The sequence below is a fragment of the Notechis scutatus genome, chromosome 8 (genome assembly GCF_049901735.1).
Source record: "Notechis scutatus isolate UNSWTSFEM ecotype Mainland chromosome 8, rNotScu1.2, whole genome shotgun sequence".
Lineage (NCBI taxonomy): Eukaryota > Metazoa > Chordata > Lepidosauria > Squamata > Elapidae > Notechis > Notechis scutatus.
This window is the reverse complement of record NC_142016.1, coordinates 15,874,631-16,162,988: the sequence shown is the minus strand read 5'-3', so window position 1 is coordinate 16,162,988 and position 288,358 is coordinate 15,874,631. Positions and strand designations below refer to the sequence as shown.

Genomic DNA, 288,358 nt, shown 5'->3' with positions numbered 1-288,358 from the left:
TTAATGTTGGGGAACAAAGCACACAAGGGAAGAGATGGACAGGCTAACATTAGAAGAGATGGACAGGCTAACATTAGAAATTAAAGATAAGGGTGAGACAGAATATTATGAAGTCTGGAACAAAATGTACCAATGGTTAGACTCGAAGAAAGGAAGTCGGAACAAAAAAAAAATCAAATTGTGATGCTTTATAAGACTGAAGGTAGAAGATTTTTAAACTAAAGACAATGTAATATAGTGGATATAATGGCTATGTAAAAAGAACGGGCAAGGAAATTATGTTGTAAATAGGAAAATATATATGTAAATAGGACCAACTTAGTAATGTAAAATAAGGAAGAGATCAATTGTTATATCAATTGTTATTGCTTTATGTTATAGCATGTATGGCAAAATAACTGTCAGGAAAGTCGCACTGTGTTCAACTGTTTATTCAATAAAATTTTCTATAGTAAAAAAAAAGCACTCAAGGGAGCTTCAGAGTGAAGGAAGGATGAGTAACAGAAACTCCCTGTGGTAAAATAAGATTGAAATCAGCACCAAGAGAAATGTGAAAGTTTGTCTCAGCTACTGGGCTTGAATTAGTGGGCTTGGATTCTTTTTCCCAGAGTAGAAATCTATCATGCTGAAAGATGGGGGTTTTTTAACCATGACTTGGTTGATTGAGAATCTCCATAGACATCTACCTCACCAAAATTTGCTCTTGAACTTCCTAATCTGAAAAAAAGGTCTGAGGCTTTCGTAGTACCTTTCCTTGGAATTCAACCATGAGATGGTTGCAGGCTGCCAAAGAGATTATCATGTAATCCTCTGTGAGAGGGATCCTGGAGTCTTAGTGGATACTCAATTAAATATGAGCCAACAGTGTGTGGTGGCAGCCAAAAAAGCCAATGCAATCCTAAGGTGCATTAACAGAGGGATACAATTAAGATCAAGTGAGGTACTAATATCACTCTATAAAGCCTTAGTAAGACCACAGAGTCTTGCATCCAGTTTTGGTCACCATCACCACACTATATAAAAAGTTGTTGAGACTCTAGAAAGAGTGCAGAGAAGAGCAATCAAGATGATTAGGGGCCTGGAGGCTAAAACATACAATGAATGGTTGCAGGAACTGGACTTGGCTAGTCTAGTGAAGAGAAGGTCCAGGGGTGACATGATAGCAGTTTTCCAATATTTGAGGGGCTGCTACAGAGACGAGGTGGGGTTTCAAGCTATATTCCAAAGCACACAAAGGGCAGGCAAGGAATTATGAAACTGATCAAGGAGAAATTCAACCTAGAAGTAAGGAGAAATTTTCTAACAGTGAGAGCAATCAACTAATGGAACAGAAGTTGTGGGAACTTCATCCCTGGAAACTTTCAAGAAGAGACTGGGCTGCCATTTGTTAGAAATTGTGTAGGGTCTTCTGCTTGGGTAGGGGGTTGGACTAGATGACCTACAAGGTCCCTTCCAACTCTGTTAATCTATTAAATCTGTTAATAGAAAACAGGAAAACCCACCATCTCTCTTTTTCTTTCTTTCTCTTTCTCTCTTTCTCTGTCCCCAACATACACACACATTACCTTATCACTAAATAAGTATAAGAACATGACGCAGGAGATTTTCCAAAGTTTTCCTGAATGTTATTGGTTTATACCTACTCAGTATCTCAGAATACACTTTATAGCTATAGTAAAGAAGTCTGTTTGTTCAGTGGTTAACTCATTCCCAGTGCTGCACATCCTTCTTCAAGAGGCTGCATTCAAGATACCCAGCAAGCCCAGGTGGCTGGATTGCAGGTAACTGGCTTGTATGTTTGGCATTTGAAGCTAGTAAGATTCTCCCCATCCTTTTCCAATCTGATTTTTTATGGGGCTCATTACTACCAAAGAAAATATTAATTTCAGATTGATTCTCCCGATTAGTGAACAACATTTTATTAGTGATGCCAAAGTCTTTATGACCTGTTTGGAATAGACTATTAATTGTGCATTAAGAAGAAGGAGTTGGTTAATTAGGGGAAAGTTAAAAGTCATTCTGGAAATTGCCCTTCTGGTCCCATTTCTTTAATGGCTGGTTGATAAACACTGGTTGGGTTTGTACCAAAAAAGAAATCCCCAGGGTTTGTAAACAGCAAAATGAAATGTCATCTCATTCAAGGCCTTAGTTAATGTTAGTCTTTAGGGAGCTAACCAAGCTGAGTTCAAGATAAAAGATACTTTTGTTATCAACATTTTAACACTGATTATTTATTATTGCTGCTCTTGCAATATCTGCAAACTGCTCAGAGCCCACGGGGATTGAGGATGAAATGGATTCATAAATCAGAAATGGACAGTGAAGTTAAAGAGTCTCTGTTGTTCAAGTTGCATACCACGCTAAATTCTAACCCAGGTTAGCAAATATAATCGCTGTGTTCATGCCATGCCTAAGCAAATAAGCTACATTATGGTTTAATTTAATGGCCTGATGCAGACAACATTCTAGGTCAAAGTCTGGTTTTCTCATATCACACTCAGCAATCACAAATTATCCAACTTTTTTCCAACAGAATGTCATTGCCATAGTTTCTGGACATGGCCTTGGGAGACAGAAGGAAGAGTCACAGACACTTGTAAAAGATATTTCAGCTCAGAAAGAGGGAACATGTGGGAAACTTTTCAGAAGAGACCCTCCCTCATTTTCTGGAAAGTTAAAAGGAAAAGAGGGGATAAAATACTTTCACCCTTCCAAGATTCTGTTAATGTGACTTTGCAATAAAGATAAGAGCTAACCAGTCCTGGTTGTGCTTCTTCTCTGGACTACTTTGTAGGGCTGGAACAATTATGATGTGTGAACATAACCGTTCAAAGGTATATCCGTTTATATGGTTATTGTGTAATGCAGCTAAAGAAACATCCTCTCTTTAAAAAACCTCCATTTATGGAATCCCCTCTCGTGCCCCCAAATCAGAAAGACAGAAAACCTGGTTTGGGATATATATTTTTTTACTTTTTTTACAAATAAAAGTTTGTATTTCATAGTAAAATAAATAAATATATCTACATAAATCTACATGTGTAGTCAAGCACTGGAATGCTACATACAGAAGGTGCACGCAAATCTGAACAGAGGAAGATGGCAGGTAAAGTTCCCTTTTCCATAACATCTTTGGTTGCATAAATCTAGGACTGTACAAAATGAGGCCCTTTTACTCATTTTTGTGCAAGGAAGCAGATTTTTTTTTCTTTTGAGACTGAAACAAAATCTGCACAAGTGCAAAAGTAAAAGAAGACCCGCTTGGATTTTAGAAAAATACGTTGTCCTCTAAGCAGTCATATACAAGACAAACATAATGTTTTTAAAGAGCTATGCAGAGAGAGAATTTTAAACCACAATTACCATGGAAACAAGCTGGGATAAGAGTTTCTTGGCTAGATTGCACATCCCACCAAACCATGTTTTTTTGGACATTGTGGTTTATAACCGAAGCTACCTTTCATAAGGAAAAGAGTTAAAGTGCCCTGTGTTTTAGACAAGGAAGGAATTCCCTTCGATGAAAATGAGATGAAATGCTTCTTTCCTGATTTCCTGAATTCCTAAAAAAAAAAAAAAAAAAAAAAAAGTCTGCGTAGAGCATGTGTGAACCATCTTGGATGGATTTTTGTTATAATACAAAAATATGGGGACGATGCCCAGATTCTTAAGTGGAGTTGTAGCAATTAATGGGTTGAACTATTCTTGATCCCTAATGACATTTTAAATAAGGACTACTACACTTTAGCTTCCCCTTTTATTTTTTTCAGCTTGGGAGAAAGGGATACCCCAAAGAAGGTGGCATCTGCCTCATCCCCAGGGAGGGGGCAGGTAGTCCTCGACTTCAAACCGTGACCGTTTGAAGTTATGGCCCTGAAAAAAAGTGACTTATGACCATTTTGCACACTTATGACCATTGAAGCAACCCCATGGTCATCTACATTCGGATGTTTGACAACTCACGTTTATGACATTTGCAGTGTCCCTGGGGTCATGTGATCACCTTTTGCAACATTTCTGATAAGCCAAGTCAATGGGAAACCAGAATCACTTAACAACCGTATTACTAATTTAACAACTGCAGTGATTTACTTAGCAATAATGGCAAGAAAAATGGTAAAATGGGGCAAACCTAAATACATTTCTCTTTTAGCAACATAAATTTGGGGCTCAGTTGTGGTTTTAAGTTGAGGATCAGAGATAGTATTCAGCCAGTTCTGACAGGTTCTGGAGAACCGGTAGCAGAAATTTTGAGTAGTTCGGAGAACCGGCAAATCCCATCTCTGACTGGCCCCGCCCCCATCTATTCTCTGCCTTCCGAGTCCCAGCTGATTAGCTGGGTCTTTTTTGGTTGCCCTGCACAGGAGAACGGAGCTGGAAAGCAGGTTAGTGGGGTGGGGAGGGAGTGGGTTTTTACAGTATCCTTCCCCTGCCATGCCCACCAAGCCATGCCCACTAAGCCACATCTACAGAACTGGTAATAAATTTTTTTGAATGCCACCACTGTTGAGGATTACCTGAATTGACAGAAAAATAAAGAAGAATTTGGACAGGACAGTATTGGGGGGAGCTGTTTGATTCCCCACAAGCAAATGACCTCTAAAATCAAATGCTAAAATAGCACAAGCAAGTTCCAGGGATGTGGGTGGGAAGGACATTTGCACTGTTACATCGGGGCTGTAGATATTGTGTTTCCCCAAAATTCTTCTGGATGCATAGATTGCCAGCTATCCACCTGGACATTTTTCTGGGACCCCTATGGATAAACTTCACCCAACAAAGAGGCACAGGAGGAGATGCATCATCGAGGAGCAGGAGAAAAATGGTGAGATTTCTCCCAATACCTTCTTTGGTATCATCTTTGGGGTAACAGGGGAAGTGTTCCATTGGCAATGGTGCTCCTTGTTCATCCCAGCCCCAGCGTTATGTAGACTTTTCTTTCTTCTCCATCAGTGTTATGTGTTCTCTCCTTTGACTCCTTAGTAGAGGAGCATCTTTGGAAATGGAGGACTCCATCAACTAAGACAAGGAGCATCCTTAAGTTTTCTGCTGATCCCTTTATCTTCAGAAAACTCTTTTCCCATGGAAGACCTTGATATCTTGGAAAAGAGCCTTCTGGTAAATTCAGTTCCGGAAAGCATAAGAACCTGTGAATTATACAATCAAATAAATAGTCAGCATTATACTTATACCCCATCAATATTTCCTGAAGATTATATTTAACTTTGGGGAACTCAGCAGTCCAAGAAAAGCAACAAACAACTTCCTAAACCCATGCAAGTAAATATAATTGTGAAGACCAGTGAACTCCCAGAAAATCATATTATGGCTTAAGCAGTGACCTGATTTGGAAAATATACCAAGAGTGGCTAAGTTCCCAGCAGCATGTTGTCAATAGTTTCCCTACTCTTTTAGGAGAAATTTCTACATTAGAAAGACCTCATTAAGTCAATGGGGAAATGAGTTTATTAGCAAAGGGGATGTGCTTTTCCAAAGATTGGACAACCTTTTGTCTGAAATGGTATAGAATCTCCTGCTTGAGCAGAAGACATCCGAGCACCTTTCCAACTCTATTATTCTGTTAAAACAGATATTCTAGATTAGATAGAGATGGATTTCTGAATTAGCCATTTTTGAATTAGCAAAAGGACTTCTCCATTTCCAGAACTTGAAGAGGGGGGTGAGCAATGACTTTTAAAACTCTGGTCCAAAGCATTTTGCAGATCTTCATGTTTGCCCAGTTGGGACTGGATATGCAGCAAAATCATTACACAATGCGAATATAAAAAGGCTCACAAGTAGACTTTTTACCTGAAAACTTTCCAAAGTTCAACTTGTCAAGCTTGGGATTTCTGCTCTGACGAAGTTTTGCCAATATTCCTGTGCCCTTGGGCAGCTGCATTTTGGGGGGATTTCTAGAAAAAAAAAAGGACAAGGTGAGTGCCATAAGAGAGAATGACAAAATAAAGAGAAAGAGAGAAGGCATTAATATTTCTTAAACATGTAAGTTGCTTTTAAAAAAAGCTTTGATTTTACCCTGCAAACTTTCTCTTTTCTTCCTCTCTTTGTGTGTGTGTGTGTGTGTGTGTGTGTGTGTTTAACAAAGGGAGGATCCAATTCTTAGAAAAGTTTATAGCTTGGATTTACTTATGCAAGATTTTCTAAGTATCCAGTTTAATGATCATAATAGGAAAAAGATTAAAGAACATTTTTTTACTACATTGCTATTCCTGTTACTGTATTGTTATATACTATATATTCAATAAAAGTGTTTTCTTCATAAGACTTAGCTGGGTGCCTAAAGGAACAAAGTGGCACTAGAGATTTGGATTTCTCAAGAAAAATATGTATGTTCAACAATTTAATGTAGGAATAGGCAACTGCATGCTCTTCACTGTTTTGGATTGCCCTAGCCATCGTTCTCAGAGAGTATGGACATAGAGAATATGTGTGTGCCTGATCAAGAGACCTAAAGAAGAGATTATAAAGAATAGCCCTCTTAAGTTCAAAATATTCTACTCTATTGTGTTTTTTAAAAAGGAGATTTCCATTTAATCCACAGGCGTCATAGAGAATGCATCAGGAGGCAAGTGACATAATAATAAAAGAGATGCTTTTGTGGTTTCCACCAAGTATCTATGATGACTTCCATGGGGCAGCTTTGTTAGTGGCAAAGTTCACACACAGTTGTTACAATGGGCTTTATTTCAGTTCGGCTGAGAATGCTGTACAATCCCAGCCATTGTGAGCTTTTATTGGCTTATTGAGATGACCTTCTCAGAAGGAGATCAGGAGCTGATCAACAACATGGATTCCGTCCCATTCTTCTCCATACAATGGAGACATGGAAGAAACAGAGACCGGTAGATTCTGACCATGGAATAGAGACATGTTCACCCAGTTTACCACCCATTACAATACAAATAGGAGGGTGCTAATTTGCTTGGAGGAGCTCCATGAAATCTGGGCCTGCTAAAGAGTAAGTCACTACTCTAAGCAGCCTGTTAGTAGTGTGCAGCCCCAACTATACCTGCATGATGGACAGAAGGTCTCACTATTTAAGTCTCCTGAGCATACTCCAAGGCTGGAATAGCTTTGATGCCAGCCTCTTGGTGTATATCCATCCAATACCTGGATTTACATTGCTTGGAAGTAACATTGCCTTCTTGGTTTCTCCTATGAACTTTGATTCCTAGTATGGAATTTGTGTCCTTTGAACCCTGGACTGGATTATGACTACGCCTTTGCCAAATGAGCCGATTGAGCTACATTCAACTTGGTTTGATGTTTCTAAGTACTTTGGGATGTTTGCAGAGGTGGTATTCAGCAGGTTCTGACCAGTTCTGGAGAACCGGTAGCGGAAATTTTGAGTAATTCGGAGAACCGGCAAATACCACCTCTGAATGGAGATTTTACAATATCCTTCCCCTGCCACGCCCATCAAGCCATGCCCACAGAACTGGTAGTAAAAAAAATGAATCCCACCATTGGATGATGTTTGGCATAATGAGTGAATATATTGACATACTTGCTGAAGTGGGACAATTTAATCACAAGCTAATTCAAGGAAATTTTTTATCCCATGTATATAGAGTTCCCTCTATCAATCTCCCAAGAACCATTAGCTCTTTCTTGTATATATCAGGGTTAGGATTAGGGATATATTCTTGCTTCTTAGCCTACTTACTGAGGATTGCCATGACAAAAAGTTGTACAGAAGTTATCCTTGAAATGTGAGCACGCACATCTGCGGAGGGACCTCTTGTGTCGTGTAGGAAGACTTCCTAGCCCATAGGGTACAGAGTGGCTAATTGTGAAAGAAGAAAACAACAATCAAGTTAATCTCCATGGTTGACTGGAAAGTCATTGATGATATAGGTTAGTCAGTAGTCAAGGAAATTGAACAATAGCTAGATATCTCTGCAGTCACTATGAAGGAGGCAATCTTCTTGATCCAGATGTGCTAACCATGGTGGTATTCAATTGGCCTTGAACAAGTCTTATGTAGAAACTCTGCTGAAGAGATTTGCAAATTGTGGTTTATTGCTTGGCAAATAAACCTTTATCTCACATTAGGGCAGAAAACCCAGTGCAATTTCCCTTGCACTGGATCCTTGGACTCAAACCAAGAATAGATGACTCTTTAAAGGCAGTTGGACTACATCTGGACTTTAAGAAGCTCATTTGTTTAAAAAGAAACGAAGAAACTCTTATAAACTTTGCAATTTTGGAGAACTAACCCCTGTAGTGCTTGTCAATCTCATCTCCCAGCCTTTCCCCTTCTTAAAAATAAATAAAATAAAATAAAACTGGAGAGAATGACATCCACCTTCCCCACTGGATTGTTACACAATATTGCAGATTAGCAGGCATAATTCGAACCACACCTACACCGCGAGTGTAGCCCGTTTGGCTTGGATCCTAAGCCACCCAGGAGAGACTGTTTGAGAGCTGCTGGGATCTTGCCATACCGTGCAACTGGCCAATACCTTCTTGATAATTGTATGATAATACCAATCAGCCCCTTTGAAACATTGATATTTTTGCTATCACCCAAAGCCAAGATAGGGTAAGAAGTTGAAGAGTGCTTCAGAGTGTTATTTGCAAAAAGAGAGAGAGCAGAGAATGGGGTTCCCCCCCGCAGTGTACACGCTATCCCAGATTACATGCTAACTTCTTTGTAGCTAGTCTAGTCATCCTCATGGATTTTGTAGGATAAATTTGCTGTGTAATCAGACAGAAGTCTGGGGACACTGACTGGCAGTGTGAGCCACTGCAAGGTTTCAGAGAATAGCAATGGCACTTAGATGTATATACAGCTTCATAGTGCTTTTACAGCCCTCTCCAAGCAGTTTACAGAGTCAGGATATTGCCCCCAACAATCTGGGTCCTCATTTGACCCACCTCGGAAGAATGGAAGGCTGAGTCGACCCTGAGCCAGGTGAGAATTGAACTGCTGGCAGTCGGCAGAATTAGTCTGCAATACTGCATTCTAAGCAGTGTGTGCCACCACGGCTCAGACAAAGTGTGTTTTCTTCAACCAACTTAGATATGCCAGAGATTGGAACTCGAATGTTCTGCATGAAAAGGTGGACTTTTGCTATACCAAGCAAAAGGGACCCTCTGGATTCTTTCAAACCCCTAAGAGCTTCACTTGCCTTGGTGTGTTGATCCAGATGATGCCAAGGTGGCAGAAATAGATGCACTCCTTGTCCATCCAGCTGGTGCAAGAACATCTCTTGGTCCTTTGGTGCCGACTGTTGTTTGCCAGGAGATGGGATTCTGCTGCAGCCTGGCCTGTTCATACATCCAGAGGGAAAAGGAAAAGGGAGGAAAAAAAAACAGAGAAGATGAATCAAATCACAGCTCTGGCTGGGAAGAGCCAGGAACGCATTCTGGTATGTAAACAGAGTGACTAACCTGCCCTCTAGGTTTCCAGCTTAACAGTTTTATTGCAGCCGCAGCTTTAGTTAACGACTGAGATTGCAAGATCATAAAAGTTGTGGTTTTTTATTCACTCAAGGTGTTTACAGATCCCCGCGGCACTTTCAGCATTGCTCAGCAAGAAACCAAGATGCTGAAAGTGATCGTGGACGTCCCGCTTAGCTGTATGGCCCGTGTTTGCAATGCCTCACGTTTATCAGTCAAGAGGCACATTCGTTGGCAAACGAGATCAGCACCCTCACGAACTGACAGAGCATGACTAGAGGGCGGTAATGGTTAGGTGTTTGGCTTCTTTCCTTTCTAAATTCATCCACAATCATCTCAAGCGTGGGCAACATGCTACAAATAGGACTAAGCCTCTTTTTTAAAATCATTATTATTCCTTTGAGAATGCTGCAAACAAAAGCCAAGTCTTTTTTTTTCCCCCTAAAAAAAAAGAAGAAGAAATAACAAACCAGAGAGAAGGAAAAGGAGAGAAAAGGTTTTATCGTTGGGATTTGTGCTAGGAGTAAAATCAGAAAACCCTGCAATGCATCCACTGCAAAGCCAAATTTCACTGCTTCCTCCAGCCTGGAGTCATTTAACTAGAAGCAGAAAGCAAAATTTGGTCCCGTTGCAGGGATCTTCGGAGGATGGAGCTGGTGGTTGGCATCTGGCTGAAAGAACTAAGGAGGGAGTCAAAAGCTAAGGCTCCTTCCCAAGCAAAATGCGTTTTTTTGTTTTTTTTTAAATAGCAGGATTTAAAACAGGCACAAAGCAGAGCCCCAAAATTGTTATGCTTTAAAAGAAAAATATCCTGACGGTTCTCTCACCTTCTGGCAGCAGGACACAAAGGGCGACTGCAAAAGAAAAGGAACAGGACAGGCAGTTTACCATCGTGGCTAAGCTTAATCCTTTTAGGTGGCGGACAATTTTGCTTCCCTTTTTCCCTCCCCAAAGCCGCCCAGAGACGCTTCTGAGGTCCCAGGTCTTCGCTGCAGGTGTTTTATAACCCTGCCCGACCGCGCGTCACAGCCGCCCGTGGACACGCCTCTCACCTCGCCTCCCTGCGTGGGACGGGGGCGCCCTTCGGTTGGCGAGCCATGGGGGCACCGAGCCAACCAATCGTCCCGTCGCTTTGCAGCCGCTGCCGCCGTCGCTTTTTCTTGCCTGGCTGCGACCAAGTCGCGCCCTCTTTCCCAGCGACTGTCCCGCAGCACTCGAGGCGTTCATCTCTTCCCCCCACCGCCCCATCCTCCGGGGTAACTTCGGGTTCATACAAGAAGCGACCCGAAGGCTGCATGGCTGGATGTGGCCGGACTTCGAAGCAGTAGGGGGAGGACGGAAATCAGCGATCTCCGCCCTGGCTGACTCGTAGCCTGGATTTGGAGCGCAGTTCCATCATCCTTAGCCCCGCCGACTGGAGGTGTGCGGGAGTTTCCGCCCAACATTTTGGAGAACTCCAAGTTCGGGAGAGTTTGGGTTGGAAAGAAAAGGTTTAGTACTCAAGAAAGGCAAGTTCTCATTCCCATGAGTGGTTCGGTGGTTGGCAAGATGCGCCCTTCCTGCACCACAATTCAGCCTGGGTGCTTTGTATTCCTACAGCCTACTAAGCATTTCTCTAACCATGATTTACTCAATGAGCCCAGTTCTCTGAGTTTAGAGCACCACAAACCAGTCAACCACTTTTTGTTCTTTCTTCCTAGCAATCAACTCCACAAATCGACATACGTGCCTCTGCTTATATAGGGTATGCACACCTGTTGGGAAGGAAGGAAGGAAGGAAGGAAGGAAGGAAGGAAGGAAGGAAGGAAGGAAGGAAGGAAGGAAGGAAGGAAGGAAGGAATTTATTTTAAACCCTATCTGTATAAAAGGAAGGAAGGAAGGAAGGAAGGAAGGAAGGAAGGAAGGAAGGAAGGAAGGAAGGAATTTATTTTAACCCTATCTGTAAGGAAGGAAGGAAGGAAGGAAGGAAGGGAAGGAAGGCTAATATATATTGAGATATAAAGTGCCATTTCCCATTTCCCTCATGAATATGTCAGCATTTAGCATTTGGGGATTAAATGTTCCAAGAAAAAAAATGCATCTACAATTGTGAAGAGAAATCCATGCATGGGGTCTAATGTCCTACCCAGTTTGGTCCCCAGGGGGCAGCCTCATCCCTTCAAATGATCTTCTAAAAGGTCCTATGAGGGCCTAGCTGGCACCTTCTCAAAGTCCTTGAGATGATAAATATACTCCGGTCTCCTTTCTGTTTCATCCTAGCACTGCCTGTTGAGGTAGGCTGATAAACGTGGCACCTTCTCAAAGTCCTTGAGATGACAAATATACTCCTATCTCCTTTCTGTTTCATCCTAGCACTGCCTGTTCAGGTAGGCTGATAAACGGTACCAGGGTTGCTGCATGAACTGCTTAATGAGGTCTCCTGCATGCATTCTGCTTACATTTGCAAATTTAAACCAACTTGCCCATATCTCACTTAGATTCTCCCTGTGACTATTTGGTTAAACCACGTTGGCTGTTCCACACTGTTAAGCACTTACCAGCTTTATCTGTCAAGTCTTCAGTGTGTGAAGGCCAGCCTGCCATCATCAGAAATCCCGTTGTTGTTTTTGTTGTTGCATCATTTGCAAACACTGCACCCTTCCACCAAGGGTTGGGATCTCACCCACACTTCTTGTTTCCTCTACACAGGGTCAAGGTTGAGGATCCAGTATTTCACAAAGCCATTGCCCTTTTAATAACCATGATAAGAAATTCCTTTGTTGGTGGTTCAGGGAAGGGAAGGGAAGACAGAGAGAGAGAGAGAGAGAGAGAGAGACCTCTGCAAAATGCCAGCCATCTTGTGGTCTGAAAGGACAAAGAAGAGTAAATCGCTAGTGGGCAAGTGGCAGATCTTGGGGGAAGGGGATGAAATGAGCAATTTACATTAGGAAATCAGAAAGATGCGAGAGAGAGAGAGAGAGAGAGAGAGAGAGAGAGAGAGAGAGATGGGCACACACATTGCATACATGTCTCACAAAGGCTTGTAAGAAAAATGTAAAGTGATGCAAGATTTCTCTAGGCTTTGTCTCAGTTGGGCAATGGCCAAGTTGATTACTCTGGCATTCATCATGAAGGAGAATTATCTATGGTCTACCATGGATTTGATCAACAAATAAAATCACGAGTCAGTGTTAAAATGCATACTTCGTTCAGCTAGAACAGGGGTGTCAAACTGAAGGCCCACAACAGCAGAGGTGGTCTAAAGCAGGTTCTGACCAATTCTGGAGAACCCATAGTCTCTCAAGATAAGCACCCACCTGCTGCCAATAACAGAAGTGTCAAAAAACTAGAACAAAAACCAGCCAAAAGAGCTTCAAGAATGAATCTGAAATGAACTAATGACTTTGCTTCCTGAAAAGGTTTCGTCATCTTTGCCTGTCCTTATGGGAGGGGCAATCACCTCCCAGCCTTACTCCCGAGTCACCCCTTTTGTTTCAGCTGCTCTCACCTTCTAGCAGCTCTGCGCACACATGCACTGGGAACAGGCTCCCCTGGGTCCTCTGCCTCACTGCTGCCAGACTCCGGAGGCTCCGCAGGCAGGACCCCACTCCCAGATGATCCTGGCCCCATCTCTGCATCAGACACAGGACCCTCATCCGAGTCCTCTCCAGACTCCCGGACTGGTCCCCGTTCTTCCCCACTGTCCGATTCTGCTGCCGTCTGCACAGGCTGCCGGCGAACCACAACAATTTCACTGGATCATTGAATTAAAGGTTTGGGAGGCTCATCCAGGATCACACTCTGAAAATACAGGAAAACAAATTGAACCGTGTTTGAATGGTGACTCTGCTCCAGGGATGGAGAATCTTCAGCATTCATAAAGTACAGTCTTTCCCTCTTTTGTGAATCTCACTATTAAGACGTTTTCCCCTTACATTTAAACAAAAAAAAATTAAGCAAGAGGATTTTTCATAAAAATTGGTCAATTTAATCCCATTTAAGTTCTCACAGCAATTCCAAGAGGTGGAGTAAGATGAGAATGTGCCAAATGGGGAATTGAACTGAGATCTCCTAAACTGATAGGCCAATAAACTCTTCATTGCTTATTCCAACCAAGGAACAGAATATAATAGAATAACAGAGTTGGAAGGGACCTTGAAGGTCTTCTAGTCCAACCCCCTGCTTAGGCAGGAAACTCTACACCACTTCAGACAAATCATTATTCAATCTCTTCTTAAAAACCCCCAGTGTTGGAGAATTTACAACTTCTGAAGGCAAGTTGTTCTACTGATTAATTGTTCTAAGTGTCAGGAAATTTCTCCTTAGTCCTAAGTCGCTTCTCTCCTTGAAGGACCATCCTAGATGAATTGTACTGCAATTCCAATCATCCTCAATTTGTCCTCTCCATGGTTGCTGGGAATTATAGAAGTGGGGAGAGGCTTTTGTGGTGGATAATGGCTACTATAAAGTCTTCCAGGCAATACAATGGCAGCTTAGAACCATGCCTTCTCTTCTGAGTTGACCTTATATGCCCACATGATGCCAAGGGCCAGCTCTAGGCTAAAGCAGACTATATACCAAAGCTAAAAATTTTAGGGGCCACCAAAATACTGCCAAAAACACTATAGAAAAGCAAAGCAGCAGTAACAGTACCTTCCATGAACGAGTTTACCTGCTTGAAGAGTTTACCTACTTGCAGAATTTGTGCCATACAATAACAATAGGTGTTGATGTAATTACAATTATTTACTATGTAAATAGGGTGAAAATGTCTGAGAAAATGAAAAAAAAATTTTGGAAAAAATAAAAAATTTGGGCTAAAAAAAACTACCTCAAAACTTACCACCTCTGCTGTCACCTCTTTTATGTTTCAACAGCACCAAGATGGCTTATGCTGGCTGGTAAGATATTGTGATCCAGACCAAACATGGAACATGTGGCAGAACAAGCGTCTGCTAATCTGGGCAAGACAATTACATTTTTTTTTAACCAAGGGGGAAATGGGAGGCGGTAGTAAAGGGGGCAGATTCCTTCAGATAAGTGCCTTACTTGGAAAAAATATTCTTGACTATCCATTCTTGGGAGGTGCTGAAGGATCAGAAAGAGAGGTAGCAAAATGAGTAGAATGTTATTGAAAACATGCAAAGGAGTTCAATTATCCATACATAATCCCTCCCTACAAGAGACCGCAAACCTCTTAGGGCAAGTTGAGGCAGGCAGGTGCAATGCGGGCACAGGTAGGTGAGGTTGGAAGAGATCATTTACATGGGGGAGGGGGAGGGAACGAGAGAGGGATAACTCAATGACTTCATCTTGAAATCCTTTAGCTGCAGTTGGAAAGGAGAAGGAAGTTGGCTTTGAAGACTGACAAGCTACTGTAGGTTTCTTCCAGTTGTAGAAACCTTCCTGATATAAATGTTGAAAAAGGGTGGGAAGAGTTTATACACAGATAAGTGACCTAAAGTATTTATGGTCCCGAATTTAGATTAGCCCATTTTCTGGTATGTATGCATGTGTATGAGTGAGTGTTTTTCCACACTTACATAATAATCCTGGCTTTGTTCATCAGCTCTGCAAATAGTCTATAAATAAACTTCACTCTTTTTACAATATACCAACCCCCCCTGAAGCAGACTAGGTTGAATGTCTGTGACTTTTTGTTCTCTCCAAACAATGACTATGTTTATATAGTTTCACTTTATCAGTGGTGAACTGGACCATGGTTGAATCAACGGCCCTAACTTTTCTGGGATTGGTATACAACGCACTAAGCTCTTAATTAGGCACATTGACTGGATTAAGGGGGATATACACGGCTTGGCTTGTAAGGAGTTCATCTAACCATAGCCAGGAGGTTGAATGACTAAAATAAGATTCAAACTCAGTTCCTTTCCATCTGAACTCATTCAGAGGAAGAAAGTAGAGTTTGGGACATAAACGATTCATTTTTCTTGAAGCCTTCCTTGGAAGCAGCTTGATCTGTACATCTTTCTCCTCCTTTCATTTGTACAAGGCAATATGTTTTCAGAAGGTGTCTCTGAGATGCACGGGTGTCCACAAGGTATGATTAGAAAGTCAAAATGTTGCCCACAAGGGCACAATTAAAACTCTGCCTTTTCTTGATGCATGTAACTTAAGAGCCGTCATGGCACAGTGGTTAGAAATGCAGGCTAACTCTGCTGACTGCCCGCAGTTCAATCCTGACCAACTGAAGGTTGACTCAGCCTTCCATCCTTCTGAGGTCAGTAAAATGAGGACCCAGATTGTTGGCTCTGTAGCTGTGGTTGTACAGCGGTTAGAATGCAGTACTGCAGGCTATTTCTGGGAAAGATTGATGGCAAAAAGGGGAAGGGGACAGTAGAAGCTAAGATGGTTTGATGTTGTCATCGATGCAATTAACATGAGTTTCAGCAAACTCTGGGAGACATTGAAAAATGGGGGGGGGGGGTAAGTTGTGGTCTATGGGGTTGCAACAGAAACAATTTAATGACTGAACAACAGCACCAAAAGGAGCCTTTCCCAGCTTCCACTTAACGATGATACAATGTGATACCAAAAATACTGGCAATTACTTTTCCCTGTCCCTGTGCCATTCATCTTGTCCCAAATTTCCAAGTGAGAAAGACTTAAGTTGCCCTTAACTCCACCAGTGTGAAAGTAGTATTTCCCCCATTATTTTGAGGCTATCCGAGATAATCTGAAAACAGGAAAGGAAAGTCGGGGTGACTGCATTAACAGATAACAATGGCAGAACTGGCATCCATTGCAGAAATGGCAAATTTCTGCTCTGTGTCTGAATAGTCAAACAATTGGCAAGTCCAAAGCTCGACCAACAAATCAGTACACCAAATACAAGCTAGGCGGATATGACCTCGTTGATGACCCTCACTCTGTCAAGGACCTTGGAGAACTCCTATGGAATGACCTAAGCAACAGAGCTCACTGTAACAGCATTGCCAAAATGGCATTAAGAGTTGTAAAATTAATCTTACGAAGCTTCTCCTCCGGTAATATTGAATTGCTAACTAGACAGAGGTGATATTCAGCAGGTTCTGACCAGTTCTGGAGAACCAGTAGCAGAAATTTTGAGTAGTTTGGAGAACCAGCAAATACCACCTCTGACTGGAGATTTTACAGTATCCTTCCCCTGCCACACCCACCAAGCCACGCCCACAGACTCAGTAGTAAAAAAAATTGAATCCCACCACTGTAATGAGAGCATACAAAACTTCTGCTAGACTCGAATACAGTTCATCTGTCTGGAATCTGCACTGTATATTGGACATTAATACAATTGAGCAAGTCCAGAAGTATTTCACAAGAAGAGTACTACACTCCTCTGCTCACAACAGAATACCCTACACCTCCAGACTTGAAATTTTGGGCTTGGACAACCTAGAACTACACCACCTATGGTTGGACCTAAGCGTAGTACACAAAATTATCTGGTACAATGTCCTACCAGTCAATGACTACTTCAGCTTCAACTGCAACCATACAAGAGCACACAACAGATACAAACTCAATGTAAACTGCTCCAAACTTGATTCCAGAAAGTACGACTTCAGCAACAGAGTGCTCAATGCCTGGAATGCACCACCTGACTGTTGTAACATCCTCAAATCCCCACTCTTTTAACCTTAAACTATCCACTATTGACCTCACCCCATTCCTAAGAGGTCTGTAAGGGGCCTGCATAAGTGCACCATCGTGCCTACCATCTCTGTCCTATTGTCCCCATTTATCCGTACCTACTTCTTGTATTCATACTCATGTTTATTCTTATACCTATTATCTTGTAAGCAATTGACAAATCAGATAAATAAAATAAATAAATTTCAGGCCAGCCTGATTTTTTGGTGATTCAAGAGTCGTAGGCAGAGGCCACATTCAAACAGTAGGGAACAGCAAGGCAAAATTATGCGATCAAGGAGGAAGACAATGCATACATGGACCAGTAGGTAGCAAGCACAGAAGCTGCGCTGCAAACCAGGTACATTATCATAACCAAACATCAACCAAAAATTATGTGGCTGGGCTACACTGTGCTGTTTCTGGGGAGACTCTTGCATGATACAAGTCTCTTAATGATCCATAGGCAATTCCCAGATCCAAGGGCTTAATGCATTAAATAAAGGGGTGCATCTGTTCTACCCTTATGCAGCCTAGTTACAATGAGACTACAATTTAGCAACAGATCCTGAAACAGAACAGTAAGCCATAAGTGTAACTGTCTGCTGAGATGCATTATGTGAATATCTATAATGCTGAATCTTTTTTTATTTATTTATTTTTGTCCTAGAAGCGAGAACAGTGTTTCTCAAATGTACTAATTCTTTTTATTGGTTTTTAATAAGGAAGGAAGGAAGAAAAGAAAGAGAAAGGAGAGAAAGAAAGGAGAGAGAGAGAGAAAGAAAGAAAGAAAGAAAGAAAGAAAGAAAGAAAGAAAGAAAGAAAGAAAGAAAGAAAGAAAGAGAAAGAAAGAAAGAAGGAAGGAAGGAAGGAAGAAAGAAAGAAAGAAAGAAAGAAAGAAAGAAAGAAAGAAAAGAAAGAAAGAAAGAAAGAAAGAAAGAAAGAAAGAAAGAAAGAAAGAAAGAAAGAAAAGAAGAAAGAAAGAAAGAAAGAAAGAAGGAAGAAAGAAAGAAAAAGAAAGAAAGAAAGAAAGAAAGAAAGCAAGAAAGAAAGAAAGAAAGACAAGGAAGGAGGAAAGGGGAGAGAGAGAGAGAAGGAAGGAAGAAAGGAAGAAGAAAGAAAGAAAGAAAGAAAGAAAGAAAGAAAGAAAGAAAGAAAGAAGGAAGAAGAAGAAAGAAAGAAAGAAAGAAAGAAAGAAAGAAAGAAAGAAAGAAAGAAAGAAAGAAAAGAAGGAAAAGCAAGCAAGCAAGAAGGAAGAAAGACAAGGGAGGGAGGAAAGGGGAGAGAGAGAGAAGAAAGAAAGAAGGAAGGAAGAAAGGAAGAAAGGAAGAAAGGAAGAAAGAAAGAAAGAAAGAAAGAAAGAAAGAAAGAAAGAAAGAAAGAAAGAAAGAAAGAAAAAGCAAGAAAGAAAGAAAGACAAGGGAGGGAGGAAAGGGGAGAGAGAGAGAGAAGGAAGGAAGAAAGGGAGGAAGGAAGGAAGGAAGAGCAAAACACAAAAATAATGACGATGGAGATACTTAAATAATGTTATTCCACCAAAGAAAGCTCATCTTGTTTTATAGTCTTGCACAGTGGAAAGGGATTCACAATCAGCTGCTTTTAAGGCAACTTATACAGTCCTGACTGGAGAACATCTTAAAAATGGATCCCATAAGCTGTCAAAAAGATTATGAATTTGGAGGAAATCCTTTGTATTCCTTGCTATTCCTTTTCTTAAGCTTTATAACAGGATTTTATTTTATCTCCTTACCCTGAATTGTTTGACTTTTATTATATTGTTGTCATGGATTGAGTGTTCTTTGCAATCAGCTCAAGGGGATAAAAAGATAAAAATATAAAATTTAACAGGCTCTAAAACAGGGTGTCCAACCTTGGCAACTTTAAGACTTGTGGACTTCAACTCCCAGAATTCCTCAGCCAGCAAAGCTGGCTGAGGAATTCTGGGAGTTGAAGTCCACAAGTCTTAAAGTTGCCAAGGTTGGACACCCCTGCTCTAAAAGAAAGGTTCTAAAAATGTCACTTTGTTGATGATTACCGTAAATATGAGAGCCCAAGGCTGGGTAATTGCTAATATTGTGGACATGGGTGTAATTTTGCTTAGTTGCAATTTTTAAAAGGGAAAGCTTTTTAGTGATGGAAAACAACTCTTGAGATCCAGATTATTGGCTTCATTTATGATTTCTGTGACTTGAACATCAATATTCTCAAAGAATCAGGAAAGTAGGATCCAATATTTTAAATTCTTCTATCTAATGGCTCCAGTCTTTGTATTGAAACAATGATGGGTACAGTGTTGGGATTCAAAAAAAAATTACTACTAGTTCTGTGGGCATGGCTTGGTGGGCTTGGCTTGGCATGGTGGGCATGGTTTGGTGGGCATGGCAGGGGAAGGATACCGTAAAATCTCCATTCCCTCCACACTCCTGGGGGAAGGTTACTGCAAAATCCCAATTCTCTCCCCACGCCACCCCACTAACCTGCTTTCCAGCTCCGTTCTCCTATTCAGGGAAACAAAAGAAGACCCAGCCAATCAGCTGGGACTTGGGAGGCAGAGAATAGATGGGGGCGGGGCCAGTCAGAGGTGGTATTTGCCGGTTCTCCAAACTACTCAAAATTTCTGCTACCAGTTCTCCAGAACTCCAAGATTCCTCTCTCAGTTACTACTATTGAGCAAGATATGTATGTATGCATATCACATATGAAAATGTTAAGCAAAGCACTAGCACATTCACACTTTCAACATGAACAAGTCACTGGCAAAGGGTATCTTAGCTTATTAACTGAATTTTCTAGCAGCAGAAGAGGCAATTTAGTGTTTGGCATGATTTGCATGTTCTCCCTGGGGCGAGTGCCAGGGCATTCCTGATCTACCAAACAGCCCACATGGAACAGGTGAGAAGCATCTATCAATAAAAGCATATCAGCTGGAATCTGGACACAAAATGAAGCTGTAGTTTTCAGCATATGTGCCAGGAAGCTAAGTAGCATGTACATTTAGCATGATATACCACGATATGGTTGGTCACCCCACCCAGACAGATGTTTAGACTGGATTTGGCATTTTTATCCACCTATCGAGTCATTCCCTGGGACAGGCAGATGTTATTGTTTTATGGTAATAAAAGTATTGTCACAGGATGTAAACTGTTCCAAATAAAGCTGCCTTTTGCAAGTGATTGACTGTGATTTCGTCAGTGCCAATGGTCTTCAAATAGTGCTCCAGACAAGTGAAGGGATTCAAAACAATTTTACTACCGGTTCTATGGGTATGGCTTGGTGGGCGTGTTGTGGCTTGGTGGGCATGGCTTGGTGGGCGTGGCAGGGGAAGGATACTGTAAAATCTCAATTCCCTCCCCCCACACTAACCTGCCTTCCAGCTCCGTTCTCCTGTGCAGGGCAACCAAAGGAAACCCAGCCGATCAGCTGGGACTCGGGAGGCAGAGAATAGATGGGGCGGGGCCAGTCAGAGGTGGTATTTGCTGGTTCTCTGAACTACTCAGAATTTCTGCTACCGGTTCTCCAGAACTGGTCAGAATCTGCTGAATACCACCTCTGCTCCAGATGTTTTGGGAATGCACCCAAAGTGTTTATTACTATTGGCACTTTCTTTGGTTTCTTTTGCCACAGACCTACTTCTACTTATAAGTCTTTGTGTTTTGTGATTTTCTCAGGTTCTTTCTCTCCTCTTCCGCCATCTCCAGATGCTGAATGTCTTTTTATCTTTCTTATCAACTGTTGTTCAATCGATAAGTTAACATCGATGTGTGCTGGATGAATTTATTCTAAGGCAGCTTCTATGTGGAGTCTTAGAAGCAAATACCTTTTAGTCTGCTTTGACTGGCTTTCCTAAATGTTATCCACTACCAGGGAGCATGCTACATTTGCTCCAGATATACTTTCAGTCAAAGCCAATGAGAGTTAGCTTATACTTTAATCTCGGAGAAAAGAATTAACAATGACAAGCTTTGATTTTCATTATTTCATTGGCAATTGTCCATGAGACATTTTACCTAAAAGTGGGGAAAGAAAATCATGTTTGTCCCCCGCACATATGATTTAGTTAGGTTGGAATGTAAACCTTCTTTGAATTTTGCAGGGAATTCTAGAAGATAGGCTGACTCCAAACCAATGGCTCCTGAGTTATCAGCAGCTCTTGGAGAGAATTACATTTCCATGTCTGCCACACTGCAAAGCATCAGATCATGGATGGAAGTTGGTGGGGAGAAGAGAACGAAATAATCCTTTCTCTTCTATCTGGCTGCTCCCTCAGAACATCATGTGCTAGAGAAGTTACAGTAGATGCCAGGGAAAGAAGCTTTGAAGAACTAGGAAATGGGACTTCCTACAAGGCAGAGAAGAAGGTTGGTGAGAGGAAGATTCAGGAGTAGGTCAGTTACTGATATCTCAAGATGTGGTGAGAAAAAAGTTTGTCTGAAACTTTAAGGAACTAACCCCAGTTAGCCTAGCCAGTGGGCCGCCAGAAAAGCTAATGGGCTTGACATTATATATGGCAGCTGTCTATCTTCCTGGCTGAAACTGGAAAGGTTTGGAAATAACACCAAGTTTGTTGTGTTTGGGGAGCTGAGTCAGAACAATTTGTTTCTGAGCCATTCATTTTTGTGCTCTATGCACAAAACTTACAGCAATTCATTCAGTGACTGTTCAAAGTTACAAAGGCGCTGAAAAAAAGTGACTTATGACCATATTTCCGCACTTATGACCACCGCGGCATCCCCGTGATCAAAATTTAGACTGTTGGCAAGTGACCCTTATTTATGACATTTGCTGAGTTCTGGGATCAATGTGATCCCCTTTTGTGACTTTCTGACAATGGGGAAGTCAGTTTCATTTAACAACCGTGTCACTAACATAACAACTGCAGCTATTCACTTAACAATTGTGGCATGGAAGATCATAAAGAAAGGGCAACCTTCACTTAACAAATGTCTCACTTAGCAACAGAAGAAATGTTTGGCTCCATTGCGGTCATGAGTTGAGGACTGCCTGTAGTGCAAGTTAATCAAGAAGTCATATCAACCTGTAAATAAAATCCACCTTCCGTTCATCAGTTTGCAGGCTTTTCACTTTTTCTTTCTTAGCCTGATATGATTGGGTTTGTTTCCATGCAACCATCGTGAAATGACTTGAATTTGAATTTTGGTTGGCTTTCATTGGTTCAGCTTCATAAAAGTCAAATCCCAAGAATGCCAGGAAAGATGAAAAGACCATCTGGCATCGACTTACCCCCTTGAACAAAACCAATTTCTTAATTTGCCATGCCTTGTTCCCATAATTCCTCCCTCTTCCTCCTGGTTAGTTACTCTTTCTTCTGTCAAGGTAAAGGTAAAGGTTCCCCTTGCACATATGTTGTTTCCGGCTCTAGGGGGTGATGCTTATCTCCATTATAAAGCCGAAGAGCCAGCGCTGTCTGAAGACGTCTCTGTGGTCATGTGGCTGGCATGACTAAACGCCGAAGGCGCAGGGAACACTCTTACCTTCCCACCAAAGTAGTCCCTATTTTTTCTATTTGCATGTTTTTTACATGCTTTCGAACTGCTAGGTTGGCAGAAGCTGGGACAAGTAACGGGAGCTCACTCCATGACGCAGCGCTAGGGATTCGAACCACTGAACTGCCAACCTTTCTGATCGACAAGCTCAGCGTCTTAGCCACTGAGCCACCGCTTCCCTTTCTGTCAGGATATTATTATGAAAATTTGGGAGCTTAACTGCTCAGCTGATGGTTTACAGTTGGCGTCTCTCCTACACCAATTTTGGTAATAGCTTTCTACATGACAAGGGATGAGTAAGCCAGCAGAAATGAGCAATATTCTTTGTTCCTTGCAGCATAGCTGAAATATGAACAAGCGGGGTTGAGAAAGTAAACCAAGTATAATACCAGACCAAAAAAAATAATAAAGAGTTGGGAAAGGCTGGTGAATGACATCATCCTTCTTAGGTGAAAGATATCACTCCATTAGTGGGTTGGTGAGGTTTAATTGGCTAGCCTTTGAGCAAGACATGATAGCTAAAAACCAATGGGCAATATTTTGAGACCCTGAACAAGGAAACAGAGCTGACTGCACAGATGGTTTCAGGGAAGGCATGTTACCAAAGATATAGCAGAAATTTCCATTGGGGAAAGCAAGTCCTGGATCATGAGGGGTCCTTCTTGCTCTCTGGGGTTGCTTGTTTTCTTGCAGACGTTTCATTACCCAAACTAGGTAACATCATCAGTGCTAGTAAGGAATGCAGTTTGCTGTATGACTAGCTGGATGACCTTAGGCCAGACACTCTCTTTCAACCCAACTTACCTGACAGAGTAGTTGTTGTGGGGAAAATAGGAGGAGGAAGGTATGTTGGATAAGTTCACCTCCCTGAGTTATTTGTAAAATGAATAAAGGTGGGATACAAATAAATAGATGATTGATAGGTAGGTAGGTAGGTAGGTAGATAGATAGATAGATAGATAGATAGATAGATAGATAGATAGATAGATAGATAGATCGATCTGGAAAAATACATATGCAAAATTTATCCCTATTCTAGATTGTGTGTGCATATATTTCAATGTCACAACTATTTGCAATTTGCCATGTCATTTAAAAGGGCAACATGAGATTTGCTTGGAATTGGATTATTTCCAAGGTGTTGAATTTGATCTAACCCAAACCTTGCGGTTACTGAAGAACTCTAGAAGTATCTTAGGTTGCTTACTAGATGACGTAAAGCGGATCTTCTGGAAATGTCCTACTAAGAGCTCCCTTGAAATGCAATACATTTGGTAGCAATTTAAACCAAGTTACAATCCAGTCCAAGTTTTATAGAATAAAATGGAACAAAGCTGTATACAATTAGACTTCCAGTGAAGTAAGACATTCTAAGAAATGTGAAACAGCCTACAGATTAAAGACTTATTGACATGCTAGAACACATACTCCTTCGATGCACTTTTTATAGAGATATTCGGGGGTGGGGGTGGGAAAACTTATCTTCCCAATAATTGATAGATATCTTGGCCATTCTGGCACTACTTATCTCCAGTGGCTGCTTAAGAAGAAACAGACTATGATTCCAACCCAGATAGATAGATTCTGCAAAGCAGCACAATGGATCCATCAGAAACAGGTGATTAATCCATCATAGCTATTTTATACAATTAATGCAGCATACCCTTTTGTGTTGTCATTCTTTTGCATTTTAGTATTTAATGACTATGGGCCTCACAGTTTAAGGATTGATTGTTATATTATGATTAGGCCATGCTATGTTTTGCTCGTGTGCAACTGACAGATTGGATGCCAAATTGCGATTTTAATATACATTTTATCTGTTATTTATTATTTTATTCTAGAACTTTTAACTGGATATTCCTTGAATGCTTTTTGACTTGCTCTGGTCTCTGGTATTTGACGTTAATAAACACTGACATGCTAGCAAACGATGCTCTGAATATGCAAAATTTCTAAAGGTGAGGAAGTGTTTTCACTTTCTGTTTTGCGATGGAATGAAATCAACACTATGTATCTTATCCATCTGATGCATCTATGGAGAGTTCAAAGGCCACATACAGCTGGGCCTCTAACAGATTAACAGAGTTGGAAGGGATCTTGTAGGTCATCCAGTCCACCCCCCTACCCAAGCAGGAGACCCTACACCATTTCTGACAGATGGCAGTCCCATCCCTTCTTGAAAGCTTCCAGTGATGAAGCTCTCACAACCTGCGAAGGCAAGCTGTTCCATTGGTTAATTATTCTCACTGTCAGAAAATTTCTCCTTATTTCCAGGTTGAATCTCTCCTTCTTCAGTTTCCATCCATTATTCTTTGTCTGGCCTTCAGGTGCCTGGAAAATAGCTTGACCCCTTCCTCTTTGTGGCAATCCCTCAAATATTGGGACACTGCTATCATGTGTCCCCTGGTCCTTCTTTTCATCAAACTAGACATATCCAGCTCTTGTAACCATTCTTCATATGTTTTAATCTCCAGTCCCCTAATCATCTTGGTTGCTCTTCTCTGCACTTTTTCTAGAGTCTCAACATCTTTTTTATAGTGTGGTGACCAAAATTGGATGCAGTATTCTGCCATGATCATTAGCTAGAAAATGTGACAAGACCTACAGAACACTCTCTACCTGTACCGATCTGATTGTACCAAGGTAGGAAGGTCTGGCACAATACAGGGGAAAAAAAGAACCAGCTACTGCAAGGAAGGGACCAGCAAATTCTTTTCCTCCTTTTGGTGAAGAGCATTCCTACTAGTTTTATTATTTCCATTTATGGCATATTCTGGCTGGGCACTGGAATGCCCTCCAACCTGATTTCATCTGCAAGTTCTTTTTAACACAAAGATACCCATCAAGTACATGGTGGTTTGTTCTTTGGTTAGCCAGGTTAAAAATACATGTAGAGGATGATTGTTAAACTGAGCATCTGACTTGCTGACTAAGGTAAAACATAATATCTAACTATTGTACCTTGGGGGAATTTGCTGGAAGGCTTCTAAAGTTAGCTGGAGAAGATTCACGGATCCCCTTTCTTGATTTACAGCTGGAGTGACAACTATGGCTCTTTATGACCTGCAGACTTCAACTCCCAGATAGCCTAAATTCTGGGAGTTGAAGTCCACACTTCTTAAAGTTGCCAAGTTTGTAAAACATTGGTCCACAAACTTGTGTAGATTACAGATTACAGATTATCAGAGTTGGAAGGGACCTTGTAGGTCATCTAGTCCAACCCCCCACCCAAGCAGGGGACCCCACACCATTTCTGACAAATGGCAGTCCAATTTCTTCTTGAAAGCCTCCAGTGATGAAGCTCCCAAACTTCCGAGGGCAATTTCTGTTCCATTGGTTGATTGTTCTCACTGTCAGAAAATCTATCCATATTTCCAGGTTAAATCTCTCCTTGTTCAGTTTCTATCCATTATTCCTTGTCTGGCCTTTGGGTGCCTTGGAAAATAGCTTGGCCTCTTCCTCTCTGTGGCAGTCTTTCAAATATTGGAACACTGTAGTGCCTGAGAAGATCTTTTTCCTGGGGGAAACAATTTGGAGAGAATCACTTAGAACAGGGGTGGGCAAACTTTTTGGCTCGGGGGCCGCATTGACTTTTAAAATTTGACAGACGGGCCGGGTCAGCACAAGATTTTTTGGGAATCGCCCCCCCCTTCCCCCCCCTCTTCTCCTCCTTCCCTTCCCCTCGGAGGCCCCCTGAGTCAGGAGTTGCTACCGCCGGTGCGGCTCCACGCGGCTCCAGTCCCGCGTTGCCTCGGGAAGGGAAAGGCAAAAAGGAAGAGCCGCGGCGGTGCTTTGCAATGGCAGCAGCGGCACCGGAGGCTCAGGCTCAGCGGCTCCTGGTTTTGCCTTTTCCTTCCCAAGGCAACGCGGGACTGGAGCCGCGCAGAGCTGCGCCGGCGGTAGCAACTCCTGACAGCCCCAGCCGGACACCTGAGCGGAGCCCGGGCGGAACTGCCTGTTGCTGCTGCCGGAGCACCGCCGGGTCGCCTCCTCCAAGCAGCCTGCCCACCCGCCGGGCTTCCCCTCCGCCACGCGGCTTGGGGCCAGGCGCGAGCGCCCGCGAGTTAAAAGGAAGCCGAAAGTTGCTGGGAAGTTGCTCGGGTTTCCGGGGCTTCCAGGCTTAAACTTTGCACAGGCAAAGTTTGCAGGCGGGAGTGTCTTCCCGCCGAGGAGCGGGAAGGGTTCCGCCCGGCGGGCGGGTGGGCAGGCTGCTTGGAGGAGGCGACCCGGCGGTGCTCCGGGTTTCCCCTCCGCCGCGCGGCTCGGTGCCAGGCGCGAGCGCCCCCGAGGAAAAAGGAAGCCGCAAGTTGCTGGGAAGTTGCTCGGGTGCTGGGAGCAGGCTTTTAAAGTGCCACCCGAGCAGGACCGCCGAGCCGGGAAACGGGGCACCAAGGCAGGGCAATGCTCCACCAGCAGCGGCCTAGCTTTAGGTGGCTCCAAGCAGCCCGCTCCAAGCAGCCCGCCCGCCCGCCAGGCGGAACCCTTCCCGCTCCTCGGCCGGAAGACGCTCCCACCTGCAAACTTTGCCTTTGCAAAGTTTAAGCCTGGAAGCCCTGGAAAAAAAAGGGGGATCGGCGGGGACTCACCTTCGGAGAGGTCGCACTCGAAGGTGATTTCGAACTCCCAGCCAAGGCCTTTGCAAAGTTCTTCTTTTCTTTCCTACCCCGAGAGCGCTCCGCACTGTTTTGCAGCTTTGGGGGCCATGCGGCGCAGGGCAATACGCCACGCCCAGCGATTTTTTTTCAGGGGCGGGCCGGATTGGACAGACCAACGGGCCAGATGTGGCCCGCGGGCCGTAGTTTGCCCACCCCTGACTTAGAATCATGACTCAAGAACCAGGAGGAATCTAAAGGTCACTAGTAGCCCCCTAAATTGTTTGTTTGTTTTTTCATTTCTTCCCTGGGTAAATTCCATATCTTTATCCAGGAATGGATTGGACTTCCATTTGCATGGTACCAGGATATGTTTAGGTAGGGATGTGTGAATGGACTTGCATTCTTCCTTTGTCTGCTGGCCTTTTCTACCCAACAATCTATCAACAGATGAATGTACATTATTGACTTTTCATCCACACCTCAGATACAGAAAGATGCTGGCTTTTTTGGTCAGCATTTCTTACTGCTGTAATCATGTCATTGTTTGCTAAACAATGTTTGGGTCCTCTTTGAACTCTAGGAGGGCGGGAAATGGAATATTTCTAGGAGCTTCAATGGTTTCGGTTATGTATTTCGGCCTATGTGTCATTTTCAAATGAAAACTTCAGTTTCAGGAAGTGACTCAAGGGTCCTAAGGTTATTTTCAATCAGAGCCTTAATGACAAGTAGCCCCAGCCCAGAGACTTTACCATCATTGGGCCTGAAAAGCCCTAGACCAGACCCTCCTCTTCCTCTGTCATGACCGGCTTTCTCAGAGGGATAGAATCAAGATCACGAGAAGTGTTAATACCACTTTATAATGTCTTGGGGAAAGGCTAGACTTGGAATACTGCATCCACTTTTTGTTGCCATGATGTAAGAAAAAGATGTTGAGGCTCTAGAAAGAGTGCAGAGAAGAGCAACCAAGATGATTAGGGGACTGGACGCTAAAACATATAAAGAACGGTTGCTGGAACTGGGCATGGCTAGTTTGATGAAAAGAAGGACTAGGGGTGACATGGTAGCAGTGTTCCAATATCTCAGGGGATGCCACAAAGAAGAGGGAGCCAAGCTATTGTCCAAAGCACTGAGGCAGAAGCCATGGGTGGAAACTAATCAAGGAGAGAACCAACCTCGAACTAAGAAGAAATTGTGAGGGGTGAGAGCAGTGAGAACAGTTAATCTGTGGAACAGCTTGCCCCCAGAAACTATGAATGCTCCAACCCTGGAAGTTTTTAAGAAGAGATTGGACAACCATTTGTCTGAAATGGTATTTGTCTGGGCAGGGGGTTGGACTAGAAGACCCACAAGGTCCCTTCCAACTCTGTTATTTTATTCTCATTTTGGCTGCCATACACCTTGGGCAATGCAGTTGATAAAGTTGGTAAAAGCTACATTCCAAGCCTTGCAGGTGAAGTATCTGCAAGGATGGCTTTCCTTTGGAAAGACTCCAGAACGTTGGGAGAGAGTAGAATTTAAGGGAGGAGACTTACATCATCTGGATTTTAGTCTTTTAAGATATGTGTGTTAAGCCCGAAATGGACATATGTGTAGCCGTTTTAGTTAGGCTTAGTATATATTCTTTTTCTTACTTTCTCTGTGGAAGTCATGGGGGAATGTTTCAGGCTTGGCACATTCCTAAGGAGGGGGGAGGAGTGGAGATAAAGGGAGTTGTTTTGGCTAGGTGATTCTTCTTCCCTTGGGAAACCAGTTGTCCGTGCTTAGACCCCTTGAGGTGGAGATTTATGACATCAAGCACGTTGAATTACTTCTATTGGAGAATGTGACTTTTGGGGGGTTGTTTCTAACTTTTAATATTGTGGGGTAATTCCGGGTTGTGTCAGATCCAGAATTACCATGGATTTTGCCAATTTGATGCTTTCCTAAATAAAAGAATTTGTTTTGGAAGATGGACTTTGTTCTTTTCTTTTTAAATGGATTTCATCACTTGGAAACCTAACATTGTGGGCTTCAATTCCTAGAATTCCCCAGCCAGCATTTATTTATTTATTATTAAATTTATATGCCACCCATATCACTGTCAAGCGACTCTGGGCGGCTTAATGGTAAAACACCATTAAAACACTAAATATTAGAATTGACACAAATTAGATAAATTAGAAATAATACAGTAGTACGCTAGAGGTAGTCCTTGACTTACAATAGTTCATCTAGTGACCTTTGAAAGTTACAACGGCATGAAAAGTGACATGACTATTTTTCACACTTACCACCTTTGTGGCATCCTTGTGATCATGTGATCAAAATTCAGATACTTAGCAACTGACTCATACTTATGACCTTTGCTTTGTCCCAGGGTCAACTTTTGCAAACTTTTGACGAGCAAAATCAATGGGGAAACCAGATCCACTTAACGACCGTGTTACTAACTATATCAACTGCAGAGATTCACTGAACAACTGTGGCAAGAAAGGTCATAAAATGGGGCAAAACTCACTTAACAAACGTCTCACTTAACAACAGAAATTTTGGGGCCAATTGTGGTCATAAGTCGAGGACTACCTGTGTATTATATTGATTATTTTAATGGGTTTTGAAGAAAAAAAACCCGCTTCTCCTTAAGTTAGCAAGAAATCTAAAAGCTGAGCTGTTTCCTTTGGTATGTAAGTTTTACCCAACGGAGGAAACTTTTTTTTTTTAAAAAAAAAAGATTATTCATTTCCTATTATATGGAGGACAGCAGTTTGCTGAATTATCTTTGTGGGGTTTTTTTTTCTCCATGCTAGGTTGTGGTTGATTGTTATGAGCTGGCAACTTTGGAAACAAAGGTGTGTGAGTGAGTAAGACTCAAGAATCCAGAAATAGCTCTTGCTTAATTGATCTTGAGTGAGCTAACCAAGTGGAATTTAAGCTATTTTCTTTGTCACATTTGCATTGTTTGATTAGAGACGCTGAAATGCATGCCAGAAGCCCTGTTGGCTACTCTAATGAACAGAAATGGTTTTCTTCCTAGCTCATCTTTTAACGTTCTACCTCATCAGATTACCTCAGATAGAACTCTCCTCACAGAGCTAATCCGCAAGATCAGAATAACAATTACGACGGAGGAGGGACAGTGCAGCTGAATAGTTAGGACTGAACTGAAACGGCTATGAGCCACTTTCCAATCTACACTGACATGGTTGCTGGGGGTGGAGGGGCATCAGAAAAATCACAGTGCGGGCTCCAACCACATAATCAAACTCCAACCATTTTATAAGATGTAAAGGCCTTTTTTGCAAGTGGTACCTCCAACTTGAGGTTATGACCTCGCTGTGCACCGAGGAATATGGCCACATCTATCTCTGGGTGGTCTTGAATGACCATCATTTCAAAGCTTAGCTCACCCTACAAGAGCGCCTGATAAAACTGGAGCTCCAAGAACATGGGAGGGAAAGTGGGATTATACATGTTAGGAGTACCCGCCCTTTCCGAACTCTGAAGTAGCACCTTTGTTCAGTTTAGCCCAGGGTTGGGATTCAAAAATCCCAGCAACCAGTTCACTGCCTGGTTGCTGGGTGGGTGTGTCCACTTCCTAATGTCCAGCTTCCGGTGGGCTTCCAGAGCCCAGGGGAGGCCCTTTTCACCCTCCCAAGGGTCCAGAGGTTTTCCCCAGGCCTCTGGGAGAGAGAAAACAGCCTCCCCTGGGCTCGTGAGGCCCTCCGGAAGCCAGAAACAGGCCCATTTCCAGATTATCAGAAGGCCCATTTTCCCCCCTCCCAGAACTTCTGCAGAGACCCTGCACTTACATCCATCAAAAATGGGCTGCGTGGAGACTCCTGGGAGGAGCGAGGTGGGGTGAGTGGGGCCAGCCGGTCGGTTGAAATACCGGTTCGGCAAACCCGATGTAACTTTAACATCCGGTTTGCCTGAACCGGTCCAAATTGGTAGAATTCCACCCCTGGTTTAGCCAAGATACCACAAAGGGCAACCTGCAGGGAGGTGCTGTTTTTGGAATGGCTCAAAACAGATGGCACAGTTCGCTCACAGTGAATACAAATGAGTTCTGCAATATAAAACCTAAAGTAGACATATTCCAGGTTTTGTTTCTTGTTTTTAAATTAAGCTCTTTGGCTGTGCCCCCCTATATCTCACTTGTTAAGTGTGGTCTTTAGCTCCCAGAAGGGATCCCACACCTGTATTGAGAATCCTGCAAGATTAGGGACTGTGTGAACATTAAATCTGGAGTGCACAGAATAACAGGGACCTTGGAGGTCTTCTAGTCCAACCCCCTGTTCTAGCAGGAAACCCTACAACCAGGGGTGGGATCTAGAACCGGTTGTTAACATTCTAAGCAGTTCGGAGAACCGGTTGTTAGAAGAAATTACTGGCCTAATCCTGTAAGGAAGGCAGGAAGGAAACATTCTGGTGTTGCTTACAGAAAGTGCCTCTCCGTTAACCCTTATTACATTCTTGGCAGGACTAGACTTCCTGTCTCTGGAACTTCTCTGGAGTTTTTTTTCCTCCTTTGCTGGTACTTTGCTTGTGTGGAGTGACCATTCAAAGTTACAATGGCACTGAGAAAAGTGACTTATGACCGTTTTTCACACTTACGACTGTTGCAGCATCCCCACAGTCATGAGAGGCCAGGCGAGGAGATGCGTGCCTCGATGTGAGTGATGTTGAGTTGACCACGCCCAGCCAGTCACATGACCACCAAGCCACGCGCACCAACTAAGCCACGCCCACAGAATCGGTTGTTAAAAAATTTGAATCCCACCCCTGCCTACACTACTTCAGACAAATGGTTATCCAACATCTTTTTAAAAACTTCCAGTGTTGGAGCATTCACAACTTCTGGAGGCAAGTTGCTCCACAGATTAATTGTTCTAACAGTCAGGAAATTTCTCCTTAGTTCTAGGTTGCTTCTCTCCTTGATAAGTTTCCATCCGTGGCTTCTTGTCCTGCCCTCAGGAGCTTTGGAGAATAGCTTGACTCCCTCGTCTTTGTGACAGAGTATAGCGTAACTTTGAGAGCATGGTGGACTCTTGCAACCTGATTCTGCCAATATTAAAGCACAGGTAGTCCTTGACTTACAGCAGTTTGTTTAATGACTGTTTGAAGTTAAAATGGCACTGAAAAAAGTGACTAATAGCTGTTTTTTCACATTCACGCCCGTTGCAGCATTCCCCAGAATCACGTCAACAAACCTCAGATGTTTGGGAACTGACTCTATGATGGTTGCAACGTCTGGAGGTCACCTTGTTCAGCAAGTCAAATTCACTTTAACAACCGTGTCACTAATTTAACTGCAGTGATTCACTTAACCAGTATGGCAAGGAAGGTTGTGGAACGGGACAAAAACCAATGAAGAAAATGTCTCACCCAGCAACAGAAAATTTGGGCTCAATCGTGGTTGCAAGTCGAGGACTTATCCGTATATATCTGTCGTCATCCAACATGTTCCTATCTCCCCTTTAATTTCTGACTTCCTTATTCCTTATTTGTCCTGTAAATGGGCCTGGGTGATTCCCGGGTGGCAGCCTTTTAAGGCTCTGCTGCTGAGATTGAAAGGAGAGCTCCCATTGGCTAACAGTGAGTCACTTCTTCTGTTATGCACATGCCCGGGCATCCTCCTCCCCTTAATGGTTCAGGGGTATCCATCTCACCAGCTTCATTGAGTAGAGGAACTCATGTGGAATGAACCAACCACTTCAAGCCAAGCGGATCTTTTCTTTGCCCTAAAAGGGAAAAAAGAAGGTAAAGAGCAGCTCACCTGCGCACAATGTGATGGAGCAGCTGGCAGAAGGGACGGATGGCAAAGATACTTTCCGGAGGTTATACATGGCAGGTCAATGCATTTTGGCGGCTGAGGTTAAACCTGGTGAACTTAAGCTTCACGTGCAGGTTGACAAAAAAAGGGTGCGGGTTTTTTTTCTTCCAGGCAACGGTGAGCTGACTGAAAGATTATGGCCCACCAAAAACCCCTTTCAGAATTTAGCCTGTAACTCTTGACATGTCTCCAGAGTGGTGAGGGAGGGAGGGAGATGCTTGGTTGGGTTCAGTGGTGGGATTCAATTTTTTTTACTACTGGTTCTGTGGGTGGGGCTTGGTGGGCCTGGCAGGGGAAGGATACTACAAAATCCCCACTCCCACCCCACCCCACTAACCTGCTTTCCAGCTCCGTTCTCCTGTGCAGGGCAACCAAAGAAGACACAGCCGATCAGCTGGGACTCAGGAGGCGAAGAATTGGTGGGGGCGGGGCCAGTCAGAGGCAGTATTTGCCGGTTCTCGGAACTACTCAAAATTTCCGCTACTGGTTTCCAGAACTGGTCAGAACCTGCTGAATCCCACCTCTGGTTGGGTTGGTGGTGGGTTCGCAATCATAAGTGATCAGCAGCAGGATCCCAAAGGGTGGTGTCTTAACACCCGTGTTGCCACGCTCCAATATTGTTCTGCAGTCCTTTTCAATTCTCCCCCTTCAGTTGGACGGGAAAGAGAATTTTAAACTGAAATATGGAATAGAGGAGATCCACCCTGACTGCTCTTTAGACGGCCAGATGCTGAAGACGAAACTCAAATACTTTGGCCACCTCATGAGAAGGAAGGGCTCCCTGGAGGCGAGGGAGTGCTAAGCGAGACATTTGTTAAGTGAATTTTGCTCCATTTTATGACCTAGTTCTTAAGTGAATCACTGCAGTTGTTAAGTCAGTTAACGCGGTGGTTAAGTGAATCTTAATGGTTTCCCCATTGACTTTGCTTGTCAGATGGTCGCAAAAGGGGATGACGTGACCCTGGGACAGTACAACGGTCATAAATGTGAGTCAGTCTGAATTTTGATCCTGTGACGTTGTGAGAAAAATGGTCAGAAGTCGCTTTTTTTTTTTTTAGTGCTTGTTGTCACTTCGAACCAGGGGTGGGCTTCAAAAATTTTAGCAACGGGTTCTCTGCCCGGTTGCTGGGTGGGCGTGGCCATGGTGGGCGTGGCTTAGTCGGCCTCCTGCGTCATGGCGGGGGGAGTGTTTTTGCCCTCCCCGGGCTCCAAAGGCTTTCCTTGAGCCTCCGGGAGGGCGAAAATGGCTTCCCCCAGGCTCCGGAGGCCCTCTGGAAGCCAGAAACAGGCCCATTTCTGGCCTTCCTGAACTTCCAGGCGGCCAGTTTTTTGCCCTCCCTGAGCCTCCACACTCAGCCTGCACTTACCTGCACCCAAAACAGGCTGTGTGGGGACTCCTGGGAGGGACAGGGTGGACAGGGCCAGCCGAGAGTGGGATTTGGGGGTTCTCTGAACTGCACAGAATCTTAAGTTAGGGACTCTCCTGAACCCCTGGGAACACCCAGGACACCCCTGCTTCAAACGGTCATTAAATAAACTATTGTAAGTCGAGGAATGCCTGTATTATGTAAAGCAAGGAAGTTAACACTTTTCAACCATACATTGGTCCCTCTTCATATCCTCACCTTTCTCTCTCTAATTCAGTTAATGGGAAGGAGGGATGCTGGCATGGTCCCCTATTTGGGTAGCTCACTGAAGAGGAACAAATCTTCTGATTTCTTATTTTCTCTGGCCGAATATCAACTTGACTGACTTTGTCAAATTGTTCTGACCAAGGCTTCCTGAGACAGTAACAAGCATACGTTACTCAGGGGTGGGATTCAAAATTTTTAACAACCAGTTCTGTGGGCATGGTTTAGGTGGTGGGCGTGGCTTGGTGGTCATGTGACTGGGTGGACGTGGCTTGGTGGTCATGTGACTGGGTGGACATGGCTTGGCGGTCATGTTATTGGCTGGGCGTGGCCAACTCAATATCACTCACATCGAGGCACGCATCTCCTCGCCTGGCCTCTCATGACTGTGGGGATGCTGCAACAGTCGTAAGTGTGAAAAATGGTCATAAGTCACTTTTTTCAGTGCCATTATAACTTTGAATGGTCACTCCACACAAGCAAAGTACCAGCAAAGGAGGGGAAAAAAACTCCAGAGAAGTTCCAGAGACAGGAAGCCTAGTCCTGCCAAGAATGTAATAAGGGTTAACAGGCAGCTTCTGTAAGCAACACCTGCCTTCCTTACAGGATTAGGCCAGTAATTTCTACTAACAACCAGTTCTCCGAACTGCTTAGAATATTAACAATCAGTTCTAACGAATAGGTGCGAACTGGTAGAATCCCACCCCTGATGCTAGTCCCACAAACCTTTTGTTTTATTTCAACGGCTGTGAATTATATTTATTCACAGCCCATAATGAGTCCCAAACAGTTGGTGAATAGTCCAACAGAAGTCTGCCACAATCTTTCAAGATAAGGCTGATAAGCACGCACCTTTATCTCTCTTGAGATGCTACCAATGACTAAATTACCAATTAACTGTACAAGGCCAAATGGAGCACAAAGTCAACACGGAGCTTCAGATTTTAAACCGACCAGAATGAACAAAGTTGCTTCCTGAAAAGGTTCATGTCCCTTTGCTCCTCCTTTATGTGAGGGGCCAATCATCTCCAAGCCTTATTCCCGAGTCGCCCCTTTTGTCTTAACAGTTCTTGCCTTCTGGCAGCTCTGCGCAAGCGTGCACTGAGAAGCAGCTCCCTCTGTTCCTCTGCCTCGCTGATGTCAGATTCTGGAGGTTCCAGAGTCAGCACACAATTCTCAGATGGCCCTGACCTCATCTCTGTGTCGGACGCAGATCCCTCATCTGAGCCTTCCCCAAACTCCAGGACTGGCCCATGTTCCTCCCCACTGTCCAACTCTGCTGCCAGCTCTGCAAGCTGCGGACCACAACAGCTATTTAAAAATAAATGAACACCATAAAACAATAAGGGCCACCTCGCCTTTGCTTACTTGCTCTCTCCAGATGCTGGCCCCATGCCATGAAAATAATGTTCTGTTGGCAATCTAGGTGGGATGTTTTAATGCTCTGCCCCATCACCTAATTCCACAGATGGAAACCTGACGTCAAAAAAGGGGCTAAGGTTGTGATTGATCCTGACTCTGATTAAATCCAATCTCCCTGTCCTTCTAAGGCATTTAGGTCTTCTTTGGGCTTAATAGCTGGGGAACAAAGAGGACTGGCAAATTAATGATTCCCGTTTTCGTAGGTGGCGTCGGAATGGCAGCCACATTCTATGATCCTAGAATAGCCCACTCGGTGGCAGCAAAACACTTCCTACCATCTCTGCTATGCAAGATTGGACTCTGAAATGCTGCTAGACAGCGCCCTCGTGAGGCCGTCGTAAGCATTGTGCATCTCCGTTCAGTGAATGCTAGCTGAACTGAAAACAGAGGAACTGAAAACAGAGCAGTGACAAAATACAGGAATTCTAAATATTAGAATTAACACAAATTACATAAATTAGAAATAATACAAATACACTACAGGGAGTCTTCATCTTCCAACCGTTCATTTAGGAACGTTGGAAGTTATAACGGCATTGAAAAAAAGAAACTTATGACCGTTTTGCACACTTATGACCATTGCAGCATCCTCATGGTCACGTGGTCAAAATTCAGATGCTTGGCAACTGACTCTTAGTTTATGGTGATTATGTGGTCACTTTTTGCAACCTTCTAACAAGTGACATCAATGGGGAAGCCAGATTCACTTAACAATCGTTTTACCAACTGGGCAACTGCAGTGGTTTACTTAAGAACTGCGGCAAGAAAGTCGTAAAATGAGCAAAACTCACTTGACCAATGTCTCACTTAGCAACATAAATTTTTGGCTCAATTGTGGTCGTTAAGTCGAGGACAACCTGTATGTGGGAGGATTCTATTCTATTCTATTCTATTCTATTCTATTCTATTCTATTCTATTCTATTCTATTCTATTCTATTCTACTCTACTCTACTCTACTCTACTCTACTCTACTCTACTCTATTCTAATTAATTCTATTCCATTCCACTCCATACTCCTCTATTTTATTCTACTTCAGATGAATTCTTCAGATCCACTACCTTTTAATAATTGTGTGTGTGTGTGTGTGTGTGTGTGTGTGTGTGTGAAAATAAACATGATAGAGCATTTAAATCAACATTTGGCTCTTTTATGAGCTGAAGGCCGACCTGTTAGTTGGGACATGCAGTTCTGTTTCACTTTGATCATGGTCAGCACCACAGCAATTGATGTATCTTTCCTTATTTATGTTTTTAAAAGCTATGTGGAGAAGTATGTTTGTAATGATTCCAAACTTTCTCAACTTTTGAACCTGTTCTGACTTTTTGCAAAAAAAAAAAAAAAAAGGAGGGGGCAACAAATGCCCAAGAGACATTTATTTGTGCCCCTTTTCAAATCTGTATTTTCTTTTGTGCTTGTTCTTGTCCCGAGACTTGGAAGGCACTTACAGAATCCATTCCATTCTTTTCCTCTCAGAGCTTTTCTTCTACATGATTTCTGATAATAGTGGTTTTTCTTTCTTTTTTGGATCTTAGTTGTATTAATTTGCCTTTTTTTAAAAAAACTATGGCTTGCTCTAAATCAGGGGTGTCAAACTTGATTTCTTTCCAGTGTGCATCAAGGTTGTGTTTGACCATGGGGGGTGGGGGGGCTGGGTGGACATGGCCAGGTTGGGTGTGGCCGTCTCATCACTCATGTCGGGGGCAGTGGTGGGATTTGCAGATTCTCCGAACTACTCCAAATTTTCGCTACTGGTTCTCCAGAACTGGTCAGAGCCTGCTGAATACCACCTCTGGTTGGGGTGTGGCTGTGGCAGGCCAAGTGCTCTGCCAGCAAAAATGCATGCCGCCCTCCCAAGCCCCATTTTCACTGGCAGAGGCACATGGGCTGTTCCTTCGCTGTTTCCAGGGCATCCCCACAGGGGACCAGATCTAAGCACCCCGTGGGCTGGATCCTTGTGTTTGACACCCCTTCTCTAAATCCTTTAGTTATTTACACCAAACGTCTCCCTGGGGGTCAGTATCTGCTTCTGGAGGTTGATGCCTAACTGTCCTAAAAAATGTGGAATCATTTTGAATCCTGACCCCTTCTGCATAGCCCTCATAGGTAACATGAAGAGATCACTGTGGTTTCAATTGTAAGCTCATACATCTGCAAGTCACCCCGTAACACCTCCAAAGCTTCCACTGGGTAGTGTCTTTGGGGTTGATCCAAAAGGACAATCATTAAATGCACGAGCAGTTTTGTCAACCAGATTTAATTTAAATTCAATTCAAATGAAACCAGAGCAACTTGTTTATCTAGCTCTGCCCCCTTATTTGCTCTGGCTACTTTCTGGAATAAGTATCTATAGCCATGATGGTGAACCTATGGCACGCGTGCCCAAAGTGGCATGCAAAACTATGTCACCCAGCACGTGCGACCTTGCCTGTTCGTCTTTTGGGTTTCTGGCGTGCATGCACACGTGACGATCAGCTATCCTTTGCGTGCACAGCAGTGCCAAAAACTGGTGTGTGCATGTGCACCAGCTGATTGTCAGGTGTGCATGCGTGCCAGAACCTGGAAGTTTGGCTTTTCCAGAGCGTGGCCCCAACGAGCACGCACGCAATGTTTCTGCACCACCATTTTGGCACTTGGTGCTGAAAAGGTTCACCATCACTGATCTATAGCATCTCACTCAAACTGTCTGCATCCCTTGGCTTCCCGCAAAATTGCATGATTGTGAGTTCTTATGCACAAACGGGCGCCCAGTTGGATTCATAAATGGATGCATGAATTGTGGATGACCGATTCAGGAAGGCAACTCAACAGTTGTAACTTTTGATGAGTATCCAATCCAGTGAGAGATGGAGAACCTTGCTAAAGATTTCTCAGTGAGGTTCTGCTCCGTTGGGATTTACTTTAAACCTCCAGGCCATTTTCTCCGTGCTACACTTTCAAAGAGCCATAAAAACATATCTTTTGGAGCACACACTGGTGTCGCATGATGTTGCTCAGCCCCCCCCAAGCTGTGGTTCATCAGATGGATTTCACTGATTTTTGTTTTTAACCTTCTGATGTGATCATTGGAAAACTTGTGTCCAATTCTGGCCATCACGATACAAAAAAAAGATGTTGAGATCCTAGAAAAAGGGGCAGAGTAGAGCAGCAAAGATAATAAGGGGTCTGGAAGCTAAATGCACGATGAACAATTGAGGGGACTCGGTATGTCTATTCAAACCAAGAAAAAGACAAGGGATGATATGATAACAGTCTTCCAGTACTTGAGGGGCTGTCACAGAGAAGGAGTCGAACTATTTTCCAAAGCACCTGAGGACAGAACAAGAAGTAACAGATGAAAGATCATTAAAAAGAGATCCAACCTACAATCATAGTCCTAGGCTGCATTAAGAGAGTTAGAATCATGATAGTTAATGCCACTTTATGTCTTGGTTAAGACCACACTTGGAATAATTGCATCCAATTTTGGTCACCACGCTATAAAAAAAGACATTGAGACTAGAAGAGTGCAGAGAAGAACAACGAAGATTATTAGGTGACTAGAAGCTGAAACGTACGAAGAATGGTTGCAGGAATTGGGTATGTCTAGCTTCATGAAAAGGACTATGAGTGACATAATAGCAGTATTCCAATCTCTAAAGGGTTGCCACAAAAAAAAAAGAGATAGTCAAGCTATTCTCCAAAACACCTAAAGGCAGGACAAGAAGCAATGGATGGAAACTACTCAAGGAGAGAAGCAAACTAGAACTAAGGAGAAATTTCCTGACGGTGAGAAAATTTAATCAGTGGAACGACTTGTCTTCAGAAGTTATGGGTTCTCCAACACTGGAGGTTTTTAAAAACAGAATAGCCTGTTATTCTATGTTCTATTGCAAGTTGCTCAGATTCTTCAGAAATCAAGTGGCAAAAGAATTGCAGAATAAAATTAAACGTCCCTTGTAGGACATCCAAGTGGTGTTACCCCAGTAAGCAAATGACTGCCAGACAGACTGGAGGTGGTATGTTGGGATTTTAAAATTTATTCCAACATGCTATTTTTTAAAAAATAGGCTCAGACTGATTAGACAGCCCAAACTGTAGTAAAGGCAATATACGTGTAAAAACTTCTTTCATTCACAGTACAGGTGTCATTTACAATTAAGGGTCACAAACATCGAATGCTGAGTAATTTCTCTCTTTTTTTAAACATTATATTCTGTGCTTTTTACCTGCATTTTTTTTTGCACTCTTATTACCATACAGACATTGCAAGATGCAAATGTAGAAACTGAAATTAAAAATTACAGGCAAAACTACCAAATTACACTGCACTCTGAGTCTGTACATATTTACAGTACCTTTTTGGAATGTATTGCCATTTTTAAGAACATATAGAAACTTTCTAAAGACTATTCCACTTACAGAATACATACACCTTTTAGAAAAAAAGGCAAATATTTATCTTACATGAAACCATGTATATTAAATTTGCGTACACGTCATCAATATTATTAATATTTTACATTACATTTACTAAAGTGAGCGTAAGTGCCGTAATATTCAAGACTGAAAACTTATTTTATGTCATCGTTAGGACCCAAATTTGGTATTTTCTAAAAAAATATTTTACCTTTTAATTCACAAATACTGTGCAATAACAGGACATAACAAAAAGAAAAATGTTATTAAGGAATACACACAAAAATCAAGTTTGGGGAAATTAAAAAGGAGAGAAAAGTATTGAAACAGACAAGAGTCGAAGGGCTAGATCACAATGCTTCACATTTAGCTCAGAAATGGTGTAACAGCTCCAAAACACTATATATTTAGTGCCTCTTAAAAATCAGTCGCCATGACTTGGCAATGGTTTTTTTAAAAAAATAAAATAAAATGTGACTTAGAGACTTGGTACTAGAAGATAGAACTTTCTGCTAAGAAATAGTGAATGAGTTAAATATAATTGCTCTGTTTAAACTGAACGTAAATCTACCTTCAGTAAGTATGAGGCTCAATGTTCCAGTTCTCCTCCAATTCAGTTGTAAATAATTTATTGCTTTAAGCCCGCTGCAGTTTTTCATGCTCTCCAAATCTGTCAAAAATTATGGTTGGTTTTTTAACTTAGGCTATATACTCAAAATGAAGCCAACATGAAACCAGGGTGTGTGAAGGTTTGTTTCAGCAAAACTTAAGTTGAGCTTAAACATAGGAGAAGGCCTGGGTGCAATATGAAACACTGGCTAATCTAAAGAGAGACATTTTGGAACTCCTTCTTATGACCACATTGGAAGAGAATCAGGATAGGGCACACAAGCCCACGATTCACTGACCGGGCTCACCCATGACTCCAAGTGCCATGATTTAGAAAACTACAATAAGGAAAACTCAAAGGAGAGGCCCGGTAGCCTAGAGGTGGAGCTCTCGCCTGGCAATCAGGAGGCTGTGAGTTTGATCCTTAGGTAGAGACAGATATTTCTCTCTCTGGGCACAATGAGAATGTATCTGCTGAACAAACCTCCACGTTGGTAACAGGAAGGGCATCTGGCCATTAAACCCTCTGCTAGCTCCATTCAGTTGCCAAGACTCCACCCCGCAAGGGATTATGGGGTCGTTAAAAGAGGGTGAAGAAGGAAAATTCGAAACAAGTCCTCTTACGGTTCAGCATGACACATGGAAACTGCTACTCATGTTTTATTCTTTCCCGGCCAAACTACAGGTAGTCCTCAACTTGCAACCTTTCATTTAGTGACTATTCGAGGTTAAAATGGCACTGAAAACCGTTTTTCACATTTATGACCATCGCAGCATCCCCATGATCATGTGATGCTGGGCAATTGGCTCGTATTTATGACGGTTGCAGTGTCCTAGGGTCATGTGATCCTCCTTTTGCGACCTTCTGACAAGCAAGGTCAATGGGGAAGCCAGATTCACTTAACAACTGTGCCACTAACTTAACAACTGCAGTGATTCACTTAACAACTGGGGCAAGAAAGGTTGTGAAGCGAGCCAAAACTCACTTAATAACTGCCACTTTGCTTAGGAAAAGAAAATCTAGGCTCAATTGTGGTCGTAAGTCATGGCCTACCTTATGAAGACAAGCAAAGTTAGTCCAGATAGTTAGGGAATGGGAAGACCTTAGTAACAGGTTGCTAAAAGCAAAGGTGATGGTAATTCAGTGGATTTCATTCATCATGCTTTGGTCACCACTGCTGGTATGCTGAGGTTTTCTACAGGGCTCAGTCAAATATCTTCCATTTACATTTGCTGTGAAACTGCATTAATTCTGATTTCTACAACTATATCATGGGGACAATCCAGAGGGAAGGGATGACATCATCATATGGCCACTTTTATAGGTACGGCAATAAAAGCCATCTTGACTGGTATTTTCATTGAAAGGCAATTTGAAAAAGAGACCCATGCTATCACAAATTATTTTTCCTGTATACAAACCATACCTCTAAATATGAATCACTCTTAAAACGAAACCTGGTTTGGTATTTCATACTTCATCCAAACTAAATACATCGTATGGCACACCTTTCAATTAACTCAGGAGCCCAAACTGCTTTCAAAAGAATGGTCTGTAATGGCCAGACAGTATATCAAAGGGCTTAAAGGCTGCCTTTCTGAGATGACAACTCTAGCAATAAATCACTTTGAAAACAAAAAGCTATCCACTCACTTTGAAGTCATCAGCAGTTTGGAGGGAAAATTCTTTGGCCTGCAGATGAATAAAAGCAGGAAGGGGTGTCCCCATAATACCAATGGAAATACTCATGAGCTAGAACACAAATATCAACCCTGCGCACTAATGAAACCCACTAATTAAATATAAAGAGTTTTGCAAAGTTTTGCAAACAATTCTTCTTTCTTTTTTCAACTGAAAGCTGGAGGGTTTTGTGTGTGTGTGTGTGTGTGTGTGGAAAGTCAAGAAATATTCCACAGAATCTGTTCGATTGCATAAATTAGGGATGCCCCAAAAGTATCAATTCATTTCAAATTGAGAACAGGTTAAAATGGCCTGCCTCAACAGTGGAGAGCTGTCTTGAGCTCAAAACTGGCTTGATTGTTGAGCATCAAAAAGATTCCCTAAACTTCATTTTATCGACAAATCTTATGTATGAAATGAACAGTATTATAACTCAGATATTTACTCTGAAATAAATCTAAGGATACATGAACTTTTGGGGGGGAGGATTTACCTCTAAAAAGAGGTTGTTCATAGCAATGACATTCTGATCAATTTTCCTACTCTGAGAGGATAAGGGCCACCTAGCCATGCCTCCTAAATCTCCTTATAGCACCACAATGTCATGATTGACCCAGTACTTTGACTTTTAATGGGGTGATTTTAAGTGCTCCCAGTGAAGCACTTTCTTAAGGCTTTGCTAGGTCTGCCTAGAGTGCTCAGCACCATACAATTTGAGCCCTTATTGTGTTGAGTAGCTTGCCTTCAGGAAAGCTAACTCCATCTGGCCAACTGATGCACTCAGTTGGCCAACAAGAAATGCCCTAGAGACCCAGAAGGTTACATGGCTGGCAAAAGAAAGAAAAAAGGGACGGGAGCCGACTGCTCTCATTTGTTTTTCCTATATCACATTAGTTGGCCCACGATTAAATAGCCATAGCACTTAAGACTAATATACCGCTTTAAATTGCTTTACAGCCCTCACTTTACAGCAGTTTACAGAGTCAGCCTCTTGCCCCCAACAATCCGGGTCCTCATTTTATCCACCTCAGAAGGATGGAAGGCTGAGTCAACCTTGAGCCGGTGAGGATCGAACTGCTGGCAGTTGGCAGAAATAGGCTGCAATACTGCATTCTAACCACTGCGCCATCACGGATCGTATTAGGAAAATGAGAACTCCATTAGCAAACAAGTCAAGCCAAGATCTGCTTCTGTATTTACAATGGACACTCATTATGCAAAAGAAGGCTTATCAAACAAGAGGTCACAACTTGGTGGCCTTTAGGTATTTAAGATTACAACAAGCCTTAACAGATCCCCACTTCTGGCCATGCAAGCTAGAGCTCACAGGAGCTAAAGCCCAAAGCAACTGTATGATATATACACTATGCCATGCTAAGGTCAAAGTGGGGCTGCTGGCAGGTATGCTGATAGAGATATCTGGGATCTAGGCAAACATTAAGTTCTCAATCAGGAAATGAAAAGGAGGAATTCAAGTAGAGCCTTCTAAAATGCAAGACCAGGTATCACAAAATTACAATGCATTGCATAGTGTGTTGGGTCTTCTGCTATTCCGTCTATGCTAGGAGCATTGTGGTCCCAATAAGACATCTCAGGACCCGCCTTCCCAAACTAAAATGCCCTCACAAGCAGCATACCAATATATACAGTGGTAAGACCAAGCCTCCTATCGGTGGACAAAAAATTACTTCCATCTGCAGAGCGCTGAAGGAAGGCAGAAGAGCATCAGAAGTAGAAAAATAATAATCACACCCTAATGATTAATGTTACCTCTGGGAATCCACCACAAATCATAGAATCCGTTGCAAGGCAAAAGAAATGCGCCTCCCACTGCGTCTAAATGGAAAGGAGGTGGAAACAGGGAAAAGCCAGGAAAACAGAAAAAACCCTGAGCGTTATGGTGCATTTGATCTAGCCCCAAATGAAATCAGACACAGTTAAAGCATGAATGGATCAAAGACATGAGCTTGTCCAATAATGGCTCATGTACACTTACAATACTGAAAACCATTTGGTCCATAAAGAGCTGCATGGAAAGCCAACTGGGGAAGGAGGAAGGAAAATAAACGACCCAGGAATTCAAAGCCTTGGTGGAGATGAAATACTGTTGTCCAGCAGTTGCCACACAGAGATGATGATCGAAGGATTGCTTCTTCAGTGCTGGACAGGGTTCTAGGGAATCTTCTGAAGTCAATACAAGGTAGTGCCGTTTTCTGTTGGTTTGCTCTCTTCTAGTTAATCCAGTAGTAGATGTTTGTACCCCATGATCTGTCCCAGGAGAAAACCAAAAGAGACCCCCCCCCCGCCCTTCAAAGTCTTGCTATAGATGCTGGATTCCAGTGCAAACACAACAGCGCCCTCACCCCCCAAAGAGGCATCGGAAGGAGAAGTAAACAAAGGGAAAAAGGTTGAAGACTTCTCGTGGAGTTTTTCTGCAATTCCAGGGTTGGTTTGGTTGCTTTCATATCACAATGTCAATGTGACCTTGACTCAACGCACACAAAACCAGCCAAACAAAAAAAAGGCCTAAAACATCCTGTTTTCATAAATCCCTTCATACAATACAGAAAACGATACACCTCAAAAGATGATTTAACCCCATCCTGTGTTCGTCATCTATGCAAAACCCAACCATCCATGGCTTTATCAAGCCAGCTTAATTCATTCAGGATTTTTCTTCCTCTTTTCCTGTTTGGGGGGAAATGAGAGAGGATGCACACAGTAAATTCAGAACACCTCAGAGAGTTCTGAACTGGTCCACTGGATAAACATTTGTGGATCTGTTTGCAAGGCTGGTGAGTAGGGAGGAAGGGAGGCTGGCTTCATTTTGCAAAGCATTTGTACAGACTCCATACAGACTCTTCAAATAAATGCTGAGCACAGGCTCTTACCAGAGTAAACACTTCTTTTGAACAGTTGCACTTTTAAAATGGTACGAACAAGGCAGAATTGCATGACACTGGCATGATTGGTATGTGGCACCAGTTGGTAAGCGGTCGGGCGGGCACTTCTTAAAACTGCTCTTTTTTAAACAAAAAATATCTGGCTAAATATTCACCACTGCATCACGTAGATGTGAAATTTGGCCCTTCTACCTCATTGGGGGGGGGGGGGTTTGCATTGATTCAAAAAGCTGGGTGGAAAAAATAGGCAAAAACCACATTAAAAGAACTTAAAATTTCCTGCTTTCTTTGTTTCATCCGAATATTTTTCCTACGTAGTATGAGGACTTCAAGTAATGCTGTTTTCAGTTTTTATGGTCTCCCATCTCGCTGGTTGGCCCTGCTGGTTTGAGATTATAGCTAGTCCTCGACTTACAACCATTTGTTTAGTGACCACTTGAAGTTGCAACAGCGCTGGGAAAAAGTGACTTATGGCCACTTTTCACTCTTGGGAACACTGCAGCATCCCCCACGGTCACCTGATCAAGATTCAGATGCTTGGCAATGGACTCACATTTACGATGGCGGCAGTGTCCCGGAGTCACGTGATTCCCCTTTTGCGACCTTCTGACAAGCAAAGTCAACAGGGAAGCCAGATTTACTTAACAACCGTGTCTGTCATGCCCTTGTTAGAGTCGGACTTTGAGGGAGAGGAGGAACAGCCGACAGGGAGAGGAGGTGTGGCTCTGGAGGTTGTGGAGGAGGCTGGGGAAGGGCAGAAGCCATCTGGGCAGTCAGAGGAAGAACCAGGCCCATCCCCTCTCCATCCTAGGATATGCAGGGAGGAATGGAGAAGGAAACAACTTGGCTCATGAGAGAGGAAGTGGCCATGATCCCCCTCATTGGTTGCAGCTGGGGAGACTAGTATATAAGAGAGATGGTTAAAACACAGCATTGCCAGAAGCAAAGTGTGTTATTTTGGGCTGAAGTTATCTTGGTTGGCATCCTTCCAACAGACTGTGCCTTGTTATCTCCTTGAAGTTGGTAATCCTGGTCCATTGTGGAAATTCCTTCATTGTAGTTTGTTTTAGTTTTTTATTTCATCTCTATCTGCTCATTAAGTTCGGACTGTATTGCTTTCTTTTGAAGACTATTTTTGAATACGTTTTATCTCCAACTGAGAATTATTGAACAGTGGGGCCAAGTTGGAGGCATTCAAGGACATTTATTTACGTTTTGGATTTTGTTACGTTTGTGTTATACTCCGGGTCATCACAGTGTCACTCACTTGACAGCTGCAGCGATTCACTTAACAGCAGCAGCAAGAAAGGTCGTAAAATGGAACAAGCCTCATTTAATGAATGTGTCTCGCTGAGCACAGAAACTCTGGGCTCAATTCGTGGTCATAAGTCGAGGACTATCTGCACATAGGTCGAAATCCAACCTCTTTGGAGGGCCTCCAGTTAAGCAATATCGTCTTTTAGAGGGAGACAATCTAATTGGGACAAACATATTGTGCAATCAGGAACAGAACTCTAGCAGGGACAGATGGAAGCACAAGCATGCACTTAACCTGGACTGGTGAGAAGTTCCATTGCTAATGGCTTGCACCATTGCTGAAGTCCTGGTTCAACACCCATCGTGGGTCCTTTTGTGCAGTAGAAGCTCCAATGGAATCTGTTGTAAGTTGGAAACTAAAGATTTCTTTGTTCTCTGCACTAGTTTTCAGAAACGAAAATGGGTCCCATCCGGATGTTATTAATTATTATTATTATTACTGTTATTTTTGGTATAAGAAACTTGGGGAAATATTTTATAAAAAGGAGAGACCTATTTCCAAATCTGAGGTTAGGTCTCTCATCTGTGAGAGCTCATTTGTCGAACACCGAGAGATCTCGAGAGCAGAAGAAGAAGAAAAGAAAAGCACAAAAAAAAAAAAAAAAAGGATTCTCGACTAAGTCTCAGCCGACGTTTACCAGCCAACTTTCATGGCTGGGTGTAAAAACAAAAAAAGCACCCTTTATAAGGATTGTGTGCACATGGATTTAAGCAGCAGCAGCAGCAGCAACATGGAATGTCAGCATTAAAGCAAGAATGGCTGCCAGATAAGAACAGATCCACACCATTCTCAGAACATTTGTTTTTTTACATTCAATATATTTCTATTTCCTTCCAATTTATTTTATTTTCTTAAAAAGGGGCTCACCCTTCATATGTCTTGTGTGTCTCTTTTTTTTTTTTTTTAAGAAAAAGTGCTTTTGTGGGTTGTATTTAGGGAGGCACCTGCTGAGATCGCCAAACTCCCACCCACCCACCCCCAATTTTTAGGGCAGGCAGGCAGAATTATTTTCACTGCCATTAATACCTTCCCAAAAGTAAGTGCTAATTTCATCAACAATTCAAGGGTAAACACTTCTTCCCCTCCCTCCCCCAATCAGAACAGTCACAGCTGTCCTTAAAGCACATTTACAGGCAACCAGAATAATGCAAATAATAATAATAATAATCATAAAAAAGAACCATTATAAAATAACAAGCACTTCACCACATATTAAATAAAGCATGTAATAAATAGGGGTGGAGGGTTATAACTTCTGTACAGGGGAGCAGATCTTTTTTTTTTTCTTTTTCTTTAAACAGTATCTCTGAAGAGGCATCCATTTTCCTAGAAGTTTTCAGTGCATCCTTTGGAAAAAAACAAAAATTCTCGATTCTTTCCTGTCTGCATTTTATCAGCGCCTGTTGGAACAGACTTGGTTAATGGCGATGGAGGGGCATGGGTGGATAGGCTCCTTTTCAAGAGTAGTAAAAACACTTGTAAGCTTCAGTTTGTGTGTGTGTGTGTGTGTGTGTGTGTGTGCATGTCAAGCAACCACAACAAAAAAGGGGGGGCATTGATAAAGGCACAAGTAAATGTAAAAGTAAAATGGAGGGGAGGGAGAGGGTATGATTTTTTTTCCCTACACCAGAGACCTTCCTTTAGCAACAATTATGCTAAAACCAAAATAGCACTGACCAAGGTCTGTTGTTTAACATCTGACAAATTGTTGACAGGACACAGCAAGGACTTAAGTCTTTCCTGTACTGCTCTCCACTCGGCTTTGAGCTAAACCGAAGCCTGCAGCATGTTCCAAGGATGGACTTTTTCTCCTATAGGCCCCTGCTTGCGGGGCCGGCTCTCCTGACAGGTTCCTTCTCCTGGGGGAGAGCTGGGGAGAGGACTGGCTGGATGAATGTTCCAACAAGCAGCCCATGCTGCTGCTTCGGTCTAGTGACTGCGTGGGGAGGCTTGAAATAAAAGCACAGGTGGATTTGAAAGTAGTGCACGAGCTGCCGCCGTATTTCTTCCCCTTCTTGGTGAAGGGTCCTTCTTCCCCAAGAGCCAAAGGCTTTGGAGAAGGCTCCCCCTTTGAGCAAGAACTCATCGGGGTGGCCAAACAGCTCTCCTGCTCTCCTGAACTACACGTTTTTACCCTGTATCCCTCCTCCTTGGATCGCGTTTGCTGAAGCTCGCTAGTCCTTGCTTTCCCTTCCGCGCAGATGCCGCTTCGAAGTGGCGATGTGGCCGACGAAGAAGGAGCTTCGTGTCTGTTTGGAAGTTCTTTGCCCCTGGCTTTCCTTGGGCTGAATCCGGGAGCGCTACCGCCGAGTTCAAAGTAGCTGGCCTGCAGGGACATCACCGATCCGTGCCCCAAGCTGGGATGGGTGCTGGGTCTCGCCTGGACCATTTGGATGCCCCCAATGGGGATCATCGGGCAAGGGCTCCTGGGTAATTGCTGGGAGTGCAAAGGGAGATGACTGAAAATATGGTCTTCCACTCGACCTGCAGCGCGAATGGGTACTTGGTGGAGCGACTGCAAAGGTCTGAAATAGAGATGTGGAATGATGCCGGGTGAAACTGTTGGGTTCCTGGACTCTGTCTTCTGCAACGACAAGAGGCATATAGAAAGTCAACTCTTAAGGTGGGAGCATACAGGTGTGGACACAAAACACTGCCTTACTTTAATAAGGAGATTATTATTATTATTATTATTATTATTATTATTATTATTATTATTATTATTATTATTATTATTATTATTATTATTATATTAATAATAATATAATAAAAAAAGGTGACTCAAAGAGGACACATTAAAAGAACATATTCCATTGCAACTGGTCCACTGCATCCTTCTCTCTTTCTTTGCTCTGTATTAAAACATAGCAAAACTAAAATGCACACCTCAAAAGAACACATCATGAAAAGGATTAGCTCTTGATGTTAACCCGGGCAATATCCATTTCCAAAGTTCCTGACCCCACCATTTGTAAAGCAAGGGTGCAAAAAACAGGGATTGGCAATAGAGGGACCTTCCGCATGGCCAATGACGTGAGACAATAGACATTGCAGTGAAAAAAAAAAACATCTGGAACACCATATGTTACCCATCTCTGAGCACAGCTTACCAGTTTAGGGTCTTCATGCAGCTCCGTATCTTTGTCGAAGGACCTGTGAGGTAGAGGCACTGAAGATGATGTTCCACGCGGAGTTTTACGTAAGTTTTGTACTTTTTCATCTACTGCCACTTGGCTATGAGAAGGCATCTCCTCTCTTCCTGGGGATGGATAACGTGAAGGTGGCTCTGAATAGCTCTGGGACAGCGTTTTCTTCAGAGATAAGTATCTAGATGATGACATTTCCCTGTTTGGAGAGACATATCTCACTGGAGAAACCCCTCTTGCTGGTGGAAGGTATAAGGGGGACAAGAGCTCCCTCTTTGAAGAGAAGTATCTGCTTGATGAGATCTCAAGTCTTGGCGATGAATTACAGAGGACAAATGACTCTCTCAGAGCTTGGTGACCGGAAGGCGTTTCTCCCGTGTGCGACAATCTTTTTGGTGAAGTTTCATTTTTGGTTAACAGATGCTTTCGAGCCGAGGACCGGTTGTTTCCACCACTGCTAACCCCAGTGTCCTTGCTTGGGGAACTCTTCCTTCTAGGTGTGATATCTTTGGAGACTGACAAATCCATTGCTAAGAGCATCTGCGGTCTTCTAACAGGTTCCTTCTCTGCTGAAGTTGAGAGCGCACTGGAGGACAGAGCTGGCCGATGAAGTCTTAACAAGCTGTGGCACACAGCAACTTCACAGCTGTCAGCTGACCATTTCATTTCAGGCTCTAAGGAGGCAGTCTGAGAACACCAAACAGTATGCTCATTACCAGAGGGAACATCTTCCACTGTGGACAAGGTTGTCTTGGTGCCTTTCTCCTGGGAAGAGAGAGAACGTCTTGGAGAGTTCCCTGGAAGAGACGTGTTCTTTGTTTCAGAAGGCTTTCCAGGTGATTCCTCTTGGTTTTCCTCTTCCTCCTCTTCCTCGTCCTCCTCCTCCTCCTCCTCTTCTTCATCATTGTCGTCATCGTCATCGGACTCTTCCAAGTCTGAAAACTGGTGTTCGGGTAACTCAGATCCCTCCAGTCCTTCTGAATCTTGGAAGAGATCTTCAGTGGTTCCTAAAAGGTGGAAGCAGAGCAGAATAATTTATCAGACAAGGATACATCATGGTAAAGGTAAAGGTTCCCCTCACACATACGGGCTAGTCGTTTCTGGCTCTAGGGGGCGCTGCTCATCTCCGTTACAAAGCCGAAGAGCCAGCGCTGTCCGAAGACGTCTCCGTGGTCATGTGGCCGGCAGGACTAAACACAGAAGGCGCACAGAACGCTGTTCCCTTCCCACCAAAGTGGTCCCTATTTTTCTACTTGCATTCATCATGGAAAATTGAGATAGAATTTTGTTTATCCATTCACTCAATCAATTTGTAAATTATAACAATTAAGTCTCTTGGAGGTTCACAACAAAAGACAACTGAAGGCAATTAAAATGTTTGTGATGAGAGAGTAACGAAATAAAATATTTCCAACTGCTAGGTTGGCAGAAGCTGGGGCAACTAATAACGGGAGCTCACTCCATTACACAGCGCTAAGGATTCGAACCACCAAACAGCTGACCTTTCTGATTGACAAGCTCAGCATCTTAGCCACTGAGCCACCGCGTCCCTAGGATACATAATACATGTACACATATTCATATACACACATATGTAGAAATATCAGGACAAACAACGCCTGGGCGATAATTGGAGGGAACTCCACAATGTTCTGTGTTAATGAGGAAGCGTACTTCAAAGGAAATTAGAAATGTAAATTTCATTAAAAGTGCCAGTCCATCTCAGATTGTTTTCAGCACAATCTAAGAACTAAGATACTGCTTCTGCCACTAATACGGATTTTACCTATAAAGGACACTTATTATTATGGGCTTTTCTCCATCTTCCCTTTCCCATTCCTGCTGGGTGGAAGCAGAGAAAATAAACATGTCTGTAGTTAGTTCAAGGAGGGTCAAATGAGGCTTTAATAGACACAATTCAAAGCTTCCTACTTCCTGGAATATCATGGAAAATTGAGATAGAATTTTGTTTATCCATTCACTCAATCAATTTGCAAATTATAACAATGAAGTCTCTTGGCAGTTCACAACAAAAGACAACTGAAGGCAATTAAAATATTTGAGATGAGAGGCTAATGAAGTAAAATATTTATATATTACAACAAACATTCAATTGGTTGTATAAATTCCCATAAGCTATCTGAAACCGTTCCATTTTCAATAGTCTCTGAAAAACTAATTTTTTGGGGGGTAAATATGTTCTCCAGTGGAAGAGTTAGTGATAAAAGGAAACCAGGCCGTCAAAGAATACAGCGGATTAGGATTGGATCAGTATCCACCAAGAATTTTCAGATATCCAGGTTTTCTCTACTAGGGTGTTTTTCATATCATTTCACTCTTGGGGCATTTCACTTATTTATCTACATAACAGAGGGCTGATTTATGAGCCTGTCATTCTTTGGAACATTACTCCCCAACAGAAATAAATAATATATTACATGGAAGGCAAACTAAGCTGTTGTGGGAAGACCAGTCAGGTGGAGATATTTCAAAAAGGGAGGTGTGGATGGAGGTAGGGAGGGGAGCAGGAATTAAATAGTTTTAATGAAGAAATGTAGCAAATGGGTCAACATTTATTTAAAGGAATGAAATAACAGAATCCTAGGACTGGAAGAAACATTAGAACACTAGAACTAAGGAGAAATTTCCTGACAGTTAGAACAATTAATCAGTGGAACAACTTGCCTCCAGAAGTTGTAAATGCTCCAACACTGGGAGGTTTTAAGAAGAGATTGGATAACCATTTGTCTGAAGTGGTGTAGGATTTCCTTCTTAGGCAGGGGGTTGGACTAGAAGACCTCCAAGGTCCTTTCCAACTCTGTTATTCTATTCTATTCTATTCTATTCTATTCTATTCTATTCTATTCTATTCTATTCTATTCTATTCTATTCTAATCTAATCTAATTCTAATCCATTCACGGCCCAAGCAGAAATCCTCAGACCACCCCAAACAAATGTTCATCTAACCTTGATGGAGCAACCATAACTTCAGAAAGCAGATTTCTTCACTGTTTAATAGGTCTCATGAAACTCATTCTTTCAAGTTTTGATCTCTCTCTACAAAGTGTCTTATCCTACACAAGTAGTCCTCAATTTACAACAGTTCATTTAGTGACTATTCAAAGTTACAGTGGCACTGAAAAAGTAGCATATGACCATTTTTTCACACTTACGACCATTGCAGCATCCCCATAATCACGTGATTAAAACTCAGATCCTTGGCAACTGACTCTTGTTTATGATGGTTGCAGTGTCCTGGGGTCATGCAATCACCTTTTGAAAACTTCTGACAAGCAGAGTCAATAGAGAAGCCAGATTCACTTAACAACCAAGGCCCAGATTAAAACAACATACCTCATGTGTGGCCAGAATGTGAAAAAGACAGTTAATACAGCACCATTTTGTGACTAAAATGGTCCGACAGAGATCGGCATATGTGGGCCTGATTGGGGTAGGTTGTAAGGGTGATACAGAAATATAATTGTATGTCATTTTATTCTATTTAATATATTTTATGCCTTAATTATTGTGTTTTAACTCATGATTATTGCACTTTACCCTATTCTTATCTTAAATGGTTTTTATAAGATCTTATTGGTAATACACGTTTGAACCTTGTATTTTGATGTGGCCTATTGGCTAATCAAAGGGACGTGGTGGTTCAGTGGCTAAAATACTGAGCTTGTCGATCAGAAAGGTCAGCAGTTCAGCGGTTCGAATCCCTAGCGCCACGTAACGGAGTGAGCTCCCGTTACTTGTCCCAGCTTCTGCCAACCTAGCAGTTCAAAAGTATGTAAAAATGCAAGTAGAAAAATAGGGACCACCTTTGGTGGGAAGGTAACAGTGTTCCATGCGCCTTCAGCGTTTAGTCCTGCCGGCCACATGACCACGGAGACGTCTTTGGACAGTGCTGGCTCTTCGACTTTGTAAAGGAGATGAGCACCACCCCCTAGAGCCAGAAACGTCTAGCACACATGTGCGAGGGGAACCTTTACCTTTACCTTATAGGCTAATCAATAAAGCTAATTTAATCTAACTCAACAACCATGTTACTAACTTAACCACTGCAATGATTCAGTTAACAACTATGGCAAGAAAGGTCATAACATGATGACTCAGTACGGCTGGGTTGGCACGGAACAAGCTGCACTGGCACACCCACTGGCCATTGTGAGTTGTCACAGACCCTCCTGGCTTCAGCCTTCACTGTCCTGTAGTTCTCTACAGCACCAGCCAAAATCACAATTTCCAGCAAACAGTCAAGCCAACAGATCTGTTTTCATTCCCTTTGTCTACTCCTTTGAAAACTTAGAATATATCTGACATCATGGTTTGGCCAGGGCTACCCAATGTCTCAGAATGCCCCTGAAAGCGAACCAGAGGCAATTCATCTAAAAGGCAAAGAACCATTCTGGAAAAGCTCCCTTGAAGCTCATCAGTTATTCTGAGTAAGCTAACAGACTCGAAAACTCCTCCGGCAATTTGATGCCAGAGCAGATGTCCATGGCTGACACATATGAGTGCACCTCCCTTGTGACTGACACAATACCGCTCCCTCGCCCTCCCTTGCCTGCATGTGCTTTCATCCCCAGGGGTGAAACTCTGGCAAGGCACCAATGCTTCCAAACACTGTTTTTTGCCTGTTGCAAAGCAAAAAGAGGGAAACACACCCACACATTGAGGTGGGGAGAGGGATGGAGAGAGGGACAGAAGGAGGGAGGGAGAGAGAGGGGGGAGAGAGAATATCTATCTATCTATCTATCTATCTATCTATCTATCTATCTATCTATCTATCTATCTCCCTCCCTCCCTCCCTCCCTCCCCCCCCTCTCCTTCTCCCAAGCAGAGACAGAACTTGGGGAAATGATGGCCTGAATTGATCTCTTACAGATAATTGTTGAAATTTAGCTAGGAGCCATATGCAGCTCAAAAGCCACACTTTCCCCCACTCTATCTCAAATCAGGACTGACAACTCGAAAAGAATAAAAACAAAATCAGTGCTGCGGAGACAGAAGCTCTCGTAATGATGGCGAAATTCCCACCTACTTATTAGACCAGGAGTCAAATGTTCCCCCAGATCTGCACCTCTACTTAGCATCAAGAATGGTATCTAGGGGTGAGCAACCAAGACCCTTGAGATGATTCACACCACAGTTGTCATAATCTCTCAGCCGGGGTCATGCTATCTATTATCTATACCTGTCGATGACTACTTCAGCATCAACCACAACAATACAAGCATACACAAGATACATACTCAAGTTAAACCGCACCAAACTCGATTGCAGGAAATACAACTTGAGCAACAGAGTGGTCAATGCCTGGAATACACTACCTGACTCTGGTTTCTTCCCCAAACCCCCAAACACTTTAACCTCAGACTGTCTACTGTTCACTTCACCCCATTCCTAAGAGGTCTGTAAGGGGCGTGCATAAGCACACCAACATGCCTACCGTCCCTGTCCTAATGTTTCCTTTTTGTTCGTATCCATTTCATGTATTCATAATCATGTTTATACTTATACATGTTATCTAATACATGCTTGACAAAATAAATAAACAAACAAATGAATGAATGAATGAATAAAATGCTCTGTTCTGACCCAGGCTTCATAAACCATAATGATGCACAAATGTATTTTTAAAACAAAACCTATTTTATTGCAATGCTGGGAATTGTTTTCATTCCCAGCCAGAATTAGTCTCAAACAGTCCCCTAAGTGCTGCCAAAAACAGAAGTATCCAATTAACTAGAAAAGAAACCAATCAAAGTAAAAAAAAAACCAACTGAAGTACAAGGAGCTTCAACGATGACTCTGAACTGATTGAACTACTTTACTTCCTGCAAAGGTTTCATCATCTTGGCCTGACTTTTATCCCTTATGGGAGGGGCAATCACCTCCAAGCCTTACTCCCGAGTCACCCCTTTTGTTTCAGCTGCTCTTGCCTTCTAGCAGCTCTGAGCACACACACATTGGGAACAGGCTCCCCTGGTTCCTCTGCCTTGCTGCTGCCAGACTCTGGAGACTCCAGAGGCAGCACCCCATTCCCAGATGGTCCTGGCCCCATCCCTGCATCGGACACAGGACCCTCATCTGAGTCCTCTCCAGACTCCCTGATTCGTCCCCTGGGCATGGGCACTCAATCCCAGCCATGTGGAGAGCATCAGGTTCCATTTCCCCAAAAGCATAGTCCCAAATCTTTACCTTCCTCTGGTTCCAGCTCCCCTGGTGAAGACGCCAACACACCCATCTCCTGACATTTTTTGCTGTGGGCTTTTGACTTCATATGTTTAGTCAGATTCCCTACAAATGAAAACAGAACAGGCACAAATCATCAGTTGTTGTTTGCTAGCTGCCCATAGCAACCAGTAACGTTTATCGGCAAGTGATGCTTTACATTCCAGGCAAGAAAACAGAAGGCTGCCCTTAGTGGCTAATTTGCTTCCCCCCAATTACTACAGAATTGCTTTTCACAACTGCTAGCTCTCATGCAAGGCAGAAAAACCAGCGGGCACATGCTTTACAAAAACAGGGAAAGCGCTACTCAAAACCCTTCCCTGCGACATGCAAAAGAGGCAGGGGATAGTGGATACTCATTGCCAGAGCGCATAAAGCAGAGAGGACCACAACATGCCTAGGGGTGCCAGGTGGCTGCAATTCTTGAGGTGACGATGATGGAATTCCCAAATCAAATATCCAAAAGCTCAGAGAGGTTTTTGGTTTTTTAAAAAATAGAACTATTACCTTTGGCTGTCTTTTTGTCTGAAAAAAAATACTGACCTAGGACATTAACACAATCGTAAATTCTACCCCAGAAATTAGCAAAGATAGAGGTGTCAAAGGAGATCTGGGAATGGAGTAAAACAAAGAAAAAAACTAAAGCTCTCCCTAAGGCATGACTAAATTCTCATTTTTAATTTAGGATAAACTTTTACGATGGTTCTTTCACCTCTTGCTTTATCCTTGCAATATTTTTTTAAAAATTTAAATGCACACACTTTGCATTCTGAAGTCTGTTTTTCAAAGTCTCTGCTACCATTCCATTAAAACCTCAGCCAATTTTTATATTCTCCCAACTTCTGGAAATCATTATTCAGGTCATCTAAATCAACATCTTATTTTTTTTTAAACAAGGAGTACTGTTGTCTTTGTTCGGTTGCCAAGTCATGTCCGACTCTTCACAACTCCATAGTCCATAGCAAGCCATCCTCCCCAGTCTCCAGGAGTTTGCTCAAATTCTTGTTCATTGCATCAATAACTGTCTAACATCTATCTGATCCTCTGCTGTTCCCTTTTCCTTTTGCTTTCCATCTTTCCCTACTTCAGGGTCTTTTCGAACGAGTCCTCTCCTCTCCTTTGGTGGCCAAAATATTGGAGCTTCAGCTTCAATTTCTGTCTTTCCAAAGAACAATCAGAATTGATTTCCTTTAGGATCGACTGATTTGATATCCTTATAGTGCAAGGAACTCTCCAGCACACACAAAAAAAAGAGTGCCTGCTCATTTAATAACATTAAATCATGATCTGAATACAACAGCAAGCAAATGTGAAACAGAAAAGGGGTTTATCTAGAATTACCCTTGATTTCTTGCATTTGAAAGCAAGATAGATTTGCTATGGACACAAGGACTGCTTCAAATTAAATACAAGCCGTGTTTTGGGAATAATGTCTATGTGTCGGATAATAAATTAAAACAGGTAGGAACTGCTCAGCTTCCAGGTGCTCGGGTAAATGTGACTTTAGGGGACCGGAATGGGGAATGTTGTAATAAAGCAGCAGAAGAACATGATGAGGGACTGAGCTAATGAATCATTCGAAACCTAAGAGCCACATGGCTTTATGCATTAAGGATCATTTTTAAAAACCCTTCAGTTTAAGTCTTTAAATTAAATTGCAGTTGTTGCTTAACCCAACCATGGAAGTTAGTTACAAAGTCTCAGAGGTTGAAAATACAAAGAGATTGCTTGATGTGTTTTTGGAGAGTGTAACAATGAGAGTTTATAACCTTACAGTCTCTTTCTGCAATTCAGAATGTAAGGAAGGGAGAAATTCTGAAACACTCAAGCGGGAGAAACATTTGGGAATGTAATAGTAGCTTTATTATGAATCCTAGGAACTGTATCCAACAGCAGATAGAGGAAATAAACTTTAATCAGGTCCTAAGTAACCAATTTCTCCACTGAAATCACCAGAAGTAAATGTCTAAAACAGCAAAACAGTACAATAGCAGGGAAGATAGATGACTGGGCTATGAAAGAAATGTAATTGGACTGGCACTGAAATCAAACAAAACCATGTTTAGTTTTTTGCCCATTTTTTGTCCTGATTCAATCCACATTAGGGAAGTACAGTTCACATAATCTTACTTCAAGGATTAGGGTAGGCTTTATCTTGAAAAATGCTACATATTCTTGAACTATAAGATTACAGAGACAAAAAGACACGAGTTCCTTTTTTTTTCTTCCATGAGCTACCTTACCTAGAGAAAAAACATATTTTTGAGCAGTGGGCTTATAAAAAACCATTGTCCCAATTACTTAATGTAGAAAGGATCTAACTTTCTCAATTAGAATAACTACTGGAATATCTATTTCCAAAAAAAAGAATTTCTTCAAATCAAAGGGTTTGCACGAGTCTTAGATGCAAGCTCAAAACTTCTCTTTCTTACCAACACCAAGTACTATAGTGTAACATATCAGACTCCCAAATTCCCTTTTAGGCCTAGACTTGTATTCAAGATACACTTTTCAAACTCTAGATTGAGGCATTCTGGAGAATTTTAAAAGTTTGCACTTTATTTCATGACCTCAAATTAATATATATTACCCTAATATAGAGGTTAGAATTTATCCAAATTAGTTCAGACTCTTCAGCACATGGATATGTGATAGTAAAGATTTTGGGATTCCAAATGATTAAGTACTCTGGACAGTGATTCTAGCTTTTGCTTATGGATCAATGTAATGGCGTCATCCTTTTTATATTCCTCTCCCTGTTTCTAATATGAAAGTGGTAATGAATAGGACTTATTTTTACTATAGTTACAATTATCTAATCAAGAAGAACCATAAAATAGTTGGCATATTACACCATCTAAAGAAGAATGAGTTCTTAATAATAAAAAAGCAACATGATACATTAAGGCTTGTTCATTGTGGAGGTGTGTTTTCAATGAATTGTTACACTTCAGTCGCCTGAGGAGATACCTTCACATATATCATAATGTTTAATTATATTAAAGTGGGAACAATGGAAGAGTTATTAAATAATAGATTATATTATTCCCAGTGTGAGCTAAATATTGGTACAAGTTTTCTTGTTTGTGCCCAAGTTTGTTTTTGTGTAGTCTCCATTTCTTTTCCTTTTTTTTCTTTCTTCCTTTCCTATCCTATCCTATCCTATCCTATCCTATCCTATCCTATCCTATCCTATCCTATCACAATCCTCTTTGTAATATTTGCAGCTAAGTCATAGGGAATTAATGCTATAAATAAAGGATTTTGTTATTCGGGGGGGAAAAATTAAGGACAGAAATGAGAATATGAAATCATATAAACTGACCACAGCCCCACATCTGCTCATACATGACTAGAAATAGGAAGAAATGTCAGTTTTTTTCACCTCTTCCAGTTACTCACTAAATGCTAAATCAGTCCAGATTGGGCTTTTCAGTTCTAAGGGTTTTTTTTATTCGCACCTTTATTACTTTATAAGTAACTCAAGATGGCGAATATACCTATTATTCTTTCCTCTTCCTATTTTCCCCACAACAATTCTGTTAGGTGGGTTGGGCTGAGACAGAGTGATTGGCCTGAAGCCTCTCAGCCAGCATTCATGTCCAAGACAGGATTAGAATCCACCATCTTCTGGTTTCTTAGCCAGCACCTTCACTACTACCACAATCAGTTTAACAATAGTTATTCTTTTTGGATAGCCACAGAATTTGGCTATCCAAATTGAGCATAGCAAAATTTATGCAAAGATCATTAAATGCAGCAGATCAAACAAAGTAATGTTGTGATGGCATTCTTTACTATATATTTATGTATCTCTGTGGTTTGTGTATCTGCATAATAGGCACTTTTAGGATCAAGCTTAAGTTAAATTATAATAATAAATTCTCTTTGCAACAAACTACCAAAGCAGAAAGAAAAAGGAAAGGAAAAAAATGGGGAAAAGGCCCATTCACTATATGTGAATAAAACAACCCAAACAAAATTTCAATTCTCATTTCCTTCAGTCGGAGAATGAAGTCTGTTTTTGCTCAGTACTTGGATTCTAAGTGGCTTAGATGTACTCAAATAATTCTATGGCACAGAACAACCTTTTACTGGATCTTTAAAAGCATCTTTCCCCATCTTCTAAGGTGAATATTTGAAATTGCTTAAATTCACTTCAAAGGCTGCATCCCACTAATCCATTATAACATGTGCACTGAAAAATACCTTAGATTTGTTTGTGCAATAGAATTTGGTTTCTTTCTAGAAAGCAAGCACACAAGCAAGAAAACTTTTTGGGGGGTGTTATAATTCAGAGAGGAAAAAACTTTTTCCAACAAACGACCTCTCCAGAAGCTGGGTTTCTTTACAGAAGGAATAAATGCTATGCTACCTTGTAACTCAATGACGAATATTGTTTACACTATTGTATTTGACCAGTATCTTGAGATTAACACAAATCTGGCTGCAAATTATTTCCCAACTATCTCATTTTCCAAAAGTATCACAGCATCAATTGAACATGTCAAGTCCCACAACACTCTTATTTAGGTTTCTTATCTTCATCTGAAAACTTTTGGCAATACCATGGATACTAGGAACTTTTTCCTAGTTCAAGCTTCAGGATAAAATCCCAGAAAATTGTCAACCATCTTTCTCCAAGTTTATTGCTTTGTCCAAAGTTATACTATAATAATGTTTACAAATCAACAAAGATGGAATAGAATGGAATCAATGTTCCATGTCTGCCTTGATAGGCTTCTGTTATGCAGTCATTCTTTTATATGCAGAAATGAGGACCTATATTTTCATTAGATACAGATACAGATAATCAGAGTTGGAAGGGACCTTGTAGGTCATCTAGTCCAACCCCCCGCCCAAGCGGGAGACCCTATACCATTTCTGACAAAGGGCAGTCCAATCTCTTCTTGAAAGTCTTAACTGATGGCGCTCCCACAACTTCCGAGGGCAAGCTGTTCCATTGGTTGATTGTTCTCACTGTCAGAAAGTTTCTCCTTGTTTCCAGGTTAAATCTCTCCTTGTTCAATTTCCATCCATTATTCCTTGTCTGGCCTACAGGAGCTTTAGAAAAAGGCTTGACCCCTTCCTCCCTGTGGCAGCCCCTCAAATATTGGAAGACCGCTATCATGTCTCCCCTGGTCCTTCTCTTCACTAGACTAGCCAAGCCCAGTTCCTATAACCGTTCTTCATATGTTTTAGTCTCCAGTCCCCTAATCATCCTGGTTGCTCTTCTCTGTACTTTTTCTAGAGTCTCAACATCTTTTTTACAATGTGGTGACCAAAACTGGATGCAGCACTCTTATTATACAAGCATTATGATGTTCCTTGCACTGAGACTCAACCCAAAAAAGATTCAGGGGACAGGTGAGGTGCAAATCTCCATCTGATCAAGAGGAATCAGAGCTTTCCTTTATGTCCTCCTATATAAAAATTCAGTCCGCCCTTCCACCTCAAATTCTGATTACTACAGTACAACCCTAGAGGCTTTGGCTATTTTTTCAGCTACACAAGCAGCATGAAACTACAGTAATTGCCTTGAATTGTTTTAAAGATTGCTGCCATCATCCCCTAGGAATTAAATTAATGACTAGGTTCGTCTGCATTTTTAGATACTATATTCTCTGCCAGGACAACAGCTTTTCCTTATGAAGTTGTCCAAGGTCCTGAAAATGCTGTAATTATCTTTACGGTATATGTTCTGTTTTACCTGCATACTTGTGCTCTGTGTTGTTTAGACTTCTGGGAAAGTCACAATAGATGTTCAGGGACTTATTAGAATAGTTTCAAACAAAACCTTGCAAACTTTTAAGAGCTGCTGATTTTTCCCCCTGTCACAGATGAGGGGGGGAGGGGAGGGAGGGAGGGAGGAGGAGAGAGAGAGAGAGAGAGAGAGAGAGAGAGAGAGAGAGAATGAGAATGGCTGACTTTCAGAATAACTATCTATCTCCCCACATAGGACACACAACTATATTGATGTACGATGTACAAGAAGAAAAAGAATAAGGATGGAATCAGAAAATATATTTTATTTCTCCTGTGTGCTATCAGTATTCTTGACAAGAGTTGTGGAAGGTATTCAAAAGGAATGGATGCTGGGAATTGAGAGGATCATGAGCAAAGCATTTGAGATGATAGGTAGGTAGGTAAGTAGGTAGAGAGGGAGGGAGGGAGGGAGAAAGGTAGAGAAGGAGAAAGGGATAGAAAAGCAAATTCCAAACATCTAATTATTTTGGAAAAAAGTTCAATTCTTTCTGATTTTCTTCAGGAAAAAAACTTCTAAACTAAAGAGGCACATTCCCCCTTGCCTATGTTTCATTGAACTGAACAACAAACTCTATATACATCTCAAAATTCAGATGATGGCTAATGAACCCTAGACCAGAACTTCTATTGTCTCACAATCATTCCATCCCACTTTTCAATTGCACCAAGATATCAAAGAAGGACCCCAAATACTTTTTCCGTAGCCATTTATGTGATCCTCCTGGGCAAGCATTATATGCCAACTGAATATCTCTTTTCAAAGCCGGCTATTACCGGTTTTGCCACCTGCCGCCTTTCAAACTAATGCACTATGTGAAATTAAACACAGAGCTAATACTTTGTTGAAGACCCAACAATGACTTTTGGTTCTAGAAACTAGAAATGAGAATAAACCAAGAGAGGCAGTCAGAACCCTTGAATTTACACTACAGCTGAATTTTCTTAAGCAAATGTATGCCCATTTCTTGTAGCAGTTTCGGTTATCCTAGGTAGAGGTTTCTATACCTTGATGAAGGTTAGAACAGGTTAATTGGCTACAGGGATCTTTGGCAAAGCTCAGACCTACTTCCCATGCAACATTGATGATTTTCGTGAATATCATCACTATTACTTGCAGAAAAATCCATACCAGTTTAAGTTAAGGTACCACTTCTCCAAATTTGACGACAAATTATCTTCTGAAAATTTCTCAACACAACAGCTGTAGCTAAGTTCCCTTATGCCTGTAACTGATTCAAAATAACTAATTCATGCAGCAAAAGGGAACCTCATGAGCTATTTCCACTGAAAAGAAGGGAATACTTTGCTCTTAAGAGATAGACTTCCAATTTACCCATAGTATGTTCTTAAAAATAATTGTATATTTTACTTTAAGCCATCCTTCTTCCCATCACATTCAGCAATATTTTAAAAAAAGCTGCAGCTTGCTCAGATTTCATGTTCTCTTGGTTTATAAACCTTCTGTCTGCAATTCAGTCATGCTTTCAGAATTATCTTTATTTCAAGATTTGAAACTATCTCTTATCTATCAATAAACCAAAAATGGGAAGCAATAAAGCTAACACATCCAAAAGCTTTAAAGAGATGCAGAGCAGGGAACAAGCGTTTTCAAGAATTGACAAACCCACAGATTAGGATTGGAAGTATGGTCCTTTGGGAGAATACAGGTAAGTTCTTAACTTATGACCACAATTGGGCCCAACATGACTGTTGCTAAGTGGGACAGTTGTTAAAGTGAGTTTTGTTGTATTTACAATCCTTTTTGGCCACCGTTGTTAAGTGAATCAGTGCAACTGTTAGTGACATGGGCATTGAGTGAATCTGGCTTCCCCATTGACTTTGCTTGTCAGAAGGTCGCAAATAGGGATCATGTGACCCCTGGGACACAGCAAAGGTCATAAACATGAACCGGTTGCCAAGTGTGAAAAATGTTCATAAGTCACTTTTTTCAGTGCCATTGTAACTTCAAATTATCAATGAATGAACGGTTGTAAGTCAAAGACTCCCTGTAAGTTTCTTTGATGTAAAGTTGCCAATAAGAGTAGGTCAAGGATAAAAAGGGATAGCATATGTGAAGAATGCAAGCACATAAGGCTGGAGATGCCCTTGAATACCTATAGAAGCATGCGTCAAGCCCGAAATTGACATAAGTGTAGCCATTTTAGTTTGTCTTAGTATATATTCTTTTTCTTATCTACCCTGTGACAGTCATGGAGGGAAGGCTTTCGGGCTTGCCACATTCCTAAGTGGGGAGGAGTGGAGATAGAGTTGTTTTGGCTAGGTGATTCTTCTTCCCGTGGGAAACGAGCTGTCCGTGCTGGGGCCCCTTGAGGTGGAGATTTATGACATCAAGCAACGTTGAATTACTTCTATTGGAGAATGTGACTTTGGGGGGTTGTTTCTAACTTTAATATTGTGGGGTAATTCCGGGTTGTGTCAGATCTGGAATTGCCATGGACTTTGCCAATTTGATGCTTTCTTAAATAAAAGAATTTGTTTTGGAAGATGGACTTTGGTTTTCTTTTTAAATGGATTTCAACACTTGGAAACCTGACAACATGGCTCTGGATGGCTGTTACCCTGCAACAAGATAGTATTTGATTGCCTGTTCAATTAATGAATACATGACGTTCATTGTTCTAATACACTTTCAGTAAGGAACAAGGGTGATTTATGTCAACATGGCTTTCTCTAGCTTGGCAACCCCTGGTTCTGATTTCCCTGGCCTCAAATGTTATACAGATAGGTCTCAACTTACAACAGTGTCAGCCTTGGAAGCCATTTTTTTACTTGGAAGCTTCGAGGCTGCCACATTTCAGTGCCTGGGAATTTGGGATGGGGGATTTCATAGTGAGGTATGTGATTAGACTCAACAACATTCTTTCTCAGAGAGTCAAGGACATGTTGCCCTGCACCTGGAGAGGAGTGTCTCCAATTCGGATGATTATTTGGTTGGGCCATGTGATGAACTGATGGATGCAGGGGATGGATCTTTGATTTCCCTTTTGGGAAGGGAAAACCCAGAACTCTCAGATTCAGGATTTGCTAGACGTGCCAACAGGACAACTCTTAATAAAATGGAACTTTGAGGAAATGCTTGTCTTGGAGTTGATTGGTTTGGAGTTGGTTAATTGGAACGCTGACAAACAGTTCATTAAAGTGACAACAGCACTGGAAAAATTTGACTTATAACCGTTTTTCACAGTTCTGGCCTTTGCAACATGATCGTGTGGTCAAAATTCAGGTGCATGGCAACTGGTTCCCATTTATGACCATTGCTGTGCTCCAAGGTCATGGGATCCCCTTTTACAACCTTCTCACAAGCAAAGTCAATGGGGAAGCCAGACTATTAGTCACAACCGGGTTACTAACTTATCAACTGCAGCGATTCCCTTAAATAATGGTGGCAAGAGTCAAATTATACTGCACAAGTCAAAAAGAGGGCTGTGAAAATATTTACAGACCCCTCAGTAAATATCCCGGACATAAACTGTTTCAACTCCTATCCTCAAAACGAGGCTATAGAGCACTGCACACCATTACAACTAGACACAAGGACAGTTTTTCCCCGAAAGCCATCACTCTGCTAAAGAAATAATTCCCTCAACACTGTCCAACTATTTACAAAGTCTGCACTACTATTACTATTAATCTTCTCATCACTCCTTATCACCCATCCCCTCCCACTTGTGAATGTATGACTGTAACTTTGTCGCTTGTATCCTTACGATCTATATTGACTGTTTCCTAGTATGATTTGATTGCTTATTGTACCCTATGATTAAGTGTTGTACCTTACGAGTCTTGACTCTTGACAAATGTATCTTTTCTTTTATGTACACTGAGAGCATATGCACCAAGACAAATTCCTTGTGTGTCCAATCACACTTGGCCAATAAAGAATTCTATTCTATTCTATTCTATTCTATTCTATTCTATTCTATTCTATTCTATTCTATTCTATTCTATTCTATTCTACCTCTACTCTACCTCTACTCTATTCTACCTCTACTCTACTCTATTCTCATTGTACCCTATGATTATTATTAAGTGTTGTACCTTATGATTCCTGACTCTTGACGAATGTATCTCTTCTTTCGTGTACACTGAGAGCATTTGCACTAAGACAAATTCCTTGTGTGTCCAATCACACTTGGCCAATAAAGAATTCTATTCTATTCCTATTAAGGTTGTAAAATGGGGCAAAACTCACCTAACGAACAGTCTCACTTATCAACAGGAATTTTGGGCTCGGTTCTGGTCGTAAGTAGAGGACTGCCTGTGCTAAAGGCATACTCCAGTCAAAGGTTTCCCTGGGACCTGGTTACCCAGTGGAGGACAGTTTTGCTTCTGGCGTCATGCTTCAGCCAAACTTCAGCCAGGTTTGAGGTTCTAGGAGGTCTTCTCCAACTGAGCTTTAAGCCTCTGCCTGCTGCCGCCCCAGAAGGAATGTCAACCAGCAAGCCAATGCGCTAGGAAGATGAGCTCAGAGCTGACTGGTGCTTACCTTTGGTTTTAAAAGCAAAGTTACAGTACTTGCAGACAAAGGGCCTGACGTCTGTGTGCGTGCGAATGTGTTTCTTCAGCATGCTGGGTTTCTTGCAGCGAATTCCACACTCCTCACATACATACTTCCCTCGTCCACGGCCTCGCACATACACATACTCTTCGTTTGATTTGTACCTATGAGCAACAGGGTGTCATGGTAACAGAAGTGAAAGATTCCCACCTTAACATAGCAAGTCTCCTTGGGAAAAAAATATATATTTTTAAGCATACAACCAACACACAATCCCATTGCATTATTCATGGCTGCAGGTTAAAAATGCACTGAGCGAGCATCGGAGAACCATAGGTGTGTGGGTGGAGCCCTCCAGAATTGGAAAGGTAGAGATTTCATTTGTAACCACAGCACTTCTACATCCTTGAATGGAGGATGTCACTCTTGGTGAACACAGTTCCTTCTTTTTCCAATTCGAGGAAGCCAAGTGTTAGGCAAGGATGGGGAAAGGTCCCCACCCATCCCGTGCAGTTCACCTTAGGGAGATTACATTAGCAAGAAGAGAACCATGAGGGGCATCCTGACTCCTTAAGAGGAGCCAAATGGTTAAACACATTTAATAAACAAGGGACTTCACTTTCCTGACAGTTTACAGAGAGGAAGGGTCCTTTGGGCTCTCTGAGCTGGCTTGTTTTCTTGGAGGCGTTTCATTACCCAAACTAGGTAACATCAGAGGTTGAGTATTCAGCAGGTTCTGACCAGTTTGGAGAACCGGTAGAGAAATTTTGAGTAGTTCGGAGAAATGGCAAATACTGCCTCTGACTGGCCCCGCCCCCATCTATTCTCCGCCTCCTGAGTCCCAGCTGATTGGCTGGGTCTTCTTTTGTTGCCCTGCACAGGAGAACGGAGCTGGAAAGCAGGTTAGTGGGGTGGGGAGGGAATGCGGATTTTGCAGTATATCCTTCCCCTGCCACGCCCACCAAGCCATGCCCACCAATCCACATCCAGAGAACCGGTAGTAAAATAATTTGAATCCCACCACTGGGTAACATCATCAGCACTGGCATTGATGATGTTACTTAGTTTGGGTAATGAAACGTCCGCATGAAAACAAGCAAGCTCAGAGAGCCCCATTTCAACCCTGAGCTACAAATATTCCCCTTTAGTGTATAGAGACTTTCAGGAAAAAAAAGTGTGGTGATATTCATAATTTACACCTATTATTTGGGGAAAGATGAGTCATTGGTTCCTCTCATTTTTCCTACGTTCAGAGCATAGAAATAGCTCTTTTCACTAAGAGACATTCAGATGGCCAAGGTATGTTATTTGAGGGAAGATGGGGGGAGTGTCTTGAATTTGCAAAGGAATATAGCTTGGGAATCTGGGTCTAAAACATTTAAAGGGAACCCCTACCCTCCCAAAAAATAACTCCCCCCATTCCCCCCCAAAAAAATAACTTGGAAAGGATCTAAAAGAGGAAAGTGAGAAAGTTGAACTGACTCTGAACAATAATATTGGATAGTAATATCAAGCATGCTCTACAAAGGAGAAAGTAAGATAAATATCAGTTTTAGTGTAATTGTAGTTCATTTACAATGAAGATAATAAATGAGCAGGAAATGCCAAGGATATATCAAATATGTTGGAAAAATATTAGTAGAAGTCAGTTAACGCTAACACATTTCAAGGAAGTTCAAGAACTGATGTGCCTAAATGCTGTACATCTACTAAATAATTCACTGAACAAGAACATCTGTATAATATATACCTGCCTAAGGAGGGAGGGAGAGCCAGAAATATCAAGAACCCTAGAATCCTATCTCTTAATTGTTCATTACAACTCTGGAAAATGTAACCTCTTTAAAACAAAGAGAGAGAGAGAAAGAGAAAGAAAGAGAGAGAGAGAGAGAGAGAGAGAGAGAGAGAGAGAGAGAGAGAGAGATATGAAAATGTCCTAGCACCCCTCACTCTCTACCAAGAACAAAAATGCAACAGATATTTTTTGTCATTAGAAAGAGATGTGGTTGGAAGCCACACCTTGCTCCTGTTGACCCACCACAGAAGACATTCCAATAATGCAGAAAGCAAACACTGCACAAATGAAATTGGTCATTTTGGCAAAACAAAGTAAGGTTTTGCTTTTTTTCTAATTATCTTCTTAGTTTCTCCCCCTCCGCTTTTTTTTTCTTTCTGTCCTTTTACTGCTTTCCTTTTTCCCCTTCTGCATACAGTTTGAATAATTTAGACTGAAACTTGTAAGTGCTCTATAGTTACAATTGCTACTGTTCATATAAAGGTCAGTAAAATCATCATTAAAAAAAAAAAAACGATCCTGAGAAAGGTTGCCCAAAGGTTGACAACCTCACCTGCGTCCCCATTCCATTGCAATAGATACCCTGTTGCACAGTTGAATGTCAGACAGAGTAAACTGGACCTAGTTATTTTTGCTAATGCAGACAATTTTTCTGGAGTAGCTATTATCTCAAAAAAAGGGGGGGTGGGGGGTGGGGGAGAAAGGAAATGGACTGCTGGTCAGGTTGGCTAGCTCTGATGGAAAGACATCTTCGCCTTTCCTGTCAGGTTCAAGTTGAAAATCCAAAGCAAAAATGCCACAATATTGACAACACTGACTGAGAGAGTGGATTCCTGCAAAGCCACTCATTCAAGCAGCAGACTTGAGAAATGACGCTTACAAATATTGTGTACCTTGTTTTCCCTTGTTTAAAACAAGGTGGGCCTTTAGAAACCCCCAAACCCAACTTTTCACCTGGTTTTCCTTACATCCAGCCATTCTCAAGCTATCGTTCTCCAAGGCAATTCCAAGGAAGTCATAGATATGAAAACTGGGAAATCCAGGGTCAGGGAATTTTGCCAAATTGTCTGTTCCCAGATGCTGCCTTACACCCACGTGCAAGATTGGAGGCACAAACAGCTGGGAAACTTGACAAAACAGGAAAGGAATCCCTTCCAGACTTTAAATACACACCAAAAGGAGAGGGTTGCTGAGCGAGCATTGAGAAAAAGAATAATTCCCAGGTTAGTAATGGGGTGAGGGGTGGGGGAAGGACATCTTTGGGAGGAGTCTGGCCAGTTCCCTATGAAATTGTCTTTTGGAAGTTTGCCTACTGAGTAATGGAAAACAGAAGCCAAGAGCAAAGCAATGAAAAGAAATGGTTTCTCATAAAGAAGCAACAGATTTCAAAGGTTTTGGCCCAAGAGAACTTGTCTGCTAGAAATATATCTCTATCATCATCATCATCATCATCATCATCATCATCTTCTCTCCCTCCTCAGCTGATATGAAAGTGTTCCTTGTCCCGACTTGATATATTCACAACAATCTTGCAAAATAGATTAAGTCAAAAACAATGTCCTCCTTATGGCATTTTATGCATCAAGTGATAACCTCTGATTTGCCCAGAGCTTTAAATACAATACACAAAAATCTGGACTTTCTACGTCGTTTGTCCCATGCTGGGAAATTCGAACTGCTAGGATTTCCCCCTCTCAAACAAGACTGCCTGCATCATTCTTCTGCTTAAACTATTTTTAACCTAAGAATGCTTTGTATTGTTTAAAGTTAATATACGTAATAGCAACAGGGAAACTATTAAGAATAAAATACATAATAAAAGATAAAGGAGGAGATGTTTTAGAGTTGAGATTAAGTTCTGGAGCTTATGAAGGTAGGCTGTTATTTCCTTCAGCTGGATGAGTTTTCCGACTTTCCAGTCTAGCTTACCATGCCACCACAATTCTCCAGGCATGTACTATCTATGCACTAACCAGGAGTGACTATTTCTGAGAATCTCCCTGTCTATGGAGATTCTCAGTCATCCAGGTCATGGTTGTCCCAAAGTTGCTTCTTCAAAAAGCAACTGGACTTTGTTTTTCTTTGAGACGTTTCACTTCTCATCTATGAAGCTTCTTCAGTTCTTCAGTCTTCAAGGAAAAACAAAGTTCAGTTGCCCTTTGAAAAAAGAAAGCACCTTTGGGACAGGCCTGACCGTGTTTAACTCTTGAGCTCAAGTAATGTTGGTCAGATGCTGCCACCTGTTGAGCCATAAACAGATAAAACTATCACAAATGCCAACTCAAGAAACAGAAAGCTCATCTGGAATGCATCCAAAAGAATATTTCTTTCTGAATATGTCGATCAAGGTTCTCAGTCATCCAGGTAGAGTTGTCTGAAAACTGAGTCATGGGAACTGGACTTATTTTTGTTAATTTGAGATGTCCAAGCAGCAGCCTCCTCACTCTGGTTAAGCAGACGCATTGCAATGTACCAACTCCTCCTGAACCAAACTTAGGGTTTCTTCCCCAAAATGTGTGGCAGTTTTCAGATTCCTTTCTTAACTGAACTTAGAAGTTGGTCGGAGTCTCTGCTGATTCCAGATGCCCTCAAATGTAGGTAGTGGGGACGATAAAGCAATCCAAGGTGAGTATGGTAGTAAAATAGAAATGCAGGTGGTTTCCAGAATCTCAGAGAAAAATGCATAATAGACAACGTCTCTGATGATCCTAACATTTTTGATCTGGCAGAGATAGAGAAGTAGCTGTCACCCACAAGAACAGGAATGCTTGGGAATTAGCAGATATTTTACCATTGTTGCTAAGACACAAGATTGTTACATAACATCACCCAGAAAGAAAGAAAAAAAAGCCAAACTCCAGCAGTTGCCACATCTCTCTTCTTCCCACTTCCGCCACTGAGACAACTTTTGAATGTTTTGCATCAAATAACAAGCGAGTGGCTCAGAAACCCATTTCTGAGTATTTCTAAAGAATAAAACTCCCTCTCAGCTCAACGGCATTAGAAGCTATGACTTATATACCGCTTTACAGTGCTCTACAGCCCCCTCTAAGCGATTTACAGAGTCAGCCTATGGCCCCCAACAATCTGTGCCTTCATTTTACCCACCTCGGAAGGATGGAAGGCTGAGCCTAGTGAGATTCGAGTTACTAAATTGCAGGCAGCCGGTAGGCAGCAGAAGTAGTCTGCAGTACCGCACTCTAACCACTGCGGCTTTCTGCTTGTACCCATCTGGACATTTTAAAGGCCATGGGCCCCATATGGCCCTTTGGCTGTCCCTCTCTGGCCCACAGGGTCAGCGGCAGACAATGGGGGGCAGGGAGTTGAAAAGGCCATTGGGACATCAGCAGGGGACAGGGGGCAACAGCAGCCCTCCAAAATATTATCATATTATCAGTTTCTCATGTGGGCCCTTGGGAAAATTAACTGCCCACTTCTGTGTTTTGCAGAGTAGCCCGAGGTTGCCATGAAGCAGCTCCTGTGTGCTGGTAGTATCTGCTGCCTGGCTTTAGGTTCCCTTGGGTGGCTGAGTGGGAAGCGGGCTGAGGTGTCAGGGCTCTGACAATACACCCCCCCCCCCAATTTAAATCATGAGTCTCTAGCCACATCTCTCAGAGTAATAAAAAAAATGATTTATTGGGAGTGACCATGCCAGTGTTAACTGGGTGCAGCCGACTGTAAGACACATCATTCATTTCACCCTTGACCCTGGTCTTCCCCCACCCCCTGGATGTATATTCTCCAATGGGACACATCCATAGCCAAGAGTCATCAATCATGCTCTCCAGTAATAATCTTGCGCACCAGAAGCTTTGGCTGCCTATCAATTATCTGAAGCATTTAAGGAATGCACTACTTTCCCCAATGCTTTTCTGCTGGCAACTAAAAAGACCAAAGAAGTATTTTTTAGTTGACATGAGGCCTGCAGGGACCCCAAAAAGTAGGAAGTGGGTCACATGGTACCTCAGGGGTAGGAGAGGTCTTGGGAGGCCTGGGACCTGCATTAGCCTCCCAGGGCCTTTCTCAATCCCTGAAGCACCCTGTGCTTCACTTAACAACCTGCATATTGGTTTAACAGCCACATCAGGGAGAGCAGGAAGTGGAAGTTGTTAGGCGAGGCCATCTGTCTTAATGACTGTCAGTACTTGTGACTGTAATGAGCAGGCTACATTACAGTTGTGAATCAAGGAGTACCTGTACTGATACATATATTGAGAACAATCCCTATGTTGGTTCCACATAAATATTTTAAATATATTGATGAATTAATGGCCAGATTTTTAAGGAAGGAGTCTAGGATTCCCTTCTTAAAAGTTTCTCTTACAACAACGGTGGTTTTAATTTTTTTTAACAACATCAGGTTTGTTTGTTAACCTCGATCATGTACTAGGACTGAAATACTACTGAGTATTTGCCACAGTGGACTCAGTTTGAGAGTTACCATTTAGTATCCTTCCATGTTCTTGGTTTTAATTACAGCAGGGATTTGGTTAATTTGTAATTATTACCAGTTAAATATTGTTGCTATGTAAGCCAGGTGTGCGGAAAGCAATTAGGGGTTAACAATGTTAATGCTTTGTTAAACTATATCACCCAAATTTGAAACGTTTTGGTCTAAGAAGAACCAGATACATCAAGAATGGACAGCTGCAAAAAAAATGGTGATTATGTACTCATGGAAAAATGTTGCTCTCCCAGGCTCTAAAAATTCATTTAACATCTGTCAGCTCTCAGCCGTAGGATTAGCTTTGTACCAAAGAAAAGACTAGGCTAGACAATACAATTCCATGTGGTTTAGGGTTGATTCATTCTTTAAAATGGAATCATAATGATGAAATATAAGAAAATTTTATTATTTTAATAGCCTGAGAAGGAATGGATGGATAATTGGATAGGTGAAATATATATTCAGTCTTAACGGCCTTTCAAATATTTAGGATTAGAAATAAAGTAGTTTTATGAGGTTTTTGTTTGTGAGTGTTTAGTTTAGTTCAGGTTTTTAAATATTTTCTTTCTGTTGTGGGGGTTTTAAACATTTGTTTCCTGCCCTTCACCCCCTTGTGTAGTTCAGATAGGATTTTTTTTTACTTTGCATTTTTTTAATATAATACATTTCTTTTTTTTAAGTGTACCATCTTTCTTTCTTTGTTTTACATTTTAAAATAAAGTTTATTTAAGTTTCATATATTTAAAACATTTAAGAAACAAACACATAAACAAATATATATACATATATACATTTTGCAGCAGGTATTGAGCATTGGTTACGTTTTTCTTTTATTTTTATTTTTTTACCTCATAACATTGATGTGATCTACCTTGTTACAATACCCTCCTCGTTCTTTTAATGTTTTAATTTCACAGAATACTTTATGATTAAACGCATGTCCTTCATAGTTTCATAACTTATTCAGTTGTCAAATGTTGCTTTTTCTTTAACCATTTGTACCAACATTTCCAAACTTTGTAGTATTCACTATCTTTGTTGTTTTTTAGTAATTTGGTTAGGCTGTCCATCTCTGCACACTCGTGAATTTTTTTAATGACCATTTCCTCTGAAGGGACAATAGACAGTTTCCAATTTTAAGCATAACTTATTCTGGCTGCCGTTATAATGTGCAAGATTAAATACTGATTTTTTTTTCCTATTTTTGAGTCTATCATACCCAGCAAAAAGGTTTCGGGTTCAAGTTTTACTTCTTGTTTAGTTATATTTAGAATCCAATTTTTGATATTTTTCCAAAACTTCTGAGCATATGGACAGGTCCACCACATATGAAAGTATGTTCCCTGGATGCAGTTACACTTCCAACAATTTCGGGGGAGGTTCGGGAACATCTTAGCCAGTCTCGTGGGTGGCAAGTGCCAACGATACACCATTTTATAGAGATTCTCTTTGTACGAGGCTGACATAGTTAGTTTGTAATTTCTTTCCCAAATATGTTCCCACTTGTCTAATTCAATACTGTGGCCCACATTTTTTGCCCAAATTATCATACACTCCTTGACTGTTTCTTCTTTTAATTTATAATTCAATAGATATTTATATATTTTACTAATCAATTTCCTTTCCTCTCCATGCCAAATTTTATCTAATTCTTGGTAGGTCATGTTAAAACCAAATTGTTCTTTATCTTTTTTGTAATCCGTTTGTATCTGCGCATAGGGCCACCATGCTCTCTCTTTTCCCTGAATTTGTATTTGATTCCTACCCTTTAACTCTCCGGTTTGATGTAATAGATCTTTATATCTTACAATATTATCAAAATCTAAAACGTTTGGATGTGTAACTGCCTCCATTGTAGATAACCACAGTGGGACCTTACAGTAATGTACTTTTCTATCTTTTCCTAAATAGTTAATAACACACTCCTTATATAATGCCTTTGAAAGTACAAGTAGTGTTTACTCTTTCCATCCCACATAAATGCGTGCCATCCAAGTTGGAGTTCAAAGCCCTCTAATGTTAAGATCCTTTTATTTATCAAATTAACCCAGTCTTTGAGCCAGGTTGCTATCGCAGCATAGTAGTATGTTTCAAAATCTGGAAGACCAAAGCCTCCTTTCTTTCTATCGTCCTGTAATAATTTATATTTTATTCTGGGTTTTTCCCCCTGCCATATAAATTTGGATAGATGTTTATTTGGTTCTTCAAAAAAGCTTTTTTCTGTCTAAAATAAGAACAACAATTTTGGCAAAATATTCATTTTTACTATTGCAATACGGCCTAATAGAGATATTTGTAATTTAGCCCAATTATCTAAGTCTTTAAATATTTGAATTGTTAATTTATCATAATTATCTTTTTTAATTGATGAGCACCTAGCTGTCAGCCATATCCCCAGATATTTTACTTTGTTCACCACTTGTATCCCTAATCTCTTTATTAGTTCTTCCTTTTGTTCATTTGTACAGTTTTTTTGTTATCACTTTTGTTTTTTCTTTATTAATTTTTAACCCTGCCACCTTTCCATATTGTTCTATTTCTTTCATCAAAATGGGTGTCATTTCCAGGGGATCTTCCACTATAAATGCCATATTGTCAGCAAATGCTTGAAGTTTGTACTCCTCTTTTTTAACTTTTAACCCCCTGATCTCTTGATTTTGTTGGATTTGTACCAGTAGTGTCTCTTCTGCTAATATATAAAGTAGAGGAGCCAAGGGGCATCCTTGTCTTACACCCTTATTTATCCTTATATTATCTGTATTTTCCCCATTTATTAATATTTTTGCAGTTTGGGTATTATATATTGTTTTAATGAATCCTAAAAAAAATTCACCAAATTTCATGCCTGTCAATTGTTTAATGAGAAAATTCCAATTCAAATTGTCAAAAGCCTTCTGAGCATCTAAAAACATCAGTGCCATTGTTTTAGTTGTGTGTACTTCGTAGAATTCTAAAACATCCATAATTATTCTTGTATTTGTCTTCATTTGTCTATATGGCAGAAACCCATTCTGGTCAGTATGAATAATTCTACTTAATATTTTCTTTAATCTTTCCGCCAATATTGTGGCCAAAATCTTGTAATCTATGTTTAAAAGTGATATTGGCTGTAATTTTGAATTTATATAAGTCTGTCATTAACTTCTCCAATAACTCTTGCAATTCCTTATAGAATTCAGACGGAATTCCATCCGGGCCCAGGGTTTTATTTAGTTTTTGGGCTCCAATTGCCTTTTTAATTTCTTCTATGGAAATTTTATTATTTAAAATGCATTTCTCTTCATCCATAATTTCCGGTAATTTTTTCCCCTTCAGATATTGATTAATAAGTTCTTCTGGTACTTCTTCTTGATTGTATAGATTTGTAAAAAAAGTCCTTGGCAATATCTTTCTTTTCCTTAGCCTGAGTACATACTTTCCTTTCTTGGTCTTGGAGAGCTACAATCATTCTTTTTCCTTATTCTTTTTTCATTTTATGGGTTAACCATCTCCCTGGCTTATTTGCATTTTCAAAATAATTTTGGTTTACTAATTTAACTTTTCGGGCCAGGTCTTCCTGCATACTTAAATTTATCTTATGTTTTACCAAATCTATTTCTTTACTAATATTCTGATTATTCAGATCAGTTTGTCTACTTACTTCTAAATCTTTAAGTTTCTCTCTCCACACATTTTGTTGTTGCCTTTTTTCTTTATTCTTTTTAATACTATAGCCAATAGTTAAACCTCTCACGTAAGCTTTTGTTGTATCCCAGAGGTTTTGAAGGGACGTATGTTCTCTCTTATTTATTTCAAGAAATATTTTCAATTATTTTCTCACCATTTCAATATATTCGTTATCTTTTAGTATACTATTATTAAATGTCCATCTTAAGTGTACCATCTTTCTAAATATTTTAAATGGGACAGAGTTGTATCCTCAGTAATTCAAATTCCCATTTGACATCTAGGATTCTGCAGTTTTTTCAGGGTCAATATTTTTGAATTCAGTTTTTTAGCCAAGACGAACATGTATTTGTCTAGAAACAAAAATTAGTATATTTAGCATAAAACACAGAAAATAAAGAATCAAGACAAGAAGACCACCCTGTCTTAAGCAGATCCTCCACCCTGATTATACCTTGGGAGCTTGGGAGCATGGGAAAGGGGTTATTTATTTTATTATTTTCATTTTTATTATTTTTATTTCTTTTATCTTGTGTTTTTATGTACTGTAAGCTACCCTGAGTCGCCATGTGTGAATAGGTGACAATATACATTTTCTAAATATATTAATTTTTTTAAATGAATAAATAAATAAAATAAATTTTCTCATATCCTTATTTTTCATTATCTAGCACTGAAAACCAAAAGGCCTTTCTCATACCCTTCCCCAAAATAGAAAATATATTTCTGCCAAGGAAGGAAACCAGATTGGTTCCCGGTTAGCAATTTTCCCCTTCTTGTCCCATACAGTGTATGCAATTGCACATCATACTAAGTCTTGCTTGTTTGTCAGATAAGCCACAATAAGCAGGTTCATATACCTGCAGAGAGATAAATCATGGTTTACAGAGTGTAGTCCAAAAGCAATCTAACAAGCCACATTACTGCCTATGGTGAAGAAGTTAACCCAGCAGTCATGATTTTGCACTGGCTGTGAAAGGAGTGGGAAGTCAAAGAAGCAGAACAATTAGAACAGTGCTTCCTGACTTCAGTAAACTGCAGATGTGTGGACTTCAGCTCCTAAATGTCTCCAGCCTGTATGTCCACTGTTGAGCTTTCTGGAGTTAGATTTTATTTATCTGGAACTACCAAGGCTAGGCAACACTGACATGGTTTTCTTGTTATTTGCTAAGAGGTGGTTCTTCTTCAAGATTTTTTTTTAAAGCCTTATCTCTACTCCCGGACTTCTGAGATTCAAGCAGACTGTGGGTTCAGAGTTCAATTCACTCTTTTAATATTATGATTAGTTGGTCACGCAGCCAGCAGATATTTAGACTGGATTTAGCATTTTTATCCACCTACAGAGTCATTTCTTATCAGCAATTGTTAAGTCTGGAATGTTCTGTGGCAGATGCTTGTCTGTTTGAATTCTAAAGCCCAGAATACTTTGGCTTAGTTTTCTATTATATAGTTTATTTTGTGGTCCCACCAGTTTTTGCTTGGAGACGAACGGTATGTCTTGCAGATATTCCAATACACCACTTCTGCTACTTTGTCAAATCGTTATTTGTAATCAATATTTTAGTTCAATTCACTCTCGCATGTGGAAAGCTTACAATAAATTTGCTTCTTTCCAGAGCTAGACAAAGTATAATATTCTGTTAGACCTGGGAATAATGGCTTGCAAAGTTGTGATTTGTTTCCCAGCTAAGACAGGAAACTTTACTACCTGTTAAAACAGATGTGCTCAGAAATGCTCCCTACCCAAAGAACCAACCAACCAAACAATATGATGGAATTCATGACTTTTAGTGCAGAACAATTCAGGTATGTTCTGAGAATTAAAAATAGTAATCTAAGTAGGTAGCTGGCAATTACTAGTTACAATCAGAAGCCAAATCATACAAGAAGCCAGTTACAAGCTGACAACATTTTAACAGAATAACAAAGTTGGAAGAGACCTTGGAGATCCTCTAGTCCAACCCTCTGTTCAACCAGAAGACAAATGGTTGTCCAATCTCTTTTTAAAAACCTCCAGTGTTGGAGCATCTACAACTTCGGAGGCAAGTTGTTCCACTGATTAATTGTTCTCACTGTCAGGAAATTTATCCTTAATTCTAAGTTGCTTCTCTCCTTGATTAGTTTCCACCCATTGCCTCTTGTCCTGCCTTCAGGTGCTTTGGAAAATAGGTTGACCCACTCTTCTTTATGGCAGCCTCTGAGATATTGGAACACTGCTATCATGTCCTTCTTTTCATTAAACTAGACATATGCAATTCAATATTTTAAAGTATTATTCACAAATGCCCTGCTTCCAACTGCCAATTGCCCCTAATTGTGACTATATGGAGGTGTTCACAATCCCCCCCCTTTTTCTAAATGTGAAGCCCTTCTTTGTGGCCTCCATACATTCTTCTAATTACTACTACAGAAAACTAACGATATGAAGGTGGAAATATTTCTCAATGGAGATTCCACTATTTGTAACACAATTGGTATTGATTATGTATGATCATCTCATTGCATGACTTGATGATCAGGGGTGGAATGCCTCAATCATGAGAGGCTGATGTTCATATATTATGAAATAGTTTATGCTCAGATGGTTTGAAAAGAGGAAGTATATATGGAATATACAAATAAACACTACCCCTCACTTTCATCACCAAAATCATTATTCATCTAATGCTATTTAGGTCTGTGAGATTACCTACATCCAGTATTTGTCACTACAGTTCTTTACCATATGCATATTCTTCTCATAACTAAGAATCTTGGCTAACTTGATTGAAGAAGAAAGATGCAATACGCTGCCTTGATTGCTTCCATTTAACTCTTCTGCCAGAATCGGTTTAAGAAAAATATTCCCTCTATGTTCCATTTGCCGTGACAATCCAGGATCGCTGCTTTATCTCTCAAACAAATACAAATTTGGACAAAAATACCATTCTCAATTGACTTTTGTAGCAGAAGATCTGATTTTTAAATCAGGATAAACTAAAGCAAATTCAACAGCTGGATGTGAAAGTCCACAAACATGACTTTGGAATATGGGAACAACTGGAAGAATCCATATTCAAAGTAAGCTACAACTATTGGATATTCTGATTTATTATGACAGACTCTTCAATGTCATTTAAATGAGTGAAGTAGTATCTCACCCCATCTTATGCAGAAAATACAGTCTTTAAAAGCAAAGCAATTGCACAGAATTTCTGTTTGAAACATCACAGTTTTAAAATGCCATCTAGTTTTAGTTTTTAGTTTACTTTATTGTCATTGCACCTTGTACAACAAAATCAAACACCATCTTCAGTGCACATCATGACCATGAAAATAAACACAAACACACATCCTTCACCCTTCACGCATTGAACCGAAAACTCCCGACACCACACTGCACTATATAGCAGAATTCAAAAGAGCTACTGCCCTGGTACAACTGCCCTGATCTACAGGTTCAATTTGGGTAAAAGCTCATAAATCTCTGCTCATTTCTGTTTTTGTTGTGTCCTGCAGATTTGTATTGTCTACTTATTTATGCCAAGGGCAACCTGCTCACTTTTCACCAATAGCAATGAAAAAAGGTAATAAAGCAATAAACTGAGCTCCTAATTTTATGTCTGTAGCTCCACATTTGGCTATTTTTATTAGGAACAGAAAGTTCTACCTACATTAAAAAAAGACAAAGAAAACAGTGTTTAATTATATATACCAATCTATTGCTTTCTTAGCTGAGCCTATATTTATGTACTTAAAAAAAGTCTCATCATATCAATGTGTCCTTCTTGATAAAGCAACAAAAATAAACCTTGGAAAACATACAGATATCACAATTTATATTTGGTCTTAAATGGCCACAAAACTCTATCCACCGGCAATATTAAAACTTAGCTCTACAGGTTAGGCTGTACATTCATGGACAAAGGTGAACTCCTTTAAAAGCTGCATAAGCAGATGCTAAGAAAAGGTCAAAGCTTGCTAGTGAATAATATAAAGTAGAATAACACATTGAGCTACAATAGCATTTTTTGTTAGCCACCTTTGTTAGATCAGCTTCAATAGCTGCTGAAGCCATCATCTTGATTACAAACACAATAACTAGATCTACATTGTCGTAGTAAACCAACAACGTACAATTGGTTTAGCACGATATGAGAATCACGCCACTGACAGGGAATAGTTTTCTATAAAGAAGAGCAAAAGGTATAAAACAATATCACTCAATATTAACTCAAAAGTGAGGAAACTTTGTCTCTCTAATCAACATTTCTCAGCCTTGGGAATTTTAAGATGTGCAGACATTAACTCTCAGAATTCTGGCTGAGTAGGGAATTCTAGGAGTTGGTGTCTGTAGAGCTTAAAGTTGTTGAAGTCTAAAGCTCTAGACATTGTGGAACTCTCATTCCCATGATTCCTCACTATTGGACAACCTTGCTCTGATTGATGAGAGCTGTAGTTCAGTAAAGATCTGGAAAGACCACTCTGCAGCTTTCATCCCTAAGTCAACCAAACTGGTTTTGCGCTATTTCCTGAAGCTATTGTGGCTGTTGCTAATTCAGTATCTGTGATCCGAATGTCAGTATCCACTAGAGCAGGGATGTCAAACTCACGTTGTCCCAGCGGCATCACGTGACGAATCATCACTTTTTCCCCCTTCGCCTAAACCGGGCGTAGGTGTTGCCAGTGTGTGACGCATCCGGCCCATGGGCCGGGTGTTTGACAGCCCTGCCCTAGAGCTCAAGGCCCACGGGCCAGATGCCGGGTGCTTAAATCTGGCCCATGGAGCTGGCCTGGAAATAGCAAAGGACCAGCCCACGGTGCCTCTGGCAGCCAAAATGGGATGTGGGGGCCTACATGTGGGTCCCCCGGTGGCCCGTTTTGGCTGGCAAAGTGCTGCAGGAGACCATCCAGGCCAAAAATGGGGCACAGGTGTGTGAGTGTGGCCCTCCATGCCCCATTTTGGCTGGCAGGATGATGCAGGAGGTATCCGTACCATCTCCCCCACCCCCACCCGGGCTGGCCTGTGGAGGAAAATTACAATGCTGATCCCACCCTCAAAGAAATCCAGTTTGACACCCTTGCACTAGACAATAAACTGGTTGGGGTTCTGATAAGAACCATCAGACAGTGAAGAATGAAAAGGAGACAAATCAATTCCATTTAATCTAATATTTGCAAAGGACTAGAACCTCTTTCTTCCGAGAATCCCAAACTTCAAACCAATGTTTTCAGTGTGAAATATTTCAAATTAAAAATGCTTCATATCTCCCACACTTTCTGTCTGATCAGAAACCCAAAACGGAGATATGAGCAATTCTGGTGGCAAATTGCTACCAAGAGATTATGGCATCATTATAGTTTGGGCTCATAATCTTGTATTAATGCCTGGAGCTTCTGCAGCTATATTAAATCTTTCAGGAGCAGTCAGAGTTATCTCTTTGTATGCAAGTTAAACATCATGCTACCACTGGAACAATCTTTTCTGAATGGTAAAATATCCACATCTGGATAAGAAATCAGGAAGTAAAGCCTTCTGGATTTTATGGGAGAGAGAGAGATCAAACTGCCAGAGGAAACTGCAAATGCAAAGATATACACACTCACCCTTGGAGAGACAAATTCAGAACTAAACAAAAACAAACCCAAACAACTAAAAAAAACCTTAGGAGCCAATATATTTTTTCTTCCTTCATCTGCTACCAACCTTACAGCTATCATTAAATGATAACCCCTTCTGGAAATCAAAATCTCATGCAGGTCTGTATCTTAAATTACTCTGTAGAAAATTCTAATTTATTAGGCATTATTGATAGTCAAGGGTTTACAATAAAAGAAGTATCCCAATTTCCTCCTTTGAGAGATAAAAAGAGAGTAGGAAATACCTGTTAGTTGATATTAATGGTCAAAATTTTTCAAAATGCTTAATTAGTGAAACCTGAAAAATCTAGGCAAACAGGCATGTATGTACACACGTACACACACACAATATATGCACATACACACAAACGCAATTACACTTGCCGCAATGTCTGTGGAGATTCTCAGTTTCAAAAAACCACTGGACTTTCTTTGGGGGGGGTGTTTACCTTGAAGATGTTTTGCTTCTCATCCAAGAAGCATCTTCAGTTCAGAACTAAAGAAAATTCTTAGATGAGAAGCAAAATGACTTCAAGAAGAAGAAAAAAAAACACCTGCCTTTTAAAAGTCTGCACTCAGTTGGATCAAGTTACCTACTGCAGCGCTAATTCCAGAACTACACCGATAGTCTTCTACAGGCTGAACAATCACCCAACTCATGTCTCTTCTAAGCATTTTGGGGGAGGGGGGTGTTTCTGGGTTTGGAAAATAATAGGGAGATCTTCAATTTAGCTGAACTGGCAAGAAACCAAAAGGATTTATAGATTTCTTTAAGGGCACCCTATTATTTTCTTCTCCCCATCATTTGAGCACCAACTCTCTGTCATTCCAATTATATGGCTGCAACAGATAAAATCAATAACATTAACATTAAAGTAGGTTCCATTTCAACATTAAACACCCCAATCTAGAGCATCAGATCTAAGCACAGGGGGGAAAAAAAGTCTACATCTATGGAAAGAGGGCCACGGGCTAGAAAATGGACTGCAGGTAGTCTTTGACTTACGACAGTTCATTTAGTGACCATTCTGAAGTTATGATGACACTGAAAAAAAGTGACTTAAAGAGCGTTGCGGCATCTTTATGGCTCACAGGATCAACGTTCAGATGTTTGGCAACTGACTCATCTTTATGACGGTTGCCGTGTCCTGGGGTCATGTGATCACCTTTTGGGACCCTCTGGCAAGCAAAGTCAATGGGGAAGCCAGATTCACTTAAAAACAGCGTTACTAATATAACAACTGCAGTGATTGACTTAACAACCGTGGCAAGAAAGGTTGGGCAAAACCCTCTTAAGAAATGTTTCACTTAGCAACATAAATTTGGGCTCCACTGTGGTCGTAAGTCAAGGACTATCAGGACTACATGTACGGTATTATACACAAATAAGCAACAGACACATTTGCACAAGATTGTACATACTTTATTTTGGACAGTCAGCCATAGGTGAAATTGGGGAGCACGTGTGACCTATCTTTCTAGCATCAAACTCTTATCCAACCTATTAAGATGCTTGAAACAACTCAACCCAACTCAAATCTTCTGGGGGGGAAAATCAGATAATCCAGCTCCAAATCAAGTCTTCTATTACTGTACAGGTAAAATTTCAGAAAATGAGAAACATGTCTACTATCCAGCTCTCCTGAAACATGAAAATACTCACCTGATTTGCTAGAGTTGCTAGAGCCCCAGCACCATAACGGTAACGAGAAAAAGAGAGAGGAAAGAGTAAAACAGAAATGAAGCCTAGCTGGAGCTAATCAGGGACACCATGGCATTTTCCCTAAGAGTTGTTTTTAGAATCAAAGCTTCCCATCCATCAAACAAGATGGAATATGAGAACAACACAAATACTCACCCTCCTTCAAAGATCTTGATCCTGGTTGGTTCTCCTCGCTTGGTTACAGGAATGTCATCTTCAGTTTTTCCTCTTTTATCCCTTTCTTTATTGGTTTGCATGGCATCTTTCTGGCCTTCATTGGGAAGGAGTGAGGGCAGATGGACCTATCTCCCCGAAAAATCAAAGTAGTTTATTATTCTTTTTTTTAAAAAAAAATAAATAAATAAAATAAAAAGGGGACGAAGGAGGAGCAGGAGGGATGGTCATTGATCACAAATACCTTTCTTCAATCTCTTCCTGGGAAGTAAAGAGTTGGTCGCTATTTCTGGCATGGGCTACACTGAAATCAAATATGGTACCTTCTCTTTTTAAGGTGACTTTAAGTGTCTTAGTGTCTTTCAGTGAAATGGAAGTCAATGAGTAGAGAATAGGTTGTGCCTGAACTGCACTTTGAGCTGTACTCCCAGGGTTGGTTACATTGTGGGTTGCTGAAGTGGTTTGGATTCAAAACATTTTACTACTGGTTCTGTGGGCGTGGCTTGGTGGGCATGGTGTGACTTGGGTGTGGCAGGGGAAGGACACTGTAAAATCCCCATTCCCTCCCCATCCCACTAACCTGATTTCTAGCTCTGTTCTCCTGTGCAGGGCAACCAAAGAAGACCCAGCCCATCAGCTGGGACTTGAGAGGCAGAGAATAGATGGGGGCGGGGCCAGTCAGAGGTGGTTTTTGCCAGTTCTCTAAACTACTCAAAATTTCTGCTACTGGTTCTTCAGAACTGGTCAGAACCTGCTGAATAGCACCTCTGGGCTGCTGTCAGTTGTGTTTGATGCATTTCTAAAGCAGGCGTGAGGACTTTTATGACTTGTGGACTTCAATTCCCAGAACTCCTGAGCTCAGGAATTCTGGGCTCAGGAATTCTGGGAGTTTTATTATTTATTTTTATTTATTTATTTGATTTGCCAATTGTTTACAAGATAATAAGTATAAATGTATACATAGTTGTGAATACATGAAATGGTTACATACAAGAAAAATAAAAGAATAGGAGAAACAATAGGACAGGGACGGTAGGCACGTTGGTGCTCTTTATGCACGCCCCCTACAGACCTCTTAGGAAAGGGGTGAGGTCAATAGTAGACAGTCTAAGGTTAAAGTTTTTGGGGTTTGGGGAAGAAACTACAGAGTCGGGTAGAGTATTCCAGACATTGACCACTCTATTGCTGAAGTCGTATTTCCTGCAATCAAGTTTGGTGCGGTTTACTTTGAGTTTGTATCTATTGTGTGCTCTTGTGTTGTTATGGTTGAAGCTGAAGTATTCATTGACAGGTAGGACATTGCAATGTATGATTTTGTATACCATGCTTAAGTCAGACCGAAGACGGCGTAATTCAAGGTTTTCTAGTTCTAGAATTTCAAGTCTGGTGGCATAAGGTATTCTACAGCGAGTAGAGGAGTGGAGAACTCTTCTTGTGAAATATTTCTGGACTTTCTCAATTGTGCTAATATCAGATACGTAGTGTGGATTCCAGACTGATGAACTGTATTCGAGTATTGGTCTAGCAATGTTTTGTATGCTCTGGTTAGTAGTGTGATATTACCAGAGAAAAAGCTACGTAGGATTAGGTTAACAACTCTTAATGCCTTTTTGGCTATGTAGTTGCAGTGGGCTCTAGCACTTAGATCATTAGAGGTGAGTATTCCAAGGTCCTTTACAGAGCTTGGGTCATCAACAAGATCTTGACTATTCAGCTTGTATTTTATTTTCTGATTTTTTTGCCAATATGTAAGACAGAGCATTTATTTGTTGAGATTTGAAGTTGCCATTTGTTTGACCATTCGGATACATAGTCAAGATCTTTTTGAAGGGTAGCAGTATTGTCTGTGGTATTGAACAGCTTTACATCATCAGCGAAGAGAACGCAATTGCTCTTAATATGATCACAGAGGTCGTTTATGTAGAGTATGAAGAGAGTTGGTCCTAGAACACTGCCTTGGGGAACACCACTATTGACAGGTACTGGATTTGATAGGACGCTCCGATTTTGACCATTTGTTGTCTGTTTGACAGGAATGCTTCTATCCAGTTATTCAGTTGTCCAGAGATACCATAGGATTTTATTTTTAGGAGTAGTTTGTCGTGTACCACTGAATCAAAGGCTTTACAGAAGTCTATGTAGATTGCGTCTATTGTTTTGCCCTGGTCGAGTTGTGTCAGTCCATATGTTTTTGCAGTGTAAGAGTTGCAGATTACAGGATAGTTTTTTCCTGAAACCAAATTGTTTATTGGAGAGTAGGTTATTTGTCTCTAAGTGAAGGATGATGGATTGGTTAATAATTGATTCCATGACTTTACAGGTGACGCAGCATAAGGAGATTGGCCTGTAGTTTTCAACTAGGCTTGGGTCTCCCTTTTGAAGATGGGGATGACTGTGGCTTGTGACCATAGGTTAGGCAAGGAGCTGGTTCTGAAAGATTTTTCAAAGATTATGCTTAGAGGTTTGGCTATGGCAGAGGATAGCTTTCTTAAGAAGTAGGCACATATTCCGTCCGGTCCAATAGATAGAAATGGTTTTGTGATTGCTTTTCAACATTGTCTTCTGTGAAATCGATATGTATTAGATCATTGTTGTTATCTGTGGTACGGCTAGGAAATATTGGGCATGATCCATTGCTGTTTACAAATACTGAGCCGAAGAATGTGTTAAAGATGTTGGCTTTAATGGTGTCGTCGTTGCAGTCTTTACCATCAGGTCCTATCAAGGGAGGGATGGACCTTGAGTCTTTAGTTTGTTGTTTACAAAATTGTAAAAAACGCGGGTGGAATTGGTGCTTAGAAGGTTTTCCTCTTGTTTAATGTGATAATTGGTGCATTGGGTCTTTATCTGGTGGCATAGATTTTTGTATCGGTTTTTGAAATTGGCAGCGTGACCAGATTTGTTTTTCCGCCAGAGTGATCTCTTTTTGGATTGAAGTTTCCTTATTGATATGGGTAATCTGCTTTTTGTTTTGTTTTGGGAGTTGTTGTTGGTACATATAGTTTGATGACTCTTTTGACTTCAAGTAAAAATATGTTATAATGGTCTTCAACAGTATTGCATCCAGTGAATAGAGATTGCCAATCAAGGGATGAGAGATCGTTGTCTATAAGATCATAGTTGCCTTTTTGAAGTTACAATAGGGGATTACATCATTGTGGTGATTTTTGTGTGGATGTATGTTGAGACAAAAGTCGATCATATTGTGGTCACTACTGGAAAAGGGTTCTTTAGATTGTATTCCGTAGATTAGGTTCAAACTGTTGCAGAAGATGAGATCGAGGCAGTTGTTTAGTCTAGTGTTGTTGGTTACTAGTTGTTCCAGTCCCAGATTTGTAATAGCATTGTAGAAGGTTGTGTGTATGATTTCAGTTGTACAATCATTTAGGGTCCAGTTAATATGAGGTAGATTGAAATCACCAAGAAGGATAAAAGGGTATGGGCAGGATGCAGCCCATGTTAGTAATGTATTTAGCTTGTTTACATGTTCGATGTCATAATCAGGTGCTCTGTAACATAGTAAGAATCGAATTGTGATATTTGAGGATAGTTCACAGATGATGGTTTCAGGAAGGGCAAACTCCTGGGTAACTTGGATATTTTTAGATGTAAGGATTTTTATAGAATATAGCAACTCCCACCTCCTCGACGATTTTCACGATCTGATCTGTAAACATGATAGTCTCTTACTGTGGTAATGGAGTCGGGAGAGATGCATTGAGCCATGTTTCACAGACAAATATAATGTCGAAGTTAGCCATATTTAGGAGGAAGAGAAATTCAGGTATTTTATTCACGAGGCTTCTTGCATTGAGTAGTTTGCATTTAAGGCCGGCAGTAGTTGGAATTGAGGTAGTTGGGGGCGTGCGTGCCTAGTCTTGGGTGATGGTGGATGGGTTGAGGTAGGGTTGTGGTTGAGGGTAAAAGCTGAGTATTGGGTTGAGTGGTTTACTTTTGATACAGTCAGCATGGTAGTCAATGTACAGGTCCTTCTCTCCATTATCTAGACGGTTTTTGAGTTCGATGCGGAGTGCACGAGGGCGGGCACGCATTGCTGTATGGTTAGGTCAGGCGACAGCGGAGGTTCTTATGGATGGTGTTGGTTTTGGCGAGTGAGTTTATAGTATAAATGAATTTACGTTTGCTTGATTCATTTTTGCAAATGACCCTGCACGTGCGGCCACAGAGCCATCTCTATTTTTGAGCTCTCGGTCAATGCGGGAAATGTCAAGTATTTCATCAGCGGAGATGGTTGATGCTTGATAATTTCTGATGATGTTTCGGACAGTTGTGATGTCATCATTGACATTGATGTCTTCTAGACCAAATAAGATGGCGTTTGGGCGTTTCCGTTCACGCTCAACGGCTTCTCTGATGAGAATTGGGATATCAATATTTGTCTGGGTTGTGTTTATTGTGGATTGGGTTGTGGATTGGATTGTGGTTGATTGGTAGAGATGTGGTTAGTAGCTATTGGATGTTCAGGTTTTGCGTTGTGTCCTTTTTTTTCAAGGTTGGATATTCTTTCTTTTACGGCGTCCAGGGATGCTACTATGATGTTGAGTTGAAGTCCACTAGTCATAAAAAGGCCATAGTTCCCCACCCTTGTTCTAAAATCTAAAGGGACACAGGATGTCCATTGCTGCTAAAAGTTTTGGATGATTCATTCTGGAACACAGAAATACCAATCATAAAAATCGATAATAAAAAGGGAAAGTCGGTGTTACTAGATGAGACAGAACCAGGGTGGGATTCTACAGGTTCGCGCCCCACTTGGGGGGAGGGGGGGCACAGGATGTCCATTGCTGCTAAAAGTTTTGGATGATTCATTCTGGAACACAGAAATACCAATCATAAAAAATCGATAATAAAAAGGGAAAGTCGTGTTACTAGATGAGACAGAACCAGGGGTGGGATTCTACAGGTTCGCACCTATTCGCTAGAACCAGTTGTTAACATTCTAAGCAGTTTGGATAACCAGTTGTTAGAAGAAATTACTGGCCTAATCCTGTAAGGAAGGCAGGAAGGAAACATTCTGGTGTTGCTTACAGAAACTGCCTCTCCGTTGACCCTTATTACGTTCTTGGCAGGAATAGACTTCCTATCTCAGGAACGTCTCTGGAGGTTTTTTTCCTCCTTTGCTGGTACTTTGCTTGTGTGGAGTGACCATTCAAAGTTACAATGGCACTGAAAAAAGTGACTTATGACCATTTTTCACACTTACGACTGTTGCAGCATCTCCACATTCATGAGAAGCCAGGTGAGGAGATGCCTGCCTCAATGTGAGTGATACTGAGTTGGCCACGCCCAGCCAATAACATGACCACCAAGCCATGTCCACCCAGCCACATGACCACCAAGCCACGCTCACCACCTAAGACAAGTCCACAAAACCGGTTGTTAAAAAATTTGAATCCCACCCCTGGACAGGACAATTATTTTTGTTTTGCCAAGAAGCCATGGGTGGAAACTAATCAAGGAGAGAAGCAACCTAAAACTAAGGAGAAATTTCCTGACAGTTAGAACAATTAATCAGTGGAACACCTTGCCCCCAGAGGTTGTGAAAGCTCCAACACTGGAAGTTTTTAAGAAGATGTTGGATAACCATTGGTCTGAAATGGTATAGGGTTTCCTGCCTAAGCAGGGGGTTGGACTAGAAGACCTCCAAGGTCCCTTCCAACTTTTATTCTATTCTACTCTATTCTATTCTACTCTACTCTACTCTATTCTATGAATGCTCAACCACATATAAAAGTAATTTGCAATCCCATGAACAACATTCCTGGAATTAATTAGCCCTCATCTATGGATTTGGGGCTAAATCCTAAGAATGGAAGGAACCCAGTTATGTTTTTTATTGGATATCATTTCTCTGTGGGAATAAAGGAGCAAGTTTCTCTCTCTTTTCAGAGCTTTCTTCCCATGGCCCTTAAAATCTACTCCAGAGGATCCCTCAGTCAACAGAATGGATTTTGGAGTCCTGCTAGGAATGAGAAGTGGGTTGGATGAGGAAGGCACAGGGGAGTGCAAAGTCCCGTTGTGCTACCAAAAAAAGTCTGATGTGGTGCCTCTTTCCATCCATTATCATATAACCATCCAATGAGAAGGCAAAAAAAGAACAAACACACAACCTGTGCCAAGGAATCTCTGCAGCCAGTTAGATAATTGTTTTAACAGGATGGAGGAGGAAGGAGGTAATGGGACTGGAACTACTTTCCAAAACATGAATCTGGTTTTCATCTATTTTTTTTTTTAGTCTGCTTTCAACTTAAGCAGTCTGACTTGACAATCACTCCAACATTATGCCAAAAGACACTCTCTTTGACCCTGCAGGTGTTTCTGAGAATGCAGCCTCCTTTTCATCTCAGGGCTGACTGCTTCATGTTGTCTTCGAGCACAAACACTAAAGGTTTTCTCCAGGGTAAACATGACATGCTATGATTTCCATACAACTCTGTAAGATGTTACGCTTACTCCTCTCCTAAGCAACATGCAGTCTTGGATCCAGACTCCATCATCCTACCTTCAAAGCATTTTAAGACCATAAAAATCCCACCATGCTTCTGGGATGAGATACGCAATGAAAATATTAAAACATTAAAACGATCTGCTCTTTCCTAAGGATGATTAAGAGTTGTATACATAAAATAATATAAAGCACCACACTTTTTACTTCTACTTCTGTAAACCACTGTAACAGTCATTTAAATTTAGGAGCTTTCCAAGGCTCATCACCAAAGGTTGCCACGTTCCAGTCACATGTACTGAATCCCCCTGCCCGAAGAACAAAACTATAATAATTTCCAAGTTTGCTCAGACATGACTAATTTCAGGGCTGAACTCTCCCTAAAATCAGTCTTTTGATTCATTGTTCTTTGCATGATTTCACCTTTTAGTGGAGCCCTCAACCACTTCAAGGTAGTTTCAATCAATGATCTGTCTGGCTTTGAATCGATTTAACTGCTAAAACATATAATGGATTTTACATACTACACAAGAACAATAAAGCTTTCTGAAAAGTGTCCTTGCTCATTTTGTACAAGTTGCCATTTACTTGGAGCACCACTTTTAGGGAGCCATCTATGACTTCTATTACCAACTATTCGCAAGACCACTGTGTGATAGCTTGCCTCCCAAGAAACAGAATGGGACAACTTGCTGTGGCCAACTCACCATCGCCAACTCGCCACTGGACAGTGGAACAATTCAATTTAATTATTTAAAGTAAATAAAAATTATTTAACTTTTGTCATTCGCATTTCATTTTGCCCTCCTTTTGCCTCCTTTCTTTAATGATTCCATCCCATCCTTCTCTGATATTAGTGTAACTCTTGTCCAGCAGTGAGTTGGCCATGGTGAATTGTCATAGACCTACCAATAAATGCATTGAACTGACTTCAGAAGTGGCTGCATACATTTTTCTCTGAACTGGAAAATACAATAACTGGTCTATTTCTACCAATTTCATTGTGCGGAATAGTAAAACTCACTAGCTGAAACCTAGCAACTTACACAGAGGATGCTTCCACACACTGGTCACTCACAGTGTTGGGAATAGACAATGTACAAATGTCTCAGCACTCTGGTGCTCACTAGGAAGCAAGGCATTTAATGCAATTTCCATGGCAAGGATCGATTCTACAATTTAATCTGGGCAGCAAAGCCAATCAGGAGGTGCATCATCAGGGCCATCTCTTGGGCTGGCTGCACAGGATAAGGCTATAACATGGATCAGACTGGCCTTCCCCAAAGCAGAACCTTTCAAAACTGTTGATTTTACTCCTGTGATATTTCCTAATCATTGCTAAGTCTGAAAGTTGCAGCTCCAACATATTCAAAGGCACCAGACTGGGGAATGACAGAAGAAAGCAACTCTGTCGGAGAACCCAATACACACAAGTGTGTTGTCTTTAACTAGTTTGACACCAGTTTGTTTTAAGCAACAGAGTTGGGGTTTGAGAGCAATTTTCTCCAACCTAGCGCCTTCCAAATACATTGGGCTGAGAGCCTCCAAAATCTCTAGCCAGCATTGCTTTGGGGAGCCAGTTCTAGGAGCCATGACCCAACACAGCTGGATAACATGCCGAGCCAGTTCTTTGAAGAACTGGCAGCAATGCTGTCCAATCCTTAAAACAAACAGATGAGGGCCAAAGGAAAAAGTGATTTTCCTTACCTCTGACATTTTGGGGTTCCTGGAACTTGAGGGTACAAGTCTCCCTGTCTCTGGACGCGGAGCAGTAGCCATGGTGTAGGTTTCTTTGCTCACCTTTTGCTTGGAGCGTAGGAGTGACAGGGCGGCTTTAGTAGATATACCAGGGAGGTTGGGATTATACAGGCTAATGCACCAGCTGGCATACACCGAGGAACTGTGGTCAACTTGTTGACTGTGATTTGGTTTTGTGTAATTTAAATAGCACCAACTGACATTAGTAGTTGTGTGGAGACTGGGAAACAGAAGTACCTTCTTAACATCTGTACTGTCCTGAGACTTCTTGGAGCTTTGTGCAACCTCTGAGGAACATGCTGAGCTCGGAGGACTTGCTACCAAGGCTTCTGCTGGTTCTTTCAAATCCTCCTTCTTCACTTCCTCGGGAGTATGCTTGCTTTCAGGCTTCTTTCCCGCTGGCTGCTTACATTCCTTTCGAACTGCAAAGCTGGAGGCCTCAGACTGTGGCAAGACCAGGTTTAAGGCAGCCTGGCCTTTGGGGGATTCTGGCTGTCCAGACAATAAATCAAGGAGCGTTTCTGCCTTGGCGGCTGTGTGATCACGTTTTTTCCCTTCCTCTATTGTATTGGACATCATCACTATTTCCAGCTTCTCTTCTGTCTCGGAGAACTCTTCTTCTTCTTCTTCCTTCACCCGTTTCTGCTGCTGGGTTTCCATGGTGAGCTCCAAACTCCCAGCTGGAGAAAGCATCCGCTTGCTTCCTCCAGCATTTGATGGGCTCCCTTCGAGATCCAAGATTCCTTCAGACATGGGGCCCAGGGGAAAGTAGCCTTTGCTTTCCGATAGAGAAAATGGCAGCCGCAGGTACGGACTGTGGATCAAAGTTTTCTGCTCCTCTGTAATCATTTGTGCCAGATCAAGGCCAACACTGTGAACGTTAGCAGTGCAGACCAGAGTCCCCTTGGCCTGATAGTCCTCAAATTTTGGCAGTAGGATTGAAGAGGCGCTACAGTGGGACTGAGTGACTAAGATTTGGGAAAGAGTGGTGTACATTGCGCTTCCGTAGGACGGCATGTTAGCCTGGATGCGAACTGGGACAACCAGGGATACCACAGGCTCCGAACAGGCGGGTACCACCAACTGAGAAATGGAGATGGACGCAGAGGGACTACTTGGCCGAGTTAAAATATGCAGCTGGTTCTCAGTGCCGTAATCTATAGATGGTGAGAAGGTACGGCTTCCGATTTCAGGAGAGAGGCTGGATTTGAGATGGGGCAAGTGTGCACCAATGTCACTTGGCAGTTGGAGAGCAAGCTGTGACTGAAGAGGCAGAAACAACGCAGAAGGGAGCGGCGAAGATCCTGGGTAATGCAAGGGCAAGATCGACGGGCTCGGCCTGATGACGATATCAGCTGGGTGCGACAGCAGCGGAGGGGCTATGTGTAACTGGCCTGGATGCAGCAAAGCTTCTTGGAGAGGAAGAGCTGCGCTCTGAAATAAGGAATGAGGGACGTGAGGGATGGAATATTGACTGGAGAAGATGTCTGCCATGGTCTGAGTGGAGAAAAGCTCAACTGAATGCTGTAGAGGTGGCAAAAGATGCTGGAATGGTAAGAGAGAGATCTGTGGGCCCATGTACTGTTTTTCATGGAGGGTTAAATGAGGGACAGGCGGATGGACCACTTGCAGAGCTTCAGTGTAGGGATATGTACATGAGGACTCGGGACAGTCTTTTGGCTGGTCCTTGTCAGCTGGGTACCCTCTGTGAGAAGAGAAAGAAGAGGAAGAGGAGGAGGAAGGCGGCTGTTGAGGTGGCAAGCTTGCGGCAGGAGACTGAGTTGAAGGTTGCACGGATTCCTCTGTCTCAGCTGATCCTTTGGAGGCAGAGTCTGGCTCATGCTCTGGATGCCTTGTGAGAGATGCCTGCCGGACCAAAAAGCACTTTCTCCTCTCCGGTGGAGCAGTGGTTGTGGTTGGAGTTTGGGACGTAGAAGGAGATGAAGACAAACTCCCATAGTCAAATGATTTGCTGCGGATCTCTGACATTGGAGAGGAATGTGAGACATTGGGTGTCTGTTCAGAAGCAGACCTCCTCATTTCTCGGGAATGATGGTGATGGTGGTGGAGATGGGAACTTGGTACTGTTAACATGTGGGGGCCAGGGCCAAGGCCAAGGCCAAGGGGTTTGCCATGGGATTCAGAGAACTGAGAAGCAGTTTCCTCTCGCTCAAAGGAAGTTGAGTGACTAGAAGCGTGGGAGATGCTGCTTTCCTGACTTGGGCTTCGGATGGACTCAAAACTGGATTCTCCAGAAGACTGGGCCATTTCTGCTAGCCGTAGCCTCTTCTTTTTGGGTGGCAATTTCTCTGCAGGAAGTTGGGAGAGAGACTGGCTTCTCTGTGGCCACTGGAATGTCTCCATCTTTTCTGGCTCTTTTGGTGGAGGTTCTGGTTCCATTTCTGGCCGATCAGGTTCTTCAGTGACCAGAATCTCAGGGACTTGAATATTAGGTTGACGCACAAGCTTTGGCTGAAGAGAGTGAGTTGGTCGGCCAAGGTGGACCTCTGGTTGGGAGGCATAAGGCAAGAGCAGCTTTTCTTCTTCTAAGCTACTGTGCTGTTCTATGGAATCGGACTTCTCAAAGGAACTTGTATGTTGGATGACAGAGATCTCTTTTGAGGTTGTTCTCCTCTCTTTGCCTTCTGGAGTAAATGGGAGATTTGCAGTTCTAGGATGAAAACTTGTACTAACACTGGAAAGAGGCACAGATTGAGTGGGATCCATTGCTGGCTTCACAGACTTGGAAGTGAGGTTCAAGACCACCTCACTGGGTTTCAACCCAGTAAACTGAGTGGCTGGTCCACTTCTAGAAAAGGATGGTTCAGTCAACTCAAAAGCTGGTGGATCTTCATCGTCACCAAGACTCTTTTCTTTCCGCCTCTTCCTCAGTGGAGTCAGTTCTAAACTAGTTCCCAGCTTATAATGCATCACTTGTGGCCCTGGGTCAGATTCCATCAACCCTTTCTCCATTTCGGACAATGTATATGAACTGGAAGAATGAGGTTTGGAGATCTGAAGTTCTGAACAATAGTACTTCTTGTGGGCTTCATAATTATCTCTTTTCTTGTACCGAGCACCACAGATATTGCACTCGTACATAAATCCTTTTGTTTTGGTGCCCTTCCTTGACTTTTTGGTCAACTCACTCTCCTTGGTCTCTTGTTCTTCTGAAGGTCTGGAAAAGCTTTCTTTGCCTGCTGCGCCAACCTCTTCTGAGCTGTACTCCATTCCGAATGGTAGCTCAATAGCTGGCTGCCGTTTTAGCATCCGGGGGTGGGAAGACATCTGACTGCGGCTAAAGACCTCCGATTCAGCAATGTGATCGTCAAAAGAATAGCTACCTCTAAAGGAGTGAGAAGAACTCATAGTGCATACAGCTGAAGGCATAGAGTGGCTTCGTAGAAGAGGCACTGTCTCCGTGGCACTGTGGGATGGTTGGAACGATAACAAGGATGGTTCAGGCTTCATTTTTTCAACGTGGGATGTCAGTGACTTGGATGGGTCTGGTTGGCTACTGGAACCAGGTTTGATGTCCAGCTGAAACGGTTCTCTGTAAGAGCCAGGCTTTGGAGATTCGATACTGCTCCGTCTAGACAAAGAACTCCTTCTCGGTTTAACACTATCAATTTCACTAGTATCAACAACTGCCTCGTTGATAGTGATCAGCTTGGTGATATGTTCAATAACCTGTGTCCGAGGCACAGACAAAGGAACGGCACTCAACTTTTCTTCAGACGATATTGGGGGGAATTCTTGGGTGGTGGTTGTGGCCAACATAGCAGTCCGCTGGCCTATCCGCCCACATTTGCCAAAAATGATTTCCGCGTAGGATTTCGCATTAGTATTTGGCGGGCTGATTTGCTGCTCGGCGCTCTCTGATCTTGAGAAGTAGCCCGATTCGGTGCTTCCTTTACTGCCAGGACTAAGGAAAGCTTGTTCCTCGATAACTTTCTTCCTCTCGCTCAGACGGAGGGCGAGCTTTTGTTTGATAGTGTGTGTTTCTTCCGATTTATGACTTTGGGCAAGGTCTGGTGATGGCTCCACGAAAGCACTGCTGTCGTCAAGGGATTGAGACATGCTAGAATGGGCGAAAGAGGAGCTTTCTTGGCTTGAACCTTGACTTCCTGCACTGTACAACATAGTTTGCTTTCGCCTGGTCGACAGTTCTAACAAATGGCCCGGAGTGCTTCTGGTCTCCTCTTCAGAATCTGTGCTTTCTCCTTCTGTGGGCTCTTCAAATTCCTCCCCGCCCATCTTCTCCACCTCCAAGCTGGAAGGGTACAATTCTGTCGCAGTCCCTGAAGATAACCCAGCTTTGATGCGATGGGCGTGAGATTTTCGGTGCTTGTACAAGTTGCTTTTTGTTTTGAAGGAAAAGCCACAGGGAACACATGGATAGGGTCTCTCACCTGTGTGGGATCGGATGTGTTTCTGAAGAACACTTGGTTTGGCACAAGGCCGGCTACAGTACTGGCAAATGTATTTGCCTGGCTTCTGTGGCTTCTTTTCCTTCTTGTGTCCTTCTTCAGAGGGCTTCAAAGAAACCTGCAAACTACGAGGGATGTAGACCTTTTGAACAGGGGGCTTGTCTTCTTCAGTAGAAACCGAGGAGCAGGATGGTAAGATCTGACCGTGACTGGAAGGGAGTGCAGAAGAAGGGAATGAGCCAGAAGGAACTGATCTTGCTGGATCAACAAGCTGCCAAGTAGGGCCTTCAAGAATGCTCTCTTGCTTTCGGGGAGCCCTGTATGCTGGTGACAAGGAGTGCTGCTGAAGTTGGGCCACGTGGGATGGATGCTCAAAAGAGGAATGCTTGGGTTGAGCTTGTCCTGCCTTCTCCTGAGCCTCCTCCCTTGAAAAACGTGGCTGGGGTGCAACATCGTGGAGGGGGGAGCCTGGCAGCAGAGCAGAGCTGCTTGGATAGGGAGTCACGGAGGAGACATTGCTTTGAAAAGCTTCTCCTTTCACGAGCCTTTTCCTTGGAGCCTCATCCCCCTTTTTTGTGCTCCTCTTGCTTTGTTCAGGATCCATGGCCTTTGAAAGGGGGAGCGGGGTGGGGGGTGGAGGGTGGGGGATGGATTGGAAATGCTATTTCAGGAAACTGTCACCAGGCTTCATTTACAGCAAAGGGAGGTCTCCCCTGTAGCTTTCCTGCTTGGCTTGCATCGGAGATGAAAGCAGAGCTGCCAAAGGGCCACTGTAGATTCAAGATTTCAAAGTGTCACAAGTTGCTATTTGATTCGGGGGGGGGGGGGGATCCTGAAGTAATAGGGGAAAAGGGGTGGGGGCGGGATGTGGGTCAACAGAGTTCACACTGGTAAAGCATGACAAACTACTTCAAAGCAGGAAAACGGTCCAAAAGTTGCAGTCCAAATATTTTCCTTGCGAATTGTGCTGCTGAAGCTTTAAACCGAGCCATGGCAGTGCCGTTGACTGTGGCAAGTCTTCAAAGGACAAGAAGCAGCCCAGGAAGTGCCTCCTGTTCTTTTCTCATGCAAACCTTGAGGTTCCTATGTTCGTCTTGCAACCATCCGTCTTCTGTGTCTTTCCTTGGCTTGGGGAGGGAGGGAAAAATACACACAGAGACGGCAGGCCGCAGCTTTGTCTTGGTGAGCATGTGCGTGCAGTTCTCTCTTCCTGCTCTTCCACTTTGATGTTCAGAGACCTTGGAAGAGGTTACCACTCACCTTTCTGAAACGACAACAAAGAGAGGGACACATTCAATTACTGTCATTCCCAGTTCTCCTACTTTAAGCTGTCAAAAAAGGCAGAGATTTGAGTCCTTTTCAGGTAGCCAGTTAGACAGGTGACAGACCAGACTTGGGGAAAGGAAAGAGCTGCACAGAGAAGCCCAATCCTTTCTCCTCCTGACTTCCATGCTGGAGGTCTCCTCTCCTGGAGAAAATACAGCATATTCACGTTTACCTGGACTCAAGGATCTCTCCCTGCCTGGTCTGAGAAACCACAGTCCCAGTCTGCGCAAAACATTCGTGCAAACTCAACCTCAATGATGTGGAGGTCATTAGAAATTAAAGAGTGGGATTGAACACGAGACCTTGTTCTCTACTCTTTCTGTGGGAGATAGGTTGGCAGCTAGTTCCCAGGGCGGTATGTCAAAAACATCAACAATGTACAGTCAGCTACCTTGCAGAAATCTGCAAAGGAAAGCTCAGTAAATGGGTGAAAAGGAAAGAAGCAAAAGCACTTAGACTTATATAGCACTTTATAGTGCTTTTACAGCCCTCTCTAAGCGGTTTACAAAATCAGCCTATTGCCCCCAACAATCTGGGTCCTCATTTTACCCACCTCAGAAGGATGGAAGGCTGAGTCAACCTTGAGCAATCAGAAGCTCTGGGTTTAAATTAAATATGTTATTTGAAGGAATTGCACCTTCATTTTGTTAGAGGGCCATCAAGTGTCTATATTGTTAAAGATAATCTTCTAAAGATAGGACATTTTTAACCACCATCCATGATGTTTTTGCCAATTTTTGCCCCCAAATGCCCATTCAGATAAATGGGTTTGTTTAATGACCTTTGCATTCATAAAATTATTGCTATGAAAAAAGCCAGAAATTCACTTCTGATCATGTGATGTCCTGACTTGTGGCCGCAATGACTTACAACTGTAATTATGGTCATTAGTCAAGGACTACCTGGATTTAGCCAAGCAAGTATCTAAAACAATTGAGTCAAAATTTTAGCCAAATGTAAGCCAAGGGAGTCTTGACATTTAACTAGAGTGTGATTCCTTCAAAAGTAACTTTTGAGGCACAGGAAGTGTGGGAATCCAACTCATGTAATTTCCTGCTTTGGGGACAGAGGTGAACAGGTGCACCTTCAAACTTGAAGGCGTGATCCAAATTAGACAACTCAAAACAGACTCCAAGTCAGATTTTCCAACAATTTTTCTAAGGCATCAGGTCCCCCAACCTTTCCAGATGAGCGCACATGTGCGGCTCCATTTGCGTGAGTGGCGGGCACGCATACCAGTGGTGGGATTCAAAATTTTTTACTACTGGTTCTGTGGGCGTGGCTTGGTGGGCGTGACTGGGGAAGGTTACTGCAAAATCCCCATTCCCACCCCACCCTACTAACCTGCTTTCCAGCTCCATTCTCCTGGGCAGGGCAACAAAAGGAGACCCAGCTGATCAGTTGGGACTCAGGAGGCAGAGAATAGATGGGGGCAGGGCCAGTCAGAGGTGGGATTTGCCAGTTCTCCAAACTATTCAAAATTTCCTCTACCGGTTCTCCAGAACTGGTCAGAACCTGCTGAATACCTACCTCTGATGCACAGTCACCACTCGCACAAATGAAGCTTTGCACACTGGCACGCTTGCCCGCTGCTCGTGCAAATAGACCTGCGCACATGCTCACCCATTGCTTTTGCGGCCCGGTTCTGAATGGGCTGCAGCCCAAGAGTGGTCTGTGGCCCAGGGGTTGGGGACTCTTGTTCTAAGGTGTTGAAAAGCCAGGATGAGTGCTTGGGGTTGAGTCAAACCAGTAGCAAGATGGGGAGGGAAACTTCTTATCTGGAAGGGTAGCGAGCAACCATTCACTTCTTCCTGAACTTCAGCAGTATAACTACTGCTCAGATCTCCCCCAACTTTTAAAAGTTGTGCATTCTAGTTGCATTCATGCAATTAGAACTCTGCACCAAAGTCAGGAATTATCCCACTGAAACCAATAGGTGACATTCCTGGATATGCATGTCAAATATCCAGTTCCTTGGCTGCAGTTTAAGTAGACATCCTGGAGTTCCATTGTTACTGATACTTGTTGATGTTATTATTTAAAATAAAAGCACATTAAACCAATAAACACAGCAGCAGATGTACTCCAGAAAGCATGTGTAGCCAAGATGACCCCAATTTGTATGTGGTCACCATAACAACGTATTGCATTTGATTTAACGAAATTAAGCTCAATTTTTCCTCCTTGCAGCAGCTGCAAGCTGAGTGACTTAATAAGGATTGGTACTTGCATTTATCAGGGAAAGAAAATGTGTTTGTCTGCTTAACATTAGAAATCTCGGCCAACAGAGGAAGAAGCTGATGTTCTTTGGGACTTGCATAAAGGAACACAAGGGGGGAGCAGAAAACTGCATGGAAGATCTCCAATAACAGTAAAGACTCAGAAAATTTCTCATCAGTCTGATGATGCCAACCTTAATCTAGAGCCACTGCAGGCACAATCCAGCTTTTAGGGAACAAAGAAAGTTGACTTCTTTTGAAGCAAATTCTTGATGCACTTAGCAGCCATTTCAGGTTTTGGTCTGCAGTATTTCCAAAACTTTCTGATGATGCTGGCATTTAAACCTGCCACTTTCTGCGGCAAAAGCACTGTGCTGAGTATTTCCCAAAGGTGCTTTTTTAAGAAGGCAACTGGACTTTCTTGTTTTTTTCTTTTGAAGATGTTTTGCTTCTCATCCAAGAAGCTTCTTCAGCTCTGGCAGGATAGCGGGGAATGGAAGGATTTATATTCCTTGCAGACAGCTAGTCATTTGCACTCTTTTAGAAAGTCATTAAGGCACTTGGAGGTTTATCTGTGTCCTCAGGGTCACCTGAGTAGTGCTCCTGGTTCCTGTAATCTGCATTTTTTTTGTCTGGAAATGCGTTCCTACTCCCACACCATTCAAAGAGCGTTCATCCCAAATTGACCCTCAGGACACAGATAAACCTCCAAGTGCTTCAACGACCCTCTAAAAGGATACAAATGACCAGCTGTTTGCAAGGAATATAAATCCTTCCATTCCCCACTATCCTATCAGAGCTGAAGAAGCTTCTTGGATGAGAAGTGAAACATCTTCAGAAGAAAAAACAAGGAAGTCCAGTTGCTTCCTGAAAAAGCACTTTTGGGACAGCCATGATCTGGATGACTGAGAATCTCTACATACATTTGCTGAGTATAGTTCCAATGTATGGGTTTATTCTTTAAAGTAAGAATGCTAAAAACAACAACAATCCAGTAACATTTAAATAAGTTTGCATAGTAGTTAACATTCTTTCCAATGGGGACTGAAAATGTAATGCCCACCATATATCAAAGCGGGTATCAGTCTTATCAGGTCTGTAGAGTCCACACAGCCGGCAGCAATCAGCTGGGGCAGTTGCAAAGAGACTGACTCAGCAAGTGGAGATGGGACATACTTTAGTGCAGGGGTCGCCAACCTTTTGGACTTCAGGGACCACCAAACTCATCTTTTTAAATCTTGCAGACCAGAGACCCTGGGAAAATCCCTAAAGAAGTCTGCAGGAAAATTCCCCACCCCGTTTTCCTACCGATCGATCATTCTTTATTTGGGATCGCAGGATACTGTCTCCAGTTCCATTTTCAGGGAGAGAGACAGAGAGACAGAGAGACAGAGAGAGGCAGAGAGAGAGAGACAGAGAGAGACAGAGAAAGAGACAGAGAGACAGAGAGAGAGACAGAGAGACAGAGAAAGACAGAGACAGACTGTCAGCTGGTGCTCCATTCAAAATCCCAGAAAGAAATACTTAAGACTCCTTTAATCAGAGAAAAGATATCTTTTACTGGAAATCAAGTGGTAGCAACAAAAGAATTCTGAATCTGAGAAAATGGGCGCATAAATCACATATACAAAGTAATGGCAACGTTCCCACCCCCAATAGTTCAATTGGCTCATCCAATTAAAAGTTGTGTAGATCATCATGTGGGCATCTCCAGGTGGTGATGAGGCTTCTGTCCGTTGACCTTGACATAGTTTGATAAAGGGTTGCAGCTGTGCATAGCATAGGATAGAAACCTAAGCAAGAATGTACCCCCCCCCCCCAGTTTATACAGTTCTGGTTTGTAACACCTCCAGCTCACTTCCCACAACCATTCCCTCCCCCCGTTACTTATGACAGCCGAAAGATGCAAAGCAAAGGGAGAAAATCTTGAAGGCTGATACAGACTGACTGACTTTTGGCTTCATGCAAGGAAAGCGGCAGAAGCAGCAGAAGTCTTTCTTTCTCTCCCCCAAACTCTGTCGGAAATGAGTCTTTGTGAGACTTGTCGTGCTGACGCAGCCTCTTGGAGCAGGATGCCTTGCAGGGTCCCAAAGACTCATTTCTGGCGGAGTTTGGGGGAGAGAAAGAAAGACTTTTGCTGCTTTCCTTGCATGCAGCCAAAAGCAGAAGAAGAAAGACGCAGAAAGAAGCAGCCCAGTGGCCAAGCCAGGAGTGTGGGGTGAGTGAAACAAGTTTCCACCCCGCCCTTTCCCTCCTCCCCTCACTATCTCGTGTTGTTCGCAATACAAGCGACACAAGTCTTGTGTTCCCACGGGCCATGTGGGCGGTGTAGCCTTGTGTTCTCGCGCAGCCTGGATTAATTGCTTCTGGGAGTGCTTTGGGGGTGATATTTCTCTGCGGACCACCAAAAAAATTTCACGGACCACCAGTGGTCCCTGGCCTACTGGTTGGCAACCACTACTTTAGTGGTACAAGTGTTTGTTGTTCAGTTGTTGTAACTGACTTTTTACAACCCCATGGACCATAGCATGCCAGGCCACCCTGTCTTCCACTGTCTCCTAGAGTTTGCCCAAATTCACTTTCTTTGCTTCGATGACATGACCTAAGCATCGCATCCTCTTCTACCTCCTTCTCCATTTGCCTTCAATCTTTCCCAACATCAGGATCTTTTCCGATGAGTCCTCTCTTCTCATTAGGTGGACAAAGTATAACTATACATAGCTATGTGTGTATAACTATGAGCTCATGCTACAACAGCCTCTGAAACCAATTAGAGCAGCACGTCTCCCCCCTCCCTTTAACAGCAATGAAATAGGGGAGTACAGCCTTCTGATAGCAGAAGAGAGCTTGCTTTTAATTCAATGGCAAAACAGAAAAGAAAAAAAGCACCCCAAAAGGCAAAGGGAAAACACCAAAAAATTCTATCTCTCTGTCTCATCTGCAGACATCCCAGCCACATCACCTCTGGCCCTCAGCAACAGAAAGACTAATAATTGTATGCAGTAGGTACTGTGAGGATTTGAATGCAAATGTCAGAGGTATAATTCAGGACAAGCAATGAATGATGTGAAAGACTTGATACGCCCTCAGGCTGAGGAAGAGAGTGGGCAGGCACAATGGTAGAACAGATAGGCAAATCATCTAACCTTGATTTAAAGGCAAACTTCCTTTGTTCGGAAAATGATGGCTTCTACTCATTTCTCTGAGCAACTGCCAGTCAGTAGGCCAGGATGTGTCACTGACAGAAGCTCCATGGAGAAATCTGTAAATCCATTCTCTCTACAAAAAAAAAAAAAAAAAAGTCAACAAGATTGGTGTACAGAAAAGGAGAGAAAAAAAATGACCCAAGTATCAAATAAATTTAACATTAAATATATAGAATCCACCCCCACTGGATGTTGCAAAAAAAAGAAAACATGATAAATTCTCCTCCCCTTTACTTATAAATAATTATAAGCTTTGCTGTTGTTCGTGCTGGATGTATGTTTTTTTGTTTTTCTGCTTTGTATTTTATTTTTTATGATGAAACAAAATACGTATATATTTTTTTAAAAATGCCAAATGCTTGTGACAGTTTGCTTGCTTTTAACAAACTGCAGGCAGCTTGCAAAGGCCAGCTTATGGGGCCTTTTGTCCCTTACAACAGGAATCCCCAACTCTCAGGCCATGGCCTGTTCAGAACTGGGGCGTGTAAATAGCAGCTGAGCACATGCAGGTATGGGTGCCTGCCACTCGCATAAATGGAGCTACATGCTCGTGTGGAACCATCCTTCCCGCACTGCCCCATGCTGGTCCACAAAGCCAGAAAGGTTGGAGGCTGCTGCCTTACAAGTCCCCTCATTTCCCTCACAGTTGCTTGAATTATAAGTCCACCTCACTTGAAAGGCTTCAGGCTGTGGATGACAAAAGCAGATTTTCTTTTGACCAGAACTGGTGGAACAGCACCCTGCTCCTAAAAGCCCATCATCGCAGCTTGCCATTTTTTATTTTCAGTACAGAGGTACGCTCTTCTAAACAAAGCACCGGTGCAATCACCATCCGTTTATAAAATATAGAATAGAATTCTTTATTGGCCAAGGGTGATTGGACACACAAGGAATCTGTCTTTGGTGCATAAGCTCTCAGTGTACATAAAAAATACATTCATCAAGAATCAGTTATAGGGAAATAGACGGATATGATCAATGATATAAGAAAGGCATGTTGAATTGGTTAAGGAAATAATATTGTCATTATTATTATTGATGCTGTTATAATTCACATCAATGTAATGAATATTGTTGCAAACATTTTGATTATTATATCAAATATATAATATTTGTACCCAGACAACACACTGATCAATTGAGACTGGAATTTTTATATGCTATAAAAATAAAAACTCGAAACACTAAGAATCATAAGGTACAACACTTAGTGATACTCATAAGATACTAAATAAGCAATCAAATCATACCAGGAAACTAAATAAAACAACCGTAAAGATACAAGCAACAAGGTTGTAGTCATAAGTAAGAGGAGATAGGTAATGGGAAGGATGAGAAGAATAATAGTAATACAGTCTTAGTGAATAGTTTGACAGTGTTGTGAGAATTAGTTGTTAGGTGCCAAATTTTCAAAGGACAGGTCTGAGGAACACTGGCAATCACAGGCATGAAGTTGTACAGGTGTGACTTGCCCACAACACCCCACTGTTCTGTTCCTTGAATCCCACATATATTTCAGATAGAATCACGAACATTCAATTTGGCCTACATTTCTTCTTGGTTACTACAACTGTACCATAAGGGACTCCTTGCTATTCATGTAGTCCTTGACTTACAATAGTTTGTTTACTAACCGTTCGGAGTTAAAACAGCTGTTAGGTATAACATTGATACCAAATATGGTTTGGGTGAATAAATATATAAAACTTAGATATCATGGTTTAAGTGCTTATCACTTTAAGCAAAATGCAGCAGGCAATTAGCCGATTAAGGGTGCGGTTAGAAGTTACAATATAAGGAAGCATTAGAAGCTGGAAAGCTTACTGTAATTGTGTGCTGCTGCGACTAACTGTGTGTTGCTGCGACTAACTGTGATTACTGACTGTGAGTGCTGTGACTGAACTGTTTTTGTTTGCTACTGTTTGCTGATTTACTGCGTAATTCTACTGAATATCCAGCGTTTGTTTCTCTGGAGAGTGAAACCGGAGGAGGAGAAGATATCTTTATCGGCTGATAAAGATATTGCAAGGACTCTTAATTTGGACTATACTAGTGAGTCTTACTGGATGGAAATACTGTGAATGAATTAATGGACTGAATGACAATGCTTAAACTCTAACTGGATTAAAAACTATTTAAACTACAAACAGTGTTTGTGTTCAGTGTGTGTATACTCTGGGGCCCTTCCGCTCTCCTTTGGCTTCCTGGTTTGACTACTGCTGCAATACTCTTCTAGGGGCTAATCCTCAAACCCTAACAACAGCATTGAATACATGACCATTTTTCACCCTCACGTGATCATGTGACCAAAATTCAGGTGCTTGACAACTGACTAAATACGACAGTTGTGGTGTCCCGGGATCAGGGATCTTTTGTGACCTTCAGACAAGCAAAGTCAACGGGGAGGCCAGATTCGCTTAACAACTGTTACTAACTTAATATCTGCAGTGATTCACTTAACAACTGGCAAAAAGGTCATAAAATGGGGAAAATTCATTGAACAACTGTCTTGCTTAGCAACAGAAATGTTGCTCATAATGTGATGACCCAGACTGTAACACAAACGTAACAAGATCTAAAACGTAAATAAATGTCCTTTAATGCCTCCAACTTGGCCCCACTGTTCAATAATTCTCAGTTGGAGATAAAACGTACTCAAAAATAGTCTTCAAAAGAAAGCAATACAGTCCGAACTTAATGAGCAGATAGAGGTGAAATAAAAAACCAAACAAACTACAATGATGAAATTTCCACAACAGAACAGGAGAAGTATTTACCAAATTAAAGGAAATAACAAGGCACAGTCTGTTGGAAGGATGCCAAACAAGATAACTTTAGACCAAAATGAAACACGCTTTGTTTCCAGCGTTTGCCAGTACGCAGGTCCAAACTCTTATTCAGTTGTCACACCTGCAGCCCATGAAGAGGATCAAGGCCCTCTCCTCCCAAGTAGATCATGTCTCTCCCTTATCCTCTCCTCCCTACGTGCCCTAGGATGGATAGGGGATGGGCCTGGGTCCTCCTCTGACTGCCCAGCCAGCCTCTGCCCTTCCCCAGCCTCCCCCACCACCTCTGGAGTCACACTTCCACTCCCTGTCAGCTGTTCCTCCTCTCCCTCAGAGTCAGTCTCCACTAGGGGCATGACAAAGATTACCTGTATAGAGATCTGCCAATTTTTTCAGCAGCCTTTGTAGCTTTTCTTTTAATTCTTTTTGACAAGAGCAAAGAGGTAAATACTATCACTACCTCCTTACTATAAAGATAGGAGGAATTGTGTGTGAGAGTGAAAGGCACAACTTTGCTTTTCAGTTTTTCCTTTGTTTTGGTTTCCCACTTATTAAGGAAATGCTATGTTTCTTCTTCAATCGATGAGAGAATTAAGCAAAACGGACTTCATGTTTTTAAAAATAAGGGAGGCATGCATTGTGGGTTTTTTTTTCATCCCCAGCTAGACTGAGTGGGGACAATATGAAATGCAAAGTGAAAATAATCCAGCATCAACAGAGCGGTGGATTTCTTATGGATCACTTCTGGTCTTCCAAACCTGTTTTTCTAGACCCCAATGTCTAAAACAGTATTGTCGATATTAGTCAGAAAATCACCTTTTTAGTGCCCTAACAAGTTTTCTGTAGAAAGATGTAAAATTAGCTACTTTCACTTCTGCAGTTTCTAATGCCACTTATTCTGCATTAAAATAATCCTTCCCAAAATCTCAAAAAAAAATTGTTTTAAACATTGGGCCTATGAGGATGTTACCATTTCACCAACAGTTCTAAGGGTACTGCAAGTAAAGAGAAAGGATGTTGGTAAAATTCATTGAACAGATTAAGCATATTTCAACAAACATCTCTACAGAACAAGAATCTTGATTTCCAACTTTAAGACAAGTCGGGTGTATGTGTACACACATACACAGACACATCCCAACATACACACCTGCTCCACCTAATGGTAGGAGAATGGGGAATACTTACAGCAAAATTGATCTTCAGTGGCTCTAATGGTGTTTGTGCTTCTTTTTTAAAAATGATTTTTGCCCAGGGCTTAACTCAACCTGGAAAACAACAAAAACACATGCTCATCAGAGAAATGCATTTCACATCAAAATAGCATTTGACAACGTGAACAAGATCTGGAGCTCAAATTAAACACCTTACCCAGAAACAAATACAAGACACAGCTTTGATGCTAAGAGTTGGTTTATTTCACATTATACATTTTGGAATTCATAAAGATTCACTTTAATGTGGGGTCAGGATGACGGCTGCAAATTGGGTATGATGAAATCTATCCCATAAAATGTATGAGTGAGACTCAATTTTGGCAGGAAGATTTGGATTTTTTTTTTAAAAAAAATCTGGCATGTTTCTCTACATAGATTGCCCATGATAGGAGCCACAGAGTGTTTTATCTGAGACACGTTCAGACCAGGAAAAATGTCTGACAAATTCAAGAGTAAATTGTATAACAGAATAACAGAGTTGGAAAGGGACTTTGGAGGTCTTCTAGTCCAACTCCCTGCTCAAGCAGGAGACCCTATACCAGGGGTGTCAAACTCAATTACACTGCCTGTGAAAATGGGCTCCCGAGCTCCGTTTTCAGCCACCAAGGCCTCCTGCAACCCTCTGCCAGTGAAAATGGGCTCCTGAGTTCTGTTTTCAGCTACCAAGGCTTCCTGTAACCCTCTGCCAGTGAAAATGGAGCTCGCCCCCCGACCTTGAGTTTGACACTCCTGCCCTATACCATTTCAGACATGTGTGTGTGTGTGTGTGTGTGTGTGTGTGTGTGTGTGTTGGTCCAAACAAGAACCAGACATCATCGCCCCCTGAATTTGATCTTGAAACATTTTAATTCAAAGGAAAATAAATAAATGTTAAGTAGCTCATTTAAGAAACCTTGGCACTGGAAGTTGCAGAAGTCTCAAGAAGACACAAAAAGTTATTTGGGGTACTGATGGCTCACAAGTGAATATCTATCACTGCATTTTGAAAGAGTTGGAATGCAGTTCCTGCAGATTAGCTGTATAGGTCATCCACACGCTTTTCTTGCAAAGAGATACACAAGTATTTTTGCCCAGGTGACAGAATGCTGCTAAGCCACATAGGATACAACCGAAAAAGAGTACTATAAAATTTTGGTCACTTTGTGAACTAAAAAGAAAACAATTTTGCAACAGCAAGTCAATTTGAAGCAGAAGGCAAGAAATAAAATCCAAAAAAGTTTCTCTTTTAAGTCTAAAACCACAAAAAGTCTTTAGGCACAAGGCAACTCTAGCTTTGCTCACTGTCTGGAAATCTTGGATGCCTGCAAATTTTATGTCCATTTAGCTGCCAGGAAAAAAAAGGCATAAATTAACAGGACTGTATATATAAATTCTAGCAGAAGTGTCTTCTGTGCCTGCATCAAAGACTAGAAACGGCTCAGCATGCAACCTATTGGTGCCTTGAGAGGCCTGTTCAAAAGGAAGGTTTCTTCCAATGCTTCTCACAGCACTATAATATGGTCACAAATGCAGCCCTAACCATACTGAATATAGAACATAGAATAACAGAGTTGAAAAGGGCCTTGGAAGTTTTCCAGTCCAACCTCCTGTTCAACTAGAAAGCCTTGTGCCATTTCAGTCAAATGATGTCCAGTCTCTTCTTAAAAGTGTCCAGAGATTGAGCACCCACAAATTCTGGCCTCACTGAAGCCCATAGGACAATTCTGAGCTGCCCCACAGGGAATGACTCCACAGTGTAAACTATAACATAATAAACAATCATTGCCTCAATATGAATTATTTGTTTGAGTTGAGATACTTGATTAGTTGAGTAGTCAAGCTATTCTCCAAAGCACCTGAAGGCAGGACAAGGAACGAAGGACGGAAACTAAACAAAGAGAGAAGCAACCTAGAACGAAGAAGAAATTTCCTGACAGTTAGAACAATTAATCAATTTGCCTCCAGATGTTGTAAATGCTCCAACACTGGGGGTTTTAAAGAAGAGACTGGATAACAATTTGTCTGAAGTAGTGTAGGATAGACTGCCTAAACAGGGGGGTTGGACTAGAAGACCTCCAAGGTCCCTTCCTGTTATTTTATTCTAACTTGAGTTAAAGACCCTTGGCCTGAATGTTTAGACTAATTTAAGTGATTAATTTAAGTGATTAATTGTGATCATTTGCATTCATTATTTTTAAATCTACACTCACTGTGCAGCCTTCTGAAACAAGACCAGGCAGTCTATAAAGTGATCAAACTGATCATTTTTGAGTTGAAAATCATTCACATTTGAAACGGTTTAGCTATTGCTAGATACAATCCATGTCTTTGCTTGAAAATATGTCCCCTCCCCCCCCCCAAACAAAACAAAACCATCCCATTAAGTTAGGGTGGTAAAGACCATTTTGGGAATCCTATATAGGTTAGCACATTCCTACAGAAGAAAACTATGATGTACCCAATGAATCTGAAAACAAATTCTTTGTCCCCACTCACATACACAACCATTTCAGTTTGATTGGCAAGTCACTTGTGTTCAGCAGGAAGCCCCTTCTGATATTCAATTTTTGAGATGTAACAGAAGTATTGTGCAAACCAGGCTGAATAAATCAAAACATGTTGCTTTTGTGACCTCCAAGGAAAATAGGGTTTGCAGAAGAAAGCTATGCCAAAAGTGATGTTAAAAGCAACACACCCAGTGCATTTAAAATTCACTTTCGGTCACTGAAACCTCTCACGTATGGTTGCATTAAGGGAGAGTGGGCAATCAATTAAAAGCAGGGGAAAATAAAACAGAAGAAACACGACTCTTTTAAAGCTTTATGAAAATGGGATAATCATCTCTCAAGGTGATATCCATTTAATACCAATTTATCTAAAAGATATACGGAGGCATCAGTTCCTATGCTTAGCTTTTAAAAAAGGTTAAATCAAATGGAACAAAAGAAGGCTGGAGTCTTGAAAATGTGAGATGTTACTGAACACAGAATACATTCAATACATTCCTGGATAAAATGCTTGGATTAATTATTAGAGATATTCAAAAAAAAAAAATGATGATCCAGAAAAAAGGAAGATTGTCTGCTTCCATTACCAAATTCTCAGTGAATCCAATTTAAATGTAAACTATTTTTTGGGGGGGGGGGAAATGAACCTTCCTTTGAGATTAATAAAACAGTCTGCTTCTTTCTTAAAAAGGCAAAACAAGCATGAAGGATAATATTTGTAGCTCAGGGTTGAAATGAGGGGTCCTTGATGCTCTCTGAACTTGATTGTTTTCTCGCAGACGTTTCATGACTCAAACTACGTAACATCATCCTGCTAGCACTGATGACGTTACCTAGCATGCGCGCGCCTCCCAGCTGATTTTCGGCCCGTTGGAGGCTGTTTTCGCCCTCCCGGAGGCTTGAAGGAAGCCTCTGCAGCCTCAGGAGGCTGAAAAACAGGCCTTCCGGAAATACCGGAAGTGCCAAAACGGGCCCGTTTTCAGCCTCCTGAGGCTGCAGTGGCTTCCCTCGAGTCTCCGGGAGGGCAAAAACAGCCTCAGACAGGCCATAGATAAGTTGGGAAGCGCGCGCATGCGCAGTGCAGGTAAGGGGGCAGGGCGGGAGTGTTGTACACACATGAGCAGGGGGTGGGGCACATTGCATTGTGGGTGCCGGCACACACATGCACGCTATTGCATGCACACACGCTTTCAGCACACCACAACAAAAAGGTTCACCATCACTGCCATATAGCATACAAATTTTATCGGCGGCTTGCAGGGGTCTGTATCTTCGAATACTTCCCAACATAAGAAGTTCTAAGCCCACAACAGGATAACCTACTAGAATGAAGGGATCTGAGCCAAGTCAATGCATTCAGTTTCGTTTGTTTGAGTATTTGGAAGGTGTGACATCCTCTATGCAGCCTGAATCGCTTGAAGTTATAGCCAAAGTAAGCAATGCACCAGACAATGAGGTCATAACATCTCCCATCATCATCTATCAACAGCTTTATCTTTTTTGGCTTCTTTCTTCCTTACTCCTCCATTAACCACTAGAGGGAGCAACCTCATTGCAAAAATAAAAAGGGGGGGGGTGTTGAAAGCATGAGAGGACGGTCCCTTAATTTGGGGATAATTTCTCAAAGGTGGAAACTGCTAATCTTGCTAAAAGCTAATCAGATCATGATGCACTGTATTACCAATACTTTCCAGCAAAGAAAAAAAAGAGAACGTACTTATATGAACCATCGATTACCAATTAAATTACCTTGTGGGAGGTAGAGCTGTTAGTCTAGGTGTCTAGTAGCACGTTTTACTATTAATTAATACTTAAATTTTATTTAAGGCATCAGGTTTCATATGATGCATCGAATGAAATGAGCTGTAGCTCATGAAAGCTGGTGGCTTTTAATAAAAAATGTCTTGGCCTGAAAAGGGGCTATCAGACTCCTTCTGATTTTCAATTCAGTCATAATCCCAAAGGTGCTTTTTTTCTCCTCCCAAAAGGCAACTGGACTTTCTTTGCTTTCCTTGAAGACTTTTTGCTTCTCATCCAAGAAGCTTCTTCAGTTCAGTTCACTTCCGTTCTGAGTGAAGTGAAGTGAAGAAGCTTCTTGGATGAGAAGCGAAACATCTTCAAGGAAAAACAAAGGAAGTCCAATTGCCTTTTGGGGTGGGAAAAAAAGGACCTTGGGGACAACTATGACCTGGATGACTAAGAATATCCGTAGATATTCAGTTAAATCATAGTTATACTTTTTTTTTTTTTTTAGTCCAATTGCTTAAATGTTACCAGTTACTCTTTCTTGATCTGATTCCCTCTAGATACACTGGAATTGCAGTCTAATCCCAACATATCTAGAGGTGTCAGTTTGGAAGAAGCTGATATGGATCTTTGATTACTCCCGAGTAATCAATAGCATTGGAGATTCTCCCCTTTCTTTTCAGAAAAGTGACTTCACTCACAAACGCCCTTTTCCTAGAATCCACCAATTTATGTTTTCGTCAATATGGTAAAACACCGTGTCTGCACTGAATCAACTTTTGAATGTAAAATAGAAATCTTCACAACCAGATGTGCCTCCATGTTAAAATGATATGCTTGTCTAGCACTAAAATTAGAATGTCAAAACTGGAAGACAACGAGGCATACATCTAATTGAAATTTTTCAATGAGGGTGATACAATATTTGGAAGAAGGATTAGTTTTCTCTATATAGGTCTGTCTGTCTATCTGTCTATCTGCCTGTCTATCTATCTATCTATCTATCTTTCTTTCTTTCTTTCTTTCTTTCTTTCTTTCTTTCTTTCTTTCTTTCTTTCTCTTTCCTTTCTTTTGGGAAAAAAGTGCATTATTTAGTAATGTGAGCTCCCATCTAAAAACTTAATGCCTTCTGGTCATCATATATGATGGCAATTTTTAGAACCCACTTGAAGAGGCATTAAAGGAACGTATAACAATATAAGAGGAATTATACGGAGTCAGTGCAACGATCTATTCAAGACCTCCATTCTAGTCCCACAAATGTCAACCAGCTACTTCTGTGAAGCCCATCAACAGGGTGTCTACGGAGATTCTCAATCATCCAGGTCATGGTTGTCCCAAAAGTGCTTTTTCAAGAGGCAACTGTACTTTCTGAACCAGAAAGTCCAGTTGCCTCGTGAAAAAGCACCTTTGGTCCCATCAACAGGAGCTAAAGAAATTGAGTCCACACAGTCATGGCCTCCAGCTACTGGGAGTTAGAGACTTATTTCCCATGGAATTCTTCAATTACGACAATGACTAAACACCGTTAGCCTTTTCTTCCATGCATTCTGTCTCTGTCACAACCAAATACCAGAGTAAACCATCACCCCAAGGAAATTCAACCATATACTGATTCAAAGGTACCATTGTAGCACTACCACCTTTCTCTAGCAATGCAAATTCAGTTTCTGTCATGCCCCTGTTGGAGTCTGATTCTGAGGGGGAGGCTGAACAGCTGACAGGGAGTGGGAGTGTGGCTCTGTCAGCTGTGGAAGAAACTGGAGAAGGGCACAGTCTGGCTGGGCAGAGCAGGAGGGGTAGAGCAAGGCAGAGGGAATTCAGAGGAAGACTCAGGCCCACCCCCTCTTCATCCTAGGACACGCAGGGAGGAACGGAGAAGGGAGTAATGTGAGTTGCATGGCTTATGGGGAGGAAAGGGCCCTGATTCCCTTCATTAGCTGCAGCTGGAAACACAGTGTTTAAAAAGGGAAGCTATCCACAGCAAAGTTGTTGGAAGCAAGTCATAAGTTATCTGTTATTATCGAAGCTTATCTGGGTTCCTGGCGTCTTCCCAACTGTGTGTGTTTTGTTGGCCTTTCAAGTCTGCAATTCCTTATCCTGCCCCGTCAAGTTCATTACTGTGGCGTGGTATGTCTGGATTTTTATTTACAGTTTGTATATATTTCATTTTCGGACTGAATTTCCTCCACTTAAAGACTGTTCTTGGGAGAAAAAACTCCAGCTGAAGGTAACCTGGACATTGCGGGCAAAGTTGGAGGTATTAAAGGGACTCTTGCTTATTTGACTGTGCTGCCTTTGTGCCATGCCCCGGGTTATCACAGTTTCACTCCAGTGCTCCACATATAGGACTAGAAGTTATTAACTATGTTACCTAGTAGACTCTGATCTTGGGGATCTCCTCGGGTGAATCCAGCTTCCTTTTCCTGATGTTTTTTTTAAGCAACCCCAAGCTTTGGAAATGCAGATACCTGCCCAAATAACCAGAATGAAAGGGAGCATATACACTATATTCACTTATAGGAAGTTGTCCTTTTAAGATCTTTCACGCCTGCCATGATAGCCATTTTATGAGACTGACCATAACTTCTTTAAAAAAATGTTGTACAAATGCTAAACTAACCAACAAAAGTACAACAGTATTAACTGCAACCACAACACTGTGCTGTCCTTCAAAAGTGGGGCCAGTTACAAATATCTTTAAATGCAAAAATTAAATTCATAAGCATAGTGGGAGACTGGCAGGCAGGAGAAAAACATCCAGAAATTAGGTTAGAACAAAAACATTGACCATAAAAGGGAATATGTTTAGCTCAGGGTTGAACTATGGAGTCCTTGGTGCTCTCTGAGCTTGGTTGTTTTCTTGCAGACATTTCATTACCAAACTAGGTAACATCATCAGCGCAGTCCTTCAGCAATCCGGTCTTGAAAATCAAGAACCTGATTTCATTTAATTTCCAAAGGCATCAATTGGGCCTCAAGATTGAAAAGTGTTATCCTTGGAGCATAACTAAATGGAATAAATCTTTTGATGCTGGAGCCTATAATGCAGTTAAGCTATCCATCTTTTTTTCTTTTTTCTCCTTGTCTAAACCAGGAGTGGTGTTTTTTCACAGAAGAAAGTGTGTGTGTGTGTGTGTGTGTGTGTGTGTGTGTGTGTGAGAGAGAGAGAGAGAGAGAGAGAGAGAGAGAGAGAGAGAGAGAGAGAGAACAGCTCTTCGTGTTCCTGTCGGGTGCTACACCAGTCAATTGCAATAAATCATTAAAATGATGTTATCCAAAAATACTCACTTCCTCTTTCTTACATTAGCTTCTCTAAAAGAGTACTTTTTCTAAAAGACCCAAAACTCAAAATTAATGTCACTTTCCCCAGTACTCTTTTTTCTTTAATTTTCTACGAATTTATAGCTCCGATTACAAATCTTAGAGCAGGGAAGAGCTCAAATAATGAGTAAAGAGCTGAAGAAGTTTCTTGGATGAGAAGCAAAACGTCTTCAAAGAAAAAAAAACATAAAATCCAGTTGCCTCTTGAAAAAAAAGCACCTTTGGGACAACCATGACCTGGATGACTGGGAATCTCCATAGACAAAGACAGAATATTTTCTCCTTCTGACAATTTTCTCCTTCAATGCTTGAAATCAGGATCACCCAAGAAAAATGCTAGCAGAAGCTGGACAACTAAAAAAAAAATGGGGAAAAAAGCATTTTTTCTTCATGGAGTTTGCTGCCAGAAAGTACCGTATCTTGCCAAGTTGTATGTTTCACGGCAAGAGGAGTTAGACTGAGTTAGGTATCAGAGCTGAAGTTCAAAACCTTCTGTTCAAGATGACAGAATCAAGGCTAAGGCCGTGCACAAGATTGGAAATGTCCAAAAAAGCCGATCTCCCAGAAAATGGATCGTTCATTAATTTAAGCATCGTGGCAATCACATTGCTAGATTTTTTAAAAGTCTTCCAGTTATACAAATAAATTATGAACTGTCTGGTCAATAATATATTCAGTTCATCCCAGTTTGACTGTTCTAAGATGGGTGCATAAACAATACGGAGGGAAAATGCCCTTTTTGTCCTGCTGCCTTTGGATGACATTTTTTTTAAGTAAAACCATGCCAACTCAAGGAGAAATCAATGCAATACCACAATGTTCTTTGCAATAGCTTCTAACAAAGAAAATAGGGTATTGGCTTGGTGAAGTCAGGACTACAACACACACACACACACACACACAGAGTATACATATACATAGTGGATGTGTGTATGCGTGTATATAGATAGATAGATAGATAGATAGATAGAAAGATAGATAGATAGATAGATAGATAGATAGATAGATAGATAGATAGATAGATATAGATATATAGATATATAGATGAGATTCTGCTGAAACGTTGCTACAACTTTAAAAGCACCACTACTATATATATATATATATATATATATATATATATATATATATATATATATATATATATATATATATTTATTTATTTATTAGCGGACCTCGCCAGAGCGCGAGACAAACGCTGAAGAAAAAGAGAAGAAAAAGATATATATATATATATATATAAAACATATATACATATACATATACATACACACACACACACACACACATATATACAGTATATAACGTGTATGTATATATGAGAAGTGTCTGGAATTATACTGTATATGAGATTCCAGATACATACACGTAACAGAATCTCTCGTGTGTGTGTGTGTGTGTGTGTGTGTGTGTGTGTGTGTGTATCATTCCAGAAATCATGGAAGGACAAAGAACTCTTTTCCCTTCATATATTCAACAACTTTCCAGCATTTGCTCCATTTGCCAATCTTTAAGCCTATAAAAAGCTCCTAAAACGGCAACATTTCTAATCTAGAAGCACCAAACTGAGAATTTCTGTGATTTAATATAAATTTTCTAAAGAAAGAAAGAAAGAAATTCAACCACTGATCTCCATCCCTTTTCCTTTTACCTTGCATTGTTGTTCTGCAAGGTAACCCAACCTGAATGGTATGGTAGAAATGGGAATCGGCGAAAGCAGGCAGTGAGGAGGCTTCCTAAGTAAGGGTTCAAATTCACAGGTGCAAGCTGCACCGATGGGTCTTGAGCTAATCGCTTCCTTAAGAGACTTTTGCTATTGCATTGGGTGGTTCGGAGAATAAAATGGAAGGGGCATGTTTGCGTCCCCAAACTTCTTGGCAAATGACCATAACTAAAACATAACGGCCATTAATGTCTGCCCTGATGGATTATTACTCTATCCAGGCTTATTAACATCCAAGACCTTCACCAGAGTTCAACAATCCACTTCATCAGTGAGGTGAGTCCAACTGCATCTCTGAAACCTGAAACGCCTGAAAAGAATGCCTGCTAGGATAAACCCGGTCTGTCATAACAAGCCTGTGCCTTGTATTCTTCAGCTTGGACTGAAAAATATATAAATTCATGCTCTGTAACAGGGGTGTCATACTCCATTTCATTGAGGGCCGCATCAGGGTTGTGTTTGACCTCGGGGGACGTGGCCAGCTTGATGTCACTCATCGAGGCTCTGTTTTCGGTCACGACCCTCCTCGGCTCCGTTTTTGGCCACGATGGCCTCCTGCAGCCCTCTGCCAGCAAAAACGTGACCCTCCCGAGTTTCCTTTCCACTGGCAGAGCCACCGCGGGCAGGTCCTTCACTGTTTCGAGGGCGGGCCTGCGGGCCAGATCTAAGCACCCTGTGGGCTAGATCAGGCCCCCGAGCCTTGAGTTTGACACCCCTGCTCTATAAGCTTGGGAACATATTTGTGTATATTTCTGCACCTAATGGATTCTCCAAAGGCTGAAGCCACACAATCTAGGCCCTGCACCAGATCCTCTTTCCAAACTCCGCTTGGTCGGAAGGAGAAGTCCTTAGGGGCTGCTTGACCATTATGGTAAAACCCTCCATCCCCCCCAAATCACACTCGCAAGAGGCTCAAATGTAAACCCCAACACGTTCACATTTGAGAACAAGAGAGCAAAACGTACCTCCAGTTCCAGACACTTTGTTCACTATGCTATTCTTGAAAAAGGAATGGGCACGAAATCGGAAGAAGTAAATATTTAGGGTCCTATAAAAAGCCGTCTCCATATAAAAAGCCGTCTCCGTATTTACTTAAAATACAGGCACTGCCGTTTTTTTTTTTCCCTCCATTCTACAGCCAAGTGCAAACAAGAGCCTGGACTCCTGGAACACAAGTATCTTATACCCACTCGCTCTATCTCATCTAGCTTGAAGGGGTTGTGTCTGACGGGCAGAAGCTCCCTCGGTTACAGCAGGAGAAAAATCGTGGCAGGGACCAAAACCAGCCCCATTGATTATATCTTAACTTCTATGGGTTTACTCCATTATATAGAAATTTTTGAAGTCTTATGATAACGTCAGGGCTGCCTCTGTCCATTTCCTAGAAAAGAAAAATCCTTAGCTCCATAGATTTAGAGAAAAAGGATGTTTACTAGGAACAAGAAAGCAAGAAATTCCAGGCAAGCTCTGAGGCAAAGCACACAAAAACAACGCTTAGAAAGTGACCGTTTACCACTGTGTATACACACGTATACAGATGCCCTCCAGGGACCGATTTATTCCTGCAATTTCTCCATCAGGCCTAAACAAGATCATGGACCCAACAACTTGACTAAAAGGTGAGGTCAATCGAACTACTCAGAGGACAACTTTCAAAAAAAATCCGTTCAGCCTTTACATATTATCAGCCAGCCCTACTCAAGATTTGCATGTCAACACGTTTAACCTGTTTGTAAATCTTTCCCACCACCTTATCTTTCAAACCGGAGGAACCTGGGGCTGAACTGGAGACTTGCTGCACACAAACCATCCATCTATGGTTCCTTCTGAAAGAGGAAGTCAAAACCTAGCCCAACGTTAGTAACACCGACTGCCAGCAAGAAGAGGCGCTTTTAAAGATGTCACAGCTTGGGCTGTGGGTGGTTGAGGTTGAGATTTTTCCATCCCCACCACATGCGGTCTTCTACTACCCTCTAATTTTCCCCATTTGTCCCCAACAGGTTTCTCTCTCCTTCGCTGCATCCTCTTGGCCACTGCTGAAGACGTGGTTCTACTGATAGAACAAAATAAGGAGGCAGAATGGAGTGATTCGCTTCAGACTTCAAGGCACAAAGTTTTGAATTCTGTTCCAACATACAGCACATGCATCCTTCAAACCAATCTGGTCCCTTACGCAGCAATAAAACCCAACTGAAATTATGTTGAAGTCCTGCCAATCCAACATCATGCAAATCAGCCTTTCAAAACAGATGTTAATTTCACGGGGGGGCGGCGGGTTTTTTTTGCATGTAAACAGTTCGAGTCTACCCTGAACCATGGAAGCCTTTGGCCTAATCTTCCTCTCAAGGAGTTGCTAGGAAGCTAAAATGAAAGGACATCCCCATGTTGCCTTTAATTCCTGAAAGAAAGGCTGCATATAAAATAAATGAATGAATTGAAACAATGAAAGGAGGGGTAGAAATGCAGTAAGTAACATAAACATCAAAGGCGCTTTTGTGGCTGCTGGCTCCAATAAATGGTGCCTTCTTTTAAAAGTAACGCTTTCTGGGATTTTCAGACACGCAGAAGGCATCCCGAGAAAGACCAACTTGTGAAGTCAAAATATGGCAGCAGTGTAATCACAATGCTCATGTTGCAAGTTTTGCAGCTTTTCAGGCATTCTGTGTCAATCTGCCCAAGAAGTGGGATGAGAGAAGAATTAATGTAACATATCTATGAAAGTCTCAAAGCAAAACATTTAGTTTCCTCGCCTTACTTAACTGCTTCCTGTCCCAGTCAGTGCACATTAAGTGAAACACTTTGTTTTAAGGTGGCAGTATTTCTGTTACCTTAGACCCTGTACGACTTTATGCACATATATGTGTAGCTAGATAGACACATGGATAAGAGATGAATTGCAACCCAAAACACATAACACGCACTAAATAAGCTTTCTGTAGATTTTATCGGGTCCTGTAAAGTGGCCTTGGATTATAAATTTCAGAGACTGTATCACTTCCTCCTCTTCCTTCCTTAATACTTCCCCATTTTAGATGTTCTACTCACATTGTGTTCTCAGCATAATAATCAGCGGTGGAGTATACTGGATATCCTTGATTAATGAGAAAGAGTGTTATGATGATGAACAACCATTTTGATATTTTGGATTCTTTAAATGCTCATTTGTAGACTTTTATGGGGTGTCCTCAGCTTTTAACCCCTTTTTAGGCCCAACTACCTTGGAGTAAATTATTTTCATACATTTGGGGGCTGATGAGCAATCTTAAATTTCATGAAGGGATCAATGAGCTAAAGAGTTGGGGGACTCCTGACTTAAACATTCCTACATACTAGCATTGACAGCAGGGGTCACCTCCAAAGCCTCTGGAGCCCCTCCAACAATCCACACCATAGTATCATTTTTAATGTGACTGAAGGGATAAATGATTAAATATACATGAGACACAATCCCTGGAACTATACATAAAACAGGATTCTGCAGTGCTCCGGAGCTCGAAGCCAAAAGGATTTTGGCGTTGTCAAGTGTGGTTGTTGCACTTGACAAAGAAAACAAACTGGAAAGAACAGCCTGATACTTTTGCTAATAGGTTCACTTCTACCTGGGTTCATCCCTAGTACTCTAGGATTCTTCTTTTTTTAACAAGAAAAAAATGTGGCATTTTGGAAAGCAGACACAGATTGTTCCTGACATGTGCAAATACAGGAAGGGTAAGTGAGTAGCAGCTCCTATTTTAGCATTCATCACTCATTCAGCTCCAAGACAGAGACATGTGCCTCTCCGCTATAAAGAACGTGTGTTATACCCACACCTCCAATGCAGGTAAGCAGCACACACACCTCCCCAATGGTGGGGGGGAGAGAATAAGTCCTTGTTTTGCACATTTCATGATATATACTAAAAACAGGAAGATTTACTCAGTTCCTCCTATATCTGCACATCACGTTGAAATACTAATGCTACTGCAAAATGCCATGTGGATACTGACACTTTCTCCAGCTCTTTTCTTAAACCTTCTCTAAACTCCACTAATTAATCAATTAAAGTGTCTGTCATCATCTAGGAGGACAACATACTCCTACATGCGCCAAAGCACAACTCACACTTTCGGTTGGTAAGCAAACTCTGATCATCAACTTTACTGCCTACCCATGAAAGACAAGACAAGGCTTCAAGATCTTGCATGGTGGCTTAATCTAGTAATGTGATGAGTGTCTATAATCTTCATCTATAATAATTGACTACACCGAACTGGTTTTCTCGTAAGCTCCTCTGAACCTCCAGACTGGACCAGCATATAAACTGGACTGAGGCGGCTATCCAAATATCCAGGGTCATAGTTCCAGAGCGCTCATTGCCAAGAAGACTTGATAACAACATTCCTGAAGATGATGTTTCCTTGGTGGTGGGATTCTCAGGAGGCTTCTCCCTGATCTTAGTGGGAATCTCAATTCCACCTTCAGTCAAGTGGTGTTGATGAATTCACCATCAATTTATGTTCTATGAGCTTATCTCATGGAATAAATAAGATTCCTTTGGCCGTAAATCAATTCTTTACAGTGTGCAGGCTTCCCAGTACACTCCAGCCACAATTTCTGAAAAGGGAACGCACAATTTCTCACCATTTTGAGACAGAAATAGATGAGAACAGTACCAGCAACCCTACCAGAAGCATATCACTGTTCTAAAAATTGAAGGAAAGTCTAAAATGGCATCCAGGCCCTAGTTACATACAGCCCTGGCCGCATGTGTCAGATGGCTTCCGCCTCTTTGTGAACCTTAACGTTAAGTACATCCCTGGGTCATGAACAAAGTGTTTGCTCCCATTTCAACTGAATAGGGGAAGTTCAACATACAAATACTCCGGGTCATAAAGATGGGAATCAAAGCCCCAAGTTGGTGGGTTTTTGAAGACTTCCAAATCTTGTGAGATAATTCTGCAGAGCCAGAATGGTTCATAGCTTGTAGCAGTCCTACCCTCCTTTAAAAAAAAAAAAATACTATTCAAATGGTTGACCATTATTTCACTTCCAGGTTCCATACATGAATTACAGCATGTGTTGCAAATGGAAGCAAAAAGTTATTTATTTTCTGATGGGTATTTTGAAAATTGGCAAACTTGAGTTGAGGCTAATTACAAAAGTAGGATATCAAATTCTAGGATTGAAGCCCATTTATATATAAGTGTATAATTTTGATTGCAATCTAACTCCAAAAGTTATCTTTTTTCACTTTGATCTTCACAACAACCCTGGCAGTAGGCTGTCTTGAAAACTATAGGCTTAGAAACTGATTTAATAAATAATTTTTTAAAAATAATTTCACAGAAGGAGAAAACAAACGCCATACTAGAAAGCTAATTATATATTTTTCCTGATTTATGTTTACATATCGGATTCCAATCCTTGGGTCTGTAGATTGCTAAGATTGATAGATGTATTAACTTATGTAGTTTTTCTTATAAAGCAAAGCAGTTCAAAATGTGATAAAAAGCAGCTTAATTAATCAAGCAGAAATGCTGGATAAAGATATTTAGCCATATTAAAACTTTAAGTGAATTAACCATCTCGGAATGGAAGCAGGAAAGCGGACCTTGCTCTTGCAGGAATACGCTATGAGGAGGGAGGAGGGAGGAGGAGGAGAGGAAGAAGAAGAAAAAGAAGGAGAATGAGAGGAAGAGGAAGAAGAGGAGGAAAAGGAGGAAGAGGAGGAAGAAGAAGAGGAGGGGGGGGCAGGAAAAGAGTCAACTAATGTTTACTTCTCTGCTCACAATTTTTTTCCTTGAAAATAAAACTGTTTTTTCCGTTTCAGTTTTTCCTTTCAAAACCCACCTCCAGGTTTTTGGGTCACGTCAAACCACAATCCCTTATCCCGAGTTTAAAACGAAACCAATCCATTGAGTGGATGAGACAGCCAACTCAGGACAAATCAACTCATTCAAGCTGGTTTTACATGTGGTCTTCCTAACTGATGCTTTAGTTCTCCCTTTTGTGACAATATGCCACATGTAGCATCAATCAAGACCCTACAGTGGCATTTATGCAGGCTGTTCTTCATTTCGCAAAGAAGCAAAAATAGTGAAACTTGGAGCTAAAAATAAGAACTTCCTGTGCGTATTATGTTAGCTTAAATTTGGGGGTGAGCAGGGAAGGCTAACTAGTTTTCTGCCCAGTGACGTTTTTAAAGGTGACTATCTGAAGCTTCGGAAGAAACAGCCAAGAGGAAGTGTCAGCTAGAAGGAGGAAAGAAGATCAAGATTTACTGAGCCCAGAAAGACATCAGGAAAAGGACTGAAAGGGAAAAGAGGAGAACTCAGACCTTTGTGACAAGCAGATTCAGGTTGATCGCTGGGAGGAAAAAGAAACGCAAAAATCAGAAGAAAAGAATGAAAGGCAGGTTTTCTTTGCACGAGAATCAGATGGCGGTAGGTCTCCTTTCAAAGCAATGAGCAATCTCTTTAATACAGTGCTTCTCAATCTTGCCGGCTTGAAGACGAACGGGCTTCAACTCTCAGAATTCCCCAGCTGGCCCAGCCGGCTAGAGAATTCTGGGAAATGAAATCCATCCATCTTCCAAGTTGCCAAGGTTGAGAAACACTGCTTTAGTGCCTACTGAAGCCTTCTAAAACCTCCAGAAGTTATTGCCAAGATGATGGCCAGTGGCATCATCTTGATATGGCTCCATGCATACGCAACACCAATCACATCAGAAAAGCCCTGTGTTTTTCCAGTTACAAAACTGATCAGGAGCATCAGAAAAAAAGGCAGATGTTGGCATCCATCTATAGTTTCAATTCATGTACGGGTCCAGAAAGTGAAAGAAAGCAACTAACATTTGTTCCCTTCTCCTGGTTCTCTTTCATAAAGGTGTTTGAGAAGCCTCTTCCCATTAGTCTGCTTGGTAACAAAGTTTTCAGATTGGCTTCCAACTGATTCCCTTGGTTTTATTCGTCTATAGATGCTGCTTTGTAACATACAAGTATATGCTTGCATGAGCATACAGCATTACACTGTGTGCACTGGGTAACCATTATGTTGAAAACAGGATGGGTTTGTAACTTGCAAGCTTTTTTGGAGTTTTTTTTAGAGCAGACACTATATATAAATAACCAGTGAATAAATGAAATATGTCTAGCAGTTCCTTTATCATCTTGATCTTTTTCCCTCTTTGGACTCTATTTTTGAGTTTCTCAAGTTTAGAAAAACCATAACGCATCCCACATATATTTTACTTATTTGTTTTATTCAATGTGTACAAATTCTCAAAAAAAAAATGTAATTCTACTACTCATATTACCTCCAGTTCTTTGACCTACAATACATCTTCAGTTGTATCATCACTGCTTCCATTTTTGTTTCCTACCTGGAATTTTGTAATCTGTCTAAAAGTCAACTTATTTTGTCACAAAGATTTGTGCAGCAGTGTTCAAATACTTTCCCTTCAAGAAATAAAAAGCTAATATGTATTTTTTTTTAAAAAAGCAGTTTTTTTTTAAAATCACTAAATAAGGGAAAGATTAATAGAACATATTCAAAGATGCATAAACTATTTGGACATTACCAAAAACAAAGAAAGACAATTTGTCAGACCCTAAAAATTAATCCTAATGCCATTGGAAAGAGAGACAGTATACAGGAGTATACACACCTTACTTTGCTCACAGAGGAAAAGCACACATATTTACATATCTAAATCCAAAACAACAAATGTGAAGGAAATTTCAAAAAAAAAAAAAAAGCAAACCCAAGTTAAACAAAAGAACTAATCAAAAAGATAGCTCCTAAAATGCACTGTATGCACTTACATACTGTACCGAAGGATTTCAGCAACGGATTTTGAACAAAATTTAGCTACTTTGTAAGATATCTGAGATCCCTTACCCACTAGAAGGAAATTTACATAGAAATCTTAGATACGACCACAGACGTTTTTGATAAAAAGAGTAGTTATTAATAATAAGAGTTGTGCCTTTATAAAATATGCAGTTCCCAAGTCATGGAACAAAAGCATCGGGAGTTTTGCTAAGTCTGTTCTCTAAAACTAGAGTGGGAGGTGATGCTAGCATTAATTCTCTGCAATATTCAGGAATAGAGGGTGACCTGAGGTACCACAGGCTAAAACTCGGCAACTTTAAAATGTGTGGACTCCAATTCTTGGAATTTCCCAGCAAGTTTGTAAACACTGTGACAGAGCTAAGAAAGCTATACTACAATACAGGAAGACAACAAGAAGCATGTAACAGAACTGGCCCCATCAAAAGGGAAGGAAAGGCTGCCATCTCAACTTCTGCGCTGATGGCTAGCATGCCACTTAGCAACCACCAGTCTTACAAGGCAGGATTTTCCCACACTGGTGTCCTCCACACTTGCTGAACAATTACACCACGTATTCCCAGCTGACAAGGTTTGAGGGTTGAGTTTTATGCTCGTCATTTCTGAGCATACCACGATGGTATAAATACTAAGCCAGGAAGATAAAAAGCTGGATTCACACAATCATACAAACCCTTGTTTCTATTTAGTTTAGTATACTGTCCATTCCCAGCCACTCTGTGGTGGATAAACCATAGTTTATGGCTTAGTCTGTTTTGCAGAGCTGTCAGTGATCAATTATGATTAATAAAACCATGGTTTGCCTGGCAAGATGTACAATGCAACTGTCCGACGGTAGTGTCCTTTCTGCTACACGTGGAAAGCTGCTCTGTTAAGATGACCAACCATATCCTCTGTTGTAGCCTGATGCTAGAACACACTAGCCTTGTTAGAGCTTTCTAGCTTTTCTAAGCAAGTATTCACTTCTGGCTACTTGGTGCTGTTATTCCCTTTTATGCTTAGCTGCATTTTATCCGAAAGTACTTTGCTAGAGCGGGGAGCAAAGAAAAAGATTATGGAGAGCATTGGCGCTTCTGACCTATGTTTGCTAGCTCCATCTTATCCAGCCTCCCATTTGTCCAGAAGCCCATCAGATGCCTTCAAGAAAACTACTACAACACAAGAGGGAAGGCAATAGAGTATTGTTCAACCTTGGCAATGATAAGATGTCTGAAATTCCCAGAATTCCTCAAAACAACCTCCTTGCTGCTGAATTCTGGGCAACTCCCAGACCATACATCCTCAAGTTGCCAAGGTTGAGAAACATTGGCCTATTATAACAATAATCCACTGAAACAGATCCTGCTGCCAAGGAAGTACAAGCTAAGCACAGTAGGATTCTTCACTAAATTGGCCTGGTTTGCTATTAACAAGCTTAAGTATTGCAGTTTGCTCATAACGCAGTTGTCTTTCTCTTGCACCTGTATATGTCTTGATAGAAACATGCAACAGCAAGGTACTGACAGCTAGGAAGAGGAAATCTGGCCAAAGGCCTGTATCTTCTTGGCTGGAGGTTATCCACTAATGGCCTCCTCTGGCACCTGTCCTTAGTGGCAGTCCCTGATAAGCCTTCCTCCCTGAATTTGACTTATCCCCGTTTTACCTTCTTCCTTTGTGTTGTACTTTAATTACAGGCTTCATGGAGAAGTAGGCTTCCTTTTTTCCCCCTGCCTTGAATCTACTATCAATTCCATTTCACCAAAGCTTTGGAACAGGAGTCTCCAAACTTGGCAATTTTAAGACCTATAGACTTCAACTCCCAGAATTCAGCATGGCTGGCTGAGGAACTCTGGGAGTTGATGTCCACCAGTCTTAAAGTTGCCACGTTCAGAGACCCTGGCTCTGGAATGATGAAAAGGGTGTTTTTCTCCTCTCTTTCTATCTCCTTTCACTACTCTCTAGAAATCTTCTCTGTAAATTTAGTAAGGGATTCTCCCAGTCCTCTTTCTGAATAAGAGATAATATACCACAACCCAAAAAGACACTGACGTTTTTCAAATTGTGCAACAAGCAAAACAGACAAGGGAGGAATGGCTGTCCAGTGAGTAACAACAGAGTTCTTCCTACATGTGGCTAAAGGGGATCCTGAGATCCAATAATAGAAAAAAGAACAAAACAAGAGACATGAGACAGCGTTTAAAAAAAAACACCAGCTGGCAGTGTTCTGCATTTCCTAGTTTCCAAGCAAAGGACACCTCAATTTTGCAAGCAGTTTTAAGTCTCAATAATAGGAAAGGTTGTTTGGGATGAGGAGAAGAATGGAGCTGTGACATAGCAATAGGACTGAGATTTATATACTACTCCATAGTGCTTTGTAAACCACTCTCTAAGTGGTTTACAAAGTCAGCGTATTGCCCCCCAACAATCTGGGTCCTCATTTTACCGACCTCGGAAGAATGGAAGCCTGAGTCAACCTCAAGCCAGTGAGAATCGAACTGCTGGCAGTTGGCAGAATTAGCCTGCAATACTGCATTCTAACCACAGCGCAACTCTTATCTTATGAATGCCTATGGGGTGGAAGGTATAATACACCCTTCATTCCACCAGTTTTGACACCAAACTCTTCGTATTTCTACAGAGATTCTCCATCATCCACATCGTGGTTGTCTCAAAGGTGTTTTTTTTCTTGAGGAAGATGTTTTGCTTCTCATCCAAGAAGCTTCTTCAGTTCTGACTGGATGGTGTGTATGTGTGTGTGTAAGGATTATAAATGGCTTCCTCAAGGATAAAAATCACAGTCCAGTTGCCTTTGAGACAAACTCCTCGCATTTTTACCATGCAGCTTGAAACTGGACTCGACGATTAATTTCCCCTAAGAAGGACTGAATAGCTTAAATTATTACAGCTCGTTTAACAAAACTTACAGCATTTTAAAAAACATAACTAATTAGAAGCCACATTCAACTGTTACTTTCTCAGCCTTCCTTTGCAACCCAATGCCCAGATGGGCAGCATGCATTAGAAAAATCTGGCTGATTTAAACACAACTTGTTTTCAGGGAACCATATTGAAGACCATGGTAGGAAGAAAAAAAAACCTGAACCAATTACAGAAAATTAGAACGAATGAAGATTTGGGTGTACACTTTCCCACTTGGTCTAACTATGATTTATGCTGGGAAATGGTTCACAACTAGCTCTTCCTTCTTGAACGGAAATTATGGAAGATGTTGTGTGCAAGCTGTTTAAAAGCACTGGCTATCGAAGGCAAAACTACAGAATTATTCCCCCAAAGTGTTACATCAATTTAATAACTGTTCAGCCTTCACTCAAATGCATTCTGCTGCTTAATCTGGAGGTTCCCAAATATCCACTACAAAGCTCTGAATTGCCTGTTGCTTAAATCACTTATAAAGCAAGCAGAATGCAGCAGAATGCAGACCAGAGGTGGTATTCAGCAGGTTCTGACCAGTTCTGGAGAACCGGTAGCGGAAATTTTGAGTAGTTCCGAGAACTGGAAAATACCACCTCTGACTAGAGATTTTACAGTATCCTTCCCCTGCCACGCGCACCAAGCCACGCCCAAAGAACTGGTAATAAAAAAAAATTGAATCCCACCACTGAACCAGACTCCAGAAATCTTATCAAAAAAATTCAGTACAGTACCATACTTTTTTTGTTGCATACACAGGAAAACCAAGGCCAGGTTAAATTATGGCTGAGCAGGCACCAGCCTCGTGATGTCAAAGCTTAAGGGGCATGAACAGCCCCTCCTACCAAATCATTGTAAAAATATAGATCTTTAAGTGGACGGTAGTGCCATTGGTCAATGTGGCTTGGAAGGTGCCACACGGTCCTGAGTGGGCATCGGGTAAAATGGTTATCTGAAATGTGATGTCAATTGATTGCTCTTTAGTGAAGTTAGATTCTAGTAATATAAGAAATAGGCTATCTCCTGCTGTACGGTTTTCACTTAACAACTGTCTGTTTTAGCAACCATTACCATGGTGATAAAAAAAATAACATTGCAATCAGTCCTTTCATGTACAACCTTCACAGGCCTGTAAAGCAAGGAAAGCTGTTTTACTCAGCAACTGCTTCATTTAATGATTAAGTTGCCAGTCCCAGTTATGATGGCTAAAGATGGGTTACCTGTATTCTGAAGGCAGAGCTTGGTGGTTGTTTAGTTCTATGCCATCCTGAACATGCACAGTTAGGCCTCAGTCCAGAGCTGACCTTGGCTGTTCTCAACAATTAAGCAGAGTCAGAACCGAGGCTATCAGGAAATCCCAGCATTGTGGACTAGATATAACAGGGGTCTCCAATCTTAGCAACTTTAAGACTTGTGGACTTCAACTATCAGAATTCCTCAGCCAGCCTTGCTGGCTGGGGAATTCTGGAGTTGAAGTCCGCCAGGCTTAAAGTTGCCAAGGTTGGAGAACCCTGGACTAGAATATAAGGTGGTAATTGAAAAATATTCCAGAAGAAGGAGACTGTTCGTCCCAACTGAGCTCACAAGGAACAAATTTTACTATTCGTATCACCCCACATAACAAACGTGTGAACAGCATCTCAAGATCCCTTGGCCCTTCAAACTCTGCTCAAAATCTCAAGCACACGGGGAAACCTGTAAGTCTCCAGGCCCAACTTGCTTAGAACTTTTCTTCCAACTTTAGTGGGAAAGCCTCTCTTTGCAATCTTATATTCTGCCTGCTCCCTCTGATCCAGAGCTAATTTCAGAGGCAAGCTGAGCAGCCAAAAGATTCAGAAATGTCCTTTTTATTTCCACATTATAAGCCCTACCATGCCCTCCCCCCAAAAAAACTCTATTTAGTTGAGTAGAAAGACAGGAGGCTACAGGAGAAACTACTTGGTAGCCTTGGAGGCAGAGTTTTGGAAATCATTTTAAAACGAACAAAATAACATCACCGATAAAGAAAGGGTGTTCGGATAGGCCACTAACCTACCCACCCCCCTTGTCCCTGTCCTCCTAAGTTTCTCCCCAAAACATCTGGCAAACCTCACCCATCTTACCAGAAAGAAAGCCGAGTCGAACATCCCCAGGACTTATTTTCAGATAAGCCTGCAGGGCTTCCCTTGCCTCCATCAGCCCTGCGCTGCCTCTCCGGAACCAGCCCGACCTCGGGAGCCCCGTCGCCCCGAGCCCTGTTCATTCCAGATCTCCCCGGGAAGCTCCTCAGATGATGCCCTTCCCTCTGCTTGGCACGCCAAGCTCCAAGTAATCCCCCGCTCCCTTACTCCGGAGGTTAATTTCCCCCCAGCGAGTAGGTTTCGTTTTAGTGGGCGGGAGGGAGAGAAGGGGGGGCGCCGTAACGAGAGGCATCCTCGCACTCCGCCCAGGCTAGAGAGAGAGAGAGAGAGAGACTCCAACTGCGCTCTCCAGCGCTGGCTCCCGGCCTTCAGTTGGCCGCCGATCAAGAGCAACCAAGCCCGGCTTAATAATTACCCGACGGAGCATTTCTGCAGCCAGCCAAAGTCCCGCTCGCTCAGGACTGCCAAGTGACCTCATCCAAAGGGTGGGGGGAGATGTGCCCGAGTCTTACAACTGGACGAAGTTCGCCTGGGGAGGAGGAGGAGGAGGAGGAAGAAGCGGGTGTCCTCTCCTCTCCCGCCGCCCTTCGCCCAGCTGACTGCAGCCCGCAGCTGGTCAAGGGCGAGAATAGCCTGGCGCGGCTGCCTTCGCCACTCACGTGGCACCAGGCGCAGAGGCGGCCGAGGGCTCCCCTTACCCCAGGGCTCCGCCGCGGCCACGCGCTCCCCGCACCGCCGCGACTCCTTTCGCCGCGGGAGAAGTTGGAAGCTCGCCAGATTGGGGGTCGGGAAAGGAGACTCTGCTGTGCCCAGCGGCGTTTTCTCCCCCCCCCCCCCCAAAATGATCTTTAAAGCTCCTTATTTGGGCAGTGATGTCAAGGGAAGTTGCTCAGCCGGCGCCGCCCACTTTCCCCCCCTTCCCTCTCCTCCCCCACCACCGCTACACATTGTTTCCACCGGGTTGGCAGACAAGCCGCCCTCCCGACCAGGGACTTCTCCAAGTCCGCCTCGGTTTCTTGCGCAAAGCGCCTTGGTGCGCGCCGGCACCGGCCGACGGGCAAGGGGAATTCCAGGCCGGGAGAGGTGGGGAGAGGGCAGGGTACATGGCTGGAGAAGGAGCCCGGCCGGCTCGATGCCGACACTCGGGCAGGTTGCTTCACGGGCAAGTCCCGCTCAACGCAGTGAGTCTTGGCTGGGTTGGGTGACAGCCAGACGGAGCTGGCGAAGGCGCTGGTGAAAAACTCCTCCTGCCTTTTTCTTATATTAAGAAACCCACGTGGAGCGACAATAACAAAGCGACCGACGACTCAGCCTGCAAAAAATCTCTAGCCTAGGCGGTCGCTAAGAGCCACCCCCGACTTCGTGCTTCCTCCTCAATCCAACGACGGAGAAACTCGGGGCTCAAGATGCTTTTCTTTTCTTTCCTTTTCCCTTTTCTTTTTCCTCTTCTTTTCTTTCCTTCCTTCCCTCCTTCCTTCCTTCCTTTCATTTGTTTCTCTTCCTTTTCTTTCTTCCTTTTTCTTTCCTTTCTTTCTCTCCCTCCCTTTTTCCTTTTTTTTTTTTTTCCTTCCTTTCTTCCTTTTCTCTCCCTCCTTTTCTTCCTTTTCTTTCTTTCCTTTCTTTCTTTTTCTTTCTCTTTTCTTTCTTTCTTCCTTCCTTTTTTTCCTTTCTTGTCTTTCTTTCTCTCCCTCCTTTTTTTCCTTTTTTTTTCCTTCCTTCCTTCCTTCCTTCCTTCCTCTCTCTTTTTCTTGTAAGGTGAAATGGACTACCCCTCGCCCTTTTCTGCTCGCTTTACGACTCCCAAACCCCCGCGGCGGAGTGGCCGCCGAGAAGTCCCGGCAGGCCGCAGGGAGGAGCGCTTTGTATGCGCTCAGGGAAACGCGACCCAAGCCCTCAGGCGCGCACCAGCAGAGAAAGCGGAGAGAAGCGCCCTCGCCGAGAAGGCCCGAGGAAACCTAAGTCAGCCCCGGCCTAGCCACGCGGCGGCGGCGGCGGCCGGGGTTGCCTAGCGACGCGGCGGGGGGGGGGGGCGGCCTCCAGCCCGTGCCGTTCATTCCAAACCCGAGAGTTCTTGAAAAGGGAAGGCCCGAACCGGGCTGGGCTTCCTGGCAGTCAGAGGGGGGGGGGGAGGGAGAGAACAAAGACGAAGGCAGGCGGCGGTTTCCCTACCGGCCTTCCTCGTCCTTTGGCTGCTGCGTCTGAAGCCGCCCCCGTCCGTCCGCGCTGCAGCCCACCACGCCTTGCCGTCTATCACCGACGGCTGCTTGCGGGCAGGTCCACTTCCTCGTCGGCCTGAACCGCTTGCTCGCCTCGGTCTCGGCCCATTGAGTGAGCGCGCCTTGCCCACGGGCCTTGGCCCCCGCATGGCAAGCAGGCTGACTGGTACCTGGCTTGAGTCATTTCCCTTTCACCTGCCCCCCTCCGCCCGCAACGTTTTCCTCAGTCAAAGAGGCAGCGGAACAAAAATCTGGTCTCTTCGGCCGCTTTCCAAGGGGTTGAAAGCTCCGCTGGTTGAAAGGCGTGAATCTTCCTTCAGCCCTTTTAAAGTTAAACGTACAGGCTGTCTCAAAGGTGCTTTTTTCCAAGGGCAAACTGGACGGTTTATTTTTTCCCTTGAAAAAGAACAAAACGTTTCGCTTGGCAACTTGGCTCATATTTATGACAGGTTGCAGTGTCCCGGGGTCATGTGATGCCCATTTGTAGTTTTCTGACAAGCAAAGTCAATGGGAAACCTGATTCACTTAACAACCGTGTGACTAACTTAAAAACAAGACTAGAAAACGGGCAGAGAAGGGCAACCAAGATGATTAGGGGACTGGAGGCTAAAACATACGAAGAACGGTTGCAGGAACTGGGAATGTCTAGTCTAGGAAGAGAAGGACCAGGGGAGACATGATAGCAGTCTTCCAATATTTGAGGGGCTGCCACAGAGAGAAGAGGGGGTCAAGCTATTTTCCAAGGCACCCGAAGGCCAGACAAGGAATAATGGATGGAAACTGAACAAGGAGAGATTCAACCTGGAAATAAGAAATTTTCTGACAGTGGGAACCATCAACCCATGGAACAGAAGTTGCCTTCAGAAGTAGTGGGAGCTTCATCACTGGAAGCTTTCAAGAAGGGATGGGACTGCCATCTGTCAGAAATGGTGTAGGGTCTCCTGCTTGGGTGGGGGGTTGGACTAGATGACCTAGTACCTTCCAACTCTTAATCTGTTAGATCCGTTGGAACTAAATTAATGATTGCAGTGATTCACATTAAGGGTCGAAAGGTCGTATACTGGGGCAAAACTCACTTAACAACTGTCTTACTTAGCAACAGAAATGCTGGGCTCAACTGTGGTCATAAGTCGAGGACTACCTGTAGCGGGAAATGGGTGTAAGGTGTTGTGGTCTTCCGGCAGCCTGCAGAGCTGGCAGCAGAGTCATCGACAGTGGGGAGGAACATGGGCCAGTCCGGGAGTCTGGGGAGGACTCGGACGAGGGCTCTGCATCCGATACAGAGGTGGGGCCGGGGCCAGCTGGGAGTTATATGTTGACTCCAGAGTCTCCAGAATCTGACAGCAGTGAGGCAGAGGAACAAGGGGAGCCTGTTCCCAGTACGCGCATGCACAGAGCTGCCAGAAGGCAAGAACAGTTAAGACAAAAGGGGCGACTCGGGAGTAAGGCTTGGAGGTGATTGGCCGTCCCATGAGACATAAAGGAGGAGCAAAGGGACAGGAACCCTTGCAGGAAGCAACTGTTAGTACTGGTTGGTTTGAAACCTGAAGCTCCATGTTGAATTTCTGCTCCGTTTGGCCTTGTATATTGGAAATGTAGTCATTGGCAGCATTTCAAGGAAGATAAAGGTGCATGCTTATCAGACTAATCCCAAAGCACTTTGGCAGAGTTCTGTGGGACTATTTACAAACTGTGTGAGACTCATTACAGGCTGTGAATGAATATAATTCACAGCCACTGAAAGTTTGTTAGTGTCTCAATGAGCCTTGGTCAGAACATAAGGCATTTTCCCCCCTTCCTAAATAAAGAAAGGAAGGGAAATCATCTGACCACAGTGTCACTGAAGAAAAGCAAGAAAGGAGAGTCCAAGTTCACCCTCCCTTCTTTGAAATACGAAGGGAGCATATATGATTTGCAGGCCTGTCTGGATGCACAAGCCATGTTCCTCCCCCCACCCACCCCCAAGACAAACAATCGTTCCCAGTTTGAGGGGAACTTTCTATTACTTAAGTAAACACAAACCTTTCCAAGTTTGAGGCAAACCACTTCAGTCTGGGCTGGGAAGTTAGATGATCGACTGGTGTTGGTTCTATCCCAAAGATCTTGGTGCAGTTTTAACTTTCGTGACTTCAAAAATGACTACGCAGTTAGTCCTTGACTTACAATCTGGCTGTTCAAAGTTATAATGGCCCTGAAAAACATGGCTTATAACTTGTTTTTCACACTTAAAACTGTTGCAGCATCTCCATAGTCGCCTGTTCAAAATTCAGATGCTTGGCAACCGACTCGTATTTATAACGATTGCCGTGTCCCATGGTTATGTGTGAATCACCTATTATGATGTTCTGGCAAGCAAAATCAATGGGGAAGCCAGATTTATTTTTTTAACCATGTTACTAACTTAACAACTGCAGTTTTTCACTTAACGACGTTGGCAGGAAGGGTCCATAAAACAGGACAAAACTCACTTAGCGAATGTCTCACTCAGCAACAGAAATATTGGGCTCAACTGTGGTCGTAAGTCGAGGAGTACCTGTAGTGGGAAATGGGTGTAAGGCATTTTTTTTTCTATTACTTAAGTACACCCAACCTTTCCAAGTTTGAGGCAAGCCACTTCAGTCTGGGTTGGGAAGTTAGATGATTGGTTCTGAACCATTGACATTGGTTCTAAGCCCTAAACTGAACGGTTTTAAACACAGCCTTTTAACCACCACTTTCCCCACCCGAAATTTAACATCTATTATTCCTGCTTCATTTTTTTTATAATATATTTATAGCCTGCTTTCCAGTTACGTAAAAGCTAAGCAATTGTTCCATCAAAACACCAGCAAATTGCAGTAAGTTTAAGAGTAGTAACAGGGTAATAAAATTAACCTGATTGACCTCCTCTGGGTGGGTCCCACAGTTTTATTCTCTTAAAAAACATGATACATCCATCCAGGCAGTGAGGAATGGAAAAGGGCCCAGAGTGCAATTGTAGTTCATTGATCTCAGAAGGCAAAAGATCTTTAAGGAATATCCCAAAAATCTTGGTGCAGTTTTAACTTTCATGACTTCAAAAATGACTACATAGATAGTCTTTGACTTACAACTTTTCATTGGATGGCTGTTCAAAGTTACAATGGCAATGAAAAACATCACTTATAACAAGAGAGGGTATTCAGAAGGTTCTGATCAGTTCTGGAGAACCAGTAGCGGAAATTTTGAGTAGTTCGGAGAACCAGCAAATACCACCTCTGACTGGCTCCACCCCCATCTATTCTCTGCCTCCCGAGTTCCAGCTGATCAGCTGGGTCTTCTTTGGTTGCCCTGCACAGGAGAACGGAGCTGGAAAGCAGGTTAGTGGGGTGGGGAGGGAATGGGGATTTTACAGTAAACTTCCCCCAAGAGTGGGGTGGGAATCAGTGGTGGGATTCAATTTTTTTTTACTAACGGTTCTGTGGGCGTGTCTTGGTGGGTGTGGCAGGGGAAGGATACTGTAAAATCTCCAGTCAGAGGTGGTATTGGCCAGTTTTCCGAACTACTCAAAATTTCTGCTACTGGTTCTCCAGAACTGGTCAGAACCTGCTGAATAACACCTCTGGTGGGAATGGGGATTTTACAGTATCCTTCCCCTGCCATGCCCACCATGCCACACTAGGCCCACCAAGCCACGCCCACAGAACCGGTAGTAAAATAAAGGAATCCCACCACTGCCTTGAACTGAAACAAACAAATCTTCAACTTTTGAGGTTTTCTTTTAAAGTTACTATCCCTAAGAACTGACTGATATACAAATTTGCCGGGGAGAGAGGGAAGAGCAGAAACATATCTGACTAACTTCCCCTGAAACCAGCAATGTGCACAGGGGATGCAGCATTTGTTTTTCTTCTCAACGTTTCTTTTTTCCTTTTTCTGCAAAACACACACACACACACACACACACACACACACACACGCTGAGAAAGCAGTGCTGTGGTCAGGCTGAGCCAGTGGTTGGTCTGATGCTACGATATTGAGGTAGAAGGGATATCTCTTGCGGCTGAGGAATGTCTGGCAAAACCCAGTGTATTCAAAGGGAAGGAGAGGCCTCAGGAACTATTCACACCCAACTGCGTCATGGGACGGTTGCCAGCTGAAAAACACACAGTTCCCATTTCTAAGCCTGTCTTGTGCAGCCCAGCCCACCAGGGCCAAAGGTTTGCCAGCTCATGACTGTCGCTGCTGCTAAGTCGACCTATACAATTGAGCCCAACATTTCTGTGGCCGAGTGAGAAATTGATGTAAGTGAGCTGTGCTCCATTATACGATTTTCCTCGCCCACATTTGTTAAGCGAATCACTGCAGTTCTTAAATTAGTAACACGGTTGTTAAGGGAACCTAGTTTCCCCCATTGTCTTCGCTTGTCAGAAGGCCGCAAAAGGGGATCACATGACCCAGGGACACATTAGCAATAGCACTTAGACTTATATACCACTTCATATCCCTTTACAGCCCTCTCTAAGCCCCCAACAATCTGGCTCCTCATTTGACCCACCTTGGAAGGATGGAAGGCTGAAGCAGCTGAAGCAGAAGGGACAATTTGGGAGTAAAGCTGGGAGATGATTGCCCCTCCTATAAGGGATAAAAGTCAGACCTCAATGACAAACGCTTTGCAGGAAGCAAAGTAGTTCAATTAGATTCCGAGTTCTTGCAGCTCTGTGAATTCTGGTACTTCAGGTTGGTTTCTGTTATAATTAATTTGGATACTTCTATTTTTTTGGCAGCCTTCTACAGTACTGAAAGACATGCTTTTATCTTAAGGAACTGTTTATAATTAGTTCTGGCTGGATATGCAAGTAATTCCCAGCGTTGCATTGAAATAGGTTTTACTTTTAAAATAATGTTTCATAAAGTTTATGTTTCATTAAGTTTGACAAATCCTGTGTCAGAACAACCCCTGGACTAGAGATTCTGGTATAAATCCACTAAGTTCAGCATTGCAGCTTCTATGCATTGTTTCCACCCTAGCATTTTCTGGCACCATCCAACCAAAATGTAATATAATGAAATGACTGAACATTTGTTTTTACTATTGATATTTTGATATAGCAATAGCTGGACATCTGTAAAAGGTTTTACAAACCATTCGTATGCAAGTCGGTTATGCTAACTTCTATTTATCACGAAATATGTCTTGTCCTTTTTATAGTCTTTTTTTGCCACAATTGTTAAATGAATCACTCCAGTTGTTAAGGGAATAACACAACTGATAATTATGGGAATATTCCATAATATTCCAACTTGCATTCCCAAAATTCGGGACCTGTTCATTCAAGTCCCATAGATGTAAAAAGCGTTTGATACAGCATGTTTTTCTGTCACTACCACTGCCCCACGTGTGTGTGTGTAGGCGTACATGTGAATGTGTATGTATGATTATGTTCGCCACCCTTCTCCAACCTGGCACCTCCAGATTTTGTCAGCCTCCAGGTTGACTCAGCCTTAGAAACTGAGAACAAGGCATGGTTTCAGAAGTACAAAGGACCAAATTTTTATTCCAAAAAACACAAGAGTCCAAGAAAGACTTCAGAAGTTAAAAGTTCTGAAGAAGTTACACGTTTGAACATCTGGTACTGTAAATCATGTCCCTGATTTTCCTTTTTCTTCCAGTTACCCTCTTGTTGTGTAATCTAGTTAGGAATATTCTTCTGCATGAATGCCAATTGATAGTTCATCTCATATTCCCTTGGCTATGGGTTGACTTACCAAATCAGAGCTGTTTCTTCCCTGTTTCCTCCCCTCCCTTTCTTCCTCCCTCCCTCCTTCCTTCTCTCTTTCTCTCCTTATAATACTGCTCCAGCATCCCAAGGGATATATCCATGCAGAAACAACTCTTAGGCACAAACATCTCCATGGATACATAAAACCTTTGTGGTAATATCTGAAACTCTAGTGGCACTTTTTTTCTCTCCATTAGCAGCAACACTTAACAAAGTAACTGTTCAAGTTACTCCTAAGTAAACAACCACGTAACCCCCCACCCACGCATACACACTTCACACTATCTTCAGCATGAACCATGTTCCTCTCATAACTTTAAGGACAGAGAAATCTATCCATCTGAAATCACCGTGGAAGTAACAGATAGAGGCAGAAAACAGCTCAGGGGATTCAACAGGCCTGCATGAAGACAGAAGTATGTTCCTTGTGGCCAACAGCGCTACTGCTCATGCCCCTGAAAACATCTGGAACAATGCACTGCTCTGCTGATGGGGTGCAGGTAGTTCTCAACTTATCACAGTTCATTCAGTGACCATTCGAACCTACAAGAGCACTGAAAAAAAGTGACTTATGACTGTTTTTCCATACTTATGATTATTGTAGCATCCCCATGGTCATGTGATCAAAATTCAGACACTTGGCAACTGGCATGTAGTTATGACAGTTGCTGTGTTCAACGGTCCCACTGTATCTAAATGTAAGTTGTAATTTTTTTTAAAAAAAAAGTGTGTGTGTATGTGTGTATCAGAGGTGGTATTCAGCAGGTTCTGACCAATTCTGGAGAACCAGTAGCGGAAATTTTGAGTAGTTCAGAGAATTGGCAAATACCACCCCTGACTGGCCCCGTCCCCATCTATTCTCTGCCTCCTGAGTCCCAGCTGATTGGCTGGGTCTTATTTTGTTGCCCTGCACAGGAGAACAGAGCTGGAAAGCAGGTTAGTGGGGTGGGGAGGGAATGGGGATTTTGCAGTATCCTTCTCCTGCCACACCCACCAAGCCACACCCACAGAACCAGTAGTAAAAATATTTGAATCCCACCACTGGTATGTATGTATGCATGCATGCATGCATGTATGTTTGTTTGTTTGTGTAAAAGCCAGCATGAGATGAACGCATTGGTGTGGAATTTCCCACCAGGAAAGGAGAATGAGGTTACTCAGAGGTTGCATTTAGACAGAACGTTTCCAAAGTTCAAATTCTGATCATGTGACCATGGGGATGCTGTGACGGTCATAAAGTGTGTGAAAAACAGTCATAAGTCACTTTTTTTTAGTGCCACTGTAACTTCAGATGGGCAGTAAATGAATGCTTGCTTATAAGTCAAGAACTACCTATAGTCTATCTTGATCCCCTGCTAATTCCTATAAGACAAGAATGAAGTAATAAAGAAAAATATTGATGAAGTGCAGGATGAAAAAGAACAGGCTCCTCCAAAAAATCCAAAGAAGGAATCTACAAATCTGTAGATCAATGTAGCTTGTTAACATATCTCTTCATTACTCAGCGTGCCTGCATACACAACTGGGTGTTTTTCCTTCCAATTGTGTTCCCGCTGACTTGGGAAGATGAAGCTTGTAGAAAACCCATGAATTATGGTGGCCATAATTCTATCTCATAGCAACAACAAAAGACAAGGTTATTCAGGTCTGAAATTGAAATGCTGTGGTGTCCCCTTCTTTTTAAAATAAAATGACATTTTTTTATTGTAGAGGAAGGGATTACAAAGTCAGAAGAGTCAAACTCTAGCCACACTCCGGCCTCTCTAGGGAACTTTATAAAAAGATGCTGAACTTTACCACCAACTGGAAAATGCACGGCCGCTCTATCAGGCCTATATAGGCACTAAATATAAAGGGCATGTCCCTGAAAGGGCTGTTTGTTTCTTTCTAGACATATGTGCATACATATCTCCAAAACAGACCTCATCTTTCCCTCTATATCCCTGCTAAGTTCTGAAATGGATAACCTATTTTGCTCTCTAAGACCACAGGCGCATATGTTTGCCATGTATCATTATGTATAGCATACATTATAAATAGCAGTAATTAGAATTGCTGTGAAGAGTATTGCAAAGCTACAGCTTTATATTTTTATAGGTTTTTTTTGACTTTCTTCTATTTTTATTGCACTTTTAGCTTTTTTTGTTATTTTTCTTTTTTCATTTTTTTTTCTAATTTAGTTTTTATTAAGAATGCTCATGACATTTCCTTTTTTTTTTTTTTATGAAGGCAGACCATTACTGTACTCAATCTAGCTTACTACTGGTCTACTTCCTAACAGATAAACTTCCTAAGAGAGGACAATTAACCAGTGGAACAGCTTGCCTCCAGAAATCGTGGGCACTCCATCACTGGAGGTTTTTAAGAAGAGCCTCTAGACCAGTGATGCCGAACCTTTTTGTTGTGGTGTGCCACAAGTGTGTATGCACATGATAGTGCACACACCTGCGTGCCAGCACCCACAATGCAATGTGCCACACCCTACCTGCGCATGCAAACCCCCTTTACTTGCACTGTGCATGCGCACGCCTCCCGGCTGATTTTTGGGCCGTTTGAGGCCTTTTTTGCCCTCCCAGAGGCTTGAGGGAAGCCTGTGCAGACTCAGGAGGCTGAAAAATGGGCCTTCTGGAAATACTGGGAGTGCCCATTTTCAGTCTCCGGAGGGGCCTCTAGAGCCTTTAGAGGCTGAAAAACAGACCTGTTTCGGCACTTTTGGTTTCGGCACTTCCGGAAATACCAGAAGTGCTGAAACGGGCCCGTTCTTCGACCTCCAAAGGCTGCAGAGGCTTCCCTCAAGCTTCCGGGAGGGCGAAAAAGGCCTCAAATGGGCCAAAAATCAGCTGAGAGGCGCATGCATGCGCAGTGCAGGTAGGTTTGGCTGGGGCTCGCGTGCCCGCTCTGCGTGTCATCTGTGGGACGCATGCCATAGGTTCGCCATCCCGGCTCTAGACAGTCACTTATCTGAAATAGTATAGTTCTCCTGCTTGAGCAGGGGGCTGGACTAGAAGACCTCCAAGGTCCCTCCCAGTTCATTCATTCTATTCTACTCCAGATTGTACCTCCAAAACTGAACTCTGATCCCAAGAGGTTTACTCAATACAGTGCTATTTTATATGTTGTAAAAGGTGACTGAAGCCAAATATAAATTGCACAGCCCTCTCATTAACTATACTATATTAATTTATTTTAAGCATATTTCACTTTTGCTAAATTCAGGGTGATGTTTAGGGGTTCAGCTGCATCTCCACATGTACTTTTCCCAGTTTCCCAGCACCATCAAGAAATGCAATGGACTGAGAGACTTTTCCTGCCGCAGTTTGTGTCCAAATCCTGATGACTTGAACCTTTTGTCAGGTCTAAAAACTGTGGCAAAAACACTCCAAGAAATCAACAAGTCACAACTAGGCCCCTGACACACAAACACACACACATTATAAGAGCACACTATCATTTTCAAAAATCAGTGGCATGGCTAGCAGGACATTTTAAATACCCCCAAAGAGACAATATATACTTCTTACTGTCCACCTCAATGAACCAATGCTGTTCAGTATTGGCGTTATAATCTCAAACCAGTTGCTTTGATTTTAAGGATTTACTACTGAATAAACATGTGCCATGGACTGGAATTAGCTGCAGTAGTTCTTCCTGACCAAGAGATTTGAGGCCTTACAATATTAAACTTCCAAAACAGATGCAGTTTCATAGCTCAGCATGTGAGTCAGCTAAAGCCACACAGAAACTCCATTTCTCACACTCGCTCCCAAGTTATTCATGTCCTCGTCATCTCTGACTGAAATTATTGTAATTTGCTCTACCAGGCTGTGGGAGCTTCATGTGCTTTTGAGTGTAATTCAGGATGCTAGTTACTACATCCTTTATGATTTAGGGCCTGGCTATCTACAAGACCAATTTTCAGAGAAATAAATCTCCCAACCCTATCCAGGAACCAGGAAAATAATCTCAGGAGCCCCCCCTAAAAGGTTTAATGGGAGAAGATCCAATGAGGAACAGTGACTCTGTGGCGGTTTCCCTTGCATAACATCTTAACCCACATTTTACAGCCTTTAGGAAAGTTGGAAATACTTTGCTTTTCTAGGGGATTGGTTCTGGGGCCATCCATGTAAGATGCAACTTTACTTCAGTGATAGATTTTTTTCTATGTTTTTATATCATTGTACTTACAAGTTCATTTAGTGATTGTACAAAGTTATAACAGCACCGGAAAAAGTGACTTATGACCATTTCTCACATGACCATTGTAGCATCCCCATGGCCATGTGATTAAAATTCAGAAGCTTGGCAACTGACCTATATTTATGATGATTGCAGTATTCTGGAGACATAAGATCACCTTTTGCGAAAATCTGAGAAGCAAAGTCAATGGGAAAGCCAAATCTGCTTAACAACTGTGGCAAGAAAGGTAAAAAGGTGGTAAAATGGAGCAAAATTCACTTAACAACTCTCTCACTTAGCAACAGATATTTTGGGCTCAGTTGTGATCGTAAGTTGAGGACTACTTGTATTATTGCTTATCATCGACAACAGCAGAGGTCATCTAACCTCCTGTAGGAGAAAAGCAGGAAGAGCTAAAAGGCGGAGTTAAACATGTCATCAGTTTGGAGTCATTGTGTTGCCACAAGAGAGCTAAGTTCAGCTCCCCCAAAAGTTCCATTGATCTTTATCTAGCACCAATTTAGCTTTGATCATTAGATTCTTGTACAAAAGCAGCAATAATAAACTCTTCTCTGGTTTGAACTCCACAAATACTTCTAGTTATTTGCATTTGATACCTCTGACCAAACATCTAGGCCAGAAGTTCTCAAACTTGACATGATGATTACGGGGAATTCTGGGAACCTAAGCCCATGTATCTTAAAGCTGCCAAAGTTAGGGAAAACTAGTCAAAGGAAACAGGGGCTTCCTTCACAGGCAAGGGTTTGTCCAATAGGGAAGAGAACTGGGTGCAATCCAGAAGCTACAATTTTATTCCATCTCCCTTCTCAGATGGCCACGCTTGCTGAATGGCCCTCTGACGAACAAGGGCAGGGCCAGCCAGTGAAAACACAAGCCGGTGGAAACCTTCCTGGAAGGAAATCATGCGTGTGTTTTAATGTGCCACCTGCTTATACATTTCACACTGGAGCCACAATGTGTGTGGATACGTATGCAAGTATATAAATATATAAAACACGGCCTCCTCTAAGCCATAGGAACACTACCGAGCTTGTTCTTAGAACCTGCCAAAATTACAACTCTACGGAGATCAGGCATATTTTAAGGCAAGATGCATTTTCCTCCCAACCCCAACTTTAAAAAAAGAATTTTGAGTTAATAAATGGTGTATTCATTGGAGGCTGATCTCTTCCATGAATGTTCTAATTTTTTTTTAACCTGAATTAATTCAGCAAGATATAGTAAGGATTTAGATGAGAATAGGATTTACCCAGTGGATAATTTCATCATCTTTTTGTATAGTAATTTTATTAAATGTTACAATTTAAAAGATAAAAACACAGTAGTAATAAAATATAGAAAGTACAAAAAAGGAAAAATATTCTAACAAAAATGAAAACTATATAAAGAAGTGACTTCTTTCATGATAACAACTATAATTTTAGTAAATTATCAGTTTCTCTTAAAATACAACTAATGATCTCTTAATCTATAAATAAATCCTTAAAGTCTTGTCATTCAATCCTGATCAGAAAAAGCCCATTAAGGGTTTCTGAAGATGACAATTTATTTATTTTACCTTTGATCAAATAATACCATCTTTATATTCCTTCATTTTAATGATCTTGATCTTTAATACCTTCAAATAATGCCCTAGAATTTTATTTCTTTTCATTTTTTCTTTGTTCTCTCTTGTAAAATTCTTCAAAGCTTTAATGAGTCTCTTTTGTAAATCCAATATAGGAAAATTATCCAAGTCACTCTTTTGATTTATTTGCAAACCCATTTTAATTAAGACATCAGCCAGTTTCATTGGTATATCCTGCACAGCATCTTAAAGAATTCAAAGCAAATGCATTTTCCCACAGAAGGATTATTTTAATTAATTCCAATTTAATTCACTCTAATTTCAAATCCATCTGGACTCTTAGTCAATGTGTAACTTTCCGGAATGAATATTCTAATCACCCTTTTGCTGTTTGTTTAAAAAAAAGTTAAATCTTTTGACTTGTACTGCAAGATTGAAGGAAAATCACCCAGAACTGTAAATTTATCATAAAAATTCCTAATAGCTCAAAAAGAGTTAACAAGCAATTTCCAAAGGTGATTAGAAAAAAAAGAAACGTGAACTCAGTGTCCATAAAGGCTGACCATAGTTTGAGCAAAGATGGCTATTCCTCATCTCCCAGAGCTGTCTTGCAATCTCCTCTTGAGGAAAAACAGCCCGGGGCACTTGTGAGCAATCTCAAGTCCTCTCCTTGTCCAGAGAGGAATTAAGAAGAGCCAATCAACTTGCTAACTATTCATTCTGCCGCAGCACTGGCTTCACTTTTAGCAGAGCAATCTTCAGTTTGCCATTTCCCTGAAAGTCTTCAATGAATATTCTAGAATTAGTGCCCAATACACTTGTTGACAAAATACCCTGCCAACAAAACTGCGTATAGTCAAGGCTATGGTTTTCCCAGTAGCAATGTATGGCTATAAAAGTTGGACCATAAGAAAGGCTGAGCGCCAAAGAATTGAGGCCTTTGAACTCTGGTGCTGGAGAAGACTCCTGCGAGTCCCTTGGACTGTAAGGCGATCAAACTGGTCAGTCCTAGAAGAGATCAACCCTGACTGCTCTTTAGAAGGCCAGATCCTGAAGAGGAAACTCAAAGACTTTGGCCACCTAAATGAGAAGGAAGGAAGGACTCCCTGGAGAAGAGCCATAATGCTGGGAACGATTGAGGGCAAACGAAGAAGAAGGGGATGGCAGAGAATGAGGTGGCTGGATGGAGTCACTGAAGCAGTCGGCGTGAGCCTAAATGGACTCTGGGGGATGGTAGAGGACAGGAAGGCCTGGAGGAACGTTGTCCATGGGGTCATGATGGGTTGGACATGACTTCGCAACTAACAACAACACTTGGTGAAAGCTGAGAGGAAAGGGATTTATCCAGATTGATGACAATGCCACAAGCATAACTCACAGGCACAGCCATGACACAGCACCAACATTCAGTCCTCCATTGACATTTCAAGAGATGTGTTTTCCATGTATCTGGACATACCCTCTTCAGATTCTTCTCAAAGTTCAGGTGCTCTTGTAGTTGCTTGTTACTCCTACAGCTGAGTCAATATCTCTAGCATCAATTAGGTTGACATAAAGAAGGATTTCTTCAGCCAGAGTTTATTGAAAAAGTTATTATGGTCTAGTTTGTAGAGAATGTTAACCCACACTGATAGGCCGTGTCAAATTTTTCAAGGTTCAATTTCCAAAACATTAGGGGTGCTCAAAAGTTATAACGTGCCTTGGGGATTGTAAAGATATTTAGATGTGGCTTGGTAAGTAGGGTAACTACATAAATATCGTAACTTGTTAACATTTTGTTTGTTTCAGTGTGCTGAGCCACAAACACACACAGCCGGATGTGATGATTTTGTGAACTTAGTTGATGATGATCAGATGATTAAGTTCACACATGAATTCTGAAAAATGCTTGGGCACACAAACACAACAGTTGTCTGCAACATAATTTCAGACATTGCAACTGCCTACCTGACACTTACTAAAAAGGTATCCAGATGTTTCCTCAAACCACAACAACAAAGACCTTCTTATATGCTACCTTTTTTGCAGTTAAATGTCTATGGAGATTCCCAGACATCCGGGTCATGGTTGTCCCAAATGTGGTTTTTCAAAAGGCAACTGGACTTTCTTTGTTTTTCCTTGAAGACGTTTTGCTTCTCATCCAAGAAGCTTCATCTTCAGAACTGAAGAAGCTTCTTGGATGAGAAGCGAAACGTCTTCAAGGAAAAACAAAGGAAGTCCAGTTTTTTGCAGCTACCTGTCCCTCCTACCGTGCATATTTCAGGAATGAAGTATTTGTGGCACTCCACAACTGTGTTGGGGATTCCACGTGTATCCTTTAGTTTAGGATCTCATCTCTAAACAAAATCAGTAGGTTTATTTTCCATTGTACCTTAATTCTTTATCCTCTCTCTTAATGACAGCCACAACCCATGAAAAAAAATATTTGATTAAGAGGCCTCTTACCTTTCAAAATCCACCTTCAGCTTCCTCTTCACTGATTTCTGCAAGGGTCTGCCAAGTGATGAGCAAGAGGAAGTTGATCCAGAAACATGAGTCTGATGGAAAAATGAGAAATATAATTTGAATGGGAAAACAAAAGTTGCTTGTTTTCCTGGAGACATTTGTGACGCTTGTCTACCTTTGTAAGTAAAACACTTTCTTAAGAAGCAGAGTCAGTTTATTTTCTTGAGCCTTTCTATAAAAGAGCTGAAACAATGACAGATGAGGTGACACTAAATGGCATTGTTGTTTTTAAAAACCAGAGCTGAACATTCAAATCCATTGTCTATGGAGATTCTCAAGTCATCCAGGACATAGTTGTCCCAAAGGTGCTTTTTCAAGAGACAACTAGACTTTTTGGTTTTTCTTTGAAGACGTTCCCCTTCTCAGCCAAGAAGCTTCTTCAGCTCTGACTGGATGGTGGAAAATGAGCTGAAGAAAGAGTCAGAGCTGAAGAAGCTTCTTGGCTGAGAAGGGAAACGTCTTCAAATAAAAACTAGAAAGTCTAGTTGCCTCTTGAAAAAGCACTTTTGGGATTCAACTTCATTATAATGGAGGTTTTTTTTTTTTTTGCTATATTTAAGAGAGAGGGGGCATTTTCACCACATAGATGTATATAAGAGGAAAATACCCCCCAAATAATAGCTGGGTGCATCTTCTAATTCCAATACATTTCCAAAGCAGGTAATCCCTCATTTACAGCAGTTCATTTAATGACCATTTGAAGTTATAACAGCACTTATGACACACTTACAACCATTGCAGCATTCCCACGGTCATGGGATCAAAATTCAGACGCTTGGCATATGACTCCTATTTATGACGGTTCCTGGGGTCATGTGATCACCTTTTGCAACTTTCTGACAAGCAAAGTCAATGGGAAGGCCAGATTCTCTTAGCAACTGTGTTCCTAATTTAGCACCTGCAGTGATCCACTTAACAACTGTGGCAAGAAAGGTCATAAAATGGGGCAAAACTCACTTAATAAATGTCTCGCTTAAAAATACAAATGTTGGGCTCAATTAGAATAGAATAACAGAGCTGGAAGGGACCTTGGAGGTCTTCTAGTCCAACCCCCTGTTGAGGCAGGAAACCCTACACCACTTCAGAGAAACGGTTATCCAACATTTTGTTAAAAACTTCCAGTGTTGGAGCATTTACAACTTCTGGAGGCAAGTTGTTCCACAGATTAATTGTTCTAACTGTCAGGAAAACTTTCCTTAGTTCTAGGTTGCTTCTCTCCTTGATTAGTTTCCATCCAGGTTGCTTCTTGTCCTGCCCTCAGATGCTTTGGAGAATAGCTTGACTCCCTCTTCTTTATGACAGCCCCTGAGAAATCGGAACACTGCTATCATGTCACCCCTAGTCCTTCTTTTCATTAAATTAGACATACCCAGTTCCAGCAACCGTTCTTCATCTTGTTTTAGCCTCCAGTCCCCTAATCCAATGGTTGCCAACCAATGGGTCAGGGACCACTGGTGGTCTGTGAGAGAATTTTGGTGGTCCTCAGAGAAATGTCATCCCCAAAGCACACACCCCCAAAGCAATTAATCTAGGCTGCGCAGGAACACAAGGCTTGCGTCACTTGCATTGCGAACAACATGAGGTAGTGAGGGGAGGGGAGAAAGGGCGGGGGGGGGAACTTGTCCCACTTGCCCCACGCACCTTGCCTGGCCACCGGGCTGCTTCTTTCCGCTTCTTTCTTCTTCTGCTTTTGGCTGCACGCAAGGAAAGCAGCAAAAGTCCTTTCTCTCCCCCAAACTCCACCAGAAATGAGTCTTTGGGACCCTGCAAGGCCTCCTGCTCCAAGAGGCTGCGCCAGCAAAGATTCATTTTTGGCGGAGTTTGGGAGAGAGAAAGAAAGACTTCTGCTGCTTCTGCTGCTTTCCTTGCATGAAGCAAAAAGTCTCTCTCTCTCTCTTTCCCCCCTGAGAACGTCTGGAGACAGTATCCTATGATCCCAAATAAAGAATGATCAATCGTTAGGAAAACAGGGTGGGGAATATTCTTGCACTTTTAAAAAAAAAATTCCCAGGATCTCTGGTCTGCGGGATTTAAAAATATGAGTTTGGTGGTCCCTGAGGTTCAAAAGGTTGGCAACCCCTGCCCTAATCACCTTTGTTGCTCTTCTCTGCACTCTTTCTAGAATCTCAACATCTTTTTTACATCGTGGCGACCAAAACTGAATGCAGTATTCCAAGTGTGGCCTTACCAAGGCATTATAAAATGGTATTAAGACTTCATATGATCTTGATTCTATCCCTCTGTTTATGCAGCCTAGAACTGTGTTGGCTTTTTTGGCAGCTGCTGCACACTGCTGGCTCATATTTAAATGGTTTTCCACTAGGACTCCAAGATCCCTCTCACAGTCACTACTATTGAGCAAGGTACCATATATACTGTACCTGTGCATTTGATTGTTCTTGCCTAAATGTAGAACCTTACTATTGTTGTGGTCGTAAGTCAAGGATTACTTGCAAAAAAATCCAGTACATTACAGCTAAGGCTGCAGTTGGTAAGTTTCCATCAGTTTCTTCTTGTCCTGCCTTCAGATGCTTTGGAGAATAGGTTGTTGATAGACTTACTTGGGAGTAAGGCTTACCCCCGAGTAAAAGACGCACAGGCTGCGTGAGGCACACACAGTTTCCTATCCTATCCTGACCACTGAGCTTCATGCTGTGATGCTCAGCATTTGCCCTGGAAGATCGGATGTCAGTTTGAAAAGCCATCATACAGCACAGGCGTGAGATTAGAAGTGATGACATTACATTGGCTCAGAAGCTGAAATACCCCAGAAGGCAATGCCTGGGTCGGCTGAGACAGCACATGTTAGGGTAAGGCAAGCATTCCAAAAATGATGAGCCAGAGCTTTGCAGCATGTGGCACAGTTGTAAAATCCTGACAAGCTCTTTTTGCTCAGTCACATTAAACAAATACCAAAAATAAAACCCAACTAAGGAGACACAATATGAAGGACTCACAGCTGGAATCTCCGCCATGTTAACTATCAGTGATTCTTAACTTTGGCGACTCAAAGAAGTGTGGACTTTGACTTCCAGAATTCCCCAGCTAGCATGAATTCTGGGAGTTTGAAGTCTATACCTCTCCAAGGTTGAGAAACACTGTTAAGTATTTTTGATCTTGGTTGCTCTATACCAGGGGTGGCAAACTCGATTTCATCAAGGGCCTCATCAGGGTTGTGTTTGACCTCGTGTGATGACCCAGAGTGTATCAAAAATATAACAAAAACCAAAACGTAAATAAAGGTCCTTTAATGCCTTAAACTTGGCTTTACTGTTTAATTGTTCACAGTTGAAGATTAAACTATTTTCAAAATAACATTCCAAAACGAAAGAAAACACAGTTCAAATTCAAAAAGTGGATAACGAAGCAAAAACCAAAAACAAACTGCACTGAAGAAAGTTCCACAACAGACCAGGATAAATAATTACAAACTTCAGGAAGATAACCAGGTACAGTCCGTTGGAAGAACACCAACCAAGATAAACCTCATCCAGGAATAAAACACTAATTTGTCCCCAATGTTTGTTAGCACGCAGGTCCAAACTCTTATGCAGATCTCACACTGGCAACCCATGAAGAGGATCATGGCCCTCTCCTCCTGAGTAGACCTCGTTTTTCCCTGATCCTCTCCTCCCTGCATGCCCTAGGATGGGCCTGGGTCCTCCTCTGACTGCTCAGCTGGCCTCTGCCCTTCCCCAGCCTCCTCCACAACCTCCAGAGCCACACTTCCACTCCCTGTTGGCTGTTCCTCCTCTCCCTCAGAGTCAGTTTCCATCAAGGGCATGACACCTCGGGGGGGGGCAGCTCGGCGTCACTTGTGTTAGGGGCGCCTGTGGCGGCCCAAGCACTCTGCCAGTGAAAACGGGCTCCCAAGCTCCGTTTCTAGCTGCGACGGCCTCCTGCAATCCTCCGCCAGCGAAACGGAGCTCGGGAGGGCCGTCCACAGCTCTCCCAAACTCCATTTTGGCTGGCAGAGACCCCATGGGGCGGTCCTTGGCTGTTTCCAGGGCAGCCCCATGAGCCAGATCTAAGCACCCCTCTGGCCCCCGGGCCTTGAGTTTTATACCCCTGCTCTACCCCCATCTGTGTCCCCCAAAATAAACATTTCCAGCACAGCAAATGGGAGGATCAAAGTTCTTCACAAAACAAACCAACTCTGAAGTGGCTCTATTTTCAGCACACAGAACTATCTCTCACTTTTTACTTTTACAACATTCCAAACATTTATTTATACTGGAGTACTGGCAAATGAAAAGAATGTTCTATGCTAGTCATTCCGAGCTTGGTGGCTGCCCATGGAAATTGCCATCTGTGTTTAATGGCACCCATGTTTCCCATGCATAATGCTTCAGAATTGTTGGACCATCTCACTACTCCTGGCAACCACAGGTAGCCCTTGACTTACAACCTTTCATTTAATGACCGTTTGATGTTACAACAACACTGAAAAAAAGAGACTTATGATGAGCATTTTTCACACTAAGGAGCACCACTGCAGCTTCCTACATGGTGACATGATCAAAATTCAGATGTTTGCAACTGGTTCACATATATGACGGTTGCAGTGTCTCAAGGTCATGTGATCTCCTTTTGTGACCTTCTGACAAGCAAGGTCAGTGGGGAAGCCATATGACCATGGAGAGGCTGTGATGGTCATGATCACATGATCAGGATCACATTGTATGGTTTCCAGCAATCGCCCTAATTAAATCATGATCCTCGAGACAAACTTCAAAAAACTTCAAAGGATTCATTAGAGGCGACATACTGGCACTGCCCTGTATGACGCCAACTCTGGCATACATAATTTACAGTCATCTGTGATCCTGTTTCCCCCCTCCCCCCCCCCCCAGGTATCTCATAAACCGGATTCTCCAATTGAGCTTTTTCATGGGCTGGGTGTCATCATTCACGTTCTCCAATTAAATATATTCATGGGCAAAAGCCCTGGTAGTTTAGTTGCAATCTTTTAAAGATAAGAGTATGTACTTTCGCTTTCAACTGCTCTTCCAGATTTTCTTCCTCCCACCCCTTTTTTATGGCAACTACTAAAACAGGCATAGGAATGTTGTATGACACACATGGCCATGGGGATGATGCAATTGTCATGATCACATGACCAGGATCACGTGGTCATGGTCATAAGCGTAAAAAAACTGATATGTCACTTTTTCCAGTGCCATTGTAACTTCAAAGCATTACTAGGTGAATGGTTGTAAGTCAAGGACTGCAAATAATTAGAGTCAAGTCAAAATCCAAAGTGATTTCAGTGCAGTCAACACAATTTCCCCTATCTATTTAATCACCTTCCGTCACATAAAACTGCCATCTTTAAAGCTACTCCTAAGCACTACAACAATCCTGATCCACAAATTTAGGCACCCCAGTTTTGGGTTTTTAAAAGATCAATATCAGGACCTTTAATCAGGCAATGTGGTGTGGGGGGAAGAGAAGATGGTGGTGTAACATTGTGGCTCAATGACCTCAAGCTGTGAGGAGTCTAGACAGTTTGAATCGCTTTGAGAATTATTAATCACATCTAGCTATTTTCCAAAAGTCTGCATCAAACTGGATTCTTAGATTCTTTCTCTGTTTTAAAAACATATGCTCAGTTTTATTATACTATATATCATATGTCATATGCCATATACGGTATCATATCATATTATTTCCCTGAACAATGATGCCTGAAATGCCATTTTAAAAAAAACATACATGATAGCTTGGCTTTCCCTCTCGCGTCTTTCAATCATAGCTTAAAACACGTTGAAAACACTTCAAAAATTGTGACAACTGACAAATTGGTCAGGTTGTTCTCAGAGAATATTTGGTTGCTGTGATCATTGCCTGTAACATTCAGTCTTTCCAGTTCTAGCCTCCCTACAGCAATAGAAATAGTTGTGATTTAAAATTGAGTAGCTTCTGGTGAAATCGTAATTCCTTCTTTCCTTCCTTTCTCTCCTTCCTTCTTTCTTCTTTCTCTTCCTTCCTTCCATTCTCTTCTTCCTTTTCTCTTTCTCTTTCTTCCTTCTTTCTCTTCCTTCCTTCTTCCTCCTCCCTCCCTCTTCCCCTTCCTTCCTTCCTTTCTTTCCTTCCCTCCCTTTCTCTTTCTCTCCTTCCTTCCTTCCTTCCTCCCTCCCTCCCACTCACCCACACACGCACCCATCATGAGTTTAGAGCCTGATAATTCTAGAGCGATAGAAGCAACAGGGAGAGGAAATTGCACATGTACAGACATGCACGCATACGCATGCACTTGCACACACACGCACGCACACACACACACACACACACAAATTTCATTCACTACAGAATCCCTGCTGCATGGAAGCGTGGTCATGCCAGGCATCCGAGGGCCAGATGGAGCCTTAGACAACTCCTCCATGTATATGTCTCTTCCTCTCATCCTCCCTTCCCTACACCGGCCTCCTTTGAGGATAACCAATCCCAGCAATTTTTAAATTTTATTTGTTCTCAAACGCCGTGATTTGCGGGTTGGATAACAGCACAACCTTGCCACCTCTCCAACTGGGATGCTTTCTTTAGAAGAGAGGGAGAAGGCGCATTATTATTATTTTATTTTTTTTTAAAAAAACCCTCTTATGGTCGTTATGGCAACGAAGGATTCTATATTTAAAATCAGGTTTTCATTGGAAAGGAGAGTTGGCACCAGCGGAAAAGCAAAGGCAGGTTTCCCTGGATCCTCTTCCCCGATGCTCTTTTAGAGCCCCTGGAAATGGACAGCAAGGAGAAGGACGACATGAGGGGCTTTCCAAACTGACACTGGGTGGGGAGGCTGCGGGGGTGCGGGGGGTGGGGGTCAGCATCACATGAAAGGAAGATTATTTTGCTTTCTTCGTATGGCTCCCTCCTTGCACCTCCACCCCCACCACGGCCTCCACCCAGGCTGCTACAGAACATTACCTCAGCTGGGTAACACAAAAGCGACAATGCCCACCCCAAACAGATGGCAGGAGGGGAAAAGCACGGCAGCTTTCTGTCTGACAGCTCGAAGGGCAGGTGGGGGGAGGGAAGAGAAGCTGGGGAGGGTGCGGGTGGCTCCCCTGCCTGCAAGGCCAGTTCAGCCAAGGCCACGGGCTGAAGCAGGTGGCCAAGGTGCCGGTCCAGACGCCTGGAAGCCAAGTTGTCAATCTGCTTAAGCATCTATGGGGAGGGGGCGGGACAACCCGAACTGTTGCTGGGCGGACAGATGGACGAAAAATTCACCCAAGGCTGTAGATGCAGAGGAAGGTGTCGTTCTTACATCAATGTCCTGCCTTTTCTCTACTGAACTCAAGGCTTTGTATTTTTTTAAAAAAGGTGAGCCTCCAGATTAGCCCCATGCCAAGAGGAAGTTATGAAACTAAAGCCACCCAGGACATCATGAGATGTGAATCTGAGTAAACGCGGTGGATTGGTGGTTAAGGTGCTGGGTTTGTCAACCGGAAGGTAGACAGTTCAAAACCCAATCACTGCATTGGTCTAGAACAGGGGTGTCAAACTCAAGGCCCACAGGACAGATGTGTCCCATGGAGTGCTTAGATCTGGCCCACAGGGCCACCCTGGAAACAGTGAAGGACCGGCCCACGGTGCCTCTGCGAGCAAAAACGGAGCTCGGGAGGGCCGTTTTTCACTGGCAGAGGCTTGTAGGATGATGTTGAGGCCAACAACGGAGCTCGGGAGCCACCACAGGTGCCCCTGACATGAGTGATGTTCAGCTGGCCATGCCCACCCTTTCCCCTCTCGAGGTTAAACACCACCCTGATGTGGCCCTCAATGCAATTGAGTTTCACACCCCTGGTCTAGAACAACCTGGCACAGCCAACTCGCCATGAGACAAGGGTTACACTAATATCAAAGAAATGGTGGAACAGAATCATTAAAGAGAGGGTGCAAACGGAGGGACAAAATAGAATGTGAATGACAAAAAATTAAAATATTTTTAAACATTATTTTAAATACTTAAATTGAATGGTTGAATTGTCCCATAGCAAGTTGAAGCCATATTAATGACACTTCGGCCATCATGCAAGGACCTGAACCCCAAAAGAGCATCATCTTATAGTCTTCTGATAAATAGCTTATTTGGGGTGAAGAAGGCAAAACGATAGAATCTTGGATTCTTAGAAAATGTATTGGTTGCAAATAACTGAACCTGCTGTTTTAAAGCTGGGGAAAGTATAGCTTTCACTGGTTACAGTACCCTTATTTAACTTCATGACCCATCAGGCTGGCAAGCACATTTTGTGATGCTTAATGAATAACAGGAAAAGGTCAGAAAATTGGGTTATTTTGGTCCAGGACTTTTTTTTTTAAAGTGTCTATTTTTGTCTTCCTATGTATCTCAAACCTCCCTCTAATTTTTAAAACCCTATTTTGCTGCAAAACATTGAGAACCGCTAAACAAGAAAACAGTTTTGCTCCTACTACCATGTTTCCTCGAAAATAAGACTCAGGCAAAAAATAAGCCCTAGCATGATTTTTCAGGATGCTCATCATATACCCCCAAAATAAGCCCCAGTTAAGATTATCAGCCAGACAGATGCATTTAGTGCTGTATTTCCCTGAAAATAAGCTCTAATGTGCCTTTTGGAGCAAAAATTAATATAAGACCTGGTCTTGTTTTCAGGGAAACACCAGTACTTATGTGAGATGCTGACCTCAAAAGATAGTTACCACTTTAAATGCATTTTGGCTGAAATAAATATAATAGTTAATTATTGTGTACCTTAATCAAAGAACTACCAAGATGAAACCATCTACCATATCCCCACTAACTATGGTATATAAACAGGGAGCATGCCCCATACTCATTAGTACTGGTGATATTACCTAATTGGGTAATGAAGTGTCTGCCTACAAGCAAACAACCAAATTCAATGCTCCACAGTAGTCCTGAGAGATTTTCTTCTATTATTCCCTAGCCTGGTCTTTCAGGTCTTTCAATAGTGCACCATCACTACTGTACATTTCCAATAGCATTATTAAAAACCTTGATAAAGAATGCAGTTTTCATTGTCTTCCCGAATGCCAGGAGAAATGACACCTTATGAACAGAGAGAAGCTATTCCAAAGAAATGGGGCTACAACTGAAAAGCATTGACTCCTGCCTCCCTCAAATTTCTCACTATGGAGAAACTTCATGCTACTCATGACTTGATGGGTTGGTTTCATTTCAGGGAAGAAACCCTACTAAACCTGGAGACCAAGCCCTGTAGGGAATTATAGGTCAAAACCAGCACATTGATATGTATCCTGAAGGTTAGTTCTAAGCAATGTTCTAACATATGCTATATGAGAACTGCAATTTCCCCCCTACCATCAGGTTGGTCGCTGCCTTTTGTATCAATTACAGCTTCTAAGTAGGCTTCAAGGTCAGCCCTATGTAGAGAATATTGCAATAGTCTCTCCAAGAGATGATTAGGAAATGTGTTACTATCACTAGGGCCTCTTTCTCCAGGTGTATCTACAATTGGTGTATTAACTGAAATTGTGGACAGTCTCCCCTAGCCCGGCTTATCTTGCAAAAGCCAGCGTCCAGGAAGACCCTCAAATCACAGATCTGCTTCTTCAGAGGAATTGTGTCAGAGTGTTTGCAGCATGACTACCATAGTGAGACAACTCAGGAGCAAAACACAGCACAGTCTTTGTCTTTTAACAGTGGTTTATATACAAGACAGCTACATACATACATATACATGGTAGGCAAATACCTGGCAAGCAATCAGTCTTCATTACTCTGCACTGAGAACTCCAATGGAGATAGAACACAAGGAGAAGAGAATACTCTCTCTCATGGCTGCTCTTATATAGACAGCTCTTAAAGTGACAATAACCATGCTGACTCGTCCTCATTGCATCAGCATTGACAGCAGCCTTACCACAGCTGGTCAGCTATTAAATCTCAATACCTTAACAGATTGCTATCATCCAAATGACCATTGGAGAAATATGGCTATATTTGGCTATATATGGTTTGCAGTAAACAGCAACTGTATGATGCTGGGATTCAACTTTTTTTTTCTCCATCCAGATCCCCAAGCATCAGGTTCCAATTTATAGTACATCTCTGAGATTATACTTAAGGATATCTGATTCTGCATCTTCTCTCCCAATGCCTTTATGTGAACCTTGATGGCCTCTTCCAACACCTTCACGTAAATGCTAAAAAGATGAGAAGAGTCATGTAGCTCCTTTACCTGAGCAACAAAAGGATGGCTTTTCTTCCTCACTCCAGCAACCAAATGATTTCTAGATTGAGTAGGGAATTGAGGATTAATTTGGGTTCAGCTCAACCTGACCCCATTCCATCCCACATGTCTATAGAGATTCTCAGTCACCAGGTTATGGTTGTCCAGGTCAACACAGTCTTTTCAGCAGTTCCAAGAAGGTTCCATATCCATTTGCACTATTCAGGTGACCCCGAGGGCACAGATAAACCTCCAAGTGGCCTCAATGACTCTATGACTCTAACACATGCTGTAGACTGTAATTTCGGAGGAGAAAACTCACAGATGATCTGTCATGAAATATAGAAATAGTGGGCAATGGGTCCTGCCTTCCCTCCCTCACCATTCAGTCAGAAGGGTAATTATTGCTATTTCTGAAGGAGTTTCTTGGATGAGATGAAAAACATCTTCAAGGAAAAATGACCGGAGCTTTAAATAGACTTGTCACAGAGACTCTTACACATGTCAGAACTGAGATATCTATGCATTTCCTTCTCTTCCCCCACCCACACCCCACTCAACTTTTCAGTTAAGAAATGCTTACCAAAAGTTGGAAACTACTAGTAGTTGATGTGTGTTTTTTTGATAGTTAATTAGAATGCTCAATCTGAATGTACTTATGATTGGAGTTCTAACAGCGTAAATTTCTTTCTTTTTTGACATTTTATAGTTTTATTAGTTTATAATATAACATACAAAGATATTAAGGAAATTAGGGAAGGAAAAGGGGAAGTGAATCATGGGGGGAAGAAAGGGAAAAAGGGAAAAAAGGCATTGACTTCCAATTCCTTTGGTGCAGTTGAATAAGGCATTAAGATCTACACTCAACTTTTTTCATAATAATAGAAACTAACAATTTCTATAACAACAAATCTATCTAATCAGTAAAACTCAAAATCAAAGTTTCATATTTTTTTTCCACCTCAAGCACAAAGTCCAGAAGCGGTTTCCGAGTCGAAGTAAAGGTATTTGCATTTTTTTCTTTAATCAGAACAGTCAATTTAGCCATCTCTGCTAACTCCATCAGTTTTTGCAGCCATTCATCCATTATGTCAATTTATTTCTCAGCTGAATACGTTAAACCATTTAACTTTAAATTTGTTTTTATCCTGCCTTTATTATTTTTGTAGGTACCTCAAGGCAGCAAGCATACATAATAGTCCTTCCTCTTGTCATTTTCACCTTGACAACCCTTAGAGGTGTGCTGAGCTGAGAGAAAATGACTAGCCCTAAATCACATAAGCATAAAATAGGACTAGAACTCACAGTCTCCTGGTGATTGGTCCAAAGTCACCCAGCTGGCTTTCATGTCTAAGGTGGGATTAGAACTCAGGGTATCCTGGCCAGTCCCTTCACCAGTACACCCAACATGCTACCTCCTTTTATCATCTGATCAAATGAAAACAACTTGGCAAGCTAATCATTTCTAACAAGCAACAATCTGCAGACACATATTAAAAAGAACATATTCTTTAAAAATACTCAGGCTGCAAGTCTTCTTAAATAATGGATTATTTAAGCACTTAAAGGGGTCAGGAATATGTGAGCCTCCAATGACTGCTGAACTATAATTCCCAGCAGATTTTGCCAACATGGAGAATGATAAGACATATTGGGAATTGTACTTGAATTGTACTTATACTGGGCTACATGTTGTTAAGCATTTGGCTGAAAGAAGACATCTGGCTAGTGGTCACAAATGTATTAAGAATACAATATCAATTTCTTTGAGAATTGTAGATCTATACACCTCCAAAATACTAGTTTGAGGGGTGGAGGGAATTAAAGTATCAGGATTAGATGGAAATCCATTGGAATTAGTCCATTTCACAGAGAGTCACTCGGGTGGGATGCTACTGGTTCTGTCCGGTTCTACAGAACCAGTAGCTCTGAAGAGCAGCAGACACACACCAGTTCTCTGTTTGCTGCTGTTTGGCCCACCTGCCTACCTGGGCTCTTACCTGTCCTTTATTTCCTGCTTTTCCAACCTCAGTGGCACAGCTGAGGTTGAAAAAGCAGTAAAAAAAGAAGCTTTTCAAACACTGCGCACCCACATGCAGCACTTTACAGCTGTCCGGGCGGCACAGCTGGAGTTTTTTTTAGACACACGCGCCGCGTGTGTCAAGGAAAACATAGTCACTGAACTGGTAGTAACACCAGTTGAATCCCACCCCTGGAGTCACTACTGAGACAGCTATACTGCAGAAAGATGCACCTAGTGCAAAGAAATTTAACAGATGCAAATATTCTCATTAAAACTTCAGAGAAGGCCAACTCAACTACTTTGAGTTATTAAGGGGAAAGAATTGTTGCCTTTCCAATCAAATAGAATCCTATTCATATCACTGAGAAGAGAGTTGTCTTGCAATTTTAAACCTGAATTAGCAAAATAAATATTACAAGGAATACCAGTGAATCATGGTTTACTGAATTAACTTTCTGTTTGCACTTGCTCAACAAAATGTGATTTGGGGTTCAGTTTATTGTAGAAATTTAGTCGTTAGCTTGCTGGACAAATTAGACCACCACATTAACTGTAACATGGTCTCTTCATTAAGCATAGCTTGTTAGATGAATATTTCAGTTGTGTTTTGTTAATCCACCTATAGGAGAGCATGATATTTGAATTTAGCCATTTTAGTCTGTGTTAAATATACTTGTTGGACTTACATAAATCATAAAGTAGTCATCCTAATATGTTATACAAAGCCACGGGAATGGACATGTCCGGAAAAAGAATCTGAATAAATACTTAAGCAGAATATAGAACAATCAGTAGCTAGAGAGGAGAGATTGGTTACAAAGTTCCTGCAAATTCCAACCACATACAAAATGCAGAACCCAAAAGACATGGGTTGAAACCTGCAATTAATTCAGTGTCAGCACCTTGGACAGAGACACAAGTACTGAATTGGGAGTTTACCCCTCCAAGTCTTGGCTTGGAACCTACTGAACCTAGTTAAGATCCTAGAAGATCTCACAATCCTAAAGATGATGACTGCTTAGTCTATAAGGTCACAGTGTCTCATGCAGTCTTTCCTATCATGTTCATATCCACATTACTAATCTGTCCCATATGATTTCTTATCTGCCTACAAATGAAAACTCCCAAAAATGTGCACTGCAGTTCCCCTTAACCTAAGTCTTCCCTTGTACAAAACTTCATTTTTAAGCCGATTTGCGAAAGAAACATGTAACTGCAATGTTCAAAGGCGTACATGGTTCATGGTATAAAAGTGTTCCACAGTACAAACAGCTAGATTTATCTCAAGATCCAGTAAACATGGAATGTAACTCCCTTGGAAACAAGGAAGAAGACATCTAATCTTTATGATCCACAATCACTTTGAAAAATAGTTCCTAAAATGATCATTAGAGTCCCAAAAGGAGAGCCACACATTGGTACAATGGTTAACATATCAGGCTAGAAACCAAGAGACAATGAGTTCTAGTCTCAACTTAGGCCCAAATCCACCTATAGGATATAATCCAGCCAGGAAATCTGGGTCACTCTCTTCTTTTTCTTCTTCTTCCTCCTCCTCCTCTTCCTCCTTTCTCCTCCTCCTCCTTTTCCTCCTCCTCCTTCTCCTCCTCCTCGTATTCCCACAGGTTCAGGGTCTGCTTTTCAGATCATTGAACGCCACTTTGCATGGTCAGCTGCATCTCCAGGGTGCAGGCCCACAGCTTGCATATCTTTGTTGATGGTGTCTTGCCATCTCTGTTTTGGATTCCCGTGAGGTCACCAGCCACTGACTTCTGGTTGGTAGGCAGTCTCGGCCATGGTGGAAGGTGCTGCTCTCTGGACGTGTCCATACCATCAGAGCCAGCCTTCTCCCATCTTCTCTATAATTGGTGCCACACCAAAATGTTGTTGAATGGTGTCATTTGTGATGTGGTCAAGAAGGGAGATGCCTGATGTCCAATGGAGCATTCACATTTCCATGGCATGGAGATAGCTTTCGGTCCCTGTTGTTGTTGCCCAGCATTCAGTGCCGTACAGTACAACAGGGTGGATGGTTGTCTTGTAAATCTTAGATTTAAGATGGGTTGGCATTCATCTGTCACATAGCACACTGGTGAGTTCTCGCCAACACATCCAGGCTGCATTCACCCTTGCTCGCACCTCACCGGTCACTCACACTCCCTCAGCCCTAGAAAATAGGTAATGGCAAACCACTTCTAAAATCTTGCCCTGCAGGGACTTGTTCAGGCAAGTTAAAAGCAGTCAGCACTGACTAGAAGACATCATCATCATCTGATTTCCTATATTTCCCATGAACAGAAAAAAGCTGGATTCGGAATCCAGGCTGTAACAATCATTTATTTTCTCACCAATATGTACAGATGGAAATGAATCTCTTGTAAGGAGGGGAATTACAGATGTAGCACGAAACCACCAACACACACACACACACACACACACAAAAACCTAAGAACTACGTTTCCAAGCCTCCAGTGGCTTCAACTGTTTAGAACCACTTGTTCTTTGTACACATCTCTCCTCTTTTAATTTGCGTAATTCCATTCAGGATTTTGATTCTCCCTTGTTATGTTTTTCCAAGGCAGCTTGAGAAATATCAGCAGTGCTGCTCAATTTGGTGACAACTCTACATAACATTAACTCAGATTTCATATTTGTAAAAGAAAAAAAAACATTTTCTCCTCCATAACATATGTGGAAGTAATGTTCATTTCTGCTGACATCTATTAAATGGCAAATAATTCTTTGTTCTGAAGATTAAGGTTGGGCTGAGGTTTTTTAAATGAAAAACACAAGGAAAAGCTCAGTGACAGGAGGTTGAAGGAAGTCTCTGCTATTCACCAGCCACCCACATGCTATCTTAATTCATCAGAAGACAAAGCCCGTTCTTTGTTTTACAGCCCCATCTCTGCTATTCATTCATAGTGAGCCATCGCTCCAAATAACCAGTCTACTTATGGTGGAAGAGAAAGAGGTTTAATAAGGCCTCAGAATGCCTATCAAGAAAAATGAGGTGTTTGAGGAAGATAAAATGCATCTGCAAACATGTACAGGCAGTTAACAAGTACAATTGAGCACAAAATTTATGTTGCTAAGCGAGGCAGTGAGTTTTGCCCCCATTTTCTGACCTTCCTTGCCACTGTCGTTAAGTGAATCACTGCAGGTGTTAAATTAGTAACACAGTTGTTAAATGAATCTGGATTCCCCCTTGACTTTGCTTGTCAGAAGGTTACAAAAGGGAGATCACATTGCAACCGTCATAAATATGAACCAGTTGCCAAGTGCCCCAAATATTGCTCTTGTGATCATAGCGATACTGCAATGGTCGTTAAGTGTGAAAATCGGTCACAAGTCACATTTTTCAGTGCTGTTGTAACTTCAAATGGTCAATGAACTGTTGTAAGATGAGGACTACCTGTATACATTTTCACTGAACCCTTATCAATAAATAGTCAGCTAACCCTTCAGGCCTCTGTATCTCAACCCAGAACTGGCAGCTGACAAATTCTATAAGTTGAAATTCGCCTGTCTTGAAGTTCCCAAGGTTCAGGAACACCACTTTAAATAGCCAGAAAATTTAATTCTGCTTATTTGAGATATGCCTGGGATCAAAGCTCCCCATTTCATTGAAATCATTAAATTAGCATGGGAAAAAGTTTTCTTTAAAGTGTTATTACCCATTAGAGGATAAATCTTAGAAGGAAAGAGAAGCTGAATTCTCATCACCTCCTGCTGTTATTGTGAGAATAGAATGGAATCCCTTTCAGTGTTTGTATCTACACACATATTCGGATAGGGAGCTACACTGAATTTAATCACTAAATTGGTCATCCAGCACCAAAAGAATTAATTATCTGCACTTCTTCATCAACTTTGAGTCTATTCATGTAGGACGTATTCAAACTGTAATTTTTAGTGGAGAAGGCGGGGGGGACTACAGAATAATCACAATCAGTTTTGATTATTTAATGTAAAGTTCAAATGAAATGAAATTTATTTTTAGTCAGGGCCCAGCTCATTCTAACCTCTTTGGGATGCAATTCCAATTTACCACTACTAGAACACTGCATATATTTATTTCCAAATTAAAATAATGCATTATCAAACCGATAAAGCACATCTGCCTTCTTTTCGCTTCATTATTGTTTTGGATAAGTTTTCCATTCCAACGCTCAGATTTAACCCCCTATGTCGTAATCAAGAGCTCAATGTTATGGCTGGATTCCAACCCAATAGTGAATACAATTTTATTTTATTTTTTGGCTTCCTGCAACATGTGAATACAGACATTCTGGAAGCAGTGGGTCAAACCAGCCAAAGTGTGTGAATCTGCCTACATAGCAATGATGGAGAAACACTTTTCTTTCCTTCTTAAGCCAGCCATCCTATTGAATGTAAGCTGAATATCATCCATCTGTTCGTTTTCAAATTTGGAGAGGTCCAGTGGGAACTTTTGAAGTCTATTCAAGGGTCTTCAAACTTGGCAAGTTTAAGATTTGTGGACTTCATCTCCCAGAATTCCTGAGCTAACATGACTGGAGGAGGAATTCTGGGAGTTGAAGTCCACAAGTCTTAAACTTGCCAAGTTTGAAGACCCCTGCATAGATAGTCCCTCACTTAATAACCACAATTTGGGGCCAATAAATTGGTCATTAAGCAAAACAATAACTAACTAAAATCACTGTGCTTATGACCTTAACTTCAGCTTTGGGACAGTTACTGAGCTGCGGTGGCACAGTGGTTAGAGTGAAGTACTGCAGGCTACTTCTGCTGACTGATGGCTGCCTGCAATTTGGCAGTTCAAATCTCACCAGGCTCAAGGTTGACTCAGCCTTCCATCCTTCCCAGGTGGATCAAATGAGGACCCAGATTGTTGGGGGCAATATGCTGATTTTGTAAACTGCTTAGAGAGGGCTGTAGAGCACTGTAAATCGGTAGATCAGTTTAAATGCTATTGCTATTGCTATAAATGCAAGGATTGGATGCCTAAATTATGTTTTCATGACCATTGTAACTGCAAACAGTTGCTAAACAAGGCAATTACTTAACAAGGACACTCTGTACTTAGAATTTTTACTATTTTTGCCTCCGCAACTCAATTCCTGTCTTCTCCTGGATTGGCAGGCAGCAGCAAAAAATTGAAAAATTGAAAGCTCTGAGTGAGTGACTCGTACAAGTACATGAAATCAGGCTGTGTGATTAAAATGTTCTTAATCAACGGAGGTGTTTTTTCAGATTATTATTCTATATTTAAATGTTCTTGGATACATTCTATGATGAGTCCTTGCTCACCTCCCTCCAGGTGCCAATTCAATTACACTGCAAATGTACAAGCTTTCCTTATTTGTTTGTTCAACATGCCCAATGTTTTATGCACGACTTTATTACTAAACCTAGTAAGATATTCTGATTGGTTCCACATGTCTATGGAGATTCTCAATCATCCAGGTCACGATTGTCCCAAAGGTGCTTTTTCAAGAAGCAACTGGACTTTCTGGTTTTTCTTTGAAGATGTTTCACTTCTCATCCAAGAAGCTTCTTCAGAACTGGTTCTGGATTTTGGGGTTTGAAAGTCCTGTAACTATTTGGCACGTGTTTGATCTTGCATTACAATTTTCATGTGTTTGTCTCCTCAGAATAGCAAAGATATTCCTTCTGATAAATTCCTTGAATTTAATGGACTGATACTAGTCACACCATTTCCTGCACATACTGTAAAAACATGACAGGGCAGCCAGCGACAAAGATAACAATCAACAAAACCAACACTGTTGTTATTTTTTCTAATACTGAACATTGGAAATGCTGATAATTATACAGCCCAAACACGATAATACAAGGGAAGTATGAGCACTCTCTGCAAAGCCATGAGTTTTAAATCAGTATAAAATATTAAAAAGACAAACATAGTCAAAACAAGCATCTACTCATTTCACATCTGAACAGCTAACTTAAAATTGTGTTTATTGAGTGGCAAAGGTGGCTTGAAACTTGAAAAAGAAGGGAAACTGGAACTTGGGACTCCCAATCAGAACGTCCTTTTTAAAATTGAAGATTTATTTGTAAAATAGGAGAATTCTATTCTTATTTGACCCACGTTGATTTTTTTTTCTCTCTAAAACCTAAGTATTTACTCCTTCCTTCTGTTTATATACAAACAGTTAGATTCAACTATTAGGAAAATGTGAAATTATACAGTGCAGATTAACATAGTTTCTTTTCCATGTAACAACCTACCATTTTTTAGTTACCAAGCTTTCTCAACTCCTGCCTAGGGCTATTGGACACACAATGCCAACTCATAACTCATGTCTATTAAAAGATGCTGGAGCGCTCATGAATTTTATTCTAAAACCGCAGCACACAAGGAGGGCTTAAAGCGCCAAAAGGGAAATTGGCAGGAAGGAAAAATACAAAGTAATCTGACAAATCACAAGTCGTAGTGGGCTGGAAATTTGGACTGATTGCAGCTTAGCAGAAAACAATAATTTTGAATGTCAACAATGGAATTGAAATATCTAGTTGTGTAAATGTACTCACTGAGGACAATCCTTTCCTGAGAAATAATAATATAGCCAGTTATAAATGGAGCTGTGGAAAGGATATTTGACTTTCAATCCAAACTCCAAATCAACCAGAATAATTGCTTATTTGCTTCCTGGGGGTATTTTAAAAATTTTGATGTTTGCATTTGGTATGTTTTGAAACTTATTACTGGTGGTAGTAGACGCATTGCTGGTTCAATAGTAATAACTACGAAAGAGATCTTAAGATTCCTAATGGACAATTCCTTAAATATGAGGCTGTGGTGTGCTGCAGCTGCCAAAAAAGCCAGAGGTGGTATTCAACAGGTTCTGACCAGTTCTGGAGAACCGGTAGCGGAAATTTTGAGTAATTCGGAGAACCGGCAAATCCCACCTCTGACTGGCCCTGTCCCCATCTATTCTCTGCCTCACAAGTCCCAGCTGATCAGCTGTGTCTTCTTTTGTTGCCCTGCACGGGAGAATGGAGCTGGAAAGCAGGTTAGTGAGATGGGGAGGGAATGGAGATTTTACAGTATCCTTCCCCTTCCATGCCCAGCAAGCCACGCCCATCAAGCCATGCCCACAGAACTGATAATAAAAAAATTTGAATCCCACCACTGAAAAAAGCCAATGCAATCCTAAGCTGCATTAGCAGAGGGATAGAGTCAAGATCACACAACGGCCTGCAATTTGGCAGCTCAAATCCCACCAGGTTCAAGGTTGACAGCCTTGCATCCTTCCGAGGTAGGTAAAATGAGGACCCAGATTGTTAGAGGTAATATGCTGACTCTGTAAAACCACTTAGAGAGGGCTGTAAAGCACTATAAAGCGGAATATAAGTCTAAGTGCTGTTGCTATTGCTATCACGTGATGTGTTAACATCACTTTATAATGCCTTGCTAAGAGTACACTTTGAATACTGCAGCCACATTTTGGTTACCATGATATAAAAAAGATGTTGAGACTCTAGAAAGAGTACAGAGAACAGCAACAAGGATGATTAGGGGGTTGGAGGCTAAAAGTTATGAAGAACGATTGCAGGAATTGGGTAGTCTGGTTTACAACAGCACTTAGACAGGTACACCGCTTCACAGTGCTTTACAGCCCTCTCTAAATGGTTTACAGAGTCAGCACATTGCCCCCCAAAATTTGGTCCACACTTTACTGACCTTGAAAGGATGAAAGGCTGAGTCAACCTTGAGCAGGTGAGAATTGAACCCCTGGCAGTTGGCAGAATTAGTCTGTAGTACTTGCATTCTAACCACTGCCCCACCGTGGCTCCTTCATTTAGTGAAAAGAAGAACTGGAGGTGACATGACAGCAGTGTTCCAATATCTGAGGGGCTGCCACAAAGAAGAGGGGGTCAACCTATTCTCAGAAGCACCAGAAGGCAAGACAATAAGTAATGGATGGGATTTAATCAAGGAGAGAAGCAACCTAGAACTATGGAGACATTTCCTGGCAATGAGAACAATTAATCTGTTGAATGACTTGCCCCCAGAAGGTGTGAATGCTCCAACATTGGAAGTTTTTAAGAACAGATTGGACAGCCATTTGTCTGACATGGTATAGGACAGTGGTGGCTAAGCTTTTGGGGCTCCTGTGCCAAAAATTGGGTGCCACTTGTGTGCCAGCACCCAGAAGGCAATGTGTGCATGCCCCCTGCGCATGTATGCGCAATCCACCCAGCCCCCCCCCCTTACCTGCACTGCACCTCACAGCTTATTTTTGGCGGGTTTGAGGCCTTTTTCGGCCTCCCAGCAGCTTGAAAAAAAGCCTCTACAGGCTTTGCAGGCCAAATAATAGGCCCATTTCATCACTTCCGGTATTACAGGAAGTGACAAAACGGGCCTATTCGTCCTGCAGAGGCTTTTTTCAAGCCTCTGGGAGACCGAGAAAGGCCTCAAATCAGCCAAAAATCAACTGTGAGGTGCGCGCATGCGCAGTGAGTAAGTTTGCCTGTGGCTCAGATGGCGGCACAAATGGTTCTGAGTGCCACCTGTGGCACACGTGCCATAGGTTCGCCATCATGGGTATAGGATCTCCTGCTTGAGCAGAGGGTTGGACTAGAAGATCTTCAAAATCCCTTCCAACTCTGCTATTCTGTTATTATTTTCTATTGCACATATCTCTGACCATATGCAGTCTCCTTGGCTAGTCTTAAGCTACTAAAATGGAAATGGAAATCTTCACTGATATACCATCATGAGAGTCAACACAAATATGTTAAGCCAAGGAGGGCTGTATGATAATTGTGTAGTGAAAGACACATCCTTCAAGCACTTTACAACAACGATAAAAGTTGTTATAAAAACCCTACTCATGAGAATTTCAACAGAAATATTTTTCTCCCCTGTAAGGATGGGAAAGGCATAAGCAGTTGTTTTCCATCAAATTGATTAAAAATAATTGGGAGAAAAAATGCCAACAAAGTTTGGAGCATCTCTGACATACACCAATTTTATCGTGAAGACCTGGCTCAAAATGAAGCCCAAGAAGCTAAAATGAGGTCAAATAAGTGAATTTGTCTTTCACTTTTCCTCAGAGGTTAACGTTGCTTACCACATCTTAGAAGAACACCATCACATCCTGATGGTTAATTTGGGTTATCCAAATCGCGATCATCCAATCTGAGCACTACCACGGTATCTGTCTGTGTCTCATCTTTACCATGCTAAGAATTAAAGGCGAATCAACTTAAATGAGCACCCAGGGCAGACTTTTCAATCTAGATCACATCTGTCCTGATTACAAACCTGCAATGCAGGCCAGATGACTTCCTTCTTCTCAGGTGCAAAATCTTTGAAGTTGGGAGATGGCTTCTCCTGGGAGTCTTTGTGTAAATAAACGGTCTACAAATAAATGCACATCTTGATAGAGAATGCTGCCAGTATAGGAATGCTGATAGCATGAACTGCTATCAGGTATTTTGATGTGAGCAACAAAACGTCTCATAGCTTCCTGGCATCAGGTCATATCTCTACCTACATCTTAACTGAGTGACTAAGAAAAAAAAAATACATGAGTTGTTGAGTAAGCAAGAGAACAACTCCTATTATCTGCAACGGAAGATGACCATATCACAGAGGAAGAAGAGGCATTTGAAGTTGATCCTCTTTTAACCACCCCATAACCCAGGGGTGGGCAACTATGGCCCTTTTATGAATTATGGACTTCAACTCCCAGAATTCCTGAGCAAGCATGGCTTGCTCAGGAATTCTGGGAATTGAAGTCCATAATTCATAAAGGGCCATAGTGCCACCCTCCTAACTGCAGGGTGGAGTCTGGGCAACTGAATGGAGCTAGCAGAGGGTTTCATGGCCGGATGCCCTTCCTGTTGCCAATGCAGAGTTTTGTTCAGCAGATCGATTCTCAGTGTGCCCAGAGTGAGAAATATCTGCCTCTACCTAGGATTGAAATCACAGCCTCCTGAATATGAGGCGAGAGCTCTACCTCTAGGCCACCGCACCACTCCATGAAGTTGAAAAAATATCCCTATTGGGGGGGGGGGGAAATGAGCTATAGTAGAAAACTGGATGGTCCAGCCCTTCCACTTGGAAAGATATGTTGCCTATTTCCTCTCTCGCTCAGCCTCTACGATCATCTAAAATAAAGTATTTCGTCAGGCTGCCTCGGAAGGGAAAAAAAATGGGAAGCAGAAAGCTGTGGGTCAGTTCTACTTTTTTCAAGGAAAGGCCAGTCAGCTTTTTTCTAGACACAATTTTTGGAATGATTCACATGGCATCATTTCCATGGGCATTTATTATCAGCGCCATTGGAGCATGGTGGCTCAAGTGGTTGGAACTCTGGGCAGGGGGCTAGCAAACCCACGTTGGAGACCCGAGAGCTGCCATGGAGCACGGCTGAGCTCTCATCCTTCACTTTAGCTCCTGCTAGGGACATGAAAGGAGCCCTCAACTAGGCATCCCCATAGTAACGTGCTGTCACCATTAATCCTTTCAACCCGGAAGTGCTTGGTGCTTCTGACACAAGTGCAGCATTACTCCCATTACTAGTACGGAAGAGGGCAACTGAGGGAAACAGAAAAAACAAGGATAGGTATTAAAGCTTAATGTCAGAAATAATACAGGGTCTGTGTGTGCACCTTGATAAACAAAACCTACAGAAGATCCCACCTCCGCTGAACGTCATCTGTCAATTGGTCAAGTAGCATTTTCAACCAAGAGTTAAGTTTGACTCACTTAGTCTCAATCAATGCCCACGTTGACTCTCCCAAGTGCTCAGTCTAGATCAGGGGTCCCCAACCTGTGGGCTGTGGGGGGTTTGCAATTGGGCTGTGGAAACGGCCAGCGAGCATGCACACATCCTCACTTGCTCGAGCAGCGGGCAAGTGCGTGTGTGCTCCATTTGTGCAAGCAGCATGCAAATGTTTGGGTAATGAAACCTGTGCAAAAAAAAATCAACCAAGCTTAGAGAGCACCAAGGACTTTCCTAACACCATCACCTTTATACCTGGGAGAAAAAATTGTAATGACATTCAACCAAACAATCCCCAAGTTCCAAACCTGTGGTTTAACCACCGATAAAATTGATATAGCCTTCTTAAAGAGAGTTTCTATCACCCAACATGGCGGAACGCATCTCTCTGCCTGCTGGGAACCCCACATTGTATTTAAAACAGCAACCACAATTTATTTCCTAGGTACTGTGAGCTGCACTCACTGATAGAGCAGAAGGCCAAAGACATGCAATGCTTTTGATCTGAAATCAATTGGGATTAGGTCATTGACCTTTAAAGAAGAACAGTGAGATCCATAATCCACGCTACCAGCTGAGACAATTTAGCAGGCTTTAAAATCAATGGGATCAGACTAGTTTAGGGAGAAACATGCTGGCTGGCATAAAATGTTGATGGCTGTGTGAAATGACGCAACAGGGACTCACTCCAGATGGTGCTTCATCGAGTGGAGATGATTGAGACATCTGAAATGGGGTTCAGGAGGACTGAAGTAGAGGAAACAGTGAGGGAACTGAGAAGATGGATGAACCAGAGAAGGAAGAAATATCGAGCCATTGAGGATTTTGAATGAGGATTTTGCTATAAGAAGTCCCATTCTATCAGATCCCTAAAAGTGATACTGCCATTCAATTGGGAGAAGGGGAGTGGGGCTTGGATTCAATTCATTAGTATTGCCTGTGACAACTGGTATTTTATAACTTGTACCCTGGCGCAGGAGTGCCCTGAGATTTTCTCACCTCTTGGGGAATGTATAAGAGGGAGGGCCATGTGGGTTGTTTCACTTTAATAGCCATGGGAATGTATGCTTATCTGTTTCTCAGAGTAGCTGCTACAATAACATCTTCACACCTGTGGATTGGCTGAATCCGCATCTGGCTAAAGGGAGGGGTCTCTACTGCTTTAATTCTACTTGTCTTGACTCACGTTATTCAGATGTTGCCTTGAATGCATTGCTATCATTTCTGCTTAATAAAAAGTTCCTTTTGAAATACTCCATTTAAAAAGTCTTCACTTTCTTAAGTCAGGAGGAGAGGCAATCCTTACGCATTCATTTCATGACTGTTGAAGTTACAAGGTCAATGAAAAAAGTGACTTATATCTCTTTTTCACACTTTACAACTGTTGTAGCATCCCTGTGATCACAGGATCAAAATTTGAACGCTTGGCAACTGGTGTGCATTTTATGATGGTTGCAGTGTCCCTGGGGTCACGTGAATTACTTTTTGAGACCTTCTGATGAGCAAACTCAAGGAAGAGAGCAGGTCATTTTACAATCATGTGACTAACTTGTTACTAACTTAACAACTACAGTGGTTCCCTTCAGCACTGTGGCAAGAAAGGTCGTAAAATGGGGCAAAACTCACTTAACAACTGTCTCACTTAGCAATGGAAATGTTGGGCTCAATTGTGGTCGTAAGACGAGGAATACCTATATGATGGCTGGTTACATGTTAAGAGTTGACATAGATAAGATAGGAGGATGAGAACCAAAAGGCCTTGGCACCTCATTTGTTCCAGGAAACAGGCAGAACAACCTGGACAGAGCAAGGAATAAGGTGTGGGGGCTTTATACCTCTATAGTGTTTGCGGTGATAACATTTTTGGGTATACATAAATGTGCTAATCTATCCCTTTTATTTTTATAGCCTAATTTTTTGTCACAGATAGAAGGAACTGCTTCCTTAAGTCATGTGGTTTCACAGCAAATATCAGAATGGCTGTCATCACAGAAGATGGGAAAGAGCTAACTACAAACTCCTGCAGTGGAACTCACCAGAATGAACATGTGGCAACTGGAAGGAAGCATTTTCTGCCTACCCATTAAAAGAAATCATTAGTTCAGGTTTCATAGGAAGGGTTCCCAGATCAGTCTCAAGGTTAGAAATATGACGCTGAAATGAGGATATTTAAGGTAAAGGTTCCCCTCGCACATACGTACTAGTCATTTCCGGCTCTAGGGGGCGATGCTCACCTCCATTTCAAAGCCGAAGAGCCAGCGCTGTCCGAAGACGTCTCCGTGGTCATGGGGCTGGCATGACTAAACACCGAAGGTGCACGGAACACTGTTACCTTCCCACCAAAGATGGTCCCTATTTTTCTACTTGCATATTTACATGCTTTCGAACTGCTAGGTTGGCAGAAGCTGGGACAAGTAACGGGAGCTCACTCTGTTATGTAGCGCTAGGGATTCAAACTGCCGAAAGGCCGACCTTTCTGAACGACAAGCTCAGCGTCTTAGCCACTGAACATAATTAAAAGAGCTATCATGACATTTGTAAGGTGGCTGTCTTGGGAGAGAGAAAAAAAAATGGTATAAACTATACCAGAACTACCATCATATCCAATTGACTGAAAAAACTGACGTGGAATTGCAATTCACTCCATTAAAAATGAGTGTGAATCAAAAACAGCAGCAAAAAACCTACATTTTTGGCCAAAGTTTTTAACAACTCTCAAACACAACAGATAACCTCTACTTGAGATATAGGAAAGCTATAGGAAATCTACCTCATATTGACTGGACCCTAAATAATTGTACAACTGAAATCATACACACAACCTTCTTCAATGCTATTACAAATCTAGGTCTTGAACAACTAGTAACCAACAACACTAGACTGAACAACTGCCTCGATCTCATCTTCTGCAATAGTTTGAATTTAATTTACCGAATACAAACCAAAGAACCCTTTTCCAGTAGTGATCACAATATGATTGACTTTTGCCTCAACATACGTCCACGCAAAAATCACCACAACGATGTCATCCCTAGTTGTAACTTCAAAAAGGCAATTATGATCTTATAGATAACGATCTCTCATCCCTCGATTGGCAATCTCTATTCACTGGATGCAATACTGTTGAAGATCATTACAACATATTTTTACTTGAAGTCAAAAGAGTCATCAAACTATATGTTCCAACAACAACTCCAAAAACAAAACAAAAAGCAGATTACCCATATCAATAAGGAAACTTCAATCCAAAAAGAGATCACTCTGGCGGAAAAACAAATCTGGTCACGTTGCTAATTTCAAAAACCGATATAAAAATTTATGCCACCAGATAAAGACCGAATGCACCAATTACCACATTAAACAAGAGGAAAACCTTCTAAGCACCAATTCCACCGTGCTTTTTACAATTTTGTAAACAACAAACTAAAAGACTCAAGGTCCATCCCTCCCTTGATAGGACCTGAGTGGTAAAGACTGCAGCGACGACACCATTAAAGCCAACATCTTTAACACATTCTTCGGCTCAGTGTTTGTAAACAGTAATGGATCATGCCCAATGTTTCCTAGCCGTACCACAGACAACAATAATGATCTAATACATATCGATTTTACAGTAGACAACGTTGAAAAAGCACTACGCAACCTAAAACCATCTCTATCTATTGGACCGGATGGAATATGTGCCTACTTCTTAAGAAAACTATCCGCTGCCATAGCCAAACCTCTAAGCATAATCTTTGAAAGATCTTTCAGAACCAGCTCCTTGCCCAACCTATGGTTACAAGCCACAGTCATTCCCATCTTCAAAAGGGAGACCCAAGCCTAGTTGAAAATTACAGACCAATCTCCTTATGCTGCGTCACCTGTAAAGTCATGGAATCAATTATTAACCAATCCATCATCCTCCATTTAGAGACAAACAACCTACTCTCCAATAAACAATTTGGTTTCAGAAAAAAACTATCCTGTAATCTGCAACTCTTACACTGCAAAAACATATGGACTACTCAACTCGACCAGGGCAAAGCAATAGACGCAATCTACATAGACTTCTGCAAAGCCTTTGATTCAGTGGTACACGACAAACTACTCCTAAAAATAAAATCTTATGGTATCTCTGGACAACTGAATAACTGGATAGAAGCATTCCTGTCAAACAGACAACAAATGGTCAAAATTGGGAACGCCCTATCAAATCCAGTACCTGTCAATAGTGGTGTTCCCCAAGGCAGTGTTCTAGGACCAACTCTCTTCATAATCTACATAAACGACCTTTGTGATCATATCAAGAGCAATTGCGTTCTCTTCGCTGATGATGTAAAGCTGTTCAATACCACAGACAATACTACTACCCTTCAAAAAGATCTAGACTATGTATCTGAATGGTCTAACATATGGCAACTCCAAATCTCAACAAATAAATGCTCTGTCTTACATATTGGTAAAAAAATCAGAAAATAAAATACAAGCTGAATAGTCAAGATCTTTTGATGACCCAAGCTCTGTAAAGGACCTGGGAATACTCACCTCTAATGATCTAAGTGCTAGAGCTCACTGCAACTACATAGCCAAAAAGGCATTAAGAGTTGTTAACCTAATCCTACGTTGCTTTTTCTCTGGTAATATCTCACTACTAACCAGAGCATACAAAACATTTGCTAGACCAATACTCGAATACAGTTCATCAGTCTGGAATCCTTATCACGTATGTGATATTAACACAATTGAGAAAGTCCAGAAGTATTTCACAAGAAGAGTTCTCCACTCTTCTACCCGTTATAGAATACCTTACGCCACCAGACTCAAATTCTAAAACTAGAAAACCTCGAATTACGCCGTCTTCGGTCCGACTTAAGCATGGTATATAAAATCATACATTGCAATGTCCTACCTGTCAATGAATACTTCAGCTTTAACCATAACAACACAAGAGCACACAACAGATACAAACTCAAAGTAAACCGCACCAAACTTGATTGCAGGAAATACGACTTCAGCAATAGAGTGGTCAATGTCTGGAATACTCTACCCGATTCTGTAGTCTCTTCCCCAAACCCCAAAAACTTTAACCTTAGACTGTCTACTATTGACCTCACCCCTTTCCTAAGAGGTCTGTAGGGGCGTGCATAAAGCGCACCAACGTGCCTACCGTCCCTGTCCTATTGTTTCTCTTATTCTTTTATTTTTCTTATATGTACCCATTTCATATATTCACAACTATGTATACACTTGTACTTATTATCTTGTAAACAATTGACAAATCAAAATAAATAAATAAAATAAATAATAGTTTCATGGTGTCATCCATGCAATTTTCTTGGCAACAATAAGAATATGGGTATACCATTGTCTCCTTCTATTATCTTTTTTTGATTTCCAGTTTGCCTATAATTTTGGGGTGCTCCCCTAGGCTCCTGTAGGGTTATTTCAAGGCTGATATGGTTTAGCTTTGGAGCATAGAAAAGAATGACTGCCATCATCTTGAGTTTTCAACAATAAATGCTTCTATAACCACAGCCATTGATGGAGCAGAAACGTTCTCCTCTCTTGATTCAATTATTGGGCTCCGATACTACTTAATTCATTTATTGGGTTTTTTTATTTGTATAGTCTTGATCTGGCCAGCAGCTTGCTTTATAGATCAATATATCATCAATACAGATTCTCAAAAGTAACTCTCAGCAACAAATAAGACTGTCTTATCCTTGTTATCTAGCAATTACCCAACCTCTGTTAATTTTCAAACCAAGTAACTTTTGGTCTAAGCATTTCAAAATATAGCAGAACATTTACTTTTGGGGATTTTGACAGATCCATTTTCTCGAATGAGGAATTTATAAAGATATTCATGAGGCTCAAGATGGTGTTCAGAAGAAACAAGATGCTCGTATTCACCTCCCTCTTGTTCTATCTAATGTTCCATTTTAGATTCTTTCAATTTAAGACAATGAATACTAGGGAATTGACATGTGGGAAGTCTCAAAGGTGCTTTTTTCAAAAGGCAACTGGGCTGTTTTTGGAGGAGGGGGGGGAGAAGAAAAAGGAGGGGAAGGAGGAGGAGGAGGAGGAGGAGGAGAAGGAGGAGAAGGAGAAGGAGAAGGGGAAGGAGAAGGGGAAGAAGGAGAAGAAGGAGAAGAAGAAAAAGGAGAAAGGAGGGGGAGGAGGAGGAGGAGGAGGAGCAGGAGCAACAGCAACAGCAACAGCAACAGCAAAAAAGAAGCAGCTTCTTGGATGACAAGCAAAACATTCTTCCTCAAAAAACAGTCTAACTGACTTCTGAAAAAAGCAGCAATGGAAAGAAAGGCAACTATAACCTGGAAGACTGAGAATCACCACAGACATGTTGGAAGGCAAACTGCCAACCTCTTGCATCACCTTTTATTTCCCAAAATGTCTCTTAATTCCACATGGGCCCCACAAGCCTTCTTAGATATTAAAAAAAAATGATAGATGGATACAGCCTAGTCAGTGGCTGTAATTTCCTTGATATTTTACTCACTTATTCAGGAAAATAAACCAGGCGGATAGAAGCAAGGGACAAAATATTGTCAGGAACATCTGCAGCAGCTTGCCTCTCAATGTGTGTTTGGCCCTGCTCGTTGCAGAACCCATTTTTTGGGGGGGTGGGGGGAGAAACGCCCTCAACATTTTTGAAAAACTCCAAATGGAAAAGTCCTAAGAGACGATGCATCATGAACCAACAGATTATGTTCCCATGAGGAAACCAAAGCAATACAGGAAAGACTTGATCAAACCATTTGTATTTTGGAAGACTATTTGAATATTCTGTTTCTTTTTTTTTCCCCCACAATCAAATGAAATTATCAGGGAAACTGCAGATGACGCATGATGATTGCTATGAACAAGGAAGTATAGCCTAAAAAAAAAGATCACTGAATTATGACCAATGGTCTAATGCGCTGTGAGAACAATCTTGGGAGACAGGAGGCGGAGCTGCAACCCAGACAATGAACAGATAAGAGGATTCTGAGTCCAAAGGAGGGATGGAGCGGGTTGGAGAAAACATCTCAGAAGGGATCCTCCTTCATTCTCTGGAAAGTAAAGGAGGGAAAGGGCGCTTTCGTTCTTGCAACATTATGCTGCTATAACTTTGCAATAAAGGTAGTAGCAATACTCATGGTTTTGGTTTCCTGGCTAGACTATTTCAAAGGATGACAAATGGAATGTAACATTGGTTTTCACATGACCAACTTGTTGTGGTTCGCCGGCAGCAGAATTGGACAGTGGGGAAGAACGGGGATCAGTCCAGGAGTGTGGAGAGGACTCGGACGAGGGTCCTGCATCCGATGCAGAGATGGGGCCAGGACCATCTGGGAGTGGGGTGCTGACTCAGGAGCCTCCGGAGTCTGGCAGCAGTGAGGCAGAGGACCCAGGGGAGCCTGTTCCCAGTGCATGTGTGCACAGAGCTGCTAGAAGGTGAGAGAGCTGAAACAAAAGGGGTGACTCGGGAGTAAGGCTGGGAGGTGATTGCCCCTCCCATCAGGTATAAAGGACAGGCAAAGGTGACGAAATCTTTGCAGGAAGCAAAGTTGTTCGTTCGGCTCAGATTCATTCTTGAAGCTCTTTGTACTTCAGTTGGTTTTTTTTCCTAGTTCATTTGATACTTCTGTTATTGGCAGCACTTCACAGGAAAGAAAGGTGGGTGCTTATCTCGAGGGACTGTTTGAGATTCATTCCCGGCTGGGAATGAAAATAATGCCCAGCGTTGCAATAAAACAAGATTGTTTTTAAAATAAGCATGAGCTTCAAGAATGAATTTGATCCAAATGAACTACTTTGCTTCCTGCAAAGCTTTTGTCACCTTGCCTGTCCTTTATCCCTTATGGGAGAGGCAATCACCTCCCAGCCTTACTCCCAAGTCACCCCTTTTGTTTCAGCTGCTCTTGCCTTCTAGCAGCTCTGTGCACACAAGCACTGGGAACAGGCTCCCCTGGGTCCTCTGCCTTGCTGCTGCCAGACTCCAAAGGCTCCAGAGTCAGCACACAACTCCCAGATGGTCCTGGCCCTATCTCTGCATCGGATGCAGGACCCTCGTCCGAGTTCTCTCCAGATTCCCGGACTGGTCCCTGTTCTTCCCCACTGTCCGATTCCGCTGCCGTCTGCACAGGCTGCCAGCAAACCACAACAGATTAATTTATCACAAGTCAATATCCTAGACCAACTTTTTCCAAGTGTGGTCCCATAGAGCCCCTATGTTCAACAAAAGATCGTGGTTAAAAAAAGGGGGAGCTTCCTTGTTTTTAATCTCTCATGCCACATAGTGCGAGTGGCTTGAAGTGGTGGGAACTGTTCCACAATGCAATTCAGCTTACTGGTCATGCTAACTACCAGGAGCTGCAGATACAATATTCTGATTCCCTGAGATCTGAGTATTATTTCAAGGATATTGAATTATACCCATTGAATTATATCCAATTATATCCAGGGAAAATAAGTTGTGAAAGGCTGTCCGAACCCTGGATACATTTCAGGGTTCCTCTCCAGAAAATTCTATACCAGTGTACATTTCAATGCACACTCCAAAACATTTGGAGAGTTCTGTATATGTGGGAGGTTGAAACTTAAACTCTTATCCGTATAAAAATCCAGATGCAACTAATTGCTTATAAGCGCTAAACGGCTCTTTGATTTTAATATCTTCCATGGAGAGAGGTCCATATAGTTCTTCCTCGCTCTTCAGGTTTACTCAGGTAGGTTGGGTTGGAAATAATTAACAGAAAAAATCAGGAACTTCTGATAAACGTTGTCTGAGGAAAAGCTAAGAAACTGTTACGAAAGAATTCCAGCAACTAGAGAGTATCTAGTGTACCTAAATATAGTGAATTCAACATTCAATTTTGGCAGCTATGTAACAAGCTGGCCTGCTTTTTTGATAGGGGGAGGGGAGTGAGGCCTGGTTTCCATCTTTCATTTATTTTGGTAAAGGCCAGATTGGATATTAAGTTCTTTTTCTTCTGACCGTGTGAAAAGTAACCCCAATCCCTACAATCTCCTTCCAAGGCCTTGGCAAGTTGTCATGCTTGCATTATGAATTCTTCTTAAAATCACACAAAGGGCTCTGTGAATTTTGCTGCTTGACTTTCAATCTAAAGCCAGCCAGTTGCTACAAAGTTTACTCTATTCTCTCTTTTTTAAATGATTTGTGGCTTCCTAATGGCTGGTATATATTGTTAATTCTACAGCGATTCTGGTAGGCATTTGTCTGTATTGAGATCATATTAGATTCTTCTGATCTAATCAAGATAAAATACTTTGACATTAATATATCAAATTATTTCACGAAGCAGCATTCCCCAACCTGAGTCCTTCTTGATGCAAATGGCTAGGTATCAAGTCAACATGATCGTTGTTGAGAATTCTAGAAACTGAAGTCTACACATCTGACGGTATAGACCAGGGGTCCCCAAACTTGGCAACTTGTGGGTTTCAACTTCCAGAATTCTCCCAACCAGCTATGTCTTAAAGTTGCCAAGTTTGGAGACCTCTGGTATAGACCAAGATGGAACAATGCTAGCATAATGGGTGGGTGTTATTTTCTCCACACTAAGATCCCTGTGGGTTTTTTCCCCCCACTTGAAGCAAGGAGAATTAAAAATGGAAGGTGAGAAACATGGCAATGGTGTAAGGCCTCCACTGTCTCCAGGAGGAGTGATAGCACAGTGGCTGGAATGCAATACTGCAGGCTAATTCACTGCCCACTGTCAGGAGTTTGACCCTCATCAGCTCAAGTCTGATTCAGCCTTCCACCCTTCCATGGTCAGTAAAATGAGGACCCAGATTGTTGGGGGCAATATACTGTCTCTGTAAATCGTTTAGAGAGGGCTATAAAGCGCTGTGAAAGCGGCATATAAGTAAGTGCTATTGCTATAATGCAGCACACATGGAGGCCAATCTTGATTTCACCGCAAGTTTTATTCTCCTTTCATCTAGACTTCAAACTTCAGCAGACTCAAAAACGTACAATTGAAATACACTGCAAAAGGAAGTAATACCAGGGTTGTTGTTTTTTTTAACCTGATGCCACCAACCCTTAAAGAAACCAGACTTCTATCACTCTTTCCGACACAAACCGATATAGCCGAAGCCCAATGAGGTTCCAGAGATTTAAATTTCCACTTTCAAGTTTTGACCCTTGCATTCACAAAGCAAAAGGCCTATTTGGGGAAAATGCAAAACAAGCTGAATGAGTCTGACTTAATGACGTGTCAAGGGAGGAAAGGAAAAGGAAGTTGAGATGGCTAAAATTAGAAAAGCATTTGTGCTCCCAAAGGAGCCTGGCTGTAGCCCACGCATTTTACCACAAGTAGGTGCTGGGCTATATATAACTTTGGTTAAGAAATATTTAACTTAAGATGAGACATAGAAAGCCCCAGCAGGATATGGTCATAGAAAAAAGGGTTGGGGTGCGGAGGAGGGCAAGAGGAAAAAACCCTAAAAGTGGAGAACGTGTTATATATGAACTGACATTCCTTGAAGCAAACCTGACAGTTGGAGGCCATGGAACAAGAGGTCAGTTGCTAAGAAGGGGCTGATGAAAGCCTGCATCGTCACCCATATAGAGATACGTGTGGTTTTAGACATACGATTGTATGATCAGCCAGATTTAACAGCTAGGTCGTGTCTTCTGATTGATGACAAAATCCCAGAATCAATTGCAAATTTACTACAGATGCCCTAGATCAGGGGTGTCAAACTGGTGGCCCACGGGCCAGTCGCGTCACATATAGGCCACGCCCATCTCAGCTCCGCGAATGGGGAAAACGTCGTGAAACATGACATGACGGCAATGTGATGCAGTGAGTTTGACACTCGTGCCCTAGATTGAATCTAAGGCTCTATAATGAAGGTTTATCTCCCCCCGACTCTCTCTCTATTTTCCAATTTCTTCAGGTAAAGGGGCATATAAAATGTGCTAAAAAAAACTTGCATGCATAGCAATAGCAATGCACTTAGACTTATATACTGCTTCACAGTGCTCTACAGCCCTCTCTAAGTGGTTTACAGAGTCAGCATATCACCCCCAACAATCTGGGTCCTCATTTTACCCACCTCGGAAGGATGGGAGGCTGAGTCAACCTTGAGCTTGGTGAGATTCGAACTGCCAAATTGCAGGCAGCCGGCAGGCAGCAGAAGTAGCCTGCAGTACTGCACTCTAACCACTGCGCCACCATGGCTCATAGAACCTCTCTACTCTGCTGTACAAAATGCTTCTTCTCTGTAAATTGGGTACAATACTGGATCAAATTCAAATGCGGAACATCTGATCCTGATCAATCAACGTTTTACATCCAGCACTTTCCCTGCGATGTGTCGTTGTTCTGCAAATTTGTTCTATTTTATATGGATCTCCCAAGCCTGCAGTTTTATCCATCTCTGGGGAAAATGCTGTAGCCATGAATCATGGTTGACCCAAGACTTGAGTACATCAAGACTCTCCTAAACATCCCAAATTAAATATGATCAGGAAAGGCCAATTGAGCCAAAAAGGCCAGCAAGATGGTAGCGAGGGCTATGCAATTAAAACTCCGCATCTATATACAGTATATAAAAGCGAAATACCACTCACGCATCATCACAAAATCTCCAGAACTGTAAAGCCTACAAACTTGAAATTTGGCACGTATGTTCCTCTTGGCTTCTAGGTGCTCACCAAGAGAGGATTTTTCGAAATGACTGTCAGAGCATTAGTATTTCCTATATTATTATTAACACGCTCTGATGCTAAGGAGTTCTACTCCCCCTCCCCACCTGAAAAGAAATCTCTTCCAAATGCAAAACACAAGCAGAGGAGAGGAGTTTCAGTTTTAGTTTCAAAGCAGCAACCAACGTTAGTACAAAACAGTTGAGGTAAGCCATGCCCAGGCTCCTTGCTGTCTCCTTCTTGCTCACAGTACTGCTTCAGTTTCCAAATAGCCCTCAACTCTCTCACACACTGACAAGATGCTAAGCCACCTGAATACCGATGGATGCTGGTAGGCAGAGCCACTATTTCCCCCCCACTTATTTTTCTCCCCAAAAACTAAGCCCGATCACATAATTTTGTAGTGAAGCACGGGTATCGAGTTAGTTTTATTTATATGTATTCCAGATTCTACACTTATATGAAAAGGGGGCAGGTTTTGATTGCCTCAACTCTTAAAGTTCCATCTCATCTTAGGGACTCTTTTTTTTCTTTGAACTATTACCATCTGGCAGACTGTCCAGGATAATAAAAACAAGGATAAATGGGCAGTTAACTACTATATATTGAATTCTACTGTATAGTGCAATATTTAATGCAATATCAGAGGTTTTCAATTCAATTCTATAGAATGCGAAGGATGTGTGTTTGTGTTTTATTTTTTATAGTTATAATGTACACTGAAGATGGCATTTAATTTCATTGTACAAGGTGCAATGACAATAAACAAAACAAAACTAAAGTCACCCCATCATCTTGCCTTTTCTGACTTCCCATGGATGCCCCAAATATGACAAACAAAACTATGAAATATGTGACGATGTAGCATACTAATTCTCTTTATTTTAAATTGAAATTAAATGTCCTTTTTTTCCCTTCCCCCAATCCTTTTTAGGTTTCAGTTCCTAGCAGGCCACACAAAAGCCAAACGAGAGACTTCATTCGGAAACGTTGCACAGTCACGCAGCTTATATTGTTAGGGTTTTATTAGTACAAGCCTCATTAAAAATTAAAATTTCAGCCTGCCTGAATAGACCTGCACACTTCGCAACATTTAGTATGAAAAGGTGTCCCAGACTAAGAAGAAATCATAACTCTCCGTGCTAAAGGTTGTCATGGCAAGGAAGGAAACCAAGAATAACAGGAAACAGGAGTAACAAAGGACGCTGTCGCCTTGGGTTCCATATTGTCATTTTTAAACCGATCAACTGATCTTTCATCCAATCTGTGAAATTTAATCCAGCTGCACAACAAGAGCGGGAACGGCTGAAGCAAGGACAGAAATGGTGAGGTGCAACCTCTCCCAACAATATTTAATTCTGACCTTAGTTCAAGGATATAACCCGTGATTCGATTTGATTTTAGGAGTTCCCAAATTCAACTGCCAAAATAGAATTGGGTAGTCACTAAATGCACTGTATCTCAGGCTGAGGAACTTTTAAGATGCATGGAATTCTGGGAGTTGGAAGTCCACTCATCTTAAAGTAAGCTGCATTAATGGAAGAATACCTTCACTCCAGGACCTTGAAGGAAATACACAGAAAATACTGGATCAGGTAGAGCAATCGCTTGAACCTGAAATAAAATGTCTTCCTGCATTCTTTTTACTTGTTTTTTAAACATTTTTTTAAAATCTGCTTAGTGTATTTTACAATTTATATCAGCCTGATCTATATGTAGTGTACTCGACAAAAATCTATGTACATATTCCATTCATAAGCCAATGGGAAAGAAATCATTTTTTAAAAAATTTAAAAAGCAACAAAGTGGACTTCTGCTTTGCAGGAGTTACTAAAGGTATTATTGTAGCTAACACTTAAAAATTCCTATTACCATGACTAACAAAAGAAACCATCATTTTTCATTCAGCCACATTTCTAGAGCGCAGTATAACACAGACATTCAAGAAATTGTGCAACTTCCTTATCCCTGTGAACAGACAATATGTTCATTTGCACAAACTATATCCAGACTATCAGTTTGTTCAATTTCAGTTTCCTCCGTTTTCATTTTGATCAGTAGCTATTAAAGTTACACAACAAGATACACTTGTTGGTTTGCTTGTTTGCATTTGTTTATAGTCAGCCTTTAATATTTTTAAAAATAAGGTGTGAACATGCTTAATACTCTTTCTGTCACCTATTTTCCCCGTAACAACCCTGTGAGGTGGGCTGAGGAAGAGGGTCTGGCTAAAAATCACCCAGTTTTCATACCTAAGATGGAACTAGCACTCACAATTTCCTGGTGATTGGCCCAAAATGAAGACTTAGAGTTATTCTAGTATAAAGTTATTCCAAAGTCACCCAGCCGGCTTTCATGCCTAAGATAGGACCGGAACTCATGTCTTCTGTGATTGGCCCCAAGTCACCCAGCCAGCTTTCATGGCAGGATTAGAACTCACATACAGGAACAGAGGCTCACAGGAAAACCTGTGTGTGTGTTCATAATTTTTATCCTTTGGACTGCCTTGGATTAGAGCTTCAATACTATACCCTCAGAAATCATCAAAGTCTAAAAAATTAAGTATCAGCAACAGTTGATGAACCATTATTTGATAATCTTTTGCCTTTTTGGTACTACTCTTGTTACTGAAGATGTTAGCTGAACTGAAGGGTAAGGGTAAAACATGCCTGAGACAGGTTGAGGGTGCTAGTAAATGAATACATACACACCACAAAGATATTTGTATTTCAGGACTTTCTTTTTCTTACCCTGCTCCTAATTATATACATCTGCAATGAACAGGCCAAGTCAGCTCTTAAACCCCAAGTAATTATCTAGTGGTTAAGGCAGATATTTTTGGATGAGAAGTTAATTTCCCCAAACAGCAAGAGAAGTTCCTTATCCTCAGCTATCAAATCACACTGTTAATCAACTTGTGCAGAAATCAGGTTATTGATTATACTTCCTAGGGCTGGCTTGTGGTTCAACTTGCCTTCTTTTAAAATCCTTCAGTGATGAATCTCTCTTTGCATCACTGAGGATAATTAAAAAGGATGTGTTAGGGATATACACCCTAGCAGAACGTGCAACGGCAGTCTAGCAGGCAGGCAGATATGTGAGATAAAAACGTTGTAGTAGCTTACACTCAGTAAGACAGATACACTGTGCAAGTTAAATAGTTTTTATTCCAGCAAGAGTTATAGCATAGTCAAAACAGTCCATATGTCATACACTAAGTTCAGTCAGTCCAGGGGTTATTCAGTTTGCAAAGTCCAGTGTCGAAAAAGAGTTCATTAAACTTACAATCAATCAGTCCAGTGATATATCTCTTTTGCAGTCAGAGATATGAAGAAAAATCAAACCCCTTTTCTTCTCTCAGCAAACACATTGCAGTTATCACCATCAATCCATCATTTGTCAGCATTCCAGTAAAAGCCAGGGAAACAGTGAGCTCTCTTGCTCCCTCTTATGGTGATTTTACAACCGCACCCAAAAACTTGGTTTACAGTTTAAAGTGATACATACACTTAAACTCACTAACATAGTTTATATATTATTTTACCCAAACTAAGTTAGGTAAACAATGTTATCCCTAACAGGATGTATTCCTCAGAATTGCCTCCTGTAAAGGGTTAGAGCAGAGGTTTCCAAACTTAGCAACTTTTTATACTTGTCTTCAGACATTTTGGGTTTTTAAGAAGAGATTGGACATCAGCAAGAATGTTTTTAACAAGAGTTTGGCAAAACTGGCTGAGGAATTCTGGGAGTTGAAGTCCACAGGTATTAAAGTTGCCAAGATTGGAGACCCCTGCTATATAGGGTCTTCTGCTTGAGCAGGAGGTTGGGACTAGAAGATCTCCCGAGGTCCCTTCCAACTCTATTGTGCTGTTATGGTTCCATCATTCTGCAGCCTTCCTGACTGCCCAAACTTTGCAATCCAAAAAAGCCCACCAGAGTTCCATCATGGATTGTAGGAATCCAGGGATGTTATAAAAAAAACCAAGAGAGAACTTTATCCTCACTGTCACATCAGGCAAATCCAAACATTGAACCCAAGTAACTAAAAAAAAAGTACAAGATTGGCACATCCCTTCAGAACTATTTCACCAAAATCTCTTCTCTTTTGAAGGAACTTCAAAAGCAAGTTCTTTTTTCACCAAGTTGGATGAGAATTGGAAGAAATCAAACGTAGATTTTTTTTTTCCCACTGCAAGGCACTCATTGAAAGGACACCATGACCACTTGGCCCAAAATACGGAACTATCAGAGTAACCAGTTATGCTTCATGGGGACATTTTGCCCAACATCCTTCTAATCTTAAACTGGCCCCAGGCAACGGATATAGATGACTCATCTTAAAGAGGAGAAACACTTTGGTTAGTACCAAACCATCTTCTAAATCAGCTCATGGTCATGCATTTAAAATGGACCAGCAGGCAACCTGCTGAAGTCCAAAATATATTTTTGCCAGCTAGCAACTTGGAAAGTGTAAAATGATACTTGAAACTGGAAACATCACTCCTGTCCTAAGCAAACATACCAAATAAAAACCAGAAGAGAAAAGCTGTTTTACTTGGGCTAAGCCATCATTTGTGAACCTCAGGATTCAATCGCAGGAACTTTAAAAAAAAATTCTTTAGAGAGGAAAAAGAACTCCAAAACAAGCATGTCAAGGAAATAATTTAAAAATAATCACATCAATGATAATAATTTAAAAATAATTGCATCAATGATAACAAGACAATTGCATGCCAAATGGCAACACTTTTTAAGATGGGTAGACTTCAATACCCAGAATTCCCCAGATTCCTCTCTGTTTTGAGACACATGACCAGGAAGGGGGAAGGTTTAGAATGAAGTTGCCAAAATTCCAAGGTGCTGTCCAACTGCCCGTTCCCATAAGGATGTAAAGGGGGGGTTCCTTCTGGAATTTTTTTCCTCTACCCATCCCACATGCAATATTCCTGTATTTCTGCCAGCTTGTTCTCCCCTACACCAAATTTGGTCCCCTTCCCTTATGTTGTGGAAGAGTCAGATAGACAGCCTGCCTTCCAGCTTCCCTACTCATATGCGTGTAACCTTCAGTGGAAAAAAGGGAAACAGCTCATGATTCCTGATCCCTATGAATGAGGGGTGGGGGGAGAAACCCATAATAAGCAAGGCTCTCTTGTTGGTGTTTTGCTATGGCTCCACCCAATGAGCACAACAATTGCACAAAGGCAGTTGTGCCTAGATAGATTCCTAGTCTCTACTGTGTTTCCAATCAAAGTCCTTAAACTTAACCTTAATCCAGAGACTAGGCATCCCAATCTTTATTGTTCTTCAATTGCCAAGTTGTGTCAGACTACTCGTGACCTCATGGATCACAGTACACCAGACCCTCTAGCCCCTGTATTCCACTGTTTCCCAAAGTCCGTCCAAACTCATGCCTGCTGCGTCAATGAAACTCTAACCATCTCATCCTCTGCTGTCCCCTTTTCTTTTGCGTCTTCAATAGTCCCAATCTCTTTGGAGGTGAAAATCTGGGCACCAAACACCAAGCACGGGGCCAACTCAAGTTTTTTTCCCCTTCCCCACATTTCAGTGAGATGTGATTCTAAAAAAGTCTGCTTCCTCTTAGCTAGCATGGAGCCAAAGAAGTGTTCTTTCTTTTATCCTTCCCCTTTCACAAAAGATGCCAGATCCAGCAGCAAAGCCTTGATCAGGCCAATATTCTCTTTACTACTTTAGTCTCTTTCGCTCTTGCCCATCCTCTGAAAGTTCAAGGCAACCCACAAGGTATGTCCCCACCTTTTTGTCTTTCCAACATCTCTCAAAAATAAGACTGGGATAAGAGACAGCTATCAATCCTCAAAGATCACGGTTCCCACCTCCCACCCACAAGATAACCTCTACATATCTCTAAATGTTGCCGATAAACTTTTGCTATTGCTCCATATATTCACAGATTTTTTTTCCTCTTCCAAAATTAGAATTGGCTGAGAAATGTGCTTTGACATTCTCTGTCAGTCTTGCAAATCACTTAGGTGGCCTGTTCTAAATGTGTGCTATGTGTAGAACTGCAAGGAAATATTTCCTGCAAATTGAATGCAAACTTGAACTAAGACCTTGAGTCTTAGTTCAAGAATTTCATTGCTACACCACATGGGCTTTGAAATTAGTGTCCGTCCTTTGCGATAGGCCAAGTTAGAAAATCCATACTGGATGGGATACAGGAATAACCCTCTATTATTGCAGGGACATCAGAACCTTGAAAGCCTGAGAAAGTTTGCCTTTGCTCCTAATGCCAAACAGAATCAAGGCAGGGTTATTTGGAGTTTCCTTCTCATGCTTTCCCTTTTCCCAGCAGTAGCGATTCCCCCTTCCCTATCTCTCTTCATGGCTCCTGCATTCTTCCTGTTATTTCTGCATTCCTCTATACTAGACACCATTTGAGTCTTAATCAGCAAGAACACTTCCCAAGGAATCTGTTTTCTGTAAGCACTGACAAAATGCTCTTAAAATCTCAAAAGTATCTACTGGCCCAAAAGCTTGCTTATAGCATCTATGCAGAGTTGGGAGCATGCAATTAAGATATATACTTTGGCCTCTTGACTGATATAAGAAATTTATCTCTTGGTCACCCCCAACAAATATGATTCCAGCTAAATGTCTATAGAGATTTTCAGTCATCCAGGTCGTGGTCATCCCCAAAGTGCTTTTTTCAAGAGGCAATTGGACTTTCTGGTGGGTTTTTTTTATTTTGAAGATGTTTCACTTCTTATCCAAGAAGCTTCTTCAGCTCCGACTGGATGGTGGGGAATGAAAGGATTTACACTCCTTGCAGACAGGTGGTGATTTGCATTCTGACCAGAGGGAGAGGAATACAACATCATCTATCTCCAATCTACAACACAGTCCTTGTAAAAGTTCCAAGAAGGCTCCACATCAATGTGCACCACTCAGGTTTCCCTGGTGACACAGATAAACCTCCAGGTGGCCTCAGTGACTCTCTGAAAGAATGCAAATGACCAGCTGTCTACAAGGAGTATAAATCCTTCCATTCCCCACCATCCAATCAGAGCTGAAGAAGCTTCTTGGATGAGAAGTGAAACGTCTTCAGAGAAAAACCAGAAATATCATTCCAGCTCTTCCTAAAGACAGAACAACAAAGAGTTATAGATCAGCGGTCGCCAACCAGTGGGCCGTGAGAAAATTTTGGTGGGCCGCAGAGAAATCTCACCCCCAGAGCACCCCCCCCCAAAGCAATTAATCCAGGCTGTGCAGAAACACAAGGCTGCTCAGTCCACATGGCCCACGGGAACCCTTCCCGCCCACTCACTCCTTACTGAGCAAACTTGCCTGCTAAATTGCTATTTTTCCTTTTTCCGACCATCATCTGTTCTGCTGTGCTGGGAGATTTAGATTAGCTAGGAAGCAGGAAATGGTTGGATTTTTTGCTTTCTAGCTAGTCTTTAGATCTTTGGCTCAGCACAGCCGAACCTCCCTTAGGACTGAAGGTTTGCTTGCAAGCAAATTCAGTGCAGATGCACAGCAAGCAAATTTGAGAGACTGAGCTAGCCGATGGCAGATAGATAGATCTCTGAATGAATGTGAGCAACTCAATCTGCCTGCTTTGCCTGATTTTGGGTGAAAGTTGCTTTTTTATATAAAAAATTCAATATTTATATAAATATTTATAATATTTACATACAAGCCATGCCCAGCCAGTCACATGACCACCAAGCCACACCCACAAATTAGGCCACACCCATAGAACCAGTTAGTGGTCCCTGGGATCTAAAATTATGAGTTTGGTGGTCCCTGAGGTCCAAAAGGTTGGCGACCCCTGTACTAGATAACAGATTCTCCATCATTAGGTGTATAGCTTCAGAAGAGATATATTTCAGGCATGTATTTTTTCCATGGACCACACTTAGAATGGATCTGCTGTTCTTCCAGTAAACTCTAAGAAGGCCTGTACAGCACTGAGTGGTTAGCTTCAGTGGTGGGATTCAAAAATTTTTACTACCAGTTCTGTGCATGTGGCTTGGTGGGTGTGGCAGGGGAAGGTTACTACAAAATCCCCATTCCCTCTCCACCCCACTAACCTGCTTTCCAGCTCCGTTCTCCTGTGCAGGGCAACCAAAGAGCAGCCAGCCGATCAGCTGGGACTCAGGAGGCAGAGAATAGATGGGGTTGGTGGGGACAGTCAGAGGTGGTATTCCAAACTACTCAAAGTTTCCTCTACCAGTTCTCCAGAACTGATCAGAACCTGCTGACTACCACCTCTGGTTAGCTCTCATATCACTTACAAGCCTACCACATTCTCTTACCCCAGGAGGATTCCTGTGCTAATTTTGCAAGGTGAAAATATACAAGAGAGACACAGAGGTGGGGAAGGCGTTGATCCTTCAGCTACTGGTAGGGCACTAATCTAATTAGCTCTAGCCAGAATGACGAAGGACCAAGCTAATGAGAGCTGTGATGCAGCAATACTTGGAAGGTCACAGGTTCCTGACCCAATCACTAATCAGGGGGAATGGATCACAGAGGCAAATCCCCAAACACTTACCATTAGGTCTACAGGGTCAGTTGATCCATCCAATCAAAAACCAGGTTATCCCAAATAAAATGCCAACCAAAAGATTTGAGTTGTCTCTGGCTTGAATTATATCATAAATGGGGTTTTTAATATTTGAAGTATGACTTCTTGATCGGTCCGTTCCTTCTAGTTGCTTCCACTTTTGTACTGCTTACATTCTGTCAATCATGCCCTTTGTCTTTGCTGTATTTCATTAACAGCAACCATGGGATTCCGTTCAATGGTGGGAATCAAATATTTTTACTACCAGTTCTGTGGGCATGGTTTGGTGGGCGTGGCAGGGGAAGGATACTGTAAAATCCCCATTCCCTCCCCACCCCACTAACCTGCTTTCCAACTCTGATCTCCTGTGCAGGGTAACAAAAGAAAACCCAGCCGATCAACTGGGACTCGGGAGGCAGAGAATAGATGGGGGTGGGGCCAGTCAGAGGAGCACCCACCGCAACACGGAAATTTTTGAAGTACTATCTTTTACAAAGAATTTTCAAAAATACAAAAATTTCCCGTACCTATCCTTCTCTTTCCCTCCAAGCTGTAGGGGAAACATCAGCTGAAGGAGGCAATATCAACTCAGAACACTGACAGAATGGAAATGGTTCACCGATATTTTCCCCTCCTACTCTTCTTCCACCAAGACTCAAACCGTTCCAAGCTGTGGGATTTACAAAAGTGCCTACATACAGACATACGCACACATGCCAGTATCCCATGTTTCACAAATCCACCAAGTTTCCTTAAGACGGATGAATGGATTCATTTTGTATTACCCTAAAAACAAACTGCATGGCTAGGTGCACGCCAAAACCTAAGCTACCCAGAAGGCATCATGCTAACAAATCAAGCTTCTTGTGTTGTACACTAATAGTGCAATGCAAGTAAGATTTGTAATGGATGCACCCACAGTGTGACGGAAGCACGCGGTGCAAACGAAACTAGAGCAATCTTCCATCTCTTTTCCCAGGACTGCTCACTGTGACGATGGTTCGAAGCAAGCTCATCATGAAAATATAATAAAAGTTTGGCCTTTCCATTTGCCTGTTGCCTTCTTCCTTTTTCAACCTGGGCTCTTAGACCAGGGGTCTTCAAACTTGACAACTTTAAGACCTGTGGACTTCAACTCCCAGAATTACTCCTCCTGTCATGTTAGCTCAGGAATTCTGGGAATTGAAGTCCACAAGTCTTAAACTTGCCAAGGTTGAAGACCCTTGTCTTAGACTCTACAGCAGGGATGTCAAACTCAAGGCCCACGGGCCAGATGCAGCCTGTGATGTGGTCAGATCTGACCCGTGGTCTTGTCCTGGAAAATGTAAGGGGCTGGCCTGCATCGCTTTGGCCCACTCTACCCAATGCAAAGAGGAAACATGCCAGCAGTTTGGGGAGTGATTTCAAGCTGGCCACGCCCACCCAGTCAGCCACATCTGCCTGGCCCCCCAAAGTCAACCACAGCCCTGATGCGGCCCTCAGTGAAATTGAGTTTTGACACCCTTGCTCTACAGTGTTTCTCATCCTTGGCCCCTTTAAGATGTATGGACTTCAACTCCCAGAATTCCCCAACGAGCTATTCCCCTCTGTTCTGGACCACATGACCAGGAGGGGTGGGGTTAGAATGGAGAAATTGCCAACATTCCAAGCTGCTGTCCAGCGGCCCGTCCCCCTAGGGATGTATTTTTTTCCCTTCCAAATTATTCAATTTTCTGGGAGTTGAACTCCACACGTTTTAAACGTTGCTATAGTTGAGAAGCCCTGCCTTATGTCCTTAGCTTACAAAGGATTTAAATGCATTGGCAGCTGACTCTCATCACAGATGATCGAAATGGAACAGGCCAGCCCAATCCCTCAAGCCTCAGTCCCTTGGCCCTTCCCTAGCCCCAATCATTTCCATTCCAGTTTAAGCTCTTACAAGAGCAGTTGTGCAGCTTTAAGAACCAGCATCTATCTCACTTCATTTGCTTCGCCTTTATTACCTTTCGGGATTATATTTATATAAACATCAGGCTGCAAGCAAGGACATCCCAGGATCCTAAAACTGCATCAACTGCTTTTCCCCTCCCTCGGGGACAGAGGTTGGCTAGCATGGTGAGAAAAAAGATAGACGCAAGTAGCGGTTAACGTGGGAGTGCTACAAGGTAAAATAGGTTTGTCTGAACCCAGCTTCAGGGAGAAACTCCAACTCCCATAAAGGGAGCCAAAAGCTACACAAGGAACCACTTGCCTTAGAGCTCCCTTACCTGGACAGGTGAAAAGTTGCATAATGTTATACTTTTGCAAACAAAAGGACCCACACACCCAGGAATACATACATACATGCATTTACGTATACGTACATATATATAGAAAATGTTTATATACAGATAATAGTATACATATACACACATGCATACAGCTACAAAGAGCCATATATACACATATACATTTTTGGAAAATTCAGTGACAAAGATCTACAATGGCTGATGTGTGTTTATACAAACATGTACACATTGTATACATACACATATGGACCTACCTATAGACATGCACACCCGTATTCACACATTCATATACACCAGTTAGAAAACTCAGTGACAAAAATACACACATCAATCTACACAGATATATACCCACACCGCAAATGTACAGATGATAGATAGATAGATAGATAGATAGATAGATAGATAGATAGATAGATGATATGCTATATATGATATGATATGATATATGATATAGATATATAGATGATGGAATAGAATATAGAATAGAATAGAATAGAATAGAATAGAATAGAATAGAATAGAATAGAATAGAATAGAATAGAATATAGAATATAGAATATAGAATATAGAATATAGAATATAGAATATAGAATAGAATAGAATAGAATAGAATAGAATAGAATAGAATAGAATAGAATAGAATAGAATAGACAAGGGACCTTGGAGATCTTGTAGTCCAACCCCCTGTCTAGGCAGGAAACCCTACACCACACCACACACACAATTTTAATTATCTGTTTATGTGTGCTCCTGCATGTGTGTGCGTGTACAAACAATATGTGCATCTATACTTACACACACACACACACACACACACACACACACACACACACAAAGAGAGAGGGAGGGAGGGAAGGAGGTTAGAATACTCAGGGAGAAAGGTCTGTAATTGCTGGTTTGTGCAGACATGCTATAATTGTGGGTGTGTGTGGGTCACCCAATGTAATTGCTGTCTGAAAACCTAGAATAGAAACTGCCCAGCAGCCCCCAAGCAATCTGCACCTGACCAAGATAAACAAACAGGCCCCACAGCGCAGCCCAGAGGATTTTCCCTCCGTCCCTCCAACAGGAATGCGAGGGCACTTCGCCCCTCACTACGGGCAACGATGCTCTTAACTGTACTCCTCCCGGTAACTTCTCCCAGACTGGTTTTTCCCTCTTCTCCCAAGTGGTTTTTCTCTTGGCACAGACAGATGGAATTGGACACGGCTGACATCAGGCCAATGAAGAAGGACCTCAAGTGAGACACGTGGCTTCTTATACAAAAACATCTCATCCTCCTGTAGCCTGCAAAGTTCTCTCGCTAAGTTGTTAAAATTCTGGCCAAGCAAATAAAAAGTTCAGTGTTTTTTTAATTTGTAGGAAAATTACATATATTAATAGTAGCAGACATGCCTGGGCTATGCTACTCATTGGATCTTTTGCCACATGGACAGTATGCAGTCAAGTCAAGCCTTTACTACAGCCATAAAGTAGCAGCAGGCATGTGTTTGTAAGATGCATCATAATACCTTTCTTCCTTTCCTTTCTTTCCTTCCTTCCTTTCCTTCCTTCCATCCCTCCCTTCCCTCCCTTCCCTCCCTTCCTTCCCTCCCTCCCTTCCTCCCTCCCTTCCTTCCTCTTTTCCTCCCTCCCCTTCCTCCTTCCCTCCCCTTCCTTTCCTTTCCCTTCCCCTCCTTTCCTTTCCTTCCTTCCTTCCTTCCTTCCTTCCTTCCTTCCTTTCCCTTCCCCTCCTTTCCTTCCTTCCTTCCTTCCTTCCATTCTTTCTCATTATCTTCCCCAGAACAAATACTCTGTGAGGAGATTGGCTGGAAGAAAATAACACAATAATTGAGTTGGATAGACCTTGGAGGGCTTCTAGACCAACGCCTGCTCAAGCAGGACACCTTATACCATTCAGACAAATGGGTGTCCATTATCTTCTTAAACATCTCCAATGATGGGTCACAAAACTTGTGGGTTACTAAAGACTAGCCGCAAGAAAACCCAGTTTTCATGGCCAAGGGATTTAACCTGGCCTCTCTTGTTCCAATCCAACATCTTCATCACTACTCCGCCATGTCTCTTGACTGAGAGGGAAGGACTGGCCCTCAGGCCACCAGCAGCTTTCGTGGCTAAGGATGATCTAGAACACATCTCTACAAGGGCAGTCCAACTCCTTCACCATTGCACTACCCTGGTTCTTGGGCTGAGAGAGTGGGTTAGGCCTAAAGTCATCTAGGAAGTATCCATGGCTGGGGGAAATCGAGAACTCTGTCATCCAGCACCTTCTCCACTGAACCATCCTGGCTGTTGGATTGAGAGGGAGAGACTGACCCAATGAGCAGGGGCCTCAAACCTTGGCAACTTTAAGACTTGTGGACTTCAACTCCCAGAGCAAAGCTGGCTGAGGAACTCTGGGAGTTGAAGTCCACAAGTCTTAAAGTTGCCAAGGTTGGAGACCCCTGTCCTAGGGAGGTTTTGTGGCTGAAGGGGAATTAGAACTTGGATCTCCCCATTCAAAGTCCAACACCTCAGCCATTACTTCATGTTGACTTGTGTGTGTGTGTGTGTGTGTGTGTGTGTGTGTATTTGTGTGTATCTACACACAGAGAGACATATATAGACATAGACATGCATAGACATATAGACATACACAAAACCTGATAAGTTTTCACATTTTTAATGCCCACAGTTGTTTTTGGACTGTTGACATAAAGCTACCAGAGATATACTTAGAAATGTACATTTGCATCTGGACTACTTTGGAAAACATACAGTTACTGTAGAGGAAAAATGAAAAGTGATGGGATGGTTTTGGCTGCCAATAAATCAAGGAGATCAAATGGAGCAGACAAGGAAGCTCAGAATAACTTGTGGCTTTGGCTTGGTGAACCCAGCAGTGTTTTCCAAGGTGACAGGAAGAAATGTATGGGTACTATTTCCCTGAAAATCCTCTTTTCCATTTTCCTCCTCTTTTAAAGGATGGAGTAGTGGCACTCCAAAAAAGTAATGCAGGAATCTAGAAAAGGCACCAAAATGAATGAGGAAGTCTAGGAAAGGCACTAGAATAATCAGAGCCTCTGAGTTAGCTGTTGGTTATTATTTCTCCCCCCCTCCCCTTTTTTCTTTCTTTCTATTTTCGATGCTGGTTACATGGTTTCCTGTTTATTGCAAAATATGTGGGCTTCTGAATGTTGCACCTGTGGTAAATTCCATTCCCTACACCCTTCCTGTCTGTAAGTGGGCACCTACAGCCGTCCTCTCGCCCCCGTCGGTATGCATATTTCTAGCAGGTTTCTTTTGAACTAACTCAACAACTTCCCAGCTTGGAGATAACTGAAGTGACTTATAAGCGCCACTCAAGATGTGTGTGTGTGTGTGTGTGTGTGTGTGTGTGTGTGTGTGTGTGTTTTATCTGTGTTATGTGTGTGTGCTTGCTGAAGGATTTATGTTCTGCGCTGGATGCTTTCCTTCTCTGTATTTACAGCAGGGTGTAAAACCTTAGCATTTCATTACTCCGCTCATTTCGCTTGCTGTAACAAGGCCATTAAAACTGTACTTTTTTCGTGAATCGTTTGGATTTTTTATATATATAAACAGTCCCATTTATCTTTAATGTTTTTCTTTTTCTTTAACCTACCTTATTTTCTGCAGCCTTCGGTAGCTGTTTTTTTTAAAAAAATTTCCTTTCCAAGAGCAACTCTTAAGAGGCCTTTCTGTCTCCACCGTGCCACTTAAATGCTACCCAGCGGATAAGTGCCAGCCAAGTCTAGTTTTTTGTCTGTGTACTTAGGGGGGAAAACAGCTGGAATAAGCTTAAGAATCTTATCCGATCAGAAGATTCTTAAACATGAATACAGGTAGTCCTCGACTTATGACCACAATTGAGCCCAAAATTTCTGTTGTCAACTGAGTTTCCCCCCATTTTACAATGTTTCTAGCCACAGTTGTTAAAGTAAATCACTGCAGTTGATAAGTCAGTAAGCTGGTTGTTAAGTGAATCTGGCTTCCCCGTTGACTTTGCTTCTCAGAAGGTCACAAAAGGGGATCCCATGACCTCCCAGGATGCTGCAATGGTCATAAGTATGAACCAGTTGCCAAGCCCCTGAATTTTGATCACATGATCCTAGGGATGCTGGAAAGGTCGTAACTGTGAAAAACGTTCATAAGTCACTTTTTTCAGTGCCTTTGTAACTTTGAATGGTCACTAAATGAACTGTTGTATGTCGAGGACTACCTGTATAAAGATAAAACCAGAGAACTTTCTTTTGGGTTTAATGGAAAAAGATTGGTGGGGGGGATTTGGACTTTGATGTTATATATATTGACGGCAGCAAGGTTACTTAACGCACAAAAATGGAAGGACACTTTGAGTCCTACAATGGATGAATCAGTGGTAGGATTCAACATTTTTTACTACCGGTTCTGTGGGTGTGGCTTGGTGGGTGTGGCTTGGCTTGGTGGGCGTGGCAGGGGAAGGATACTGTAAAATCTCCATTCCCTCCCCAGTCCAGGGGAAGGTTACTGCAAAATCCCATTCCCTCCCCACCCCACTAACCTGCTTTCCAGCTCCGTTCTCCTGTGCAGGGCAACCAAAGGAGACCCAGCCAATCAGCTGGGACTTGGGAGGCGGAGAATAGGTGGGGGCGGGGCCAGTCAGAGGTGGTATTTGCCGGTTCTCCAAACTACTCAAAATTTCCACTACCGGTTCTCCAGAACTGATCAGAACCTGCTGAATACCACCTCTGGGATGAACAGCTGCAAAAGTTGATTGAGTTAGCAAATTTATGGCCAAATTTGGTGCTCTGATTAAACAAAAGAACACAAGTAACTTTGTTGCTACTTGGAAACTGCTTTTGGACTTTGTGCTTGAAGTTGAAAACAAATGAAACTTTGATTTTGAGTTTTGCCAATGAGATAGGCTTTTTGTTGTAGAAATGGCTGGTTTATATTCTTACCTAAAAGTAAAAAGTTGAGGTTTCATTCTATTATCTTATTCACTAAAAGGAGTTGGGAGTCAACACTTTTTCTTTCTTTTTTCCCTTTGCCCTACACTTTTCTCTTCCCTTTTTCCTCCCTCATTTTCCTATTATTTTCTTTTGTATTTTATATTAATAAAACTTTGAATGCTAAAAACAAAAGAAGAATCCCAACAGACCAAAATGAAGCAAACAAATTTGGCTTAGGGATTTAGGTAGACAGATAAAACTACATGCCTCAACAAACACTGTGTTAAGCTGCATCTTCGCAAGACCAGAGAAGGATGGGAATAGAAAGTTCCTGCTTGCTGGGGCAGCCTTAGCAGCAATCAACCAAGTCCAAGGACCAGCAAACAGATCCATTATATACTGCTTTGTTTATTTACTAAAAAGCACATTTGCAGCACTTTTATAAATCTGCTGTGTATATGCCCCATACTTCATAATTTTGGACCGACCCTAAATTTTATTTAACTACCATCCCATCCAGAATTGGATCATTAATGGTCAACAAATACAGTATTTCTCCAGATCTCTATTTTGATACAACATGGATGCTGTGGCAGAACTAAAATTTCAATCAAAGGAGGAGGAGGAGGAGGAGGAGGAGGAGGAGGAGGAGGAAGTAGATTTTTCTTTGTCTCTGGACACTCTTTACTGTAATTGTATTGTGACAATGAGATTACAGAATGTCCAAAATTAAATTCATAGGAGAACATGTTCAGCATTAATGAAGCACCGTTTGCTGAGAAACTTCTCATCTGCTTCATGCTAGACAGGCAAATAGTTATTTCTATAGAAATGTGAAATCTAGCTTCTGCTGCCAAGTTGGGAGTGAATCAACTCTGGGTGCCCTAAGGCCAAAGCGAATTGCAGGCTATCTGGGACAACAGGAAGGGAATCAAGAAAGACATTAAAGAAGAAACCTAGCAACTGCCAAGTATAAAATACAAGCCCTATTTATAGTAAAACGAAGGTTCGGGTATTTTTGCCTCTCTCTCCCACTAACTTGTGTCATGTTTTGGGGTGGGAGGGGTGTTGGCCAACTGTGCCTTGTTGTAGCAATGAATCCATCAAGTCTCAGCTTGTCCACATCTGACCTTGACAACATTCCTAAAATTGGGACAGTTTATAGTATAGTGGAGAAAGTCCTAAAGGGAGACACAGCTACAGCCAAAGTTTAAATCCTCAATTAAACTAAAATTCACTGGACAGTTTTGGGAAAGCTGCTATCTCTAAGCTCAACTCTATCTCCCACAGCTGTTGTTAGGGAGACAAAATGAAATTCCTGGAGGGAAGAAGCAGGGGGGGGGAGTAACATGTAAATGCAAAAGTAAATGTAAACCGCTCCAAACTCGATTGCAGGAAGTACCATTTCAGCCACAGAGTGGTCCATGCCTGGAACTCACTACCTGATTCTGTGGTCACCTGCTCGAACCCCCCACTCCTTTACCCTCAAACTAACCTCTATTGACCTCACCTCATTCCTAAGAGGTCTGTAAGGAGGGGTGCATAAGCGCACCATCGTGCTTACCGTCCCTGTCCCATTGTCCCCAATCCTATTTCATGTATTTAAACTTATGTTTATTTTTATTTCTATTATATTGTATGCATTGACTAAATAAATAAATAAGTAACCTATGTACTTTTATGCTGCTCTGAAACCAAAGGTATAACAGAATGACAGAGTTGGAAGGGACCCCAAAGGTCTTCTAGTCCAACCCCCTTCTCAAGCAGGAGACTCTATTCCATTCAAGTGGCTGTCCAGTGTCTTCCTAAAAGAGCATTCACAATTTCTGGAGGCAAATTGTTCCACTGATTAATGGTTCTGACTGTCAGGAAATTTCTCCTTAGTTCTAGGTTGCTTCTCTCCTTGATTGGTTTTCATCCATTGCTTCTCATCTTGCCTTCAGGTGCTTTGAAAAGTAGATTGATCCTCCTCAACCTTGTGGCAGCCCCTAAGATGTTGGAACACTGGTCTCATATCACCCCCTAGTCCTTCTCTTCACTAGACTAGACATACCCAGTTCCAGTAACTGTTCTTCGTAAGTTTTCGCTTCCTGCCCCCTAATCATGTTTGTTGCTCTTTTCTGAATCTCAAAATCTTTTTTATAACATGGTGACCAAAACTGGATGCAGCATTCTAAGTGTGGTGTTCTCTAAGTGAAATGTCCAGGAGAGAAGTATTTTGGAAATCTGAGCTCTGTTCAATTGTATTTTATTTTTATATAGAATTGTTAGAATTGTTATTAATATTACTGATAAATAATCTCCTTTTGTAATCGACTTCCTCTTGTGCATTTTTTTTCTTTTGGCCTCTAGCAATTAATTAAGTTAAATTAAGACTTTAGGCTGACCATTGTGGATTAATGAGGCATATGATCTGTTTAGTTATAACTCTGCATTTGACACATAGCAAGACATCAGGAGGTTTGTCATTTTGTACTTCTCCCTCCCCAAACTATCCGTCAGAACAGAAAGGACAAATCTGTACTTGATCTGCAATAGCTGGAAGTTAATATGGGATGGATGTCTACATTTAATTATTTTTCACCAAAAAGATAAGAAAACTGAAGCCAATCTGAGTTTTACTGATGAGACATTTTTCAAGATTTCTTTCCTCTTCCTCCCTGCTTTCTGTTAACCTCCTCTTACACCGTAATCATTTTTGCTCCTGTTAATTTGTGTAATAAAATAGTAAACATAGACCATCCATAATAAAATGCAATAGCTTAAGCCCACTGATGAGCATTTTTTTGTGTGTGTGTGTGCCCCAGTTAACACAATGACAGAGAACTGAAGCAAGCAACATTTTTGTCCTTTAGATAAGATTTAAAAATTTGGCTAACTCCCAACTAATCTCAGCGGCCAGGACAGGTTGTGACTCCACTTGATTACTCATGGGTAGCTGTGGTTTGCATATTTTCCCTCAGCATGCTAGCATTTCTGTACTTTGCAAGTTCTTAAAAGTGTTTTCCCTCTGTGTGCTGCTTTGAGTCTTTGGATTTGGCAGGCTTATAAATTGAAACAAATAAAATTAGCAGCACAATAATCCCCAGTAGCCATGATGCATTATACCATCTTTTTGAGTTTATATACATATGTGTGTGTGTGTATGTATATATCCATCCCGCTCCCCCTCTTTTCCTCCCTCCCTCTCTCCCTCCCTCCCCCCTTTCTCCCTCGCTCCCTCCCCTCCCCTCCTCGCTCCCCTCCCTCTCGCCCTCCCCCCTCTCTCTCCCTCCCTCCACTCCCCCTCCCTTCCCTCTCTCCCTCCCTGTAGTTTATATAATTTCTTTCCAAGCATGAACAGGTAGTCCTCAACTTATGACCATAATTGAGCCCAAAATGTCTGTTGTTAAGTGAGACATTATTTAAGTGAGTTTTGGCCCATTTTACGACTTTTCTTGCCTCTGTTGTTAAAGTGAATCACTGTAGCTGAATAAGTTAATAAACCGATTGGGCTTCCCCATTGATTTTGCTTGTCAGAAGCTCACAAAAGGTGACAACGTCACACACACACACACACCAAGGACACAGCAACGGTCATAAATACAAACCAGTGGCCAAGCATCTGAATTTTGATCCCATGATCACGGGGATGCTGCAATGGTCGTAAGTGTGAAAAATGGTCATAAGAGAGAGAGAGAGAGAGAGAGAGAGAGAGAGGAGAGGGAGATGGGTAGAGAGAGGGAGGGAGGGAGAAAAGGGAGAAAAAGAGGGAGGGAGAGAGAGAGAGGAAGGGAGGATGGAAGGAGAAAGGGAAAGAGGGAGGAGGAGGAGGAAGAGAGAGAAAGAGAAAGAATATATATAACTTATCTCGAAAGTTGCATATTCTTTCTATAATCTATTCTGTCTGATCATCAAAACCATAAATCACACGTTCATTTTTTTTCTTTTTTATGCAGAAAGACAATAAGAGGCTTCCAGTCACCAATAAATATAGATAATATCTTTTCTCTAAGCAAATAAGTCAATTTATCCATTTCAGCAAAATCCGTCAACCTCATCAACCCCATACCTCCATAGTGGGTGGTGTCGGATCTTTCCATTTTTCAACGCTCTGTACGTGCACTTGAGAGAAAAGACTGAAAGTGCATGTTTAATACTGTCTTTTTCCTTATTAACTATGATTTTTTTGTTTTAATTTTCTGCCCTTATTTATGCTGGGTGAGATGACCCTGTTTTTAAACTGATTGGCCTCTTAATAGTCATCATTTCAAAGCAAGATGGGTGGGAAATAGATTTAATAAATATTTTACTATTATTATAAAATTTGGGTCAAAGCTATTGGATACACAAAAATATTTGATACACTAATGGAAACTGGAGGGAAAAAATTGGAACTTTGTTATTATATATGTTGACAGCAGCAAGGCTATTGTATGCACAAAAATGGAACGACACTTTGATTCCTACTAGGGAACGAATGGTTGCAAAAGTTGATGGAGTTGGCCAAAATGGCAACACTGACTACTCTGATTAAAGGAAAGAACGTAAGTATTTTTGTATCCACTTGGAGACTGCTTCTGATGTAGAAATGATGAAACTTTGATTTTGGGTTTTAGCAAGCAGGCTGATAGATCTTTACAGAAATGGCTTGTTCATATGATTGCAGGAAGTACAATTTCAGCAACAGAGTGGTCAATGTCTGGAACTCATTACCTGACTCTGTTGTCACATGCTTAAACCCCCACTCCTTTACCTTCAAACTAACCTCTATTGACCTCACCCAGAGGTGGTATTCAGCAGGTTCTGACCAATTCTGGAGAACATCACTCACCATGTCCTCCACTGCATCTATAATTTAGGGGCCTTCAAACTTGACAGGTTTAAGACTTGTGGACTTCAACTCCCAGAATTCCTCCTGCGGTCATGTTAGCTCAGGAATTCTGGGAGTTGAAGTCCACAAGTCTTTAACTTGCCAAGTTTGAAGACCCTTGATCTATATGATGAGATCAGAGTCAAGTTACTAGAGGTAGGCAAACTCAATAATTAATTTAACAATCGAATTATCTCCTTGCAAATAGGTTTCTAGTTTTAAGTTGTCGGGTTGCTACTTTTGCTTGGTTGTCATTCAAACTTAGGAAAAAAAATTGTAATTAATTAATTGTAGCCCTGGGTTTTATCTCGATCCAATTTTCTTCTATCTAACACTGTTTTTATCTCTCATCTAATTTTATTGTTATAGCTTGATTTATTACATTTTATGCTATGCTGCATTGTAATGAGCCATAGTTACAAAAAGAAACGTTGCTTTTATATATATATATATATATATATATATATATATATATATATATATATATATATATATATATATATATATATATATATTAATATTATATATAAAAAGCCTGATGATGGCAGATCAGATTCTGCCGAAACGTTGCTACAACTTTAAAAGCACAACTATAATGACGTGGGAAAATACCCGAACAAAGCTGAATGCCACACATATAAGTACCCGCGAAAACTTAACACACACACACACACACATATATATACACACATTCCTATCTCCCAATCAAGGTATGCAGCATTGTTACAAAAAGAATCTTTTTTTTACTTACATATACATTCACTTTCCAAACCAAGGTGTTTCTGCCCTTCCCACAAGCATTTCTTATACTGTACATTTATCCATAAACACATTAAACAACCAAGGGGTTGTTTAAATCTTGTCTTACTTATGACTCATTGCTGAACCACTTGCTAAGCATTTTATTTATTCTCACATATTCCTTATGTCCATCACACATCAAGCCAACCTATTTAACCAGTAATCCTCAACTACACACTCATGCAAAATGTGTCAAGTCTATTCACTTCATCATATATTTTCTCTAAATCAATGTGCAGAATGTCTTCTTTCCACTTGTACAGTCCTCAAACTCAGGGTTTTTTTTTGCACTTCCTTTAAAATATATCAGATGGCGGAAAGCCTAGGTGAACGTACTACCTGTTCATTCAAATTGTTTTTTTTCCAGGAATATAGAATCTCTAGCTTCCCATCTCATTTTTTTTCCCACCTCCCTGACTTCCCACAAAAACTCACTTGTAAGGGAAGAAATAGTTCAGGAAAGTAGAAGGCAGTTTCTGGACAGTCAACTCTCATAGATGATCTAATTCAGGGGTCTCCAAACCTGGACACTTTGAGACTTGTAGAATTCAGCTCTCAGAATTCCCAGATTTAAAATAGCCCTTTTCTTTCCTTGCTTGAATATTCACCAAGGCAAATGAAACTTTCATTAGCAAATTTCTTGAGAGATAAAATACAATATTCTAATTAAGAGTTCAAAATCAGGGGAAAAATAATTAAGATAAAAAAACCTCAAGCTCTTCCATAGTTCTAGTGAGTGGTAGCAAGTATCTGTTTTTTCCTGCATTTGTATCTGAACATTCCTTGACATAAGTAAATACCTGACGTCTTGTAGACATTTATTCAAAATAAACATACTTTCAGCTTATGCACCACCTGTTTCCACTGTGGCCAGGAAGCTTGGAGGCCACATTTACACAAAAAACAATAACAAAAATAAAAATAAAACTACATACAATCTGGATGTATCAGGAGTAAAGCAGAGCCACTTTTGGGAGTAACCTCCCAAAAGCCCACAGCAACTCCATCAAATTGCAGAATGAAAAAAGGGAGTGATTGTTCATTAATTGTATTTAATATAATTCAATGTAAATGTCATCAAGTTTACTTTTATCCCAACTTCCAGGGAAGAAATAGTGAACTAAAGATGGCTCCAGACAACTGCAGAAGAATGGAGAGCTGGCAAGTAGACCAGCTTTTTGTAATTCCTCTCTGGACAAGGAGAGGACTTGAGATCCCCCCCACAAGCGCTCCGTACAAGTGCTCCTTGCAAAGAAACCTGAAAACAATGGTCTCCAGCAGGTTTAGAGCTCTGGGAGGTGAGGGAATAGTCACTTTGCTTAAACTATAGCCAGATTCTAAACATACAACCTTATAAGGTTATAATCGATTCTGTCTATTGGGTGTAAAACATAAAGAACTGGACTTTGGATGGGTCCTTCTACATTGGTCTTGGGCTGGGTCTGAAAGAAACTAATTTCAATCTTCTTTTCTGACAATACATCAAGGTGGCTTGATGGTGCCCTACTTTTCTTCCTCCAGATGAAAATTTTCACATGACATATTTCCTTGCAGGGGTTTCCCCTTACTTTCAGAAGGAAGATGGAAATGATTCAACCAGACTTCAACCGTACCATTAATTAGCTCCCTTCTTGGGTGAGAAGATGATTCTGCCTTTTCTCTCTTGATCTCGCAATGCCACAGAAGCCTAGACTGCTTGCAAGGGTATTTGGAGCCCCCTAGTGTGGCAGGAATTCCTGTCCCCATTGTCTAAGTTCCTCCATCCTTTGGTAGACTTTGTAGAAAGTCATTGATGGTGACAAAAAATAAAACTAGAAATCTGGCATCACCTTTTGTGACTAATAAATGTCAAAATGCATAAGCCTCCTTGGGCAGCAGCTCACTTCCATCAGAGGCATAGAGTGATTAGAATCAGACTTATGCCTTCTAATAGCATTTTACTTACAGGTAGTCCTCGACTTTTGACTGCAATCGGGCCCAAAACCTTAATTGCTAAGTGAGACAGTTTTTAAGTGAGTTTTGCTCCATTTTACAACCTTCCTTGACATAGTTGTTAAGTGAATCATTGCAGTTGGTAAGTTAGCAACATGGTTGTTAAGTGAATCTGGTTTCCCCATTGACTTTGCTTGTCAGAAGGTCGCAAAAGGGGATCACATGACACGGACACACTGCAACCATCATAAAGTTGCCAAGCGGCTGAATTTTGATCATGTGACTGTGGGGATGCTGCACCAGTTGTAAGTGTGAAAAACTGTCACGTCCCTTTTTTCAGTGCCACTGTAACTCTGAACAGTCATTAAATGAATGGTTGTAAGTCAATGACTACTTTTACTTAAGAAAAGGTGCTACTAGACTCCTATTCCCCACTCTCCAATTCTCTGGTGTATTTAGTTTTACTGTTTAAACTTTCTGCTTTCCCCCCACCCCTTATATTGGTGTGTATTCAGCTGAAGAGCAAATGCATAAGCTTTGTGTATCTTGAAAAACCTTTGACCAAAAAGGTGATACATAAAAGTAATACATGCTTGCAACCAACTTAATTTCCCTAGTAGCAATCTTTATATAAACAAGAATGACCACATCTGTGCACAAAACAGGTAATATCAAGATTGAGGAATGTATGTCAAGGGACACAGAAATTTAAAAAGCTTTTAGGAGACAACTTTCAATAGAGGAACCTTCAAATCAGCATAATGGAAGCTAAGCATATTCACCTGTCAGCATCCATTGGAAGAGAAGAAAACATAGGAAACTAAGGCTGACAGTTCATGTTCTAAGAGCAGAGGTCAAATCTCAGCTCTTCAGAACCTTGGAGAGCTCCCTGCAAACTCAGAGGTTGATCTAATTGGGTCCAAAGAACTTAGAGGTACAATTAAACAGTAGCAGAAAGGGTACCAAAACTTCCTTTTCAGGTATTAAGTTCTATCTCATTATGGCATGGTCACTGCCAAATTACATTTTCAAATTGTGTGTATTTTTGAAAGACCATCAAAAGTTATGTGAGACCCAAGAATTTGGGACTTCATCTACTTATTTGTTAAAATTATATGCCATCCCTCTCACCTATAACTCTACTAAAGATTTTCAATCTTTTTATTTAATTTTGGACTCTCAGACATCATTTAAGAGAATTGAATACCTCCTGCCATCCCTACACACTTCTATATTCTCCAATTCAGTCTTAGGTAAATTTGCAAGATTAATCAAGAAATTAAAAGGCCAAGCCTGTCATACTAAACTGAAAAAAGGACAAATCCCATAAATCTGATACTAGTATTATTTTTCTGAAGAGTTTATAGCAGAAGTGAACAATCCATGAGCTACATGCAGCTGCCTAGTTACTTTTCTGATTTCCAAAATAGGCTAAAACAAAATGCTGGGAGCCTCTTTTTTCTTTTACATTAGATAGAGTTTTTAGAAAGGTTGAAATGCTTCCAAATATCCCCCAAATTGTAAAAACTCAGTATCTTAAAATGCCTGTCCCACATTTGTTGGTGTCAGAGTATCTCCAACTTCACTTTTGTGATCTCCATGCAAAATATTTCAAAAAAATATAGTCCCCAGGCTGGGAAAAACTTCACATCTTTCTATAACACTAAAGAGCAGGAAAAAAGCTGTACAGAAAAGAATATTTCCATTTTGCTCTCAGCATGTCTAGTTGGAATGATTGAGAATTGCAACATTTAAGAAGAAGAATGTATTACTCTCCTTCCTTTTCAGATTTTTCAAGATACAGTCCAGCAATTGGCTTTAGAAATCTTGACTAAACAACACAACCATTGGACTACAGTCAATTCAAAAGGAAAAATCCAAGGTTATGTTGGAAACAAAACCAGGGAAGGGTTACTTTATTTATTTATACCTTTCTCTCTTTTTTACTGCTTTTAAGGGGGTTTCAGGATTGATTTGGTGCAGGGCAATAATCTTCTTTTTTTCTTACTCAGATATCCTTTTGCTGCACAATTAATCTGATTAAATTAAGTGAGACAAATACTCTTGCTGAATGAAAGGAAGTCTTGCAATTTTTGCCATACGAAATAATGAGCCCACTGGAAGCACCCAGAAACATTTTTTTTGTTATATTTATGTTCTCCCCACCTATCACTAGAAGAATCCAGATTTGCTTAATTTTACTTCTGGTGTTGCAATTGCTGCCCGTGTGTACAACTTAAACTCAAAGGGTTTCTTGGCAAACCCAACACATTGTAAGAGACTTCTGGTGTCTTCTTATACGACACCAGACTGTATGACTGTAATTTTGTTGCTTGTCTCTTCACGATTTATATTGACTGTTTCCTAGTATGATTTGATTGCTTATTTGTACCCTATGACTATCATTAAGTGTTGTACCTTAGGATTCTTCACGAATGTATTTTTTCTTTTTATGTAGTGAGAGTATATGCACCAAGACAAATTCCTTGTGTGTCTAATCACACTTGGCCAATAAAGAATTTATTCATTCATTTCATTCATTCATTCAGGAAGACACTGTTCTTTTAAAATTCCTTCTCTCAATTCTCAAACAAGCATATCTGCACTTATAGTTAAGCCTGAAAAGTTATGCCAGGTGTACAGGTAGTCAGTCCTCTTACAACCATTGATTTAGTGACCATCTGAAGTTACAACACCACTGGAAAAAGTGAATCATGACCATTTTTCACACTTACGACCATTGCAGTATCCCCATGGTCACTTGATCAAAATTCAGATGCTTGGCTACTGGTTCATACTTATGATGGTTGCAGTGTCCCGGGGTCATGGGATGACTGTCAGAGTTCCAAGTAATAAATCCATAGTAAGCAAGACTCCGAGGCATGCAGATTCCTCAAAGAATAGCTTTATTTGGCATTATCATGTTGGCACATATCTGGTGAAAACTGATTCTAAGGTTTCCTGCGCTTTTCACCTAATTAGAAGTGAAAGATTTCCCAATTTCTGAAAACTATCAGTCACATGGTCCAATCACCAAAGGGGCTGGCAGCCAGGTGACATCACTCTGACTTCTTCCGACCAGGTGTGAGAATGTCCTTGGTTCCCAAGAGAATAGGCGTTGGCTTACCTGAATGTGATTTCTCAGCATGCAACACATATGGGTTGAATCTGCCTTTCTGCTCAGAGACTGAGTCATCAATCTTTGCCACGCCTCTTCCTGTCGGGCCAGGAAGTCCCCCGTCATGATGATGGCACAGCCACCTGATGATCTTCTTTTGAGGTGTTGGCTCTGCCTCCCACCTGGACACCGGACCAGACGGTTGCCAGGGTGGGAGTGGATTCTCCCAAGCCATGTTGAGAAATCACGTTCAGGTTAAGCTAACGCCTGTTCTCCAGCATGCCTATGGGAGAATCCACACACAGATTCAAGTCAGGAATTCTCTCAATTCCAAAGATCGTACCAGTTCCTCTCTATCTCAATTCCCCCCCACCCTATCCCTTGTTTCCAGCATGGCAACACTGAAGTGGTCAAAAATAGCTTCAGTCAGGTCAGCTTCAAGGTTGGCCATGACCTTTTGCAACCTTCCGAGAAGCAAAGTCAATGGGGAAGCCAGATTCACTGATCAAGCATGTTACCAACTTAATAGCCGATTCACTTAAGAAAAAAAAAGTCGTAAAAATGGAGCAAAATTTAACAGATGTCTCACTCAGCAAGATAAATTTTGGGCTCCACTGTGGTCGTAAGTCGAGGACCTCCTGTACATGTGAATAAAGAACTATGAAAAGGGGGGTTGCAATGTATGCAGATCCACTGACAATGTCCTGGAAACATTTCTGACTCATCTTATGCAACTTCCTGGATGTCTTGGCACTGAGCGGTATTTTTCTTTTTGATGATCTAAATTTTAATGAATTAGGGGAAATCTTCAAATTGAACACCAAGAGCAGAACATAGATATTGTCCTTTTATTTTTTTATTTTTTACAGCACTTACAAGATGAAGCGAATCTGGTGCCCTCTAGTATGTTTTGGAAGTCAATCTTTACAGCTTGGTGCAGAAGGAGTTGACATGTAAAACATCTGGAAGGCATTCATACATCATCGGCTTTCCTGCTTTGCCCCCAAAACTTTTGACTGCAATTCATCAGCAGTGCTTTTCAGTCCATGCGTCATCCTTACGGGAGTGGGAGAGCCTGTTTATTCCTTTCCACTCTTCAAACTAGTTGCACGTTAGCAAAGAAGCAGTTCAGAATGAAAGGAACAGAACAAATATGCAAAAAAGAGAGATGGTGGTGGAGTGGGGCTGTAATAATTTTAAAGAACTGTGCTCAGGTGGAAAATTGGTGGTTCTACCTACAATTTCATCTGCAATAAATAACAAACATCCTGTAAGAAAACAAATAGAGGCTCATCTATTTTGATGCTTTACGATGATATCATTTTCCAGACTGCTTCACAATGGAATTGAGTAAGCCGCTCGTCATGCCTGCCACATATTCCAAGACATTTTGACAAAATGTAAAATCCAGTAAAAAAGAATCTAGAAGAGTATTTTTCCTCCCAATGCATAAAACTCTCCTTTATCCACTGAACGTACAGCGGAAAACATCAATCTTGTGATCTCAAAGTTGAATCTTTTTGTTTCATAGGGCATCCTCTCAAGCTTTTAAATGGCAAAGGAAACCCATATAAATTAGTTCTGATCAATTACCAATACACTATACCTGCCACTAATGAGAAATAATGTTATGAAAATAACCTAGAGAGAAACGACTTCTTAAAAATAAAATAGTTGAGTAGCCTAAGAACTATTTTGCTGCATGCATTTCAAAGAACAGAGAGGTTTCAAACATTTCTCCTAAGAGTTTTAAAGCCTTTTCCTTACAATGCTTTTATCGCTCGAGATGTGAAAATGCATGAGGAGGGAGAAAAGTAAATTCAAAACCATGGAAAGGAAATCTGATGCCTCTTAGCTATGTTGACCCATGACCACCGTGGAGTGATGCTCTCCAGAAATTTTGGCTTCAATTGCCACAGTCTTGTTGTTATTGGACATTCTTGAACAGACTTTCAGAGAGAAAGCCCACAACTTTTGGAGAGCAAGTTCAAGAATCCAATTTTCAATTCCACTCCATTTTTAGTAAGAATAGTGCGAAATGGGCGTTGGTTCTTACCTGATACGCCCCTTCTCGGCGAGCCGCGAGGAGCATCCAGAGAGTGGGAGGTGCTTCAGGGTCCTCTCTCACAGGCTGAGCTTTAATTGAGGAACGCTCCTCCTCCTCCACGTGACTCCACGCAGCGTTCCCCAGTTTTTGCGAGGACGAGAAGAAAAGGTTATGTACTCATCCTAACCAACTAGTGGATCCTTGGCCGAAACAAGACTCCCCACCAGACGGAGAAATTAGGGTGGGGCTGGATGCTCCTCGCAGCTCGCCGAGAAGGGGCGTATCAGGTAAGAACCAACACCCATTCTCCCTCGAGCCACTCAGAGCATCCAGAGAGTGGGACATACCAAAGCTTTGCAGTCCTACGGAAGGGACTCCATCTGGGTCGGAAGCCCCTCTGGGTCATCGATGACCCTCTGTAGGACTCGTCTGCCAAACGAGGCTTCCGCAGAGGCATATACGTCTATCTTGTAATGCCTAATGAAGGGAGACGGGGAAGCCCAAGTGGCTGCCCGGCATATGTCAGTGATTGGAGCCTGGGTGGCCCAAGCCGCCGAAGTGGCTGCACTCCTGGTGGAATGTGCTGTTATCCCACTGGGAACAGGCAGGGATTGTGACAGGTAGCATCTGGAGATAGTTGCTCTGATCCAGCGACCGATGGTTGAAGGAGATACTTTGTGACCCAATGTCTTGGGCTGAAAGGAAAGGAATAGGGATTCCGACCTCCTGAAGGGTTGTGTGCGCTTAATGTAGATGCACAGGGCCCGCCTCACATCTAAAGTGTGCCAAAGAATCTCCCTGTCCCTCAAGGGTCTGGGGCAGAAGTTTGGAAGAACTAGTTCCTGCGCCCTGTGGAAGGTAGAATTGATCTTGGGCAGGAAGGTAGGGTTGGGTCGAAGGACCACCCGGTCGGCGTGAAAAACGCAGAGGTCCTTCCTGACTGATAAGGCTGCGATTTCTGATACTCGCCGGGCCGATGTGATGGCCACAAGAAACACCACCTTAAATGTTAGAAACTGAAGGGAGGACTCCCTCAGAGGCTCAAAAGGGCGCTTTGTAAGTGAAACAAGGACCTTATTGAGGTCCCAGGTAGGATACCTGTGGACAGTCGGGGGGCACAAGTTGGTGGCTCCCCTGAGGAAAGCCCTAACCCGAGGGTGGTGGGAGAGGGAGCCAAAGTTGTCGCAGGAGACAACAGTTGTCAGGGCTGCGACCTGTCGCCTCAGGGTGTTAGGGGAAAGCCCTTTGCGCAGGCCTTCTTGGAGGAATTCCAGGACCTGAGCAATGGAGGGGGAGAGAGGGTTAACTTGGGATTTATGACACCACCTGCAGAAGCTATTCCAAGTGGCATCGTAGATCCGCGTGGTTGAGGGCCGCCTGGCGGCTAGAATGGTGTCAATCACTTGACTAGAGAAATTCTCCTTCCTCAGGCGGTTCCGCTCAACCTCCAGACGGCTAACTGGAGCCATTGGGGGTCCGGATGAAGAAGGGGCCCCTGAGAAAGGGAGATCCTGTCCAGGGGGATTCTCCAGGGGGGCGCTACCGATAGATTGCAGAGGTCCGCAAACCATGGGCGCCTGGGCCAGTAAGGGGCCACCAGAAGCAGATCCGCCTTCTCATGGATTAGTTTCCGTATCACTCTGGGAACTAGGGAAGGCGTATAGGAGCCCTGGAGGCCAGGGGCAGCGTAGCGCATTGTGGCTCTCCGACCCGTGGGACAGGTATGTGGAGAAAAATCTTGGAAGTTGTGCGTTGGTCGGGGATGCAAAAAGGTCCACCACCGGCAGGCCGAAGATTCTGGACGCCTCCTTGAACAGGGATGGGTGGAGGCGCCATTCTGACTGGTCCACCGTGGCCCTGCTCAGCCAGTCCGCCTGGATGTGGGAAACTCCGGAGATATGTTCTGCTGTTAGCGAGAGGAGATTGGACTCTGCCCAACGACAGAGACGTTCGGCCTCCCTCATCAACTGAATAGACTGGGTGCCCCCTTGTCTGTTGATGTGTGCTTTGGCCGTGACGTTGTCCGTGAGAATGAGGACATGACGTCCGCATACCTGAGGGAGGAAGCTGCGCAGGGCCCGGTGGACGGCGTGGAGCTCCAGCCAGTTGATGCTGCATCTTTGTTCTATCTTTGACCATCTGCCCTGTGCCGTGAGCGAGTTGACGTGAGCGCCCCATGCGGATAGGCTGGCGTCTGTGGTGAGGGCGAGCCTCTGGGGCTCCTTGAAGTAATGGCCTCTGTTGATGGCGGGGTTGGTCCACCAGAGGAGAGACGTGAGGACCTTTGGAGGTACGTTGACTTTGGACTTCGAATTGCTGCTGCCGGATCTTTGAAATGGAAGCAGGAACCACTGAAGGGATCTGCTATGTAAACGGGCCCAGGGAATAATGGAAATGCATGAGACCATCTTACCTAGTAATTTGGAGAGGTCTAATAGAGATACCCTTTTTGACCTCCTAATCTGTTTGACGGATGTTTGGATACTGAGGAACCTCTCTGAGGAGAGGAAGACCTTTTCTGCGACCGAATCAATTACAGCCCCCAAGTGGGTAATTCGAGTGGATGGAGCCAGCTGGCTCTTTTGCCAATTTATAAGGAACCCGTGGGCTTGGAGAGCGGAGAGGGTAGCCCTGGTGTCCCTCTCTGCCTGGCGTCTGGAGGGGGATAGGATGAGGATGTCATCCAGGTAACAGTGGAGGCGGACGGGAAGGTTCCTGAGGTGAGCCACCAGCGCCGCAAGGACCTCGGCGAAATGCCTGAGATGTCTGCCAATGGGGGGCGAGGAGAGGGGTCTATCTGGGACGATGGAAGGGTTTGCCCCCTGATCCCCTAAAGGGTCTCTTGTAGCTGCCGCCCCTCCTACTCCTGTCGCCCGAGTCAGCTCGATCCTGGGGTTGGGATGGTCGGAAAGAGGGGGGCCTTGGGTACCTAGGCGGGAAGGGGGGTTGATAGAAGGGTCGGAAGGAACCTCTCCGAAAGGGCTGAGGAACTCTTGGCTCTGACCTCCGAAAAAGAGAGGGGAGAAATTTTTTCTTGCTGCGGCCCTCGACTAGCAGGGGTTCCAGGCCCCTTGATGGGAGTGGTGGCCAATTTGACTTTATTTTTAACGTCCGCCTGCCAGTGTTTGAGCCACAGCAGGCGACGGGCTGTGACGTGTGAAGTTATGGCTCTAGTGGAGAACTTCACCGATTGGTAGGTGGCATCGGCTGAGAATTCTGCTGCAGCCACCAGCTTCGCTATATCCTGGTGCGCTCTTACGTTAGAGGTGGGGACGTGTTGTCTTAATTGCCGAAGCCACCGGATTGAAGACCTGGTGAAAAAGGAGGCGGCCGTGGCCGATCTAATGGCCCAAGCGTCGGATTGGTGGGCCCGGCGCAACGCCAGTTCCGCCCGCTTGTCCTCGGGTTTCAGAGCCTCCAAGGCCTCACTGGGGGTGGAGGAGGATGCTAGACCAACAATGGGCTCGTCAACCTCAGGGATGTTTAGAAAACTAGAGAAGTCTGAGTCGAGGTTGAAAAATCTTTTATCCTGGCTGGATGGGGTGGGAGGCACCCCAGTGGAAGCCAGCTGCTTCGCCACCAGGTCGGAAAATATAGGCGGGGCCAGGATGACCTCAGCCTCTACCACCGGCTGCTTAAAGATGGAATCCTCTGGGCCTTCCGATGAGGAGGGGGGGCAGAGGGGGACTGGGTGAATAGGCCAGAGATGTTTTTTGCCTTGAAGAGAAGGGATTTGTACAGGTGTGGCCTAAACAGGCCCACGGGTGCGGGCTGGTCGGGGGTAAGGCCCTCATCCTCAGACATCTCCTCCTCCATCGGCTCTGCTTCGATAGGGGCTCACTATAATGGGATCCCACTTCGAATTCCTCCTCCTCCTCCCCGAAATGACCGAAGTCCCCTTCCTCCTCCTGCTGCTCCCCTTCTGGAAGAGGGCTATCCCTCTGTGAGAGTACCTGACCGGTCAGAGGGTCCGATCTTGGAAGGGATCTGACAGAGAGAGACTCGTGTTCGGGGGCCCTCGGGGAGAAGCCGGGTCTGGACATTTGTTGGAGACCCTCCGCAATTCCCTGGCGGATAGCCAGTTCCATCCATGCTCTCATTTGTGCTGGAACCTCTACTGTGGAAGGTTCCTCTTTGCGCAGACCAGTGGCCGTAGGAGTAAAGGTGGCTTCGGGTGTCCGTCTGGTCGTTGATCCCGGGGCCGGATGACCCTGGGGTGAGCTGCGCCTGGATCGGGAAGAGAGGTCTGGAGGAGGGGGAGGTTGATTAGAGGTGGAGGGAGTGGAAGGTGGGAGGGCTGGAGGTACTGAACGTGACTCCCTGGATCGCCTATCGAATTCTTTCTCCAGCGCCTTATGGCGTCTTAAGGCGTCCCTCTGGGAGGCCTTGGAAGGTTCCTTAGCCTGCCTGCGCAAATGGTGAGACTTCGATTTCGCCTTCAGAGAAGGGCGTTTAGAAGAATTGTCATCTGCCATTTTGAGAAGTAATAGACGTATAGAGTTCACTAGAGGCGGTTGGCTCGCCTAGGGTTCGGCCTACGACAAAGGCCGGATGTTCCTTGAGCTAGCCCGCGCCCCCTTTTGGAATTTTAATACGTACTGTAATAACAAATAATGGAGATATATGAGTAATAAGGTATATATAGATATATACAATTGAGTTTGTTTGTTTTTTTGAAATATATAAGTTTTTTATTTGGTATTTTTTATAATTTTAATATTTATATATATATATATATATATATATATATATATATATACACACACACATATATATATACATATACATATACATATACATATACATATACATATACATATACATATATATATTTGAACTAATAAGTTGAACTGGAACAAAGTAAAACGAAAACTGACAATTAGTAACTGTCCAATTGGTCAAATGAACGCCTGAGGCTAGGAGTAGAAAGGCCTCTAGCAGTTGTCCTCCAGACACCAACTGGAGGGGGGGTACTGCTGTTCTTCGCCCCGAGTGAGGCTGCGGGAAGGCCAACAATTAATATAATCAGATAGGTAATATCAGTGCCGATATACAGGCTGAGCTCGTGACCCGGAGGGTCTGGATGAGGCTAGATCAACTGCAGAGAAAGCTTGAAGGCAACAAGATGGCGCCCGACCATGAGGCGGCGCCCAAAATGGTGGCCGCGGGCTGAGCAAGCGTCGGGGCCTCTCGGGGCGGAAAGAAGCTCCTCCAGCTAGCTTAGCGTGCCGAGACGGGCCGCCCAGGAGGGAATTAGCTCTCCTGAGCTATTGGCATTCGAGGTGGGGGGAAAACCAGCGGCGCTACTAGGCGCGATATAATGAGCCGCTAAGGAGGCGGCAAGATCAGAGGCAGATAAAGCGATCGAGGATGGTGGGGGGGTTGGCGCGAAGGCGCCACGAGCCCGCCCGCCTTAATGCCCTTAGGGGCGAGAGGAATGCCCACTTAGGTCACCACCACTTGCGCAGGGGCTAAAGGAAGATCAAACCTGATTGTGTCCTGCAGTGAAATAGGCAGAAATGAGAAGAGATATGAAGAAATCCTGCTCGGCCAAGGAGCCTGCACTAGAAAACGGCCTGTCTCTCCGAGGCTGAGCGAAAACTGGGGAACGCTGCGTGGAGTCACGTGGAGGAGGAGGAGTGTTCCTCAATTAAAGCTCAGCCTGTGAGAGAGGACCCTGAAGCACCTCCCACTCTCTGGATGCTCCGAGCAGCTCGAGGGAGAACTACTCTATACAGTAATTTTAACTAATACAGGTAGTCCTTGACGTATAATCACAATTTAGCCCAAAATTTCCATTGCTAAGCAGGACAGTTATTAAATGAGTTTTGTCCTTAAGGTCTGGTAGTACACTTAAACCAAAAATGAACCAAAACGAAGACTTAAACGGAGGCTTGCAAATCAAAGAAAGCAGACTTTATATTTGATCAAAGTTAAAGCTGGGTAAGAATTTCCTAGCACATCACAAGAGACATGGGAGGAAAATTCTACAAAATACAGAAAGATGTCCTGTCCTTCTTATACATGCAAAAGTCTTTGTTCTTAGTTCTCTAATTACCTTATAAATCTCACGAGAAGAGTACTACACTCCTCTGTTCGCAACAGAATATCCTATACCATCAGGCTTGAAATTTTGGGCTTGGACAACCTTGGACTACGCCGCCTACGGTTGGACTTAAGCACAGCACACAAAATTATCTGCTACAATGTCCTACCAGTCAATGACTACTTCAGCTTCAACCGCAACAATACAAGAGCACACAACAGATACAAACTCAATGTTAACCGCTCCAAACTTGATTGCAGAAAGTACGACTTCAGCAACAGAGTGGTCAATGCCTGGAATGCACTACCTGACTCTGTTGTTACATCCTCAAACCCCCCATTCCTTTAACCTCAAACTATCCACTATTGACCTCACCCCTTTCCTAAGAGGTCTGTAAGGGGCGTGTATAAGTGCACCATCGTGCCTCCAGTCCCTGTCCTATTGTCCCCATTTATTTGTACCTATTTCCTGTATTCTTACTCATGTTTATACTTATACTATTATCTTGTGTGATTGAAAAATCAAATCAAATAAATAAAATAAAAATAAAATAAAAATGTAATCTGACTAGCTGTAAAACTCTAGTCATATAATCTAACTAAGATTTACATCTTCCTGAAACAGACAGATTATTTTCTGGCAGTGTTATCTTTTCTCCATTGTCTCCTAATTGATCATTTTGGCCTTTGTTAACACCATAGGTCAAAGGTGTGTGTGAATTGCCTTGACAGTTGGAGATAAGAGATAGTTATGTCCCAATTCCTGGGGTGGCATTTATAGAAGGATCATTTCTGGAAGGATTCATGAAGGATTTATATAACAGGATTTTATAACCTTTCTTGCTACATTTGTTAAGTGAATGCTGAAGTTCTTGAATTAGTAACATAGTTGTTAAGTAAATGTGGATTTCCTGTTGACTTTGGTTGCAGGAAGGTTGCAAAAGAAAATCATGTAACTCTGGGATACTGAAACCGTCATAAATACCTGCCAGTTGCCAAGCACTTAAATTTTGATCACGTGACCATTGGGGATGCCACAACGGTCATAAGTGTGAAAAACTACCTTAAGTCGCTTTTTCAGTGCCGTTGTAACTTTGAACAGTCACTAAACAAGTGATTGTAAGTCAAGAACTACAAGTATGCAGAGTCCACTTTGTTATTCGGAATGACTAACGGGATGACTACCAGATTAACACTCAAAATTAAGGAGAAGGAAGAGAAGAAGGCGGAGCCTCCTCGCTGACGGACCCTAGATCGCAACTCTCTGCTCTTTGTTGGAGAGCCCCAATTATTATGATTAGGCTGAAGCTGCCTTGGAGGGGCGGCAGAGTAAGGGGAAGCTGCAAGCCAGGTTGAGGGGAGCCGCATCTCCCCCTGGGCTTGGTCTTTTTCCCCAAAGACGACTGCAGCGGTGGTTTAAAATGGCCACCCCAAGAGGACGACTCAGCTGGATTAAGATTTGTGCAGGAGGGAATAAAGAGGTGGATAACATCTGAACCAGGACATGTACCAAGCAGAATCGGATTGGGTACTGGGTGTTATTTTAAATGTTAATTTGATTAATGAGGGGAGACAGAAAGGCATCATACTCTGATTAGTGATATCAGGAGAAATTCTCTTTTATATATATATATATATATATATATATATATATATATATATATATATATATATATATATATATATATATATATATATATATATATATATATCTTTGGTTATTCGGGTTCTCTCCCGCGTAAGATTCAAAGTATCTAGGCAGCGTTTCGGCGAGGTCCCACTGCGCCATCTTCAGGCTGGTGCTTTCGGCTTAGTGCCCAGTGCCTCCTCCCTCTCCGACTGCGAAGGCTCGTGTGCTTCGCCAAGCGCTCCCGAGCGAGGCGAGCTCTTTCATACATAGAGAGAGGAAAGACGCGATGTGCTCCGAGAGGCTGGCTCTTTTCTCTAGCCTAGGCTGACAGGAAGTGCCTCCAGGGCCGTGGCAGGCAAGCCGCGGGTGTTTCCTGGTTCTCCCCAGCGCGCACGGCTCTGCCACGGCCCTGGTGGGATGAGCGGAGGGCTCCGGCGGGGAGGCACTCGTTGCCTTGGTGACATTTCGGGTGCCTCCGCCGCCTCCTCGCCCATCGCAGGTGGCGGTGGCGGCGGCAGCGGTGGCGCTTCGCTGAGGGATAAAGAAGACAGCGCAGCCACCTTGCTTACTTTCCCACCTGCCCGCCCCAGATGGCCTCAGGAGCGGCTGCAGTGGCAGCAGGCGCGCACACTCCTGCCGGCGAAGGGAGGAGAGGCGAGGAAAGAGAAGGGAGTGCGGCAGCAGCGGCTGTCACAGTATTGTCTCATAGCGGGGCAAGGCTGGCAAGCTGAGATGGCCGCACCAGAGAGCGTCACTGCCGACCCCTTTTCTCTAGCCGATTCTGACTGAATCTCTATCCCGCTCCTTTATCCTCATGACGGGTCGGCAGTGACGCTCTCTGGTGCGGCCACCTCAGCTTGCCAGCCTTGCCCCGCTATGAGACGATACTGTGACAGAGCCGTGCGCGCCGTGCACGCTGGGAGAACCAAGAAACACCCGCGGCTTGCCTGCCACGGCCCTGGAGGCACTTCCTGTCAGCCTCGGCTAGAGAAAAGAGCCAGCCTCTCGGAGCACACCGGCGTCTTTCCCTCTCTCTCTATGTATGAAAGAGCTCGCCTCGCTCGGAGCGTTTAGCGAAGCACACGAGTTTCACAGTCGGAGAGGGAGGAGGCGGCAGCGAAAGGACGCGGCGGCAACGGCAGGATGCTGCAAGTCAGGACCTTGCATTGAAGCAGCCCGGGGGCACGTAGCCACCTCCCTCCAGCCCACCTTGAGGATTTGCCTTTTGTTGTTGGTATACTTGGCTTCAGGCGCTCCTGTGGCCGCCTTCCCTTTGCCTTGAAGGTAAAGTGAATTATTTTAAAAACCTCCGCTCATCCCGCCAGGGCAGCGGCAGAGCCGTGCACGGGCTGGGCAGAACCAGGAAACACCCGCGGCTTGCTTTCCCGGCTCTGCTCAGCTCGCCTGGCCCAGATAGGATGAGCGGAGGTTTTTAAAATAATTCACTTTACCATCAAAGGCAAGGGAAGGCGGCCACAGGAGCCTGGCTGCAAGTGTCTCTCAGGGCTCCGGTTGCAGGGAGGAGCCCTGACTGGCTGCACGTGGCTGCGCCAAACGCCGCGGTGTTGCTGTAACGCTACGGCAGCAAGGGAGAAGGGAAATTAACGGTGGCGGAAGGTCTCCCGAACATCCAAGCTGTCGCCGCCCGCCCACCCGAGGATGCAAAGGGGGAAATTAAGTCACCCTGAAAAGAGCGGCCTAGCCGGTTTTTCGGGTCAAAAAATAAGGCCCGGCCTTATTATGTGAGAAACACGGTGTGTATATATATATATATATATATATATATATATATATATATATATATATATATATATATATATATATATATATATATATATATATATATATATATATATATATATATATATATATATATATTATTATAAGGGACAATAAAGAATGGACAAAAGATACAAATGTAATGATTCAAATTAAGATGGATTAATTAAGATAGAATTAAGAAGAGTGAAATGTGTGAAGAAGTTAATATAGAAGACTTAGAATGGTAAATAAAATAAGTAATGATATGTAAGATGAGCATGAATATAATTGAAGTTCATGAAGAGAGAGATATCCGGGGCCAAGTTACTTTCCTAAAATATTTTTTTTTCTTTTTCTTTTATGTTATATGTGTTGTGTGTTTATGTTTCTGGGAGAATTAGTGGAACCTTGCAGAAGTATAGAATGGGAATGATGGTGGTCAAGTCAGAAAGAAATAGATGAAACAATAATAATGAAACTGAATAAGAGTAAAGAGAGGTAAAGAGAAACTGGATAAGAGGTTTTTGTATGCTTATATGGAAATGGTTTAAAATAGAATTAAGGTTTTATCTGACTTGTTAAATTTATAATGGAAAAAGGTTTAAGCATGTAATGGTTAATGATGATTTGTTTGTTTTTGAAAAAATTAATAAAACTTGTTTTAAAAAAAAAGAGAGACATGGGAGGAAAATTCTACAAAATACAGAAAGATGTCCTGTCCTTCTTATACATGCAAAAGTCTTTGTTCTTAGTTCTCTAATTACCTTATAAATCTCACGAGAAGAGTACTACACTCCTCTGCTCGCAACAGAATATCCTATACCATCAGGCTTGAAATTTTGGGCTTGGACAACCTTGAACTATGCCGCCTACGGTTGGACTTAAGCACAGCACACAAAATTATCTGCTACAATGTCCTACCAGTCAATGACTACTTCAGCTTCAACCGCAACAATACAAGAGCACACAACAGATACAAACTCAATGTTAACCGCTCCAAACTTGATTGCAGAAAGTACGACTTCAGCAACAGAGTGGTCAATGCCTGGAATGCACTACCTGACTCTGTTGTTACATCCTCAAACCCCCCACTCCTTTAACCTCAAACTATCCACTATTGACCTCACCCCTTTCCTAAGAGGTCTGTAAGGGGCGTGCATAAGTGCACCATCGTGCCTCCAGTCCCTGTCCTATTGTCCCCATTTATTTGTACCTATTTCCTGTATTCTTACTCATGTTTATACTTATACTATTATCTTGTAAGCGATTGAAAAATCAAATCAAATAAATAAAATAAAAATAAAATAAAAATGTAATCTGACTAGCTGTAAAACTCTAGTCATGTAATCTAACTAAGATTTACATCTTCCTAAACAGACAGATTATTTTCTGGCAGTGTTATCTTTTCTCCATTGTCTCCCTAATTGATCATTTTGGCCTTTTGTTAACACCATAGGTCAAAGGTGTGTGTGAATTGCCTTGACAGTTGGAGATAAGAGATAGTTATGTCCCAATTCCTGGGGTGGCATTTATAGAAGGATCATTTCTGGAAGGATTCATGAAGGATTTATATAACAGGATTTTATAACCTTTCTTGCTACATTTGTTAAGTGAATGCTGAAGTTCTTGAATTAGTAACATAGTTGTTAAGTAAATGTGGATTTCCTGTTGACTTTGGTTGCAGGAAGGTTGCAAAAGAAAATCATGTAACTCTGGGATACTGAAACCGTCATAAATACCTGCCAGTTGCCAAGCACTTAAATTTTGATCACGTGACCATTGGGGATGCCACAACGGTCATAAGTGTGAAAAACTACCTTAAGTCGCTTTTTTCAGTGCCGTTGTAACTTTGAACAGTCACTAAACAAGTGATTGTAAGTCAAGAACTACAAGTATGCAGAGTCCACTTTGTTATTCGGAATGACTAACAGGATGACTATCAGATTAACACTCAAAATTAAGGAGAAGGAAGAGAAGAAGGCGGAGCCTCCTTGCTGACGGACCCTAGATTGCAACTCTCTGCTCTTTTGTTGGAGAGCCCCAATTATTATGATTAGGGGCTGAAGCTGCCTTGGAGGGGCGGCAGAGTAAGGGGAAGCCGCAAGCCAGGTTGATGGGAGCCGCATCTCCCCCCCTGGGCTTGGTCTTTTTTCCCCCAAAGACGACTGCAGCGGTGGTTTAAAATGGCCACCCCGAAGAGGACGACTCAGCTGGATTAAGATTTGTGCAGGAGGGAAGAAAGAGGTGGATAACATCTGAACCAGGACAACTGGGCAATACAACTAAACAAAAGTACCCCGGGATTAAGGTAACATGGAATTTTTAAGAAAAGAAAAGTGGCGAAATTACAAAGGGACAGAGAGAAAAAAAGAAAATATTTTTGACAGCTAAGTGGGGCTTCGAACCGGGAAAGGAAGAAGCTGGAACTAAAGATTTAACAAAATTGGACTAAAATATTTTGGGAATAAACAGGCATAAAATAAAGCTGGACTTAAGATTGTCAAAAAATAATAATAATAATAAAGTTTACAAATTGGAGACTGGACTGTGCTGGAATATTGAGGTTCGAAAAACCTTAAATAAAAAAAATAGGGGGAAAAGGTGAAGACTTTGTATATTGGAGAGTGTCACCCTTTGACAAAAGCTTGAGCTCAAACAAAAGGGAAAGCATCCTGTTTCTGAATGAACTTGTGTGGATATAACATTACAGAAATATTGAAACAAAATAAGAATCTTAGAAAGTGAAAGCAGAACCAGAATAAAGAAAAAACCAAGGAAAGACTGACTGTGGGATTGACTGTTTTTGGTATAGACCCTGGGCTGGAATAACTGAGAACTTTAGAAAATTGAAAGAAGAAAGAAGGAAAGTAAAAGTGGTTTTTTTGTGGACTTTAAAGATCATAAAATATAAGAGTGTGTAATGATGATATCTCTTCGGGAATTAAAAATGGTACTTAAAATATGAGAGAATTACTACAGGAAAGAGGCGAATCACTTTCCTCTGTGTTAGAAAAAATGGAAATGGCGATTGAAGAACAAGAAGAAAGAGCTTCAGAGGAGGAGCAGTCGATTCAAGGAGAAGACATTTTAAATAGACAATTAACACAAAGAACACTACAAAGAAGTGGGGAAAGAAGGAAGGCTAAAAAGTTGAGACTTAAGAAGGCAATCAAAAGAGGGAATACCTGTGAAGTCAGGAAAGGCAGAAAGACCCAGCAGAAAAGGGGAAAGGAAGATATTAAGAAAGAGAGGGATATAAACTGGAATGAGAAAAGATATGGGGAAAAGAGGGGGAGGAGAAGCAGTAAGAAACAGGTGCATGAAATAAAGAAATACAGAATTAGTAAAATGTTGAAAAGAAATTGTTTTTCAGAGATAATGGTTGATGAATTAAAAAGGGGATTCTGCAGGGTGACAAGGGGTAATAAGAATATTTCTGCAATTAAAAATATTTAGAAAATAGGGTAATATAGATACTGATAACTCTTATTAAAAATCAAGGGGGGGAAATATGCTGCGGAATCCAATTGAAAAGATGTAATGATTATTATTGTAACTTCTTAAAAATAATGGTTTATTGGGAATCAAGATGAGGAAATAAAGGTATATTTTAATCATTGAGGTGTCACACTCAAAACAGTAAAAGGGGGGAAACCTATACTTGTTGATTTTTTTTTAGTGTTAAAATTTGTATTAATCTAGAATTTATAAAAAGAATGTGTAATGGAAAGGGAATATGACAGACTAAAGAACTAGCTAAATTAATAAGTTAATATAGACTATTAAAAGCAAGGAGAGACATTGGTAACATTATATTATTATTATTATTATTATTATTATTATTATTATTATTATTATTATTATTATTATTATTATTATTATTATTATTATTATTATTATTATTATTATTATTATTATTATTATTATTATTATTATTATTATTAGGCAAACACATATTGTTTATCTTTATTTTTAAAATAAATATTAAAGGATTATATTTGAAATAATTGAAATGAAACAAAAAGATGTTTCGATTGAGATTAATGAAAGAGGCTAGAATTAATGTGTTTGTTTCTCTCCTTATTGAAAATTTGGAATGGAAAAGGCAATAATAGAATTAAGTATGCATATATGAATGTATAATTGCTGTCATATTTGTATGTAAAGGTGATGACCTGGAAATATGTTGTCCACTAAAAAGAGATTTTTGTTTTTAACGTGAAAAACTGAATAAAATTTGTTTAAAAAAAAAAAAATAAGGAGAAGGAAGAAACTGAATACTTTTTAACTTGGGATGTGTGTTATTAATGGCTAACTAGCAGAAACATAAGTTAGAAATTTAAAAGCACAAGAGAATGATGAATTTCATAGAAGATTTATTAAAATGGATAAGCAAATACTATTATTGTTATGAATATTATTGTTATTATTATTACTATTTCTCAAAATCAACTGTACTCAGACAACACACTGTTTATGTAGACATTGAATTTTTATGTTTAATATTTTAAAAAATGAAAAAAATTAAGGAGAGGGGAAAAAAGAAAACTCAAAGATGGAAATGAGATGGATAGGCAGCACAGGAAGGGCAGAAAAATGTCAGACTTTTGTAATAAAGGAAAATATTCTGATAAGAAAAGACTACACTCTTCTTCCAGGTCCCGCTCTATTTTATTTATTTTTTTAGTTTGCTTGCTTGTTTATCTAATTTCTATATCATCCATCACACTTGCAATGTCTTGCATGCTTCGGAGGCATTTGCAGATAAAACATTACAATGATACAAAAGATTTAGTTAAAAACCAAATTAAAACAAAATTAAAAGACACTGCCCTAGAGTTGCACAGAGAATTCTTGGACCCCAGACTGGTTGTAATAAATAGCATGAATGAAATTAAACAGATGGGGGTGGGGGAGGAGAACATCTTACAACACAACCTAAATCCAGATTAGTTCACTTCAGCCTTGGAGCAATAAGATCCAGAAAGCATGTGGTCAAGCAATTACTTCAGTCTCTACTAATCTCTCTGGCTTTTGGTTCCTTCAAGAAACCAACCAAATTCCTAATTATGTAACACAGACCATCCAAAACAATCTCTCTCCTTCCTCCCCTCCCCTCCCCGGACAGAAAAAAACAAAAAACAAAACTCAGAGCATGCTAAAGGATTGCAAAATGGAACACACTGAAGAACATCCGAAGTTTATTTGCAAATGTGATGAAATATCCCAAGACATAAAATCATGTTTTCCCTGAAATGTTCTTGCTTCTCTGGCATTTGCAACTTGCATAAAATATGAGCTGTGCCACAGTAGTGTGGAAACAGAGAGAGAAAGGGAGACCATGCAATTCCCACATGCTCAGCGCATGTGTTTTTCCACAGACAACTGTATTACATGTGCCCAATTGCACATTGGTAGAGTGATAATTAGTGGCAGACTACATGATGAATATTTCATTCTCTTTCTTCTTCCACACCCTAAAACGGCTGTGTCAATTAAGGACAAACTCCTGAACATCTAGGAATAACTAGAAGGAACTTGTGGGGGTGTGGGTGGGTGGTGGGTGGGGAGAGACTATTTGAAGACCAGCAACAGCAGTTAACCTGCCTCTGTTAATTCCTCTTGCAGGCAACGAAAGAGTGGCAAACACTGCATTGGAAAGCAGGTCATCCTGCTGAGATCTGAACGAGGAACAACAGCAGGCCATCTGGCCTGCTTAGGTAATGGTGTTGAGAGTCCTTATAATACAGTTAAGCCCATGATTTTGCCATTGCCTCAAGCTTTTGTCAAAGGGAGACATCTGGATGGGATCCTAAAGAATCACACCTTCCTTTCCAAACTGTCCTCATGAGTTTGAGCAAGCCGCTCCTTTTTCCATGAAAAGCATGCCGAACTTTACAAAACAGAGAGTCAGCATTCTTCAATTAGCTGGAGAACAATAGCATGGAAGAAGAAGAAGAAGAAAATAGCGATCAAAACTTGGGCCTCACAAGATAACTATAACATAGGGTTTGGCTTTGAGGTTTGCCCAAGAATTTTGGTTCGTTCAGCCTTCGTAAAGCACTCCACTGGAGCTCATTCCCCTACCAACACCACTTGGTCCTTTCTGGCTTTTTCAATTTAATTTTAAAATATTTCAAGAATAAAATAAATGATGCCCAATAGAGATAAGAAGAAAATTCAAGGGCCTGCTTCTGATCCCTTCGCCCAAAGAGTTTCAACTGGTGGGGGTCCAGAATAAATGCATGGAAACTGATCAAAGAAATAAGGATAAGTTTTCTGGCAGTGGGAACGGTCAACCCATGGAACGGAAGTTGCCTTCAGAAGTTGTGAGAGCTTCATCGCTGGAAGCTTTCAAGAAGAGGCTGGACTGCCATCTGTCAGAAATGGTGTAGGGTCTCCTGCTTTTGCGGGAGGTTTGGACTAGATGACCTACAAGCTCCCTTCCAACCCTGCTAATCTGTTTGCTTTGGGGATCCTCTTGAAGGAGAAGAGCAACCGGAAAGGTCTTGAACAAGATTTGGGGTTAGAGGAAAGCTGCTATGCAAGTGTCCCACATTTCCCCTGAAAAACATGGAGGGTATGGCATTAAATAATGAAAGTGTTTGCAGGCTTCTTTTAAGAATGGTAACACTAGTCAACTATTTTTTTTCTCCTTTGTTGTGGAGTGGGAGCAATTTAAACTAGCAGCAAATGAGGCAAATGCTATAAATAATGCATTTGTTTATTCGGAAACTCTCCCAAACCTTAGGTTTGTGTGTTATTCGCCACTATCTTCACTATTCCCAAATAAACAACTGTAAACTTGGACAATCTTCCGTCTGAAACATGCACTCGGCTGGCACGCTTTTGAAATATAGCTTATGTCCTGCTTAATGTGAACTTAAACCTCTGCTTGTGTTTTATTAGACTCATCTCAAGCTCAACTCATTTCCCCCTTTGGCTAAAAAGAATGGCTTATCGCATGATTTATTTGGTGATGACTTAGCATGTTGTGTAAACACAACCACCTCGGTTTATAAACTATGGCTTGTGGCAAAGAAAGGCTACCCAGACCTCCTTTGAGATCAGCAGCCTCTGTTTCATTTAGAGGCAGTCCTTGGCTTAAGATCACAATTGAGCCAAAGATTCCCCTGTCATGCCCCTGTTGGAATCTGATTCCGAGGGGAAAGTAGAGCAGCTGACAGGCAGTGGGAGTGTGGCTCCAGTGGCTGTGGAGGAAACTGGGGAAGGGCACAGTCCAGCTGGGCATTCAGAGAAAGACCCAGGCCCACCCCCTCTTTACCCTAGGGCACACCAGGAGGAACAGAGAAGGGAGCAACGTGAGTTACGTGGGTTATGGGGGAGAAAAGGGCCCTGATTCCCTTCATTAGCTGCAGCTGGTCTGAACCAAGGATGTCAAACTCAAGGCCCACGGACCGGATCCGGCCCACAGGATGCTTAGATCTGGCCCGTGGGGCTGCCCTGGAAACAGAGAAGGATTGGACTGTGGTACCTCTGCCAGCAAAAACAGAACTCCTTTTTCGCTGGCAGAGGGCTGCAGGAGGCCATCCCAGCCAAAAACGGAACTCGGGAGCCTGTTTTCACTGACAGGGCGCTCAGGCCACCACAGGCGCCCCTAACACAAGTGACGCCAAGCTGGCGACGCCCCATCCTGGCCATGCCCCCATGTCCCCCGAGGTCAAACACAAATCTGATGCAGGCCCTCAATGAAATTGAGTTTGACACCCCTGGTCTAAAGCAAAAAAATTGAATTGTATGCACGGAGCAAAAATCCATATTTCAACTCAGACATAGATTACATGAATCCAGCTATCCTGTGCATGGACTGATTGCAGATTGTGCACCTCTGTTTTTCTTGCCGCCACTCCTTCGTGGACTTCCCAGCAGCTCCAGCAGAATCAACCGGTACAGATCCTCTAAAACCCCAGATAAGTAGCTTGCTCTTCCCAATTCAACTCAGCCCAGGTCACCCAGGCCAATGAGAGAGGATTATAGATGTCATAGTCATCAGAAGTGGACTGGTTTCCTAATCCTGTTCTTAAAATACAAGCAAGAGAACAGACAGGATGGAAATTACCAAGCACCAGAAGAGACCAGTAACCCTTTTTTTTTTGTTAGCAACTTTCAGCAAAAGAACTTTAAAGAAGGTAAAGCAACAGACAGGATGTCCCAGAGGTGCTTTTTCAAGAGGCAACTGGACTGTCTGGTTGTTCCTTGAAGAACATTTCAGTTCTCATCCAGGAAGCTTCTTCAGGATGAGAAGCGAAACGTCTTCAAGGAAAAACCAGAAAGTCCAGTTGCCTCTTGAAAAAACACCTTTGGGACAACCATGACCTGCAAGACTGAGAATCTCCATAGACAACAGACAGGATGCTCTTGTCTGAGGTTGAATCTCCAAATAGTGGCCCTCAGAAAGCAATGGAGAATTTCTTCCTTAACTTGGTTTTCTACATTTCTTTCCCGTAACTAAAGGCACTCGCTGCTTCTTAGTTCTCCAAGAAATTGTGAATATTACACCAATTTGTTTAGAGCACAAGGACAAACCTTGCATTATGTACCAGGACATTCCTAAGAGACAGCTCCATTCAGTGGTGGGATTCAATTTTTTTTACTACCAGTTCTGTGGGCGTGGCTTGGTGGGTGGGTGGGCGTGGCAGAGGAAGAATACTGCAAAATCTCCATTCCCTCCCCATCCCACAAACCTGCTTTCCAGCTCCATTCTCCTGTGCAGGGCAACCAAAGAAGACCCAGCCGGTCAGCTGGAACTCAATGGGATGCAGAGAATAGATGGGGTTAGTGGGGCCAATCAGAGGCGGTATTGGCCAGTTCTCCGAACTACTCAAAATTTCCACTCCTGGTTTTCCAGAACTGGTCAGAACCTGCTGAATACCCCACCTCTGGCTCCATTGAACTCTATTTTTTCAGGAAAGTAATGATCAAAGCTAATCACCTCCTTCTCTAACCTTTTCTCTTCCCATCAAAAGAAAGAGAAGATAGTCTAACAATCAAATCTAAGGAAGAGAAGGACTAGGGATGGTGTGATAGCAGTCTTCTGGTACTTGAGTGGCTGTCACAGAGAAGGGATCAACCCATCCAACAAAACCGCTGAGGGCAGAACAAGAAGTAATGAGTGGAAGATCATTAAAGAGAGATCCAACCTAGAACTAAGGAGAAATTTCCAGACAGTGAGAACAATTAATTAGTGGAACAACTTACAATACTTCCGGAAGTTGTGGGTGTTCCATCACTGGAGGTTTTCAAGAAGAGACTGGACTGCCATCTGTCAGAAATGGTGTAGGGTCTCCTGCCTGAGCAGGGACAAGAAGACCCCCAAGATCCGTTCCAGGCATCAGAGGGGGTTATTCAGCAGGTTCTGACCGGTTCTGGAGAAGCGGTAGTGGAAATTTTGAGTAGTTCGGAGAACCAGCAAATCCCACCTCTGACTGGCCCCACCCCCATCTCTTCTCTGCCTCCCGAGTCCCAGCTGATTGGCTGGGTCTCCTTTGGTTGCCCTGCACAGGAGAACGGAGCTGGAAAGCAGGTTAGTGGGGTGGGGAGGGAATGGGGATTTTGCAGTATCCTTCCCCTGCCACGCCCACCAAGCCACGCTCACAGAAACGGTAGTAAAAAAAATTGAATCCTACCACATTCTATGTTCTTTATAAGATTCCTTGGCTGATTTCACCTACCCATGGTTTCTTGAAGAAGTCACAGTACTGTAGCTTTATTCACCCATTACAAGACTCCATAAATCATAATCTACAAATGACAATGCTTGGGTTTGTACATTATGTCATGCTAAAACCAGAATAACTAACATTATACAAGGAGAAAAATGAGTTCAATTATAAACCACATGTTAAGATTCAAAATACAAGATATATCTTTCAGGACCTCCACAGACTCTTTGTATCTGTCAGTCAGCATTTCCATAATCAGATCAAGGCGCGCACTAAATAACTACTTAATCCAATATTTCAGTCTAGATTTCCTGAGACATTCCATAGAGCAAAAGTAAAGGACAAAATCAAATCAGCATGAATCTTTTAGATATAATACAGATTTTATCTGGTTATGTACGTATTTCTCCTTTAGTAAGTGATTCCAATTTTTAAAATAGGGCTACCAAATCACTGCCAATAAATGTAAGTATAACATCTCCCACCCAGATTAGGGGGTGCATTCTAAATCTGCCATAATATCCCAGTTCACCAGATGCTGTTTTATGGTTTCCTTTTAAAGCAAAACCTGCTTTTCTTGCAATAAAAATCTCCTTGTTGCGTTAACATTCACCAATGGCTTTAAATCTTTACATTAAACTTGCATAAGTAGCCAACATAGAGAGAAAAATAAAGGGAGAGATGGAGATGGAAAGATAAAGGAGCAAATATCCCAACTTTTAAAACAAATCTGAAGGGATCTCTGCTGACCTTTTCTTTTGCAGATTTCTGAAAATTTGGGAGCATACCACGACAAATCTGAGAACATCTGTGTGCTGGTAGAATTCATTTTAGCAGATTGTTATCATTACAATCTATAGCAGATTTCTTTTAGTTTTTAATCCGAACACAAATTAAGCTTAGCTATCAAAAGTTACTGAACCACAAAACATATTTACATGCCTTTTCTGGAGTAAACCAGTATGGGCCTCTTCAGACATCACCTAGAACATGGGCCAGTCTGGGAGTCTGGGGAGGACTCACACAAGGGATCTGCGTCCAACACAGAGATGGCAACAGGGCCATCTGGGAGTTATGTGCTGACTCCAGGGCCTCCAGAATCTGACAGCAGTGAGGCAGAAGAACAAGGGGAGCCTGTTCCCAGTGTGTGTGCGTGTGCGCAAAACTGCCAGAAGGCAAGAACAGTTAAGACAAAAGGGGCAACTCAGGAGTAAGGCTTGGAGGTGATTGGCCGTCCCATGAGACATAAAAGAGGAGCAAAGGGACAGGAACCTTTGCAGGAAGCAACTTTGTTCATACTGGTCAGTTTGAAAACTGAAACTCTGTGTTGAATTTGTGCTCTGTTTGGCCTTGTATAACTAATTGGAAATTTAGTCATTGATAGCATTTCAAGGAAGATAAAGGTGCGTGCTTATCAGACTTATCCCAAAGGACTTTGGCAGAGTTCCATGAGACTCTTTACAAACTGTTTGAGACTCATTACAGGCTGAGAATGACTAAAATCCACAGCTGTTAAAATCAAGAAAAAAGGGTTCTGGGACTAACGTGTGTTTGTTAGTGTCTCAATAAGCCTTGGTCAGAACACATATGCACAGATGAAGCTTCGCTCACTTGTGTGGCCAATTCCTAACAGGCCATGGCCCAGTATCCATCCATGGCCTGGGAGTTGGGGACTCCTCATCTAAGGGATGGGCATCAGCAAATGTCTTCTGGAGTATCCAGACTTCAAGAGGTAAATCAATACAATACCCACAGACACAAAAGGCCAAACCTTTTTTGGCATTTATTTTAGCTTCATTAATTAAGCAAATTAATGAGTTGCTGTCATATTACAAATAAAAGCACCAGCAAATCTTTATTACTTTAAGGTGACCAACCGTCCTCCGTTAGGGAGGACAGTCCTCCTTATGTAAGTTCTGTCCTCCCTTGAAAAGTGTCCTCCTACATGTCCTCCTTTTTGATATTTGAAGACTAATCTGTAAACCTCCGTATTTGATCGATGCCGATCCGATCCGTTGTGTGTGATGTGACGTATTTGTATTTGACATGACAATTTGTCAAGGCTCGGTACAATGCGGCGAGACGCAATTATGAGACGCATGCGCCCCACACAGAACTGTTTTGAGTGAGTGTGCCACGCGCAAGAGGCTTTGTTCTTTTTCTTCCATTTATTTGTGTCCTCCTTTTCATTGTAAAAAAGTTGGTCACCTTATTACTTGCAAGAATGCTTCGGAGCACCATGTAAGGCAAGCAATCTTTGAAAACAGAACATGTACTAGTGTTCAACCCTGAACTTCGTTTGAAACTCTGCCCGTCTGTATTACCCAAATGTTGGAATGTATCGGAATGAATTAGGGCAGGGGTATCAAACTAAATTTCATTGAGGGCCACATCAGGGCTGTGATTGACCAGGAGGGGGGGGCACTGGGTGGGTGTGGCCAACTGAGTGGGCGTGGCCATCTTGACACCACTCTCCAAACTGCTGTCATGTTTCCTCTTCGCATTTGGTAGACCAAGATGGCCCCATCAAAGGCCGGATCAAACCACATCATGGCCCAGATCTGACCCATGGGCCTTGAGTTTGACACGCCTAAATTAGGGCCTCTCCCCAAACTAATTTTAAATAACTCTTTTTTGAAAAATAAATTTTATTAAACATTTTCCAACAGTTTAAAAACACATTTACATTTCCAACAACGTTACAGCATCATCAACATTCATACTCATATATTAATTATTATGTTATTTTTATGTCTATTATCTAACCAGATATACAGGGTGTCCCAGACCAGATAGTACTCCGTTTCATTTCTATCTTTTAACTCTAAGGTCAGCCTGTCTATTTCTGCGCAGTCCAAAATCTAATTTATCATCATAGACTGGTGGATAAAAATTGATGATTTTTTTTAAAAAAAACAGATTTTTTAAACTTTAAATCGGAAATACTTTCGGAATAAAAAAAAATCTATCTAAAGATAGTTTTCTATTTAAGATACACAAATAATTTCGTTTATTCAGCATGAAATGGACCTTAGTTATGTGGCATGAGGCTGTATATTGTGCAAGATTTACATTTTTGGTAAACTCACTCAATGAATCCAAGCTCCGCAAGCTGAGATAACACACACTGCATGGATGCATTCACACAATTTCATAGCAGAGAAGACAGTTGCTCTTTTAAAATTATGATTTAAATTGAGTTGATTTAAACCAAGCCTTTTTTACGAGTGATTTAAATCAGCATTTGAGTCGACTCGATTTAAATCAAAGCCACCCTGACTGGCTCACAAAACGTATTAAAATAAAAGCTGCATTAATTCCCTGCACAGCATTGGGCCACAAACCTCTCCAGGCCTGTTTTAGCCTAATCTGCCATCCAGGGCAGAACTAACCATCGGGATTTGTTTCCAAAAGAAACTGCCAGATACAGAACTTAAAAAACTCATTGAAAGCAGCAGTGACCCTGCACACAGCACCAGAAGTCAAGGGCAACAACGCAGGGAACTCCAGCGTTTTTCAGGACATATACATAGCCATTCTAAGTAATACGCCATGCAGTAAGTTGCCTGCCAAGAAGGAAGCCAAAGAAATTGAGAAGCGCAGGAAGATTCCTGTAAAAGAGACCAAAGCCTTGTGTGGCCCAGCCTTTGTCGGCAATGACAAACATCTCCTCATGGAAAGCCTGTGCATACAAGAGCAGGGCTCAAAACAATGCTTGTATTGTCTGGCAGAGGAAATGTGAAAGCCACAGATAGGCACTCCCTTGTATTTGTTTTTCATCGCATTGCACCCTTTCCAGGCAGCTTCCGATGATCCGCTGTTGAAAGCATCCTAAGAAAGAACCACAAGCCCAGCTGCCTTGTAACGCAGGAGAGGCCCCTAGTGACTAATTTAGACTATGGCCTCACCTCTCATCACTCACAGGATGCCTTCTGGTTCTAACCAAAGGCCACCCTCCTCCTCTTCAGAAAATAGAAGAGATCCTCCATCTTCCCCAGAAAGTGGCTTCCTTGAAGACCAACAGCAAGCACAACATCTGGCATCCATTTTGCCCAGGTTCCACCAGGTTTCTCCCTACTTTAGACCACATTGTCTGCTTGCCTCGCCAGCCCTTGAAGAAGGTTACTCTACACCCTTTCTCCCTTGCCTCTCTAGGCCTTGAAGAAGGTTGCTCTAGAACCTTTCTCCCTTGCCTCTCTAGGCCTTGAAGAAGGTTGCTCTAGAACCTTTCTCCCTTGCCTCTCTAGGCCTTGAAGAAAGTTGCTCTACACCCTTTCTCCCTTGCCTCTCTAGGCCTTGAAGAAAGTTGCTCTACACCCTTTCTCCCTTGCCTCTCTAGGCCTTGAAGAATAAACAATAAGGGACAAAGACAAAAACAGTGGCTCTTATCTCTGCTGCGGTAGAAATCCTTGGTCTTCCAAGGTTTGAAGGACATCTAGAGTGCTCCTACAATATCAGCAGTCCAGCCTTGAGGGTATTTCATTGAGACCTTGTCACTCACAGTCAGGGGTGCACTGTGTATTGTATAGGAAATTGTTTTGAGAAAGTCATAGAAAATATCCCCCCCTCCCATGCAGGGCAATTACCTGATTACCAATTACCTCCCATTACCTGAGCAACTAACAAGCAGACCTCCATTCCCTACCATTTATGCCTTACATCAGCACACAATATTCCACCCAGGAGAGCTTTTAAAAAATTCTTTGTACAAGCTCCTTTTCTCACTACTACACAACTCTTGAATGAATGAATCACGACGCACCAACCTCCATCAGACTTCAAGGTCTCAATGTACCAGACATCACGTGACTGCAGTCTGAAGAATTACCAGGCAGCATAAACGGTGTCCACTAAAATTAAAAACTGTCTCTGTGCCATGCTTTCTAGTCATCAAAACCTGGAAACAAAGAGACAGGGCTTGGGGCTCAGCTGGAGTGGGCAGGTATCAACGTCATTTAGTGTAGTGTCCTGGACAATTGGACGGCATCCTGGAATAGTAGGACAAGCAGACAGCGGAAACGTCCCCATGATGCAACACCACCAGTGCCGGGCCAGTTCTGCAATTTGTCAACTTGCCCAAGCCAGAAGGCTCTTTTGTTCTCTTCCTGATAATGAAACTCCTCCACTTGTGCCAAGGATTAGGGCAGAAAAGCAAAGCTGCAGTCTGACCCTGAGGACTCAACCTGTTTCCCTGGGGACGGCCAGAAAGAGGTGAAGAAAAGCAGCCTATTTGCTAAAATCTAGCAACTGAACAGGACGAAGTGGCTCAGCGGCTAAGACGCTGAGCTTGTCGATCAGAAAGGTCGCCCGTTCGGTGGTTCGAATCCCTAGCACCATGTCACGGAGTGAGCTCCCGTTCCTTGTCCCAGCTTCTGCCAACCTAGCAGTTCGAAAGCACGTAAAAATGCAAGTGGAAAAATAGGGACCACTTTGGTGGGAAGGTAACAGCATTCTGTGCGCCTTTGGCGTTTAGTTATGCTGGCCACATGACCACGGAGACGTCTTCAGAGAGTGCTGGCTCTTCCGCTTTGCAACGGAGAGGAGCACCACCCATGAGAGCCGGAAACGGCTAGCACATATGTGCGAAGGGAACCTTTAGCTTTACCTAGCAACTGAACAGGGAGATCTTACCTGTCAAGACAGGACAGCAGCAACCCTTCAAGGAGGAACTCAACTGAGTGCTGACATGTAAAAAAAGACCACAACAACTAGAGAGAGACCTCGACTTACAACAGTTCACTCAGCGACTGTTCGAAGTTACAACGGCACTGAAAAAAGTGACATGACCATTTTTCACACTTATGACCATTTCACCATCCCTATGGTCATGTGATTTACATTTGGATGCTTGACAACTAACTCACATTTATGACGGTTGCAATGTCCTGGGGGGGTCATGTGATCCCCTTTTACGACCTTCTGACAAGCGAAGTCAATGGGGACACCAGATTCACTTAACAACCATGTTACTAATTTAACAACAGCAGTGATTCACTTAACAACGGGCAAGAAAGGTCATAAAATGAAGCAGAACTCACTTAACAAATTTGTCACTTAGCAACATAAATTTTGGGCTCAATTTTGGTCATACGTTGAGGATTACCTGTGCAGTAGGGTCAAACAGGTAACATCTCATGTCAACATCTAATTTTTCTACATTGATTGTAAACTATTTATCATGTTGATCTGTTCAATGGCTTCAGACTCCAGACTAATTAATGCTTAGGGTGGTGCTTAAAGTACGGCTCATGGTTTAATGTGTTGTACTATCCTGGTGAACTGTAGTTTCTTTCTTTATTTTTTTTAAAGCACTCTAGTTGAAAAACCTGGGGCTCAGGGCAAAGAATAAAGCTTATCATGTGTTAAATTTAAATCTACCGGCAAAATAATAAAGTTTAAAACAATTAGTTTCCTTTAATAATTGAAACAATACAGCCAGGAGTTGGCTTCAAAAATTTTAGCAATGGGTTTTCTGCCTGGTTGCTGGTTGGGCGTGGCCATGATGGGCGTGACCTAGTTGGCCTCCTGCACCATGGTGGGTGGGGTGTGTTTTGCCCTCCCTGGACTTTCCTTGAGTCTCTGGGAAGGCGAAAACGGCCCCCCGGCTCCGGAGGCTCTCTAGAAACCAGAAATGGGCCCATTTCCAGCCTTCCTGAACTTCCGGGTGGCCTATTTTCCACCCTCTCTGAGCCTCCACGCCAGTGGTAGGATTCAAATTTTTTTACTACCAGTTCTGTGGGCGTGGCTTGATGGGTGTGGCAGGGGAAAGATACTGTAAAATTTCCAGTCAGAGGTGATATTTGCCGATTCTCTGAACTAATCAAAATTTCCACTACCGGTTCTCCAGAACTGGTCAGAACCTGCTGGATTACCACCTCTAGTCCATGCGTGCCCTGCACTTACATGCATCCAAAACGGGTCACATGGGGATTCCTGGGAGGGGAGGGGAGGGGTGGGAGAGGAGGGGCCAGCCAGGGGATTTGGGGGTTCTTCAAACTGCACAGAATCTTAGCTAGGAGCTCCCTTGAGCCCCTGCGAACCCCCAGCAGCCCACCGCTGAACACAGCCCAAAGACAAACAGAGGTGTTTGCAAGCATTTTGTACTGACTCATCAGTACTTATGTTACAATAACACAGTTCAAATCAGCCTCACATATAAGATCTAGCAAGAGCATTAATTAAGCCTATGAAGTATGCAGGAAAGCAACCAATAGTAAGCCTAATGCCTACAGGAGGCATACAGTAGATTGACATAAAGCCGTTTCTGCACGCAGAAATAAAGAAACAAAGGTTAGTATAGAGACTAGTATGGCTATTTCCCTTTATTTCTTTTTTGGTAAATTTAAATTTAGCACAAAACAGTTTGTTGTGGAAGCAACTGCCTGCGAAGGCTCCCAGATTGGGGTTGAAAAGTGAAAGCGGAAGCAGTATGTTCCGTCCCATAATTCAGGTTGCCCTGATAGACCATGTAAACACTTAAACTCATCATGCTTTCTAAATGGATTTTGGATTCAAACTGTGCCAATTCTGGGAGGTAGTGAAGGAAAGTTTTATACGATCCTTGTAAAGTTGTTGCCTCCTCATGGACTCCCGGTTTCCCTAGCACTGTTCTTCTCAAATGTGCTCACCATCAACTACCAACATGGAAATGGACATACCTTTCCTAGCTGACCTAAAGGTCATCAAAGAGAACAAGAATTTAAAAGCATGAATAGGCTGAATAATCCTCCATACTGACCCAAGAGAAGCTTCTTTTGGTTCCTACAGGGTGGGTTGGATCCTGCCAGAGAGGAAAAAAATGGATCCAAGTAGAGAAGAGCTCACAAACTTTTAAATTCAATGGCTGTAGCCCAGTGGGCGATTATATATTTACCCTGTGGCTTTCTGTGTTCCTAAACTTCTTCCAAGAGAAACAACACCCATGGCCAAAGGACTGTTTATTTTTAAGGGATATAACAATTTTCCTAAGGGTGAAATTCAGGGGCCACAGGAAGCAGAAGAGAAGTTAAGTCTATTCTGCTGTATTACTACCCACAGGAAAATTTGCTCCCTTTACTCCACTCTAAATAAATATTTAAGACAAACGTAAATGAATTCTTTTGTCTTGTAAATGTCTGTTCTTCACCAGAACCCTCTTGGTCTTAAACATTTGTTCAGTAGGACCAGGAGCAATGGTTGATCAGTAGAGGGGGGGAGGGGTGGGAGAGAATCTCTTAAAAATATTCTTCCCAAAAAACTCACAAAAGCAGGTCTATCAAAAAGGAACAGCCAAAAATCATCATCCTGTGGGCTAGATGATGATTGTATTTATACTAAATCATGGTTTGGTTAAACCATAAATGGTTGAGTTCACAGTGCATAAGGTAAAGGGGCCCCTCGCACATACGTGCTACTTGTTTCCGGCTCTAGGGGGCGGTGCTCATCTCCATTACAAAGGCGAAGAGCCAGCACTGTCCAAAGACGTCTCCGTGGTCAAGTGGCCAGCATGACTAAATGCCGAAGGCACACGAAACGCTGTTCCCTTCCCGCCAAAGGGGTCCCTATTTTCCTACTTGCATTTTTACATGCTTTCAAACTGCTAGGTTGGCAGAAGCTGGGACAAGTAATGAGAGCTCACTCTGTTACACGGCGCTAGGGATTTGAACCGCCGAACTAATGACCTTTCTGATCGACAAGCTCAGCGTCTTAGCCACCAAGCCACTGCATCCCGTAACACTTGTGTCACAGTGCATACTAAGACACAAACCCATCATTATTATCAAGCCCCAGAGAAATCAGGAGATCCAGGCAGTTCAAATGGGTATAAAGATTTTATTGAAAGCTTCAGCTCTCTATAAGAATCTGAACTATTAACAGTAAAAGCAATTTGGCAGTAGATGAGGAATTCACAATGGGCTGGACTTAGATCTCCCGTGGGTTCAAAGGCACTCATGACTGATGATGCATTTGACCCCTCGCTCGGGTTCAGCCTGGTCATCTATGTATGACTCAGTGGATTGTGTGAACCTGGGTGACATAATGCATTAAGCACACTTTAAAAGATTTTCCTCCCATTAACCAGAGCATAGATCATTCTTAAGATACCAATAGCAATAGCACCTAGACTTATATACTGCTTCATAATGCTTTACAGCTCTCCTTAAGTGGCTTACAGAGTCAGCTTATTGCCCCCAACATTCTGGGTCCTCATTTTACCCACCTCGGAAGGATGGAAGGCTGAGTCAACCTTGAGCTGGTTGGGATCGAACTGCTGGCAGTTGGCAGAACTAGCCTAAAATACTGCATTCTAAGCAATGTGACACCACCAGGATGATGCCAAGGTTTAAAGTTTTTGCCCACCTTTTGTACACACACACAAACACACACAAACACACAAACGAAGAGTAAGAAAACAGAGTTCTACTGCAACCACATCAAAGGACAAAAAAAAAGATAACATTCATCCTATTCCCCAGCAAATGGGCTACCTATGCAAGAAAAACTCATGGCATAGTAACATAGCATGTACTGCAACTGCATTCTGTGAACCAAGCCTCTGTCTCATATTTGCATGCACACAGAATGAGCTGGTTCAACTTACAGACTGTCAAAAGAAGTCTGCTCACCAGCTATCCACCACAGCCTGTCAAATTGCAGACATAACCTCTGTCTGATGTCTTCCAAATGGCCGCCTTGGGACTGCACTCCCAGCATTCCCAACATAGAGATCCACAGACCATCCTGTTTAGCAAGGCCAGAATATACAATCAAGATTAGAATAGATCATCAATGTATCTGTAACTTTTCAGAGGAACCTTGGGAAGATATCTTTTTGAGGTCACACTGGCTTTCTGATCTGGCCTTGCCACCCTGTTCACTCACTGTCCTGGCTGCCAAAAAGCAAAAGCCACCTTCTTCTCACTAGAATCAACAACAGACCACTGACCATGACTGTATATCCATGAGGCCTGAAGCCGAGCCACAATCCAGAAGCTTAGCACCATAAGGGCAGATGCTAAGGACTTGGCCTTCTTCCCTGCTTGGATCAATCTCTCTTTTTCCTCAGTGTAGCTTCTCTTCCTTGAATTGCCATGGTAAACCCAAAATATGTTTCTTTCAAACGGTTTATTTCAGCAGAAGATTGACTGCCACTTTCCTGCTCTCTATCACCAAATAAAGTATAGAGGGAAAGTTTTGGTGGCGCAGTGGTTAGAATGCAGTACTGCAGACTACTTCTGCTGACTGCTGGCTGCCAGCAGTTCAGCAATTCGATTCTCACCGGTTCAGGATTAACTCAGCCTTCCATTCTTCCGAGGTCCATAAAATGAGGACCCAGATTGTTGGGGGCAACAGGCTGACTCTGTAAGCTGCTTAGAGAAGGCTGTAAAGCACTGTGAAGCAATATATAAGTCTAAGTGCTCTTGCTATTGCTATTGATTCTCTCCTCTTACAACAGGGCTGTCAAACTCCCAGCCCGCAAGCCAGATGCGTCATGTGCTGACCATTCCCCTGCGCAGCAAAGGGGAAAAAAGTCACGTGACACCGCCGTGACGACATGAGTTTGACACCCCTGTCTTACAAAGCAAGGAACTAAAACAGCCTTTAGAACATCAAGAACCATCTTTCACAAAATCCAGGACAAGCTCTGATTAATGGTGCATGCATTAAAAAAACCCCAGCAGGCCCAAGGGGCAAACATCCCCCCCACCAAATTCAAAAACAAAAAAACCAAGCCCAAATAACCGATACAAGCTCAATGTAAACTGCTCCAAACTCAACTGCAGAAAATAGGACTTCAGCAACAGAGTGGTCAGTGCCTGGAACGCCCTACCCGACACCATTGTTACAGCCTCAACCCCTCAGAACTTCAATCTCAAACTGCCTACCATGGACCTCACCCCATTCCCAAGAGATCCTTAAAGGGGGCGTGCATAAGCACACCAGCATGCCTACCGTCCCTGTGCTACTGTCCCCATTTACCTGGATTTACTCCCTTTGTTCATGTTTATGTTCACACCTATACTTGTTATCTTGTACATGTTTGACAAACAAATAAAACAAACAAATAAATAAAATAAATTCCAAATGCTGTTTAGGAAAGCTGGGTCCCAACACCAACCCTGCCCTGTTGCATCCCAGTTGTGAAGCTTTAATGATCACAGCTTCTGCTGCCAGCCAACTGATGTTCTCAAGGCACCTTTTCCGCTAGCCATGGGAGGCAGGGACCGAGCACCACCGCAGGCAAAGCGGGTCAGTGAGCAGGACGCTTTGATGCAGAGGATGCAAGAAGCAGGAAACCAGCCAACCGGTCAAGCTGCTTGCACAATATAAGGGGTCATGCTGTTCCTGGACACAAGAGTCTATGGCTCACCTAACTGCTTAGTGGCTCATGGCCGGCAGATCAAAGTCGGCTTGTGAATGCATATTTCCTCTTCTTCCCCCACTCCTCTCCCAACCAACCCCTTTTGGTCTTTATGCAGCCCGCTGCTGTCCTGGCAACAGGTTAGCCACAATGACAACAAAACAGGCTGAAGGAGAGTTCCCCACCTATTTCAGTGCCGTTCCAAAGCACTGCACAAAGCACCAAGGAATAGCATTCTTGAGAAAAGGGACTGGAACTGAAGCAAAATGTGACGGAAAAGAAATTGTGCGCTGCAGGTTACAAAGGCAGAGTGAGTTAATAATGATGCAACTGGCCAATGACAAGGCGCATCACTCTGGGTTCACATACCATACAAATCAAGTTTGTTTTATTTGGGGTTTACTAACCAAAGCACAACTGACACATTAAGCAGTTTATGAGACACAGAGGCTGGATCCATACAACATATGAAGCTAAAACCAATCAAATTGCATTGTAGCTTAATGGTGCCATTTGTGTTTCCCCCCCCAAAAAACCATAGTCTGTTCCTACAACCTCTGTGTTCTACAGATTTGGACCAACTGGACTCTCATTGAACTCTATCCTGATTTCTTACACCTGACAACAATTTTTTAAAAAATTTTAAAGAGCCTTTATTAGTCAAATTCTACACTTAAAAACAATTAAAAACATGTTTCCATTCATTTCAGCATGTTTGTAGTGGTATTCACTCACACTGACATATTCTTAAGTATGTAGAATATTACTAAATACTATTACAATTATTTTACATTCGATTTATAGCATATTTTCATATATTTACATAGTTATTTACATGGTTATACACAGTTATACTTAGTCATACAATATTGTTTCATCTCACCATAACTTTTCATTCATTTCTCTATTTTGTGTCTACCTTGTAACCAATAATACCATAGATTCCAGATTTCATGACGACAACAACAACAACAAATCAGCAATAAACATTTAGCAGTCTTCATATTCATGACTGAAATCAAGGTCTTTTTCCAAAAGTCTACAAAGAACCTTCCAAACCCAATAAAGACCAAATGCAGTAAAACAGTATTCCAATATCTAAAGGGCTGCCACAAAGAAGAGGGGGTCAACTTATTATCCAAAGCACCTGAAGGCAGGACAAGAAGCAATGGGTGGAAACCAATGGTGGAATTCAAAGACTTTTACTACCGGTTCTTTGGGTGTGGCAGGGGAAGAATACTGCAAAATCCCCATTCCCTTCCCACCCCATTAACCTGCTTTCCAGCTCCGTTCTCCTGTGCAGGGCAACCAAAGAAGACCCAGCCAATCAGCTGGGACTTGGGAGGCGGAGAATAGGTGGGGGCGGGGCCAGTCAGAGGTGGTATTTGCCGGTTCTCCGAACTACTCAAAATTTCCGCTACAGGTTCTCCAGAACTGGTTGGAACCTGCTGAATACCACCTCTGATAGAAACTAAGCAAGGAGAGAAGAGCAACGTAGAGGTAGAAAGTAGAAAATTCCCAATGGTGAGAGCAATCAACCAATGGAATAGCTTGCCTTCAGGAGTTGTGGGTGCTCCATCACTGGAGGCTTTCAAAAAAAAAAAAAAAAAAGACTGAACAACCATTTGTCTGAAATGATATAGGGTCTCCTGTTTGAGCAGGGGGTTGGACTAGAAGACCTCCAAGGTCCCTTCCAATGCTGTTATTCTGACTTCTTTCCATCTGGCTCCGTTTCAGAAACACACAGATTCTGGAACAAGCTGCATAGACATTGTCCCATAGGGTGGCAGGAAGTATAAATATCAAAGCAATGGTATTTCTAAATAAGATGCTTGTTACTTAAGTGTAATTCAGAATGGAATCTACTATTCTAATTTGCAAGCTGTTTTTACATTGTGGAGAATTATTATTACCTACTCCAGCATGCTGGCTGGGGAATTCTGGGGATTGGAAGTCCAGACCTCTTAAAGTTAAGTAACACTGATCTGCGCATTCAGTATTGTCTACATCTGGAATCCTCCACATGGTTTAGCCACAATTTCCATCGGCCCCCAACATTGGCAAGGCTGACTGGAACACGCAGTCCCAAATATCTGGTGGATACTACATTGTTTGTCAAGATTTACACTAAAAAAGCAGCAGGAGCAGCAACACTCCAAGAGCAGAAACAGGATTCTTTGCTATCATTTATTTCTATTCCCCAAATCCTTGGCTTTCCAGAGCAGAGATGTTTACAACTCAAGGGCCCCCAAATGACATTGCCAAACCTCTCAAAAATAAGCTAACAAAAATATTTTTTTAATGTGGGAGAAGGAGAAATTTATTAAACACAGGACTGGAAAGTTAAGTATTTTTGCTGGATTAAACTTTGATGGATTGCAAATGGAATCGGATCTCCCATTTGTCCTGATTTCACCCACTACTGGTCATAGTGTGGCCCACACCATTACAGGTTAAATGCAGCTGTGAGGTTCAGAAAAGTTTGCTCGTTTTTCACACTCGTATAGCACCTCGCTGCCTCAGAGAAGGACTCTAGGGTGTGTGTCCGTTTAATATATAGTCCTCAAATCAATACATATCAGGTATTAAACTGATAGGAACAAATACAGCTGTTGCTTGATGGGGAGTTATGCAGGGGTGGGATTCAAAAAATTTTTAACAACCGGTTCTGTGGGCATGGCTAGGTGGGCATGGCCATGACTGAGTGGGCATGGCTTTTTTCTTTTATTTTTTTGGGGCAGAAACACCCCCCCATTTTTTTTTTTTTGCCTCCTGGGCCTCAGGAAAGCCTCCTTGGGGGGGCGTTTTTGCTCCCAGAAGGCTTCCCTGGGGCCCAGAAAGGCAAAAAATGGAGCGCAGGCTTCACCCAGGCTTCCCTGAGGCCCAGGAGGCCCAAAAGGAGCTGCCCCCGCGCTCCATTTTTGAGCCTCCTGGGCCTCAGGCAAGCCTGGGCAAAGCAGTAAGACAGCGAGGGGATCCTGGCACAGCTGATCATCAGAACAGCTGATTGTCGGGAGGGGGTAAAAAAGAAATGCCTTAAGGAGTGACTGGGCGGGGGAGAACGCAGTCAGCGATGTCGCGCCTGCGCAATAAGGATTGACTGGGAGGGGAAAGGCGGGCGGAGAGGGGAGGGGTCAGCCAGGGGCATGATTTGCTGGTTGTCCGAACTGCGGAGAATCATAACAACCAGTTCTATAGAACCGACCCACCCCTGGAGTTATGGTTTGTCACACAGTCAGCCAAATGTTCAGGCCGGATTTGGCATTTTTATCCACCAATCAAGTCCTTCCCAAGGACCTGGGATGTGTTAAAAGTTACATCACAGGATGTAAGCTGTTCCAAGTAAAGCTGCCTTTTGAAATTGACCAAGGGTGATTTTTGTCAATGCAGATGGTGCTGTTATTATCACTATTATCATTATTGTTTTATCTGTAAACTGCATAGAACCCTCCAAGATTGAGGCAGTGGATCCAAATTGCAGTTTCAATGAATAAATAATCCCAGGAATAGACATAGCTGCTTTCATGAGTGGCAAATAAGTTCTTTACAAACTCGTTGCACTCTTTGAAGCACCTTTTTGTCCTGGAGTCCAAAGCGCTGCGTGCAGTATCCCTTCAAGATATATACCAGGAGAGGAATCTGAAAGTTTTAGCCGGCAGACCAACAGGCTGCACCGCAGAGCGATGGCCCTTTCCCCGCACTGTTGTAATGTCATGTATCAGCCAAAAGACCAACAAGGGAAATGGAAGCAGCTATCAACACTAATGTGCCCTTTTGTTGCCAAAATCTTTACTGGAAAGTAAATTCTACTGAACCTGCTCCCAAATAAATAAGTTTATGACTAAAGCACTAGAAATTACACACAAGGACTAAGACAAAATGAAAAACTGTTGTCAGTAAATTATTGGCAACTTTTCTTGCTGTTCCACTGACTGAGGTAATGAAAAAAAAGAGTTGAATGGAAATTTTCAGAGTTGTACAGTGCTTCTGTACCATCTGCAATGATATGGCTGCTGCAACCAGTACCCATTTACAGAAGCCTGTCCAAAACCTTTGCAATATCTCAAATGCAAAATGGGCAAAAGAAAAAGTAGCAAGTCCTTGCCATATTTTTAATTTTTCTTGAAGAACCATTTCTTTATCTTGTTTTTAATGACTCTTTAATCCCTTTATTTGGGATGGAGTCGGGGCGACTGAATGGAGCTGAGCATTTACTGGCCAGCTGCCCTTCCTGATGCCTATGTAGAGTTCACAGCAGATATTTTCTCTTTGCACCCTGATAGAGAAACATCTGTCGCTGCCTAGGATTGAACTCTCAGCCTTCCGAGTGGGAGGCAAGCGTCTTCGCCTCTAGGCCACCATGCTGCTCATTTCTTGAAGAACAACATCATGACAAAATGCAACCATATGTATCCTCATTAATTAAATGTGTGTAAGCTACCATGTTTAAAATGCTCCCCACCCCCGCACCGAAGAACAGACTTTGAGGCAAGCATCTTCTTAGAAAAAGGCCCTCGGCATCCTTTTTTCACTTGCCAACTTCAGCTTAAGTATCTGGAAACAATATTCAGAATAAGAACACTTGGAAGTTTAGGCTTAAAATCTGGGGCACCCCAATTAATGTAGCAAAATGTTTTGGGATCAATTCATGACACAATCAAAGCTCTACCTGTGAGCTATCATGGGCATCTTTAAACTGCAGCTTTCTGCATTTTTTAATCTTTTCTGGACATCTTTTTTTTTTTATTTTGGGATGCAGACAGATTATTTTCTGCAACCGTACATGCTTGACTTGGCTCTGCTGTTGTCAACTCCTTAACTGAAAACATCTGTCTGCAGTCCACAGCACCCAACCATCTGCCTACTCCATCCAGCTGTGTAAATGGGCTTTTGACTTTTCAAAAACTCTTTTGCTATGGACCCACAGAGTAAAAAGGCCTTTTCGGGAATGCCTTCCTTTCTTTTGTGTTTTGAATTCCAGTTACTCTGTTCCCTAATAATAAACCCACTTTGTAGTCAATGTATGCTCTAAATTTCTCCCTGGAAAAGCTTTAACCAGCAGCAAGCACATTGATGAAACAAGACAAAATATGAAATAGCAACAAATGCGCTGAAGCAAACTTCATACATTCTGCTTGGATCGGACAGCTTCTACCCTGAACTGCATAATCCTAATTCCCCGGTTCTATTCATAGGAGATGCTAACCAAGACCAGGGTTTACAGCACAATAGGCAAAGCGAGCCATTTTCTGCATTTTTGCATGCTGTGATTCAGGAGCAGAATGCAGGAAAAGTCCCTTCAGGAGATCCAGATACCTCAACAGAGAAGCTAATCAGAAATGTGGGTTTTCCCTCTGTTGGGGTTTTTCATACATTCTTAAGAGGAGACGGCAGCTTCCATTTTTGTCTTTGGCCTCTGTGTTTTCCCTCTTTCGGAGGCTGGCTGAAAGCGAGGTATAGGCCAGGCCTCCAGCCAACAGCAACTGGCCTGGAATCTGGAGAATTTGGACAGCAAGCTAAGATCCCTGGAGCTGGTTGTGATATGGATTCTGCTTCATTTCATAACCTGAGATCTGGACTGTGTGAATTTGCTCTGCAGTGGGTATTGATATGAGTTTTGGGGACCAGAGTAACAGCAAGCGTTGATCTTCTGGTGACTAAGATCAACCTCTTTAGAAAACTATTGTTCATTCTTTCTCCCCTGTTTATTTAGGTTTTTGCATCGTGCCTTTATTATTCTTACAAATAACCCAAGGCAGCGAACATATCCAACCTGCCTTTCTCCTCCTATTTTCTCCACAACAACAAGGTGAGGTGCAGTGGTGGGATTCAATTTTTTTTACTACCGGTTCTGTGGGCATGGCTTGGTGGGCTTGGCTTGGTGGCCGTGGCAGGGGAAGGATACTGCAAAATCCCCATTCCCTCCCCACCTCACTAACCTGCTTTCCATCTCTGTTCTCCTGTGCAGGGCAACCAAAGAAGACCCAGCCGATCAGCTGGGACTCAATGGGAGGCAGAGAATAGATGGGGGCGGGGCCAGTCAGAGGTGGTATTTGCTGGTTCTCTGAACTACTCAAAATTTCCGCTACCGGTTCTCCAGAACTGGTCAGAACCTGCTGAATACCACCTCTGGTGAGGTGAGTTGGATTGAGAGAGAATAACCAGCCTAAAGTCACCCAACCAGTTTACAAGACTAAGGTGGGACTTGAACTCACGGTCTAGTACTTTCTAGCCTGGTACCTTAACCCCTAGACCAAACTGATTCTCTCAAGTTTAAACAGGGTAGCTTATGCAGATTTAATTAATGAAAATGCATGTGGTGTTTTTTTTAATCATATTGTTTTTCAAGAAATCTTGGTGTTCGTTTTTGAAATATGGCAGGGGCTGGCTACTTTTTCTTTTGCCTGTCCTTTATTTGAGATATTACAAAGATTTTGGACAGCTTCTATAAAAGGATGCTGGTCACAGCCGCCATATTATTGAGGTACACAAGTACTACAAAAGACTGGCAATCTAAGTCTATGTATAAAACAAAGATCTAGAACAGGTTCTGTCTGGCCACATTTAAGCCTGAGGCTTCATCTCCCAGAATTCTCAGCCAGCTTTGCTGGCTGGGGAATTCTGGGAGTTGAAGTCCTCCAGGCTTAAAGTGGCCAAGGCTTGGAGACCCCTGATCTAGAATCAGATCTCTTAGATCTAATAGTGCTCATTCTAGCACAAGGGTCTAAATCTCCCATACTTGCCTCCTGCCAGATTAGGCTACTTAAGAGGTCTCTCTACCCTGGTAAACCAGTGACAAAAAGGATTTCTCTGGACCAAAGTGGCTGGAAGCATCATACTTAGCCAATTGTCCTCAGAAGCTTCAGTGAGAGAACCACGGCTATGGGAGGATGGCTTGGAGACTCCTAGTGGAAACACATAAAGGTAAAGGTTCCCCTCGCACATACATGCTAATCGTTTCCGGCTCTAGGGGGAGGTGCTCATCTCCGTTACAAAGCCGAAGAGCCAGCGCTGCCCGAAGACGTCTCCGTGGTCATGTGGCCGGCATAACTAAATGCCAAAGGCGCACAGAACGCTGTTACCTTTCCACCAAAGGTGGTCCCTATTTTTCTACTTGCATTTTTTACGTGCTTTCAAACTGCTAGGTTGGCAGAAGTTGAGACAAGTAACGGGAGCTCACTCCATTACACGGCGCTAGGGATTCGGACCACCGAACTGCCAACCTTTCTGATCGACAAGCTCAGCATCTTAGCCACTGAGCCACTGCATCCCTTAGTGGAAAGACTAGTGATGGCTCAATCACCATACCCTAGGATCAGGGGTGTCAAACTCAAAGTCCGCGGGCCGGGTCTAGTCCGTGGGGTGCTTAGATCTGACCTGCAGGGCTGCCCTGTGAAACAGCGAAGGACTGGCCTGCGGTGCCTTCCGAGCTCCATTTTCTCTGGCAGAGGGTTGCAGGAGTAGGTGAAACGCAACCCTGATGCAGCCCTCGGAGAAATAGAGTTTGACACCTCTTCCCTAGATATATGCTGAGCATTATAAGATTGATTACTCTTCTAGTTCTTAGGGAAAGATGGTTTCAAGCACTAGAATTAGCCAACTTGCCCAATAGGGAGGTTGGTAGTTGTGAAAAATTAAACACACGCTACAGCTTAAACACAACCTTATCTAAAAGCTTTAGCTCTGTTTAAGGTGCTTAGAAAACTCTAAGCTTTTTTATATTTGTGACAAGCTGTTTAACTGATCTATGGATTTAAGGTTAGCTTAAGCAGCTTAAAGAGCTTTGGAGCTTGGATATGATTTAATATGCTAAAATATGATCTTTCCCCCCTCCAAAAAAAAATATCTCCAAAGTTTAGGAGGAGAAAAAAAACTCAAAGCAAACAAGAGAATCTTGAGAACAACCAAACTTGATCTGATCAAACTCATGTATTCATTAAACAAACATAGTAGTCTACAATTGGTTTGGTTCATACATACCAAGCCACAACAAAAACTAAGTTTACAGAGTAAAATTTGATAGCTCTGATTGATTTGATTGCTTATTATACCCTATGACTATCATTAAGTGTAGTACCTTGTGATTCTTGACTCTTGACAAATGTATTTTTTCTTTTATGTACACTGAGAGCATTTGCACCAAGACAAATTCCTTGTGTGTCCAATCACACTTGGCCAATAAAGAATTGAATTCTGTTCTATTCTATTCTATTCTATTCTATTCTATTCTATTCTATTTCTATTCTATTCAAAACACAAACCCAAGATCCAACTAAGCATAGCATGGTTCAGTTCACACTCGAATGTGCACACTACAATAACTCACAGTCTGCTTAATTTTCACTTAACTGTATTTCTAACGGCAGTGTATAGCTTAGTACAATGTGTGAAGATGAGGAATGGGAAGAAGTATTCTATGTAGATCTTGGATTCTTAAAAAAAAAAAAAAGAGAAGAATATTACAGCATTGTGGTGGAGGTCTTTACCTGATTTACACTAATGTCTGCAAAAAGGAAATAGGTTCTAAAATTATGCCCAATGTCTGAAATAGCAAAGCACATATTTGTGTGGCTTTGAGACTTTCTAATTGCGGAGTCTGTTGAAACTGGATGAGCCAAGGTAGCCTTCCCTCCACATTTCAGCCCAATTCTCTTGACTAACCAATGTAGCCCAGCAATAAAGCTATGGCAGAAAGAGAAGAAGGGCTGGTCTACATGGCTTATTGGATCAAACAGAGCTAATCACTATCTCTTAGCGTAATCTATTTCACAGGGCAGAGATGAAAGAGGAATTATGTACATCACCAAGGTGAACTGTTGTTCACCTTTTTGTTTAAAGTGTAATAAAAAATCATTATTTATTTTACATCTTCTCATCCATCAGAGCAATTCAAGCTCTTTCAATTGGCACCACATTAAAAATGCTAGACATTTATAGTGTAATTAAAGAAACTCATTTAGTAAGGATTAGTTTTCAAACTTTCAGAATCACGTTCTGGTTACAGTGTTAAGAAAGGCCAACCTGCCAATTCCTTGCATAATAAGGAAAACTCAATGTTTGTGATCGAATGATAGCCATTACACAGCAGATATGGGATTTGTTCTACTTCCTATTAACTTGGGCATAGCAATTACTATTTAGATGTTCCACCACCAAAATAACAGTGGATCAAAGCCAACCCACTTCCATTAAGCCAAATGGATTTCATTAATGTAAGTTTGATCATTGCAGATGACATAGTAAAAACAAACCCAAGCCCAGGTAGAACCAGTTGGATCTTCTGGTGAAGACACCACGGCTGGAAACCAGAAGACAGCTAGACCTTCCCTCTCAACCCAATTCACCACACAGGATTGTCGTTGTGGGGAAAACAGGAGGAGGAACAAGTATTAAAGCATGTTTGCTGCCTTCAGTTATTGATAAAAATAATAGAGGCAGGTTTAAACACCTGAAATATAGCCTTCCAAAGGTTATGGGAAGAAAATATTTATCACCTCCAGTATTTTTTTAGAACTAACTGGTTGATAAGACTTCTCAACATGACAAGTACTTATAATATAGCTTTCCCCAGTCTCACTACGCTTTTCCAGAATCAATTTCTAGCATTTTCCAGCTTTCCTAGGCATTGCTAAGAATCCCATGAGATAAAACCAATCTGGTGGGAAAGATTCCAAGATGGTTGCCTATAGCAGGGGTGTCAAACTCCATTCCATTGAGGGCCCCACCAGGGCTGTGTTTTACCTCAGGGAGCTGGGATGGGTGTGGCCAGGTGGGCATGGCCAGCTCAACGTCATTTGTGTCAGGGGCGCCTGTGGTGGCCCAAGCGCTCTGCCACCAAAAATGGGCTCCTGAGGTCCGTTTTCAGCTGCGATGGCCTCTTGCAATCCTCTGCCACTGAAAACAGAGTTTGGGTGGACAGCAAGGTCCTTCACTGTTTCCAGGCCATCCCCATGGGCCAGATCTAAGTGCCCGTGGGCCTTGAGTTTGACACCCCTGGTCTAGAGTGTTCTCAATTTGGGGGAAGGGGAATATACTGGGGACCTAATTCCAAAGTCTTTGTAGATCACCTAAGAAACTTTTATGTCCTACAAATGAAAGCAAGCACATAAAATACACATGTGCACACATACATTACATACATACACACAAACATATCTGCCTGTCTTGTCTATCTATCTATCTATCTTCCATCTCTTCAACATCTTCATGAAAGCTAGCAACGTTTTATGAAAACTATGGACCAGACTGTTGAGAAGAGCTCTTTAACAGAGCTACAGTACATCAATCAGAATTATAATTTTGCAAGGGAAATGCTTCTGTTCACCTAATTAACTACCTGGGTAATTTACAGCTAAGGATTTAGTAACCTGCAATTCAGCCAAAAACAATTATTCAACTTTTGATGGTGAGGCACCAACATCAGTACTGGTGCCAGCAGCTTCTTGATGGAAATAAGGCCAGGTTTTTTTTGTATACCATGCAATTCCATTACGTGTATTACTTCTGCTATTCTGAACCCCCAGTTTTCCCCTAACCTTGCAATCCCAGATGCCTGACATTATCCTTTGACTGGAAACAATGGTTATTTTTGTTTCTATGTCTTGATGGCTGAAGGATGAAGTAGAATCTGAACCCTCCCACACCTAAGTCCAACATCTTCATCACTACACCGCACAACCTCTCAATTACAGTCCAATGCATAAATGGCACTTACTCAGCAGCAAGGGCTCTGGTTGTCCTTGATCTCACCAAAACAACATAAATAATTCTACCAAAATTATCCTGATTACGTCTTGCAGTTACAAGCAAAAAAATCGCAGAAGTTGCCAAGAGTACCGATATTGTAATGCATTAAAACACACTTGCGGTAATTACGTACACTAGGCTAAACTGCTTATAAATGTACAAGGTAAAATTGCATACACAATACGTGCAAAATTCTGAGCTAATAATTTGCAAGTAGCTGACCAAACAGAGGAAACATTTCCAACTGAGAAACGAGTGAATGGAAATGAAAGTGACAATATTTGTTCATCCCTATCTTTTAGGGAGATCAAAGGTCTAATATTTTCTTTTCTAAAAAATTCAAGATAAAGCAGGAGAATAAGCTCTCTCACATATTTTTCTAGCACATCTGGGAAATTTTGATGACCATGTCTCTGTTGGTAAGTAAAAACAATAGGAAACATTCTTGATATTTATTCATTCATTCAATCATTTAATTTGTCTCTCAATCCAAATTACTCTGGGCTGGGCAGTGAAGATAATCACCACAATTAAAATCACAAACACACAAAACTAGTTACAATGCTCCACTAGAGCTAGTTTTACACTTCACATTAAGCTACTTATTTAACTTAATATGAGATATGAACCTAGCCAAGTGTCATTTGTTAAATAAACTACAAATAAGCAAACTGTGTCATAGAATATGAATCATGTCTTGCTTTCAGAAGTTGTACATGCTCCAACACTGGAAGTTTTTAAAAAGATGTTGGATAACCATTTGTCTGAAGTGGTGTAGGGTTTCCTGCCTAAGCAAGGGGTTGGACTAGAAGACCTCCAAGGTCCCTTCAGACTCTTCTATTCTATTCTATTCTATTCTATTCTATTCTATTCTATTCTATTCTATGTTATATTCCTCCTTCACCATCAACATTCTGATCCAAAGCCAACCTAGAAAGTTCTTCTAATTCATAAAAGTAGTTTCTATTAGCTACCAGAATAGCTATATAATTAGCTAGCCCATAACATTGGGAGCAGATAAAACTTAAATATGCTTTCCAAAATTAATATAAACACTGAGGCACACATACTGTGGATAGCAACTGGTTCTCTAGGCCAGAGTTTCTCAACCTATACAACTATTAAGAAATGTTGTTTCAACTCCCAGAATTCCCGAGCATGCTCGCCCACACATCTTAAAAGTTGAAGAGGTCAAGAAACATTGCTTGAGAGCTTTAGCAACCACGAAAAAGATCCAAGCTTAGAAATCAGCATATTTTCCCTCTCGTCATTCTTCCGTTACATAACATGGCAGTAAAGAACCAAGATGTACTAACTAAGCCAAAAAAATAAAACAAAATCACAGTTACTACTTTCTTCCAAATCTGTCATGACATGTTTGCTTTTGTTAACAAGCTGCATTCCAAGCAAATGAAAAGCACTGGGAATTTTGCTCTTTTTTTTTTTTCAGTGTTCCTTAAAGAAATGGGTTTCCTGGGACACGCTTGAATTAAAGCAACATTCCTCACATTTTTTGAGTTTGCCTTAATTGCTCAAGTAGTCACTTCCTCCTTTCCTCCACCCATACCCTGGAAAGCTGACATTCTCAACTGAGCCTTAGAAATTTAAAAGTGGGAAACAAAAATAAACACGCATTCTGGCATCAGGGAATGCAATCAAGAACTGAAGGTCAAATAAGGTTCCATTTCTCCATATATGTTTCTTTGAAGGATATGCATCCATTTATCAGAATTGTAGGCTTCTCCAGTGGATCTATCATGCCATCTGAAACCCAATGAGCGTAACAAGGAACATAGAACAACAGGGTTGGAAAGGAGTTTGCAGGTGTTCTAATCCAGTGGTCGCCAACCAGTGCGCCGGGGACCACTGGTGGTCCATGAGAAAATTTTGGTGGTCCGCAGAGAAATGTCCCCCCCCCCAAAAGCAATTAATCTAGGCTGCTCTGGAACACAAGGCTGCGCCGCCCACATGGCCCTGCCACCCGCTGGCCCCCACCCTTTGGCTGAGCACAAACCTTACCTTGAGTAGATCCATGCAAGCTGAAACTGGAAGGTAAGACCAATGGCGGAGGAGGAAAATCTGCCCTGGGGTGGTTTGCTGACATTGGTGGGAAAGCTGATCCCATATTCCAGAGCTGCAAAAGTCACAGCAGTGGCCCTTTGGTCATCCCAGAGCAGGTCCTCCACCCAGGTGCACTGGCCTGCCATGGACTAGAGGAGCTGCTCCGGGATGACCAAAGGGCCACTGCTGTGACTATTGCAGCTCTGGAATATGGGACCAACTTTCCCATCAATGTCAGCAAGCCTCCGTCAGTCAAAATTCATATTAGTGGTCCGCGGAATTTAAAATTATAAGTTTGATGGTCCCCAAGATCCAAAAGGTTGATGACCTAAGCCCCTGCTCCAGCAGATCTACTCTAGACCAGTGGTCCCCAACCTTTTTTGTACCAGGGACCAGTTTCACGATTATTCATTCTTTGCGGCCCGGTACAAAATGATCCACGGACAGCCAGCCATCCCCCGCTTCTCCCCGCCACCTTCAACTCCTCCTTTGTACCTTCTCGCAGTTGATGGGCTTTTCGGGCTCTTTCTTAATCTCCTCCTGAGTAACGCAAGACTCCACCGCCATCGGGACAGCTCTTCGTTCGAAGCCAACGCCCCCCCTTCGACGAAACTAAGGCGCAAGGATTCCTTCAGCACCCAAACGCCGCTTTCCAACCGACGACCGACAAGCTCACCCGGAAGCACTTTCTCAAGCGCCGTCGAAACAAGATGGCGGCGCCCAAGCAAAGTAGGCCTGCGGCCCGGTACAAAATGATCCACGGACCGGTACCGGTCCGGGGCCCGGTGGTTGGGGACCCCTGCTCTAGACAATTGGTTCTCCAATCTCTTCTTGAAAACCTCCCCCATAACTCCTGGAAGCAACTTCTGTCCCACTGATTGATTGTTCTCACCATCAGAAAAGGTCTCCTTAGTTGTAGGTTGGATCTACCATACCCTTCTCTTTTCAGTTTTGGGTGAAGACAGAAGTGGGCAACTCTCCAACCTGAAGGCCAGATCTGACCTACTCAGCCATGATTTTCTGACTTTCTCCTCCCCTTCAGGAACCTGTGAAGATCATTTATTTATTATCATTACATTTTTATCTCACCTTCATTACTTTATTAGTAACCCAAGGTGGCGAACACACATAATGCTTCTTCCTCCTCCTATTTTCCCCACAACAACAGCCACCTGAGACAGAGGGACTGGCCAAAAGTTACCCAGCCAGTTTTCCTGCCCGAGAAGGGACTAAAACTCACACAGCCTCCTGCACCCGAGCCTTGACACCAAAGTGGCATCATGCCACTAAAGAAACCAACTCTCCAATTTATGACGGAGCAACTGGCCTAATTACGAAGAATATCTATTTGTGAGCTCACTAGAAGTTGAAAATGACTCGACGGCACGTGACCAAATCAACTGACCTGGGATCTTTTTTTTAAGGAAACAAAAGGAAATGTGAATATTTCTGCTTGAAAACAAAATTCCAAAAACTCTAAAAACATGGATAATGTAGGATAGCAGGCACAGCACAGAAGCTTGATGGCAAAGACACATCTCTTTTGCACACACGCATACGTTAGTACAAACTTTGCATACATGCAGATGGTAATAAAAATAGATGCCAGTACAAACTAAGACAAACTTGCTTTCTTCCACATTCTAGTGCAGCCCAAATGAGACAAGATCTGCCTTGTATTGCCTCCTTTAAGCAGATGTGTTCAAGATATATACCTGTTTACCATGTCCATCTTTTCTTCAACAGTATGAAGAAACTATAGTGGCTTCAGCAATAGCAATAGTACTTAGACTTATATACCGCTTCACAGTGCTTTCCAGCCCTCTCTAAGTGATTTAAGAGTCAGCCTTTTGCCCCCAATAACAATCTGGGTCTTCATTTGATCCACCTCAGAAGGATGGAAGGCTGAGTCAGCCTTGAGCCTGGTGAGATTTGAACTGCCAACTTGCAGGTAACCGGCAGTCAGCAGAAGTAGCCTGCAGTACTGCATTCTAACCACTGTGCCACCGTGGCAGCACTTCTTTAAATGGGATGATCCACTGGACTGGAAGAAACAGCCTTGAAGAGTGACTTCTGGTAATCCTTGACTTACAAACAGTCATTCAACAACCATTTGAAGTTACAACGGCACTAAAAAGGGGGGACTTACGACTGGTTCTCCCACTTACAACCATCGCAGCAGTCCCATGACCAAAATTTGGGTGCTTGGCAAATGGCATGTATTTAGGGACCTTCCCAGCCAGCTTCCAACAAAGCCAATGACAGAAGCCAGACTCACTTAGCAACAACAACCATGGCAAAAAATGTCACACAAAAGGATGAGACGGACTTAACAAACTCCTCGCTTAGCCATGGAAAGTCTGGTCCCAACTGTGGTTGTAAGCCAAGGACTACACACCTGTATGCTTTTTAACTCAAAGGGGATCCCAACTATTTGGGCAAGCCAGTGGAAAAATAAGAACTTATCCAGACCTAAGCAATTTGAACATTGCACAGTCTGACTTGGCAAGGAACCGAGGCTTGGGAATTGAGGCTTCCTCTTGAGGTTCATCATGTTTTGTGACACAACAGGCCAGCAAATCTTCCTGACCCAACCAAGCCCTTTGCCAAAAGTTTATTGCTATCAAACTCCAAGACGCACCAAAAAAAAAATGCATCCTGAAATATTGTGCAACCATGTTCAAGTTCACATTTTCCTAATGCTTCAGGGAACCGAATGGAGGCCCAAAGAGCAGCAAGCAAAATCACTGTCATCTCTATGAAATGTAATAACAACAAAGAAATCCCAGCTGGGGCCCAATCCACCTCCAACTGAAGTCCAGACTCCCATTGTTTGGCAATACTTAGCGAAAAAACAGCATCATTAGAGTTCCCTTTCCTTGTTTCACCTATTGTTCTATGCTACAGAATGGTTTGTTTCAACCTGGCCTAGCATGAATTATAGGAAAGGTATCAAACTCGATTTCATTGAGGGCCGCATCAGGGTTGTATCTGACCTCAGGGGGCCAGGGGGTGCAGCCAAAATTCTTATCGTTGTTTGATTGGCTACACAGATTAAAATGTAATTTCTAAAAGAGGAAGGGGGGAGTTAGTGGTTGCCTAACTCTAATGACAATATTTTTCCCCCTTATGGGCTTGACAGAAATTCATTTCCTGTTTGGGAGGGAAACAGGGAAGCAGCAATTACAAAGTTTAAGAGACTCTGCCACAAAGGGAATTTTAAAATTGAAATATTCCCCTAAAGAAGGGGTTTTGTTTAAATGCCAGCCTTGGAATTCACTAAACATGACTGCCCTTAAAGTCACTCACTAAGCAGCGTTAGAGCATCAGCAATGACACTCTGACTGGCTGTGAAAATTTCACACTGTTGAACATCCCTCTCTTCCCACTGTTAACAAGCAATTTCTTATCTCTAAAGGCATCAATACAGCTGTTACAAACACTGCTAACCATTGCTGGACATCTTGGTCGCTGAAACATTCCAGCCAGAGACAAGCTGTAATCCAACTGAATGTCACATGTTCAAGTAAACAGCATAAAATCCATCATCAATAATTTGTGTAAAAGCATATTCTGTTACTACAAAGGACCAACATGTTCTTGGTAACATCTGACACCTTGGCAAGGAGAAAAATTATACTGTATTGAGCAGTTGCCTATTTAAAAAAACATGTTAATACAAACTCTTCTTACTAAGTATTCTAATGGATGACAGTGATATTAAACAATAGGATATTTTTGAAATGCCCAGCAGCTGAATACAGCTTGCAAAACTCCTAATGCCATAATGAAATGCACACACAATCCGTTTATTTTTCCATTCCCTGAACTAGTTATAAGAATTAGTAATCTCTGCTCTTCACTTAATCCAAAAGTGATCCGCTAAACTGGGCTTAACTTGAACCACAATTTGCTCCATCAAGCCAAAGGTTGTTTCAGGAAACAGAATTAGCAACAGGTACAGTTTATGTAGGTAAACAATGGAACCAGACCTTGATATACAATTAAAATCTTTCAAATAACTGGCTCCACTAAAGGCAGAGGAAACTGCAGGAAACCCATGTTCACTAAGGCTGGTTCCCCAAACCTCAGTTTAGCAATACTTCCAAATCCTTCTCCCCTTTCTCTCATTCAACTTTTACACTGCTACCCAGTGTAGCTCTTGTGCCAAGAACTTTACTAGTGCTCCTTGTTACCAGAAGCACAGGGGAAAAATGCTGGAACTGGACCAACTCAATCACATGTCTTCTTTTTTTTTAAAGATCCAGGTTAGGAAGACACAAATGCTTATGTTTGGAAACTAAAGAAATATAAGACTCATATAAGGTGTTTCAATTTGCTAGGAAGCTTTTCAATGTGAAACCCTTGGGGGAGTGAAGGGGGGAGACCAACAGAATTTCTTATTAAGGATCTGGTAGATTCACTGAATGACAGCTCAATCCTACAAGTTACATCTGTCTTGCTGTTGTTATGCAATCAAGAGGCCAAATATCACCCAGAAATAGCCCAGGCCAGATTGCACACAAGGGCACCCTTAAGTCTTCTTTTGTTTTTCCCTCGCACAGAGAACAACCCTCTGCAGCCAGTTTGCTACTATCAGAGCACTGCAGCCGACTCAACCCCCAACAGAAAAACCTCAGCACGGATTGCTAAAGATAGCCAAGGCAGGTATTACAAGCGATGAAGTCACTAAGCAAAGATTTGCAGGTAGTAGCTGGAGGTTCTTTGCTGCAAAGTAAAATGCTGGAATTTGCCTAAGCCCCCCCCCCTTCCAACCTTCCTCCCCCCACCAACCAGGAGTGAATACTATACTGTTCCCCAAAACCTAAATGCCATTTAAATGTCAGTCATCTGTCATACATGGAAAAGCTGCAATTGGTTAAAAAAAAAAAATTCAGGTAAGCCCGCTGGGGCACAGAATACATGCTTTGGTGGGCATCTGATGTGCAGAGCCATCTATCAGCAGCTGATGATGCCATGCTTGCAAGCTAAACCATATTCTGCGGCAACACACAGCCTTTAAAGAGAAAGGGGGGAGGGAGGTGGTAGATGCAAAACAAGACGGAAATGCCATCGCTCCATTCAGCTCCTTGCATCCAGGGACAGGAAAATCAAACCTTAGCTCCCACCAAAAAAGCAAACTAGAGGTTTCACTGTCTCTCCTCTCCACCCAGACAACCCTCCCCACAAAAAAAATATACAAAGGCCTCTTTTCCAATCAATTGACTAAGGAGGGGAGGGTGAAAAATAGATTGAAATTCTAGATGCACCCAACCTGTGAGGATGCTAAGCCCCTGTGTGTGTCTCTCTTTCTGGCGACTTGATCGGAAATAAGCATCATTGCAGAGGTGATGTTATTTTTACCTGCTCTCCCCCTCGGTCCATCAATCACAACTCCCAAGGTAGCTGGAACCCAGGCTAAGTTTAAAGCAAGAAAGATCCAAATGCAAGAGGTGTGGTAGTAGCCCTCCCTTGAGTTAAAAGCCCTGCACACCTTTCTCCGGAGCACCTTGTCCATCCCCTCCCCTTCCATCCCCCAGAGCACCTTATCCATCTTCTCACTCGCCCCCCTTCCACCCCACACAACAGGCCTTCCAGAAGAAGCTCAAACCTGCAGGAGGCGAGGAAAGGGTTAACCTCCACCGATTGACACCCGCAAAGGTTACTTCAGGCCCTGAAGCAAAGAGGCTGCATCCTATCAGCTGTGCAGCACAGCCCACCCAAGGGAATAGCTTCTCTCTCTCTCTCTCTCTCTCTCTCTCTCTCTCTCTGCCACCCCTAGAACAGCCCTCATATAGGACACCCCCAGAGGCAGGAGTGCATTCCCAAGTGACCACACACACACACACACACACTTCTCCACTACCAAAATGGAATCTACCCAACCACCCACCCCCCAGGGACTCTTCCCCAGTAGAGAGAAAGAAAAAGCCACTGCAACCCTGCAAACCCTTCGACAAGGGCATAGCAGAATAAACAAGAAAACAGCCTCTGGACTCCATAGCCTTCCTTACCTTTGCGGTCTAGCTTGAACACACAGCCTTCTCGGGCATGCTTTCCGCTGGCTTTTCTTTTTGCGGGGAGGGAGTGGGGGAGAGAGAAGAAAGAAGGAATTCGCTGCCTGGTTTTCTCCTCTTTAGAGGAGGTCGGTTCCAGCGATCGGGCGATGGGGGTATCTCTTCAAGCCAACACCTGTTTTGGGCCAGCGGGGGTGGGGTGGGTGGGCGATCGGAGAAGAGAACGGTTGCCAGCTGGCTCAGAAGGCGAATGGACGGGTCATTCCGGGTGGCCGTCCGAGCCGATTCCAAGCCAAATCAATGCGGAGGTGGGATGCGGGTGGGGGGAATAATTCTGGGGGGAGGGGAGAGGGAGGGAAGCGGGCGGGGGTGGGGGCTGGCATCTACAGGCATAATAATAACAACCCCAAGGGCCCAGCCTGCTTCATAATGGGAGATCTCGCGGCTCTCCAGCTGGAAACCGAGCACCTTTCGCTGTTTTTATTCTTCGGAAGCAAAATAATCCGAGCCGGGGAAGCGAAGAAAGGCGGCAGGTAGCCGCCGAAAGGCTCTTCCTAACGCTGCTGGACAGCAGGGAATCAATCCCGCCCGGAACAGCCGCAGCATAATCGGATCGGCCGGTTGCTCCGTTGTTGTTGTTGTTGTTGTTTTTTAAAAAATAAACTAATAATTGCAATTGTCTTGCTTATCCGGAGGGCTATTCTAGGGAGGAAGGCACGGATAACAATAACAACAACAGCCAGCCTTTTGCACTGTTTCTCTTCTCCACCCCACCCCCCCTTCTTCTTTTTGTGCTATTTAGGCCTTTGAAACGTGGTTGGAAGCCTTTTAAAGCTACAGTACACGGATTGGAAGGAGAAAAGGGGGGGGTGTCTGCTTTAAGGGGGAGGGAGAGCCGGCTGGGAAGAGCCAAGCCAGCGGGCGCCACGAAGGGCGCCGTGGGTGGTGAGGGGGAGGAGCCAGCGCTCAGCCCCGCCCCTTGGGAAGTCAGCAGTCCCGCCGATGCCGAGGCGAGTTTGCTTTGCCCGCTGGGCGCTTCCCGGATCGTGGGCACTTGGGTTTTTGCATCCGCCGTCCCTTCTCTGACCGCTCCACCAGCAACCCTTTCCTTGCCGCGCTGGTTGCAACTCGATCCAGTCAAAAAGGCATTCCCGCAAACACGCTTCTGGCTTTGCACCAGATACAGAAGCACAAACGCAACAGCGGGGCCGGAGTGGGGGGGGTAGGTTTTACACCCAACATTTCAAGCCATTAAAAAAAAAAAAAACCAACACCCAAAGGAATTTTGTCACGGAATCCGAACGAAGCCGCATGGTTTGTGGTAGTAGACGATCGGAGGCAATCGCGTCGTGTGAACGCAAAACCCTGATCTGTCAAAAGTGGTAGGGGGAGTGTTTGCTTTCCCGGAAGAGCGGGGAGAGGGAGTCACAGGCTGGAAGCAAGGTGGACCAAGGCAACCTGTTAGCTCGGAGTAATTCCCACGCGGTGGAAGGCAAGGGGGGGCACAAACACGGCAATCCTGCGGTGCTTTGAAAGGTTTAACACGGGTTCGCGCTGCTGACACGCGCGCCCTTTTAAAAGCTCGACATTGTGAACTGTACGCATCAGAATTTTAACGCATAACCAGGCACAGCTCTTTATATTTACCCCTCGCCCACTGCATTTAATGAAGCAACTTCCAAGTACAAATACTCGACACAGAAGAATCCGTTTCTCCAGATCTTCAAGATGCTAGGATGCTAAAGGACCCTTAGCAAGGAGTAAGTAACCCACGGCGGACGGCGCAACTTCTAAGCGGACGAATTTCAAACCACACCACGACCTGCTTACTCTCCCTAAAGTGCATTACACTTTCCTTCCGAGTAAACATCCATATTTGATAGTCCCTCGCTTCCCCCGCCGCGTTTGTTTGTTTGCAAAAGATCTCGTCCGCGATTACAGTTTTTCTCCCGACACGTCCTTTTTTTTTTCTTCTTCTTTTCTGGCCGACAGTGCCCGTCCTCTCAAAAAAAATAAGCCAAAATTCAGAAACGAGGCAGAAATACAACATTAAAGCGGGGTCCCCGGCAGCTCACCGGCTACCTGAGAACTAGCGCCTTGAGAATAGCCTTAGCCGAAGTTGGCTGCACGACCTAGCGGTCGGACTCGACCCCGCAGCCCTCGCGGGACCCCGTCTCCCACCCGCGGCTCGCGGGGCAAAAAGGGCTCCAGCAGCCACTGATGGAAACACCCCCACACACACACACACTTTTCTCCAGGATGGCCCTGAGACCGGGATCCCCAAAGCCCACTTTGGGGAAGGGGTTCTTTTTCCCTTGCCTTTAAGCAACCCAAGCCCGCTACTCACCGCATCCAAAAGGGAGGCTCGGAGAAGCGACGTGGGACGCCCGTTCCAAAAGGCGACGGAGACGCAGCGCAAGCTCCGAATCCACGGGCCGGTCCAGCGGGGGAGTGGGAAAGGGGGGGGGCTGGAGCCGCGCTTCTCCGCCAAGCCCCGACTCAGCGCTCCAGGAGAAGCCCGCGCAGGGACGAGCCCACCGGGCGCTCGGCCGCCGGGGAAACCTGAGCGAAGTTGCCGGAGGAAACCCGCCGTCGCCGCCGCTGCTGCTGCTGCTTCTGCTGCCGCCGCCACCGCCGCCTCGTCTCCAGGGCGGTCGCCTCAGGAGGGCAGCCGCGTCGTCCTCCCCGCCGGGAGCCGCCGAGCCATTGGCGAAGAGGAGACATCCTACATCGAGAGGCCGCTTCAGCTACCCCCCCCCCCCCTCACTCGAGCTTCCCGGTGCCTTCAAGCGCAAGCCCTCCGGAGCTTTGGCGGGACGAGAGGGCTCCTGAGCACGTGCAGAGCGCGCGAGCCCGCGGAACGGGAAGACCTGACGGAGCGCGCTCGCCTTCAGCCTCGGCGCCGGGGAGCTTTACATCAATCACACACACACCCCGAGGGACGGCTTGGCGAAATGCACCCGCGCTCGGGTTCCTAATCCGTTGATAGTTGTGGGGGAAGAGCCGAGACAAAGCAGCCTCTGGGCGTGTGCAGAGTGCCCCGGGCCGCCACCCTTGCAAGGCTTGAAACTCCCCACAGATGCTGCAGAGCGAAAGCGCCGCCCCCTTTGGAGCGCCAAGCCAGCCCAGCTGCTCGAGGGCTGCGCCGGGTTCTCTTCGCTGGGGCTGCCAAGCCGGGCCGGTCGAGCGGCTCCGTCCTGGCCCTCCCCGCCTCCTCCTCCTCCTCCTCCTCCTCCGAGGGAAGAGAAAGCGCGCGGGGGGGGGGCGGAGGTGGAGAGTGGAGAGATTATCCTATTTTGCGTCTCGTTGCTCCGGCGAGCCGGCCGCGAGCACCAATTGGCTGGCCGCTTGCAACCGGAAATGTGACCAACAGCAGCCTGGGCTCGGCTGCTGCCCAGAGCGACCTGAGCTCAGCAAAATTTTGGCACCGCCGCTCCGCCTCTGGGTCACACGACGCCCCCCCTCACTCTTCCCTATGCACACGGGGCGGGGGAGAGACAGAGAGAGGATGGGGGTTAGTTTCACTTGTCTTTCGCTCAGGGTTCAGGTTGGTGGCTTAGTCCAAACAAGGAAGAGACTATCCAAGCGGGGAAACAAGGGGGGAGGCTTTGAAAAAGATCGGGGGGGGGGGGGATGATCGAGACCTTCCAACACCACCCCCTCCTCCTTTGCAGGATTATGTTTGGGGTTTTGCCCTGATCCAAGATTCTCAAGTGAACAAAAGACACAGTCCGGAGAGGCAAAAATAAAATAAAATTTGAAGTTGTATTTGTTCCCAGTTTAGGTCAAAGCTGCTTTAATTTAGTTTAGAACACTGCATTAGTTTAGGTAAGAACACACCCTATTGTAGCCTTCGACTATCATTAAGTGTGGTACCTGATGATTCTTGACTCTTGATGAATGTATCTTTTATGTACACTGAGAACATTTGCAGCAAGACAAATTCCTTGTGTGTCCAATCATACTTGGCCAATAAAGAATTCTATTCTATTCTATACGTGGAATAACTGCATCGAGTTTTGGTCACCACATGACAAAAAAAAGAGGTTTTGGGAAAAGTACAAAGACAATGATTAAAGCCCTGGAGGCTAAAACATACGAAGAATGGTTGGTGGATTTGGATTTGGCTAGTCTAGAGAAAAGGACCAGGGGTGACGTGATAGCAATATTCCAGTATTGGGGGGGGGGGGCTGCCACAAAGAAAAGAGGGTCAAATTATTCTCCAAAGCACCAGAAGGCAGGACAAGAAACAATGGATGGAAACTAATCAAGGAGAGAAGCAACCTGGAATTAAGGAGAAACTTCCCAACAGTGGGGACGCGTTACCAATGAAACAGGCTGCCTTCAGAAGTTGTGGGTGCTTCATCACTGGAGGTTTTTAAGAAGAGACTGGACTGTCTCTTGTCTGAAATGGTATAGGATCTCCTGCTTGAGCAGGGGGCTGGACTAGAAGATCTCCAAGGTCCCTTCCAGTTCTATTCTGATTCTTGCTTAAAAGTCTGTGCTGACCAATTGGCCCCCATCTTCACCCAAATCTTCAATAGATCACTAGAGATGTGCTATGTTCCTTCCTGCTTCAAACGCTCTACTATCCTCCCAGTGCCAAAGAAGCCCTCCATCAGGGAACTGAATGACTACAGACCAGTTGCTGTAACATCTGTAGTTATGAAAATCTTTGAAAGGCTTGTGCTGTCCTACCTGAAAACCATCATGGATCCGCTGTTAGATCCCATGCAGTTTGCATACTATTCTGCAAATAGATCAACAGATGATGCTGTTAATATGGCTCTACACTACATCCCACAACACCTTGAATCTCCAAATACCTACACAAGGGTCCTCTTTGTAGACTTCAGTTCAGCATTCAATACCATCATTCCAGACATTCTTCAAACGAAACTAAACCAGCTAGCGGTACCTGAACACACTTGTAAGTGGATCATAAGCTTCCTAACCGACAGGAAGCAGCAGGTGAAGCTAGGCAGAATCACATCCGATACCTGTACAATCAGCACAGGGGGGCCCCAAGGCTGTGTGCTATCTCCACTTCTCTTCTCCCTATATACCAATGACTGCATCTCAAATGATCCATCTGTTAAAATACTGAAGTTTGCTGTTGACACAACAGTGATTGGTCTCATTCGAGACAACGATGAATCTGCATACAGACAGGAGGTTATACAACTTGCCTCATGGTGTAACCGAAACAATCTGGAACCGAACACACTCAAAACCATAGAAATGGTGGTAGAGTTTAGAAGAAACCCTCCTATACTACCACCTCTTACAATACTAGACAACACAGTATCAACAGTAGAGACCTTCAAATTTCTAGGTTCTACTATTTCACATGACCTAAAATGGACACCTAACATCAAAAACATCATCAAAAAAGCACAACAAATAATGTTCTTTCTGCTCCATCTCAGAAAGCTCAAACTGCCCAAGGAGCTGCTGATCCATTTCTACAGAGGAATTATTGAGTCTGTCATCTGCACCTCTATAACTGTCTGGTTTGGTTCTGCAACCCAACAAGACAGACACAGACTTCAGAGAGTAATTAGGACTGCAGAAAAAACAATTACTACCCACCTGCCTTCAATTGAGGACCTGTATACTGCATGAGTCAAAAAGAGGGCTGTGAAAATATTTACAGACCCCTCACATCCTGGACATAAACTGTTTCAATTCCTTCCCTCAAAATGACGCTATAGAGCACTACGCATCAGAACAACTAGGCACAAGAACAGTTTTTCCCCGAAAGCCATCACTCTGCAAAACAAATAATTCCCTCAACACTGTTCAACTATTTACAAAGTGTACACTACTATTACTGTTAATCTTCTCATCACTCTTTATCACCCATCCCCTCCCACTTGTGAATGTATGACTGTAACTTTGTTGCTTGTATCCTTTATATTGACTGTTTCCTAGTATGATTTGATTGTTGATTGTACCCCATGACTATCATTAAGTGTTGTATGTTATGATTCTTGATTCTTAACAAATGTATCTTTTCTTTTATGTACACAGAGTTATGTATACACCAAGACAAATTCCTTGTGTGTCCAATCACACTTGGCCAATAAAGTATTCTACTCACCTAAGCCAAGTGTGTCCAGCCTTGGTAACTGTAAAGACCTGTGGAACTTCAACTCCCAGCATTCCCCAGCCAGCCATAAAGTTGCCAAGGTTGGACACCCCTGGCTTAAACTGTGATATGAGTTGGGTTGGGCAGAATGTGTGGAGAACCCCCCTCCCCACACAGGTAAGTGAGCACACCAAATAGTATTAATAGGGGGAAGAACTTGGCTGATCTTAAAAATCTAAGGAGTGCGAAGCCTGATTGGTACTTGAACTGGAAAATACATTTTAAAATCCCCAATTAAAACAGTGTCCCTCCTCCTGTACGTTGCCAAGAAAGCAACGTGAGGAATCCTACTCAAGGTTGATGACCATTGCACTTCTCTAAGCCCTTATAATCCAAAGGCTTAAGGAAATGTGTCTCTGCAGCTACTGATAAGGAACAATTTTTAATTTTGGCAACAGTATGGTCAAAAAAATCACAATGTCAGCTACTTTAATGGTGCAATCAAAGCTCCACCTATTTTCAGTTGCATTATTGTCAGTGGTAGTTTGACTTTTTCTTAATATACTTGGTAGACACCTCAATGTTTGAAAGATCCTGCAGTTTGAACCTTAGACCATGATTGGAGGAAAACATTTCAGTTCTTTGTTAAAAACACCGATTAAGTCAACTATTTCCTCACAGATTTCTGAATACAGGAAAGGCAGCACTGTTAAGGTATGAGAGGGAAATGGGGATATTACAATTGGTAAAAGAGGCAAAAGAAAGAGACACACAACTGGCAGCAGAATGAATGCAGCCTTCCAGACAATTCTCACCCAAGTTGAGGCAAAAAAAAAAGTTGAAACAAAACTGTTAACTTGAAAAAAAAAAAGTCTAATAAATCCCAAGGGAAAACCATGCACAAAAGCATCTTGCTTAATGAACACATTCCATGGGTTGGTCAGCGTTAATTATGGAATCTTTGGTGAAGTCTACCCTATTTTTAACATTGGTTTGCGAAGCGTTGAGCAAGTTCCTGAAATGGACATGAAGCAATCTGTTCTGTACAAGTCAATTTACATACTCGTAGCCCGCGTCACGATTGGTTAAGCGCGGCGGCCGGATTGGTCGGCGAGCCGCACTGATTGGCCGTTGCGAATCCCCGCGATTGGTGAAACTAATCGCGGAGATTCAGCGGTGTCATTAACAGCGCGGCACGCGCGGCTCGGAAATAAAAAGCCGCAGTTTTCCCCTTCAAGCTTAAGCTGTTTCAGGAGCCAATAAAGAGCTGAAACCAAGTCACTGACTCGAGCTTCCTTTCTCGACGGACACGACACTGGCGACGAGGGTGGGATCCAGAGAATAACCACCGAGCACGTGTCCCGAGGAAGACAAAGACCGACGAGATGGCCAGCATGACCCCACCAGCACCCTTCAACCCCGCTACCGAGGACTGGGAATCGTACACGGATAGATTCCTGATGTTCCTCAAAGTAGCAATTTGAAGGATGCGAACGGGCAGAAGAAAAGGGCCGTCTTCCTCACACACTGCGGGCCCGCAGTGTTTAAGATGGCCAAAGCCCTCGCGAAGCCCGAGGACGTGAAGGCGATGGACTGGGCCGATCTCGAGCCACTCCTTGGAACCACTACGCCCCCGCTGTGCCCATCCTCATCCGGCGGGATGAGTTCTATCGGCGAAACCAGCGGCAGGACGAGAGCATTAGCGACTTTATAGCCGCCTTGCGAGACCTAGGGGGATGTGCGAGTTCAGGGACCTGGACGATATCCTCCGAGACCGCGTGGTCCTAGGCCTCAGGGATCAGGCACTAAAAGTCGACTGATGGCGAAAGGCAACATCGACCTCGGGGCGCCCTGGCCGAAGCTTCCGCGGCCGAAGCCACCTGGAAGTCAGCAGCCAGACTTCGGAGGGCAGACAACGGGGACCACACTGAAAACCCCGAGACAAGCCGACGAGAAACCACCACACACCACGGGGACCTGGACTCCGCCTCCGAGACCACGGACGAGGAGGAAGACGTCCACCGACTACAAACAGGACGGGACCGGCGAGATCAACGGGTCGTAAGTCGGGGAACCAGTGCGCGGGTGCGGAAATCACCTTCGATCAGAGTGCCGTTTTATCGACGCGATCTGCCGGCATTGCAACAAGAAGGGCCACATCGCCCGAGTCTGCCGACTCAAAAGACACACAGCCCCGCCGGCGAACCAAGCAACCGGGACGAGACGACACCCCCGAGAACCAGAGATCGCCAAGCCGACTATCGCTGGAACCGAGACAACCGAGGACGGCGGAGCGGGAAGGCCGCCAGAGAGAAGAAACCCACCAGACGGTCACCATCGGCCATGCCGAAACCACGGATGCCCGGAAGGTCTACGTGGAGGTGAGCATCGAGGCGAGCCATGCCGGATGGAGGTAGACTCCGGATCCTACCTCTCCATGGTCGCCTGGAAAGAACTCAAGCGCCTGGTGCCGAACATCCAGAAAAGAGGACTGGAGAACCAGAAGCTGATCATCAAGGACTATCAGGGAACCGCATCCCGTCATTGGGACCGGACAGTTCGGGTGACTTTCAAAAACCGCACCGCAAACTTCCCCTGACTATCGTGGACCGGAACCGACCCAGCCTCTTAGGACTCCAATGGTTCGCGCCACTCGGGATCGAGGTCACAGGAGTAAACCACACCACAGAGGCCGACTGGGAGCAGCAGCTGGCGAGGACTTCAAGAAGTATTCGACGGCACCCTAGGCAAGTACAAAGGGCCCCCTATCTCTTTTAGCCTAGACCCAAATGTCGCCCCCATACGCCTAAAACCCAGACGGGTGCCTTTTGCACTCCGGAAGAAAATAGACGAGCAGATTGACAAGCTCGTCAAACAGGGGGTTTTGCAGCCAATCGACCACGCCCGGTGGGAGACCCTATAGTCACCCCAGTCAAACCAGATGGGTCAGTAAGGATCTGCGGGGACTATAAGGCCACCCTCAATTGCGCCCTGCAACAAAGCGCCTACCCCGTCCCAGTAGTGCAACACCTATTACACTCGCTGGGGGGCAAGGTCTTTGCGAAGCTCGACCTGGCGCAAGCATATCAGCAACTGCCGGTCGATGAAGAAACCGCCGAGGCGCAAACAATAGTCACCCACCGGGAGCGTTTCGTTGTAACCGACTCCAGTTTGGAGTCAGCGTAGCCCCAGGAATTTTCCAGAGCCTCATGGAGAGACTGCTGCGAGGAATCAAGGGGTGGTTCCCTATTTTGACGATGTATTGGTGTCAGCAGCCAACCAGGAGGAACTAGAGGGTCGCCTAAGGGAGGTACTAGAAAAATTCAAAGGGGCCGGGCTAAAGGTGAAGAAAGAGAAATGCCAGCTATACACAGAGCAAGTCGAGTTTCTGGGGTACCTCCTAGACCGACATGGCATCCACCCAACCGGAAGCAAGGTCAAAGCCATAAAGGAAGCCCCCACACCCAAGAACAAAACAGAGCTGCAGGCATTTCTGGGACTGCTAAATTTTTACAATGTGTTCTTGCCCCAAAGGCGACATGCATGGAGCCCTTGCATAGGCTCCTGGACAGGACAGCCAAATGGACCTGGGGAAACGGGAGGACACCGCATTCAAGAATACCAAAGACCTGCTCACCTCGGATGCCGTTCTCATTCAGTATAATGAGACCCTACCCATCGCCGTCACATGTGACGCCTCACCATTGGCGTCGGCGCCGTCCTCAGCCATACACTCCCAGACGGAAAAGAAGCACCCATCGCTTTCTTTTCAAGAACACTCACCAAACCCGAAAGAAACTACAGCCAATTAGATAAGGAGGCACTGGCCATCGTCGCAGCAGTAAAGAAGTTCCACGAGTACCTCACGGCCGCCGATTCACCCTCATCACGGACCACAAGCCGCTGCTGGGCATCCTGGCGGGGAACAAGGCCACCCGAACATCCTATCCCCCAGGATGACAAGGTGGTCTGAGTTCCTCGCCGCCTACGACTACCGGCTCACACACAGACCCGGTAAGACGATCTCCCATGCAGACGCGTTGAGCCGCTCGCCGCTTCCCGACCTAGACGGCGATCCAGCTCCCACGACGGCCACCCTCAGCATAGAGACATTGCCGGACCTACCCATAACCGCGTCAGACATTGCCCGAGAGACTAATAAAGACAAACATCTGGCGCGGGTATTACATTGGGTAGAAAAGGGATGGCCAGAGAAAGACAACGATGAAGCATTCAGGACATTCGAAACCGGCAAACAGAACTGTCACTACAGAAAGGTTGTTTGCTATGGGGGACAGGGTGGTCATACCAGAAAAACTGCAAGGGAAGGTATTAAAATTATTACGAAGGGCACCCGGGATTGTGAGGACTAAAGCTTTGGCCAGAAGCTATGCTTGGTGGCCAGGTATGGACAAGGAGATCGAGGCCTGGGTAGCCAAGTGCTCCGCTGCCAAGAAACCAGACCAAATCCCCCGCAGCACCAATATTAGAATGGGAAACGCCCAGGGGACCATGGTCGAGACTCCATATAGATTTTGCCGGGCCCACAAAGGGAACACATTCCTCATCACGGTGGATGCTTACTCCAACTGGCTGGAGGTAAGCAACATGAAGACCACCACAACAGATGCGGTAACCAAGGTCTTAAACAAACTCTTCGCAACCCACGGTCTCCCGGATGTCATCGTGTCAGACAACGGACCCCAGTTCACCTCGCTGGAATTGAAAGATTCCTAGCGGAGCGAGGCATCGACACGCACTGACAGCGACGGCGCATCCGGGGCCAATGGTAGGGCAGAACGGATGGTTCAATTTACAAAAAGAACCCTCCAAAAGATCGAACACGGGGACATACAAGAAAAAATAAATAAAATGCTCCTAATACAACATATCACCCCAAACACAACGACAAACAAAAGCCCGGCAGAATTACTAATGGGGAGAAAACTAAGGTCACCACTCGACAGACTACACCCCACATACAACCCGGAAAAACCCCGGACTCATCTAGCAAGCACCGGTTTTTGCACCAGGCGACGCAGTCTATGCAAGAAACCTTACCGGAGACCCACTATGGGTACCGGCAACTATAACCCAACTGACAGGACCCCACTCCTACCGGTTACAGACAACCGACGGACAAACATGGAACGCCACATCGATCAAATAAGATCAAGAACAAAAAACACAACCGACACGCAACCAAACACAGGCGACCCGATAACACAAACCAAGAGGGGGGGAAGATACAGGGGATCAAATAGGAAATAACCAGCAATACTCACCAGTCAACAGCCAGCCCGAAGTCTCACCAGGAAGGAACAGCCAGGCCAGCTCAACCAGCCCGGAAAGACCAGGCAGGAGCGGCGAAAGTCGCAGCTTCGACCAACCCGGGTAGACCGGGAGGGAGCTGCAACAAGAGGCCCAGCGACACCTTCCAGGGGTTCCATCGACAGGGCCAAGAGAAACAGAAGTCCCGGCCGAACCGGCCGGGAACCAACAACAACTAAGCTGCGCAAGTCAAGTAGACAAGTCACGAAGCCCCGCCTACCTACGGGACTACGTTACGTGGGACCGAACCAAGAGGGGAGGGTGTTCTGTACAAGTCAATTTACATACTCGTAGCCCGCGTCACGATTGGTTAAAGCGGCGCGGCACCGGATTGGTCGAGCGAGCCGCACTGATTGGCCGTTGCGAATCCCCCGCGATTGGTGGAAACTAATCGCGGGAGATCAGCGGTGTCATTGGCGCGGCGCCCGCGGCTCGAAATAAAAAGCCGCAGTTTTCCCCTTCAAGCTTAAGCTGTTTCAGGAGCCAATAAAGAGCTGAAACCAAGTCACTGACTCCGAGCTTCCTTTCTCGACGGACACGACACAATCAGTGAACCTAATCCTAATTTGCACCATAGATTTGGTTTCTCATTTCAGAGTCCATCTTGGATTTCACAACCAGCCTTTCTCACCAGTGTTCCCAAAGTCATTTTATAAAAACCAAACACCTGATTCTTGGCAGACTAGAGAGTAACAAAAAACAGAATCCGGGGCAGAAGACCCCAGACAATGATAGAGATACTGTTGAAGAGGGACCTTTCAGCCTGCAATAGCCCTAGATATACACCACACACAAAACCAAAACACAGGTTGGGACTAGTGGAGCAGCCTGCTGTATGAACTCAACAATTGTGGGTCCCAGTTTCCAGAGCCTCCTTATGGCCAAGTGCTGTAAATCTGGCCAGTTGTGATTTCATGTATATAGCAAGTGATAGTATGTGGGAAAGACCTTGGGAGACTGGCTCAAGGGACACTGCCAAGGGAAGGGCCAGATAAGATACAGCGTAGCCTGCAGCCGCATAATGGACAGGACAAGAAGCTCATAAGAAACCTCCCTAGTTTTTTGGGCTGTAAAGGAGATGGAGAGGGGAAGGACTGAACTTTCAGACTTGCAAAATTCTGTCAGTGTAGCTTTATAATAAAGTAGAATTAGCTCATCTGATGGTTATTCCTATCTGGTTTACCCCACATGTCCAACTGTAATAAACATAGCTTGGGATGTTACATGACTGCACACATCCAGTAGTATTGCTAGTTCAATGGTCTCTAAGCAAGATGCACTGTCAGGATGCACACAAACATCCAGGAGTTTCACCAGTCCAGTTTCTTCCCATGTTTAGTTCTACGTTTTATTTCTCTTCCACAGAGCTGTTTCATAATTAGGGGCATTGAAGCCTGTTAAAATTGAAGGAACCTCAAAACTTGAGCTAGCCATCCCTATCAGAAAAGGTGGCAGAATGAGTCAAAAAAAGGGGCTGTGAAAATATTTACAGTCCCCTCACATCCTGGACAACTCCTACCCTCGAAACAACACTGTAGAGCACTGCATACCAGAACAACTAGACATAAGGACAGTTTTTTCCCGAATGCCATCACTCTGCTAAACAAATAATTCCCTCAACACTGTCAAACTATCTACTAAATCTGCATTACTATTACTATTACTTTTAATCTTCCCATCCTTTCTTTCATCCATCTCCTCCCACTTGACTGTATGACTGTAATTTTGTTGCTTGTATCCTTACGATTTTTATTGACTGTTTCCTAGTATTTAATTGCTTATTGTACCATATGTGTTGTACCTTATGATTCTTGACTCTTGATGAATGTATCTTTTCTTTTATGTACACTGAGAGCATTTGCACCAAGACAAATGCCTTGTGTGTCCAATCACACTTGGCCAATAAAGAATTCTATCTATTCTATTCTATCAAAGCCTTCCAGAAGTTTGAAAAAACTTGGTTTTCCAGAAGACTTTGTGGTCTAAATCTTGCAATGCCACCATGCCATGAATGGAACTCCCATGATTTGTTACTCTTTTTTTTTTCACATAATAGATATGTTTATTTGCTATTTTTATTTTACTGTGTTGCACTGATTTGTTTATACCACTTTGTGCTAAGCTAGAATTTTGGGTTGCTTTTAACAATGCCTAACTGACTTCAGGTCAAAACAGATGGATCCATACATGCTGCTAAGACATGAGCCAGGTTTGGAAACAATTTGGATAAAACTTAGCCAGGTAAGCAAAAATTCCAGGAGCTGATAGTCAATTCCAGATAGTTTCTGGAAGAAAAGATATGAATCCATCCAAGTTTTATTGTTCCGAAAGGTTACCTATGAAACAGTCCTTGGAGAATTCCACTGTTTTGAGTGGACACGATCCAACATCGTACATGGAAATACACTCCCTAAAGTCTGTGTGCCTGCACACACACTCCCATTTCCCGAGATTTTGGATGCTTGATTAACAAAGCACAAACATTTGGGAGGTGACAACATGTAAGGCCAGGGCAGTGGGCAGTTTATCCAGGAGTTTCAGCTATTTAGAGCAGAGGTCAAAAAGAGCTTGAGTACTCTCTGCCTTGCCAGTCCAGTAGACGTTTATCAGATTTCACAATACAATACAATGCTTGATAAATGTCAGCGCATCTGGCTTTATTGGTCTCAGCTGCGAGCTGCTCTTCCAAATCGCCAAAGCAACTGCCAGAGATCCTTTACCTGGAAGGATCAAGGTTTGCACTTGGGAGTGTTTACATCTGCAAACAAATCTGCCTTCCCGGGAAGTCAGAGCCTTCTGCAAACAGCTGCTGATCATCTGATCCCTTGATTGCTTTTGTTCACATGATCCCCTGTTTGAAATCACCACCACCCCCCCAAGAGAAAAAGAAGGTACATGTTTCAGATCTGTCTCTTCTCTAGGAAGATCAGTCATGCCTTTGCCAGGAACCTGTGGCTCTTAGAAATCCTAACCATGAATTAATATGCTCTGGTTTGGCATAATCAGTTGAATGAACCCAGCCAACTCAGGTAATCCTTGACTTGCGGCCATAACTGAGCCCAACTTTTCTGTTGTTAAGCAAGGCAGTTGTTACGTGAGTTTTGCCCCATTTTTTTTGCCATAGTTGTTAAGTGAATCACTGCCTGTTCTGACTGAGGCTTCCTAGACCGTAATTACGCACACGCTTATTTTAAAAACAAGTCTTATTTTATTCCAATGCTGGGAATTGTCTTCATTCCCAGCTGGTAATTAATCTCAAACAGTCCCTCGAGATAAGCACCCACCTTTCGTTCCTGTGAAGTGCTGCCAATAACAGAAGAGTCAAATGAACTAGAAAAAAAAACCAACCGAAGTACAAAGAGCTTCAAGAATGAATCTGAACCGAACAAATGACTTTGCTTCCTGCAAAGGTTTCATCATCTTTGCCTGTCCTTTATACCTTAGGGGCGGGGCAATCACCTCCCAGCCTTACTCCCGAGTCGCCCCTTTTGTCTCAGCTGCTCTCACCTTCTAGCAGCTCTGCGCACATGCACACTGGGAACAGGCTCCCCTGGAGTCCTCTGCCTCGCTGCTGCCAGACTCCAGAGGCTCTGGAGTCAGCACCCCACTCTCAGATGGTCCTGGCCCCATCTCTGCATCAGACACAGGACCCTTGTCTGAGTCCTCTCCAGACTCCCAGACTTATCCCTGTTCTTCCCCACTGTCTGATTCTGCTGCCATCTGCGCAGACTGCCAGCAAACCACAACACTGCCATTGTTAAGTGAATCGTGTGACTGAATCTGGCTTCCCCAGTAACTTTGCTTGTCGGAATCCAGTTGGGAAAGTCGCAAATAATCATATGACCCCAGAATAATGCAATTGTAATTTATTTATTTGATTTATTTGATTTGATTTGTCAATCGCTTACAAGATACAGGTATAAGAATAAACATAGTTTTGAATACATAAGATAGATACTTATAAGAAAAATAAAAAGGAACAATAGGACAGGGACGGTAGGCACGATTGGTGCGCTTATGCACCCCCCCTATAGGCCTCTTAGGAAAGGGGCAAGGTCAATAGCAGACAGTCTAAGGTTAAAGTTTTTGGGGTTTGGGGAAGAAACCAAAATGCCAGTTGTCAAGCACTTGAATTTTGATCATGGGGATGGTGCAACGGTCATAAGTGTAAAAGCTGGACACAAGTGATTTTTTCAGTGCTTTTGTAACTTTGAATGTAAAGGAATGGTTATAATCCTTTTTTAAAAAAAAATATGTTTATTAAATATAGGAAGAGCAAAAAATCCCAATGTCTATATAAACTGTGTGTTGTCTAGGTATAGTTAATTTGAGCAATGGTCATAATTCAAAGACTACCTGTATATTAAAAGGGTAGCTGAAAGTTGAAACTGAAGCTTCTGGATTTAAGATCTTCATGTTTTCCTGACATCTTTTTAGCCACATTTTATTTTTGGCCCCCCCCCCCTTTTTTTTTTTCTTTGCTTGAACACAACTCCACCACAGATATTTTTGAACATTTTGGCTAGCAGGTCGTAAATGACCTCTATAAAACATTTTTATTAGGTACAGTACCAGAAAAAATTGATAAACAATGTGTGTATTTGATATTAGAATCGGATGTACTATCAGCAGCGAAGATTGTATTTGGGCAGCATTGGAAAAATGAAGAAATACCACTAGATGAAGAAATAATTAAGAAGATATTGAACTGTGCAGAAGTGGACAGACTTACATTGAAGATTAAACAGAAAGAAGATATAGAATACTACCAAGCATGGAATTTATTTTATCAATGGCTGGGAAAAAGGGATTAAGATGAGGAATATAATTTCTATTGTTAAGCAAACAAAATACCCCCAGACAATACGATGTTTATTAAGCACTAAACGTAATAGTAGAAAATTGATAAAACTTTATTATTATTTTTTTAAAAAAGTTGAAACTGAAGCTTCTTTCGGTTTGATATGAATTTAGTCTGAAAATTGCCCACTCTAAGCAGACCTGGGTTGGTGTAAATGGTTTAATTTTTTTTTTTTGATTCTTCCAAAATTGCCAAAAGTAGGTAATTACTAAGATTAAATTAACAAAGAGTTGCCACTTTCCTCCCCTGGGTACCCACTACTAAAGAAAGTTTGTTCAACATAACAGTAGGGATCTTTTCAAACTCCTCTCTGTAGTCTGCAAAATCTCAAGCCGCTAGGATGCAATTTAACCACAATAATTCACCATGGAACTTCGTCCCCCCTGACACACTCTGAGATTCGTGTTTGCAACTGAGCTATAACAAGCAAGTGGTTCAGGCCTGTAATCAGTTCCAAGAAAAACAAGACAAAAAATTAAAAGCAAAACGACTTCAGCACCCAGGGAGGCAATAAGGCATTGTGATTAAACAGTACAGGGCACAAGCTGGATCAAGCTAGAAATAAAATATTATTACAGAATATAGAAACTGTTTGTTAAATTTTCCACTGGGAGATCTGAGCTACCTTATTCTCATTTTCTTACTGCAATACTTGGGAAGGCTCAAGGAGAAATTTCAGCCTTAAGAAGTTTGTCAGATGTGTCTAATCAAGGAAGAATGTTGCTAAGAATTTCAAAAATTATAAACCAAAAGAAATTCAAACGAATTTAGTGTGTGGGGGGGAATACTACAGTATAACCAGGGGTGATTTGAGCGAACTGGGTGTTAAATGTACATCTGGTTCACCGAACCAGTAGTTGAACTGACTGGCTGGCCCCATCCGCCCCACCCTGCCCTTCCCAGGGGTCTCTACATGGCCTGTTTTGGATGCAGGTAAGTATAGGGTCCGCCCTCTCTGAGAGGGCGAAAAATGGAAAGTTCCAGAAGTCCAGAAACAGGCCTGTTTCCACCTTCTAGAGGACCTCCAGAGCCCAGGGGAGGCCATTTTTGTCCTCCCAGAGGCCCGAGGGAAGCCTCCGGACTCTGGGAAGGCAAAAAATGCCCCCCACCCAGAAGTTCCGGAAGTCTGGAAAGGGGCCTGTTCCTGGCTTCCGGAGGGCCTCTAGAGCCTGGGGGAAGCCGTTTTCATCTTCCCAGAGGCCCGAGGGAAGCCTCCGGACCCTTGGGAAGGCGAAAAACAGCCCTCTCAGAAGTTCCAGTAGGCCATGCTCACCATGGCCACGCCCACCCAGCAACCAGGCCTCTGTTGATGGGATTTTTGAATCCCACCCGAGTATAATGAAGGATGACTGTTACCCCATAATACAGTATAAAGATTGTAAAATATATTTGGGACTAAAATGGTTTGCATAGAGCCATACTGATTTCTGAATAAATGTGCAATATTCTGGTGTGCCTTTGGTCTATTTTTTTAAAGATTAGATGTATATTCATATAAACACACATACATGCACGCATGCACACAAGCACAGATATATACATATCATTTTAGCCATTGCAGAGAATGAAGGCCTCTTCCGCGTGTTTCCAAACAATATAGTCCTGAGCTTTCCTTTGCCAATTGGGCCCACAATACTTGCTGATGTTGTCAATCCATCTGGTTTTAGGTCTTTTTTGTGTATGCTTTTTATCAGCTGGGATCCATTCTATGACTGCCTTGGTCCAGTTGCTGTCAATTCTTCTTGCTGTGTGACCAGCCCATTTCCCTTTCCATTCTTTTCTTCTCTTGGTGGTATCATATGTTTTTGTTGGTTCTCTAATCCATGTTGAGGTCTTTCTATCTTGTCTTGTAATGCTGAGCATGTATCTTTCTATATACATCACACACACACACACACGCACACACACCACAAACAAAAAGTCAACTACCAGTCATTCCATATAAAAATATATTTCTGTTACTATCACCCTTCTTCAATTCAGCAGTATAACTTGGGGTAGAGATGGCTGGTGCTGAAGCAGAGTTGGTATTCAGTACCAGTTCTGGAGAACCAGTAGCGGAAATTTTGAGTAGTTCGGAGAACCGGCAAATCCCACCTCTGATTGGCCTCGCCCCCATCTATTCTCTGCCTCTCATTGAGTCCCAGCTGATCGGCTGGGTTTTCTTTGGTTGCCCTGCACAGGAGAACAAAACCGGAAAGCAAGTTAGTGGAGTGGGGAGGGAAGGGGGATTTTTCAGTAACCTTCCCCCTGGAGTAGGTGGGAATGGAGATTTTACAGTATCCTTCCCCTGCCACGCCCATCAAGCCATGTCCACAGAACCCGTAGTAAAAAAAAAAAAAAAAGAACCCCACCACTGTACTGAAGGGATAAAATACTTGAGATCATACCTTGCATTAAGCCGTAACTTTTTGCATTGACCACAGCTGACTGGGTTTTTACCATAAAGCAAACCATTAAAGTTGGGTTGATGTATAGATTCATGCCCTACACGAAGCCAAAACCCATTTAGCCAAGTTAGTGGCCAAAAGCTAAAAATCAAATTCAAGAAGCTACATTATAAATTAGTGCAGGATAAATAGCAAGCTGCGGTTTAGTGAATGGGGATTTTATTTTTATTCATCTAAGGGTGTCACAAATTCTGTGATGATCGTGTACAGTAGCAGTCAACCAGAAGTGAAGCTCTTTTCCATATTTGATCCAGAGAGATGAGATGAGGTGTGTATACATAATTCAAAGCTTCTATGTGAGGTTTGATTGTCCCTCTTTTATTCAAAAAAAATTTTTACACAGGGAGAATGTGGTTTTGCAACTGTAATCTTCTCCCTGCTTCTTGCATTTTTTCTTTCTTCCCCCTTTCCAGGAAAGGAGAGTGACTGGAAAGGGAATGCCAAAACTTTTACACATATTTGGATTGGAAGGCCCTGGAGGCCCCTATCTGGAAACACCTCCAGAAAAGCTGGCCCCAAGTCCTTCTCAGGCCTATTTCAAAGAGGGCTCATGTTCCTTTCCTTTTGTCTCCCTCACCCAGCCCCACCAAAGGGCAGGACTCCAGCACGGAGCAAAGAAAGACCAAACATATCTTGGCGTGGGAATTCCATTTTCTCTTCCTGCATTTGAAACAGCCTTGTGGGATTTTCCTGGAGGAACCCTGAATGGGGTGCTTTGCTTGTAGAATACAAAATAAGACTTTGGCATCTGCATTCAACATTCCTGCTTTCTGAAGTCGTATTATTTGGCTTTATCTCTGGGCCCTACTTGCATAGAGAGAGAGGAGAGAGAAGTGAGACAGAGGGGGAGGGAGAGAGGGGGAGGGAGGGGGAGGGAGGGAGGGAGAGGGAGAGGGAGAGAGAGGCAGAGGGAGGGAGAGGGAGGGGAGAGGGACAGAGAGGGAGGGAGGGAGAGGGACAGAAAGAGAGACCGCAAAGCTGGAAGTGGTAGATGTACATATATTTTCCTTTTTTCACCATTTCCTCTTTTTGTTCTTCTTTTAATCAAAACCTCACTCCTATTCCACCCTGGTGCAATCATTTGGCTGGATTAGGAGCTGCAGATGTGAGTTCCACATACATCCCAAGAAGAAAGAAGACACAAGAAGAGGAACCCAGCTGAGTCAGACCAAAGACTTCTCCGGTCCAGCATCCTGTTTCACACAGTGGCCAGAGAAAACCCAAAAGCAGGATGTGAAAGCCATCATCTCCTGTACTTGGGAGTATTTGCTCTCCAGCAACTGGTATTCAAAAACATCCTGCACCATGCAGCCTGCCCTTGACCCTGGAAATTCCTTTACTAAACAGTAGCTCCCTATCCTAGGTAAGTATCATGCTTGAGCCAGGTTTGTTAACTTACACCACATGCAGTTGGGTACGTTCATACATAAATGGCTAGCCTAGTCCTAAACCAGAGGCATTCAATTTTCAGGCAGAAAAGACAGTGGGTGATGGTGATAGGAAAAGCTAAAAAGGGGTGATATGAAAAGTTAAATCAGTCTCCCCTGACAATCTGTATTTAATCAAAACTAAATATAATCAATCAAATACAACCCATATTTTAGTTCCTCTTTGGATGACATGAAGAGTTGCACTTTGGTAGTGACTATGGAAGTGACTCTGAGGGGTTGCATGCAAAGTTTTTGAGGGCCACATGCCTTAAATTAAAGGGTCTGTACCACAAACCATGATTTCCAAATAATTGCCTCCTACATCCAATATGCCAAATAGGAAAATCACATTATGAACCTAATGGTCTCTTCCTTGCTTAAAGGTGTATTTTGAGTGACAAAAATGGGATTCAGCTTCTTTTTATTGCTCCCTTTTCAAAAATCTCCTTTTGCTTTATTTTAAATGTGGTACCATATCAGATAACTTCCTTCGCTTTTTAAAACTTTCTCATCTGTCCAAAAACTTCCAATAAGTCTTCAACAAAAAGTACTGCATATTATGCTGTATTTATATTCCCAAACTCAAGTTGCAAATGGCTAGGCTGAAATCAAGATTGGTCATCTCCTGCAGAAATTACAGATAATGGCAGACAGTTGATGTATATACACCCATTGGAGAAGATGTGGAAGGACACACAAAAGATTTGTGTAGGCTTTTTTATGTGATCATTGGATGCAAAATTGCAACAAAAATGCAACATCAAGCAAAGCCAACATAGACAGATCTGCCCCTCTGCTACCTGTAGTAGAAAGCTGATAGATTACACCTACTCTTAGATTGCCAAAGGATGGGATTCCCAAGTGTGTGGAAGTGAGTTCCAAGTATTATTCTTGCTGTCTTATGGTGCTTCTGTAAACAAAGCAAAATTAAGAGATAAAATTATACTGCAAATGAAGGAACACCAAGTTCACTTTATAATAGTATACAAATATTACCTTGCTATTCTGAATTGGTAAACTGATCAACAGCCAAGCTATGAAATAGCACAGAATGACCATTTCCATCAGAAACAAAACACTTCCACAAAACATGATCAAATATTCATTTTGGCTACACAACTGAAAGACCCAAGAGTCAAATTGTCCTTGGGAATTAAAAAAAAACACACCCCCTAACATCCCCCTCCTTCATTTATCATCACGTTAACATTCGCCTCTCATCATTTCATCAATTATAGTATGATCTGATTAGTTTCCATCTTAATCTGACTGAAGTCTAGTCTATACTGCAGGTGAAACTAAAAACAAAAACCAGGAGAGCAAGAGCATTACCAGCAAGGCTAGATCTTTCAGGCCAAATGTTGCATGGATTCATGAAACACACTAAGCCATTATTTGCTGCAGTGGTGGGATTCCATTGTTTTTTACTAGCGGTTCTGTGGGCGTGGCTTAGTGGGGAAGGATATACTGTAAAATCTCCATTCCCTCCCCACCCCACTAGCCTGCTTTCCAGCTCCTTTCTCCTGTGCAGGGCAACCAAAGAAAACCCAGCCGATCAGCTGGGACTCAATGGGAGGCAGAGAATAGTTGGGGGCAGGACCAGTCAGAGGTGGGATTTGCCGGTTCTCCACACTACTCAAAATTTCCACTACTGGTTCTCCAGTACTGGTCAGAACCTGCCGAATACCACTTCTGCTTTGCTGACCAAAGGTTACTGAAGGAACTGCAAGCGGCTAGCTTTACACACAGGAGATATTAAGCCATGATCTAAGTAAGAACAGACAATTGTTTTTTCCTCTCCCAGTCTTCTACTTGACCAATATATGGAGCTGCCATCCCAGTGGTGTGTTTTAAATATTTTTACCACCGGTTCGGTGGGCGTGGCTTGGTGGGCGTGCTTTGCGCATGTGCACATGCTTTGCGTGCACTCACGCACCAAACACGCACTTTGCACAGGTGTAGAGGTATTTTGACTCACCCCTTGCAATCCTGCACTCTCTCTCTCTCTGGTGCTTCAGCTGCTGTGCGGCAATTGCTGTGCCAGGCAAAGCAGCTGCGCTTCAAAAGCAGAGGATAAAGGTGAGTATGGAACCCTGGGCGGGCAGGTGGGCCCAACAGCAGAGCACCTGAGAGAATCAGTTCGGTCTCCACTGCTCATCAGCACTACCGGTTCAACAGATCCAGGCCGAACCAGTAGAATGCGACCACTGTGCCATCCACCATATATTTCCCTCTCCGGTGAAGAGTAACTCAACTGTAGGATTATGTCTGCAGGGAAAATACAGTGTTATGAGCCTGCCCTTCTGCAACGTGGTACTGTCACTCATTTAACTCTGTGTCTCAACGTTGTAATTCCTTCAGAGTCACTGGAATTCTTGCGTTTCTCAATGTTAGCAACTTTTAATATGTGTGGACTTCATCTCCCAGAATTCAGAAAAGCAAGCAGTGGAAAAACATACGGACTACACTGTAGTGTCTTTTTGGTTTAATCAATAAAAAGTGTATATGATCCAAAGTATCCTTTCAGGATCTATAATAAAAATTTATTGCAGCAATAGGAAAAAAAAGCTGTGGCTGCCATTGTTGTGGGGTTTTCCTTCTTTTTCTCTTATACATAATGCTTTTTCCCCCCCCTTGTATTGATGTATCTTCGGTGCTACAAATTAGTACCTTGCTCAAAATCTCTCCAGCATTTTTTTCTAACAATACTTAACTCAATTTGACCCCAAAAAAGTCCCTTTGAAATGTATTTCAATGAAGAAGACAATTTCAGTGTCGTTTTTACAGATGCAATGTATGATACGATTTAATGACAATTGCGCGCTTACTTCCTGCTTTACATTGCAGTTTCTGGCTCCCTTCAATTTCGTTTCAAGGGAAGACATAAAAGAAGACACTTATCCCAAAGGAGTCATTCAGATCCTAAAGCAGCACTGTACATACTATGCATATAACAATACAATAAAAGCAAAACAAGATAAAATTTGAAAGAATTTCTCAAACATCCTGAAAGCAAGCTTGAAAAAACTAAAGCCTCTCTTTGAGAGGAATGTTATCCTGGAAAAAAAATGAAAGAAAGATTTCAGTTTAATATTACTGCAAATATAGAAAAGCACCTGGTAGAGCTGCAACCTGAAAAATGATCAGGATAAAAGGATTCAGACAACTCATTCCAAGCTCTGGTCAAATCAGAGCTATCATGCTAGCAGCTGCAAACTGACAGCCAGTTTGGTCTAGTGGTTTAATACCTCAGGCTAGAAACCAGGAGATTGTGAGTTCTAGAACTGCTTCAGGCATGAAAGCCAGCTGGGTGAATTTGGGCCAATTTGGTAAATTCCTGTTGCAACCAATGGATTGACACTCACTCGGGGAGAGGGGAAGGCACACCTTGCAGTTGTAGAAAAACACTAGGAAGAAAATTCTAGCAGCTGCAAAAAAAAGAAAACCAACAAGCAACACTGTCTTGTCTCTTTGGCCAGTTTGACTTTGAAACCTATTTGTTGAGGAGTTAAGAGTTTCATGGCAGAAAAAGAACATTCTAACTTGGGTAACATTTCGAAGTATTTTACTTTAATGGCAGTTGTGGGCTGGGTGACAGCCAAGACTTGGCAAGCAAAGTTAAAATAACAAAAATTGCAGATCAAGTGAGAGGAAAACACCTAGCCAGTACTCCAAACACTGGCATCAAGTTTTGCAAACAAATGCCAAGGGGAAAAAGTTAATATTCCACTGATATTTAATATTGGTTGGCTGTCAGAAGGCAAACTGATAACAAGGAACAGATCTCCTGCGTCTAACATCTTAAATGCTCAACGCAGGCCCCCATTACTATGGAAGAGACAAGCAGGAGGTGGTATAGTCCTCCCTTTGGGCTCTACCAGCCAGGATTCCTATTTTGAATGTTTCTCCCAATTATCAAAATGAGCAAACAAAAAGTCTGCAACACAAACAGACACCAGAGAAAAAATACAACATTAGATGTTCCCATTCTTCCTAATAGATTATGTATCCTTGGGCAAACAATATTTTACTTGTGAAATGTGCAAATATATTGCAACAATAGAGAAATAATTATATCTCAACTTCAGTGGTGGGATTCAAAAATTTTTACTACCAGTTCTGTGGGCGTGGCTTGGTGGGCGTGGCAGGGGAAGGATACTGTAAAATCTCCAGTCAGAAGTGTTATTTGCCGGTTCTCCGAACGACTCAAAATTTCCGCTACCGGTTCTCCAGAACTGGTCAGAACCTGCTGAATACCACCTCTGCTCAATTTCCATGTATATATATAAACCAATGTGACTGAAGCAAAAACAACAGAGTTAATTACAGGTGGGAGGTGGTTGCAAGGACCTCTTACGTGTGCAAGGGCTAAATTACACACATTACACACACACATCTAATGTTATGCATATGTACCCAGACATAACTTTCTCTTACTTTAATGGGATTTTCCCCAAGCAAACTCCTTCCGCCTGGCCTTTCAGTCAGGTGGAGGCAGATGTGACGTCCAGCTGTTTGGCAGAAGACATTCTAAAATAAGCCTGGAAATCGAAGCTCCCAGTTTGTTTACTGAAATTGGCAAACAAACCATTTTCAGGAAACGCCTTTCCTGCAAATAATTTTGGGTGATTTATAACTGCTTCATAGAATACTTCATGCCGTTTCAACTTCATTCCTTTTTATTCCTCCCTCAAAATCAGATTCACAAGGACAAACAATCAGCATATAAAAATTCAACACAAAGATTAGTTCAATAAATTGTAAGTTAAAATTAAACGTTCAAAACTACAGTACTGGTAGTCCTTGACTTACAAGCACAATTGAGCCCAAAATGTGTGTTGCGAGACAGTTGTTTTTGCCAATTTTGCCCCGTTTTACAACTTTTCTTGGCTAAGTTGTTAAGTGAATCACTGCAGTTGTTAAGTTAGCAACCCAGTTGTTAAATAAATCTGGCTTCTCCGTTGACTTTGCTCGTCAGAAGGTCGCAAAAGTTGATCACATGACCCTGGGACACCACAACTGTCATAAACATCAATCGTCAAGCATCTGAATTTTGATCACCTGACCATGGAGATGCTGCAATGGGCATAAGTGTGAAAAACTGCCATAAGTTACTTTTTTCTGTACCATTGTAATTTTGAATAGTCACTAAACAAACTGTTATAAGTTGAGGACTACTTGTAGCTCAAAGCACACATTCTGCTATTTCAGGCTTTATAGCTTAATATAAAAGCAGCCAACTATGGGCCAAATAGTCAGGCCGCCTTCCTTTTCCTATCATTTCCTGAATCTAGTAAAAGATTGTGACTCCCAGTCTAGGTTTGTCCTCATCAAGCCCATTTCCAGGGGCCAAGCTCCAGCCTTTCTCCTTGAAAGCCATCTTCTGAGTGGTCTTTCTCCTGCACCGAGATGGTCGTGAGCAGGGGTGGGCTTCCAAAACTTTAGCAAAAGGTTCTCTGCCCAGTTGCCGGGTAGACGTGGACGTGGCCATGGTGGCCTAGTCGGTGTCAGCTTCGGAAGCCATATGGAGATCAGATGCTCCCACGCTGCCACATCTCAGCCTGGGATAGCGGGAAGGCAGAATACATCGGAGTATATCTAGTTAGACATAACAACATTCTTTTTCTGATTCAGGGTCAGGTTGTGTGGCGCATAATAATGGAGAAGAAGTCTTAACTGGGGACGGGTGGTGATTGGGGCATGTGATGTGATGATGGGTGCAGGGGATGGATTTTGTAGTTTTTACTTATTGTAAGGAAACCCGGAACATTCAGATTTGGGATTCCACAGTTGTGCCAGTTACTATCCTAAATAAAAGGAACCTTTGAGAAGATGTCTGTCTTGGAGTTATTGGGTGGAATGGAGTGTTGCTGGAATGCTGACACTCGGCCTCCTGCACCTTGGTGGGGGGGGGTTGTTTTTGCTCTCCCCGGGCTCCCGGGAGGGCGAAAACAGCCTCTCCGGGGTCCAGAGGCTCCCTGGAAGCTAGAAATGGGCCCATTTCCAGCCTTCCCGAACTTCTGGGAGGCCCATTTTTTGCCCTCCCCAAGCCTCCATGCGCACCCTGCACTTACCTGCACCCAAAACGGGCCACGTGGGGACTCCTGGGAGGGGAGGGGTGGGGCCAGCCAGGAGTAGGATTGGGGGGGTTCTCCAAACTGCACAGAATCTTAGCTTGGGGCTCTCCCGAACCCCTGAAAATCCCCAGTGGTCCCCGATCATGAGTTGATTCACCGATTCAGCAGGAGTAACCACAAAGCATCGCACAAGGAATGGAACAGATCTGGAGAATGGACCCAAATGCGCAAGTGAGAATATGATGGCCAGAGAAACCAGGAATCAGCTTTGCGGATAAGAGAACAATCAGCAAGACTGATCTTGCCTGCACATCTGATGAGAAAGTCAGAGAATGGAGAGAGAGGGAAGTTTTCGAAATCCAAAGCTACTGTGGTTGTCTGCATTTTGGACCGATGCCCATGAAAGCAATGGGATTTGTCCAAAGCTCCAAAAACAGGAGGAAAAAAATTGGCAGCAGTTTGTTTCTTCTTTTTCAACCAAGAGGTTGCACTGGGGGGGAGGGGGGGAGTTGCAAGACATTCTATTTAAATCTATATTTTAAAGTATCCATTGTCAGCAGTACCTTTAAACCCCGTTTAAAAAAAAAAAAAAACTGGTGCTTGTTATTACTAAGTGTCATAATTTATCCAAACCTTTATCTCCCTTCATTTTACAACGCATTTACATGTTTTGTAAAAAAAACAAAAAAATCAATCCTGGGAATACACAAACGCGCACTTTTGCACTTGCCAAGAGACCACATGAATAGACAAGACTTTAATTTGCAGAGGGACATATTTCGATTTTCCAACTTTCTTGATGCCAAATTTTCAGTGGTGCTTGTACTGCCTTAAAACAAAGGAGCTCTAATGACTTCTCTTCCTCTTTGCTTTCTGGTTTGATAATGGCTGTTGGGCCTCTTTAAAAACATTTTCTTGTTTAAGCAACAGAACAGTGGTTTTGTTCCCATTTAAGGAACAGAACAGTGATTTGGTTTCTTCCCCAAACCCTAAAAACTTTAACCTTAGACTGTCTACTATTGACCTCACCCCCTTCCTAAGAGGCCTGTGCATAAGTGCACCAACGTGCCTACCGTCCCTGTCCTATTGTTTCTTTTTATTTTTCTTATATGTATCCATTTCATGTATCTATAACTATGTTTATACTTGTATCTGTTATCTTATAATCACTTGACAAATAAATAAAATAAATAAACATTTGAAGGGAAGGTGGGAGAAACCAGAGAGAATTCAAGGATGTAGTAATATGTGGGAAAGACCTTGGTAGATCAAGAGATGCTGCCAAGGGAATGGTCAGATAAGAGACAGCTTATCCCACCAATGAGCAATGGGCGGACCAAAAGGATTCAGAAGAGACCCTCCCTAGTTTCTCAGGCTGTAAAGGAAATGGGAGGGGGGAGATTTGTATTTTCAAACTTGCAAAGTTATGCCAATGTAGCTTTACAATAAAGTAGAAATTAGTTCAACTGGTTGTCTCATCTGTCTGGTTTGCCCCGAGAGGCCAAGAGGATCTCCAATAAATTCCACATGTGATGAGTGATTCACCGGTTTGGCTTCTTTGAGACATGGCAGCACATAATAGTGTTCCAACACGGTGGCTCAGTGGCTAAAACACTGAGCTTGTCGATCAGAAAGATTGGCAGTTTGAACCCCTAGCGCCGTATAATGGAGTGATCTCCCGTTACTTGTCCCAGCTTCTGCCAACCTAGCAGTTTGAAAGCATATAAAAATGCAAGTAGAAAAATAGGGACCACCTTTGGTGGGAAGGTAACAGCGTCCTGTGCACCTTCGGTGTTTAGTCATGCCAGCCACATGACCACGGAGACGTCTTCGGACAGCGCTGGCTCTTCGGCTTTGTAATAGAGATGAGCACCCGCCCCTTAGAGCCAGAAATGACTAGCACAGATGTGCGAGGGGAACCTTTACCTTTAGGCAGTCTTTTGCGTTTTCTTTTGGGTTTTAGTGGGGATATCAAATCCTTTATTCGTTCTCTCAATATGTGGCTTTGGCTTCAACGTACCATAGTTTCCTAAAAATATTTATTTATTGGGCTTTTAGGCCACTCTAAACAGCAGACATCTATCCAACAACCCTAAATTATATTGTTTTAAAATTACAAAATGAAAACCAAAGTACTTTGACAGTTGTGTCGGTTGTCTTGCTCCTCATGAAAGGATTACATACATGCCTCAGAACGTGTTTTCATCTATCAAGGACTGTGCAGCTCCACGGAAACCGGGAGTGCCACCTAACAAGAGTTTTGGTTGGATGCTACCAACTTCCTTGGTTTGACTGTCTTGCTTGCAGCCCCAACAACATGCAACATATCTATAGCTGTTTCCAAGAACAAGAATTTCCAAAGCAAAGACACTAGACTAGAGAAACCATTGGATGCAACAAATGCATTGGAAGTTTGAAGAAGGGTTCACACAAGGTTAGCAGCCAGCTCTACCTTTGTTCTGGGCCATTGTCCACTTAGCTTCTCTCTGCATTTGTCAAAGGAATAGGTTTGTTATTACTAAATCATTCCAAAACCAATTTTTGTTCACTTTGGTAAACTAATAAAGGATGCTCTCAGTAGAGCAGAAAAAGGAAAAGAGGGAGAGAGAAAGAAAGAAAGAAAACATAATAGATTGGACCATACTTAAGCCACCAATTGAATTAGGGACATAATCTAGGTGTAATTAATTAACAAATGTGATGCCTCCAGCCAAAAGAAAAAATACCCGGCTTTCGAAGTATAGTATTGATGTTCTAACTCTGAGTCATGGCTGCAACCTTGAAAAGTAAATTCTCCTATTTTTCTTATGCCTGATCATAAGAACGTCTGAAGAGCCGGCATTCCAAAAATTATATGCCAACATTTATAAAATAAAAAATAAAAAACTGACAAAGTCTACCAGTGGAAACTTTTATAGCAGGAATTGATTTATTTGAAAGAAAAGCAGACCCTTCCACAGAAATTCAGTTTCTAAGTTTTTTTTAAAATAAATAAAAAGCTGGTGCCCAAGGCAAGTGTGCTTGGGAATTTACCAGCACTATTATTTATTCATGGTATTTCTATTTCAACTGAGAGTTGAGGACAGTTTGCACGAAGGTCTTCCCTAATTTTAGCTCAACTACTTCCCAGTAAGATAAGCTGGGCTTATCTGGCCCAAAGTCACCCTGTAAGGACTCCTCCTCCTCCTCTTCATTGTTGTTGTCTTTGAAAGAGAGAGAAGGAAGAGGAAGAGAAGAAATCTAGTTAGCGGCTAATACCCATGAAGTCATCCAGGCTGCTTCCTTGAAAGTGCAGGAGAAGCCATAATCCACTTAGTACCTTTGACAGAGCTCCCAAATCAGAACAAAAAACACATCATAACATGCTGCCTGGCAGTGGGCTACTGCCGGTTTGGACCGGTTCTAGCAAACCGAAAGTTCTGATGATCAGTGGGTCCCGCTCACCTGCCCCTGCCCCATCCTGTCCTCTATTTCCATCTTTTTCAGCTCGGCTGATTTGCGTGGCAAAGTGGATTTCACACGCCTCGGCTGTTCTACTTACCGGGGCTGCCCTGTAGAGGTTCAAAGTGGTGTTGTTGTTTTTTTAATGCTGGGTGTGTGCGCTCACAGAACCCAGTTGTTAAAAACGGCTGCAGCCCACCACTGATGCTGCCCCCAGAAGCAGTGGTGGGTTTCAAAATAGTTTAGCACTGGTTCGGTGGGTGTGGCTTTGTGGGCACGCACCAAACGCGCACTTTCTGCAGGTGCAGAGGGTTTCCGACTCACCTCCTGCAATCCTGTACTCTCCCGGTCGCTTTAGCACAGGGGTGTCCAACCTTGGCAACTTTAAGACTTGTGGACTTCAACTCCCAGAATTCCTCAGCCAGCTTTGCTGGCTGAGGAATTCTGGGAGTTGAAGTCCACAAGTCTTAAAGTTGCCAAGGTTGGACACTCTTGCTTTAGTGGCAGCTGACGCGTGGCA

At 42.6% G+C, this 288,358-nt stretch overlaps 2 protein-coding genes across 4 annotated transcripts; both read right to left on the bottom strand.

The window, feature by feature from the left end:
* Window positions 1-2,991: 2,991 nt before the first annotated feature.
* EDN2 (endothelin 2) lies at window positions 2,992-10,490 on the bottom strand. The gene is made up of 5 exons (XM_026679424.2): window positions 10,254-10,490; window positions 9,156-9,294; window positions 7,685-7,804; window positions 5,809-5,912; window positions 2,992-5,144 (listed from the first exon to the last, which is right to left on the bottom strand). Exons 1-5 carry the CDS (start codon window positions 10,315-10,317, stop codon window positions 5,122-5,124), a joined length of 450 nt encoding a protein of 149 aa, XP_026535209.1. The 5' UTR covers window positions 10,318-10,490; the 3' UTR covers window positions 2,992-5,121.
* Window positions 10,491-47,370: 36,880 nt separating this feature from the next.
* Window positions 47,371-260,790, bottom strand: HIVEP3 (HIVEP zinc finger 3). Of its 3 annotated transcripts, none has more exons than XM_087970826.1 (10): window positions 260,505-260,790; window positions 145,704-145,795; window positions 107,370-107,449; window positions 103,336-103,468; window positions 92,164-97,908; window positions 83,973-84,118; window positions 66,576-66,751; window positions 56,270-56,368; window positions 50,026-51,068; window positions 47,371-49,499 (listed from the first exon to the last, which is right to left on the bottom strand). In XM_087970826.1, exons 5-10 carry the CDS (start codon window positions 97,246-97,248, stop codon window positions 48,645-48,647), a joined length of 7,404 nt encoding a protein of 2,467 aa, XP_087826952.1. In that variant the 5' UTR covers window positions 97,249-97,908; window positions 103,336-103,468; window positions 107,370-107,449; window positions 145,704-145,795; window positions 260,505-260,790; the 3' UTR covers window positions 47,371-48,644. The 3 variants fall into 3 exon arrangements, with proteins under 3 accessions (XP_087826952.1, XP_087826951.1, XP_087826953.1); XM_087970825.1 differs by lacking the exon at window positions 260,505-260,790 and adding an exon at window positions 258,155-259,023; XM_087970827.1 differs by lacking the exon at window positions 260,505-260,790 and adding an exon at window positions 258,155-259,023 and having other exon boundaries at window positions 92,452-97,908.
* Between the last annotated feature and the right edge of the window lie 27,568 nt (window positions 260,791-288,358).

Bases quoted from the DNA above. Each gene is read 5' to 3' on its own strand.
- EDN2 (XM_026679424.2), bottom strand. From the start codon at position 10,317: ATGGTAAACTGCCTGTCCTGTTCCTTTTCTTTTGCAGTCGCCCTTTGT. The intron at 7,805-9,155 runs GCAAGTGAAGCT...TTTCACAATTAG, and splicing joins ATCTGGATCAACACACCAAG to CCACTCTGTACCCTATGGGC. The intron at 5,145-5,808 runs GTAAAAAGTCTA...TATAATTCACAG, and splicing joins GAACTTTGGAAAGTTTTCAG to GTTCTTATGCTTTCCGGAAC.
- HIVEP3 (XM_087970826.1), bottom strand. From the start codon at position 97,248: ATGGATCCTGAACAAAGCAAGAGGAGCACAAAAAAGGGGGATGAGGCT. The intron at 56,369-66,575 runs GTAAGCACCAGT...TTTCATTTGTAG, and splicing joins CTTTGCTTTTAAAACCAAAG to GGAATCTGACTAAACATATG. The intron at 49,500-50,025 runs GTAAGCTGTGCT...TTGTCGTTGCAG, and splicing joins TGCATGAAGACCCTAAACTG to AAGACAGAGTCCAGGAACCC.